This window comes from Neopsephotus bourkii, unplaced genomic scaffold (assembly GCF_033783945.1).
Source record: "Neopsephotus bourkii isolate Nb327-2 ecotype Australia unplaced genomic scaffold, CSIRO-AGI_Nbou_v1 NB_550, whole genome shotgun sequence".
Taxonomy (NCBI): domain Eukaryota; kingdom Metazoa; phylum Chordata; class Aves; order Psittaciformes; family Psittacidae; genus Neopsephotus; species Neopsephotus bourkii.
The window spans coordinates 41,434-274,002 of record NW_026901051.1 but is presented as its reverse complement, the minus strand read 5'-3'; the positions used below and the strand labels follow the sequence as shown (position 1 = coordinate 274,002).

At 39.6% G+C, this 232,569-nt stretch overlaps 3 protein-coding genes across 10 annotated transcripts; 1 reads left to right on the top strand and 2 right to left on the bottom strand.

Annotated features, from left to right (window-relative positions):
- The first annotated feature begins 26,250 nt into the window (after window positions 1-26,250).
- GLDC (glycine decarboxylase) lies at window positions 26,251-68,928 on the top strand. Its single transcript, XM_061351086.1, has 25 exons — window positions 26,251-26,494; window positions 26,579-26,657; window positions 33,369-33,504; window positions 39,317-39,481; window positions 43,790-43,867; window positions 44,115-44,262; window positions 44,534-44,730; window positions 45,292-45,388; window positions 46,441-46,546; window positions 47,593-47,732; window positions 48,479-48,559; window positions 49,115-49,212; window positions 49,722-49,806; window positions 49,896-49,937; window positions 52,399-52,541; window positions 53,436-53,511; window positions 59,354-59,479; window positions 60,319-60,468; window positions 60,880-60,992; window positions 61,588-61,729; window positions 63,395-63,506; window positions 64,718-64,813; window positions 65,906-66,078; window positions 66,721-66,801; window positions 68,295-68,928. The coding sequence occupies exons 1-25, from the start codon at window positions 26,276-26,278 to the stop codon at window positions 68,436-68,438; spliced, it is 3,027 nt and encodes a 1,008-aa protein (XP_061207070.1). The 5' UTR covers window positions 26,251-26,275; the 3' UTR covers window positions 68,439-68,928.
- A 481-nt stretch (window positions 68,929-69,409) lies between these two features.
- On the bottom strand, window positions 69,410-161,612 carry UHRF2 (ubiquitin like with PHD and ring finger domains 2). 7 transcript variants are annotated; one of them, XR_009725092.1, is made up of 17 exons: window positions 160,984-161,612; window positions 139,748-139,990; window positions 135,278-135,540; window positions 122,190-122,408; window positions 102,040-102,149; window positions 97,133-97,319; window positions 91,898-92,021; window positions 91,407-91,514; window positions 88,211-88,315; window positions 78,522-78,628; window positions 76,344-76,506; window positions 75,667-75,804; window positions 74,529-74,649; window positions 73,968-74,134; window positions 72,470-72,572; window positions 71,971-72,069; window positions 70,534-70,549 (listed from the first exon to the last, which is right to left on the bottom strand). XR_009725092.1 is itself a non-coding variant. In XM_061351080.1 (16 exons), the coding sequence occupies exons 1-16, from the start codon at window positions 161,134-161,136 to the stop codon at window positions 70,403-70,405; spliced, it is 2,454 nt and encodes an 817-aa protein (XP_061207064.1). In that variant the 5' UTR covers window positions 161,137-161,609; the 3' UTR covers window positions 69,410-70,402. The 7 variants fall into 7 exon arrangements, 6 of the variants coding, with proteins under 6 accessions (XP_061207064.1, XP_061207065.1, XP_061207067.1 ...); XM_061351080.1 differs by lacking the exon at window positions 72,470-72,572 and having other exon boundaries at window positions 69,410-70,549; window positions 160,984-161,609; XM_061351081.1 differs by lacking the exon at window positions 72,470-72,572 and having other exon boundaries at window positions 69,410-70,549; window positions 73,968-74,131; window positions 160,984-161,609.
- A 28,458-nt stretch (window positions 161,613-190,070) lies between these two features.
- Window positions 190,071-209,799, bottom strand: LOC133211050 (uncharacterized). Of its 2 annotated transcripts, none has more exons than XM_061351077.1 (7): window positions 209,523-209,799; window positions 206,020-206,183; window positions 204,062-204,184; window positions 201,988-202,059; window positions 199,547-199,635; window positions 197,928-198,020; window positions 190,071-190,694 (listed from the first exon to the last, which is right to left on the bottom strand). In XM_061351077.1, exons 2-7 carry the CDS (start codon window positions 206,129-206,131, stop codon window positions 190,506-190,508), a joined length of 678 nt encoding a protein of 225 aa, XP_061207061.1. In that variant the 5' UTR covers window positions 206,132-206,183; window positions 209,523-209,799; the 3' UTR covers window positions 190,071-190,505. The 2 variants fall into 2 exon arrangements, with proteins under 2 accessions (XP_061207061.1, XP_061207063.1); XM_061351079.1 differs by having other exon boundaries at window positions 202,012-202,059; window positions 209,523-209,767.
- Between the last annotated feature and the right edge of the window lie 22,770 nt (window positions 209,800-232,569).

The window sequence follows — 232,569 nt, the reverse complement described above, 5'->3', positions numbered from 1 at the left end:
CCTCCTTATATCCAATCTAAACTTCCCCTGTTTAAGTTTTAACCCATTACCCCTTGTCCTACCACTACAGTCCCTAATGAAGAGTCCATACCCAGCATCCCTATATGCCCCCATCATCTAGTTCCAACCCCCTGCCACGGGCAAGGCACCTTCCACTAGACCAGTTCCTCCAAGCGCCGTCCAGCCTGGCCTTGAACACTGCCAGGGATGGGGCAGCAACAGCTTCTCTGGGCAACCTGTGCCAGGGCCTCACTCATAGGGCCACACACAAAGACTTGTGGTCAGTGGCTCAATGTCCAGCTGGAGACCTGTAACAAGTGGTGTCCCTCAGGGATCGGTGCTGCGACTGGTCTTGTTTAACATCTTCGTTGCTGACATGGACAGTGGGATTGAGTGTGTCCTCAGCAAGTTTGCCGATGACACCAAGCTGTGTGGTTCAGTTGATACATTGGAGGGAAGGAATGCTATCCAGAGGGACCTTGACACACTTGTGAGGTGGGATGATGCCAACCTCATGAAGTTTAACCATGCCAAGTGCAAGGTCCTACACCTGGGTTGGAGCAATCCCAGACACAGCTACAGGCTGGGCAGAGAAGAGATTCAGAGCTGCCCTGCGGAGAAGGACTTGGGGGTGCTGGTCGATGAGAAAATGAACATGAACCAGCTGCAGTGTGCGCTTGCAGCCCAGAAAGCCAACCATATCCTGGGCTGCATCAAAAGGAGTGTGACCAGCAGGTCGAAGGAGGTGATCCTGCCCCTTTATTCTGCTCTCATGAGCCCTCACTTAGAGTATTGTGTGCAGTTCTGGTGTCCTCAACATAAAAAGGACATGGATCTGTTGGAACAAGTCCAGAGGAGGGCCACGAGAATGATCAGGGGACTGGAGCACCTCCCCTGTGAAGATAGGCTGAGAAAGTTGGGGCTGTTCAGCCTGGAGAAGAGAAGGCTGTGTGGAGACCTCATAGCAGCCTTCCTGTATCTGAAGGGGGCCTATAGGGATGCTGGGGATGGACTCTTCATTAGGGACTGTAGTGATAGGACAAGGGGTAAAGGATTAAGACTTAAACAGGGGAAGTTTAGATTGGATATAAGGGGGAAATTCTTTCCTGTTAGGGTGGTGAGGCACTGGAATGGGTTGCCCAAGGAAGCCGTGAATGCTCCATCCCTGGCAGTGTTCAAGGCCAGGTTGGACGGGGCCTTGGGTGGTATGGTTTAGAGTGAGGTGTCCCTGCCCATGGCATGGTGATCTTAAGGTCCTTTCTAAACCTAACTATTCTATGATTCTGTGATTCTATTCTTCCTTGTCCTGTCACTGCTTGCTCTTATGAGAATTCCCTCTCCAGATTTCTCCTAGGTCCCCTTTTAGGCACTGGAAGCTGCTCCAAGGTCTCTCTTGAGCCTCCTCTTCTCCAGGCTGAACAAGCCCAATGCTCTCAGCCTGTCTCCATAGCAGAGTTGCCCCAGCCCTTTGATCACCTTTGTGGCCTCCTCTAGACTCACCCAAGCAGGTCCACGTCCCTCTTGTGCCGAGGGCCCCAGAACTGGATGCAGCACTGCAGGTGGGGTCTCATGAGAGCAGAGCAGAGGGGCAGGATCTCCTCCCTTGACCTGCTGGTCATGCTCCTCTTGATGCAGCCCAGCACAGTTGGTTTCTGGGCTCAAGCACACACTATGGGGTCATGTTCATTTTCTCATTAGCCAATACCCCCAGGTCCTTCTCCTCAGGGCTGCTCTCAATCCCATCTCTGCCCAGCCTATAGTTGTGCCTGGGATTGCCCTGACCCTACTGCAGGACCTTTCATTTGGCCTTGTTGAACTTCATGAGGTCTGCACTGTCCCACCTCTCCAGCCTGTCCAGGTCTCTCTGGATGACATCCCTTCCCTCCAGTGTGTCAACCACACCACATGGCTTGGTGGCATTGGCAAAATCTCTGCGAGTTCATTAAATGCCCGGGTTGTGTTACAGTGTCACCAAAGAAGACATCTCTCATTGCCACCAGTTCAGTGCTCCCAAGTGATGGACTGAGTGCAGGTGAGCAGCCTGAAAGTATGAACACTCATCATGCTGCAGCTACGGAAAACTATGCCTTGATATAATTTTTTCAGAAACAGTAGCTTAACACCTCTATCTTGCTAGGTGGAAGTAAGGATACTCACCTTCCTCAAGACGGGTATGTAGCTGTGTATGTACAGTAGACTAATATACTTTACTAAGTTGTTCTGGCTGTGTGCTTTCAGTAGTCGCTAATCACCTTCATTAATTTACTGCGTTTTATCGTAAAGCATTTGCTGACATGGTCTAGGTGACATAAATAAATATTTTTTTACTGAGGTTTCAGTCAGATTTTTGCACTATCTTCTTGCCTTTCATGTTTTGGGCTATGCCGTAAGGTTTCATATTGTGTAGCAGTAATTCTAAGAAATCTTTTCACAATTTAGCAATGTGTTTGCTTAACATGACGGTAGCATAGCTACCTAAAAAGTAAGATCACTATCGAGGCAGAAGTTCTTGCAGAATTCCACTGCAATGCTGTTCAAAGTCCATGAGATGGCAGCAAACACCAGAAGCAAAGCGCGGCCAGTCCAAGACAAGCTGCTGGCAATGATCAGATTTTGCCGTGTTCCTGATACTATTCTCTAGACTTTGCAGGTTGCTGTAGTTTCTGTTATACTGCATTGAGTTACAAATCAGGACTTAAGTGCTGAATGTATTCCAGACTGAAGCTTTCTGTAAGCTTATGTTTAATTAATAGTGTGCAGTTTAGTAATGTGGCGTACCAGAGGAAACGGAGGTGTTTAAAACTATGTATCTGTTGTCAATTTTACATCTTTTTATCATGTTTTCATCTTTAAAATGTTGATAACAGTATGTCAGCTTGTATCTCTTAGTGTTCTGGAAATTCATGTACTTACAAACTTTGTAGCTGCTAAATATTTCAGTGGCATGAACATGAAGTTAGGCATATTTTAACTGGGAATAACGTACAATAAAAACAGTAACAGTACAAGTAATTTACCCAAGCGTATAGTCGGTAGGCAGCCTCCTTCCATTAAGGTCCTTTTATTCCAGTCAAAATATTTCTCAAGTGGTCTGGATCAGGCAGCAGTTATTGGCTTGATGTAGAAATTCCCAGAATATCTCTGCCCTGTTGCAAAGGCCAGACTACATAATCATAAATACAACTTCTGACTTCAGAATTGACAATGAGTATTTAATTTTGCTGCATTTATTCTAGACATCTGTGCTGGTTTTGTCTGGGTGGAATAAATTCTCTTCATACTAGCATGGGGCTACGTTTTGGGCTTGTACTGGAAACAGTATTGATCACACAGGGATGTTTTTGTTATGGCTGCGCAGTGCTTGCACAACATCAAGGCCTGTTCTGCCTCCCACCCCACCAGCAAGTAGGCTGGGGGTGCATGAGAAGCTGGGAGGAGACACAGCTGGGACAGCTGACACTGACTGACCAAAGGGATATTCCAGACCATATGGTGTCATACTCACAATATAGAGCTGGGGGAAGAAAAAGAAAGGTGGGGGAGGAGGGAGAGGGGGTGCATTAGGAATGATGATGGTTGTCTTCCCAAGGGGGTATGAGCCACTGCTATGCACAATGGAGCCCTGATTTCCTGGAGAGAGCTGAACATGCCTTCCAGTGAGAAGTAGTGGATTAATTCCTTGGTTTGCTTTGCTTACACCTGTGGTTTTTACTTTACCTATTAAACCCTCTTTATTTCAACCCATGAGTGTTCTCACTTTTGCTTTTCTGGTTCTCCCGACTATCTCACTGAGGTGTGGTACTCTAACTGCCTACGAGGATTAAACCATGATGTGTTTTACGTTAAATGTAAATGAAGCCTTCTTGTATTTAATATTGATCACTTCATTAAAAACTGTTCAGACAGTGTTTCAGCCAATAGTCTTTTTCTCTCAAAAATTGTCAGGATGCCATAGAAATGCTAGGCATATTGGCTAAAGGATGCCCTTGGGCCATGCAGGGCAATACTGCTGCAGCACTGCACTGCAAGTCTACCAAGGGATCAGGTCTCAGAGGCCAGATTTTGATCTCCCAGCCAGTTCAGCTCAGTTGAAGAGCAGTCAAGGGTTCATTAGAATCTAAGAGCAAACATTAAATAACATTGTATTATAGAATCATAGAATAGTTAAGGTTGGAAAGGACCTTAAGATCATCTAGTTCCAACCCCCCTGCCATGGGGTATTATTATTTCGTAACACTAGATTTTTCCTTGGGTGTGTTGTTGCTCTCAGTTTTATGAGAAATGTAATGCTAATTTCCACTAGTACTGGGCAGGTGGACAAGAATCTTGATTGTACTGTTATGTGACAGGAGTAAGAAATTAACAGTGCATAATCAGGTCACCTTGTCTCACCTCTGTGTCAGTGAAGTTGTATTCCATTCAGTACAGCTAGTTGTTTTACCTATTTTTAGTAGCATTTTAGGTCACAACTTCTATGATATCTGCCCATTTTCTCAGCAACACCCATGTGATTTCAGTGAGTTTTGAGTTTTATATGCATAATAGACAATCCTGGGATAATTACAAGGTGAATATAAATATTCTAACAAGGACAAAGAATGCAGAGATTTTTTCTTGCCCCCTTCTGTAAATAAATAAAATGATGATGTGACTTAGCTTACCCTAAAAAGAATGCAAATACATCTTATAATTAAATACAGCACTCGGGTACTCTATACCTGCTATGAGTTTGATTTGTTGATGCCAGTATCCACTGAAATATAGGCAAGTTTTTCTAGTTATATATTAGGCATAGAGTCAAGATGTCACATTTAGTTAGAAAGTTGTATGCTGGGGCAAAATAAAACCTTTTTGTTGGGAAAGTGACAGAGGTGGCCGGAGTATTGAATTGAGGCCAGCCAGAATTCTAATGGAGTGCATTAAACAGTACCTAGTAGAGCAAAGTCTGCCCTGTTCGCTTTTGTTCTGTCGCTGGATTGCCAGCGGGTTCTTTTGCTATATCCAGAAACTGTATTTCAGTTCAGGACGCGATAGGTGGCAGTCTTTATCTTCTGTTTGTCTTGTTCACGAGCTTTAACAACGTCTTTTCTTCCGCACAAAGAACGACTAAGACTAACAGGAAGATAGTAAAGCTTGGCTCTGTAAGTAATCTAACTGCTTGCATTGAAAACATAAATTTAACCTCTGTAGACTATCCACTGAACCCACTCAGACTGTGAAAAACATGAGCCTGCAAACAAATGCCATTGAACAGTCACTGTCCTTTTTCACAGCTGTCTGATGGGAGAGCTGAACTGAGAAAAATGAATTAAGTTCCTTTATAAAGCCTCATTCAGGGATGCACTCTATCCTTTTTAACTGAGAGGGTGAATGAGAGAGGTTTTTTCACTGTTGCCTTGAAATGTATTTCTCTGCTCATGAAAGGCAGCAGAGGAGCCAAGAAGAAACACTGAACACTAACTGGGCAAGTACTGACTACAGGATATCATGAAGGAGCTAGTAGTCTATTTTAGCCTGTGAGATTTCTTTAAGTGATTTGAAACCATGATGATAAATCGGTTTGGATTAACTACTGTATTTTTTCAAAAAGCAGTAAAGAAACTAACACTTTAGCAAGCTTTTCAAACTGAAAGATGTCTGTTGACCTAGTGCAGGGAGCAGTCATCAAACTTACCTTTTCCAAGGGGAGACAGTCCAAGTGTGACTTGGACACAAGTCCAAGTGTGATGGACCTGACTCTGCCTCAAGTTCACTGACAAAAGCCAACCTAAAGGGAAAGTCTAGTGCTCCTATGATCATAAGAGTTTGCACTGCGTTTAAAATTCTTCAGAAAATGGAAATCAAATGCAATTTGTACAAACTAGGAGTTGCCACACTTCTGTTTGTTCACAAAAATTCTAAATTGTAGCATCTTACAGGGACACATAAAAGGCTGGCATTTGTAGAAGGAATACAGAGACAGAAATCTTTTTTCTGCCTTTGAGATCTTGATTCAAACATAAAATAATTCAGTTTCAATAGTAAAACTTTAAGCTAACTTCAGCGTCTATATGCAGAATCCTTTAGTATGTAAGTTGCAATGTCTAAGTAGTCAGAATGAACATGAAATTAATAAATCTTGTTACAGTTAAGGTTTTAAATATCAATCATTTTGAGTGTTAATATAACTAAATACTGAAATAAATTTTTACTTTAGCTGGATACTTCATAATTTAATTGCTTTATTTTCAGCCTAGAAATCTACACACTTCTTTTTTTGTCGTTACTGTTTGCTTTACCTTAATGAAATTGAAAGCACTGGTGCTGTCACAGCTCTGAGAAGCAACATGAATTCAGAGCCCTTGAAGATTTGAAATGTATCAACAAAGCAACTCTTAAAGATTAGTATGGTTTTGGCCTCCCATGTGATTTCATGTAGCGTTTGTTGTCCTTAGACTCAGATATCCATCCCATTAACAGTGCTATAATGATACCTACAACATCAGAGTACCTGAGGAAGTGAGGAAATATTCTTACTAATGTCATCTGACCCTTGAATGAGGGGCTTTTGTGTTGTTTTTTTCTATGTGTAAAACAACGAAGAATAGCATTTGCTGTACTGAAATCAATCAAGAGTTAAACCAATAAGGTTTCTAACGTGTGTAGAGTATTAGTCTCATCTTGAGCATTTTGACTTTATCAAGTGACTTTGTTAAATGGAAAAAACTAGTTTGCAGTCATGGAATACACACTAGTTGCAGGCTGATACAATGATTTACAAGTTATAAATGGAAACACATGCACTTGAAGCTTATATTGTGAATTTATTTTTTTTTTTTTAATATATGAACACTCCTGTAAATCTTTTTTTCTGGTATTCTGTTCTCATAGCATTTAAAAAAAATCAGCTTCTTATGTTGTTTATTGTTTATTACTCTTTTTGTGTGTATACACATTGCATACCTTATTTTCAATTACATTACTCTTCCTTCCCGTGTGAACTCCCAATCCTCTTTAGTGATTTTGAACCCTCCTGTGCCAGGTTAGTACTGCAGTAGGACAGGTTTCTGCAAGAACAATAACTTTGGATGGGGGAGTGAAGCTTGAGGTGTTTTGTTGTCTTATCCCCCACTGCAATGGTGAAATACATATATTCACCTCCTGGATTTTGACCTGACATATATCAACATACAACATTTTCAAAGAGCAAGTTCTTAATTTTATTTTGTTTTTCTGCTTAAGACATAAACGGGTTTTCAAACATCTGTCCACAGTTATGATGACATTTTCAGAGACAATAGTCCAAGGTTTTTAACATAAATGACATCAGTGACAGCTCCAATCTAGAGGTCATCCACGGAAAGATAAGAAAGAGTCAAAAGTTCCACAAAAAATGAAAGTTGTTTATTAGCTTAGTTCTCTTGCATTTCTACCTTTTCTACCAAATGCGCAAAATGTAGCAGAGTACCAGTTTAGTTCTAAATTCCCATTTGCTGCTCAGTGAGATTTATTCAAAGCAGAAGTCAGTCCCTCTGTCATGGATAGAAATAAAAATTCTCACAAAAAATTTTATTACTTCTGGAATTACCCTCTGAGAAGAGATTTTGAGAAGAGGAAGTTTTAAGCACAGTATCTGCCCATTTTCTCTACAGACCCATACAACTTCACTGAGCTTTGAGAGTTTTATACATAAAAAGACAGTCCCAGGATAATGACAAGGTGAAGATGAATAGTGAAACAAGACCGTAGAAAGTGGAAATTTTTTGTTTGTTTGTTTTTGTTTTCATTTTGGGACAAACCCATTTTACTGGGACTTGCACAGCTGGCATAGCTTCTAAGTTTTTAACCAGATCAAAATCATAGGACATCATAGAATTAATTATAGGACCAGAATCTCAAATTTGAGCTTCTGTTAAAAGGAGTAAGCCAGCTAGCTATGCAGCTTTTGGAAAGCACACACTGCTATGTTAGTGTTACTGTGCTCACACCTTTTGATTTTTGGAAGAAGCAAATTCATAATTTATGCTCAGAGCCTTTTGCTACAAGCAATATACTTTTCCAGCTGAGCCTCAGCTGACATGACTTTTATTCCTTTTTTTTTGCATCTCTTTTATGGCTTCATTGTGCTGTTCCATGTATTGCAAAGTACAGATGGTGAAATGCTTAGGGTCATGCAATGTTGTCTGTTAATTCTTTTGTGAGCTGTGACGCCAGCTAATCCCCATTTCTCAATTTCTGATGGCTTCTGTGCAATTACTTTCTTTTGGTCTGATCATCGTGACTTAAAGAAAGAATGGTTCTTAACAGCTAGAAGTCGGAGGCACTGAGCCAAATTGTTCTTCCACAGACATCCTTGCAATTAGCTGGCTTCACTGATATTGAAAAGAATAGCAAAAACGAAAAATTTACCCACTTTTTTTATAAAGTCTTTACAAATATTAGAAATAAAGCTATATCAGACAGCTAGAGCAGGTACAGAAGAGTGTGTGCTCCAGATAGATGCTCAAATGTAATTGAAATGTAAGTTTAGCATAACAAAAAAGTGAAGGAAACAGTGACAGAGAAGCCAAAAATGTTAGTAGGGTGACAAATTAGGAAATGGTAAATGGTATCACAGTAAACATCCTAAAGTACTCTTTCAACCCTGGACTATCACTATGAAAAGTATTTACCTGGGGGAAGAAGATGGGGGGGAAATTGTGTGCCTAACTTAAATGGCTGGCTGAATTCACATGTCTTCTGTGATGCATGTAGGCTTTATAGAATCGTAGAATTATAGAATAGTTAGGGTTGGAAAGGACCTTAAGATCATCTACTTCCAACACCCCTGCCATGGGCAGGGACACCTTCCACTAAACCATATCACCCAAGGCTTTGTCCGACCTGGCCTTGAACACTGCCAGGGATGGAGCATTCACAGCTTCCCTGGGCAGCTCATTCCAGTACCTTACCACCCTCACTGTAAAGAACATCTTCCTTATATCCAATCTAAACCTTCCTCTGTTTAAGTTTTAACCCTTTACCCCTTGTCCTATCACTACAGTCCCTAAAGATGAGTCCATCCCCAGCATCCCTATAAGACGCCTTCAGATACTGGAAGGCTGCTATGAGGTCTCCACACAGCCTTCTCTTCTCCAGGATGAACAGCCCCAACTTTCTCAGCCTATCTTCATACGGGAGATGCTTCAGTCATCCTCCTGTCGGGGTGCTCCACGATCATCCTCGTGGCCCTCCTCTGGACTTGTTCCAACAGATCCATGTCCTTTTTATGTTGAGGACACCAGAACTGCACACAATACTCTAAGTGAGGTCTCACAAGAGCAGAGTAGAAGGGCAGGATCACCTCTTTCGACCTGCTGGTCACACTCCTTTTGATGCAGCCCAGGATACAGTTGGCTTTCTGGGCTGCAAGCGCACACTGCAGCTGGTTCATGTTCATTTTCTCATCAACCAGCACCCCCAAGTCCTTCTCCACTGGACTGCTCTGAATCTCTTCTCTGCCCAACCTGTAGCTGTGCCTGGGATTGCTCCGACCCAGGTGTAGGACCTTGCACTTGGCATGGTTAAACTTCATGAGGTTGGCATCATCCCACCTCACAAGTCTGTCAAGGTCCCTCTGGATGGCATTCCTTCCCTCCAGCATATCAACCGAACCACACAGCTTGTTGTCATCAGCAAACTTGCTGAGGATTTCCCCTTAGTGAAGCCATGCTGGCTGTCACCAAGCACCTTGTTGTTTTTCATGTGCCTTAGCATGACTTCCAGGAGAATCTGCTCCAAGATTTTGCCAGGCACAGAGGTGAGACTGACTGGTCTGTAGTTCCCTGGGTCATCCATTTTCCCCTTCTTGAAAATGGGGGTTATATTTCCCTTTTTCCAGTCATCGGGAACTTCACCTGACTGCCATGAGTTTTCAAATATGATGGACAGTGGCTCAGCAACTTCATTTGCCAGCTCCTTCAGGACCCACGGATGGATTTCATCAGGTCCCGTGGACTTGTGCACGTTCAGGTTCTTAAGATGATCTCAAACCAGATCCTCTCCTACAGTGGGCCTAAGGTCTTCATTCTCACAGTCCCTGCATCTGTCTTCCAAGACTTGGGTGGTGTGGTCAGAGAGTTTCCCAGTGAAGACGGAGGCAAAGAAGTCATTAAGAACCTCAGCCTTGTCCACATTCAGAGTAGACAGTTCTCCTGATAGCTTCCGCAGGGGGCCTACATTGTCCCTAATCTGCCTTTTATTTGCTGCGTACCTATAGAATCCCTTCCTGTTATCCTTAACATCCCTAGCCAAGTCTAATTCTAACTGGGCCTTAGCTTTCATAACCTGGTCCCTAGATTCCCAGGCAACATCCCTGTGCTCTTCCCAGGCTGCCTGTCCTTGCTTCCACTTCCTATAGGCCTCTTTTTTCCTTTGAATTTTCCTCAGCAGCTCCTTATCCATCCAAGGAGGTCTCCTGGCCCTCCTGATGCACTTCCTTCTAGTCAGGACTCAACACTCCTGAGCTTGCAGCAGGTGATCCTTGAATATCAGCCAACAGTCTTTGCTCCCCCTGCCCTCTAAGGCTATATCGCATGGAACCTTACTAAACAGGTTACTGAAGAGACCAAAGTCTGATCTTCTGAAGTCCAGGGCACTGAGCTTGCTGCACGCTCTTCTCACTGTCCTGAGGATCTTGAACTTGACCATCTCATGATCACTACAACCAAGACTGCCCTGGAGCGTCACATTTCCAATGAGCCCTTCCCTGTTGGTGAGTACGAGGCCAAGCATGGCACCTCTCTTTGTGGGCTCCTCTATTACTTGCAGAAGGAAGTTGTCTTCCACACAATCAAGGAACCTCCTGGATTGCTTGTGCCAAGCTGTACCCTTGCTCCAACAGATACCAGGGTGCGGTAGTACTACCGGTAGTAGTAACATGATTAGGATAAAACACTAAGATTACTAAAACACAAATGCAAGCCCTGAACCTTGATAACGAAACGTGATGTTCTATGCATTTCAAAGGCACAATCAGTCAGAGGCTGTGCCTTTTGACAGTGTACAGTGCCATCTTTTACTATCTGTTCCTAAACGCTATGGGCAGTGACTGGCGTTTTGTTGAATACAGGCAATTTCTTCTAGCAGAGTTTAGGTCAATCCACAGCTTATGCCTACTGAGATGAGATCACATTTCTTTTACACACTCACAGCCCCACAGACTCGCTTCTATTAGTTACCTTGCATGAGCTTTTTGGATTTTACTAGACCAACCTCCTACCTGAGCAGCCTGAGCAGCCTCAGCTTATTAATCCCATGATTAAAAAAAAAAAAAAAAAGGATAATTTTCTGACAAATTAGTAGATTAAATCAGTACATAGGAGGAGCCTTTCAGTGCACAGAGATGTCACAAAAGCACTAGGCACCTGGTATGAACAGAAGAGTATGTGAAATCTCTCATTTTCAGTGTTGATCAGTTCAAGCCGTCACTGCTTAGATAGTTCTCACTATCCATAGGTTCTTACCTGCATCCCTTTATTAGTACAACTTTTCATTTGCTTTTTTCTTAAACTCTTTTTACAAAGTTCAAAAATAAATTTGAAATAACTTTTCTGAATCATTTTACTTCAAATTAAAGCAGTTAGACTGCCTGAACAATATGGGAGATACTCTTAAGAAATATGATTAATGAAGAGTCTCACACCCTGCAACCACAACTGAATAAACAGAATCTAAGTCCTATCATACTTGTAGACTGCGTCTCTGCTTTCCAGTTTAAAATGTGTTCTGGGAAGTACCACATTCTTTAGAAAAAGCACTGCTAACTGTATCCAGATGTAGACGGAAATACTTTTTTTTCTCTTCCTTTTTTTGGTGTTGTTGCTGATAAAGATGTCACATGAATATGCTTTGAATTTATACAGAAATTAAATGAGCTGCTGTGAGTTTCCTGTCTTCCCTAGCATCCTACAACACCATCATTCTTCTCTGTTAGATTGCTGCAGACAGTCCTATGTAATAACAGCTACTGTACCCTGCAACATTGCTGCTTATTTGCAATTGCAGACACACAAAAAACTTGGTAAAACAGTGGGGAAAAAAATGGAGGAAGAAAGAAAAAGAAGGGAAAACAAGTTTAGAAACAGGTGGAACGCTGGCAATGCACTGGTAGCACAAAGTATACTTCATAAGACCTCATAAAACTGACTCAAATTATTCCAGAGCTTTTCCCCAGCATTTGCAGGAGGGACTACATTTACCTATTCCAAGGAAAAATTAAATATAGGTTAGGTCTGAGAGCTGTGGCAACCAGCTCTTGGGAGTGTCACTGCTCGACACTTATCAGATCCACAGTGATCATCCTACTGCACTAATTGGCAGTGTAAAAGCTAATGAAACTGTGGTTTACAGTTTATGAAGCTGTGAAACAGTCTGCTCCAGTATGTTGGCATGAACCTAGCTTATATATTTACCTTCCTTTTGGGGTAGGAATAGCGCTAAAATAAATAAATAAATAAATAAATAAATAAGTAAACAAACAAATAAATATTGAGAGACTTGTACTTATTTTGTATGTAAATTTTTCCAGGTTGATTTAGAGATGGTTTTGCAAAGAATGAAAATCAAGTGATTGAGGACCTGACTCTGGCAAAATAAAAACTCCTGTACAATGAAGCCGATTTTCCCCACTCCAGACAAAACTATTGAAAGACATTTCAGGCAGTTCAGGTGACTACACTATATAATTTTTTTTAGTAATGGAAATTGTAACACTAAGACTGCAGTTTCAATAGGTAACATCTGTGGATCTCATGGCTTGCTGCTTCCTACTCCCTCACTTTGAGGCACTCCCACCATTTACTAGACTTCTTTGTTAATTGATCAAGCTCATTAACTAAACACAAAACCAGTGCAGAACAAGAAAGAGTGTTTTCTGCATGATTAGCAAGATGAAATGGTTCATCATTCAAGGGAGGCTGGGGAAACCCACAAACAAAAACAGAAGAAAAAGAGACAGAAAAAAGTGGAGGAAGGCTTCCTCTTTCTTGACAACAGTGGCATAGCACAGTGCTAAGGATAAGGTTATTAATGTCTTAACAACAGATGACTTACAGACAACTTAAAAAAAAAAAAAAGGAAATGCTGATGTATCAATACAGTATTATGGTACGGTAGGACAGTAAGTCTGTTTTTCTCAAATAAAAGAGTACTAGTGAAATCTAATACCACCCCTAACAGAATAGGAAGGTAGTAATCATAACTAATCTTGCTAGGTATTGCTTATTATATAAGGAGTTTTTAAATGCAAAGAGAGACCCGTGTGCATTAAAATTCATGCTTATGGCTTTAAAGAAAAGAAGGTGGCTCAATCAGTGCCATTATTCTGATCCACAGAATTTAAAAATTAAAGTGGGAGCTAGAAAGTACCTTATATGTAAAGATAAAAAATGAAATGTAAACAAAGGGTGCATGGTTGTGCTCACTGGAGTGCCGGACTGGCATTTCTACCTATAAGAAGGAGGGCAGAAGATAGGTGTCATTAAGCAAAGGAAATGATAGACCAAGAGGAAAGCTGCTCTAAAAGGAAACTTTGAAGAAAACTAAAGGAAAATAGGGGCAGCAGAACAGAACTGAGAAATGAAAAGAAGAGGAAAAATGAAAGGTAGATAAGGGAAAAAATGACAGAACTAAGAAAAGGATAATTACAGTTTCTAGAAGCTAGGTTCTCTGAAATGTACTGAAACATTCATTTTCCAAACTCAAGGATGGAAGGCAAGTTTTTTAAATCATCTGATTTCTGGGATCCTGCCTGCTGCCATGTGGTGTAGCTGCTGATTGCAAGCCTGAACAGAGCTTGGGGCACCATGCTGGTATTCCTGCACAAAAGCACTAATTAGAGGAAAAGTTTGCCATTTTCCCTTTTTGGCAGAATTTATGCCAGAAAGAAAAAAGATTTGAATTTTTTTTCAGTATCCTTCCTGTTATCTTGCATAGAAATGTACAAATACTAAATCCCTTTCTTTCCTAGCTGACTCTTCACCTCTTCACAGTATCTGTTTGTATCACATGGCAATTTTTAATACTTTTTCTGGCAGTTTTTTTGTCCTCTGAAGCTCAGCAAACTTCAAAGTACATTCAAGTCTGTTTCACAGGTGCATGTGTTTTACCAAAAGTCATGATCACTGATAGAAGAAAATGCACTCCAAAGAAAAAGGCTTTGTCTTGCGTAGTTAGACAGCTATACACTCTGATAACAGCCTCTCTTGAGTTGTGAGAAGCTGAAACACATTTGTTTCACTGGGCTCTAGCACCAGCACTTGGACTGCTTAACTGATCTAGATGGCATAACCATGTCCGTTACAAAATAATATAAAGGTATAAAAACACGGAAAACAAATTGGGGAGGGAGATAATCAGCTAATTTTTTATTGCAGGGAGGAGGTAGCGGGCATATGTTGGTAACTATCTACAAAGGGAATATTCTATTTCATATAAAGTAGAAAGTAGTGGTAATGTGTACTGTACTTGTATGGGAGTGAAATGGCTTAAAATAAAATATGAGTTATTGCAAAAAGCATCTGAGCTATGGAGGATAGGATGGTTATAATTACATTTTCAGAGATCTTTGTGGAGTAGAAAGGTAAAAACCACTTCACTAATAGGAATAATTGTACCCCCTACTAGATGCCAATTCTGTACCTTTTTAACTAAAATCTGAGGTCATTCAGCAGTCCTGGATAAACTAAAAGCACAAAACATTAGCCACAATTCAGAACAAAATGGACCAAGTCTGAAATAAGGTCAGCATTAAAATAGTGTTTGTCATTGTTATTTCTGTTCTATGAAACAAATGTTTCACTCACTGCTTATCATTATTTTTTAAAACTGGCATGGTTACAGCTCTGTGAACTATTTGTATATATCTCTGAATCAATGTAATGACACTCTGATTTTACATGCTGTACTTTCACAAGCCCAAACACATGCTGGTAATATTTACTTACCAAAGAGACTGGCAGATCCCCTCCCACTAAAAGCCCTCCCTCACTCCATGCCAATGGCCTTTCCGTGGCCCGTTAGGTCCCTGAAGCCCTCTAAAACCAGCAAAGAAGATTACTGACATGTATCTCAAGGCAACAACCATGAAGAGAGTTAGGATTTATTCAACCTCTAACAAGTGTACAAGAAGTAGTTTACAATCTATGTTTTCCGCTTCTAAATCTGCTATCAAAACAAGTTCACCAAGTTCTGCAGGGCAGACGAGCATGTAGTGAAATATGACTGGATCATCAGGGAGGAGGGACAGACACGAACATAGGAAGACTTGGATGGGGGGACACAGGGGAGATTAGATTTTACATTAACTTTTTACTTCTTGCTAAGTGTTTTGTGTTCTCTGTTAAGTATAGTTGCATGACTGACACATGACTACCCACAGAGTGGTGAAATGTTTTGTGTTCTTATAAAGGATGTGTCTGCACTGACTTCTGCATGGGACAAAAACATCAGATGAGTAAAATTATCTTACAAGGGAACAGAAACCTTGAAGATGTAATTCTCAGAATCTTTTTAGTTAAACAGGTTGTTGTAAATTCTCCACTTTTCACTGGACAACCATCTATTTTATTGAATATTATTGTGTTCATAAATTTTGCTATTCATACATGTTTTCATCTTCATTTTCAGATCATTATACTGCTTTAAAATCTCCTAACTCTATGCAATTATTTCATCTATTGTTCATTTAATTTATCCTATTATTTTCTGTGTAATAATTCCTGAAATGTTCAGGCTAGTTTATAAACAAAAGTTCTTAAAGAAATATGACATATATTATTTGGTACTGATCAGCAGGATCATGGCTGTTCAAATCATGTGCTATCATGACCGATTCCTGGACCTTACAAAAATGAACATTTTTTAGGTTCTCCTAGCTGCTTCTTAATAATGGGTGACCTGAGTTTAATTCTTCAGCTATTTTGTATATGACAATGTGGTATTATGAGGAAAGCAGAAAGAATCTATTCGTTGTATTTCATTGTCACTATTGCATTTTATTACTCTAAGAACTTCTGAGTATTCAGTCCCATTTAACAGTCCATATTGCTTACCCTGATTAAAAATTGCTTAGGCAAGAAGGTACAGACTATTAGTCAATACTACTTGCCAGTGTTTTCCCTACAGATGACCCATACTGTTTCTTTGGAAAGACCTATTTCTGTCTTTTAATTATATCATAGAGTTGATATAATTAAAGCGTTCTGTTGAAGCAGTAAGGAGGATCATAGAATTTGTTTCTGGAAGCTCCTTATTATCACATGGCAGAGGTTACTGTGGTGGCACCCTGTTTTATAAATGCTGTCATTCAGATGAGGAAGCATGATTGTGCTGTTGCCCTCTGCAAAATTTTCAGAGGCCTTGTTTCTGGTTTATGTTAACCTGAATCAAGCAAAAAGTGAGGGTGAGTTGATCCAATTATTTATTTCACCTTTTTTAAAAGATTGCCAGAGACAGAGTTGCATAATGACATTTTGCAATTGGTAAACGTAAGCACAGCAGAGATACATTTTAAATATTTGCACATAGGCAGGCTAATATATTGGTACTGTGTGCCAGTGGTGATCTCTAATGTCCTCATTGCTACAGTAATAAATCAACGTACTTCTCTTAATTAAGTCAGTTAACACACTGCTCTTAATTATGTCAGCGTCCATTGGAAAGTCAAGATACATTTCACATTAATCCATGGGTAACAAGTACAGTGTTTTATAAAAGCAGGTATAAAAATGAAGCTATATAATCTTCAGATGCTAGTACTATGGAAATTCCAAGTCCCTCTGTTCATCTATTAACATTTGCCATGTGATTCTCTGGGGGAATGGCTGTAATTAAAATATTGTGTGAGATGGTGGGTTCCTTTCTATGTCATCATTACATTAAAATACAGCAAAGGAATTTTTAGTGACATCTTGGATTTCTCAGCTTCCCCATTACTGTATACTGCCGTGTTATTTTAGTTACAGATTATGACCTTTCTGCTGTATTTTACATCCAAACAAAATGAAACACTAAAAATCATTAAATGAAGAATTAGGATTTCCTTTGCAGGTTTAATCTAGTCTCTAGACATATGCATTAGAGCATATTTTTAGAACATTTAAAGTCACTGTTTTTTCCCTAGGATGCATGTCTCATTTAGCAGATAGTTATTTGATTTTTATTGGGTTGTTGTGTTGTGGTGTTTTTTTTCCAGTGCTACATTTACTATTATTCCTAACTTCCCCTCAGTTCTTTTCTCTTACTCTTCACCTCCAGTCAGTCCTCTCTTGATCTCTGTTCTCAGTTTCTTATTCTATCACACTCCTTCCATATAAACCATACTGACAGTGACTCACATGTCCTGTTGACTGTGGTTTGTAAAGTAGGTAGCCCATGATGCATTTTTTAGGTTGTTGCTGCAGTCTGCCTTTCCAGTTGCTCCCAAAGTCTGAGCATTGTTCCTTCTCCACCTGACTCAGGACTTTGCTTCACCATACTACACTAAATAATAAATTCCTGAAATAGCTGAGGCTCATTGTTATGTTAAAGAGTTCTGCTAAAGGAAAAGGTATGTTCATGGAGCACTGTGCTTTACCAGCATTATTGCATGGTACTTTGGCCAGAGCTGCAGGATCATGGCTGTACAAATCATGTGCAATCATGAGGGATTCAGAGAGTATAAGTTAATGGAAAGTCATGGTCAAATAATGCCAACCCGAGGTAAAACATGGTTACTGTAACTGGGATGTTTAGAGAAAGTATGGCTGAGACATACACCTCTGGCAAGTGTAGGTAAACTGATCTTTCTAAAAGCTTGTATCTTAGCCATATTTAGTAGTTTTACCAAACTTCCCGATTTTTTTTTTAACAGAAACAGCAAAAAGATACCTAATGCCACAACTAGTCCATTGCAACATTTTAAGCTTTTTTTTTAAGTTATATGTTAACTAAGTTATTATGTAACATTAAAGTATTTATTCAGTTTGATTTCAGAGCCAGGTTCTTCAGTGCTGATTCAGTATTGGTCTGTGCTTAGGAGCTCACAAAAGCTGTGTTTGTTAGGAATTAGGAGTTTGTAAAATATCAGATACTTTAATTGATTGCAAATGTAATCAAGAAGATAGCTGAACCAACCTTGGCAGCTGCTGGTTGGTTATCAGAAGAATCAGTTCCATTTCTTTCACACCCCTATTCTGGTTGTGCAGTCCTTGTACTGACTGCAATATCAATCTTCTGTGATCCTTTAGTGGGCCAGCTAAGCTTACTCAGCCAATAATAACTGCCCTGTTTACACTGGACTTAGTATAATAAAATCATAGATTGATTCAGTCAGAAAAATAAACTTCATCTGCAGTTATGTGGTCAAATCCGTGTATAGATAAGTATAGTCAGACTATGATCAAGCAAATGCCATAACTGATTATAGGCCACTTACAGCCTGATAGAAAATGTTTTCCTGGAATCACCTGTTTTGTTTGCAGAACTGATCTAAGCAGTCTCTTAGAATCATAAACCATTACAACTCTGAAAGCAGCAACCCTCTTTAAGCAGATGAGGAATTAGATATTCCCCTAGAAGCTTTGCAGTGTAAGGATCTACAAGATTCCTGCTTCCCAGATGTTTTGCTTTGAGCTGCAAAGGGGAAGAGTTAAGCTTTAGCTGGAGCTTCTGGGATAAAATAAAGAGGACATCATAAAACTTTACCTCAAAAAGAGCAGAGGAAAATAACTTTGTTATTGATTTGCTGTTGTTAAGTAAACTTGTTCAAACTCTGGAAAAGACAAAAATTCAAAGATGAGGAGCTGTGAGTTGATCTGCAAAGAGAGGAAGATTTTTATTAAATTTCTTTCAATCATGTGTTGAACTGAAAAAAAAGACAGACAGACACCTGAGATTTTTTTGTATGTTTGTTTGGGCTTGGGGTTGTTTGGGTTTTTTTGTTTGTTTTGTTTTGAAAGAAAAGCAAAATTTTTCCTGAAGCTGCTATCTCAGTGGTTTGTATTGGTGTCTTATCTGGAGTACAAATAGAGGTTATAATTCCATCTCTAGTATGAAAATTACAAAGTACACCACCATACATATGCAAAACAGTGTTCTGAAAAACAAACTTTTAGACTTCCTGAATTTTCAAAATCTGCATGCTCTGTTGCATAATACCTTCAACTCCTAGATAAGAATAAGTGAGGACAGATCTTTATTTCCCAAAGAAAATCTCGGTAGCTTGTCGTCACCATACATCTGTTAGGGTCAGCAGTATACACTCCTTTCTGTGCCAGAGAGAACTTTTTTATTGCCTAATAAGACTAGATCAAGCAAGAGAAATTCTTGCAATGCAATGTCTATGACATAGGTATTTGTAATAGGTAACATCTACTCATACAGAGTATTTGTACAGGCAATGCTCTAATCATATAGACATTTTCAGTATTTAAAAGCCAATTGACACAAGTAACATGAAAAGAGGTTTAATGTATCCAGTATTAAGTAACTGAATTTGTATTCAAGGTCTATCGAGTTTACCTTTGAACCACATTAAAAAAGAGCAAGTGACAGAAAGAAAGACTAAAAAATCACCTACTCAGCAGCAAATAATTTTGACTTTCTCAGAAATCCAGTGTAAATCCTCCTAGACTTCTCCTTTGTAAGGTTTACAGAGGATAGTGGTAGACATTCGTAAGGACTGACAGCAGATTTCGGCAAATACATTTGTTAGAAATAGCAGTGATAACAAGAAAAACCAAACAAAAGTAATGCCATCACTACCACCAACAAAACAATAGCAACGTAAAAAACCCGAACATATTCTATTGTAATCCTGCAGTTTTTAGCTGTTTGCCAAGCTGCCCTGCTTGGCCATGTCACAGAGATGTCTGGCAGTTCAGTTAGTCACAGCATGAGGGAGCAAGGTGACAGATGGAGAACAAATCAGTGGTGTTGGGAATAATTCTTATCTATATGTTTGATATCCCCCAATCCAAACATAAAAGGAGGTGGAGTAGGAGAAAGGTCCCACTTGTGTTGACGGATAAGACTTTTGGCCAGAAAACTGGAATCATTCAGCTTTTTAAATAGTATAAAAGCCTTTAGGCAAAGCCTACAAAGAGCTCCTACTTAATCATATGTTTTTATGGCTGTCACAGGAGAAAGTCAGGGTCCTGGATGCAGCTGTAGGACCTACTGGCCCTAACTAATCTCACTCAGATGTCCATTGTTTCTATCCCTGTCTGCTGGATGAATTTAATATTCAATCTGAAATCTTCTCCTTAGTCTTATCTCTGGTCTTTTCTCCTTTTGTTCCTGCCTGGATGGAGCTGGTTCTTCACTTCCCTGAGTCTGTCAGTGGATTCTGCTACCAGCACCTGATTCACCCGTCTGTGACCAGACTCTGTGACACCATATCCTGCCAGGAACAACTCTGCCTGCTCTGGAGTCACCCTTTAGTCCCAGACCCAGAGCAACTTGTCTGAGGGAACAGCAGGCCCTTCCTGCTCCCTGACAGGAGAAATGGAGAAAACACACCAACACCCAGTACCTTTTAAACTTTCAGGCACTTGCCTTCTTCAGCCATTTGCCCACACAAGAAATGGGGCTGGAAGGATTTTGGCAAAGTATTCAACATTGCCTCCCTGTGACATCCTCATAGGAAAGCTCAGGAAGTGCAGACTGGATGAGTGAATAGTGAGGTAGATTGAGAACTGGCTAAATGGCAAATCCCAGAGGATGGTGATCAGCAGCACAGAGTCTAGCTGGAGACCTGTAATTAGAGATGCCACCCAATACTAGGTCCAGTATTGTTCAGTTTATTCATTAGTTACTTGGATGAAGAGGTAGAGGCTCCTCATCAAGTTTGCTGGTGATACAAATCTGGGAAGAGAGGCTCACACCCCAGAGTGCTGCACTGTCATTCAGAAGGATCTGGACAGGCTGGAGAGGTGAGCAGAGAGAAACCTTTGGGAATTCAACACATGCAAGTGCAGGATCCTGCACCTGGGCAGGAATAACCCCATGCGCCAGTACAGGCTGGGGGCTGACCTGCTGGGAAGTAGCTGGGGGTCCTGGTGGACAACCAGTTGTCCATGAGCATGCAATGTCTCCTTGTGGCCAAGAAGGCCAAGGGTATCCTGGGCTGCATCAGGAAGAGCATTGCCAGCAGCTCAAGGGAGGCAACCCTCCCTCTCTGCTCAGCTCTGACGAGGCCTCACCCAGAGAACTGTGTCCAGTTCTGGGCTCCTCAGTACAAGAGAGACATGGAGCTCCTAGAGCAAGTCCAGCAAAGGGCTACTAGAATGATTAAGGGTCTGGAGCACCTCTCATATGAGGAAAGGCTGATAGGCCTGTTCAGCCCAAAGACGAAAAGTCTCAGGGGGAATCTGGTCAATTTATGTAAGTGTCTGAAGGGAGGGTGTCAAGAGGATGGGTCCAGACTCTTCTCTGTGGTACCAGACAATAGGACAAGAGGTGACAAACATAAACTAAAGCACAGGAAGTTCCACTTTTAACATGAGGAAGAACTTCTTTACTGTGAGGGTGTCTGAGCATTGGAATACATTGCCCAGAGAGATTCTGGAGTCTCCTTCCCTGGAGATATTCAAGAGCCATCTGGACACAACCCTGAGCAACGTGCTCCAGGTGACCCTGCCTCAGCTGGGAGGTTGGACTAGATGATGTACGGTGGTGCCTTCCAACCTCAAAGATTCTGTGATTCTGTGTGATTCTGCGATTCTGTGACTTTGTTCCAAGGTTAATATTCAAGATGTTTGTATCTTCCATGCATCTCTTCTTCTGAAGCCTGATGGATTTTTAACTTCTTTTCCTTCTCCATTCCTTCCTTTCTTCACAGTTCTGTAATTCCTTATCAGACTTTTCTGTGTCATTCTTCGTCGTTTAAAAGATCATATTAGGGTTTGCTGTTGGTTTTGTAGTGTTTGGGGTTTTTTTTTAAGGAAAATATACCTATATTTGAATATTTAAACATCAATAAGAAAAGTAGTAGGATAGTAGATTATATATCCACCTGCATCTGTACATGTATATCTAAAAAATATAGAGACAGTCTAAGTAGTTTTGCTTGCTACATTCACTTTGAAGAGGAAAAATGCATATGATTTCACAAAATTAGTTGTATCGATATTTAATTATTATTACTTTGAGATATGAAATGCACTTTGAGATTTACAATACGGAGTTGTAGAATATTCTAAGTATTCTCTATTGTCTTAGCAAGTATGGATCATTGCAGGATTATATTAAAGATTATGTTTCCAAAATCCCAACTAAAATAGAAGCTGAACCCTGAAGATGCTGAAGGTATGGATGTGCAAGTTCAGTTTCACTGTAGTTCCAGATTATCAAATAACTGAAAATAAACAAGATTTGAAATTATGGGAAGTGTCATCTCTAATCAAGGCACATGTATACTTCTGAGTTCAGAATAAAAAAGTAAACATCTCACTGAGGAAGCTTGACAGTGGCTCCTAAAGAAGCAACATGATAGTGTGTTATCTGATGTGTAATGTTATCCAGTCTTTTGTGGATGATGGCAGCCCTAAACTCAAACCATTATGACCCATTAGAAATCCACTGGATAAACTGTGTTATCTTATGTACTCAAGTGTATTTTATTTTATGACCCAGCTGTGGTCAAGGAAAAAAACAGTAGAGAGTAAAGACTGCAAATATGGCTCCTGACCCTTTGGCAATGGTGGCAGCATTAAGATCTTGAGGGGTATTATGGATTCAGGAATGTGCAGCTGGTTGGCTATTCACCCTTAACACAACATTGCCTCTCCTACTGCATATTCTGATGCTTGGTATCAAAAGAACATGTCCTGAAATTAGTCTACTAAGTTTAGGGGTACGTAAACTGTTTCTGGGGTATATATTGCACACAGTTTGTGGATACCAGTGTAATCTTAAATTATGTGGTATAAAGAGACCAAAACTCTGCTCCCAACCCCACCCACCCACCCCCCCCCCAAAAAAAAAAAAAGAGGGGGGGAGGGCAGTTGAGCCCTCACTCAGGAAACAACTGGCATATGCAGATTCACTGATGAGGATTAATCTTCTCCCCACTAGCAGCAATTGGCAATTGCTTTTGAAAATATGATGTATTGATACCTTGCTTGAATAGTAAGCTTAGGAACGAAATTAGATAATTCCTGGCTTAATAAACCAGGTAAGCATCTGTATTGCTCTTTATCTAATGGCAACCATAGTGCTTTTCAAATATTACTTCAAGCAAAGAATAATGTTACAGATTAAACCTTTCATGAAGAGACAAAACCTGCAATAAAAATAGCTCAAATTAAAAGCTTGCAATGTTTACAGTACAAACCCAAAAGCAGGAACAACTGCATATTGTAACTTTTATTCTATAAGGTCTAACATATTTTATGTGTTAATGAGCATATGTATAAAATATGCATAGAAATATGTTTGCAATCTGTTTTCACTTACGTATTTAAGGTGGTGGGAAATGATACATGTGTATATACAGAAAACCCTCCAGACCACTATCAGCAGAAATTCAGATGATCTTCAGCATTGAATTGGATACAGCTAAACTGAATGAGACACCCTGCACCTCTTGTGCCTCTGCATTTTCAGATTATTTCATTATAAGAAAGGTAAAGTGTTAATGAGGGTGTCTTTATCTGGATTGACACTTAAAATAAGCCTGGCCATTAAGAGACCATTTGGTAGGCATTCCTCAGCTGATCTCCTAGAGGTTTTAGAAATCTGTAATGGTGGTTAATTATTTCCTGGAAAAGGGCACCAGAGGTGGTAAGTTAAGTTGCTAAAACGTTTCTTTCTATTGGGGAATTTATATGGGAAGTCAGCTTGTGTTGGAGTCAGTCTGTACTGACACCTGCATGATTTGTTTCATTTTACTTGTTGCAATGTCCTTAACATTGTGAGTGCTTTTCATGACTTTAAGGAATAGTAGATTGAGAAACAAAGGATTATGAAATTACTGCTTTTGAATAGTAAGCTGTTATTTTTGTCACACTAACGGTTTATGTGGTTTCAGTAGGGAACTGAACAAATTGGGGGAAAAAGCACATTGAGAACGCATAAGGGCAGAAATCCCAGGATATTAACTGACTGTAGAAATACCAAAGAGTGGTATCAATTAATCTTTTTGTCCTAGTCCTGTATTCCTCCTTAGGTAGCTGTAATTGGCCAGTGTCAGGAACAGGCTATTGTTACACATAACACTGTAGTCTGACCCAGTCTTCATGTTCAGTAGTATAGCGATGCAGAAGTGTATCAGCTGGGACTTCCAGATTTGGGTCATAGGAGGGAACTGAGGTGAATCTTAAAATAATACGACACAATTTTCTTATTGTGATAGTTAATAATTTTAAAGGAGCAAAGAATGGTAGTTCTAACAGAACCCATAAAATTTGTAGTGATAGAACTGCAAGTTTTTAACAAAATCAGGACTTTAGGCAGGTTCCAGGGTTTTTGTCCTTATTTTATCATTCAAATAAAGCTAAAAAATATCTGTAAATAACAGTACATAAGCCATGTCACTTTAATTTGAATTATACAGGGAATTCCTCGTAAGGGCTTTGTGCTTCATCTAACAAAAATGACACCCCTAGCAGCTACATAGCAGCTCATACCAGTGCCTTAGCCCAAGACATGCATATCTCTGAGCTTTGCACAAATAGCTTTAATAGCAAGACACAGGTTTGCAATCCTGTCCTCTTCCAGGAAATCTTTCTTTTGCTTGTGTATATTCAGAAAACAGCTGGGTTTGTTGTCTACATACTTTGAAGTGGTAGATTTATTTGAACCTACAAGATGATAAAGGGATGAAATGTATCAGACAAGTAAAAGCATGGCTTACCCAAAGGGATGGGTCCCAACACACCCAAGTTTGGACTTGATGATCTCGGTGTCTTTTTCAGCCTGGTTGAGCCTATGATTGTGATGAGCTAGGTTTTGTTGATTTGATATCAAACATGCTTGACATCAAGCTTCATTTTCTATTCCATCTCTTGTTCAGGACTCCTGTTTTGCTTGTTAAGGCCATTATAGTTTTCAGGAGGCAGCTTAGTGTGTGATCTTTGCCTCTCTCATTCTGAAACCAGGGACTTAAGTCACTACTCCAAATACACACTGGTACAAGTTATGGGAGCCTATTCCAGCATAACAGAGGAGTTCAGATAACTGAGATTGTGTGAGTGGAGTAATTCCGTGTTTACTGCAGAAATATACTGGTTGCAATTGTCAGTGATCTTTGATGCAAATTAGATTTATTTTTAGGTTTGGCAGCAGTGATAAATTACCTCATTAAATTCAGAAGATAGGCAGTAAATCTGTTATACAATGAAGATTAAATCAACGTGTATTTGGGAAATATATTTTTATCTTTCACTGTTACTCTATTTAAATGTTGATGCAAATACATGTCCTCAGTGTTGCTGTCCTTTGTAACTATGCTGGTACTACCTTCAGAACCAAAAGAGTGAGAAAAGTAGGTTCCAGTTAACCTTTCTACTCCCCAAGACTCAGAGAGAATCACAGAATGGGTTTGGCTGGAAGGGACCTTAAAGATCATCTAGCTCCAGCCCCCTGCCATGGTCAGGAACTCCTCCGAGTAGACCTGGTTGCTCCAGGTCCTGCCCAACCTGGCCTTGAACACTGCCAGGGATGGGGCAGCCACAGCTTCTCTGGGCAACCTGGGCCAGTGTCTCACCACTCTCATAGTGAAGAAATTATTCCTGAAGTCTAATCTAAATCTACCTTCATACGGCCAGAAGTTAAAGCAGGGAGAAAAGTACACATACACAGACAGGTCCTGGCTGCAATAGAAAGTGGCATGTATTATGCCTCCTAAAGCAAGTAACTTGAAAGCAAGTCCATGCTCTGCTGCAGAAATACAGAAACCTTTTTGTTTTCTCCATCCCAGTACAGCTTTTGTGACAGAAACCCCCGCTTCCCAGCATAATCCCACCAGGCTCTGCCTGCTGAGCTGAGAGCACCACTGCTCCCCGCCAGCAGCGCCGCGCCGTGCCGGATGGAGGGATGAATGCATACACGGATGTATGGGCGAGTGGATGGAGGGATGGAGGGACGGACGGATGAATGGGGTCAGGGCCGCGCGGGGCAGCCCGGGGGGGGGGCGGGGGGGCGGGCAGGTGGCGTCGAGGCGGGGCGCGCACGGCGCCGCCCCCGGTCCCTATTGGCGCCGGCCGTGGGGGGCCGCTCCGCGCCGCCCCCCGCTCACAAAGCGGGGCTGCCCGGCGGCAGCGGAGTTGGCGTAGCCATGCAGAGCTGCGGGCGCTGGCTGGGGCGGCTGGCGGCCCGAGGGGCGCCGTGGCACCTGCGGCCGGCGGCGGCGGGGGGAGCTCCGCTGCGCTGGGGCGGCGGCGAGGCGGCGCGGTGCATCGAGCAGCTTCTGCCGCGGCACGATGACTTCTCCCTGCGGCACATCGGGCCGCGGGAGCGGGAAAAGCAGGAGATGCTGCGAGCCGTCGGGGTGCAGGTAGGTGCCCGCACCGCACTGTGCGGGGCGAGGGGTCGCTCCCGGCGCGGGAAGTAACTGCAGCATACGGTCTGCTCTTTTCAGAGCGTCGAGGACCTAATGGATAAAACCATCCCGGCCAGCATCCGACTCCGGAGGCCGCTGAGGATGGACGATCACGTCTGTAAGTAACCGCATGGTTCCGCGTACTCCCGGACCCCCTTCCCCCGCTGCCTCCCGCGGCGCCTTCCGGCAGCCCGCGCCCGCTGGAGGGACTTGGGGTGCACCCCCCGGAGTGCCCCCGCTGAGACGTGTAGTGGACAGACCTCCCCGCGAAAGTGAAGTGCGGGATAAATCTTAAGTAAGCGTAGCAGTACCAGCACCGACACTTCAGTCTTCACAGGCGAACTTGGTAGTAGTTTAGCTGCTGCGCTTCTTACGTTCGTGTCGGAAATCGGTAGGAAAACGTGTGTGGCAGAGAGGGGCTGCGCAAAATCTGCTTTTGAGCTCAACTGCTACAGTGCTTTCACTTTGTCTCAGGAGTTTGATATGGAAGGAAAAAGTGTGGCTAAAAATCGCCCCCTTGGTGTGGACTGTAGCCTCAAATGGGCCACTGTCTTTTGTGGGCTTTTTTGCAGGGTTTCTTTGTTTTTTGTTGTTGAGTTTGTGTAGGTGTTCCTCCTCCTGCCCACCCCCAAATGTGCACATTTTAATAACATTCCAAACTTGTGTCTCTGTATAATGGATACACAGTAGAGTAATGGCTAGGGTTTAGAATCTGTCTGAGGGAGATGCATAAACCTGCAGGAGCACAAAACTTCCGAGCCAGCAATTGTGGCAGTACAGTACTTAAGCAAAACGCTGCAGAAAACTTGAAATGATTTAATGAGGTTTTAGATATTAACATCTTTAAAAGTCAGCAATCGCAGCACGAAACTTCTGTCTCCATAACTGTGATGTTGGTAGTATCTGTGAACATGATGCTGGAAATCCTGTGAGTGAAAGAAATGCTTAACATGCACCGTAGCTAAACAGTTCCACTGAAACTAACAAAGCCCTGGGGCCGTTCAGGTGATGCAGTCAATTGCATCGGTATTAACTTCATATTTGCATCAGGAGTCTGTGCCCGGTTTGCAGGAAGGTTGACCCCTCTTGCTGGTTTTCTTTTCATTGCTCATCCATGCGCTGTAATGTGAGCGTGAGCTTCAGGCCCGCAGCTCCGGTGAGGCTCCTGGCCAGTTCAATCTGGTTACTCCCGAGATGACATCACGGGTGAGAGGCAGCGCCACAGTGAACAGCCAGGAAAACTAGAGCCTGGAAAGACAGATTGTAGCCAGGGGGGATGCAGTGTTGACTGGAAGTTTCTACTTCCAACATGTTTTATTGGTACAGTGGTATTTTATTTCTTGGTAAATCCCCATCCTATTAAAATGGGGATGGGGGTGGTGAAGTGGAATTTAATCACTGCTTTCTGCCTGTATAACTGATGAAAGTATTGCTTGGCATGTTTTCCTACAATTAATGTATTTTAATCAAGGTACTCTCAGACTGATGAATGTTTTTCACTCATCCTCAGAGAAAAAAGCTTTTGAGGTTATTGTATTTTTAAGTGTGTAAGAGGGGTTAAATGTAGATTTTCACTAATTACTTTTTTAAAACCTTTCTGGTGTTTGTTGTTGTTTTATTCTTTCTGTTTTTTTGTTGTTCTTCTTTTCCTTGGTTTTTAAAGTAGATGATAGTTTTGTGAAGTTTCACATTAATAAAAAAACACATAAAAGTGATATAGTACAGTTGGGCATTGAAATATTTGCACATTATTGAAAACTAAACTGGTAATGTCAACCTAAGTCAAAATCCTGATGCAGTTTATGTATTCTCATGCTGATTTGCGTAGCAGTTTTGAAGTGGGTGCCTCCTGCATTGCTGTGCATCAGTTGATGTTCTGTTATGTGGAGGTTCTCACGGTGCAACAGGACCTCATTAGCTAACAGTGTATTTAGCTCATTGGCATTTTGCTCCACTTGCTATGCTGTTCTTGTTCCCTTAGAGTAAACTGTGAAAGAATGTGACTGTGATGCAGTCTCACATTGCATGGCATGCAACAGGGAGTTTTCAAAGGAGATGCTTGCATGAGATACAGAAAACCCTTTTCTGCACAATGCTGCATTTTCTTCTGCAGCCAATGTGATTAACTGTCTTTTGTAATTTAATGTGTAGATTTTTGCCACTAGTTCTCCACTTCATTGATAGCAGAAAATTCAACAGATTATAAAAGTTAAAAGCTTCAGCTTAAAGCTGTGCAACTTCACTTTAAACATCGTGTACCTAGGACATTGTTGTCTGAGTAAAACTTGCTTCCTTGTTAACGTATCATTGGAGAGAACACTGTCTTTCTTCTGATCATCAGTGTGGGATTTCTTATGTGAGTATGGTATATTATTTCTCTGTCATGCTGCTTCTATTAAAGGGAAATGGCAAAACTATGGAAGTTTCATGAGAACTATATTCTAAACAAGTTATTTTTATTTGTATGAAGACAGTTTTGCTCCTACTATCCCCCAAACTCATACATGCAATGAGAGAACAGGGCAAGGCAATTCAAAATATGTTGTTCAACCTATGCATTCACAAAATTTCTAATATGGTAATTCCCAGTGGATTATCTATACACTTCCACTTTTCTGTATAACTTCAGCTAAAGAATGTAATCAGAGTAACTCCAGAGAGCAACTGAATGAATCAGCTGTGCTCAAGCTACTCCTTTGTATTATGAAACACAGTTGAGTTTGTACTGTAGTCTCATTGAAGTCAATGACTACAATTAGAATTAGATATGCATACCCAAAAAACTGTGCACACACCATACATCTGGTTGACTGTCATAGGTCTCTGCTACTGTGTTTGTGGGTTACTTTAAACTTTTATAGCTTTAAGCCTCATCTCTGCTATGTACATTTGGTGTATATCTTCAAATTTTGGTGTGGCAGTAGGAAAGCTTGTTTTGCAATACAGATCTTTCTGTTGTAATGTACAAGTTGTCTAAAAGACAGAAAATTGGTGGCTGTGTGTACACAATAGCTGAATAGCTGTTAAAAAAACAAACAAACAAACAAAACAAAACAAAACAAAAAAAAACCCCAAAAACCCTCCTGTGGTTGCAGCTTATATTTAAGAGCTGTTTTAAATTGTATTGCATATTCCATTACTCATAAATAAAGCCTCTCATTACAGTAGAAGCGCAATCTTTTTGTACGTGTTTTGTTTTTCCTAGATGATTTAGCATAGCCCTACTCTTCAGTGGAAGAATTGGGCTTTATTGCTTCCCTGAAAGGGAATAATACAGTAATAATAATATATGGAAAGAGAAAGCCTCTAGCCTTAACTGGACATTTGTTTTGCTTAGGTATGAACGGAAAAGCCATTTGGTAAATGCTAAGCTTTGCTGGTACAAGTGCATCTGCACTAGAAATGCTTTTTCAAGTTATTAGTGTTCCTGTGTTGGTAAGTTTCTTCCTGTACAGACTTAGTCAATGATGGAGGAGGGGAGTGTAGCTTGTGCTAAGAAGTTTCTGAACTGAGTTGATTCTTTCAGTATGTACTATGACAGAAGTATCTGTGTTCCTTTCCTGACCTAAAAAAAGACATTTGAAAAATGCCTGCTGCTATGAGCCCACACTGACAGTGTTGCAAAGCCACCTGAACATGCCACTGAAAGCCAGTAGGGGTGAAACAGCAAAATGTCCAATAAGTTGCAGTCCTGTACCTCACTAATTCTGGAAGGGGGCTTCTTTTACATTCAGCTTTTTCTGCAGATACAGTTAAGGGGAAATGTTGTTTTGGCATGTAATTTCTGCTCAGTTACTATTTACAACAAGGCTAGGCATTTGTTTGGTACTTAGTTGTAATCAGATGCTACTACAGAGCTTTTTTCCTGCTGTCACAGTAAGTAAACCCGAACAATCAGCTTTTCTTTAGGTATTGAAGGTGCTTTAGCATGTTTGTAGTGATTGACCCACTTCAAGTAAGAGAACAGATCATCTTATGTAAAAGTAATCCTCTTTCTTTTATCCCTGCAAAGCTACTGTCTACCTCAGTTGCAGTTGTCTCTTCAATACTGTTACTGTATGTCCAGCTTTAATAGGTAGGCTTTGTACATACTTATGCTTTTTTTTCAGAAAGCAGAAACAATTTTTTAAATTCAGGATTTAAATTTAAAAATTAGTCTACAAGCTCTGCCATTTCTACATGCTCCCCCCCCCCCCCCCAAATATTCCTAGTTACATTCTCAAATTTTAGAATTTATAATCATTAGTTTATAAAATCTGTGTAAGAACTTCTGCTTGGTCTTAAGTAAGCCAGGCTACAGAGCAAATCAGAGGCTATTGATTTCCATTACTCAAGAAGGCAGCTCTTTATGGGTTGTCTTACTAAAGGCAAGCTGTGATGAACTGCTAGGCAGTATAAAACATAAGGAAAAGAGCCTTCATCCCAGGTCTCTTCAAAGAGACATGCCAAATGCAGAGGTGCGTATCTGAGCTATACTGCTGCTGTTGCCTTCATAGTGACCAAAGGATTGTGAGGAGAAGCAGGAGTGTAAGTAAGTAGTGTGCCCTCTAGCATTTCACCATCCTCACTGAAACTAGTAGTATAACTGTCTTCACAGGTAGCTACCTATATTGTATGCAATAATACTGATATATTCAGTGTTGGGATCTATCAGCACAGCTCTTCTAGGTGGGATGTGGTTCAGCTGTTAAGCTTAACTGCTACCTAAGCTGCCTACAGTCTCACTAGCCTTTTTGCTTTGTGCCTTTAATGAGTTTAGAAACTGGTTTATTTCAGAGAAAATAGCAGCACAAGTTCTTCATGTGGTAGTTTATTAGCTATGTTAGCTGAGAAGTGGCTCTGTAGAAGAACCGTCCACTCAAGCAAACAAAGGAAATTTGTGGGATGTGTTTACTTCAGAAATCACATTTCTAATGCATTTTAGAGTGTGACATTGGGCTAGTGTGCCTACAACTGGATTTGGAGTTAAACAAGCAAATTCGTTACCATTTTCAAAAAGCACTGATGTTTGAATTCTGCAAGAATACAACTCTCTCTTTCTCAGACTGCACCCAAACTGGCCTTCATGAAACCTTTGGATTGCAAGTGGTAGAGGAAGATCTCCTCAGTGTTAAAACTCTTACTTAAAATAAAGAAACAAGTGCACCTGGAATAAACTGTGTGGGAGGAATACTGGAAACCAGAGCTGCCCACCAGTTTAAGAAGCCTTGCCCTGGACAGTGCTGAGATGAAATGTAATAAACACATGACTCTTGAGTCTCCAGAAAAAGTTGCCATTTCCTGAAAACAAGAAATTAATCTTTATACATTAGATCTAACAGTAACACTGAGTAAAAGGCAGAGGAGAAATGAACTTTGAAGTGAGAACTGAAGATCAGTAGAAAAATAACTTTGTGGAAGGTATAATATAACTATGGAAGACATCAATTGAAAACCAGATTTTCCTTTTTAGTTAATCTATACATGGAACACAATAATAGCACTTCAAGTAAAAGGAAGAGGAGAGATCGGTTTTGAAATCAGAGCTGAAGTTACAATATCCTCTTTACAGCTGCAGAAGAAATTCAAATTCCAGAGAATCAAAATTCTCTACCTAGAGAATTATTTGCTACCAGATTCCACAGCATTAACTGTTTTGACTTCATCTATCTTGTTGGAGTAACTTGTGGAGAGAATTAAGTGTTGAGACCCAAGCTATTCTGCACTGGTGATCAGTAGCCTTACATTAATTCCAAAGTCTGCTTTTCCAGCTGCAGTGCAGAATCAACAGAACTTGGTGCAGCTGCCCTAGTACAGCAGTTTCCCAGATCAGACTTTGGTGAGGGGGAATGAAGAAAGACATGCTTCCCTCACCTAGGTGCTTTGGTGTCCAATGTCACCCACATCTGTTGGGTTGGGCATGTGTATCTCCCTGTGTAATGTTAGGCAGCTTACTGACCATCTCTCTGCATCTGCAGATACTAAAGTACTTGGTAAATCTTTCCCTTAGGCAAATGTTGGGTAACTTTGTTCATTGACTACTAGGAACAGGTTGATTGAATGTGATTTTTTGCACAGTTTTCAATACACTGAGAAGTATGTGGAAGTATGACGAAAGACTAAATGATAACTGGGGAGGGAGTGCAAATGCTTTCTGTCTGAGCACTTCAAAAGCATTGTGTTGTAATCCTTCCAAACTCAACTGGCAGACTCATTTAAAAAATAATCTTAAGTGGAATTTCTTAAGATAGAAATACTGTATTTTTTTTAACAGGTGAGGCATACTGAAATAGAACTAAAAGAACTGCTCTGTTTTATAAGCTCCTCAGGGAAGATGCGAGAAAATGAAGTTCTTTAATACTAAGAAATTACTCCTGCGTGCTTGGTTTGAGCCCATTTTGTGCAAATATGGCTTTGTTAGAAACACTGAATCATAGTTGTGGATTGTTGTGGCTTCATTCAGTGATGATTCTGCAAGGTTTAGCTAATAAAAGAGTGCTTTCTGAGATGTATTTTAATGCATGTGCAAAAGACAAAATTGTATATGGCATTAGCACAGAAAGGGCTCCATAAGCCATTTGCCTACTGCTGTTTCTCTCACTTTTATTCCACATTGGCTGAAACCCTGTTATTATTCAGTTGTTGCATTTTCCAGAATTTTGGAAGAATTTAACTTTCCTGGAATATTTTACCAGCTCGTTATTTGATCTTTACCTTTCTTGGTTCATGTTTTATTCTGCTACTGTTTATACTTGCCTCACTGATGCTACGTTTTGTTTTTTTTTTTACACAGGGGTGCATGGCATTTAGTTAAATACTGTAGTTTTCTGAAATAATTTCTTTCAATTAGGTGAAAATGAAGTCCTTGAAACTCTATACAATATTGCAAGCAAGAACAAGATATGGAGATCCTATATAGGCATGGGTTATTACAACTGCTCCATGCCTCAGCCCATTGCACGGAATTTGTTGGAGAATGCAGGATGGTAATGTACCACATTTTCTGTGTAAATGTATTTGTATAAATATACATTTAAATGTATTTGTATAAATATACATTTGAAGTTTGTCTTATGAATGACCACAGGAAAAAATACCCCAAACCTTTTTTTTATACTAGGACTTTCATGTATTGATACTGGTGTGTATATTACTTTGTAGGAACTGTGTTGTTCATGTTCAAGCTAAAGAGAAAAAAGGAGACTTCTGACTTCAAAAGATGTATTTTCTGTAAGATATATAATTAATTTTTGTGATTTCTGTTCACAGCTCCTATTTATTATAAACTAGAAAGAGTATTTGTTTGCTTTAAGGAAGTATACAGGTCTAGCTCCTAAACCAGAGAAATTCTAACTTCTGCCAAAATTTAAACTGCCTCACTCCTCGGTTGGTCTCTGCAATTTTGGGTGAAATTAGTTAAATACTATGCAGTACTTTGATTATGGTTTTCTTAGGAAGAAGTAAGAAGCCTTGAAAATTTTAAAGGCTTTTCTCTTGGTATATACTTCTTGATTTTTTGTTATTTATTTATTTTTTTTTTTAAGCCAGAGGCCTCTAGGAGCTCAAATGAGTATCTATAAAGAATATTCTCGTCTGAACAAATGATTCGCTGGTGCTTAAAAATATATATATAGCAGTACTTGATAATTAGTTTATGAAAAGTCTGAGGATGTTGTTTTCGTCACCCACTTGACATTGCAGGTTCTTGGGGCAAGCAAAAGAATGGCATTTCTGATGGAATTGAATTTGAATGTTACCGGTTTGGCAGTGGGGTTCTTTTTTGTTTGGTTGTGGTTGGTTTGGTTTGGTTTTACTACTTAAAAAGGAAAATATTTTAATGCATTGATTCATAACTTATGAGCAGCATTAATCTAAACAATAATCGCGTTTTGTTTCTTTATGGACTTTTCCAGACAAAGTCACTAAGGTTTGATTTTAAATACTCATTTAGCATTGACATTTCCCTAAAGAGCAGTAATTCAGAAATGATACAACAGAAGAACTAAATTTAATGTGGAGTCTTGCTTTCCAACAGACTGAGGTCCTCTTGATACCCTGCATTGTCTCATTTGATTTAGGAGTTCCCTTATCTCTAGCCTGTAACTCCTTTTTTATGTACCATATTAAAATAATAACTGTAATCTGTATTATTGAGTTATTTTTATTTTAATAAAACCAAGATTTTTATATATATGTATGTATAAAAACCACCAACCAACCAATGAGTCATATTAGTCGGTGTAAAAAGCCATCGTTACTTAGATGCTATATTTTTTGTAATTTGGATTGCCATAAGTAGGTCTATGTATCTGTAGACCTTCAAGTCTATATATTTTTAGACTTGTCTGCTGTATTTGCATCTCAAAATTTTGAACCCTTGAAAAAGATGCACTGTTTGGACTGAAGGAACATATGCAGTACATCTATGCAAAGTTTTATTTGGCCTTATCCTCACCCACTTTTTGCAACATATGGAATCAACAGTGCCACAAAAAAACCCCAAATGCTCTTTTGCAAGAGGCAAAAACAAGAACAGTTAAAAAGTAAGCAGACCAAAATTAACTGTGTATTTTTAAATCCTAAAAAATTACATCATGTTAATGAAACAAGTGGGAGAGTCTGTCCATAAATCTGTTCTTGCAGTGTCCAGTAAAGCCAAACTAGATGGCTAAAAGCTAAAATTCTGGATGGCTAAAGTGAAGGCTAATCAGTTTGCTTGAAGAGGGTGTAGGTGTGTGCTCATGTGTGCAAAAGCAATTTTATGGACTTTAGGGAAGCTATTTGTTTAGGAAATCCAACCTGTACTGAGTGTGTGACCTTTTCATGCGAGCACATTTCACATTGCAGCTCCAAGGGAGCTCCAAGAGCTTATTGTTTCTGATATGTCTCTCACATGGCTCTTAGTTTCTCATCGCATGGCATTCCTGAGAGCAAGGCTTCTATTGGTGTACAATGTAACTTTATAAAAAATTGATTGTGCAAGTCTGTGAAAATGGAAGTGAAGGACTTGATATTATTTAGGACACTTGGACTTACTAGTTAGTTACTTACTAGGAGTTAAACAGCAAAGGGGTGGATTTCAGGAGGAAACTGTTTAGAATAACATTTATTTTCAGCTGAAAATGAGACTACTGACCCACACTGCTTTCTTTAGAAGATTACCACAGAAGTCTTCCCAAATCTCAGATTCTGAAAAAATAAATAATTAAAAAAAATGCTCAACACTGATGGTGTTTCAAAACTCCTAAAACATTTGGACAATGATGTGTAATAGCTTTGTTCACAGTAAAAACTGAATAGCTGAATTACTATGTGGTAAAACTGTGAGGAAAATGCCACTAGTAAGTGCCAGGGAAGTCAGCATTCAGGAATTTCTTGTACTGGTAGCTATAGAAAAGAGTAGGCATACTTTTCGTTTAAGTCTGAATCCCAGTGTAATTACTTCTGTATTCATGAAAGAAGCTATTTCAAAACACTTGCTAGAATTTTTCAGATGACTTTTTTCAAATAATACCTTGAATGAAATTTAGAGAACAAGCAGAGAAATTTCTGTTGTGGACCTGAAATGCTGCAGTTAAAATTCCAGGGACTTGACTTAGTTACAGAAGGTAGAGGATAAGTATCCTTTACTTTTGATACTTGATTTCCTTTTGGTCTTGGTCTCGGGCTGCTAACAATTTCTTGTTCCTATCAATGTGTGACTAATAATTCCATGCTGACATGGGGTGGAAGTCTTACAAGTATTTTTCATACACTACTTAGCTGATATTAGAAAAAATACCTGCCTGCTTTTTTCCAAAGAAATAAATAGCAGGCTAATGTGTAACTTGCTTTATCATTAGAACAGACCAACTCTAAGATGCTGCAGATGGATTTATTTTGGGGCACACTGCCAGTTATGTAACTTTCAGCAGAGAGTCCTGAAGTGTATGAATACCTGCCATCTGTCTGCTGGAACGGATGCATAGTCCTTATTCTGCTGTGCCCCATATTAAGATATTCATTAATTTATTTTCACTTCCAATGTGCTGAGCTCTTTCCCTTCTAGCACACCAAATAAATTCTGTGCCCTGACATGAATATAAATCAAGATGTGAAGAGTTGCGGTTTCAGAACTCAGCTTACCTATAGTCTTCTTATTAACATGCATGTCAACGCAGTGCAGTATTTACTTTGGGGGCTTAAATGGATAAAAATACCTATCAGGCCTTAAAAATCAAGGCAGCCTTTAAAGTCACACTAATACCATGAAACGGAGCATGATGTGGAGGTCTTCAAAGTACAGCTCACTTGATTCCTTTGCCCCAGACATTAAATATGTAAGAATAAAGTACTTGTGCCAAGGACTCCTGCAATCTTTACACTGGTATTGTAACTTGTTAAACTTAGTAGCAACCAGCACTTATCCACAGTGTTCTGAAAATTATGCACAGCGTGCAAAAACCTGATATAAACATTAAGCAGCTGATTTCTACACGGTTACAGAATGGATACAGGAAGCTGTACCAGCAGCTGTAAAGCCTGCCAAATTGGCAGTAAATTCAGTGTTTATGCTTTGAGTTGAAACTGGCATGTCTCCATGCGCTGTCATAAGACTATTCAGCTTTCTCAAACCCATGGGTAAGCTCCTGTTTTAGGAACAGCCTTATAACTGCTCTTCAAAGGTGCATAAGGTGCCAAGCGATGCATCTGGAACTCTACATACAGTATGTCATTTGGGAATTTTACAGGCTAGATGGAGCTGCTTGCAGTTGGATGGCCCTCGTTACACAGCTTTACTCTAATATCTTTCTACACTGCATTATTTATATATGTGCATATTTAAATTAAATACACCTTTTTTCTTATGTTTTGTTTCCATTTTGGCCTTAACAGTCTTAGTTTTCCAGTGCTGTCAGATGTATGAATTTTTTTTTCTGGCTCGTATACACTCATTTTAAGCTCTGCTTGCAGTCTATCCTACTTTAAGTTCATTTCATCTTTTAATTGTCAGGTCTCAAAAACAACACTCTGTATAACTGGAAATCCAAATCAATTCTAGCTCTGCCATTGCAGGAGATGAGTCTTGCAGATGTCTAAAACTGCAAAACATAATTTACAACAAGATAAAAATATTGTGTTGATTATGAATACATTAACATTCTAGAGTTTCAGTGAAAGTATAGCAAAAATCGCCGAAGAAGATAGATTTTGTTTGCTAAAACTTCAGTTTTTACCTCTGAAGAAACCCTACCTGCTTTGTAGTAAGAAAGAAATTAGTCTTAGTCATTGGTATTATTGACTGTACACCTACAAATACTAATCAAGGGCTAGTTCATTGAACAGTGCTTGATAATGGAGTTTCCGGAATCTCTGCATGTGTCCTGGTTTTGGCTGGGATAGAGTTAATTTTCTTCCTAGAAAAAAAAAAAAAAAGTTACATTTGAGGGGAGCAACATTGGTTGCAGCCCAAGACATGGTCTCATTTGTGAACTATGCAGTCAAGTATATGAGGATAAGTAGTTTAGTGTTAGACTTGGCTAAGAAGCAGGAGGAACCTCCAATATTTGGGAAAATTGTCAATATTTACCTTATTTGATGTAAAATTATTGCCTTCTGTCTCTGTACTGAATAGTAAACCTGAGAAATTTGAGTAGATGTATCATTTGAATTGACAGTAAATTCATTAGCATCATATTACACAATGAGTTCACTTACGTTCTTCTTTGTAGCTCTTCATTTCTCCAAGACTTTTATCCTACTTTCTCTTTTGCGTTACTATCTTATTGCTCCTCTTATCTCACTTTATACCACAGGGTTTGCAACTTGTTCTTAAAAAGTCTTTGTTGCTCCTCTGTTGACTTAATGTGTTGAGCTTCCAAATACTTCAGTCTCTCTTTAAAGACTGTACATTCACCACTAAGCATTTTTCAAAAGTCTAGAGCTTGCTACTGCCCTTTCAGGAAACAAACTGTTATTTTCTTCTATTGCTAGAAAACAAAGGCCATGAGTGTTCCCACTTACCACTTGTTTCCTGCTGCTACCCTGAAATGAAACTTGTGTAAATTCTGTCCTAAACCACCATTAAATCCAGTACACAAATTTCCAGCAGGGTGAGGATACTCTGATCTTTGTTCTTGCCCTTCATTCCTGCACCCCTGCTGATTTGTATTTCTGGACTGTCACAATTAATTGTTTCCCCTAGAATGTTGCTTTTTTTCAGGAATTGCTTATATTGCCTCTACTGTTTTGCTCTGCAAATGGCAAGAGGTAAGACTCACACCAGCTTCACTTCCCTTCACTAACACATGAAGGAACTCTCATTTCACAAGAAGTTGTATATTTCTGAGCTTGATTCTGTGAAATGCCAAGTACCTTTCTTCCCATAACAGTGAAGAAAACTTGGCAAGTAAAACGCTTCAGAAGTGGTATTGAAAAATAATGGCAATACCTAGATACGATTGTACTAAGTATTCTCATGTGACATGACTCCATTCTCCCACACTCAGCACCCACCTGCCGTCTCCCCTCCCCGGGATGCACTCATGCCTTTGTTTTAAAAGTAATTTCCTTCTCAAAATGGAGAAATAGATTTCTCCTGTAAAAAGCCAAGTCAATAACAAAAGAAGAAACATTCTCAGGCTTCCATGCCAGTAAAAAATTACACCCATCTAAAAATAACCATTTTATAACAAACTTCTGTGTCACTGAATTATGTTTTATAATCTATTTTTCTTATGACACAGTTCACTTAAGTATCACCATAATTCCGTTACACAATATCTTCCTAGACCAAACTCAAGACTTCTTTTCTTACAGGGTTACCCAGTATACTCCTTACCAACCTGAGGTCTCCCAGGGTAGGCTGGAGAGTCTGCTAAATTATCAGACTATGGTGTGTGACATCACAGGAATGAATGTAGCCAACGCATCTTTGCTGGATGAGGGGACAGCTGCTGCAGAAGCAATGCAATTATGTCACAGGTACTGTTTAAATGTATGGTTAAATCACAGGAGGGAGGAATTTCAGACTTCAGTGTAGGGGTAGATAGGTGAGTGGATTGGAGTGTAGCCTTTTCAGCATGAGCAGATCCCTGAAGAGCTATAGCCCATGTTGCGAAGCTTAAAGAAGTTCTCAGTGCTGATGTGAATCATAGAATCATGGAATGGTTAGGGTTGAAAAGGATCTTCAGATCATCAAGTTCCAACCCCCCCTGCCCTGGGCAGAGACACCTCCAACTAAACCAAGGCTCTATCCAACCTGGCCTTGAACACTGCCAGGGATGGAGCATTCGCAACCTCCCTGGGTAACCTACTCCAGTGCCTCACCACCCTAACAGGAAAGAATTTTCTCCTTATAACCAATCTAAACTTCCCCTGTGTAAGTTTTAACCCGTTACCCCTTGTCCTATCACTACAGTCCCTAATGATGAGTCCCTCCCCAGCATCCCTGTAGGCCCCCTTAAGATACTGGAAGGCTGCTGGGATGTCTCCACGCAGCCTTCTCCAGGCTGAACAGCCCCAACATTCTCAGCCTATCTTCACAGGGGAGGTGCTCCAGTCCCCTGATCATCCTCGTAGCCCTCCTCTGGACTTGTTCCAACAGTTCCATGTCCTTTTTATGTTGAGGACACCAGAACTGCACACAGTACTCCAAGTGAGGTCTCACAAGAGCAGAATAAAGGGGCAGGATCACCTCCTTCGACCTGCTGGTCACACTCCTTTTGATGCAGCCCAGGATAGGGTTGGCTTTCTGGGCTGTGAGCGCACACTGCAGCTGGCTCATGTTCCTTTTCTCATCGACCAACACCCCCAAGTCCTTGTCTGCAGGTCTGCTCTGAATCTCTTCTCTGCCCAACCTGTAGTTGTGCCTGGGGTTGCTCCGACCCAGGTGTAGGACCTTGCATATGTCATGATTAAACTTCATGAGGTTGGCATCAGCCCACCTCACAAGCATGTCAAGGTCCCTCTGGATGGCATTCCTTCCCTCCAGCGTATCAACCGAACCACACAGCTTGGTGTCATCGGCAAACTTGCTGAGGGCGCACTCAATCCCACTGTCCATGTCAGCGACGAAGATGTTGAACAAGACTTGTCCCAACACCGATCCCTGAGGGACACCACTCGTTACTGGTCTCTAGCTGGACATTGAGCCATTGACCACAACTCTTTGTCTGTGGCCATCCAGCCAGTTCTTTATCCACCGAGTGGTCCATCCATCAAATTTGTGTCTCTCCAATTTAGAGACACGGATGTCATGTGGGACAGTGTCGAATGCTTTGCACAAGTCCAGGTAGATGACATCAACTGCTCTACCGCTGTCCATCAGTTAAACTGCTCTACCGCTGTCCATCAGTTCTGTAGCCCCATCATAGAAATCCACCCAATTTGGTCAGGCAGGATTTCCCCTTAGTGAAGCCATGCTGGCTGTCACCAAGCACCTTGTTGTTTTTCATGTGCCTTAGCATGACTTCCAGGAGAGTCTGCTCCAAGATTTTGTCAGGCACAGAGGTGAGACTGACTGGTCTGTAATTCCCTGGGTCATCCATTTTCCCCTTCTTGAAAATGGGGGTTATATTTCCCTTTTTCCAGTTGTCAGGAACTTCACCTGACTGCCATGATTTTTTAAATATGATGGCCAGTGGCTTAGCAACTTCATTTGCCAGCTCCTTCAGGACCTGCAAAGTTTAACACAGACATCTACGGCTTTAAGAAACCTAGGGACCTAGAGATCGAGCATAAGTTTAGAGCAAGGAAGACTTACTCCTGGTGGAGGAAGGTCAGTTTAGAGAATATTTAGGCGAACTGAACATACACAAGGCTGTGGGTGCTGACGTGATGCACCTATGTGTGCTGAGGGAGCTGCCTGATGTCATTGGAAGCCACTATTGTCTCTGAATGGTCATGGAGACTGGGAGGTGTGCCTCAGTCCTGGAGGAAAGCAAACATCAATTCTGTCTTCAAGAAAGCAGGACTGAATGTGTAGGGAACTATCAGCCACACAGCCTTTCCTCGATCCCTCTGAGTTAGTAGAAAAGCTGCTGGTCCTGGAAACCATTTCCAGGCACATGTGAAGGACAAGAAGTGGATCAGGAGTCACCAGCATGGATTCACACAGGGGAAGTTATGCTATGTGTGACCATGTTACTAACTTCTTAGAATTAAACAGATGGCTTGGTAGATGGTGGGAGAGCAGTGGATATTATCTACCCTTTTGGTGTTCCTTAAATCCTTACAGAGCAGCTAGAGAAATATGGGCTGGATGAGGCGAGGGTGGAGTGGGTTGAAAACTGAATGGCTGGGTTTAGAGAGTGGTGCTCAGTGACGTGAAGTGTAGCTGGAGGCCAGTTTTTAATGGTGTACCCCCGGGGCAACACTGGGTCCAAGTAATGATCTTGATAATGGGGAAGAATATCCACAGTAGGCTTGCTGATACTGCAAGACTGGGAGTAGCAGCTGATACACCAGAGGGTTGTGCTGACATCCAGAGGGGCCTTGACAGGCTGGCAAAATGGAGGGACAGGAGCTTCGTGAAGCCCAAAGTGCAAAGTTCTGCATCTGGGGAGGAGTAACCTCAGGTATATGGGGTACATGCTGAGGGCTAGCAGGCTGCAAAACAGCTTTGGAGAAAAGGTCTTTGGGGGTCTTCACGAACACCAAGTCAAACACGAGCCAGCAATGTGCTCTTTGTGGAAAAGGTGGTGAATGTTACCCTGGGCTGCATTAGGAGTGTTGCCAACAGGTCAAGGGAGGTGATCCTTGACCTCTCCTCAGCACTGGTGAGGCGACATATGGAGTACTGTGTCCAGTCTGGGCTTCCCTGTACAAGAGAGACATGGACCTACTGGCAAGAGTGTAGTTGTTCTGCCCGTGGTACCAGCCCAGCTGCTGATACCCAGACACACACCTGCGTCAGCTGCCACCACCACAGACACATGGGCCCCTATGGTGGAGGTTCTGCTCCAGTTGCTGGCACCAACAGCTACTCAATCCAGTTACCCTGGTGCTGCACCTAGATCACAAATCCTCTGTGGTCTGACTCCAGCTGCTGGCACTCAGCCAGCCATACACATGCACACTCACTCCCAGAATGCAGAGTTCCCTCACCCATGACAAAAATCAGAAAGGAATTTAACAAGAAGAGAGGACAGACTGCACCAATTGGTTGCAAATGCAGCAACTATTTATATACGACTGTGTCTGTTTACCCCCTTACCCCTCTGTTTTCCTACACTTGTTCCTCACCGTATCGCTATTCCCCTGAACATCTCATAATAAACCTTTGTAATCCCAAACCACATTTCTCCTGCATCCTATAATGTCTTTCCCCGAGGGACATGCCTAGAAAATGTGTCTGTTTGGATTAATTAATTTGAGTTCAAACCTGCCCTGGGGCCTCTGTTCTCCCCTGTGCTTGTGGAGATGGGTCTTTGATGGGTTGATGTCTACTGTGATAGGCTGGGGAGCTGCAGAAACGGGGTTATTTGGTCCCCTGCTGCCATCGCCTCTCTGTGGGGATGCAGAGGAGCATAACCTAATGGTTTGTGGCATGAATCTTTTGTGTCCATAAGCACTGAAGATGTGAACTCTTTTTTCCACTAGTGGTTAAAAGGATCTTTAAAAACCGACGAAGTATGTCAGTCGTAAGTTGCTAAAAGCAACTTAGCCTAGAAGCTGTTCCTGTTATATCCAAATTTACTGTCAGGGATCTATATTGCAACAACATGTGAAGGAGATCTGAGAATCAGATGAATCCTGAGAGAAGATTGAAGGTCACTTTAGGACTGTATATCAGGAAGGAGTTTACTCAGCAGAGACTATGTTGTAACTGTTCAGTTGTCCAAAGCATCAGTCTGCATAAAATCATGTTCACCAGACAAAACTAGGCAATTGTCTTAGTCTCCATCTTGATACTTTGATGGCTCATGTTACGTTATCCAGGGCAACACTGAAAATCTGTATTAAAGACCGCAGTTGTATTCCTTTAAAAGAGTGTGTGTATGTGGAGGCATTCTTACAGGCTTCATAAGCTGGCTCCTTGTTCTGTTTCATAGTCTGTTCTTCATTTTCATCATGTAACAATCTCATTTCAGTGTCTGAAATGAAACTTACTATTTTAAATGGACCAGAAACTTCATTCAGTCTTACACGTAATTTGGTTATGGTAGCTAATATTAACAACTGCTTCTTAACTTAGGAAAACTCACTTTTAGAAAATGAATTAACTTTATTTCCATGCAAACCAATAATTTTTTGGTATGTAACACTTTTTCTTTTTTCCCTTTTTAACAGGCACAACAAAAGAAGGAAGTTCTATGTAGATACCCGATGCCACCCTCAAACCATAGCAGTGGTCCAAACTAGAGCAAAGTAATGTTTTCTCCATTTTCCACTGTATATCTTCACTTACATGAAATCATTTGTCATCTGTGCCTCTTTACTATATACCTAATATATTTAGAAAATTTCTCAGTGCTTAGTGCTGCAAAGCAGGTTCAATTCTTAGTATTGTTAAAGAAAAGGTTGTATGTGAGTCCAGGAAAAAGTCATATTAAGTATCACTCCAAGGCAGGAAGTGTTTTGAACATGTTGTCTTCTGCATGTTTTTGTTTTCCAGTTATACGGGTGTTATTACTGAGCTCAAATTACCCCATGAAATGGATTTCAGTGGAAAGGATGTTAGTGGAGTATTGTTTCAGTATCCAGACACTGAAGGGAAGGTGGAAGACTTCTCTGAACTTGTTGAAAGAGCTCATCGTAATGGGGTAAAGTAGCTTTTACTGGTCTCACAGATTTCAATCTGATGTATCAAACAGCCATATTCTTAGAAACATTTACGTGAGATACCATCTAAAGTATTACTCTTCTGTTCTGTACAGTTCCATACAGTTCCATTACTCTTCTGTTCCGTACAGAACCATAGCACTTCAGCTCTGTGCTTGTGATGTGGAACTGTTTGAAGTCCAAAATTAGCTGCCATGCAAACACCATACCTTCAGAAAAGAGGCTAACTGCTTTGTGTACTTCTGTTCCCAGGCTCTCACCTGCTGCGCTACAGATCTTCTAGCTCTCTGTATTCTGAAGCCTCCTGGGGAGTTTGGGGTAGATGTTGTCCTGGGTAACTCTCAGAGGTTTGGTGTGCCACTCTGCTATGGTGGACCTCATGCAGCATTCTTTGCTGTCAAGGAAAATCTAGTGAGAATGATGCCGGGCAGAATGGTGGGTGTTACAAGGTAAGTGTTCCCTTCACCTTCACCTTTGGGGGAAATCGAAATGAAACACAATATGACATACTGTGCATATTTTAGCATGCTAGAAACCTTACAAAAGGACCTGATTTGATGCTTGGATTGGCCAGGGCCCTTTCAGTTACCTTGTACAGCCTTGCTGGACAGGTTAATTTTGTTTACAAATTCACCATGCTCTTACTTCATACCATTAGAAAAGATGCTGCCTTTTCAGTGCTTGTTCAAATTAAGTTCTGGATAATTATTCAGTTAAAACAGATGCAATAATCTGTGGCATTTTAAGGCAAATACCAAGTTTTGGTGTTGTATGCTTAGAAAACTCACTTTGTGCTCTACTGGACCAGACACATTTGCCAGCCATGATATAAATTCAAGTCTAGAGGCTTTAGTCTCACTCTCTGATATCACAGCTGTCCTGGCTTAGGCTTTGCTCTCTCCAGTCTCTAAAGATAGATAACTAGTTTCAGGTTAGCATGTATAGAGTCCAATGTCTTAAATTACTGTAATTTTAAAGTAACAGAAGCAAAATTTTCACTTGTGATTTAGAGATGCAAATGGAAAGGAAGTGTACCGACTTGCTTTGCAAACACGAGAGCAGCATATCAGGAGGGATAAAGCTACCAGCAACATTTGCACAGCACAGGTAATGTATTGTGCTCTATTTTCAGCAGTAGAAAGTGTCAAGTTAAACCACAAGATTATAGTCCTAACATCACTGTAATTTACATTAGCTTTATTTTTGGAAGTTTTTCCTAGAAAGATCGAGAACATTGAAATATTCTGCTCTTTGTGCATTTGAGTCCCTCAAAAAATGGAACCGTGCTTGAAAAATAGGGTATTAACATCTGTTTCCTTTAATAAAGACTTTAGCCCTGAATTTGAGCAGTGTCCTGAGTCTAAATGTGTCACAGGTTGAACACCACTGAGTAGTGCTGTGTTTGTTATGAATGAGACAGATTTCTTGGTAAAATGGAGGAGACTTACAATGATCTGAAATTGCCCACTCAAGGGAAAAAAAACAAAACAAAAACAACAAAAACCCATTCTTAAATTCTAAGCCTACATCTTCAAATTGTCACAACTGATATTTATATCTATGAGATTTGATGCAAACATATAACGTCACCAGAAAGCTATCTTCCCAGGAAAATACCATGGTTAAGTAATTATCCAAAACAGTTATCTTCAGCACGAACTCCACAGACCTTCAGCCAGACAAGTTAATAATTTTTTCTGTCAATGCTTTGCTCATGAGTTTACTGTTGTGCCAGATTTTGAGGAGGGATTATTAATATTAAAATTAGCTTAGTTATTTAGTATTCATGAGCTATTCCATAAGTATTTAATGCTAATCCTAAACAATGAGTTTCCCATGAGACTGGCTTTACTTGAGAGTCTTTAAACTTCTTTGTTGCAGTGGCTGAATTTAAATTGATGTTAATTGCTGGCACAGTTGCATTTCAAACGGCATTGAATTTAGAATCAGTGCTTAAAGTTTCATGAAAGTATTTTGCCTTTCCTGCCTTTTAGCTTGGCCACACTTAAGCAAGTATAACACCAACTAAGAATATGTGGTTGTCCTTGGGTGCTAAAGAAAATTTCCAGTAAACTAACATGAAGTAATCTTTTATAATCATAATAGTAACAATAATAATAATAATAATAACAATGTTCTAAACTGTATTTGGATGGTAGGCTCTTCTGGCTAACATGGCAGCCATGTTTGGTGTATACCATGGGTCTGATGGCTTAAGGCATATTGCAATACGGGTACACAATGCTACTCTAATCTTGGCTGAAGGTGAGTAATGTTAGCAGAAACTCTTCTTAAATCCTTATACATTCTTAAATAGTACCTCTTCTTACAAGTTTCTTTTTGCCAGCTAATGTGTATTCTCTCAACACTAGAGAGAACTTTTTAAAACAAAATTCACAGCTAATGTTTTTGTGTACTTCGAGTAAAGATGTCCAAGAATTAGGTATCTGCGTGATATAAGTTTGCAAGCATTACTTCTGTTCCCTTGAGAAACTAACAGATGACGACAGTCTTTAGATGATAAGCTTCAATGCAGTTTTCCAGCTGCAAGCTCATTAGTTTGCTTACCGGGCCATCCTAATTTACACACAGAAATCTGCACAGAGTATTGATAACATAGCAAAAAAACCCAGTGAGTTAGATTAAAGAAATATGAACATTTCATTAAGTTGGGTGGAGTATCATAGCTGCTAAGAATACTGAAATTCCAAAGTTTGATAGCTGATCAAAAGCACAGAACCTGTAGCAGAAAATGATGATTGGAACTGGACTATGTGGTCTGGTAGTTTTTGTTGCTGGTATGACTATCATTTCTGTCAGAAGGAATTACACAGAACCAGAATACTGGAGTTGAGGAATGATTGCCACAATTATCCATGCTTTGTTTGCCAGCTTAACTGGAAGACTTTTTGCTGCTGTGAAAAAAACTTGGACTTTAAACTTTATTATGCAAGCTCCATGATAGTTAATATCCATTTATATAATAATATTATTTTACAGACTTGTGATTTTGTCCTTATTGTATTTATATACTAATTCTGCTACTATATATATTACAAAGGTGATGTATAAGAAGGATCTTCACTGGATTCAATCTGCATTATTAATTAGGTCTGAATCTGATTTAGATGCATTGCACACACAGTGATATTTCACTAAAAATCTGGCAATTTTGTTGCCCTGCGCACAAGGAGAATATTTTGGTTTATTATGTAAAAGCATTCACTTATGAGATTGATGGTGTTGATATGCAAGTCCTGTGTAAGCAATACAGTATGCAGCTAATAGAATTAACTTACTGTTTCTTATAGGTCTCAGGCGAGCTGGTCATAAACTGCATCATGATCTGTTCTTTGATACCTTGATGATCACGTGTGGATGCCCAGTCAAAGAGGTTTTGGACAGGGCAGCTCTTAGAAAGATAAATTTTCGGATTTATAGTGATGGCAGAGTAAGCAACTCCCTAAATCTTTCAGGAATTTTGTAGTATTACTTTTTCTGCATAAAGCCTCTGGTGATTACATGTGCTAAACAGAACAAAATTATTTAAAACATCCTGTAATTTGCTCAGATATGTCAGTCATTTAGAGAATGAAGAATTTTGGTGATGTACTGAATTTCCAGCAATAATCATTGTATTTTTATTTTATTTTATGCCTATTTAAAAGGTTCTGTAATTGTTTCGTGTTAAATATGCCACTAAGGGCTATAATGGAGGGACTCTAAAAGTTAGGGAATGAAATGAAGATGACCTCCAGAATTCAAGTCCTGTGGCAGAGTTCAAAGACAGATTGAAATGTAAACCACATTCTGGTAGGCACTCAGGACTTTTGCCAAGATCTAACATGTTCTGAAAAATGCTGGGGGATAGTCTAACAAAAGGGGTGATTTTGCTATTAAATGGAAACACTTAGAAATGTTAGAAGTGAGGTCACAAGTCTTGAAGCTTCTGAGATGTCTGGCTTGAATGGTTTAGCAAGGGAAAGGTAGGAACTGGAAAAATTTATGTAAATAAAATTAGTCTATGTATCTGTCGCATAAAACAAAGTGACATTTACATATTGTTGGGTAGGTAGATTTTTTTCTCTTTTCCATTTCTTTTCCCCTGTGTTTCTGGAATAATTTCTCTCAACTAGAACAAATATACTGTGTCTGGAGTTAAAAGCTCTCAGTAATTATTGTTGCTTTTATCCATAGCTTGGCGTATCACTGGATGAAACTGTAAATGAGAAAGACCTGGATGACATATTATGGAGTTTTGGTTGTGAGTCTTCAGCTGTAAGTAAATAATAGGTTACGCAGACATAACTATTTGAATGCTTCAGAAGTTTAGTGAAAAGCAAAACTGCTCTTGTCATGGTGGGTGTCTATATGATGGCCATTTGTTAAATACAGAGAATTTCAGATGCCTAAAGAAAGAGATAGCATGAAATCATGATTTATGTAATGGAGTAATGTAATTTTCTTATTGTTATGCAGTCCTTTCAGTCAGCTTGGACACCTTGCATTTAAGCTGCTACTTTTCTTGTGGGGGTTAGGACATGGTGGTCAATTATTTCTCTCCTACTGGAATTTTTGTTGCATGTCATTAATAATTAACATCAACACTACCAAAGTGAGGACTACTAAGACATCTGTACCCAGTTTTAATATAATGCCATTATCATGCTAAGTATATACAGGTGTGTATACTAATAAACTGAGGGGTTTTTATCTAAGCAGCTGATTAAATCTGAGGGTAAGGTGGTAGTATAAGCTGGTTCTAATGGCAATTGACTGCAAAACAAGAAATTTCCATTTAAGTACTTGACTCTATGTTTCTTTATGTCAAAGGAGCTGATTGCTGAAGGTATGGGCGAGGAAACCAAAGGCATCCTTAGCACCCCGTTTAAGAGAACTTCTAAGTTCTTGACACATCAGGTTTTCAACAGGTTTGTGAAATTACTGCATATCTGATATTTTAATGGAATCTGAAAGCATCTCTCTACAAAAGTCAGTCAGACTTTTCAACTGGAGTCAATTGGGGACAGTTTTGTGGCTGTATTCATACAGTCACTCATTACTCTAAAATAATCTGTTTAGTAGCAATTTGTTTTAAATGAGCAAAGCAGTACTCATGGTCACATGGGGGATGTATTTTTTTCTTAGTTTGCTACATTGTACAAGCTATTATTTTAGCACACAATATAAGCAGGCTTACTAGAGCCCTTACAGTTCGTATTTACTGATGACAGCTTTTTCAGCAAATGATAATGGGTATTTTTCATCCACATTTCTAGTAGCAAGCATAAAGTACCAATTTGGGAAGAAGTGCCTCGTATACATTAAAAGTTATCCTCAGTCTTCATTTCTTTTTTATGGAATTCGTATGCTAGAGCACAGATCAACTATCTGGTATAGCTAATCTGCTTGCCTTAACACCACATTTTGTGTTCTCCAGCTATCACTCTGAGACAAATATTGTGCGATACATGAAAAGATTAGAAAACAAAGATATTTCCCTTGTTCACAGCATGATTCCTTTGGTAGGTATTTACCAAAAAAAGATTAAAAATTAGTCACTTACATATTTATGTATTTTGATAAATACTGAAAAATTTCTTTGTATTTCTAGGGATCCTGCACAATGAAGCTCAATAGTTCAGCTGAACTTACAGTAAGTTGCAATGATACTCCTACTTGAGAACCCACATGAGCAAACTATCTAGTCAGTGTCACTGTACAGAAGTAAAAGCAGGTTTTGGTCTAGTACTCTAGCTGAGGAGGCAGTTTCAGGAGTAACTAAAGTCATCAGGTCCTTTCTCTGCTACGAAAAAAGCTCTGAAAAGCACAGTAGGAGTGCAAGTACAGGAGGAGAATGAATGGCTTTGACGTCTCCATTCTGAAAAAATATAATTTTTGGAATTAGATAACATAGTCCTGTTCCCACATGCAGTGCTGCAGTACATAACTTCTATCTGCTTTAAAACCTTGCAGTCGAAGTAAGATCTGTAAACTCTTCAGAAGAAGAAGCGGGGGTCAGCTGGAACTGACAATTCATGCTTCTTTGCCAGTGTGCTGTTTCTTAGGATAGCACTCCATTTCCCCAAGTGAGGAGCTGGAGTCCCTGGGTATCTTCATTTTTCCTGCTGATAGCAAATGAAGCAGAGCCTTAGCCAGGCTGTCTGGGTAGTAAATGACTTCTGACTGCGAATGAGCTTCCTCTGCTGTGCCTGGATTAGCTCCTCAGTTTTTATCTTTCACTAGGTTTCCTTTGTCTCCTTTCTCTCACTACCTTCTCTGTGTTTTCTCTCTGCTCCCTGTTCTCAGTCTTGTATATTCCCTTCTAAATAAAATGGATAGCAACAAAACTGTGTGAAACAGAGTGTTATGTACTCTTCCATGAGTCCTGTCTGTTTGCCTTGTGACCCTATAGCTCTGCATAAGGATAGGTGACCTAGAAGGAGAAACAGGATTTTTAAGTATCTTCTGAATGTTAAAAAATGTTACTAGAAATCACAGAATCATAGAATTGCTTAGGTTAGAAAAGACCTTTAAGATCTTTGAGTCCAACCATTAACTTAGTACTGCCAAGTCCAATTCTAAACAAGGTCCCCAAGAGCCACATCCACACATCTTTTAAATACCTCCATGGATGGTCACTCTACCACTTCCCTGGGCAGCCTGTTCCAGTGCTTGACAACCCTTTCAGTGAAGTCATTTTCCTAATACCCAGTCTAAACCTCCCCTGGTGCAATTTGAGGCCATTTTGTCTTGTCCTTTCCTTGTTCTTTAGGAGAAGAGACCAACACCCACCTCAATACAGCTTCCTTTCAGGCAGTTGTAGAGAGCAATAAGGCCCCTCCTTCTCCAGACTAAACAACCCCATTTCTCTCAGCCGCTCCTCATCAGACTTGTGCTCCAGACCCTCCACCAGCTTCATTGCCTTTCTCTGGACATGCTCCAGCACCTCAATGTCTCTCTTGCAATGAGAGGCCCAGAACTGAACACAGTATTCCAGGTGCAGCCTCACCACTGCCCAGTACAGGGGGATGATCACTGCCCTGTCCCTGCTGGCCACACTAGTGCTGATACAGGCCAGGATGCCATTGGCCTTCTTGGCTGCCTGGGCACAAGCTGGCTCATGTTCAGCCATCTCTTGAACAACACCCCTAAATCACTTTTTCACAGAAGGAGATCGGGTTACCCATGCAGGACCTGCCTTTCATAAACCCATGTTGACTGAGCCTGACACCTGGTTGTTCCATATGTGCTGCATGATGGCACACAAGCTGATCTCCTCCATAATGTTCCCTGGCACCATGGGCACGCTGACATGCCTGTAGTTCCCCAGATCTCCTTCTGGCCCTTCTTGCAGATGGATATTACGGTTGTTCACTTCCAGTCAACTGGGACCTCCCTGTTAGCCAGGACTGCTGATAAATGATATAAAGTGGCTTGGTGAGCACTTCTGCCAACTCCCTCTGTACTCTTGGATGGATCCCATCCAGCCGTGTAGACTTGTGTGTGTCTAAGGGGCATAGCAGGTCACTGTCCACTTTGCCTTGAATTAAGGGGGTTTCAATCTGCTTCCCGTCACTGTTTTACAGCTCAGGGGTCTGGGTTCCTGGAGGAGAAGTGGTCTTACTATTAGCTTATTATTAAAGACTGAGGCAAAGAAGGCATTATGTTTTCCTGACATCCAAAAAAAGGATAGAGACTGTCATTAGCCTTCCTTTGTTGCTAATGTACTTACATAAACCTTTTCATTGTCTTTAATGTGGTAGCCAGATTAAGTTCTAGTTTGGCTTTGGCTCTTCTAATTTCATTCTGCGTAACTTCACGACATCCTTGCAATCCTCCTGAGTTTCCTGTCCCTTCTTCCAAAGGTCATAAACTCTCCTTTCCCCCCCTGAGTTCCAGCCAAAGCTCTCTGTTGAACCAGGGCATGTCCCACAGTAAGGTTGAGAACTTGTCTTACTGCACAAGAAATGTTTGATTTTTAATAGAGCACAGGGCAGCTTCCTTCCTGCATAGAGTTTAACAACAAAACAGAGTTGTCTGCAGGATTCTCTGCTACCGTACATGGTTATTTTTCCTTTGTTTTGTTGTGTTTTTTTCCCCCTCCCCTTTCATAGCCTATTTCATGGAAGGAATTTGCCAACATCCACCCTTTTGTGCCTCTGGAACAAGCTCAAGGGTATCAGCAGCTTTTCAAGGATTTAGAGAAGGACCTATGTGAGATTACTGGCTATGACAAGATCTCCTTCCAACCAAACAGGTAGGAATTTTATTCAGAACATTTGCTGCTTAAGATGATTTAAAAAATTTGCCTCTAAAGAAAACGTGCCAGGCAAAAATGGAAGAAGCTTCTAAAATGAAATTTGACAAAGAAAAGCCTTTAATGAAAGGTTATGAAAACAAAACTCGTTTTTTCAAAAACACATAACCTTATTTCATCTCATCGCAAAGTTTAATGATTTGGTCTTTTCTATTCTTTAATCCTTTTCCTCCATGTTTTCCTCTCTTTTAAGGCTGGTTTCTCTACCACTGCTTGCTTAAAATAGTGATGTTACTGATATCTTCCTGTAAGCTGAAATTAAAACTTTGAAATAGGAATAACGTGTATAAGCTGACAACTACATAATTGTTGAAACTAATATTTGATACACTAGGAAACACTAGGTTTGATTGAAGAATGCCTAGGATCTACAAGCTCACTGATAAAGCAGAGCTGCAGCCTGTTTATATCTGTTAGTAGTTTTGATACAAAATGAGCAGCAAGGACTTCCTCTATACTTAGGATATTACTGAAAGAGTTCTTATGTTTCACTGTGTGCAGTTTAATATGCATTTCAGTATTAGTTTGCCTCCCCATAGTTGAGCATGCACTCCCTTGTTAGGTGCAGAAATGGGGATCGACTCAGGTTTTAACATAGCGTAAGCACATATAATTAAATATTTTTTTTACCTACTGTTTGCAAAGGAGACAAGTGCTGTTAATTAATACTTGTCCAGTTGTAATTTAATCCATGGGATGTGCTTCTCTTAATTTGCTGACACTTGCATAAAGCCATTGAGAAGGATTAGGTCTGGAGAGTTTTGAAGTTTCAGTAGAGAGCCGGCACTTTCTGTTTTATATGCTTGTGTAACATGGTTTGTATTCCTCTTGCAGTGGAGCCCAAGGAGAGTACACAGGTTTGGCTGCAATCAAAGCTTATCTAAATGCAAAAGGAGAACATCATAGAACTGTAAGTGTTAATACTCAAGTGGGGAAGAGAACTGGGTGGAAAGTGGAGAAAGAAGAGTTGATTTAGCAGCTGGGACTCACCTAGATTAAAACTAGGTTGTGTACCCTCATCTGTGACAAGCTTTCAGTGTTCCCTGTTTCTCTCATGGATCATGGGTAAAATCTTAAAAGTCTTCCTTTACTTTACAGACAGTGGGAATGAGGGAAGGAGACTCCCTCAAAGGGTGAGTCTGGATGGAATGGAGTTAATTAACTTTCTCTATAGCAACCCATATGGTACTGTGCTTTGGATCTGTGGCTAAGGCAGTGTTGTTAACAAAGGGATGTCTTGGCTACTGCTTTACAGTGTCAAGGCTTTCTCTTTCCCACTCTGCCCTTTTTTCACCCTTTCCTCGCCCCAGGAAAGAGGCTGGGCGAGACACAACCAGGACAGCTGATCCAAACTGACCAGAGGGTTGTTTTATGGTGTATGATGGCATGCTCAGCAACTGAAGCACAGAGAAAGGAAGACAAAGCGGGGAAGGTCATGGTTATGGCACTCTTCTTCCCAAGCAACCATACACATGTGCAGTGACACTGCTTTCCAGTAAGTGGTTGGACACCTGTCTGGCCTTAGGAAGCAATGAATTAATTCCTCTTCTTGCTTTGTTTGCACATGTGCCTTTTGTTTTCCCTATTAGACTGTCATTCTCTCAATCTGTGAGTCTTCTCACCTTACTCCTATTTTGCCCTTGTCCCACGGGAGATGGGAATGAGTGAAACCTGTGTGGGTGTTTGGTCATTGGCTGAGTCAACACATTAGAGTACTTTTAAGCATTGGGCTTGAGGTAATAACAGTTTTGATCTGAGCATGTTAAATTGTTAAACAGTAGGCTCCTGTTCAAGTCACAGAGCTTGCTTGCTTTACTGTGCATTAGAGTGTAGGGCTTTTAATGGCTGCTTTCAGCTCTTGCTGCCTGTAAGTGTATTTTGCTGTGCTTGGAAAGATGTTGACAAAAGCAGTGGCTGCATTGCTGGACTGGCTGCATTGATGGCCTTTGTTGTGAGGCTGTTCCTGTGCTGCATGAGCTACCTTGCAGAGAGAAAAGGGATTACACGTCTCTTTTCCCCAGTGGGGTTGATGTTTCCAGCTCTGTTGATGGGCTCCAGAGCAGGGATATGTTGCAAGGGCATCCTTATGTATGAAGTTTGATCCTATCTAGCATTGTTGGCTTCTTGTTGGGTGTTCAGAACCTGGTTTGGCCCTATCATAAGAGTTTGCTGAGCTGACAGCGCTGTAATCACCTCCTATATCCTGGGATTTTACACCTTAACTGCACGTAATCCCGTTGACTTGGCACACCACTTGATTGAAAGGGGCCTTGCCTACCCCAGTGAGACACAGCAACTCCTAGCACTGTTTTGTGGCCCGGCCTGTCCTTATTGGGCCTCTGTGTAGCACTGTCACAGCTGCAGTGGACCTCTACCTCTAATGGTTGATACAGTGACCTAAACCTCAACCACAGTGATTGCCCCAATAGTAAAGAAGCACTGGCAGTGGAGGTCAAGAGGCCTGTACCATCAGTTAATAAGGAGGGAGGAGGAGGAAGCATCTGACCAGGAAGCCAGTCCTTTGGCAAGGAAACGTAAGGAGGAAGTGATAGAAGTTATACACGAGGCAGAAACTACACCAACCCTAATCCAAGCAAGCTCCAAGATAAGCAGACAGGCAAGCATACTGCTGCCTAGTGCTCAAATGGAATGCTGGAGGGGATAGTCAGAAACTGAGGGCAGGGAAGCTCAGCCATAGTAATTCGTTGCTAGGGATCAGGGAATCAAGAGCACCAGGTGCACACCAACTGGCATTCTCTGGTTCTTCCTGAATGGCTGAGTTGGACACAAGGAGGAGAGACAGTGCACTCACTTTGACGCTGGAGTCAATGTACCTTAACTGCAGGGGAAGACAGATGCCAAGAAGGGACCAAACAAGAAGTCTGCCACACCAGTTGCTGTCAAGACAGTAGAAAGCAACCAGCACTCCCCCAGACACAGAATAAAGGCTGAAGTTCGGCGAAGGCACATCTTGTCTGACACTGTGGGAGTCAGAGTTAGTATTGCAACAAGGAGAAGAGGGTCCTTGCCTCTGGCTGGGCAGAAGATGGAGGTAACAAAGTTTCATGGAATGTATGGATTTGATGACCTGACACATCAGATCCACAGGTGTATAAGGCCTTGGTACACACTGTACCATAATGTCATTAGGGTAGGAGAGGACCTATCCACATTTGTGCAGTGACAGAGGGATGTCAACCGTTGTTTGTGATGGAGCTGAGGTGGGCCTTACAGGAGACAAATGGCAGAAGCATCCTATCGTATTGTCCAGAGTCTCCATGTATCTTTGGCATAGACTGGCTCAGAGAAGGGTGTTTCAAGGATCAGAAAGTACTGGTGGACCTTTGGTGTAGCCACAATAGACACAAAGAAGATTAAACAAGTGTCTGACTTTCTTGCCCTCTCCACTGAAGAGTTGCTGCATGATAAGTAGCAGCATGTGCCAGTTGTTACCATGAAGGTACAGCAGTGGCAATGTCACATCAGCCAGGACTCCCTAGTTACCATCTGTTCATCTATTTAGTCACCATAGTTCATTGTAAGCCTTGGAGCAATAGGCAAGTCTTACAAACCCTTACATAGTCGCATAAGGCCAGTGCGAAAGTCTGACAGAAGGTGGAGGTTAACAATGGACTATCATGGCCTGAATGAAGTCACACCACCATTGATATTGCCAAAGCATTTTTCTTTACCCCTTTGGCAGCAGAGTACCAGCCACAGTTTGCTTTCATGTGGCTTGGTGTCTGGTACATCTGGAACTGACTGACCCAGGGCTGGAAGCACCTTCAGTCAGTGCTATCACTGGTATAGGTATTCTACCTATCAGTCTTTGACTGATAAAGACTGCACTGGAACAGAGTGAAGCCTCTGAATACCTGCAATACATGGATGACATCCCTGTATGGGGTAACACAGCAGAGGAAGTGTTTGAGAAAGGGAAAATAACTCAGTTCATTCCCAAAGCTGGCTTTTCCATAAAACCAAAGCAAGTCCAAAGGACCTGCACAAGGGATCTACTTCTTGGAATTAAAACAGCAAGATGGATTTTGCCACAACCTTGGGGTTGAAATCAGTAAGATAATAACTGTGTCCCCAACAGCTAACAAGAAAGGAACACAGGCTTTTCCAGGCATTGTGGATTACTGGAGAATGCATATGTGCACCAGGTCACAATCAGCTTGCGGGCCCTCTCTGTTGAGTGTCCCTGAAGAAGAACTGTTCTGAGCGGGGCTCTGAGCAACAGGCCTTTGAACAGATTGAAGAGATGATAGTTAATGGGCCCATTTGGATGGGACTAGCTGTGTGACATGTACTCCACACTGCAGCTGGAGAGCATGGCCTCAGGTGGAGCCTCTGACAAATAACACCTGGAGAAATACAAAGCCAGGCTTATGGGGTTATTTGGGATCCAAGTCCCACTACACTCTGACTGAAAAAGTGATACTAGCAGTGTACAAGGGGGCCTAAGCTGCTTCAGAAGCAAACTGGTACAGAAGCACAGCTCCCCATGGCACACTGTCTTTTCTGCAGCAGATACTCAACGCTGCACAGAGTGAGTGGGTACCATTAGTCATTCAGCAGGCTTGGATGGGGAGCTCCAGCAGCCTGGGAAACCTGGAGGAGATTATGGACTCATTGTAAGGCATTCACTCAAGGAGGTGACCCATGCACAAGAAGTGCTGCCACATAATGAGTTATCAGAAGGTGAAAAGGGTGTGATCAGTTTACCAGTGGATCTTGTGCTGTAGGAAACCACTGGAAGTGGAAGGTTGCTGTGTAGAGATCTACACAACAAGCTGTTGAAGCCATCAAAGGAGAAGGCAAGTTGAGCTGGTTTGCAGAAGCTGGCCCAAGAGACAGCTGAAAAAGAAAAGCAGCCAGTAGCCTGTGTCAGTACTGACTCATGGATGGTGACAAATGCCCTGTGAGCATGGCTGCATCGTTGGAAACAGACCGTCTGGCAGCACAGATGTACACTCATCTGGACTGCTCCGTTGTAACGAGTTATTGTGGCTCAGGTGGAAAGCATTACTGTTAAGGTATATGTCCTACAGATGCTCACAAGCCCACTGAAGAACACTGACTGGCAGGTAGACCAGGCTGCCAGAATTGGAGTGACTCAGGTAGGCATGGGCTAGGATCTTAAGGATGAGCTACTCATAGCTCAGTGGGCCTATAAAACATCAGAACATTTAGGGAGAAACCTAAAATGTACAGATGGGCTTGTGATCAAGGGGGGGATCACACAGGCTACTTGTAAATGTGAAACACTGATTCAGATCTTCAGTGAGATGGATATTGGCCCACTTGTCTATGCCTAAAAAAAGAAAATAAACAGCGACAGTTTTTTGCTTTTTCAAGGCAGTTCGACACTCTTTCCAGCTTTTCCAGTTACAAAGAGAACAGGAACTGATTATTGAAAATTTAGGCTGCTTATGATATCACTTGGTTCCCAGTATATCCACTCCGGACACAAGAAACAGACAAGCCTCTAGAATACCAGTATACTTTGGTAGCTAGTCATAGAAGTCTCTAGGTTCATGGGGTTCTTTTCCATCCAAAATTTCAAACAATTTCTTTAGGATATGCAGAGATAACCTTGCTTCACAAGGGCCACAAAAACTGTAAATGGATAATCCAAATCAGTTCTGATTCACTGAGAAACATCTAGGGTTAGTAACACTGGAGTCTAAAGGCTTGATTTCTCATCTATACTAACGATCTGAAACTTTGACCTGAAGGAGCCAGCTGTACCATTTTAACCTGACAAAAGAAGGTTCTTGTAAACCTAACAGGTGATACAACTGTAGTTAACCCCAAAGAGGAGTGAATCATTACTACATTTAATAGAATTCAGAATTTCAATTTTTTTTTAAAAGAAATCTTCATTTTCATTTAATGGCAGGCAGCTATAGCTGAAAAATCTGAACGGGGTATTGTTCATTTTTGTGCTTTCTGCGCGATCTGTAATGCCTGGAAGAGTTTAGATGTCCTGCAGGATTTAGGCATAAGTTTAATTAGAAGTGAAATAAGTTGAAACATATAGATGTGAAATGTTGGTGGTAGCAAGTTTAATTTTGGTGAGATGATTGCAATGTAAGGACAGATTATCCCAGACCAAAAGCAAACAAGTAAAGCAGCAGACCAAGACTCTTGCAGTCCACCTCATTGAGATTTGGTGCCCTCTCGTGGAAAACAAGTCTGTAAGCAGCTGCTCGAAACAGCGATAGCCGAAATGCTTCAGTCTAAATTTTTGTTTTGATAGAATACAGAAGAAAATGTTTTGCAAACCAGCTGAAGGTGTAGTGGAAAGTTGGAATTAGACAGTTTTTCCTTTCAAGTCATTGGACATCTAGAGACTGATTACAGAAAATAAAAAAAAGAATCCTCTTATTTTATTTATTTTTTTTTCTTTTTGTTAGAAAGAGACTATTAAGGAAAAACTAAGGGTGTGAGAGAAAGGTTTCTAAATGTGAGTATCTGAGTCATGTTCTGGAACTGCAGCCCTAAATCTGATTTATGCAGTGTATTAAAAATCTACTTTCCTTATGAGTCTTCAGATTCTGATACCTGAATGGGTTTTCTTCTAAGAAAGCTGAGACATAACCTTCAGGATAAGTGGCAATTTGTCAGGAAACATGCCCTCAGGATCCTTTTTTGAAAACATTGATAATGAGCTGTATCTGTGCATAGACCACAATGCTTTGTGATTTTTAAACTAGTTACGCTGTATCCCCTGCTTCCCTTCTAAGGTTTGTCTTATTCCTAAATCTGCTCATGGCACAAATCCAGCAAGTGCACAAATGGCAGGGATGAAGATTCAGCCAATTGAAGTGGATAAAAATGGGAGCATTAATATCTCCCACTTAAAAGCAATGGTGAGTATTTCATTACCTTTAATTGTCAAGGCAGGAACACTCCTTCTCCTCTACAGGTAATAGCACTGGCAGCTGAATCAGTTTCCTTTGAGAGAAAATAGGGCAGTAATAGTGAATGCATGTTTCTTTCCTTTTTTTTTTGCTCAGACACTAGCCATGTGACATTCATTTGATTTCTGTTAATTCGAGGATCTTTGGTGCTGGAGTGGCTCAGAGAGGCTTTCTACATAATAGGCTCTTTTATAGCAAACCTTTTTGGTCTCCATCTAGTATTTGAAATGAATGAAGCATATTCATGAGTGGAGCATTTGAAACGGTGCTTTATCCTTCGCATGGTGAAGTTCTAGCCCACCTCTGCTGGGGAAGGTGTTGCTAGGCAACTTTTTTCATTTTTTGGAGCAGATTGGATGCAGGTGAATCTTGGGAATCTGAGGGGTTAGCAGGACACATTTCCAAAAATACACATTTGAGCGGGGTTTTATGGTAGTCATAAAACTGTATGACTGAAAGTAGGGGAATGGTCATTCAATCATATTACCTTGAAGGCCAGATGTTTCACTTGGCTTGTCTTAAAGTTCCAGAAGTGACTATTACACATATATGTTTTAATACCATTTAAAGTTCTGATTTATTAGGAAAACATTTTTCTACCGTAGGTATTGCTGAAAGAAATGGCCCAGTATCTTTAGCTGAATATAAATAACTTCGCCTACCTGCCAATAGACTTGCTTCTCACCTGTCAAACACTTTATCACCTTAATTTGATGGTTTTTGTGGAAATCTTAAGAAGCTTTACGAGCCTCAATGACCTTTTTTCCTCACTTCCTCCCTGACACCAGGTGGACAAGCACAAAGAGAACTTGGCAGCCATCATGATCACATACCCTTCCACCAATGGTGTGTTCGAAGAGCAGATCGGAGATGTGTGTGACCTGATTCACAAGCATGGAGGCCAGGTTTACTTAGATGGAGCAAATATGAATGCCCAGGTACAAAATCTCCTAGGGAAATTTATTGCAGCTGGGAATGTACATATCCTTGGAAAAAAATAGCACAGCAGTGTACAGTTCAGACCATGAGTGGAGGAGGAAGTGAGGTTTCCAAGAACAGTAATAAAAATTAGATAGTGAAAACAATTCTCTCTCATCCGAATTGGCCCTGAAGCTTGCTGTAAGATGTACGAGTTGTTAGCTGAATTTGGCTTAGTCTGACTAATATTTGTTGAAGACATTCTTTACAGACATGAATAAGAATTCGTACAGCAAAAAATTGTTTGCATCAATTCTTGTTATGATGTATCTTGTTAAATGGAAATACACATACTACGCTATTTTTTTTTTTTAAGTAATGGGTCTTAAAATGGCAGAAGGATATTTTGAAATAGAGTATTCCATTCACAGGTGGGGCTATGTCGTCCTGGAGATTATGGCTCTGATGTCTCTCACTTAAACCTTCACAAAACTTTTTGCATTCCCCATGGAGGAGGAGGACCTGGAATGGGGCCAATTGGAGTGTGGGTATCTCTTTATTAGCCTTTGAAATCCCTTAATGTATCTTGGTTGGCTGTTCACTTACGTGAAGAGTGATGAATGGGAGAGGTGTACAGTTTGTAAATTGTGGTCCTTCTCCAGGATAGTCGTGAGCTGGTCTCATGAATGGTGACGTTCATGTATATTTGCAAACCCTGACTTCCATGTTGGCTCTTTAGTGTATACGATAGACCTCCCTCAGTAGTCTGTTTTCTGAGTAAATGCAGAGGGCATCTGTGGGCTTTGAGCTCTGATATTGCACATAGTCCAAACCATGGAAGTGGTATGTCAGTGCTGTGAATCTGTCATTCAGAGTAATCATAATCCTTTAAATGAAAATAATCTTACTCTTAAAAAAAAAATTGAATACTTGCATTAATATCTTGTGATAAGTGGAAAACTGAGTGTCATCCTCCATTGTCACCAGTTATGATAAGAAACTGTTGAAGAAGACATAGACCAGACTTCCTGGAAGACTGTGTTTGGAAGGAAGGTGAAGAGAAGCTATTGCTGAAACTGGCCAGAAATTGTACCACAGGAATACACATTTAAGTTCTAAAATCAATGTTTTTCTTTTAGGAAGAAACATTTGGCTCCCTACTTGCCTGACCACCCTGTCATCAACATACAGCTGGATAAGGATGCATGTCCTTTGGGTACTGTCAGTGCAGCACCTTGGGGTTCCAGTGCTATACTGCCAATTTCCTGGGTGTATATCAAGGTGTGTAGACTTTTATAAGTATTATCATCTGAGGGTCTGTTTCTGTTTCAGCAACTCTGAGAAACACTGGAGCCACAGGAACAGGTTTAAGAGGAAGCTGTCATAAGACATTTGCACAGACTGAAATGTATATGGCTATGGCACAGTCATAAGTCATTTACATCCTTTGAACCCCTTTGTTTTCCTGTAAAGACAATGGAACAATCTGTTCCATTAGGAAACAGTAGGAAAGGATGAAGGACAACTACTATATCTATGCAGACTACTTAATTCTTCTGTCTCTTGTCTGTAATAGTTTTTGAGACAAGTGGAAAGCTACAATCAGGCTTCCCTCTCCATCATCTCTGACATGGAAGTCTTTGTGTTTAAAAGCTGCTTCGTAATTACTGTTCTTTCAGGAGTGTTTCTGGTTGTACACTGCAGTATTGCTATACTTCACCTGTATGTAACATTTAATTTTCCAAAATCTGTTTAATAAGAACTTGAATTCCAGGGGATTTTACTGTGTTTGAAAACAGAACTTAGTTTTGGTTTTAGATGTGCAGCAACTTGATCATGAGCTATGTAATTTTTTAATGCCTTGCAATTTAGCGATAAGCCTGCAAATATTTAGTTGCAAATATGGCATTATTTAGCCAACTGAGATTAATGTAGATTCAAATTCTGTTTGAGAAGAGAGTGTGCTGGAACTCTGAACCATATTTAAAGCTTTTATCAAGAGAAAGACTTGGAAGAGTGAACCATGGAATGGAATGCTAGGGGCAGTGTCATTCAGAATACCCTGCAGCTAGTTTGATACTCTTACCGTGGAAAATTCTGCTCCCACGGAAACCAGCTCTTCTGGAATTTTAAATGATAAAAAATATGTGCTGGTTCAGCTTCCATGGTATCGTTTCAGCTGTGGGTAAAAATCACTTCTGAGTGTAATCTGGTTCCTATTATAGAATGTTTAAATGGTAGGACATCTTTTAAGGGAAGCTGTTTCTTTACAGTGCAAAGTGCCACCTGTTTACACTGTCCCATCTAAAGAGGCTACCTTTAAGGACGTTTTGGCTTTCTCCTTTGCCAACTTGACTTCTGTGTGCAACATTAAGAAATTCAACCACAGCTCAATCCCAGCACTGCTCTTTTACAGTGTTTTAACACAGAAGTAAGCACATCTGTGTTAATTTAGCTCTGGTCTTTATTAATGCACATTATCACCATTAACATGACATCAGCAAGCAGAGTTTGTATTGCTGGGGTAACCATAGCAGCACACACAGCTTTTTGGGCAGCTCTACGGATGCTCTTTCCCTGGGATGATGACAGGCAGTGTCTGCGGTTCTTACAAGTGTGCTGATTACATTCTTGCATTCTGCTCACTCAGTTCAGAGCTTCTCAGTTTGAGGAAAGGTTTGTGTTGCTCCCTTGTTGACTTTAGGTAAAACCTCTTACACAGTGAGCAGTCTCATAAGCTATATATACTAAAGTTGCTCTCAAGTAATACCTAGTGCTTTTCTGTGAGTATGGTGTTGAAGATGTAAAACCATACTGTAATAGCAGCACGACTGCCGTAAAACTAGGCAGATGCATTAAGGTGCTGTTTTTGTCACGCTTGCTAGCACAAGAACACAATTAGATTGCTTGGGCATTTTTTGTTTCTTCATGTTATTCCTCTTTCAGACAATGGGAGCAAAGGGTCTAAAACATGCTTCTGAGATTGCTATACTGAATGCAAATTACATGGCAAAGAGACTAGAGAAGCACTACAAAATCCTTTTCAGAGGAGCAAGAGGCAAGTATTTGCTTTCTTCTACAAAGCTGACTTTTTTTCCCTAGAGTAGAAGTTGGCTTGTAGTATGGTTCTTATTTAATGCTACATGACAGCTGCATCTCAGACTTCTCTTTATGTTTACAAGAAGAAAAATAACCTACCACAGTGATCTGTGAAGGTATTGCAACGAAACTGAGACACTTGTAAGTAGAAGAATAAATGCTTGTTTGTAATTAGATGAAATGATGACAATAGATGGAGTAAACGTTGGTATCAAACTGTTCTCCTTGAAGTTCAGTGGCAGATTAAGGTACAGTAGAAAAAGGAGAAGCAACTAAATTGATACCTCCGAATCTCCTACAACCAACGGCACAGCAATTTAAGATCTGGAAGCAGGTTTCAGTAACACCAAAAAACCACCCAAATTTCTCTCATTTCTCCTCCTTATTCTCCCTTGCGAGACAGGCAATGCAAAATACATTAGCTACATTCTAGTTCCCTGCTATGGCTCTGTGGTCTGGCAGAAGGACAGGAGTAATGAATAAGAGGTGCAAGAATCATCTATTATAGTATAACTGTCAGAGGATGCTATTTTGCTTGTTCTTCGCCAAAGGACATTGGAGTACAGTATGTATGCTCCTCAAAATATGTGTCTTACATTTACTGGAGTACACCTTGGCTAAACTTGCAGGCTGAATTTTAAGAGAAAATACTATTTCCTCACAGAAGTGAATGGAATTTGCAAACTTGAAAGATCCACCAATGAAGTAAACAAGTTTTTTCCAGGATCCTGGATATAAATTTAGATAAATTCTGCCTTTAGTCTCTCTGGAACACCAGATTTGAGCTTTTCTCTTTCATATGATAGTGACTATCTTGTACATGGCTAATTCAGGATAGCCTAAGACCCAAATGGTGTTGGGCCACTGACAAATGCATTTATTTTCAGAGTACGTGTAAACTAGAGGAGCTACTTTGACCACCCTTTCCTAGTTCTGGTCTTGGAAATGAGGCCTTTTCTTAATGTCACATGGATTCAGAGGGCCAGTCTTCAATTACCGAGTTGTGTATCTCTCACCTGGCAATTTCTCAGGTTGGAGATCTTGCCCAAGCGGGTATTTTTTGATTTGTCTGTTTGTCATGCTCTCCACCAAACCAATCAGAAAAGACTGCTAGGCAGATACCATTATACTCCTAGTGGGTAAATACAGTGTACACTTTTTCATCTACAGGTTATGTAGCCCATGAATTCATTTTGGATACAAGACCTTTCAAAAAAACAGCGAACATTGAAGCTGTAGATCTTGCAAAGAGACTTCAGGATTATGGTAAGCTTAAAGAAACATTCAAGTTGTGCTTATGGATGGGGAATCTGTCAATGATCAGTTCAGGTCTGCTCATGTTTGTTAACATCTTGGAGAGATATTTGGATCAATTGAGTTGTAGTATCTACTTAGAAGTCTGCTGTTAGCTTCTCAGTTTTATAAACTGCCCCTTCAGATTTGCACTTGCATGACTTAACCACCGGTGCAAGCAGGTTGGAGCCAGAAGCTTAGTAAGATTCCAATAACAAAAAGAAATACTTTTGAAATAAGATGATAGGATTTAAATGCTTCAATCCTGTTATAATTTAGGCAGTTTTGTACACATTCCACAGAATCTGACTGTGGCTACTCTTTGGCTGCCATTCAAGAGGTCCCCCTGAACTGCTTGATCCTATGCAACTGTGCCTGTAATGAATATTCATAAAAGCTGTTAAAACCCTGACCAGTAATACCTCTCCAGTGAAATAATACAAAGTCCACTTGTGACACCCTTCCTGCTCTTGTTAACTGGGCTGCTATGGCCTTAAATAGCACACACCATTTCAAATGGACTTTTCAGTAGGTATGGAGGTGAGTTACATGGACAAGTTTCATGAAGTCCATCCTCTGCAGCCAGAAGAGAAGTGTCATGAGGCTGTAATTAGCAGTAGTGCACAATGGGAATCATGAGAGATCACCTGATCTTTTTACCTTGTTCACCAGTGCAGAAATCTATGCCTGTCTCCCTTTACCTGTCATAAGAAGGTAAAGTGACAAAGCACTTCTACTAAAGTAAGCAGCAGGAACAGAAATAACACAGGAGAGAAAAAAATATACTTTGGGATGAAAAGTTAAAAAAAAGGCAAAAAACAGGTTTTAAGCAAGTTTCATTAGATCAGTGGTAGCTCAATTGTAAATAATACAATGGCAATACCCTTCACTGTTAAAAACTAAGATACTCTAAGAGTCTGTTTTACCTTTACAGTATACACTGCCAACACCACCAATGAGTTCAATCCTCTAAAGGATATAAAAGGTTGAATTTGTGAATCAATTGATAGGTAATGTAGATACTAATTCGTAACCTATTGTCAGTGACTATTTCTTCTTTATAAGGTTTTCATGCTCCAACCATGTCCTGGCCAGTGGCAGGCACGCTTATGATTGAACCAACAGAGTCTGAAGACAAGGCAGAGCTGGACAGATTTTGTGATGCAATGATCAACATTCGTCAGGAAATTGCTGAAATAGAGGAGGGCAGGATGGACCCCCAGATTAACCCACTAAAGGTAAGATGGCAGGTAGAGCAAGTTACCAGCATCAGCTTAATCCTTGAGACTTATCATGAGACGACATAAGCCTGCTTTGAGCTTCTTGAAATTTGACGTTTTCTGAAACCTTAAACATTTTCCCAAAATCTGACTTTTTACTTTTTCAATTCAGAAATCTGACCTTTGCTGACAGAGAAAGTTATTTACAGAAACACATGATCTATGATTTTTGAGGCAATCTCGAAGTAATAAAGGAGAAATGGGTTTATCTGCTTTAGAGGGGAGATCAAATGACCTTAAAATTTAACAGTTAAATACAGATTTAATGACTTATTTTAGTACCTGCAGCACAAAATTGTTATAGGCTCAACTTCTGTTCAACTCTCATGATGCTGTCGTCATAATGCTTTTGAAATACTGAGGGGATTTACTGAAATCCTGGAAACATATTCAAACCTTGGGTAGTATCTTCAGGCAAAACAAAATCTGACTTGCTCCTGTTTGAAATCTGTGTTTTTTCACCAGAAGGATTGTATTCTCAAGAGACTATCTAGACAGTAATTATTTATATGTAGTAATGTGATCCTGAAGGAGGGTTCACCCTGATACATTGAACTGAATTCAGTAATTTCATGTACTAACATGTACTTTTCCTTGCAGATGTCACCACATACTCTGAACTGTGTCACTTCTTCCAAGTGGGATCGTCCTTATTCCAGAGAAGTGGCAGCATTCCCGTTGGTGAGTAATAAAGGGGTCCTAGTTGTGCAGTAGTATGTAAATGTCCTTTTTGCTCTGTGGTTTTCTGGTCAGTTGGAGCTGAAATAACCTGCTAAGAATAAAACTTCAGAGTTGTTTATACTGTTGCCCAATTTTTTATGTGTGCGAGTTCTACAGTAGTTCCATTGGTTCTGCTTTTCAAGACAAGGAAAAAAGATCTTAAATCATAGTTTCTACGTATGAAATGCAAACTTGGATTTCTAAATCCCAGCACTTGAATACTGGATATTCCTATTGGAAACATCCCATTCAAATCTGACATACTGCACCAGGGGCTCCCAAAACCAAGTCCCATCTTCTGAGATGTAAAGTTCTGCCCTGAAGAACTTTGATGAGGGTTTGACGAGATGCACAGTCACCATGGAACAAGCCACACCAGTGTGAATCTGCTGCAAATAAGAAAGCCAACCGTATCCTGGGCTGCATCAAAAGGAGTGTGACCAGCAGGTCGAAGGAGGTGATCTTGTCCCTTTATTCTGCTCTCGTGAGACCTCACTTGGAGTATTGTGTGCAGTTCTGGTGTCCTCAACATAGAAAGGACATGGATCTGTTGGAACAAGTCCAGAGGAGAGCCACGAGGATGATCAGGGGACTGGAGCACCTCCTATATGAAGACAGGCTGAGAAGGCTGGGGCCGTTCAGCCTGGAGGAGGCTGCGTGGAGATGTCCTAGCAGCCTTCCAGTATCTGAAGGGGGCCTATAGGGATGCTGGGGAGGGACTCTTCATTAGGGACTGTAGTGATAGGACAAGGGGTAATGGGTTAAAACTTAAATGGGGGAAGTTTAGATTGGATCTAAGGAGGAAATTCTTTCCTGTTAGGGTGGTGAGGCACTGGAATGGGTTGCCCAGGGAGGTTGTGAAAGCTCCATGCCTGGCAGTGTTCAAGACCAGGTTGGACAAGGCCTTGGGTGATATGGTTGAGAGCAAGGTGTCCCTGCCCATGGCAGGGGGGTTGGAACTTGATGTTCTTAAGGTCCTTTCCAACCCTAAGTATTCTATGATTCTATGAATTGGAACTGGATACACGGGACTGCTTCAAAGCACAAAGAGGAAGACTTTAACTGCACCTGTAAAGTTTGCCACCTGGATTTCTATACTGTAACTATATTGAACAGCACAGCCTCCTCCACTTTTCCTTTATACCTATCTGTAAGCCAGTTATTCAAAGGGTCATTTTTATTTTTGTTTTAATCCCATAACAGTTGTTTCTTTGCAAGCACTTGTTAGAGGACATGGTTACACCTTTCAAAAAATCTGAATATTCTTTTGACTGCCAACTCTGTCATACATGCTTGTTAACTTTCAGGGACTGCAAACAGATCTGAAGTAAGACTTCACTTAAAAAGTGCACTTTTTCAGCAAGTGTAATTTTTAAAACTTCTAATATCTACTACCATTACATAGACTGCCTTGGTAGAAAAATTAAAATGGTTGTTTTTTCTTCTATACTTAGCCATTTGTGAAGCCTGAAAGCAAGTTTTGGCCTACAATTGCTCGCATTGATGACATATACGGAGATCAGCATCTGGTTTGTACCTGCCCACCAATGGAAGCTTACGAATCTCCCTTTTCTGAACAGAAGAGAGCATCTTCCTAAGACTGTTTTCAGCTGCCTGGATTTCTGAGTCCACCAGGATGGCCTTTACCTCCCAGACCTGAAAGGGGATTTATATACTGTGTATATTTTGGATAATCACCATGTTTGTTAATTGAATCACTGCTCAGTTAAAATGTAAATACAGTCAATATGCTAGGTGTAAACAGAATTTGATTGTTCCACAGCAAATGAATATGAAGTTGCCTCAGTTTAGCATTTTGTCTGTTTTGTGCTAAAGTTTTAATAATTAACACCCAGATTGCAAATTGGCAAAGAAGGTATGGTTAAAAAAGTAGAAAATACACAGATGCATAGGCAATAATACTGAATATTAACTGTGGGAGTAATTGTTTATATTCTGTAAAAAGAAGATGAAGTAGATTGTTTAATATACTTTACATATTATCACTAGCATTGCTAGTATCAATATTTCATGCTGTTTTTTTTACCTACCAATGTTAGTACTGTAATAAAATTGGTCAGAATGTTACCTGTTGTCATTTTCTTGATTTTACATTTTCACCTGGGTTTATCCAACAGAGCAGTATGAAATGATGAGGCTTTATTTCTGGTTTGTCAGAACTGCCACAGCAGTAACCTCTTCTACACAAAGTGAAATACTGACAGCGATTAATACGAAAATAGATGCTTTTTTTTTTCCTTAATGAGCTACAATGTTACTTTTACTGAGCAGTAACAAACAATGCTTTTCTATGTTACACCAGTTCTTCCTTTGTCCTGGGTTCAGCAGTCAAGGCTGCTACAGAGTATGTGTGAGCCCACAGATACCAATGTTAGGCTGTGGACTTTTTCTTAATTAACAGTACTTCTTCCATTGAGAAATTAGTTAAGGAATACAAAGCCTCACATCTGAAAAATAAGCAGCCCACTAATCGAAAAAAAAAATACTAAAAAAATCTATAAACTGCTACGTTTTAAGAGTGGATAACATTAAAAACAAAATTAGCAACTTTTCTGAATCATAAAATATTTAATAAGGTATATTTGGGGGGGGATATATTGTATATAAAATTTCAGATCACAATATGAAGCGATTTGAACCCTCTCCAAGCTAGCACTGCCTTCAATGCCATGTAGATGTATTGCCACTGATACAAGACCTACTAAAAGCATACATTGTAACTAATACAGAAGTGGCCTTTTTATATGAACTAGTTTTTACACAACTAGAGTGTCTTGAATACCCTCTTTAAGTGCAAAAAACACAGATCACTTTACACTAATGCAGCAACAATGCATTCATATTGTTCTCATTAGTCATTAGTAGTCAACTTGCGTAATACAAGAAAAGCACAATGAAGCTCACAAAAATAGACTAAAAATCAGCCTGTTCTTGCAAAAAAATACAGCATAATAGAAGAAAAAGACAAAAAAGGATTATGCACACCACAGAATTTGCTGTTCTTTAATCCAGCTGGCTTAAGTGCTATTTATGGGAGTTTTTGCCTTTTTTTTTTTTTGTGGGTTTTTGTTTTGGTTTGGGTTGGTTGGTTGTTTTTTTCTTTTTTGTAAATCAAACCACATGGACCAGGCACAACTAATATTGAGGAGGCAGTGTGTAGCTAAAACTCCACTAAGTTTTGTTATCCCCACAATGTATTTTCCTCTGTCCTGAGGTAGTTACAAAAAAAACAAATCATAAATTGAGCATCAGCTAGGCCAGTAAGAGCTGAGGCTTTTCTTCTTCTTCTTCCTCTTCTTCTTCTTCTTCTTTAAAAACATTTTTTTAACTGGCCGAAACTACCCTTGATGTTAAAAGACAGCTAAGAATTAGAGTTCTCACTACACCAGAAAGATGGCCATGATGGGAAGAGGGTTAGCTGCTTCAAAATGTGACATATTGAGTCCCATCAAGGTGGCTGGTCCACTGTTGAATTTCTCATGTTTATTCCCCTTTACTCTCTATAAAGTCATTGAGCGAAGTACAGAAGAATCTGAGCACATCATCGTCCTTTACTGTAACCAGGGAAGAACTGGTCCAGTAGTGTCTGCAGTATCTTGTTGGGTACCATGGTGTAGCCTTTTCCCAGGTCGTAGCGGCAGGCAGGGCAGGTGAAAACTTCAGCTCTGAAAGAGCGCTGTAAACAACTCTAGGACATACGAGACAGGGAAACAAATTATGAGAATTTTGTTTAAAACTGACAGTTCAACCAGCAAAATACCAAAGGAATCACAGTAATGAAAAAAGTGCAACCTGCTGTATTACCAGAATAAGGAAATCATTACGAAGCCCTCTGGTGCCTACCTCTGCCTCTATGACCAAAATGCCCTATCAAAGGAGCTCTGCTCTTGGCTGAGATGTGAAAAACTGAGCTGGGGAGGAATTAAAACAAATCACTGCTGGGATTTCCCCTTCATTTCCACTAGTGCCTTCCTATGAATCACAGCCACATCTGCAGCTTCTTTCTGGCTTCAATTTGGTAAAGTTCTTCAAGAAGGTGAGCACATCAGCTATATTGTCTTAAGTAACAATCTCCATCTACCTCACCAGATAAGATTCAATTATGCCTTAAAGACATATGTAGAATAAGATAATCTCTTAACACACCAGCATCAGTGCTGTCCTCTTTACTATGTTACCACAAGCTGCTCCAAGCCCAAGCAGAAATATATCAGGGCAGATCTGTGCCCAAACAGCAGTAGCAGCTTGCTATCAAACTATTCCTTACAACTTTAACCAGATGTTATTTTGCATTTGCAAATATTTACTGACATCTTCAAATTCTGTGCCTTCTGAGTTTGCTGACATTCAGCTTTTTCTTCTCCAGTTTTCCAGTATCCGTAATTCTAAATATTTACCCCATCTTAACACTTTTAATGTTTTAAGGAGCCATAATCATTCCATGTGTGCAGCCCATCCATAACAACACAGTGATTTTTACGAAACAATATGTATCTTCTTAAACAGCGAACTTGCATTATCAGATATTGTACTAGGATGATAATAGTCTGAGTCCTTTTAAGGCTCCTAGGCAGAAGAAATACTGGGTACAGCAGGCAGACCTCAAGTATCAGCACATGATCAAGATTTTATGATACATGAGTTATAAATTGACTTATGTGGCCCTCCTACCAAAGATAAACAATGTCAAGAATAACAAGATAACTTACTCCAAATAATTGTCATATATTTACTCTGCATCCTTTGAAATAAGTGTTACACAATAATAAAACCTGTTTTTATTCCTTAGCTATGTCAAATTAAATTATTGTGACTGTATCATCACCTAGCTCCTGGACCAAACCAATTCCTAGTGTAGTTCTACTGATCACAAAGGAACGACAGCAATGCCAAACTCCACTCATTATGTCTACCAGGAGCTATACTACATACTTCCAGACTACTACATAAAATTAAGCTTATATAACAATCACTGAATGCAAACTTGTTGCATGTTTCTGCTCAGAATGTTATGCAATAATTACTGTCCTCCTAGAATACGTATGACTTTGGTGACTGGTGTCTTAGAACTAAGAAAACAGCCCAGAGCAAGACTGAGTTTATTCTTACTTTACAGACGTTGTGGAGGCACTCTGTTGTCACTGGCTGGTAAACCAGCTCCTGGCAGCAGACACACATAAAGGATTGTTCCAGTTTCTTCAGAAAGTTCTAGTGTAGGGCAAAAGAATAAAAAAAGACAAGCTCTATTACAGTTCCTATAATACCACTTACTACATAGAAATGATGAACTTCCAGAAGTTTTAAAGCCCTCCATATCCTTAACTCTAGCTTTCTAAAAGTAATCAGGAAGCAGGTCCGTAACTGCTTAATTTCCCTGCTCTTCCACGAATCAGGAAACTAATATTTTAAAGATTATTTACTTGTTTGTATCAGTATTGTTATAAACAAAATGAAACAGCCCACAGGGCCCTTCATGCCTGATTCTTAGCAAAGCTCATAAAATTCAGTAATTATGTTTAGTAACTGCAGCTAGAAATTTGCATGTGCCTGAAAGATCTCTGCTTCTCTGCCGGGGGAACAACTTCTGTTAAGAAAGTCACTGCTGCACCTCCTCCTGTGCTTATGGATTACAGCTGGTTAATGGTTTCTTCTCTCCTCAGGACAAATTCTCTGCAGAAAACCTCCCTGGTTTTCAAATCTTCTCAGGGTACCTCTGAGAAATATCAAGATACATTTGTAATCAGGTGTTTTACACACACAAACATGCTTATCTTCAGTATGTCAGTGATCTCCAAATATCTCAAGAACAGAAGCTGGGGCATGTAACAAAGAAAGCAGATCTAAAGGCAATCACAATATGGTTCCTTGTAATAATTTCTAATACCAGACTTATCTTAAAGCACATTTTATTTAGTTAAAAGCAGGTGTGTCAAGCAGGAATATTTGCATTTTCAGAGTAGCAACCCAAAGCTACCAGTCACTCCCACTGTCTTTAGTGGCAAACAAATGGAGTTCTTACCAAAATTATGGGTAGAAATCTGTAGAAAATGTGGATCAACCATTTTGAAATTGCTGCTCTCTGTTTTTTATAGACATGGATCTCTATTGCCTGTCATCATGCACAATTTTAAGAGCTGACATTCCTTCTAGTCATTACAGAACACTGGACATGGAAGAACAGGGAGCTATAGATGCTTTTTCTGTTACAGAAGCACCATAAATAGCCACTGGTTAATTCTCAAACTATTTATTTATGTCCACTTACCAACCAATGGTTTGATTTTCAGTGAATTGAGTTTTATCAAGTTATTTTAACTTCTTAGTGCCTTGATCTCCTCTGCAAAATAGCTAAAATAACTAAGAACTTGAGATTGGTAAGACTAATCATCACTGAAAGACATAGTATTTCAGCAAATACTTCTTTTGTTGACTTTCTGAATGCCAGTGTCTACAGTCTCTTAATCATGAGCTACTGTAGTGCGATGCATCCCTTCCCACGGCAGCGGGGCTGGAACTAGACGATCTTTAATGTCCTTTCCAACCCAAACCATTCTATGAGTCATCCTATTTTCTTGACATTAGAGGGAGGAAAATATTTTCTCTCTTACTTAAGTTTTCCTTTCTACAGAGTGGAATAATCTAGATATGGATGAAAATATTTTCATTTCCTATTTAAATTTGAAGATGACAATACCTCCACCTTCTTAGACAAAGCAAGCTGCATTTTCTGTCATAAAATTATTTTCTCTGTAAAGTGGTGACTAGAACCATCTTTCTTCATGTCTGATTTCTCACAACAGCACAGTACAAAAATATAATTTCAGTGAAAACCTGCTCCCTGCAAACTGAAAAAAAAAAGCGCCACTTCAAAATGTTTTTTGAGCAAGAAAAGATCTCTATTATGCAGGTGTAAGATGAGCCATCAATAGCAAATTGCACAAGTGAGGATTATTCCCTTGAAATCAAAGTCTTAAAAATAATGCTAGATACAGTTAGTATTCAGCAGAAGTTCAACAAACAAATTAGGTTTTAAGAAGGGCCCAAGATTCCTTCTAGAAGTCTAAAGAAAAGGTAAATATTAAAAATCATGCATGTAGCAAACATACTGGTCCTTCCTTAAGAGAAGCAAGTACTTCATCCCACAGTTTCTGGTTCATCGTGTCTTCTCTAATCAGCCATTGCTGCTCTTGGGTCAGCTGGAAAGCCTCTCCTTTCCCTCCATCTCCCATCCTCATGGCTTTTTTGGGTGTACTCATAGTTTCCTCTATACCTGCTTAAGATTATGACCATCAGACACAGTAAGAACAGAACATTAGTCTGAACTAATAAAAGGTAATCCATGTTTCTAGAAGACTAAAACATGGATTACACTCCTGAAATTTGGCCATCAAATCCATGCTCCAACTCATACTGTACAGCATTGTTTTGGGCTGCAGCACACAAACGCACAGAACACTGCTTGTTTTTCTGCAGAGCTAAAGAGAAAGAACTGGAAGTTGTAAATAAGATCCCTACACTAATACTTAATAACAGAGCATGTGCTTATCAGTTTACATTAGTATTTCAAATAACTTCACATTTCCACAAAATTTTCATTGCTACCAGCTTAATGAACATAACACGGCAGACTTTGCTGATGAATGCTAAAATATAAAAACAAAAAATACCATCAATTGTCCTTTTCTGGTTTCCATTGCTTTGCCTGGTTGGCTCCTGTTTCACAGTTTGCTTTTTAACCTTATCTTTCTTCTCCTTACTAGCCATGGCTTCCAAATAACCTTCTGGATACTAAAATAAAAAAAACACAGGTATAAAACAAAACCCACTGGCACACAAAAATTCCTGAATACCAACAAGACTAGTATCTAAAAGACTTCAAAACCCTGTGACTACACATAAAAGTAACTATAAAATAATTTTTAAAACCATACATGATGGAGAAAACGCTTAAATTACTATTTATTACTAAGAAAGTGTAGTCAAGTCAAAGAACCTAATCCAGACTTGGCTGTATTAAAAAGAACCCAATACCCATATCTGTGCCCTTAAAACTATGCAAATCAGTTAGGCAAGGCTGAAGATGATGACATGCTGCAAGATCTACCGCTGCCTTACTGCGAAAAAACAGTATATTAGTTCTTTCTATCTTTTGTGTATTCTGCAATTCCAAAGTCCTTATGTGTCAGCTGATTTCTGTACCTGGAATGCAGTCACACAAATCACTCAGTCACATGGAGAGAAAGTACACAAAATTCTCAAGTTTTTCAATTTCTCAGACAGAATCAGCTACAAATTCTAAAATTCTTCTAAAAATCCTTTCCATCATAAGGATCACAAAACTGTATTCAAACTCTTAATTTTCCAATCCATATATTCTTTCCTGTAAGGGTGATGAGGCACTGGAATTGGTTGCCCAAGGAGGTTGTGAATGGTCCATCCCTGGCAGTGTTCAAGACCAGGTTGGATGAGGCCTTGGGTGATACAGTTTAGTGTGAGGTGTCCCTGCCCATGGCGGGGGGGTTGGAACTTGATGATCTTAAGGTCCTTTCCAACTCTAACTATTCTATGATTCTATATGCAAAGCAATTCCCTGCTAAGGCAGAACACTTCATCCACTGTTCCTTCTGCTGTGTCACTAATACAGGATCTTTCAGTCAGATAATCTACAGTGGGTTTTGAAATTAAATTCTGCCACAGTGAAGTACAAGAAAAAAAAAAAAAAAAGAAGGGCTTTAATTTAACTATTTCTGGAATTTATTTCATGGAACTCAAAACAAAAACAACTCTGTAAGTCCTGGTTCAAACCTGTACACTTAGACCCAGTTTCTTTGAGCGCTCCATTCCTTCTGAAGTCCAAGGTGCAGGCTCAACATCATCTCTCCTCAAAAGGTAACGCCAAACTAAAAATCCACATTTTCCAATTTCTGGCCAGTATTTTACCACCTAAAGAACAAAATGAAATTACTGACATTTTTTTATCACAAGCCAAACACATGCATATAGTCATGTTTTCATAGTTTGATTGTTCAAGAAGAAATGAGAAGACTAAGTTATACATTACTATTATACAACAACTCTTCCCTCGGTGCAAAATTTTTGTATTTTTGATAAATACAGTGCTCTTAAAAGGTAAACACCTTTATTTCAGATGCTGAAAGTCATTAAATGCACAAAGAACTAGGATATAGTTGGATGGCATGAAGAAACACATTAATTCCAGCAATGAATATGACTCAGTAGGCACAAATAAAGCAGCTTACATACTCAACTTTATACATACTATTATGGATTATGTTTTATCATCACTGCTCTGCATAATTTCATTTTAGTTCTCTGCAGAATAAGCTAAGGCTAAAAAGCTATCATGGAGAAAAAAGGAATTACTTCTTTTAAGTAATAATGAATAATTTGCAATGTAACATGAGACTTTTTAAAACAAATGATGAAAAATGTTATGCTGCACTCAGTAGAAAGACGAATACCTTGTAAATGCCGTCATATCTGTTGCCTTCCTCTGGGGCGTATTTGCTGATTCGCCGTCCTTTTGAACTGCGCACTACTCTGACTGGCTTACCAGCTCTCCAATTCTTAGACTCTGCTCCATTTTTGTCATCCAGTGGGGCATCACAGTTAAGGGCCAATGCCCTAGAAAGAGATTTAAAATTTTCGTACACTAGACTGCTTCACACAACAGATTCTTGGGAATTAATGTAATCAAGTCATATTTATTTCCCTTGTCTAATATGCTTAATCATGCTGCATAGAACTTTTCAGTACATTCTTTAACAGCTGCAGAAGTAGTGAAAGCAACAAGATCCACTCTACCATGTATGGTAAGAAAAAAAAATGGGAAAACAAAATATTTTGTTGTCAAGATTTCCGATGAAAACTCAGCTGAAAGAGCTAAATAAAACAAGCCAATCCTTTTAGCTCCAATATTCTTCATTTTTCAAACTAATTCCTTCCTAAATAGCATTGAGGGAATTGAAAGAAAACTGTAACAAAAGGCAAACTTTCCCTATCACTATCCCATTTAGCTGCAGATTTTACGGCTCTTTATGTGTGTACAAGAAGTAACAAGTATGACAAAAAACACTATGAAGAAGAAAGTACACAGTAACCATCCAAAAGTAACTGAAATCTCTCACACTTTGCTTCAGAGTAGGAGTTATATAATAGTAGTTAACTCAAGGACAATAAACCCTTTTATCCATTAACTACATAAAGACCCTCTTCTAGAAATCTGGAACAAGACACTATGAATACCTACTAGATCAAACTGCCGTAATGTAAAGTATTTCTACTCCCACAGCCTGATTTGACCAGGGATTGAAAACCCTTCAAAATCAGATTCAAATTAAACCATGGATCTCAGAACAGATGAAATAATATAGTTTAAGAACAGCCATGGTACGAGTATAAAACCCACATTACACAGGACAGTAAGAGACAGGCATACAATACCAACTCTAAAAATGTTTCTTACATAAAAACAAAACTTAAAAAAGGAGAAGTAAAATATCTGGAAAACTAAATTAACCAATACTGACTCAACTACATGGAGTTATCATGATATTTAGTATCAAAATGCTTCAAAACTTGAATCAAAATCAGTAACTGAGAGCAGAATCTTATTGTACGCCATGAACACTAATACCTGCAAAAATACAAGGCAAGTTTTGACAGTGGATTTCTCATTTGCCAACAGCAGAGGAATGCTGAGACTCTAGAGTCCAGCTTTTAATTATGATTCCCAGTGCAAATTTGCTCTATTCACTAAGTAAGCTTGTAAAAGTTTTGTTTAAATCTACTTCCATCTTCCTCTGTCCTTGTTCACATTATGTCCTCCTCCTTCCCTCCCCCCCTCTCAGCAGCCAAGTCAGGCTTTCCTTTCTCCTGGAAGCACCACAAAAGCAAAGAATCCTTCTACACTGCTTAGCAGCAGATTGTATCTGAAAGCAGACCTGGCAAAGTAAAGGTCTCAATGTCAGTACCCTAGTGGTGTTAAGTAGTCAGCTGCATATGAAAGAGTATGCTCTCAGAAATAAAAAAGGGTAGAGAATTCTTTGTTGAGGCAGACTTTTAGAGGATGTGAAAACACTTCAAAGAGATGTCTTTTTTTTTTTTACATGTATTTTCGTTCTCAAGCATCGCTTTTTGATACAGCAACACCTTAATTCCTTGCTCTTCATGGAAAACTACGATGGAAACAAGGGCTAGCAAAATAGTGAAGATTTCTTCTAATATGGGAAAACGAACATGCTTTTTTCCTACTTACATGTCCTAATTGATTTAAACATTGAAGAAGAAATCTAAAAAGAAACACCCAGAACAGAAAACTTTCATGCAGGAGTTTTGTCAAACATCTCATTACATTAAAACCAGAGTCCTCTGAAGAAAGTTGTAGGACAATTTTAACCAGAGACATGACTGCTAGCTGCACCATCAATACAGCAATATTTCACTGAGGTGCATGTTTCTTTATATCAACAAAATACAATGCTTGATAAAATGACCCTGAGCAGCAAGAGGAACCACTGTTTACAAAACCAGCATGTATAGGAGTGAATGAATATAGTGAAATACTAGATTTTAATCAAAGCACTACAACCCGGATCTTTTGTTCTGGAATACTTTCAAATTATATCTTCAAAACTTACCTATTCATGTGTGTTAATGTCTGATCAAATGAATGTTCTCCAATCCTTTTATTGCCAGAAAGATCTCTACCTCCACTCCCAGTGTAAGTGAATTCATCTCCTCGATCCTGTGCAAGAAGATTATCCTTCATTTTAACACTGGGAGCAACTCAATCAAAAAGGAAATGCGACTTAATTTGTTCTATTTACTCAGACAGAGAAAAACTATACTCCAAGACATGGAAATATGTGTTTCCAATTTCAGCATCACTGTCCTTTTAGAGCAGCTGTGCCAGCACAAAGCTACTGGTCTGGATGTAACATATTCACCTGGAAGCTCTTAGTAAAAAATTATCTGCCTCAAAAAAAGTTAAGACTTTTGAATCTTTTAAAAAGCTGGTTTTGGGGTGTGTTTTTTTTTGGGGGGGGGAATATTCTGAGGAAGGGAACACATTCTACTGAGTGGTTACTTGCTCCAGAGCTTTCATTTAGTTTACATGTATATCATGTTTGTAAAATACATAAATACCTTGGAGGGATCACTTCAGCAGCCTGTGCAAGGGACAAAGTGCTAGTAAGTACAAACAGCTATGCCTTACATGCAAGGCAGGTGTTTTAATGCAATAATAATCCCAGCTCTTCTGAACTAGTAAAAGCTTAAACTCATTTAGATTAGCATTTTGTAAACTGATATAATTCTGTAGTATATTTCTTATGTAGGAGTTTCTTTAAATTGAAGGAAGGTTGGTAAGAACTTTTACCATGAACTGTAAAACCTGTCAAAGTTTACATGAACTTAAGTAAAGTCAGTATTATTATTTTCCTCAGGAAATACGTCACAGAAATTCATATTACTCCTGGCAAATTCAAGTATTTCTAGAATTATATATATATACACACACACACGCTCTAAAAATACTGAATATGATATCTCTTTGGAGAAAACAAATTTTGTCTGTTATATGGAAAATAGATTCAATATGATATCTCTTTGGTGAAACAAATTTTGTCTGTTATCATGAAGCAACAGTACAAGATAAATACTTGATAGGAAAATAAAGTTTATAAGAATTTTTAAAGCAAAAATCTGTACATCTACACAGTAGTAAACTTCGGCCAATTTCTTACCACTATTAAAAGTCTGACACTATTTAGGACCCAGTGCAAGACTGCTACAGATACTTCATGAACAACAGCAGCAGAAAAAGAGAAAGTTAGAAAGAGAAATGCTGTTTGAACAAGGCCATATAATAATCATAGGAAAGATGTTTATTTTATTGTGTAGAGAAAACCTACAGAAATTCAGCTGCAGTGTTATTTATCCTGAAAAATTTATGCTATGAAATATTGAATATTAAATGAAATATTCAAACCTAACAAAGACATGCATAAACTCTGGTATACCCTCTCTTAAAATAGTCTCTGCTCAGTCTCGTCTCTGCTCAGTGAATTTCTAAAAAAATAACAGAAATAGAATGATATTGTATGAGGACAATATATGAAACAACTTCAAAAGAAAGAAAGACCGACAGGAACTATTTACTAAGAAAGAATGTAAAATAAATTGTATAAAATAAGGTATCACAGAGTTGAACTATGTTTAATTTTTTAGTGATTGTCAAACAAAAAGCACAAATCCCACAAAAATGTTTGCACTAATAATATGAACAGGGATGGGTTTGCTTGAGAGATCGGGCTCATCCAAACAAACTGCATTTTAACAGCACACAGGAAGCTTGTGCGAAGTTCAGAAAACCAGAAAGATGTCTCCTGGAAAGTCATGAATCCAGAATGATTTGTGTTCCATAACAAAGGAGAAACATGGCATGGCAGAGCAGGGAAAATTGCTATGGCAGTTTTCTGATGTACAAGGAGAAATTAACTGAAACTGGATTTTTCCCTCTTTATAGCAGAGAATGTTCAGGCAAATATTGAAATAACATATATATGTAAGTATGTAAAACAAAAGAGGAAAGACAGAAACACTACATATGTGAGCAAGTTGAAGAAAATTATTTACAAGACAAGAAAGATTCATAATAAACTGTTTTGCTAGGTAGAATGATCTTCATGAGAAGAAAGTACTGAATACTTTTTTTTGTGTAACAGACAAACCAAGGACAAATTGCTATAGACTTAGGCCAGAAAAAACTCCAGCAAGAAGGCATAAACGCAACAGTTTCACAATTACCTACTGGAACACAGTTCTTCAGAAAACAGGTTAAATGTAACAGGCCTCAAAGCATCAATCTCCTAATGTCTTCAGAGTAAGACTGAGTGATTCTCTGGGTGGTAGTCCTTAACCACAGGCAACCACAAGACATTGTGCTTGAAGAGACAGCATAAAGCCTATGCATAAATGTTCACCTCTTGAACAGATTCCACACTTGATTTTTTTAACTGTGCGACTGTTCTATGCATAAATAGGCAAAATTATATGGATTTGGAGGAAACTGGAAATCCAAGGGAAAGAAAACAAAGGACAAACAGAACAATTATGTCATTATAACAATTATATTACAGGTCAAGTAACAAGATGATGGCATCTTTTAAAAAAGTTCCCTGCATAAGAAAGACTTACTTCTTCCATAACTTCCTGGAAGAACTACACTCATTTACTTCACATCAGATATACTTAAAAAAAAAAAAAAAAGGATTACAGGGAGCAAAGACACACAGTTCTTAGAATCTGAGAAAAATCACAAGAGATCTTGTCATACAGGGCGCTGACCTGGACTGGATGAAGAGAAATGGGGAGGACATTTGAACCTCTGATATGAGAGTAACTCCTAAACAATAAGAGGAAGAAAGCTCAGGAGAGTATGTGAGCTCTAGCAGAGAGAGAACATTTAGAATGACAAGTAAATGATGCACAGAGAATCCTTAAAAGTGGAGTAAATGTGGATATGAATATAGTCGATGACAAGCAGAACTGAAATGGGGATACATTAGTTTGGAGACCTAATGGGAGACCTACAGAACCTATTTCCATCAGGGTTATGGTGTTTTACTTTGAAAGCAGAGTATGCCAGGAATGTTCACCAGCTTGTTATTTCGGATCTTCTGATGAATAATGACTTATTAAAACAATTTTGCAACAGCTTTGACTTCTGTGTCTTATCTATAGACAATGCAGGATCTTCCTACCACCCAAATCAATGTCCAACTGATAGCCTGTGTGTGACAAGCAAAGGGGGAAAGCTATTTTTTCCTTTATGGGATCAAAATGCAGAACTTGAGATATGGATACTGCTGTAGATTCCGCACTGTCTGCATTCATTTTGCAAAATGAATTATTGATGTCTGTTTTAAGAAACAAAGTAACTGCCAAAAAAAGCTATTAAATATTTTTTCTTGTTTCTTCTTCTTCCCCCCCATTTTCTTACCTTAAAATACATAATTCTGCCTTTTCTCTTCTGCTTCCACAGCTTAATACAACTTTCCTGAACCAAAACTTTCCTTCAACAGGTAGTAAGACCTTCATTATTCTGTCTTCTCTTAATGCCTTCTGTATGTCTCTCTTTCTCATGTTGTCTCCATTAAGTTATCTCTTAATTGTCCTGTTTGTAAAGTTTGATCACATTACAGAGCAAACGAACTTCACCCACTGAAGAATAACGAAAGTAGGATTCCGAATTCCACATAATTCTGACCACATGATTTCCAGGGGTTGCTTTTGTGCAGCAGCTGACAGGGGCATCAGCTATTTCAAGTTACTGACGTATCAGCTATCTCAAGGTAGCTCTCAATTATTTTTTTTCTGTACATTAACACCTCTGGTATTATACTCAAAATCTGGTCCCAACATATACACAAAAAAATTGCATTTATCATTTATTAAAATAATCTGTTACAAACACAGATTTTCTAGATGAGCTTTAACCTTCAGTTTGAAAAAGATAGTATCTTACTGGCTTTTTTGATACAAGAAACCCAAAAATTTCATCAGTTCATCAACTTCTCAATTCACCAGTTTCACCTTTGTAAAATGTGATGAATAAAGATTAAGATCATGATTAAAATGACAAAGCAGAAATACACACTAAGCCTTTTTAAATGCAATTTTTAAATCCAAGACAAATACTAAGTATGACACATTTGAAATTATCTTCTCTCCCTTGTAGTAGGGATACCTGAAACTGAATCATGCCATCATTCATCTCCATTAAAACCTCATGTGTTTGTATGCATGTAAGTGCTATCAACACTGGTCTGTCTGCCCAATTGTCTGATCTATTTTTGATAATTTCATAGTTTAGCCCCACAGTAAAAGGTCCCAATTAAAAAGGAAGGGATGATTTGCATATTTAATTTATAAATCAATAAAATACCTCTTGCATTAAGTGCAAAGGTTGAATATATCATGATCTGTGTTTCTGAGCCCTCCCTGCAACTGCCCTTGACAGCAAAACCATGACAGTATTGTGGCATATTCCACCACGATGAAAACGTTTAACCATTTTAGTGTAAGACAATCTGAATCTCTGAACAGTAAGAAAGACGGCTTCAAAGCAGGAAATAGCTGAAAGTGGCTAACTGGTGATGGAATTAGGTCCACATTTTGAAATATAAATTCCAAATGAAATTATGGACAACTACTGCACATGCAACCACTTCTTGAGGTTTCTCTCATCCATTTCCAGGTTCAGTGAAAAATGGTGGACTACCAGACTGTCCTGGGTTTAGCAGTAGCAGTCATTTTTCTCTTTCTTGGTAGCTGGTGCAGTGCTGTGTTTTGACTTCCGGGCTGGGAACAAAGCTGATAAAAATGATGTTTTGGTTTGGCCAAGGACTTTGTGAGCCTCATGCTCTGCCAGGGAGGAGGGGAAGCGGGGAGGAAGAAGAGACAGGACACCTGACCCAAACTGACCAAAGAGGTATTCCATACCACAGCACGTCATGCCCAGGAGGTAACTGGGAGTTACTCGGAAGGACAGGGGGTCTGCCGGGTAGGACTCGTTGTTCGGCGGGTGGTATTGTACTCTTTTCCCTTGCTATTATCTCTTATCGTTGTTAGTGGTGGTAGCGGTGGTGATTTGTGTTGTACATTGGTTGCTGGACTGTTCTTATCTCAACCCATGGGAGTTGCATTCTTTCGATTCTCCTCCCCATCCCTCTGGGAGCGGGGAAGGGGGGGCAGCCCCTGGGGAGGGGAGGGGGATGTGGGTCTCAACTGCTTCCAGCCCAGCACCACTCACTGGGAGTGAGTGCACAAGCCGTCTGGCTGGGGTTAAACCATGACACAGACCTTTAAACTAAACATTAATATGTAAACAACTCAGGCTACCCTGGATTCATTATCTTTTGCTCCTTTCAAAATCAGTTCTGATTTCAAACCAGGTTCACTAAAGATGTAACAGACAGAAAGCCTTTTCAGGTCAAAGACACCTGCCTGTACTGGGAGATTACTTAAGAAATAAAACAGTTTTTTGAGACAACATTTTTTAATTACAATTATCTCTGAGAACCTATTGGAGATTGCTACTTGACAGCTTTTCTGACATAAAAAAAAAAAGAAAAAAAGCTGCAATCTGTATGAGTAATTTACCTAGCCAACTATAATCCTAGTTATAGCAAGGCAAGAAAAATCTTGTCTGTCTAAAAGACATGCACTTACATTTGTTTATACATATAATTAGAATTTGTTACTTTCATTCTTTATTTCCTGCATCTAAACAAGTGGTTAATATCATAGGAATCAATTTTTATAGGTGTTCATTTTAAAAGCCTCTGAAGTGCAGCAAGAAACTCATGTATGATACAACAAAGATTAGAATAATTATGCTGACTGTTCAGAGGTTTATGAAGGGAACAGATTGATGATTTATTGCATCAATATGGCCAGTCTCTTGAAAATGAATTAAATTCAGAAAGAAAGTATTTCTGTATGTTAGGCATTCACAACCAGAAGCCAAGGCCTATGTCCTTGACCTAAGGCACTATTCCAGACAGAATGTTTCTTGGAAAGATGAAACAGAAAGTGAGCTGAACAGTGCTTTCCTGAGCATTGGCAGCATTAATTTCTACTTTCTAATCTGCTTTATCATTGTGTCAAGTGGGTTATCAATGCTTTAGAAACAACTAAAGTTGCAAATGAAATATGCAAACGAATACGCAGATGAGACTACTTTGACAGATGTAGTACTAGCAGTGCAAAAATTACAAAAAGCCTCTCTGTAACAAAATAAGATGTTTCAGAGTGTGAAAGTGATTCTGAATATAATGTAGGCACAGAGGAGACAATGTAATCCAGAAAATAATACAAGAAAGGTAATTTTTTGTATGAATTAACATTTTGTACAGACTGATAGCTAATATGGAGTAACAGAAAAGATGGAGAGGAGACTGTTGCATGATAAAAAATGTCTTGCAGACCTGAAACATAAGTATTAAAGCTACTGCCCTACAAATTATGACAACCATGTCCTTAGTATTGGAAGTAACAAGTGTAAACAAGTAACATATCAGAGAGAAATGGAAGATATTTGGTAGATATTGAGTAGTGAGATATTCGAGTTTTTTTCACATTACGCTGGAACTCCAAACAGGTTCCAAAACAGTAGGGTGCTGAGACCTTGGAAACATGATGGCTTTTTCAAACAGCAAGTTTCATGGCTTCAAGATCAGGTTTTCAGCTACATAGTTGATCCAAGTGACTCACAATAGACACTCTCAGTGTAATGGCTGTAATTAACTTGTTATGTTGGATTCTCAGTACTATAAAAGATGTGAAGAAATTTGAAAAACTGTTCCCTTGGTAACATAGTCAGCGTGGCATGATAATTCAGAAAACTTTTATAGCATACTACATCTCTTTTGTACGAGGGTTCACACTGGATTCAGATGATCCAGCTAAGCCTAGCAAACTGGTTAATAAAGCTGCAGGTCATACACGTATCTAGGCAAACTGCTAGTCACAATGGACTTGCATATAAACCACTTTAACTCAGACGTGAAGCTCCCATTCCCACTTGATTTGGATTTAAAGCCATTTAAGTATGCAATTTGCTACAGCACCGGCACCGCACCTTTGGCAGTGGTGAAACTGATAAAGTGCTTCCACTGGGCAATGCACACTGAGCAGAGGTTCTGAAACATTCTGACCTGACCACAACATTTGCTTGGAGAAATCTAGTGAGCTGAACTGTGTTTACTTGCAATTAGACTATTTCAAACAAGTGGAATAACACTGACACCTTGAAACTGATTACCCACACACACCATTAAGGCAAACCCAGAAAATATTTAAAATGGAAGGCAACCTGTTTCATGAAGTGGTTTGTGAATGCTATGTTGCAGGCACGGAATAGTCTGGTATAGAGTATCAATGAATCTAAGCAAAGAGTTTATCTGACTTGGGGTCCCTTTTGAGTCACTACAGATGCTATTCTCTTTTACACTCTCTGAATCTTTTAAAAGAGGATGTGAACGCTCACAGCAGGTACTGTTCTCCATGAGATTCTGAATCTTACTTCAGAGATTTCCTGTATGATCCTATATACAAAAGCACTTAAAGAAGAAACAATCTTTGTTCATATTATACTAAGCACACCACACAAGTTTACCATCTTTACAGCACTACCTAAATCCAGCAGAAACATGGATATTCAAACTTTTGAACTGCAGTTTAAACCCTGATACATAAACCTAATGACACAAAACAGGAGGGAAATTTTTCAACACAGAAGTGAAATTTCTTCAGCTACTTGATTAGATGAACAAACAAATTAAAATACTTTTATCATGAATACTTTTATCACTCATCACTTTGATCGGTGATCTGTTAATCAGTTTAACAGTAATACTGTTAATATCCAATATCTAGTTTTTAAATGTTAGTCTATCCTAAAATAATTCTTTGATTTTCAGCTCCTGAAGGACTTCTCAGTTTCTTCACCTAATGTTTCTATTACGGTTACTATAAAGAACAGACCAGGAGATGAGCAATATTAGCATATTTGAGACTCTAAAGCTAATTATTGTAATTATCTTAAATAGGTAAGACGTGTCACTATAATTCAAGGTTAAAGATTTACAAGATAGATTAATGTGTAAACATTTATATGCGTGTAATTAATAATGAGGTTAAGCTTCACGTGAAAAACAATTTCACCCACTGCTCTTTATTTGTAAACTATGACTGCACCCCTTCAATCCTATACTGACAGAACTCATCATTACTGAGCACTCAAATACATCCCAACTTGGGCAACTTGTGGACAAATCTGGGTCTGCAGGACTTTAACTTTCCTCTTCAAAATTATGTATGTCACCTGGACTATGACAGTACTTTGGTATCCACAAAACCACATGATCACTTAGGTGAACTAGAAAAGACATGCAAAGGATCCAGTTAAGTTTATTAAATACTCTGAAGTGAAAAATTACAGCAGCAGAAATAAGGGGACATCTGTGTCACCACCAAAAAGAAAAAAAAGGAGTCTGCAGCATCCGAGCATAGCAGGTACAATTTTTGAGCGTCAACGTTCAGGGGATCCACTGGCTAAGGGTCCTAGAGCTTGGGTTGATGCTGACTCTAAGGGTGTAGAATGTATCCCAACACCAAGTAACTCCTCATGTAGCATGTTCAAAACAAGACACAGACTCTTTCAGAGGCAATACTCTACAGCAGCTGGTAGGTGCTGTTAGCAAAGAATGCATTACATTCTCATGGTATTTCAGATGCTTATTGCTGTCTCCAGTGCCTTCTTCTTCCTTGTGATTCACAGCTATGCATGTTATTAAAAACCAGATTGGTTATCTGTTTTATATTTTTATATTGCTTTATCCTTCTTCACCTTATGCATGATTCAAAATTCCACCTGATCAAGCAGAATTGCAGGAAGGGATGCACCCTGCGTAAACATTATTTAGTTGCAGAATATAGTAATCTACTCATAAATAAATGTAGGTCAACAACAGGAAATGAAAGTTGGACACAATTACAGTTTTGTTTGGCAGCATAACTGCTTAATTGCTTTTGTTGCTCTACTCTAATTTAACATCAAAGTGTAATTTTTTTCCAGCATCTTTGGGGGTCATAATACAAGGTATTGACACTATCCTAAGAAGTTCTGAAAGTGCTTATCAGTAGGAGCCAAGGATCTTCAGATATTCATAAAATCAAGTAACATGCACCTTTTATTCTTGCTCCATTAAAATACATGTATCACATACTTAGAAACACAACAAACCTAAAGGAAGATGCATCTAAGTTTCTTGAAAGCAATAAAAGTCAAGACCAAAGCAGAACATAAAACAGATAATTTGCATGTAATTACAGTATCAGACTTTAAGTAATACTAAATTAGTTACATATAAAGTATTTATATATCTGAAAATACACAAATTTAACTATCTTGAACAATGTAAAATCTACCTGTAACTAACATATTTGGCTTGAATATAACACTGTCTTGAGCAACATGGTCTAGTGGGAGGTCTCCTTGCCCAGGGCAGGGGGGTTGAAACTAGATGATCTTAAGGTCCTTTCCAACCCAAACCATTCTATGTTCTATGGTTCTTTAAAAATATTTGCTTACATATTTCACCCTGGAATACTAGAAACTACTCAGTTTGTTATCAGTAGTAGTTATTTTTTCCATGGTTGTACTGGCATAAGCATTAGTTTTAGGATCAACAAACATAACCCTCTTCACAAACGCTGATACATGAGAACAGCAAACCCATTGCTTCTATAAATGACTTACCACTTCATCTTCAAATCCTCCAGCTAATACAAGTGAATAAGCTCCATCATTACTGCGTCCATGGATTCCACCCACATGGGGTCTGTGAACACCCGCTTCGCTCACCTGGCAACAAAAAAAGCCAGTTTCTAGCACTTTTTTTTCACACTACCACTTTCAGCAATCAACTTTCTGCTTAAAATACTGCACAGGATTCCTGTGTAAATTTAAGACTGTCTCTGTTACTTAATCTGGAAGCCTGTGTAATTTAAGACTGTCATTAAAGGTGAGCATTCCGCTAGTTTTTAAGGTAGAAAAGCCAAAAGTAAGGACACCCAAAAAACTGTAGGGACAATGTAAGACAGAGTTGATTCTGGAAGATGAAAAGGTACACTTTCTTCTTTGGGAAAAATCTCCATGTTTCTTTCCATAAGCAGTATTTAAGACTATACTCAGTGCTATACACCACTTGGACAGTAATTTAGAACAATCCAAAGCAGACAGAGATCTGCCAGTTTGGTAAGCTTTTACAGTCTTTAAAAAGTAGACCCCAGTTACCTGTGTAAAGATAAGGTAACACACTGAAAATGTGACCAATGCACGAAAATATTACCACACTGCCTAAGGAAACAGAAGAAGCCATTACAACAACGCACAGATCTCATGTTAGCTCTCCAACTAGGGTAACTCTCTGATGACAAATGTGCATCTAAGCTGCAACCAGACCACCAGAGAGCTGCAGCTAGACCATGAACTGGCAACATCATTACAGTCTGCTGGAACACTTCCCCCACAAAATTTGTACTGTAATTGTTTCAAACTACAAATTCCATTAAAAAAACCCAACAAACCTTCTACGAATAAAAAAAGAGGCTAAGTATCGAATCATGTATTTTCTCAGTACATGATGCCAAAAATACTACCGACAGAATGAAGGTTACCAGCAGAAAACCAATTAGGATACATCTTTCTATCTTTGTATTTTCCTTCAGACTTTCAAGTTGCCTCATTTTCTTATTCTGCCTCTTCAAGAGGCAGAATCAACTATGCCAGCTTTTCCAGACCATTATATGAGTATGCTGAATAAGGCCCCACTATTGTACTCGTCTCTCCTGCTGTATCAAACATCCTCTCATTCATTCCTCCCTCCATTCTTTCATGTCCAGGTTTTTATTAGCTAAGTTTAGGCTTCTGGTAGGTGATGCATCCCCAAGATGAATTCCAGTAAGTAATTCATGCCAAATATGCTCATTACATGCTCTCTCCAGAAGCAATACTTGGTCAATTTCCTGCTAGGGAAAGGAAAGTTTAAGTCATAAAAAACTACACAAAACTACACTGTCAAAATTCTTCCAGATTTGCTGTGGCAAACTCATTTCTCACACAAATACCAGTCACATGAGAAATGAAAGTGTAATTTAATATTCTGTATAAAAATATTTCAATCTTAAAAAAAGTATTTCATTTGCAGCCAAAATTATTATGTAGAAATACTAATTGCCTTTAATGTCTAGCCCACCTATAGATGCATCTAAGAATAAGCATTCTCTGCATAATTTCTGGACAAAAGCAGAACTCTAATTCCGTTCCTTTTTCCTTCCAGCATTAGAAAGATCTGAAAACTATTACTTCTTGTTTTTCAATAAAAGTCCTAACAAAATTTGAACTAATAATTTCAATTCTTGTTAAAGCAGTAAAAATAAAACTTGATTTTCAGATGTTGAGCCTGAGTAAGTGGTTTTAGAAACCTCTGTTACTTAATCTGGAAGCCAACAAAAAAGTAACTATTCACTAAAAAGTTCTTCAAATTCAACTGACAGAAGAGGTCAACAAAATAGCCCTTAATTTTCCTCTAAAGCATGACATTTTCTATAAAATGGATGGTCTCAAGAACCTCATCATTTTAATTATAAATCTAGTACGTTTCATCTAAGGCTTGTGTTGATGGTAGTGTTGACAATAGACATCAACATAAAAAAAGATCAGAAGAATGAGTTTAGATTTCAGCTGCTTCACTGATTTCTACGAAGATTTCTGTTGCTAAGATGAAAACATCTCCTGCTAACCATTACCAGCCTTAAAACTTGCATGGCCTTCCAAATCCAGAATTCTTCACACAGTACTGGAAGACACCACCATCAGAGGAAAACTGACTCCTAAGTGTTCTCTTCTACAAACTGAATAATAAAATATGTTTTCTTCTCAGGAGAAGGCAGGTGAAAAGTTCAGAAAACAAATCAGAAGAGGTTTTTAATTCTTGGGTTACAGCTCCTCAAGCAAGTAAAAAAAACAAAGTTTCTGTTCTTCCAAATATGATGTAAAATAGTCGATTACAATCCTTTACACATGCAAAAGATGAACTGATTTTGAAAATAAAGTATGTATTTCTCTGACTAAAAACACTAATTAAAAATATCAAAGATAAACCAAAAATCAGTGCTACCAGATAAAGCTGGGGAAAAGGAAGTTATTTTGCATCTGGTGGACACTTTGAAACCACAAAAAATCAGTACTGGGACAAAATGAAGCTGTCCCATCCTCCCTGCTTTGTTTTCTCCTGCCCCTTGAGTACTGGCTCTGTGCTTATATAATCAAAATAAGAAATGGACTGGGAAAATTAGCTCCCGTCCTACCCTAGATGGTACTGTTTTTCTTCCAGTCTAGTTTACCACAGAGCCTAGGAAATATTTGCAACAGAAGATGAGACAGTGCAAGAAAAAGTAAAGGCTGAAATGGACAGCTAATTTCAGTAGCACTACAGGCTTACAGTGGTTTAAGCCATTCACCAGCCTAAAAGAAGATTCAGACATCCATAATGTGTGACCAAAAAAAAACTCAACAAACTCAGGGAGTCAATTTACAGTCATATTATCTAATGATTTCGAAATCTACAGGCTACATCTCCTAAGTGGGATAATCAGTCCATGTGAAGTACACTTCAGAAAACACTTGACTATTAACTAAGTATCCCACTCAGAACTTTAATATGTGAAATTTGTCTGTCCTAATGACAACAGACTTCTTATTAAGTTGGATTTTAAAATCAGTGTATTTCAACCTTCACCACCATCAGCATCACTTCCATAGAATCATAACATATTTGTTTTATCGAGTCCTGGTGGGAATGGCAATTGTTAATCTAAATTTATCTTAGTGCGCAACCCATTCATTATTATTCTCAATTACTTCAGCTACAGCTAATACTGAAACAACATACCTGAACTCTGAACTTCCAGGTTGTCCCAACAGGAACACCAGGTATAGGTCCATAATGATTTGATGGAACAATAGTGCATTCCTTAGTGCGACCAACACAGGCCATGCCCTAAAAGTGCATCAGACGTTCAAAAATTAATTAGTACTACAATACTGAAGATTGTTTGCAAATTCAATGCAGACATAAAGAAATCTATCATTATAACAAACACATACTTTAAACTGTATTAATAATTTTTAGAAGGCAAGTTAATTAAGTAATACGTGTTTATGGATTTGCAGGAGGGATGGTGGGTTGGTTTTTTGTTTTTCCCTCTATTCACCTTCATAATTATTCCACTGCTTTAACTGCCAGTATATAGTGGGCAGGTTTAAATATTGTCTTATTGTCTGCGCACCCCAGTACTGAATTTTCTGTATTGCATATGTAAGTAGAATTATACCACATACATGATCAATCCAAGTAACAACTATTTCTAAAATACACTCTACCTTGCCCCAGTCTCTCTGGCTTTCAGTACTGGCAGACGGCATCTTTGCTTTCTTTTTACTCTGTTTGAGTTTTTCTCCAGCCTTTACAACTTCATTAGAATCATTTTTGCAGGAAGGACAATACCTAAAAAAAGGTTTTAGTAAATTCTCAATTACTTCATAGTAATGGCAGTAGAGTTCTTGTAGCCAAAGCAGAGTCAATTTCTTCATCTTGACTAAACATTTCAAGCTAGCAAGTACATAGCAGTCTTAAAGAGCTGACATCTGTGGCTTAAAAAATAAACCCAACATGAACAAATACTGCCAACTTGTAAAAAAGGGCAATTCAGTAACTGTGAAGGTTGACTGCTGGAGGCAAAATATTTAACTATTCTTTTTCACATGGCATGTGAGAGGTCCCCATGTCTCCTTTATTCTCTTCATTCTGCCCTCTTTCATTTAGATCATGTAAAGCAGAAGATAGCTGAGATGAGAGTATGCTGTTAACCAGCATTCATGATTTGTTTCTATGTCTTGCCCTCTCTATGCTTAGTTTTTGCTGCTAGTACAGTAAAATTCACTGCAGACAGCTGAATGCCAAATAGAGCCAAGGTATTGTGTAATGTGTGCAAACACACACATATACACACACATGCTTGCACACACTCCACAACACTCAAAACCACTTGGATTATAGCGCTGAGACTCATTCCTGGTAACACAAAGCCATCCTGGTAGGGAAACAGCAGATACTAGTAGAGAGGGAGAAAGAGAGGACACTGGTCCTTTTGCTGCTCATAGTAACATTTTTATCCCACTGCAGGAATGCCAATACAAAGGCAACTCTCCATGTTTCTGGCCTCTAGGGGACAGGTTTGGCCCATACATCATTAATGGAGGAAGCATGATCTACACTAACACTGATAACCTAGTTTAGGTAACTATCACCAGTACTACAACTACTACTGTTTTGGATTTATTAATTAACTTTTGTATGTGGATATGAATAGAAGAATTAATGAAAAATGTCCATATGAACAGACTTCACTATGTCTATAAAGATGTTGGATAATTAAGACAAAGAAGCAATGTAGATAAAAAGAACTTAAAAATTATGTAGGATGCTGAAAGATGCTGTAACACTAAGACTTACTAAGAATGATTACAGGTTTTGTTTTTTTTTAAAGAGTATGCAATTACCAACTAAAAGAAGGAACATGACATAATTCAAATTCACAAGGGGAATTAACTATAGCATTCTCTCCTGCTTCTTCATCGGGCAACCACAATACCTTAGTATTTTTTATACTGAGTTTTGCATGCAATATCAAATATTGGTTTTCATATAGAGTGGCTTAATCTGAGCAACAAACTTATCATCCTTTCCCAAAACTGCAGGCTTAGCCATGCAGAGAGTTTGCCAAACTTTAAACTATAAAAATACTTAGTGGAATTTTTCCACTTATGAAATAAAATCTGTCAAGAAGTTAAGGATCAGAAAGCCATGTCACTTTCCTAGTATGCAGAGAAGAGAAAATACAGACTTCTTTGGCAGGAGACACCAGTCTGGCCACTGAAACTCCTCTCACATACAACCAAGCATTAAGAGTGCACATGGCTGGCATAACTAAGTACGCCAAAATTAACTGTCACAAGACAGTGCCATAACAGCACCTCTCTCACCCAGTGACTACATCCACAGATACAGCTATCTACTTGCAGGAATAAATCTTAAGATTCATTTCATTACACAGAAAAATCCAGAAAGAAAGAAGTTAAAAAGCTTGACAGCCATTTTGAAAGACATTTTAATAATATGAATTCAGTTTCTACTACTTCATAGAATACCAGCTGGAAGGGACCTCAAGGATCAGCTGGTCCAACCTTTTCTGGCAAAAGCACAGCCTAGATAAGATGGCCCAGCACCCTGTCCAGCTGAATCTTTAAAGCATCCAACTCTGGGGAATCCTCCACTTGCCTGGGAAGATTATTCCAACAGCTGAATATTTTCATTATTAAAGATTTTCCTCTTGTGTCCAACTGGAATCTGCATGGAACAACGCATCACCTCTTGTTTTTTCCATGGGAATTCTTCTGAAAGGGAGCCTCCATCTTCTTTGTAGTCACCCTTTACATACTGGAACATGGTGACAAGGTCTCCCTGAGCTTTCCTTTCCCAAGGCTGAACAAACCCAGTTTTCTCAGCCCTTCCTCACATGCCAGGCTTCTCAGTCCATTGTTCATCTTTGTGGACCTTCTCTAGCCCCTTCACATCATTTTTTTTGTATAGTGGTACCAAAATTGAACACAGTATTCCATGTGTGGTCTGACAAGTACTGAGCAGAGTGGGATAATGACATCTTTGTCACACTGGTGATGCCCTCTTTGATGCAACCCAGAATACTGTTGGCTTGATTTGATGCAGCAGCATGCTATAGAGTTATATTGAGCTTGTTGTCCACCGGGATGCCCGGGTCCCTTTTCCACATTGCTGTGTGGATCTCAGCCTGTGCTGCACTCTTGGATTGTGCTCATCCAGGTGCAAGAGCTTATTACTCTTGTCCTTGTTGAACTTCACATTGTTCTTGTTAGCCCACTTTTCCAGCCTATCCAGATCATCCTGCAGGATGGTTCTCCTTTCCAAAATATGCAGTTTCCCACTCAGTCTGGTATTATCAGCAAACTTCATTAGGGCTCACTTGATACATGTTCCACATCCACTTCAGCCCTTCTTGTAGATGGCGGTGGCATTTGCCTTCTTCCAGTCTTCCAGGATGTCCTCTGATCCCCATGACTTCTCAAAGATTATGGAAAGCAGCCTCACAACAATGTCAGCCACCTCTCTTAACATCCTCAAGTGGATATTCTCAGAGCCCATAAATTAGCAGGGGTCAAGCTGCTTTAATAGTTCACAGACCAACTCTTCCTTAACTTATGGTGGGTCTGTGTTTGCATCAACCTGGATTTTTGTTCCCAAAGCCTGGGGCTCAGCAGTGCTGGAGACAGAGGTGAAGAAAGTGTTGAGAACCTCTGCCTTTTCAGTTTTACTGGTGACTTGTGTAAATATGTATTTTTTTGGCCAGAAATGTAAGCAGAAGGGTCCAGAAGTGAATTTAACATACGATTTGAGAGACTCTAAAGATCAGTCAAAACCTGTGTGGTTGCCTACAGAGCACAAAATCTTCTGTATGGAGGAAAACAGTCCTGGGGACCTATGCAGTGCATTTATAGTGAAATTAATGGAAGAGGGTAGGGAGATCTGAGCAGTAATGGCTACACTTGGAAAAATTTCTATTCACCAGAGTTTTTCTGGAGCCCTCTCAAATGGAAGTAGGGTAACTCATAAGATCTTTCATAAGAAGTTTTTGAAGAAGAATGAATGCCAGTGAAGACTAAAACACTATTAACTAATCTAAAAGATCATTTGAAGCATGCAGCAGGCCAAGATAATCTTGGCACACCAGCCAAAACAAAGAGACAATGAATGATGCCTCATAAGATTTCAGTATCGGTATCCTGACATGCCCATCAAACCTTGCACTGGCTTGAAGCACATATGCTTTCTTTATCAGAAACTTTCCTGTGACTGCTACTCGAAAATAGATTTACTGTTGCTGGAATACTAGATTAGAACAAGAGTAAGGGGCAACTTAATAATGGATGGACTAAGCAGATGTATACTTTCGGACATACGGTCTCACTGGATATTCTGAAGGAAGTCAGAAGAACTTCCCAGCTGCTGCATCCAAAGGTCAGGAGTAATCTGGAAAGAATACGCCTTATGGACTGCAGTCAATAATAAACCACTTGTGTGATGAGAATTGTTTCCAGCATGGGCATCAACTCACTTATGTTGACAAGTGGTAGTGAACAAGATGTCATGCATGGAAGACCAGTCTGTCTTGAGAGTAGAAAACTTGGAATAGTTCAGACTAACATGCTGTGTAATAAACACTGCTAAATAAACAGTCATTTTGCACATGCAAGGAGTGGAAGGCACACAGGACAATATTCAAATAAATGCCATTTTCAGTTCCAATGACCCATACATATTTCTAGAAAGTACTGAAAACATTTTTTAGGTAGTGTTTCAAGCCAGCACTTCCGCTGGCTTGAAAAACAGTGAACACACCTTTACCCAGTGTGGAAATTTCACAGGGAAGAGATCAGCTTCCAACAACAGTATCCCTGTGGCCAAATGTACAAACTGAGAAACACCTCTCAATGCTAATTCACCTCTCAATTGCTAAATCACACATTAGCATAAACACAGAAACTCAGAAAAAAAACACAATGCCCCAGAAACCATGCAGACCATTAGACACTGACCAATAAACAAACCTACTATGATATCCACTATGGTATAGAAGATTGAGTTATTATTTCCAGAGAATGTTAATACTTCCAAAGCACAGATTTTTACATAAAATTTAATCACAATGTCCAAAGAGATTCCGTAAAATGTATCCATAGATATCTTATCCACTTACCGATGTCCGTGTAATGGCCTTATTAGAATAAAGTTTTATTTATTATTCGTATATAAAGGATTAGCATCTCATGAGAGTAACAGGGAAGTGGTAAAAATGAACAGTGTAAATTGCAGATAGCTAATAAAAGCAAAAAAATTGTACAGAGATCCCACACAGAGATAACATAATGGGCTGCTGATGGGTTGATGCAGATTCACTTCAAAATACAATTACCCTGATTTAACAATGCAGGTTAACTTGATTTTCCTGCTGGCAGAAGCAGAGACAGTAGAGATGGACAGCAGCAAGGTGGTGGTCCCCTCACAGCAGGAGAAATGAACAGAGCAGAGGCAATGAGAAGACACAGAAGGGCACAGGGGCAGCAGCAGGGACAGAGGATGAAGGGAAAGCGAAGAGTGAGCATAAGAACTGTTCCAGCAGTAAAGCTTTAACAAAATTAAAAGTCTGGGGAACAATCACTATTGCTAAAATCAGATCCTGATACTGCCAGAGAAGATCACACAGATCACAAAGAATAAAATAACCATACCAGGTTTGAAACTCCATAATGGTAATTAAAACTTGCTACTAATTCTTTCTGAATGGTTTAAAATAATTACCTTGACAGAAAACATAAGGCTTATATTAAGTAGATGGATTAAAACCACAGCAGGATTTTTTTTTTAAAAAATCTTCAGTCTTGTCTCTCTAGAGGTGCAAATAACAAAGAGGTACCATGTACAGAATGGCTATATAGATAAGTAAATCATCCTTATATATTTACCAGTCCTCATCTTCTGGTATCTTGCTTAAGGGAGGGTTCAGGCAGTAAATATGATAAGCCATATTACATTCATCACACAGGAGTTGCATGTGAGCATCCTGTTTTCCACCACACAAATAACATGAACAAAACCGGCACTCCTTATCTGGATCAGCCCTACAGTGCTTGCATTCAGGGCCACTTTTTCCTGTCAAAAACAAAGAAAAAGTCAAATGCCATGTATCTTAGAAAAATGCATTACTGTATCTACAGAAAAGTATTTCTGCACATGAACAGTGCCCTCTTGAAAATACTTTCTTCTTACAATGAGGTATTTGACTATCTAGGCTAATAGGATTTCTTCTGCTGTATAAACAAGGAGTGAAGAAAATTACTAACCAGCAGCTTCTCTTATTTTCTCCCTTCCAGTTCTCAACATACCATCTGCATGTTCTCCCTATAGATGGAGCCTTGCAAATCTCTAGTTGGAGCCTTTTTAAATACAGCCACAAAGAAATTCCAGTTACGTAACTGGTAACAGTCAAATGATGACGAAGCTACAATTTGGAACAGCTCTCTTCCCCTTAAATTAAACTTACAGTTGGATAGAAGAATTAGCAGTCTGAGATCACAGACAATCCAAGATCACCAATTGTTTCACAGCAGCAGTTCAGTTTACACACAAAGAGACACCAATTTATGTTTCAGGTCAGTAGGAAACTTGGAGCCACGAACCCCAACTATGAAGCAAAATCATTGGCATTGATTCCTCAATCAGGGAAAAATGTTTTTATACAAGAAAAAAACATTTGGTATCTTAAGCTATATATGAAAGAGAAGAGGGAAGGAACACAGAATACCTGTAGTAAAACTAACATTTACAGAAAAAATGTTTGAAATAAGTCAAATGTCCAGAGAAATGACTGAAGACGTAGAAAATAATTTTATCACGGCCCAAAGAATGCCAAGATTAAAAGAAAAAAATAATTTGTATGTTCTGTGCAAAAGTCATCTAGAAATGCCACAGAAGTGAATGTGAACTGAAACTAGTAAAATAAAATAACTAAGAGTACTTCCAAATTTCCCTCAACCATAGGCTGTGGAAGTTTAGAATGGAAACAGCTGGAATACTAGCAATACCAGCCAATACCAAATTTTCTTCTAAATCCATAGGCAAACTGATGAACATCTGAACTGGTTTGATAATTTCTACTCAAAACGGCAGTTGGCCTAGATGGATAGTGTGATAAGGACAGACAAATTTATTGCTAGCATAATCTTTGCCAAAAATACTCAAAAGTCATTAGTACAAAAAAATAACTCTTAAATTTTCTGGGACAAAACCCTTACTGACTATAGTCACGAGATGTAACAAGAAAGTTCATCAATAAGGAACTTGAAAGGCAGCCCCACTACAAAAACTACAATAAACAACCTCCCCAAACCCAAACCCACTATAGCCCTTCAGAGGGTTCTTCCATGGGTGCTAAGCAGACATAATATTAGACAAAGGGAGAAGGGCACAAATCTTATCTAAGGAACACTTTCCCATGAAACATTTCACTCTTAGGAAAACACAGATTTTATTTTTTTTTTTCATACTAAAGGACTGCTGTCTTTCTGATACATTTTTATGCAAGAACAGAATTTGTCAGACATGGAGATCTATGCCAGGTTTCTCTGACTAGCATAAAAGAACAATATTCAAGGACAAGCTTCCACCTTCTCTTAGCTTTATTTTTATTTTTCTTCACCATGAGTTACTAAGTTGCTTCATCTAGAAGCTGTATAACTTCACAGCTCTTTGCAAGTTAGTTTTAATTTGATTCGATAACATAAGCAATCAAAGTAAATATTTCTTTTAGGAGCTGATTCTTGAAAAGAGAGATGATGTATCCAAAGGAGTTCTAGATACTTTTTTTTCCTAGGTGTACCGAGAAGAAAAGGAACGACCAAGTGTTTGCAGAAATCTCAGCCCCTTCCTGCTGAGGAAAACCTCCTTCCCCAGCTGGAGTGCTGCAATCAATGGCTATAAACTGTTCAGAGAGACACGGCAGGAGCAAGGGGCCAGTGACATGCCCTCTATGGACTGACTGCACAGAGCTGTTCTTGAAAAACAATGATGAACAGGTTGAAAGCTTGTGGGTGAAGATTAGAGGCCAAGCCAATAAATGAAAACTAATGGGTAGTGTTTGTTGTGGCCACCCAATGGAGGTGTGCCTGTTGATGAAGCATTCTTACTTCAACTGCAGGAAGCACCACACTTGCAGGCTTTGATCCAGCTGCAGGACTCCAGTCACCCAGATATCTGCTGGGAAAGCAGAACAGCAAACTATAAGCAGCCAGAAGCCCTGGTGCATTGAGGACAACTATTTAATCCAGGTGAGACATGACCCAATCAGAAGAGGCGCATTACTGGGCCCGTTGCTTACCACACCAGATGAACTAATCGGAGAGGTCAAGACTGGAGGCAGCCTGGGCTGATCATGCCCTGGTGGAATTCACAATCTCGAGGGATATGGGCCAGCTGAAGAGTAAGGCCAAGACCTTGAATTTTAGGAAAGTGAACTTCCAGTTTAGGGAATTACAGGATGGGACCTCCAGAGAAATTGCCCTTAGGGATAAAGGAGCAGAACAGAGCTGGCAGCTCTTTAAGCACATTTTTCTTGGAGCACAAGAGCTCTCAATTCCCATGTGTAAGCAATCAGGCAAGGAGTGCAGGACACCAGCACAACTGGTCAAATTAAAACATAAGGAAGATACGCACAGGCAGTGGAACCAGGGATGTTTCCTAGGAAGAATACAGGGACACTGCCTGAATGTGTAGGGATGGGATTGGGAAAGTTAAGGCACAACTGGATCTGAATTTAGCAATGAAGAGAAAGAATAGTAAGAATGGCTCCTGCATGTATGTTGGTCAGAAAAAGAATACTGAAGAAAATCTACCACTCTCCCCACCCTCCTCTCTGCTCCCATAAACAGAACAGGAGAACTAGTGACAGCTGGTATGAAGAAGGCTGAGGTACTCCATAGTTTTTTTTGCCTCACTTTCACTGGTAATCACTCTTCACATCTCTCAAGTTCCTAAACTTCGAGGCAGGGACTGGGGAAATGAAGTTCCTCTTACTGTAACAGAAGATCAGACTGGAGACCATCTGGAGGAACCTGAACATACACAAGTCCATGGAACCCAATGAGATGCATCCCCAGGGTGCTGAGGGAACTGCATGATGTAGTTGCCAATCCACTTTCCATCATATCTGAAAAGTTGTGGCAATCAGGGAAAGTCCCCAGTAACTGGAGGAAAAGGCATATTGCACCCTTTTACAAAAGGGTAAAAAGAAGGACCTTAGGAATTACTGAATAATCAGTCTCACCTCAGTGAGATCATAGGACAGAGATTCCTGGAAGACCTGAAGTAGTTGGAAGACAGGGAGGTGATTCAAAACAGCCAACATGCCTTCACTAAGGGCAAATTGTGCCTGACTGACCCAATAAATAACAGGCAAAAAAAGAAAATGCATATTTTTCTGTATTTTGTACAACAATATATATAGTGATGGACTGAAAACATTAAGTAAGGCAATGTTAGGTTAACAGTTGGCCTTGATTATCTTAAAGGTCTTCTTCAACCTGAACCATTTTACGATTCCATGATAAATAAATACTCATGTCAGGTCAAATGATGCCACTGTAGTCAATTTTATATGGTCAGCAATACATTAATCATTCATTTCCTTAACACACACGTAATTTAACAAATTAATTCACTGAACAATAGCTGCAGGGAGGAACTAAATGAACTGTAATAATTTTATATGCCCTTTAAAAAGCTTCACAAACTATTAGACTTGCAAAATAAGTAGGTATTTAAATGCAAAGCAAATTTTACGATTTTTCATACTACAATTTTTGTAAATAAAATCATGATTTTAAGATATTTCAAAACTCCTTTAACATAATAAAGCAAAAATAAACAGAACGGATAGCTATTTTCTTCTGAGTAATCTGAGAAAAGTAAATCAAAATTATGAAAAAAAATTGTGAGAAGCTGATTTACAGAAATCCACATTTTTACTTTCAAGACTACCACAGCAAATGGCATTTGCTCCTCTGACAAACACTGATTTCTCAGATGATGGCGAACAAACCAGTAAGCAGAAGAATTCTTGTATGCTGAGTGGTATATAGAAACGTCTTTAAAAACTGCCTTGGAGAAAGTATTCTAATATACAATAATATCTAATACCTATTAGTAGAACCGTGTTACTATTGCAAACACCACTTTTAGCTTTCATATATTTTTCAACCTAGGATAAAATGTCACACTTCTTTTTATATAAGCTGCCACTAACTCATTCCTATGGTTGTGAGGAGGATGAAGAGTTAGGACACAGTTATTTTTTTAGAATGTCATGCTGAGCCAAATAATAATTCAGATGTTAATTATCCCTTTTTTCATAGTACAAGCAGCTCTGGCATTAATTTTTTTTTATTTTTTTTTTAATTCTGACATAGCAACAGGGTTAAAGTGCATCATTACAGATTGGTTCTATCTTTGGGATTTATTAATTTATTGTAAGTGCAACTGATGTTTCAATTGCAACAGCAGTTTTGGTGACATGGGACAGCTGTCTAGGAACTTAACTGAGACTACAGATTCATTCTGCAGCAGACATTTAGAAAGTTATCAACTGTTCTCCTTTTTCCCTGATAGCACTAAGGTGTTAACAGTTTCTGAATATGTCAAATAATAGAGCCACTTCATAGTAAATATACTTTTAGAACAGAAATCTAAAAAAGGATCCTATGTTATTTTCCTGAACACACATACCAATTATTATTACCTCGATATGCTGATCCTTTAGTTTTTTTAAAGAAACATAATTTAATTTGTACTTATATTCAAATAATTTTAAAAAGCATACTTTTGAAATCTCCATCCCCAAATGTCAATGGATAGGCTCCTGGTTTCTCAATCTTGTACATTTCCTCTATAAAAAGGATTTTACAATCATTTATTGTGTCTTCTGGGCCTCTGTAAAACAAAAAAGAATAAAAAGTACATTCAACTTAGATCCTCAGACCTAGATTCCGTACCTTATGAATCCTAAGCAATGAGATAAAGCTAACTAGCATGTTTTTCTCATCGCTGATACTTTATTTCAACTCACACATAAAATTCAGTCTTGTAATGTAACTTCAAAGAAACCAAATGACATACTTAAAACCTGCATAAAGAAAAGACTACTCCATTACCCTTGGCCTACCTGGCAGCTGAGTATGTCCCTACTGATAGTCATCCATAAATCTGTATTTCTACTTCTAAAATCCCAAAATGTTTTTTTTTGGCTTAAAGCAGCAGACCAGACAATAACATACCCTCGCACATACAGCATAACAAACATTATTATAAACATGGAGTGTCAGAAATGAACCAGGAAAATGATTTATAAAACACAGTAACAGATGCTACTTGGAATCCACAGAGTACGAAATGCAATAGGAAGCTTCAAAAGCCCTGCTCTTACTTCTAAATGTTTTGGAAACTTAGAAACCAGTCCTACAGTGACATGTGCAATACTGAATTACCTATTGTGAGTAGTCCTCTTAATGTCATGTTTCAGTGCAAAAGTTGTTCACCACATCTCAGTGATGAGTAACCACTTCCCCATATCTCCACAACACTAATGCCGAAAGACTACTATAGAAGGATTAGGAAATACTAAATAAGTAAATCTTTTACCCTTCTCCTCTTTGTACTTAGTAAAATTCTAATTCAAATGTAAAAATACCTAGGGAGAAAATGCTGTACAAGCACCAGCAATTTCGAAACACTCCCTTTTCTTCCCTTCTCAGGATATTGTGCCTTCAACTGCCTGTTCTTCCACCATTTTTAATTAACTACCTAATCTACAACTAAACAGGAATTTTCAATATAACCTACATTGTAAGTATTAATTACTGACCACAGTCTTGCTGATTTCATTGAATCACATGTGTCACTAATGATTTCAGAATTGAGCAGTCTGACACAAGAGAAAGGAATCTGCTAGCTGGAGAGATTTATTTCTCACAAGGTGAGACTCAGCCATTAAAAAAATGATTTGGGGTTGTTGAACTTCTTTCCTCTTCAAAATTTAATCTAATTCTTTTGCACTGCTGCAGTCTCTTTTGGTTCTAGAAAAACACTTCAAAATATGAAACTATACAAGCAACTAAATCAATGCACACCACAAATATCACAGCTTGTATTATTATGAAGTTTAACATTGTACCAAGACTATAATGCGTGTACTTGACATGTTCAGTGAGCACCCTGCTACACAAGAAATAAAGTACGTACTTTTCTTCTTTCCTATATGGACATCATGTATGATGGACTTAATACAGAAGCTCACAGCCTAATTCCAAATTAGGAAAGACTGAAGATTTTACAGGTTTTTGAAAAGCTTTATTATGAATAAAATCTCAAACTATTGGATTGGTTACTGTTCAGTATCTGAAGGAGGATGTGCAAGATTCTGCTAAGCAAAGCTGAAGTGCACTTCACCATTACAAGTGTCTCTTCAGAAAAAGGGACATAATGAAAATGAGTAACTGTAGAGATAATTATTAAATATTGTCACACTGGAGCCTATTTTCCAGGTGAAAACCAATGGCAAGTTAAAATGATATGTTTCTTTCAAATATTTAAGAGTGTAGAAAGGCCTGAGAATATGTCTGAATCAGGTGAACAAGTTTTCTAAGCCCTGTTTGTATGGTATCTAGAAACAGTCACAGAGGTGACTTGAAAATTCTGTTGAAAAAAGTGAGCCAGGTATTATACCCTGATAAAAAAGGTTTAGGTTGTAAAAATAAATCAAAGTACAGACAGGGAGGAAAACAAGATATAAGGGCCATATCAAATACAGATAACCACAATAACAGAACACCTCCTGGAACACCAGGCTTCAGTCTGGGACCTGTTGTTCCCCATTCTACCTCTTTGCTTGCTGCCACTACTTCCCTTTTGCTGACTCCAGTTCTTGGACTCTGCCACATGCTTAGTATAACTAAAGCAGGAAAAAACTAAGCCAAGGAAAAACCCACAGGCAAAAGACCACTTTTCAGAGGCACTGAGAACTGCAGTGTTTAGGTCTCCATGGAAATGGTGGAGAGAACTCTAACACAGTGTCCTGATTCACTGTAACTGTCTTTTAATATACCAACAGCTGCTTACTCTGGCATCTGTTTTTACTTTGCCCCTTTTTCTTCCTTGCAGTTTTTGGAAGGAAAACTTTCCTCATTGTTGGTCATATGCACACACAATAAAAGTTAGGCAATATCAAAGATTTAGGATATTTCAACAGAACATACAAATGCTACACAATGCAAATACATCCATCATATAGAGAATACTTTGTTTTCTTGACCATGAAAAATAATGTATTCAAGATAAGCTTCATTTTGTACCCTAGGGGGCATTACCTTAAAGCAGTTCTGGCCACTGTGGGTAGCACCCCTCAGATTTACTTAGGTTTACACACAGCGCAGCGAACACAGGAAGTTTGATTTTCTGCACTTCCACATGGCCCAACCACTCATCCTAGCACACTGAATGCCAGCTTCTGTTACCACAAAATATGCCTCTTGACAGCCTAAGGTTATGGAGATAATTTCAGGTTTTGAATGGCTACAGCACTTAAATTCCTCCAGCTGTTAGCAAATCTGAAGCCCTATTTAAGCCACAGTTTCCGGGTTTGATTTATAGTTAACTATTTAATTAGAAAATGGTCTCTGAGACAGGTAGAACAACACTCCTAAGAATGACTAGCCTAAAAGGACTGTGGGTACTACTACACCTTTGCAGGAAAGGTGAGTGGAAACGCCTCTCTTCTGCATTAGTATGCAAAGACTCCCTGAATGGCTACAAAACACAGCCATTCATTCACTGTCATAAAAACATATATTCAAATGCAAAAGAATAAATTGTAAACATAACCTCTGGCAGGAAAACTGAACGAACAGACTGAGCTAGCATCAAGATTTTCCTGCTTATTACTGTACCTTGGAGCATCCTTCCTTAGCTGCCCTATACTTTGTAGTTGTAGATTATTTAAAGTTAAGAACAAAATAAATCTCCTGACACTCTTTAATGTCATAAATCTACTTCTATTAGGACCTTCCTTAGCAATATCACTGCGTACTTGCCTATCCAGCTTGATTCCTCTAGGACTTACTTCTAACATAATTCAACATAGTGGATCCCTTTTAAAAATCAAAATACGTATTATGCCTTCTTCCACCTAAGTAACATGAAATTTTATATTCAGATAAAAATCCATATATTAGTTCACATAACTCTATGCTTAGAAAGCAAAAGATAGAAATAAACAAGTATACCTTAAACTTCAAGCAGATCTGTATGGACAAGTCAAAATAGTCATAGAAGTTGAATACGTTGCATTTTAGGAAGCATACAACTACATTTGCATTTACAGACAATCTGAAGCATAATTTATTAAGTAAGCTAAAATTTTGTCAAGAAACAACAGTGATAGGCTCAATATGGCAGGTACAAACATGATTTTATGTTATGGGATACAGAGATATTTGCAAATTCCAGTACATTTCAAGACAAATTTCAGCGTATTTTTCCCCAATTTTTGCATCTTGCAAGTTTTCAGTGTCTGTGTAGTCTAAGTACACTTCCCTTATTATGAACAGAACTGCATCTAGGAAAAACTTGTATTTCCTCCCCTCTTGCTACACTGTCTTACCATCTAGAGCTTTTACTGTAATTTACCCCTTTTTCACTTCATTTAGAAAGTACATTAGAACAAAAAAAAACAAAACATAAAAATACACACACAAAAAAACCAAACACACACACCCTTTTCATCACAAGCTATTCTCTACATACAGTCTTTAGACAACAAGTAAGGGGGCAAAACATCATAAAGCTGTACTCACAAATCTACAGACACGTGTTGGTGCTACCCGTTATCTCTGGAAAACAAGCCAAAACTGAGCTCAGTGGAATATCTGTGACAAATTCCACCAATGCCAATCTAAACTGCTAAAATTACTGTTAACTTTTCGATGATCCTATTGTTTTCTTAAAAGATACTATGCAAAATTTTGTAAGTTGGTTCAAAGATGTCAGTATTCCAAAAAAGGCACCCCTGCAAAAAGTTTTGGTGCAAAAGCATGGATCTTTATCAACCTTATTATTTAAAAAAAAGTGTGCATTATCTCAACCTCAACGTGCTGAAGTGCACCATACTTTCTTAATGTAACTACTTGCATAAAACAACTCCTCTAATTAATAGTAGAAAACACAGAACTCTCAAATAAAGATAAATTCAGATGCACAGAGATAAGAATTGGCAAAAGCAGGTTTTTCTCTTACAGCACTGCAATCCTACTGACATAAGCAATAGTATTCCCATATCTAGATGGAACTGATAGAATAGATGGAATTCATCAATTCTGTATTACGTATTAGGCCATGGTAGACATTCCTTTTCGGGGGGGGGGGGTGGGGGGTGTCTCCTGTATTTTTCCCTTTGTGATAAAGGCAACTCGGAAGGCGACTTTCAGACCAAGTTTTTCTTAAAAAATATCCAGTATTTGAACAAGACAAAACATTTCATTTTCTGCTATGTGTTACAGAAGTAACAAGCAAATACTAACAAATAACTTTACAAAGTTCTTACTTTTTAAGAAATGCACAGCTGCACATCCAGAACTACAGAGAAAGATCAACTACCATAGTGACAAATGACAGCTAGTAATAAATGGTTAAACCTTACCTATGCTAAAAATTTCTGTTCAGCTAGCTGCTTTTAAAAGATTCTTCTGCCACATTACACATACAATAGCTTTAATAATGATCAAGATAAACATCATCTGTTTTTTTAAAAATATGGCTATCTAATAAAGCTTTGGGTTTATCATTCTGTCAAATATGCACAAGTACCACCACCCTTCTTCACTTCTTCACCTTACCATAGCAAAAATGCGATTAAAAAAAATAAAAATCTGGAGTTATATATTGTGGTTAGTAAATGAGATAAATTTGTATTTCATGTAAGTACACTAAATAAAGAAATTAAATCCCAAACCACAGCCAGCCCCTTCAATATGTAGCAGAATTCCTAATACAAGACTTCCTTTTAGATGGGTTAGCCATAGCCAGATAGAAGCCTGCTAAACTGAACTCTCTTATAGCTGTACTTCCCTCAGCACACACACACACTTTTTATAACCTTCAGGCTGAAAAACACTCTAGACATTCATAATCACAGTTGACTAAAAGTATGACAAGTACGCATTATCTCTGCTATTTCAAAGGTCAACATTCAGGAAAATAAAAATTCCTAGATGGCAATTACCACACTGTGAAAACTCCATCAGTTCTTACAGTCTGAGAGATTAAGTTACAACTGCCAGATCTTTGTTGGAATTTTCTGGTTTTCTCAATTTACCATATTGAAATTAGAAGAAAAACACTTCAACACACACCAGGAGTCAAAATATAATGCTGAATAAAAATAGAGGAAAATCTAGCATCCAAAAAATACACACAAAGGTTATACTAACAAAAGCAATTAAAAGGAAAAGTGTCTAATGACAATATATCTTTTTGCCACCTAAAAACAAAACCTTACTTGCATTAAGTCATGTCTACCACACAGAATAGTCAATTTGTTAGCTTCTATGGCTACTGTTAATGGGTACTGTCCAGGTAAGCAGAAAAATAGCCACAATCAGAATTAAGCCTAACAGAATATAATGTTCACTACACTCTCCAAATGTATGAATTCAGTTAACAAACAATATAAAAATCAAAACAGCACCAAATTCACTACCACTTTCAGTGTCTATCTTTTCACATGCACTACTATGTTTACATCACATTTATGATTAATCAGCTTCTATTCTGCTTTTGCAAAGCTTTCAGCCAGCAACTCTATTTGCTCACACATCACAAAGCAAGAGCTGGACAACTTCTTCAGAAATATTCAATCTTTCAGTATTACCATTCAAAACGCTTGTTAGAACTTTAACAATCATTCCATTAGAAGCAGTTGCAATAGTTGTGCAATAGCATTCAATTGCACCTTTGCACTTTCACATTTAAGAGCTCAATGAAACTGCATCCTGAATCAACAGACACTTTAAAGTAAGGACTATTTAAGACCACTTCTCTTTGTCTCAGAAGCAAGAGAAACTGTATTCCTGAACTGAGTTAACAAACAATTGTTTATTAACTTTACAAAAATATTAAATTACAAATATGTTAAAATCATTAGGCTACAGAATATGTGCTATTGCAACAAATAATATCTACAGAAATCTATTCTCAAAAAAAAAGAACTATGTTGTGATGTTCATGTCAATATATTAACTCTAAGTCACTATCAACCTAAAGAATGTTTTGAAATTAGAGCAAATACATGTAACAGCATGCATATTTCAAAGACGTTAAATGGAAAATGTCTCAATCTGATATAAAATATTGCAATGGGACAATTACTACTGTTTTTTTTACATTTAAATGTTAACTATAACTTAGGATAAATTGTAGTTTTAACAACCTGCAAATGCACATTGTCTACACAGAATGAAACAAAGACTAAAACATACCCATAAAACAATTACAATCCTCACCAAACATGACTGGAGATTTGAATTTAAATAGATTTGTTTCAAAGGTAACTTTCAAGATTTTTTCAGACTATTCTACACGTAATTGGTTTATGCTGAATTTACAAAATGCACAGTTACAAAATGGGACTGCAGTACCTATGCTTTTAATTCAACTTTATTTTTTTACACAAGCCACTATAATGTCAAAGACACTTTTCAACTCTGAAAAGATTTTATTACACTATATATAGTGCCAACATTTAAAAAAATAACAATTTTAAAAGACCGTCTTTTCCAGCATATACTGAAGACCTTACTATGAAAAATACCATAATCTGAATTGTTAAGGCCTTTAAAAGCAAAGGAAACCAAACCAAACACACACACATTCAACTCCCAACCTACAAATTCACATCGTGGATACACACACAAGCCAGCCAGAATATTACTTTTTCTGAATCTCACTAGTAGGCATAATGTTTGGGCATTTACAGAACAATGTATAATAGCTCACAGTGCAGACTCTGGAAGCACAGATTTGGATGTGGGGCCCATCCTTTTTTTCCTTAGCCCAAGATCTGTAAAGAAGATGAACATTACAACAGCAAGCATAAACTTAGTACCTGGGAAGTGGGGAAAGCACTGCCCTGGGCGAACTGTAAGTCACATTGTCAGATCCTAATAATCTCTTCACTCAGAAGCATGACTCCCCTATGCCATGAAATCCACTGAAGCGAGAAGGGATGAGGCCACAAGTGAAGGTTGGCCACCCTGCCAGAGGAGAGGTGCCCATGTGCAGTAGGGTGGCACAGCAGGCCTATCCACAGGGGTGAAGGGAAGACCCTGGTTTTATTGGCAGGACGATGGATCTAGATGATCCTAAGGCCCCTTCCATCCCAAACCGTTCTGCAATCTATGATTTGGGCAGGGGAGGCATCATGACCTACAACTAAAACTACTCCCTTCTTGAACTCAACTGTGGCTGGCACTATCTGAATGCTGAACTGGCATCCACAGTTTCCAAATACAGGTTTAAACATGTAGATGTTAACATCTACTTGACAGAACATCCATAAAGAACTAGGTAAAGAGAGATGGTAAAAACCCAAAACTTGTTTCTCATATATGAAAGGAGCTGTGCTTGGCATCACAGGGCATAGTTTAAGTTCAGACCACTTCTCTATGTGTTTGTGGACGAATTGCAAGACTCAGAATAACACAGAGTCAGCTCAAGACATCATTCCAGTGGTCTGGAGTAATCAATAATCTTTTGTGCTAGGAAGCAGCAGAGCTTCAACTTGGTGATTCTCACAGGAAGAGGTTAAAAGGTTCTATCCACATTTCACATTATGTTACAAATCTGAGAGTAGATGCAGCACGTATACCCATCATGAAACTATATGACACCAGTCTGCACACCCAGCTAGACTGAGAATATCAATCCAAAGACATTAGAAGAAACATGCCCCTTCATAACAAAAGCTCACAGTGTTACTGTCAGGATGGAAAGGCCTTCCAGAAAACAAAGAATAGCAAAGGAAGTCTTGAAAAATCAGAAACATGGTAAGTACTCTGTAGACTAAAATACTACTAAATGAATAATTGAATAAATTTAAGGTGCTTGAAAACCAGCAAAAAAAAAAATCTGAAGGTTTGCACTATAAAATAGTAAATACAAAGACACAAAGACACTTTCCATAGAATGCTTCATATAGAACCAAAGAAAAAATGAGAATTGCTTGCAAACATAGCCAAACCCACGCTTTTAGCCTAGAAAGTTAGTAATGAATGGGTTATCACAGCTTGAACGCACATGGTAACTTTACCATATGAAAAAGCTTGGCATCTACAGATGCTCCTGCTCAGAATAGAATGAATCTCATCTCACCAAGAATTCCATAAAGTCAGAACATACATGGTGACCTACAGAAAAAGACCTAATTAATTTGGCATTTGAAGGGCAGTTGCTTCTCTTGGAATGTCTTCATTTCTTATACCGACCAATTATCTTTAAATAAATCACATCAAATACCTGTGCCATGATGCCAAATTCCATTAGAGCATATTAAATGCTTCATTTAGGTGCCCAGTGGCTACTGCATAATGGTAATACAGCCTTTCTAGGTCTTATGTGTAAGTTCGGAATGAATTCTTACTTATTTTTATGTAGAGGTTTATGCGAGTTGATTCTCATGTAAGAACAGGTCAAGATTAGCAGGCAGAATAACATCAGCAGACACCTGCTGTAGACTTCCTCATCAGGGATAAGTACATGAGGCTTTCTTCAGACAACCAGAAGTTTTACATATGCAGGCCCTGTTTCTCACAGGGAACTTCAAGCACACCGAAATCTGCAGGAACACAGCAGAACACAAACAGTCTAGGAAATTTCTGGGGTGCAGTGATAACTTCCTGACACAGATGATCAGGGAAAGGTACACTGCTAGACCCAGTACTAACAAACTAGGAAGAACAAGTCATGGGACTTTAAAGCCAAGGCAATTTGGTTGCAGTGATGGAGCTCAGGATCCTTAGAGGAGGGAGCAGGTAAAACAAGAAGACAACCCTAGATTTCAGGTCAAGATACTATAATCTCTTCAGGTTATCTGCTTGGAAAAATACTACAGGATACAACCCTGAAGAGAAGGAAGATCCAGTAGAGCTGTTTGATATTCAAGGATCACTTTCTCCAAGCTCAAAAAAGTCTATCATCATGTGCAGGAAATTAAAGAGCCACAGGAAGCCTGCATGGATGAGCAAGGAGCTCACAGACTATCATGAGACTTAAAAAGAGGTGGAAGCAGGGGCAGATGACCAAGGGGGTACACGGAGTTCCAGTCAAACTGCGTACACATAGAGTTGGGAAAACCAACATGTATGTTGATCTGAAGAACAAGGAACGACTGGATAAAAAACAGACAGCAAAACTAGAGAATGGCCCTGCTACTAAATACAGTAGGGCCCCTGATGACAATAAACACAGAAAAGGCCAGGGTACTCAGGTCCTTCTTTGCCTCAAGTGTTTACTGGCAAGACCAGCATTCAGGAATTGCAGGCCCCTAAAACTGGGGAATACCTGGAGCAAAAGACACTTAGCCTCTGTGGAGAAGCAGGTTACGGATCACATAAACTGGGCATAGATAAGTCCATGGGGTCTAACAAACTGTACCCATGAAGACTGTGGAAGCTGGCTGACTTCTGGACAAGGTTACTCTTAGTCATTCTTGAAAGGTCATGACAACTGGGACACCTTCTTGAGAACTGGAAGAGAGCAACTGTCACTTTTCCTTCTGTTTGCTTATAGACTGGCCAGCCTCAATTGATTCTCTAGGAATGTAATGCAGCAATTAATCCTGGAAATAATTTCCACGTAAAAGGACAGGAAGGTGATTGGGAATTGCAAGCATGTATTTATAATGGGAAAATAATGCTTAAGCATCCTGAAAGTCTTCTACGGTGAGGTTACTTCCTTGGAAGGTAACAGGATGCCAGGAGGTGTTCATAATCCACTTTAGAAAGGCTTTTTGATACTGTCTCCCGTAAAATCCTCACATATAAACTGACAAAGTATGGGTTAGTAAGGACTGAAAGCCAGCCGAATACAGAAGTTTGTGACCAGTTTCACAAAGTCCAGTTGGAAATACGTCAGTGGCACTCCAAGTGTTGACCCTGTGGCTAGTACTTTTTAATATCCTAATTAATGGCCTGAATGACAGAAACAAAGTGGACCCTCAGCCGGTTTCACAGGTGATACAAAACCAGGAGCAGCCACTAGTATCAAATGTGTGGGCTACCCTTCAGAGTGACCTGGAGAGTTGGACAGAGAGGAATTTAATAACATTTAACAAAGAGAAATGAGAGGTCCTGCACACATGGAGCACCCCATGCAGCAGTACATGCTGACTGCCAAGTTGCCGGAAAACAGCTTTGTAGAGAAAGACCTTGGGGAACTCATAAACAAACTGACCATAAACCAGCAATACGCCCCTGTAAGAAAACAAGGTGAAAAGCCTCATGGACTGCACTAGGAAAAGCACTGCCAGCAAGCAGAGGGAAGGTGAATGTTACTCATTACTCAGCACTTGTGAGGCCAGGTCTGGGCTCCCCCAGACATGGGGTTACAGAAGTGGTTCTAAATAAAGGCCACAAAAATGATTAAGGGACTGGAACATCTTTGATATGGTACCTTTTAGTCTGGAGAAGAAAAGGCTTGTGTATGGAGGGCTCTGCCAGAACAAGAGCTAACAGGCACACACAGAAACACGTGAAATTCCCTCTTACTACACAAAATATCTTTCCACAGTGATTGTCCAGACAGATTGTTGAGTCTGAAGCCATAAAGATACTAAAAACACCTGGACATAGTCACACACAAGGTGCTCTACCTGCCCCTTCTTGAACAATCTCAAGGGCTCCTTTCCATCCACAATGATTCTCTTAAATGTCTATCTATATTTCAACATCACTTATTTTTTATTTTCATTGATGTGTTTCCTAATATTGTGCTCACCACCCCCAACCTCGAGTCTCTGACTTTTTATAATCTTTTTTCTTCTGTTCTTCCTGTTCTGTTTGGCATTACTTTTCCAAATGCAAATAAACTGAGCTTCCAAACACTTCCAAAGAAACACCCTGTAGAAAGCAAGCCAAAAGATACTGTGGTTCCAAGTCTGCATGTTTACTGGAGAAAGGGTAGTGTTGCAAGTACTGAAGATACGGTTTATGTTCATAGACAAAAACCTCAAGATCCAAGTCAACCCATTCTTCACCTTCAAAAGATACTTTTGTGGCAGTTACGCAATTGTTACGAAACAAAACATATTCCCAATTTTAACACTTGGTACTTATGCATTTTTGGCATTGTTGAAAGAATTAACGCATTAACAATTAATTGAAAAATCAATTGCATTTGGTAGCTTAAAGAGCCAATTTTCTACCCAGCTTGTCACAATTTACAGCGATCATCTCTGGCCTGCCTGCCATATACCACTCTGCTCCCCAAACCACCACAGCAGCCCTGTCCTGAATTCACTCTAGATTATGTATCTCTCTTGCACTAAGGTGGTAGAAGCATGTTTTGGGGAGTGCATTCATCCTTGTTGACTTTCATGAAGCTCCTATCAATTCACTTCTTCTGACTGTTCAGCTCCGTTTGGCAATACTACCATCAAGCTTCTTTGAAAACTTGGTTAAAGTGCACTTGCATTGCCACTGCAACGCTGTTGCTAAAGATACTGAACAGTACAGGTCCCGCCACATACCCCTGCAGCTCCCTGCTTGTTATTATTACTTTCCAAGTAGTGTACAGCTTAGTAACAACTATCCTCTGAGCTTGACCAATCTTACCTTTTTTTTAAAAACCATCTGGCTGCCCATCTGCTTGCATCACAACATCCTGACTAAGATAGGATATTATGGGATACAGACAAAAGAGCTGTTACAAGTTGAAGTAAACTATACCTGTTGCTGTCCCCTTGGCCACACAGGTAATAACTTTACCATAGAAGTCAGACTGGCTTGTAAGGCATGATTTGCTTTTAGAAAAAAATAAAAATAAAACCCACTCTTGCCATTCCAAATCATCTTTACATGGCCAGCACTTCCAAGAGGACTATCTCATCGTTTTCTGAAATGACTGGGCTTCTTTGATGGAGGCAATATCTGCCCTTCTCCAACTGCCAGGGACCTCCGCCACCTCCAAGACTTTTCAAATACAGTACAGAGGATCAAGCACACCTTGACTCAGTCTTCATTCACTCTGCCTGAATGCTTTTCAAGCACTAGGCACAGCTCCCAGAGAGTGTTTGTCAGTGAAAGGTGAGGCAATGAAGACTATTGATACTGTTTTATCAATAGACTGGTATTTTCTTTGTTCACCTTTTTACTGCCCATACAGCAGTTAAAGCTGTGTTGTCCTGGATGTCTCTTACGAGTGTCAACTCCAGATGAGCTTTGGTTCTCCTTACACCATCCTTGTATGCTCAAAATGCCTCATTTTTATGGTGCCCCTATTTCCAACTCCTATATACTAACTTTTTGCATGGAGCAAAGTCATACAAGTTTCATGTTCAGCCTTGTCAGCACCCTGATACATTTTAGTTTCTTATCAGGATGAACCATCTTTGCAGTTGGAAGAGGTCGTCCTTAAGCATCTGTCAGCTCTCCTGAGCTCCCTCGCCCTTCACAGTGGCCTCCTATGGGATCCCATCTACCAGTTCGTAGAATGAAACTGAAGTCTACTCTGTTAAATTCCAAAGGATGTGCTCTTGATACTCTCCTTCCACAGTTCCATACGGATCTTGGTATCACAGTCAGTATACCTAAGGCCTACCATTGACCATCTGATCCCCAAGCAGTTGTTGGTTTTTAAGGTCCTTTCCAACCCTAACTATTCTATGATTCTATGATTTTGGTGCCTATCCAGGACCCATCTTACATTATCCCTTTAAAAACATCCTTCAAAGAAATATTTGACTGCTTGTGTGCCAGTGTTATCCTGCCAGCAGATGAAAGGGAATGAGTCTTCCAGGAAGATCTGTGATTCAGATACTTTCAGAGGCAGCTTTGTCATCTTCGTTACCATGACCGTATCAACTACCATCTTGATGTCATCCTTTTTAGCCTCTCCCATCCTCACCTACAAACTCTCAGACTGTTGTCTTCCTGCTGGAGAGCTCCCTACACCCCAAATTCTTCGTGTTCTGAAAGCCCTGCCCTCTACTTTTGCCTTTCTGAGAAGTTTGTATCCATCCATCTCTCGCTCCAGTCATGTAAGCTGCCCCATCATGTCTCCTCTATACTAATAATGTCATCGCTCTGTCACTATATGCAAACCTAATTCCTCCTGCTTGTTTTCCAGGCTGCATGTATTTGCCTACATGCACTTCAGATGGGTATCCCTCTTTTACCTATCCCAAGAAACTTATTGTTCTTACCACCCTGTATCCTTTTTGCTTTCCAAGCACATACCAATACCCCACTTAACTATGGGTCATAATGTCTTTTAATCACCCATACCTTTACCCACCAGGTTGGCCAGCCTATCAGCACAGATACTCTAGCCCCCTTGAGGATCAAAGACTTTCAGAGACAAATAGGAACCAAATTATGGACCCGACGTTATTAAAAGCCAAATGCCTGCTGACATGAGCTGTGCAATTAGCCAGGCTTTGATCCACAGGATTTTCCTGTTCCTGCCCTTTGGGAGGATCTGTCCTCCAATGTCTTACCTTTTCACCAGCAGGACTCAGCAGCTCTTACGTAACTGGCATACTTAGCTTGAGGCGTAACTCTCTCTAGTAAGGTACACTTGGTTTGCAACTCAAATTCTAAAATCTCGAGACAAGAGAACAGTAAATTCACAGTCCAGAAGACTCAACATGAATTACAAGCATCTAGCATTCCCGTTGTTTTGGGAAAGCAAACTGAAACACCCAACCAAGTTATCAGTTTCTCCATATTGCTAGTTAAGAACAGGTAACGTGCAGGGAAATGGCACAAAGGACAACTAAAATTACTATTTATGCTCTCTTGAAGAATCATTAAGAGGGAAATATCAAGAGACAAAAATATTTCTTCCATGGAAGAGAAATAATTACAGGTAAGCAGTCTTAAAACTGTAATTGTGCCAACTCCTGCCTGCACAAAGGAACCTCCCTCTTTAAAGCAGGAAAACAAAGCATGCAGGAAAATAAAATGTCTGCAAGAATAGCTATGATCTGTGTAGAATCTGGCCATTACAAAGGTGTGTAAAATGGAAATCTTTGAAGAAAGAGCAAAGGAGAAAGAGAAAACATGAAAACAGTATCTGTAATAACAAGTCCGCTACCCTTCAAAATGTAGTCTTTCAATTCTTTCTAAACTCACTGGTGTTGATTTCACAGGTGCTGAACCAAGGTACTACATCTCATGTATGACCTTGGACACAGCCATGGAGAGGACAATTACTACAGCTGCTGGTTAAAGGATTCACTCTGCTCATGCTCTCTTAATGAACTATTCTTAGCCAGATATTGTTCTTTTGTCTCTCACATTTAACAGAAACAACACACAGAATCATAGAATAGTCAAGGTTGGAAATGACCTTAAGATCAGACAGTTCCAACGCCCCATGGTGCCATGGACACCAACCCTTCTCCAGTCCCAGTAGCTTACAGTGTTTCAATACCTCTTGGGCAGTTTGTCCTGCACCCCAGACTCCTTTTGCACCCATAAGAGGCGGCACTGTATGCTACTAAAAAGTCTCTTCAATAATACTCTGTCTTCATGTCCACTGTATCTTTTAATTGTTGACCTTTTTCTGAAGAATGTTACTGAAGTGCCACAAAAACTTGATCTGGAAGTAAAACCAACCAGTTTGATTTCCATTAAACTTCACTACTTATGTTCAAACAGATCATTCTTTTCACACACACACCTCTCCCCCTCCCAGTATAAGTTCTTTTATCTAATAGGATAATTAACTGGGACCCTAAGTACTCTTCCTTTTGTTAGGGTCATTCCTGTTAAGAATTGCAAAATTATCACCTAAGGCTCTGTATCACAAAAGAGTTGTCTCTAGCTGTAAAGACTAGAGGAAAGCAGTTCACAGAAGTGTTTAAGAAGTTCTAGGCATCACCTCTACAGAATCCCCATGAAAAATCCCAGCAGGCTTCCTGGACATTTGATTTGAAACAGTTGCGTTGATTCAAATGGAGGTCTCTTCTTCAAAGGAGATGACCAGTTCCACTGAAGTGGTAAGCAGAAGAGGAAAAAAGGAGACAAAAATTCACCCTTTCAGAAGTTATGTTGCCTAGAAGAAATCTGCCATCTTTACGTCTGTGCAAGAAAGCTGCAGGCAAGTTCTTCAACAATTTTAATTCTTCCCTCATGAAAGCTATTTTTAAAAAATCGGTCCAAGTAAATCTCAGCAATATTCCACATATCAGCAAAACAATGTCTTCTCAGGTCAACCAGAAACAAAGATACATTAAATTAAATAAACTGGAAAGTTATTTTAGGTAGAAATTTATACCACAAAAGTATACAAGCATCAGTAAAGGATAAACCACACAGACAGAAATTCCAGGCCTAAAGAAGAAACACTGTATGGGGACTACACTATTGGGCACCTACGAAGCATGACAACTGTGACATGTTGATTTATCACAATGCATACTGAGAGGGATAGAAGCATGGTACTGTTACTTTTTTAATTGTCAAAACAAGATATAACTGCCAATAATTTTTTTTTTTGTTTGGACTAGCCAGACAGGAATCTACAGAAGCATAAAACCTCTTGAAATTGTCCAGAACATCATGCAAGACTTGCTTCACTACCAGTTTACTATTCTGCAATGTGTGTAAACTCTGTACCTCTGCAAAGCTTTAATAACAAATACTATGCATGACTTAAAAAAAATCAGAAATAAAAATATAAATGGAAAAACTTGTTCAAAAGAAGGAACAGCTAAATGTAAAATATCTCTACAGGTAGCCTAAAGGTGGTTAAAAATATACAGCCTTCTGAGAACAACGACATATCAAACATGAGTAAAAGGAGTCTAAGAGAAGATAAAAACGAGTGTATCATGCAAAATAAAAATACATAAAAAAGGGGGGAGGCGGGGCCCCCCCCCAAGTTCCAGAGATCGTACCTAAATGCAGAAGGTAAGACCAAGATCTGGCAGACCACACAGAAAAAAATATCATAAGTCTATTTAAAATTAGTGAGATTGATCTGAAAAGAAAACAATTTTTTTGCAAGCAGGAAGCCTCACACAAACACCTGCAGAACTAGAAGATGACAAATACAAAACTGAAGATTTCAGGCTCATTCTATTACTTTCCATTGCCACTCCTTGGCTAAAGGCCTCAAATTCATTACATATTCACTTACTCATGGAGAAAACCTGCAGAATTTACAAATTATTCTGATATTCTCGTATAACTCTGAAGACTTAAACAAAATACAAGTCTTGGTATTGACGGAGTCCTTGCTAAACTCGAACTTTCAAAGTCTGACTGACAAAGTAAAAGCTGATTTTGTGTCTATCTTGAAGTTTAGCAAGGAGAAAACTCAAAGCATGATTTGAACTACTTTGGGTTGGTGTGGTGATTCCAATCATGTCAGCCATGTCAAATGTTGAAATAAATTGTAAACAGCTTCCCTCACAACTACCTACCATTAACAGGCATTTTTTTGTGCCCTTTAAATAGTAAAGATTACTCTGGACAACTGCTTTCATCATGAAATGGAAGATACTTCCTCCCCAGGAAACAGAGGTACATCCTAAAAATTTAGGTAAAATCGGTTTACAGATAATACACACAGACCGTTTTCAACTGTAAAAATGCCTACAAGTCACAAGAGACCATAGCCCCAGGCTCATGTATACTCAAGGGCCAAAGCACTGCTCTATGCTTAGTATTCATACTTGAGGCACATTAAGTCCTGTCTGGATAGGTTTTAGACGTCCTGCGATCACAATTTTCAGTTGTAATGCAAATACAATACAAATCAGAATTATTAATAGGGGGACAATTCTTCTGTATAATGTCTTTCTCCCCTGCTCAGTCTCACTCCTGTCTTTGATAATATTCTCTAATCTGTATCTGCTTCCCAAAAGATGAACTAATGACAACAGGCTATACAGGACATTTCCTTTTCGTCATGACTGAGGCATAAGTAAAATACATAATACAGATGCACTAAAAAAGAAATCCTCATGTTCCACAAGCTCCAGTTCATGTTCTTGTTATTTCCTGTTAATGTGCTAAGAGCTTCACAAAATCTTTGTCAAAAGCAATCAAGATTGGTAAAACAAATATTCAACTACTGCATACAAACTTACACAAAGCCTCTCTGGCATAACAGCAGAAAGGGAAAAAAGTCCAAGCTATACCTATCTAAAGCAACCTTAGAAATCTGCCTCCCTTTACTACTGCCTGGTAAGGTTGTTCTGAAGAAGTACACAGACAATTAGTCATTAACATACAATCAATGACCTATATAACTCAAAGTGTTCAAAAGAGATTTCACCTTTATTTAAAACAATTAACTAATACTAACATTATGGTAAGAACGCATGACAATGTATCAATAAAATACTGCAGAATATCCATATATTGTACCATTATAAATTAATAATAAAGTAACAACTTATTATTACATGTCTAAAGTAATTTATATTAATATATTACGTATTATACATTTCGACTATATTAGTATATTAATATATATTAATAAACATTCAAGCAGTAAGACATTGGTTTTTATTTTGCAAACCAACATACCTAAAATGCGAAGTAGTTCTTGTTGCAGCATGTTCCTTACACGAGTTTATGAATACTAGCAGATTTATCTTCTACTTTTACTGGTAATTGAGACGGATAACTTAGGTAACACAGGTGATACAGAATTATTCCTTGGTAAATTTCAGATATGGCAGGGCTCAGATAACCTTGCTTTCTGCACACTAGTTTGTCACTACATATACGATCTATCAACATGTAAATAAAGCCTGAATTCTTAGGCATGAAGAAAATTCAATGAAATAAGATTCCACTTGAAAAATGGACTTAAATTCACCACTTTAGAACAAGATACTTGTCTTGACACTAGGGGGAACCTCATGGTACATGTTACAGTACCCACAATATCTGAAGTTACCATCGTCAGATTTGAAACATAACTATCAGTTTCTTTGGATTAAGAAAAGATAATCTATAGATTTCCAGAGAAGATAATTTTTTATTAGTCACCAGGTGCTTGCTTTTGACAATACAGAACACATTTTAATACTTTAATAAATGGGTAAAACTCTTGAAAGAATCCATGCAGACAACAATTTTAAATAACATTATCAATAGACATTTGAACTTCGTGTTAACTGAGATCTGGACGGTTCTGCTTGTAGAAGGAAATGAAGACCACCTCTGATTCAGTGAATGCCAGACAAATATTGAATGTGTCACAATTAAAATCTTCATCTCTCTAGACTGGTTTCCATTTCTTAATCTCTTCTGCCTACCAAGTTAGTAATTCAAGCTACCTACTCAATTTCTTCTTACTTTACATTTGAAGTTTGTTTGGAGTTTGGTGGGTTTTGGTTTTGGGGGCTTTTCTTGCTTTGCCTAGAAAACAAGTTTATATGACTGCTCTACAAGGCTACAACAATGCACTGAGATTACCTAATAAAATTCAACTCTACATAGACTACTCTGTTACTCTGTATTTAAAAACCACCCACAAAACAGATTTTCATTTACCTGCATGATTTGCCAAGTTAATGTCTTTCTTATTTCCCATGATTGCCTTCTTTCTTTTTTTTAATACAAAATACTGAATTGCACCTGATCACAGAGAAGTCATCTATGTGTCTCTTCCAACTAACCACTTTCTGCACTGTAAGTCTTCCTACAGATAAACCAATTTGCCTTTCTGATAAAGAAACCTACACTAATACACAAATAGTCCAATTCATTTTAAGGAATACACTTGCAGAACAATGATACTAGTCACTGAATAAATGTGGGACATGCCAACATTAAACCAATCATTTCTGAAGTAAAGAAATTTCACTTTAGTTCCAGTTTAGTTTTAGAATCAGTTTCACTCCTAAGCATCCATAAACCCCACTCTTCTGCAAGGATGGAAGTGGCAGACAGGATCCATTTGCTTTTAGTTCTTTCGTGTCAGAAAAGGATAATGTTAAAAGGAATGAAGAAAATTAGTGAGAAGGAGGAGGAAAGTTACAGTCTCACTCAAGAAGACTGCTGATGAAGTCTGGTCACCTGTTCATACCCACGAAGGCAATCACACAGCATACTGACAGTAAGCTATCATATGATTTCTGCAGAAAACAATACAGAACTGTACAGAAATTTTAAAATTAAATAGGAAAACAAAGTAAAGATACTCAAGTGAGTTCAGCCACATGAAAACACAATTTCCACATCCCACATTTTACTTATCAGAAGCTGTAATACCCACAGAAATATTTTATTATTTAAAAATTCAATTAGCGAGTTCAGAGACTGACCCAAATTGTCAGAGATGACTAATACTCAGTGAGACCTGAGGGCTCCAAATTATCTCAAAAATTACTAAAACCACACTTTTCAGCTTTCACCAGAATTGAACATAAAATTATAAATATGTGTTAATATATAGCATATAAAGGAATATAAATAAAAACATACTCTGATCAATTTGAACCACAGATAATACATGAAACCTTACCATTGCCTCTAGGAATCTCACAAAATGGAAAAACTCTGACTCACAACTAAGTCTGCACACTGTAAAAAAACATGCACTGTAATTCTGACTCAAAAAACCTGTCAAATCAAAGTATGACATAAATTTTAATCTAGTGACTAGTAGACAAAAAAAATAACAATAACAAACATATTTTGTATGATATGCAGAGATTTTATGAGTTGGCGCAACAAATCTTACCCCAGCAGAATTTTAGCATGAACCTCTTTGTTAGTCCTTGAGATTTCTCTCAAAGAGGTAATTTCTGCATCAAACCAAAATCCTCTTTCTTCTGGAGTCTCAACATTGTAGTTAACCATCACCACATCACCCACTTTCAGTTCACTCCACTTCAGAATGGTTCTTGCTCGGGGTCGAAGATTACTTGTGTCCATTTCTACTATGCCATTCTCTGGGTACCTTGGAAAGTAAAACGAACAACAGTAATGATTAGGACTTCTGTAACAGAAAGAAGCAATTCACAGGTAGGCTTTTTCAAAAGTATAGATTTTTAAATGTGCTTTGGGCATATAAATAACATGGTTTGAATATCTGACCCTGTATCCTTTTGACAATGTAGTGTCCATCAAACCTCAGACCAGAAATTTAACTAATCTCAGATGGAAAAACAGCCTCCATGAGTTTTCTCACACTCTCAAAGAAAGAATTATATACATTTGTAAATTCACAAGCACGGGATAACTTTTTTATTAGAATGTGATACAGCTCAAATTTTTGCCACACACACTGTCCCAGTTTGCTCCACGTAAAGTCAGTATTACATTTAAAATGACAGGGTAACAAAGATTAAAACTAGGCTTTTCAACCAGGCACATTTTGAAGAGTAATGAGTAACTTCTGAAAACCTCCAATTCCTTTCCAAGTTGAGACTCATTTAGCAGAATTAAGATAGGGGTATTCAACAACACAACTAAAATTCCAGTGTAAGAAAGAAAGCTTTTAAGATTTGAAACGTTAACTTTTCAGTTTAACACCACTGCCTTCTTAAATCCTCTGTATAATGCAATTCTTCAACGATAGCAGAGCCTGTATAGTTTGCATATGCTGGAGAAACAGCATGGTATGACAAAAATACTACTTACGGGGTGGGGGGAAGGCTGGCCTGTTGCAAGAAGTAAAAAGAAAGATGATGGAGTAAAACAGGGAAGTTCCTTTCTGATACTGTGTTTAAGCAAATACAGAATCTTTCAGCTAGTACTAGATGACGTCACAGTAAAAACACAACAGAGAAAATTAAAAGTCTACTGCTTAAAACCAAGTGCTATCAAAAGTATTAATTCTTCCTTCTTAAACATTGCTGAGGATTATACATCTTAAATTATATCTTCATCATGTAATTACTGGTACTTTAGCTAGAGCATGTACATTTTATATTTAGTATACCTTTGCGAATCAGCACTGTTCATTTGTAATGGCAAAATTGTACTCTTACTAGGACAAGTATGGCTCTGTCACTTTCCAGCTTGCCTCCCTGCAACCAAGGAGATCATTTTGAGGTCTTAGGTAGTTAAGTTTAAATATATGGTTTACCCAAAGAAATACTAAACCCACTGCTATTAACAGCATGAGGCTCTGAGTCTATAACCTGAAATCAGGAAGTCTGCTCCTAAGCAGTGACTGAAAGCCCACCGATGCAACTGCAGACGTTTTAAAACAAGTTATTTTTGCTTTGCTTTATGCCTTCTATTAAATCTAACATACCAGTTTGCTATAGGTAAGGCAGGTCAGGGCTAGACCTGGCATTTTATCTCCAGGCATTTCTTTGTCATTAATCATGCAGATATCTAGAGAGTGCCTTAATTTTTTACTAAGTTTTTTTGTTTGTTTAAAGAAACATGAACTACCGTTCATAAGTGGCTGCACCTTTACATAAACCAAGGCCAAGCAAAAACACCATATTCTTAACTACTTACAAAAGTTATGTCCAAAGAGTGTTCTTCCCCAATATTTTCAGACCATAATTATAAAAATCTTCATGACAGGAAATACATTATACAAAGACAACTACTTGGGATTGAGCCATTATCCAAACGGTAGTCTCATATGATGTAACTCCCTACAGTGCCTACATTTTACTTGGTTTTGTTTCTACTTTGAGTGTGCTGCAAAGCTAACATTTATGTTTTTATCTTTACGTGGTGCAGCTTTCCCTTAAAAGAACTATCATTCTACTATAATTATTAATGTTTGTAACTGTAAAATCCACAAAACCCATATGACAGATGTGCCTACGCATTACAAGACAAAGCAAAAAGCAGCTTTAGAGGTACTGTCCATTTTATTGAGTGCCTGAATAACCACACTGTGCTATATAGTACAACATGCTACTGAAATCTTCTGGCAGCTATGTTTGAGCTACTAGTCAGTCAATTCCAATCACCTTACAATATACCCTTCCTAAAGTTTGGAGAAGACAGCAACTAGCACACAGTAAATGAAAACTCTGTTTACCTGAACTCTGAATCAAAAATAGGCTTAAACATCAGGAAATTATGGATTAAAAAAAAGACAATTTATATATACAGTGAAATAATCACGTCAGAAGTCCATATGGGATCAGCAGGATTTTAAAATAACCAATACACACTTAAGAAGTTCCAGTGTGACTCACAGCAGTTCATATTCACAGAAACTTAACTCTGACCTCAAAAATCTATTCTCGCCCATGAGTAAAATGCCTTCGGGTTCTTTTTTTCCTGTGAGAACTTTGGACAAATATATTTTTTATTTACTTATTAAAAAACATTTGTTTTCTCAAATTCAGATTTCTGTCCTCTCTCCAACCATTTACCACTCAGAACAGAATCATTCCTACTGAACTGCTGAGGAACTTCAAAGATTGTCAGTTTACAATGACCCCACCTCTTTCCCTGGAAATACCTGTTGAAAGAACCCAAAGAAAGACAACTGCTTATCAGCATGACTAGAACAAGAACAAGAACAAGATGACCTACAGGAAGACATACACAAAATCCTCATTTACAAATAGGCAGAAAATAACTGCTTTTCAAAGAACGAAAAGGCAGATTGTTCACTGAGTTTTTCCTCCTATTGGCTGGTCAGAAACTTTAGCTAGGAAGCTTTGGAAGAAAAAAGACAGCTTACAAGCACATAAGATTTCCCATATCCAAATTCAACTTTCTTTTGCATCATGTCCCAGACACTGAATGTGTTGTTGCTGTGCCTTCAGACATCAAAATATACTTTTATGGACTTTGGTGAATGCTAGAAGATATTTAACCATTCACGTTTGTCTGTAACTGGCACCCCAGTCAAAACAGCAGAAACAGCATTTGTCACAAACTTTTGAGTTCAGCTCAAAATTGCACAGTCACACTATATGTGTTAAGTACAGTAGCACTACTACTCAGTATACTAAGTAATAAATCAGTATTTCCACTTGTGTCCTCAAATGTATAGAATGCCACAATTTACACAAGTATGGAAAAAACAGTCACATTAGAAAACACTACCTCCAAATTTGTTTCCCAAAGCTTAACACACAGTCTGTAAAAATGCCACATTAACTTAAGACCTAGTTTCTTAAATATGCAAAAGTAAATAGAGTATCACAAAATGGGAATATATGGACTCAGGCACATAAACCAAAACATAAAGAGGACATATATGATCTTTTAACACGCCTCAAGAATGAAGAAAAAAACCCCATTCTAGCAAGCTATAATAAAGGACTACTGTTAGACATGAAAGTTTACTGGAAGTTTTTTCTTATTTATTAAGTTGCTTTTAAAATCCTAAAATGACCCTCAAGAGAAAACAAACATTTTCACAGCAGTGGTCTAATTAGACTAGCGTAAAGTTTGGTATAGTTGAAATGAAGATTATATGACACAATTCAACCTTAAAACAATTGTACACATTTTCTTGGTTTTCCATGTTTCTCATGACAAGTAGCACCTAATATTAAAAAAAGACACCCTAACAGTAAACATAGTCATAAAAGTTTAATGAATACTACCCATAAGTCTCACGTTTATCGTTAAACTGTATTTTCCAGTAATCTAATTTTCCCCTATAGTATTTCAAACTGTAAATACTAACACTAGCATAGCAAAGGTTTCTTAAGATTTCCTATCTGTGCAGACAGTTTCCATAGCAAAGGATTAGCCATGAAGTAAAAATTCCAGTGTTTCTTGGCTATGATCAGTATCTGTTCATTCTAAAATGCTCAAATAATAAAAAACATATTAGTTCTATGTCAGAATATACACAAATCTGCCCAATTTACTGAGAACTTGCAGCAATTTACTGAGAACTTGCAACATACCCTTTAATACTTTTCCCAGCTGTTACCAGAACAACTGGAACTAGAAAGACAAAATTCTTGAAACAGAAGTCAAGAGTTCCCCACCCCCTCTCCATACAACTATGGTAAGGAATGTGAGTGCAGATGTGCGATTTTTCAGACTGTTATTTTTCCAGTATAAATAAAATGACAGTGTAATTTATTTTACTAAACAACCAACTTGGAAAGAGTCATACAATATACACCCAGAACTGAAGAACAGAAGGGTAAATAAAAGGAGAAACAGTAAGAGATGAACACACAAAGGAGGCAAACCTAGGAAAGTAAACCTGAATAAAAACTACCTAAACTCCCTCACGATTTGCTACCTGAGTAAATAATAATTTTGCTGTAGTATTTTGAGAAATCAAATGAAATTATACTTTAAGGGCATCTAAGCCACAATTATGAATGACAAAAAAAAAGTCACTGGGATGATAAAGCTGTTTGTTCACACTTTCAAAAGACCAGTAGGTCTGTTAATATGTTATTACAAGGAAAAAAAGTGTTGTATTTTAAAAAACAGACTGGAAGGAATAATGAGTATCTATAAAGATAAAAATCAGCTGCATGGAACATAAACAAGATCTTGAAAACCTTAACTGACAACTAATGCTTATAGAATTAAGCAGCATAAAAACTGAGAAATAGCATTAATAGCCTGTTAGAAAAATCTGGCTTCCTAGTGATTTTAGCATTAAGGATTAAGAAAAATTAACTTCTAGACCTACAACACTGCACTGTGTGGACAACAAGGATACTCTGAAAGAAGACAAACTAGTAACAGTATCAAAACGGAAGTTCAGAAGCTCTAAGAAATACATGCTAAGTTTGAATTTTTCCTACAAAACTGTTGCATAGTGAGTCCAAATACTACGAATGTAAATAAAACCAGGTTTACCTCACTAGCTAGCATGCAGGATGACAAGTGGCACTGCAATCACTGAATGACTTTTTTTTTTAAGAGCAGGTGTTCATCCTGTAACTGCAAGAACAGTTGGAGCTACTTGAATTCAAGTAAGACGTAGAGTGTTCAATCATATTCTCAGTAAACACTCCATTTTTTTCAGCCAGGTATCAGTTTCAAAGGAAAAACGAGTTGACATTTCATTTGTTCTCTAAAACTACTAGAACAGCAGTGCTTCCCTCTCTTCATTTCATATGCTTTCTGAAGATGTACAAGAAACATCTGGATTTTTTCAAACTGCTTCCTTTACAGTTTTCAGAAAGTGTCTACCTCGTTAGAAATCAAAGCCGTAGAGTTAGTGCCAGCTGTCAAAACCCTGAAGATTAATACATGCAAACACTTTGAGATTATAAAACAAGAGTCACAAAATCCCCTGCAATCAACTTCTTGAAATTAAGAGCAATAGTGTGCAGCCTATTCCCCCAAGATACTTCCAATTTTGAATTAATATGCCTGGACAGTCATATTGTAGTGGCACTCTTTCTAATGGAGACAAAGAATGAAGCCACACACTTGGACTAGCAGGTCTGCTGTTGCTTTAGCATTGTCTATTAATCCCTATGAGAGAAAGTTCTGAACAACTAAACAAACTCAACACTGATAACAGAAACTAGAAAACAACATTTTGCAGCTAGGAGATGTGCTCCAAGTTGTCATTCATACCATTTATAAAAATGGTACGTTATTGACAGAAAGCTAGAGTGAAAAAAAAAAGATCTGTTTTCCTTAGGTAATTCCAAGATTGTCCTAGGAGAAGATTCTATTGGGCAGACAACACCCTACTTACTCCTCTTCGAATGTGGTTAACATTAACAGAACAGGTGCCATAATGAAGGTATGATCTGTGGCTCCTAACATTTCTTCATGTTTCTAGCTACTAACTTACCATCAAAACAAATCACTCCCCAGTCTCCTCACTTCATCTGCTGAGCCTACTCCCAGGAATTTGACAGCATACGCCCTCCCCATATGCACAATTTTATGTGCCTTTTTTTTTTTAATAAAGAAAAAAAAATATTTCAGTTAAACATTTGCAAGCAGTATTTGAGAAATACATTTTGTGCAAGGGACTGTATTGGTATTTCTTCTCAGAAGACAAAACAGAACTGTTCACACCACATGCTTTCACTAATACTGCTCAAAGCAGCTACCTCTCAAAGAAGCAGTGATTTTTTCCCTTGTTCTACCCTCACTGTGCAGCCATTGGCCAAATTAATTTGATTGGATCAGTGACATAAACTCCTGTAATATTCACTGACTGAACATTAGGTATTAAATACACAAGGAAGCAAAAACACTGTACAGTCACACAACCACTGAATTCAATGCCACTTCACTATCAGATGTGCACAGTTGGGAAGTAAGGTAAGAAGCAGCAGCAGTGGCCACCTCACCTGAAAATGGCCCACAATGTCTTTTGGTGTCCATAATCAATTTATCAACAGTGCCACTTGTATGAACTCTCAGATACATTCTATTAAATCCCAACCTGGTAAGGATAACGGCTATTAGCAGGACAGAGCACTGCAGAGTGCTAGGCTGTGTCTAACAAAATGCCTTACAGTTTAGTTTTTTGTCTCCTGGCTTTATTAAAAGGGAGATCAGTAACATCTTCAGCCTTCATTGGGAACTGTTTCTCCTCACAGCACTTAACAGGTGAACATCTCTTACTGTCTGTAACTCTGATTAGTCCCAAATAACAGATGTGTGAGAAAAAGGCTAAATTTAAAAAAAAAAAAAAAAAGTAATCTTGACGGTAAGAACTTCCCTTGTACTTAAAGGTACTTCTCCTCCTGTCCTGAAAGACTTCTCAAAGTTCCTACAATGTGAAATAACACAGCAATAAATATTTTCTGTTTAAACAGGATGAGATCTGAGGAATGAACAAAAAAAAAAAGTTTTCCAGGTACTATCCCTCACAACCTTTTTCCTCGTACACTCTTTTTTGTAATCTTACATTGCTCCTACATGTTGCCCAAGTTCCTATTTTTGTGTCTGTTTCAGCTAGCGGGAGCCACCTATGTCCCTTACATGACTCAAATACTTCAGAAGCAGAAGCAAGTAAGCTTAAAATGGTAAAAAAGACTGCAAATCTTACAAACACTTCTCAGGCAGAAGTGGAAACTGAAATGAAAATGCAGGAGTATCGAGTCGATGGGCCTGTGCACTTTAACAGTGTTCAACAGCCAACCTTCCATCTCAAAATGGTATCTACCACTGACAGAAAGGTACAACTGAATTGGTTCAATTTACACTCAAGAACACAGGAGCCAACAGGTGTCCGAGATGACTGAGATCTGTCCCCTACAATGGCAAGCTACCATATGCACTCATCTTTTTCTGGACTCCACCTACAATGCAAGGGTCTAAAATAACGTGGCTTTTTCCACAATAATTTTTATTTTTACAGCATTGTACACAGCTTATGGAAGACTGGTTAATGAGATGCATACTGACCGAGGCTTACAGTTATGGTAACTGCATATTCTTACATGCTTCTACCTTCAAAGCAGTTTGGGGTAAGGAATGCCTTAAATGGTTCTACAAAGTTTAGCACAACAGTGACGTTATTTCTTGAGGATTACAGCAATATTTGATAAAAGTATATACAGTACATCAACAACACTACAACATACAACAGCATCAGCAACTTAAGGAACACAACCAGTAAGAATGGACATCTTACTATATACTGAGGAAAACTGATGCTGTTCTTAATTCTTCACGCTGAAGAATTAAATGGACTAACCACCAACAATTTCATTTTTTAGAAACGCATCACTCAGGTTTGTTCTGTAAACAAAACTGCCTCTGTAACAGGCACAGATCTGTAAACATTCTCTTCTTGCCATTCCTCCCACCATGTATTTTTGGCACAGGGAGTGCACACAAATGCATGACTAGAACCAACTGCATAACAAAGCTCTCTACAAGAAACAAGGGCCAGCACGCTCACAGGTGAGAATGCCATATTTGAGATCATGTCTGTCCTGCCAGCACACATGCAACTACGTTCACACATTCAAAGTCGAATGCTTTGCTTGCATGAAACAGCCGTTGATTCTACTCAACTTCAAAACCCCAACTTCCTACAGGCTTTAGGATAGATAAAGGATGAATATGCACATGGAAACAGTAACTCAGAGAAACCAGTTGCTCTTAAATACCCCTCCTAACTACCTACACATCAGTTTACAGGCACAGTAGCTTCCCACACCCACAGGTTAGACAGACTGGCTTTGCAATTTCTTCATTACACAGTAATTTTTGTAGAACTGCATCCAAGCACAACATAGTTTCTAAACAAAAGTAATAGGCAGTAATATTTGATAGATATCCATAACTTATGAAAAGCTGCATGAAAACTAACGTTACAACCAAAATCAGAAGTAGGTTGAAACTGAAGTCAAAACATAAATAGTTCCCTAAAAGAAATCTTATGAAATCTTATTTAACTTATCTAATAGTTAATGAGGCTTCTGATGACCCCTCTTTCTAAAGTGTCTGGTCTCCTAGAATAAATAACCTCAAAGAGTGTACTTTGTGGTTATTTACTGTGTACTATCCATCATACAGGTATTATCTCAAGGTTGAATTTGAGCTTTTCTGTTGACTGATTTAAAACCTGAAAGGGGTATCATCAGCCAAGCAAAATGGCCCTGGAAAAAAATGGTACCCTTACTTGAGTATACTAAATCTATGCTTGCATACAGGCAGGCATACTGATACTTCTCAGGCTGCAGAAGCATCCAGCCATCCTATGACTACCACTGAGAGCCTTCTTAAGTGGAAGGCCTTCATTACGTACTACTTAAGCAGGAAAAGGAAGGAAAAGACAGCATTTGTTTGTAAGTCTATGTCCTTCCACTACTTCAGGAAAGAGCTAACCACTGAGACAGAGTGAGAGAAGTTTCCCTGAAAATAACTGTACAAGAAACAAATATGAAATACAGTAAGTCAAAGGGAAACACCAAACTTTCATATAACACAGCTCTGTAAGACATGTCCTTATGGTGCTATATTAAGCTACTGAAGTGTCCTGCTCCTGATTTAGAAGTTATGAAGCATGCTGTGGTAGAGATTCTACATACAATTATCTCTGTTAACTTCAGGATCTAAGCATGTGTTGGATTCCTCGTGAGTTCTTTCAAATAAGGACTCAGATTTCTTCTGTTAAAGGCAGGGTTACTTCTGTACTAAAAGTCAGTTGCTCAGAGCAGAAGAAATAAATGTACGAAAGCACTCTTGTTGTAGAAGAGTGTATAACACATTCTTGACTTCAATAGCTATTTGTGATACCAACAAATGCAAATGTAAATGCAAGTAAGTGAATAAAGTGGCAGAAGTGGGGGAAGATGACAGTGATAGAAATAAGAACACAACTGTAAGCTACACTGCCTTCAAGGAAAACGCTGCATTCACTTTCTGAATGCAGAGGAGGGACTACCAGGCAAAAAGCTATACAGCTGTGACCGGATGCCAAGAGCTGGTAGTGACTGAAGGTCAGCACTGATACAACTGATACAGGGTCTCTTTCCCAGTGATGAAGGTAGAGCTCTTAAACAAGCACTACAAGGTTTTTAAATCCTTTTTTAAAGATTTAAAACTGGATTACTCCAGTTTAATCTTGAATTGATTAGTTCTGTTCCTGTGAATGGCACCAGGTTCTCTGCAGATCCATCTCTGCAGAAATTTGTGTGTGTCAAAACTATTGCAGCAATCATAGAATAGTTAGGGTTGGAAAGGACCTTAAGATCATCTAGTTCCAACCCTCCTGCCATAGGCAGGGATGCCTCACACTACAGCATGTCACCAAAGATTCCGTTCAACCTGGTGCTGGACACTGCCAAGGATGGAGCATTTACCACTTCTTTGGGCAACCTGTTCCAGTGCCTCACTACTCTCACAATAAAGAACTTCTTCCACATATCTAACCTGAAGCTCCCCTGTTTTAAGTTTAAACCCACTACCCCTTGTCTATCGCTACAGTCCCCAGTTTAGTTAAACGCTAGGCACACAGGCTCATTGAGTAGGGAGAAAGAGGGAAACCACAACAGAAACAACTGAAATACCCTGTTTTCTACAAAATCAAGAAGGAATATACAGTACCTTCTATTTGTAGCAGTCACAGCTGATAGTAAAGTTCTGTCTAGCTACAAGGTAGTTATCGCTTTGAAATTACTGTAACAAAGCTCTTGCCCAGTGTTCTGGTTTCAGCAGGGGTAGATTTAATTTTCTTCCTAGTAGCTGGGGCAGTGCTGTGTTTTGGCTTTGGTCTAAGAACAATGCAACACACTGACACTTTTAGCTGTTGCTAAGTGGCACTTGACCAAGGCTAAGTAGCCCTGATCAAGGACTTCTGCTCTGCCAGTGAAGAGGAGCACAATTAAGACAGGAGGGAGCAGAGACACGACACCTGACTCAAACTAGGGTACAAGCTATTTTCATTTATTTCCTGCAATATTTAATGAAATATTTACATTTCTATGTCCACCTTTGTAACACTTAACATGTTAAGTAAAAAGCCTGCAGTTGCAGATATAGAATCAGAACTCACAAGATTAGAGGAAAGCAGGTTTTACCAAACCCAAACCTGCAAAACAATGTGTTTAAGTTGCGCACAGGACTTGTAATATGTAAATCTAGCAGCTCTACACCCAAAACCAGCTTTCTCACTTAAGGGAAGAACAAGTCCTTCTTCAACTTTTAAGAACAGCTGCTCTTAAGAGAACACAGTGACCTTGTTGAGAAAGAATTAATGACTGATGAGGTTCTTCACTTGATGGGACTGTCAAATGCTTCCAGCTAGAAAACTAAAGCCAGATGAACATCAGATCTGTTGATACTGCTCTAACTACTTTCAAAGAATCAGATGTGGAACATACAAGCAAGCCAGTACAGAGTGAGACTCCAAAGCACAGCCACAGGACCACAGAACCACTGGCTAGGGCAGTATTACTCCTTACTCAAACTGATGGACACACTGATAAACACACAACTTCTGGACACATTTTTGATGGAAACTCTTTACTAGTTCTTCGTGCTTAGACAGAATTTCACCACCCCCTAAAAACTTCGAAGTAGAGAGAAGTATGCTCCAGTATAAATTAGTAAGGCAATTAAGGCTAAAGGTAAACTTTCTGACAAGCACAGTCTAAGAGAAAACTACTGAGGTGAAGATTCACTTTGAGATAAAATTCCCAGCTGCACAGTTCCAAGATGGATGGTGTCACATAACTCAGTCCTGGATCTATGAATACAGTGTCAATACCCATGGGAGCTAAGGAAACAACAGTTTTAGGTCTTCATCTGAGTCAGGACGTGGAGCTGGTATGTTCTGGAGCCAGGGGGGTGAGACAGGCCTGCCCTAGAGGACTCTAGTGCAAGAACCAAGCCTATGATGATGTAAGACCTAGTCCTGAGATGGCATTCCACAGAGTTCCAGCATCTCCTATATAAACACTGCTATTAGCATTATTGTTTCCAGCCACTATGGGTATATGCATACATACCTACCGAACGAATATGCGTGTCAGCAACATTACAAGAAAAAAGTGAGACCTTCAAAGATTTGTAACATTCATCAAAAATCCAATCACTGATAAGTGTGCAAATCTCACTTTCCAGAAAGCCTTTCAGTAGTTTTTCTTTCCAAAAGCTCCAACTTCCAATACCTTAAACTGATCAGGTAAGTAACTGTGACTTCAATGACTACCTCACATCACTGCATTTCTGTATCTAATTTTGTTTGTTATAGAATATACAGCCACTATATCTTACATATAATCTTATAGTAAAAAGACTACCTCCACCTGCTGAAGGGGAACTACTAGATCCTGAAATACACATAAAGAGATCAATCTTCTTTTTTTCTTTAGCATGAATACGGCAAAGAAAACTGACCTGTTGTGAAACTCTACTTCTGTACATTTAACTTATCAAAAACTATATTCACCGAAAAAAAAAGAAAAAAAAAGCAACCCCCCCAAAAAAGAAACATAATTTCATTTCAAAGTTACAAACATTTTTTCTCAGAAATGTTTTCCCTTGACTAACTTCCATATATCTGCACTGTTCTGAAATTAAGTAACCCTAAAGACAGCATTTTGAAATCACATCACAACAGACAGGTAATTTCAGGATCTTTTCATTTGACTATACCGGTTGTCCAAGTCATTTTCATCCATTTCCAATTACCAAAACCTGCAGTTGCAGATATAGAATCAGAACTCACAAGTGCATGAAGTTGTACGTGCCATTAGTGAGAGCAACGTAAAAGTGCTCTATGCAAGTCAGATTCACACTTACATAATAAAACAACTGAAGTTGAAACAGCTGCTCTAAAAATGCATTTTTGAAATCTGCATTTAGTTAATACTGAATATACTTTGCATCCTTCTATCTTAATCTTACACTGCACAAACTAAAATATTTTTACTAGTCTCAGTACCAAAATTAAGAATCCTCAACTTAAAGTTTAATTCATTTTGAAGCCTAAGTTAGTGCTGGAACAGATGTTATTTAAAAAAAACCTACCCACATATTGCAGGCCCTGGAATTTGTTTTTACTACAGAAACAAACAAACGGAAAAAAACACAGCCCACCCTTAACGCTTTCTCTCTCTAGAAGTAATTTCATGCCCTTAGCCACAAAGCTACCTATAACAAACCTTTACTATACATGCAAACCTGCAATTTCCTGCACAACTGTTTTGAATAAAATAGATCCAAATGCATTATGAAAATCTGCTCTCATGAGAGTTGTCCTCCAGCTCCAGTGAAATAAATTTAATTTACACAGGGAATGGTTAAAAAAAAATAAACAAAATAAAAATAAATCCACAGTAAGGATTCAGTTCTATAGTTTCTTTTCCTTACATAAGAGAGATGGATTGTAAATTCCATAAAGGCAAAGAAATTAAAACTTGGCATGAAAAATACCATCACTCCCAATGAATTCAACAATGTTCTCAAAATACTACCACAAGCACTTACTCATCATACTTGATATGATAAATAGCTTCTTCACCAGCATCCAGACAGTCTGAATAAGATGTGGATGGTGTACTGTCCAAATTATTTGCATTTTCTCTAGAATGATCTTGACTTAAGTTTCCATTAGTCCTTTTGTAAGTGTTACCACTCTTTCCTTGAGCTTTACCATTTTTATGTCCCTTTGTTGCTCTGGTAACATTTTCTATATGAGCTTCAAACCAGGCTCCAATGCTGACATCACGGGCATCCACCAATTCATTTATCTAAAAAGGAAAATTCAATAATGAGTATATGCTTATTTTATTTTCTTTCTTAATCAGGATTACATAAGACAACTTATACTACTGCTTAACTTTGTTATCAATAAAAGAATCAACTCTAGTAACTAGTTGAGCCTGATCAAGTTCAACTAACATTTAGTCATGAATATGCTGCACTTTCACTATTTTATTATTTCTTCCCTTATTAAAATCTAGTATGGATACAATCTACATGAAATTTTAAAAAGCAAGGCTAGGTTTCTTCTCTTTTTTTTTTCTTTTTTTTTTTTTTTTAAATTTTCCTCCAACCTCAAAGTTTGCCTCATCTTTCTCATTACCCTTTCCTTTTGATTCACCAATTACTATTTATGGCCAAAATAAGTATACAGAGTGTTAAAATATTAGCTGTCAGCCAAGGAGTATAAAGACTTTCCTGAACCTCCAACTTGGAATTACTATTTAACCTTCTATCTTTCTGGCCTGCAAGATTTTAACCATTCAAGACTTGCAGAGAAGGCGAGGAAACAATTCTAACAGGGTTACTATCACAGTCAGCCAAAAGCTTAAGATTCAAGAAATCTTAAGAACTGGAACTACCTCCCAGAATTTCTCCCTTCTCTACTAACAATAATGGTATTAAGCAACCAACCACTTTACTATTCTAAATCATGTTTCCTTTTCTCAAGTCTTCAGCTAATTAAGCAGATGTTCCTGTAATAATAGAGAAAAAAGAGTAAGTTTTAAAGAACACTTCATCAACAGTACACCAAGTATAAAAATGTTATTACAACAGAACTACTCCACAGCCATACCATAGAAAACATCTATCGTAAACAGTACAAAATACATATATTTATCTATGTATGTCGTTTAAGCTACAGCCTTTGTCAAGTACCGGCATAATGGCAGACACTTACTGTTACTAACCTCAAAGGCTAGTTTCTATAACCGAACAATCTTACTATATTTTCACAGGAGCAAGCCAAAAAAGCATGCTCAATACCTTTTAGTATTAAAGTAGTAGTTAGGTATCTGAAGTGAAATTCACAGCAGTTTGAGCTGCAGTATTTTATTCTTCACCTTCTTAAAGTGTCCTCCAAAACGGAATCCTTTATTTTTCCTCCCATTTAAAATACAAACATATGTATTTTGTATTTTTATTCTTACAAACCTGCAGCATTCAAAGTACAGCTTTTTATCAAGATGAAAGCTACAGCCATATAATAAAACAAATCTGAGAAGGACACCCTCATATTAATTCTATCAATCTGTTTCAAATAGAAACAGTGGATTCTAGCACTTCTTGAGGAACCCTCATGAAGGCGTCCCTTCACAGCTTTAACTGAGCTGGTTGCAGCTCGAAGTGCTTCTTTACTTTGTCTTATCAAAAACCAGAGTTGAGCAAGACACACACTACTAGGGATTCCCCCATCTGCTGCTAATTCTTGCTACCAGTCATGAAAGTGCCAGAGAAGCAGTGCTAGCCAAGTCAAAAATCATCACCAGATTCAGGAGGAGAAAAAAAAACAGTTAAAAAAATTAAAATTAAATAACATCAGCACAAACTCCCTTAATCACTGATCTCCAATGTATCCTTCCACACTTATACAAGACGCACCCCTACAAAGATTAAGGGCAAATAATTATTACCACAGACCACTGAGGAACATCATTCAACTATTTTATGTTACTGGTATCTGGTTTAAGACTGGTTTATTAGTAGCTCTATGTGAACAGTATTAAACAAATACTAGCTTTAATTACAGATTCAGTTTGTGTGGTTTTTATTCCAAGCTAGTTAAGAGTTCTCAGTTAAAGTGTCTTTACTACAGCCAGAGGTTTTTGGATGAGAAGGTATAGACTGTGTGAGCATCAGAAGGTGAAGCATGCACATGCTTCTGGACGAACTTTTGTTTTTCTAACATCATTACTGCACACCCAACCGCTGTTACTGCAACTCCTCTCTTGCAACCTGTTTTTTATTTCTCCTTTTGGCATTGACAATCTGCCCTGCTTAAGCAAGGCAGTGTCCTTCACATATGCTGAGTCCATCTTGGAATGGACCAAAAAAGTTCTTAAACCAGACACCACTAACGGAACAGGAGTTGAATATAATTCCACCCACTAGCAGTCCTTCAGAGCCCATGTAAGTATTAGGTGTCAGGTACAGACAGAATATAAAACAAACTAAGCATTCTGATTTACATAATATAAAATGACTACACAAAGGAACTCTGTTTAAATCACTATTTCAACCATCTAACAATAATTGAATTATTATTAACTATTATTCCCAGTATCAACTCTACCACCTTGGGGTTTTTTTCCAACTACAGGCTCTATGCTGACTACCTTTCCTTTTAGTAGCTGAAATCAGAAACAGATAGGGTGCATGGGCCTACATTATTCCTAACGTGGAGCAGCAGATGCCTTGTAGAGTCCAGCTCTAGGTTCAGATCCAGTGAGGCACAGGACTTTACTAGACAGAAAAAAACTGTAACAAACTATACTTTCCTGTAACTACACAATTCTTACCGTTTGACAAACAAGCAAATGCAAAATAATTAAATACATCCATCTATTTAGCTATCTAACATAGGTCAGTTTATCGCCTTTTTAATTGAATTAATTAACAGATTTACTACTTTTCAATACATTATTGGTTACAAATACATTATTAAAAGCTTCCCGATTCTGTAAGTAGACATTCTGTATATATTCCTACTGTCATCTACAAGTAGCAGAAAATGCAATGGCTGCATACTTATTTTCCTCTCTCTCTCTCTCTCTCTTATATATTTAACATATAAATTAAAAACATATGGTTGGCTGAAAAAGCAAATAACTCACAGGTAATGAAGGAGGAAGTCTCAGGTCCCTAGTATTAGAGATCACAAAAAATCCAGCTGACTCAACAGAATAGCCTTCCTTGAGTATGTTTACCAATATCACCATTCCCTGCCTTATTTTTTTATTTTAATCCTGAAACAGGTAAGAAACTACCTGATATAATTTTTGGCATTCTTGAAAATCTACATTTTAATACTCTTTCCCTTAGATCAACTGATCTTTTGCGGCCTTCCATCCCCCCAGTATGCCCCCCCATCCTTCTTGTATTACATTTTACACTCATTAAGCATGAGAAATTAAAAACTGAGATACAGAAAAAGGAAACACACAAGACTGTATCTACATATTCAAGATACTGATATTTTGACTCCCTGATTCCTCAGAAAATAAATAAAATTCATTGCACAGAATGCTACAGCAACCTAAAGTAACTTACCAGTTGTCCTCAATACCTGAAACAGTAACAGTCTACATTAAACCCAGACAGCTTCCCATCAGGATGACAGATCTGAGCAACAGCACTGCTGTAAGTGAAATTAACTTGTTTATGTACTTTAGCCTCAAGCTCCTTTTCTCTCTCTGCGATTTTGATCATTTTGCAGCAAAAGAATTATTGTTATGGATATTTCTTAACTAAAAGGAGCACCCAAACACAAGGTAAAATGTTACCATTCTCTCTCTCTATAAATATTTTTATATATATATATATATATACATCCTACTAAATATCTAGTGAGCTAGCAATCTGGAAACTTCATCTTCTGTTTAAATTGAATTGCTGTTACTCTGATGTAATCGTACACAACAATATCCATGCCCAGGGCAAGTGGGCTGGAATTAAGTGATCTTTAAGGTCCTTTCCAACCCAAACTATTCTATGAATATCAAGAACTTCATCGAGGTACAAACCTAAAAATCGATTACATACATGATTCCTAAAAACTACATCAAACAGAAATATTACATCACATACAATTTAAAGAAATTGTGTATTTCCAGTTTATCTAGCTCTAATATAGACTTTATATTAGCAGCTTCTTCTGTCCAAGTGTTTCTGTTACACAGGCAACTCAAATGTCTTGGAGAACATGTTTTGGAGAACACAATGTGTACCAGAGTTTATGAATGCTCCTGAAACTGCAACACCAGCGAGCCTGGCAGATAAAAGATTTTCATGACACTGCAAGAGTTAGCTTAAATGAAGTCAATCTGACTTATGTTAAATTGGGAATTACATCAAATCATGAAAGCAAGCAATGAGAATGCATACTTTCATATAATAAAACAATAAACACTTTTACTAATAAAACTAAACCCACAAGTGTGAGGCAACTTTGCAGGTCTTAAAGTTTGTACATACCTTGTATAATCCAATGCCAGGATCAATGAGAAATGAGCGAGATGATGTAGATGGCTGACTGGGTGACCCACTATTTGTTTTTTTGACTTTATTCTTGCAGTTGGAAGCAGCACAGGGATTGACATCTCCATCCTGATCTGTCACAGAAGCCGTGGCAGGAGCTTCAGATTCAGAACGTATCAAAAGCTGAACTATGTCATTTAGTCCAACATTGTAGTCAAACAAAGTATGTCCATCTTCTAGCTGCCAAAAGAAAGTTATACTTGTAAAATTCTACGCTGAGGGATAGAAAAAGTTTCCAAATCTCTCTTTTATGAACATTAATTGTACCGACAAGAAGAGGAAAGCCATCTTTCTGGCAAATGAAAACTCATGTCTTGAGTATATCCAAAACCCAACTCTCATCTGTTTCCTGCAGCCATGACTTCATCCACTGAAATTCACTCAAAGGCTTCAAATTAGAAACTTTCTAGAATCTTTACAGACTTTGGGCTTCTTAATCATACATCAATATCCAAAGCAATGCAAGGTAATGCACACAGTGTTTCTCTAATAAAAAAACAGGTAGGATCTATGTTGCCACTTACACGACATACTCAGTAACTATCAATAGATGTGAGAATGTTTAACTTAACAATCACTGCATTGTGCACATTTCGGTTACATAATTTCACAATTTGCTCTCTCAATCTTTTCTAGAAAGCAAGGTGGTTTTTTTTATTTTTATGAAGGCCTTGTACTTCCTTAATTTTTGCAAACTGCTCATTAAATAAAACATCTACATATAAATTAAAAAACACACAAAAATAACCAAAACAAAGAAAACCCAAAACTAAAACACCCCCTCCAAACAAAACAAAATAACCTACACATCATACACCTAAAATTCCATTTACTTTAAAAGCTGTAAGATCTGAAAGTACTGTGCAAAGTACTAGAGGGAGCAACACCAAGAATATGTACTGGGCCTTCAAGTATATGAAAGGAAGTCTAAATTGAAAGCACCCACTGACGTTATCCCAGATTTAGCCAGGTTCCCCATCCCTCAGCCCTTTACCCCACGATCAAAGCAAGATTATTCTCTGAAAGTAAAACTTTTAGCTAGTCAATTTAAAAGCTATCAGAAAACTGAGGCAACGTGCAATCTGTAGCACTCTCTCAAAACACTTGTACATCAGGCTCTGCTACATTCCAGATGCAATCAGACCCTGCAGAACACAAGAACATAAATAGAAGCAAATTTTTTAATCATATATAGCACACAGCTCCTAAACATTATTTTGGGCACAGCTTTAAGATACCTGTTACTATCTTTATTTTACCTAATAACCTCACTTACCTACAATTAAGCTGAGAAACTCACACCAAATATAACAACATGTTGTGTTGCTAGGAAAGAAGAAACACAGGGAGTAGTGACCACTGCTGCTTTGCTCAGTTAAACACTCTTACAGACCTACAGCATCACTGAAGCAGAGATTTCATTTACTTAGAAGTATAATAAATTGCTTGGGGATATCAAAACTATAATTTGTTTAGTTACATTTTATTTCACGCTGCAGTAGGAGAAAAACATGCATGACTAAAAAACTCCCACCCATTTCCAAACTACTTTTGCATCCAAAAACTACCTGATCTTTTTTCCAGAATAGATGTTGTTTTCAACATTACTGTTCCAGGAATCTTTTCAAACAGATCTGTTTTTCTACGTTTATGGGCAGTATCAATACAACAATAAATTAGGGAGACAGAAGGAAAAGAAGAAATAAAGAAGGAATTCTCCAGCTTCCTACTAATATACTTTTCTGGAACATGCAAATGACCTCAAGTTAGACAGAATGTACATTCTTCCTTCATCCCCTCTGCTTACTTAAAACAACTCTAAAGGGCAGAGGATGGATATGGACATAAACTGACAACTCAAGAAATGAATCAGCTCCTCTTTCATGAATTTAAGACCTGTGTTAAAAACAAATAAATAAATTTGCTCTATACAACAATATACCCACAAACTACACCCACAGCAGGGATGTATAAAGCAGGAGTACACACAGTTTGTGTCAGTACAGTTGAAGCTGACCCAGCTGTGTGGTCTACAGCTGCAGAAATTACTTTTGTTCAGCTGTTTTCAAACAAGTTCAACACACAGCAGATAAAAACATACTGAAGATTTTGATGCTATTAGCAATTAAATGAACACAAGTCTTAAAATGGAAGTCTCCACCAACTGCTACTCTACAGGTGACTACCTAGACTGCCTCATAGATTTAGGCTAGCGCTTCATACTGAGTATCAAGCTACTTCAGCAAGTTACCTTTTCAGTCCGCTGTATGGTACATTCCTACCCTTTTGACAACTCTCTAACAAAGGGGACAGAAGTGTTTTTGCAGCCCTGCAACAATCCAGATCTCGGGGATTTTCACACCACAATCTCCTCCTATTTTTTGGTGTTAAGTTTATTAACGAAGTTTTAAAACAAGCTGTGTGGTTCGGTTGATACGCTGGACGGAAGGAATGCCATCCAGAGGGACCTTGACACGCTTGTGAGGTGGGCTGATGCCAACCTCATGAAGTTTAACCATGCCAAGTGCAAGGTCCTACACCTGGGTCGGAGCAATCCCAGGCACAGCTACAGGCTGGGCAGAGAAGAGATTCAGAGCAGCCCTGCGGAGAAGGACTTGGGGGTGCTGGTCGATGAGAAAATGAACATGAGCCAGCAGTGTGTGCTGGCAGCCGAGAAAGCCAACCATATCCTGGGCTGCATCAAAAGGAGCATGACCAGCAGGTCGAAGGAGGTGATCCTGCCCCTTTATTCTGCTCTCGTCAGACCTCACTTGGAGTATTGTGTGCAGTTCTGGTGTCCTCAACAGAAAAAGGACATGGATCTGTTGGAACAAGTGCAGAGGAGGGCCACAGGAATGATCAGGGGACTGGAGCACCTCCCGTATGAAGATCGGCTGAGAAAGTTGGGACTGTTCAGCCTGGAGGAGAGAAGGCTGCATGGAGACCTCCTAGCAGCCTTCCAGTATCTGAAGGGGGAATATAGGGATGCTGGGGGTGGACTCTTCATTAGGGACTGTAGTGGTAGGACAAGGGGTAATGGGTTAAAACTTAAACAGGGGAAGTTTAGATTGGATACAAGGAGGAAATTCTTTCCTGTTACGGTGCTGAGGCACTGGAATGGGTTGTCCAGGGAGGTTGTGAATGCTTCATCCCTGGCAGTGTTCAAGGCTATGTTGGACAAGGCCTTGGGTAATATGGTTTAGGGCGAGGTGTCCCTGCCCATGGCAGGGGGGTTGGAACTTGATGATCTTAAGGTCCTTTCCAACCTTGACTATTCTATGATTCTATGATTCTATTTTTAGATTCAAATTACAAGTGAAGTCCAAAGACAAAAAATCACCTTACAATAATACATGGCCGGGGGGGGGAGGGGGAGGCGAGAGGGGAGATCCACATTTCTGAAGCTGCTACCGCTTCTGAGCTCTGCTCCAGACCCACTTCGAGGGTTCAATTCCCCACCAAGTGATTCCTCTGCCACAAAACGTGTCAGTTTTTTAGATCAATCAATTAATCAATCAATCAGCATTACATCTGCAAAACACACCACTTCTGAAACAATAAATAAATTGGGTATTATTGGAGACAACTTCTCTTCCATTTTTATGTTCCAATTGGACAACTTGTAGCAGAGGTTCCTGTGCACAGTTTCTAGAATCTTCTAGAGGACTGATATGAGGAAATTGGTATGGTATGAGGAAATCTTCTGCAAGATAATGCAGTGAAGAGAAAGGATAGCTCTTCTGGTAGACTGAAGGTGTGTAGGCAACAGACAGTTGAGAGCAAAGAAATGCTGTCATTGCTCCTCTTCTCTAAGGACATGCTATGTACAGACTGATAGAAAAATACTTTGAGGTACTGCTGCTTAAAGTTAAAAGCCAATTCAGTGACAACCTAAATATGAACAGCCTGAATGATCTACCACCACAAGGTAACCAACGTTAGCAACTAAAACATGTCCTATGCCTAGTTCTTGTAATCTGTCAGTTGTAGCTACAGCATAGTAAGTTATATATTTGATCCACAACTGAATCCTCCCTATTCACATAAAAAAGACAATTAAAAAAAAAATTAATTAAAAAAACCCACACTTGAAAGTAATCTGTCCACCAACAGTTACATTTAACACATTCAGAAAGCAAGAAATAGCTAGGTTAAGCCTTGTGTGAGAAGAGGCCATCTCGAATAATGCACTTACTATGCATAGATCCTCCACCATGTGCAGACTACCTATTACTGCATAGGAATCAAAAAGTCAGCTTTGATGAATATGAACTAAATGGTCAGCAGAATAAACTGGTGACCACAAAGTTGTCTATTTCACAGTATTAATTAATAAAGAATTAGTATTCTCTTCTCTGTCCAAGTGGTCACAAAGTTTTTTCTTTTGTTTTAATAATCAGAATTCTTTGCAGGAATATTTTATCACTACAGACTATTCTGTTAACTAGTGATGTCACACTTGAGTCTGAAAGCACAGTTACAGAGGAAAGATAATAATCTTAAGCACACTTCAAACAAGGCAGGATGTAGCATTTGGCAGTGTGACAGGAAAGAACACCTGTTTATAGCATGAGCAAAAAATACATTCCCAGAATATTAGCAACCATATCAATTTAGACCAAGTCAATAACTTTGTAACACTGCCTGATTCTGGGAACAAAGCACAGAAACACAAAAACTCAACTAGTAAAATGAAGTTCATATGATATTTAACTTACAAAATCTAATGCACGTACCTACAAGAATACCTGGGCCCAGCATTACCGCATTGACAAGTGAAATTCTTGGAATAACAAAGTTGTAAAGCAGTGAGTGCTTAAAGAACTCCATTCCACAAGAGAACTGTAAAATGTTGTTTCTTGAATTGCTGACACTATACCGATGTTAATATAACAATAGGATCTTCACCAGTAAGTCTATAACCTCACATACTACAGTAACTAAACAGTAATGCACCGCAACACTTTATAGTGTACCTGTCCCTCCAGACACAGTAATATCTCCTAATCAGTTCCAGGTTAGCCAGGTACTGCAACATAACTTTTGAAAGTATATTATTAAACCAGCATCAAATGCAGAAAATTCAGGGCCTACCACTATGTCTGGATATTAACAAGGAGTGAGATAAAAAGTTTAATACCCTCCTTTCTACAAACAACTAGCATTTTAAATCCATTCTGGAATACAGTATTTCTTACCCAAAAATACAACACACAAAAAAATCCAAACAACAAAGTGAAGCTAAATATTCAACCCAGAGAAGCAGAATATTTCATCACAAAGAGTCTGGCAACCTCTGAAAATATGTTCAGACCAATTCCCAGACAGCTTTATGGTATACTTGCTCCTAACAATAGTTACCAATTTCAGTATGTATACAATTTTATACCATTCTGCTACACAGAGATACTAATAAGATTCCCTGAGAATACATTTGCCTGGACAATGCATTTAAAGGAAAGAATGAAACATTACATGCTTCCTTAACCGTTCACTAGGCATTTAAGGACACTTCTCATTTACAGGTTTATACATGCAAACCAGAAACAAAGTAATGAGGCAAGTACTAGATAACCAAGCTGTATCTCATTCAAGTAAGTTATGATTTCTTAAATGGGTGATCAGAACACGTACTAAAGCAAAAATAACTGAACAGGCAATTTCATTTGTGAAATTTTGTCATCCTACTGTCATTTAAAAAAAAAAAAAAATAAGTATTTGTTTCCTTGGCAGTAGATTTCACTTTCAGTTTTTCTTCTTAATGACTGGCATGCTTCAAAAGCCTTTAAGACTTCATTAACATATTCTGAATGGAGACTGAAAAGCAGCTAGATTTACTGTATCTAGCACTCTTTCACTATGCTAATATCCATAAGTAGAGAAACAGAGTACATCTTTCAACTGTATTTTCACAGATCACATGCTATAGAGATCGTCTAATTTCAAAATACTTCTAGAGAAGACTGTTAAAATACTTAAAGGTTAAGACAACATAACACTTACACTACTGTACAACAGTAGCTGTAGCAATGCAATACTGGAACTGATACCTACCTACTATTACTGGTTAGAAGACCTGTCTTCTTACATTAAGATACAAATGACTTTAAAAGAATGTAGTAACCACACTTACATAAGCATGAATGATCACGTAGAGTGCAGTATGATACTACCTTGGTTTGGAAAAAATATGCTTGACAAGTAATTCACCAATTACTATCACATTAACCTGTCTACAAATCTCAGCAGAAGTACAGCTCATTATGGGTTATAAAATATGTGCAGAGACCTCACAAAAAAAAAAAAAAGCAGCACATAACTGTTCTTGTAAGAACACATTACTTACTGTTTTTATCTGAAAGTGTGATCTAAGAATGTAAGTTCCTGGATCACCTTAATCCAGCCTTTCTGCTTGACAATCAAGATCTTTAATCACTTACAGAACTGTGGCTTTAAGTATCTTCTGAGGTTTCCTTTTCCAAGAACAACAGCAGTACCCACATAAAGCAATAAAGATGAAAAAAACTGTAATAATGCAGAAGACCTCTTTAATTAATGTAGTATGATGAAGAATTACATGACATCAATCTTTCACAGGGAGGTCTGCTGCCTCCCTGGGGCCAAGGTAAGGGACTTGACCGGAAAACTCAGTCATCTAGTACCACTTGGCAACTACTATCCCTCATTAGTCTTCCAGGTGGGCAACAAGGAAATCTCATCAAGAAGCCTGAGCAGACTCAAGAAAGACTTCAGAGCCTTCAGGTGACTGGTTCAGGGTTCAAGAGCCCAAACAGTTTTCTCTTACCACCTGCCAGTTGCAATCAGTGACAATGCTTACATCAGAAAAATCTCACTAATTCCTTGCTCCATGACTGGTGTCAGCATCAAAAGTTTGGGGTTTTGACCCTGGGTCAGTCCATACAGCACCAGGCCTGCTGGTGGCACATGAGGTACATTTGTCCCGAAGGGGGAAAAGGATTCTAGCCCAGGAGCTACCAGCCCCCCATTGAGAAGGCTTTAAGCTAGGTTTGAAACAGACAGGAGGCTCGCTAGACATGAGCCATGGGGTAGCATGCCACTGTTGGGAGTCCAGATCCACAGTGCAACTTAGATGTATTTATGCCAATGCTCACAGCATAGGCAGAAAACAGGAGGATTGGAAGCCATTGTGCAGCAGGGAAATAATGATATAATCACCATCACAGAAACATGGTGGAATGATTCACATGATTGGAGTGCTGCAGTGGATGGTGACAGGCTTTTCAGGAGGGATGAGCAAGGAAAAAGAGGTGGTGAGGTTGTGTTGTATGTCAGGGAGTGCATCAACTGCCTGGAACTCAATGTTGTGAGTAAGAAGCCTGAATGTTTGCGGGTGAAGATCAGGGGGGAGGCCAACCAAGGTGATGTCCTGGTAGGAGCCTGTTACAGACCACCTAGTCAGGATGAAGCTACAGATGAAGTGTTCTTCAAACAACTGGGACAACTTTCAGGTCCCTTGCCCTTGTTCTCACAGGGGACTTCAATCTACCAGATGTCTACTGGAAGCACAACACAGCAGAGAAGAAACAATCCATGAGGTTCTTGCAGGTGTGGAAGCTACCTTCCTAACACAACTGGTTAGTGAGCCAACGAGGGGAGATGCCTGGCTAGATTTGCTGATCACAGAGAAGGACTGGTGGGTGATGCGATAGATGGTTGGAGGCCACCCTGGGCAAACCCATCACTTAATGACTGAATTTTCAATCCTTGGAGAAGTCTAGAAGGTCAGCAAAACCTCCACCTTAGACTTCCAGAGGGCTGACTTTGGCCTGTTTAGGATGCTGGCTGGCAGAATTCCTTGGAAAACATTACTGAAGGACAAAGGGTCCAGCAAGGCTGGAAACTCTTCAAAGATGAAATCCTGAAAGCACAGGAGTAGGTGGTCCCTATGGGCCAACAGTCAAACCAACCTGGCTGAACAGGGAGATACTGCTGGAACTCAGGAGAAACGAGAGAATTTATCACCTGTGGAAGAAGGGACTGCCACACCATGAGAAGTACAAGGATTATGTAGAGAGAAAGTTAGAAAGGTGAAGGCACAGATGAACTAAATATGGCCACTGCCATAAAATAAAAAGTACTTGTACAAATACATTAGCAATAAAATGAGGGCCAAGGAGAACCTCCATCTTCTACTGGATACTCGGTGAAACCCAGTGACAGAGGATGAGGAAACGGTGGAGGTACTTAATGCTGCCTTTGCCTCAGTCTTTAATAGTCACACCAGCCATCCTCAGGGTACTCAGTTCCCCAAGTTGGATGGCACATGCGGAGCTGACTGAAGTCCCTATAATTCAGGAAGAAATGGTTAAGAGACCTCCTGCTCCACTTAGACATATACAAGTCTATGGGTTCAGATGGGTTCCACCCAAGAATGCTAAAGGAGCTGGCAGAGGAGCTTGCTAAGCCACTCTCCATCACCTATCAACAGTCCTGGTATAGCGGGGAGGTCCCCGAGGGTTGGAGGCTGAGCAACATGACACCTCTCTACAAAAAGGGCAGGAAGGATGACCCTGGGAACTACAGGCCTGTCAGCCTGAGCTCAGTGCCAAGGAAGGTCATGGAGCAAATGATCCTGAGTGAGATCATAAAGCACATGTGGGAAAATGGAGAGATAAGGCCCAGTCAGCATGGGGTCATAAAGGGCAGGTCCTGCTTGAACAACCTGATCTCCTTTTGTGATAAGGTGACTCACCTGGTTGATGAAGGAAAAGCTGTGGACATTGTGTATTTGGATTTAAGTAAAGCATTTACATTGCCTCCCACAGCATTCTCCTGGAAAAACTGTCTGCTCACAGCCTTGATATGTGTATTCTTCACTTAGTCAGAAGGTGGCTGGATGGCAGAGCACAAAGAGCGGTGGTAAATGGTACCACTAGTTGGTCACCAGTCAGTAGTGGTCCCCCTTCAGGGCTCCGTGTTGCGACCAGTGTCAGTATCTTCATTTAATGATCTGGATGAGGGGACTGAGTGCACCCTCAGTAAATTTGCAGAGTGCACCAAGTTGGGTGGGAGTGTTGATCACATGAAAGACAGGAAGGCACTGCAGAGGGATGTGGACAGGCTGGATTGACGGGCTGTAGCCAACGGTATGAGGTTCAACAAGGCAAAGTGCTGGGTCCTCCATTTGGGCCACAACCACATGAAACTCTCTAGGCTTAGGGAAGAGTGGCTCGAAAGCTGCTCAGTGGGAAAGTACCTGGGGGAGCTGATTGACAGCCACTGAACATGAGCCAGTTTGTGCCCAGGCAGCCAAGAAGTGAACAGCATCCTGGCCTGTATCAGAAATAGTACGGCCAGTGGGGCCACGGCAGTAATCATCACCCTGTACTGGGCACTTCTGAGGCTGCACCCTGAATACTATGGTGCTTCTATACAAACATCTGTAGTGTGGGGAATAAATAAGAGGAATTAGAGATGTGTGGACGTCTACGGGGATATGACATAATTGGTATCACAGAAACATGGTGGGATGGCTCCTATGACTGGTGTGTTGGAATGGAAAGTTACAGCCTCTTCAGGAAAGACAGGCCCAGCAGAGGGCAGAGGGAGTTGCTATTTATGTCAGTGATATGCTGGGGAGTATGGAACTCTGTCTGGGGACTGGTGTGATCAGTTAACAGAGTTTGTGGGTCAGGGTCAAAGGGAGAACAGCTATGGGGGACGTTAGTGTGGGGATCTGTTACAGACCGATTTATCAAGAGGACTCTGTGGATGAAGTGCTCTATAAACAGATAGGAACAACCTCATGCTCTCAGGCCCTTATCCTGATAAGGGACTTCAACAACCTTGGTATCTGTTAGAGGAATGGTACGGCCCAGCACAAGCAATCCAGGAGGTTCCTCTATTGTGTGGAAAACAGCTTTCGCCTGCAAGTAATAGAGGAGCCAACAAGGAGAGGTGCCATGCCTGACCTCGTATTCACCAACACTCCAGGGCAGCCTTGGCAGTAGCAATCACGAGATGGTTAAATTTGAGATCCTCAGGACAGTGAGAAGAGCGTGCAGCAAGCTCAGTGCCCTGGACTTCAAGAGAGCAGACTTTGGCCTCTTCAGGAACCTGCTCAGTAAGGTTCCATGGGATATAGCCCTAGAGGGCAGGGGGGCCCAAGACTCTTGGTTGATATTCAAGGATCACCTGGCTACAAGCTCAGGAGTGTGGTGTCCCAACTAGAAGTGCGGCACCAGGGCCAGGAGACCTCCTTGGATGGATAAGGAGCTGCTGAAGAAACTCTGAGGTTAAAAAGAAGCTTATAAGAGGCAGAAGCAAAGACAGGCAGCCTTGGAAGAATACAGGGATGTTGTCCGGGAAGCTAGGGACCAGGCTAGAAAAGCTAAGGCCCAGTTAGAATTAAACTTGGCTAGGGATGTTAAGGATAACAGGAAGGGATTATACAGGTATGGAGCGAATAAAAAACTAGGGACAACATGGGCCCTCTCTGGAAGCTATCAGGAGAACTGGCTACCCTGGAAGGTCTTAATGATTTCTTTGCCTTGGTCTTAACTGGCACAGGCTCTTGACCACACCTCCCAAGTCTTGGAAGGCAGACGCGGGGACTGTGACAATGAAGAGATTAGGTCCACTGCAGAACAGGATCTGGTTCAAGACTATCTTAAGAACCTGAATGTGCACAAGTCCAAGGGACCTGATGAAATCCATCCACAGGTCCTGAAGGAGATGGCAAATAAAGTTGCTAATCCACTGTCCATTCATATTTGAAAAGCCACAGCAGTCAGGTGAAGTTCCCGATGACTGGAAAAAGGGAAATATAACCCCCATTTTCAAGAAGGGGAAAATGGATGACCCAGGGAGCTACAGACCAGTCAAGTCTCACCTCTGTATCTGGCAAAATCTTGGAGCAGATTCTCCTGGAAGTCATGCTAAGGCACATGAAAAACAACAAGGTGCTTGGTAACAGCCAGCATGGCTTCACTACGAGGAAATCCTGCCTGACCAATCTGGTGGCTTTCTATGATGGGGCTACAGAACTGACAGACGGGATAGAGCAGCTGACATCATCTACCTGGACTTGTGCAAAGCCGTCGACACTGTCCCACACGACATCCTTGTCTCTAAATTGGAGAGACATCAATTTGATGGATGGACCACTCGGTGGATAAAGAACTGGCTGGATGGCCGCACACAAAGAGTTGGGGTCAATGGCTCAATGTCCAGCTGGAGACCAGTAACAACTGGTGTCCCTCAGGGATCAGTGTTGGGACCAGTCTTGTTCAACATCTTTGTCGCTGACATGGACAGTGGGATTGAGTGCACCTTCAGCAAGTTTGCCGATGACGCCAAACTGTGTGGTTCGGTTGATACGCTGGACGGAAGGAATGCCATCCAGAGGGACCTTGACACGCTTGTGAGGTGGGCTGATGCCAACCTCATGAAGTTTAACCATGCCAAGTGCAAGGTCCTAAACCTGGGTCGGAGCAATCCCAGGCACAGCTACAGGCTGGGCAGAGAAGAGATTCAGAGCAGCCCTGCAGAGAAGGACTTGGGGGTGCTGGTCGATGAGAAAATGAACACGAGCCAGCTTCAGTGTGCGCTCGCAGCCCAGAAAGCCAACTTTATCCTGGGCTGCATCAAAAGGAGAGTGACCAGCAGGTCAAAGGAGGTGATCCTGCCCCTTTATTCTGCTCTCTTCAGATCTCACTTGGAGTATTGTGTGCAGTTCTGGTGTCCTCAACATAAAAAGGACATGGATCTGTTGGAACAAGTTCAGAGGAGGGCCACGAGAATGATCAGGGGACTGGAGTACCTCCCATATGAAGACAGGCTGAGAAAGTTGGGGCTGTTCAGCCTGGAGAAACAAAAGCTGCATGAAGACCTCACAGAAGCCTTACAGTATCTGAAGAGGGCCTGTAAGGATTCTGGGGAGGGCCTCTTCGTTAGGGACTGTAGTGATAGGACAAGGGGTAATGGGTTAAAACTTAAACAGGGGAAGTTTAGATTGGATATATGGAGGAAGATTTTTACTGTAAGGGTTGTGAGGCACTGGAATGGGTTGCCCAAGGAGGTTGTGAATGCTCCATCCCTGGCAGTGTTCAATGCCAGGCTGGACAGAGCCTTGGGTGACACGGTTTAGTGTGAGGTGTCCCTGCCCATGGCAGGGGGTTGGAACTAGATGATTTTAAGGTCTTTTCCAACCCTAACTATTCTATGATTGTGCATCACCAACAGTGTGGCCGCCAGGGCAGTGATCATCCCTTCGTACTCAGCACTGTTGAGGCAGCACACTGAATACTGTGTTCAGTTCTGGGCCCCTCACTACAAGAGGGCCATTGAGGTGCTGGAGTGGGTCCAAAGAAGGGCAACAAAGCTGGTGAAGGGTCTGCAGCACAAGTGTGATGAGACCACTCAGGGAACTGGGGGTGTTCAGCCTGGAGAAGACTTGGTGGGGACCTTACCACTCTACAGCTACCTGAAAGGAGGTTGTAATGAGGTGGTGGTCGGTCTCTTCTTCCAAGTTACAGCTGATAGGGCAAGAGGTAACAGCCTTAAGATGCACCAGGGGAAGCTAAGATTGGATATTCGCAAAACATTATTCACAGAGAGCATAAGGCATTGGAACAAGCTGCCCACCTAAGTTGTGGAATCACCGTCCCTGGAAGTGTTCAAAAACCACGGATTAGGCCCTCCGTGATATGGTTAAGTAGCGGTCTTGGCAGTCTGGAGCAATGGTTGGACTTAAAAGATCTTCTCCAATCTAGATGATTTTGATTCTATTATTTTATTATGCACAGTTATTACATACACCATACAAGTTTCTTTAACAGAAACACATAAGGGTAAAGAGCTTCACCCAAAAGTTCAGCTGAAAAAACTGCCCAGAGGGTAAAAGTTAGTCTGATGAAATAAAGAACCTGTAACTTCCATTTGGGTACTCACTGAACACAAGCAATGTGGACTTTCAGAATTTCTAGTATTCTCCACCTCAACACTGATGTGTAAACTAACTTTTTTCTGCCTGCCAGAAGGATGCTGGAATTGCGAGCTCCATTTAATATTTCTACAGAAGCATTCAAGCATATCTCCAAACAGCATCTAATAATGAAAAGCCTAACTGAAAATTCAAATCATCTTCTAAGTATGTAACAGTGACTTTTTGGCCAACGGGATCAACTCAGGTCAAGAAAACACCAATAATCTTTGCTACAGATATTAGACACTTAGCTCACGGACTCCTGCCGTTCACTTAGTGTGATCAGTTTTCTTACATTTTTAAAGCCAAAAGAGAACCTGAACAGTATTTTTTATTCCACACAGAAAACTGTAGCCTACATCTGGATTATGTGGTTTATAAAAAGATTGCTTCAAAACTGGATGATCTTTAAACTCTTGTATTAACTACACTCAGAGTAGTATGCACATGGTCAACTTTTGCAGTAACTGTGTACTGGAACTGTTTCCCAAGGAAGAACAGTTGTCTCAATTGCAACTTAGACAAAAGCTAAATAAAAGGGAATTTAGAAGGCAACTACATAAAGAAAATTACGGTCTACATGAATTGGAATGTTTAATGTGTGCTGTCTTACAGGAGACTCACTCTCTCCTCAAGCAACTCTAGTTTCAATACTTGTCACAGCTCCCATAGAGGCTGCTCTGTCAAAAAATACTTTGTCTGGATATCATTCTACTAAAACATCCCATCTTCTTAGCAGCAGAACTGTCCAATTTGCATCAGTCACTTTTTTTTGACTGATGTATCAGTAACTGCTTAGGGTCCAAAAAGATACTTCTGACCCTGCACAATGAAACTCCACTCAGAGAAGCCATAACAGTAGAAGAGGGCAAGTAATCATACACAAACATCCTTATGTAAAGACTGCACAACCACAAGTTCAGTGGCTCCTTCTCACGTCTACAGAAGACTTTATGAATCTTGACTATACTACCCCCATGCTCTTAAGTTTTTGTATACACACTGTTTAGACATAAGGACACCCTACCTATACTGTTTTCACCTTGGCAATCCCAAATGTTTTTCCCCAACACTCCATTCCTTATTGCTGCTGACATTTTTAGCAAAGATGCTGAAAGAAACCAAACAGCAACACCTAACAGTCTCATACAAAAAATTAATTACAATAAAGGTTTACTTTCCTAAATGGGAAATAACTTTAATCTTGCTTGGACAGAAATAGCAAAGAAACCCCAGGCCACCCTTACCAATGCTTTTCATTCTTCACTCTGTAAGCAAGTTTCTCAATGAAAGCAAAGCTCAAACAGAAACAGATTGAGACAAACACGTTTCTTGCACAAGTTTCATTAAAAGTCCTGCCACTGACAATCTGTTCACCAAGATTTATGCTAATTTTTTATTCTTAATAGTTTGGACTTGCATAGCTTGCTGTTAAAAATTAACAGATACAAAATTTCAAGAAGGAGAAGCTACTCCCTAAAAAAAAAAAAAAAAAAACAAAAAAACAAACAAAAACACCACTATTAAAATCTTTGTTCTGTCTTCCCATACACTCAATGTTTTTTAGAGTGATCAGTCATAACTGAATACATAAGTAGGTGAAACTTCTGGACAAGAAAGTTCTCACAGATTCTAGATCCATATGCCTCCAGAACAGGATGAAAGTGGATCACGACATTTTAAAAAACGTAAACAAACAAGTTATTAGTGTCTGGAGAACATGGTTCAAATTTTTTTGCCACAAGAGTCACATTTCAAAGCAGCCTACAAGAATATACAAAAACATTATTTATGACACAAAAAATCCCACCTACAAGGTAACATGAATTAGTCCTTGTAACAGAGTGTGATTTGTTTTGGCTGCTTAAGTGTGTTGGTACAACTGCTACCGATCTGCTCTGGACTCAAGGCAAAAGGGTAGTCTTAACACTGGATGCTATTAAATGTCTTATTCTCAATAAATCATAATTAGGTAAGTATCAACAGTCTTGCAGAGACTCCCACAGTACTCAGCAGAAAGCATACAGGAAGAAGAATACCTAGAGAAGGAAGAATATAGAAGCTTACAGTATCTGAGGAAGGCTTTTCTACAATTATAGTGACGATCAATGAGCTCGATCATAGCACAGCGTGAATATGCTGTGCTACAACTCTTCACACAAAGCGGAAGTCTGGAACGCTAGACAAACCACACCACCTTGAAAGAAATTACAGAAACTTGCTGTTGACACAACAATCAATTCCAGAACAACCATGATAAATGTACATTAGTCATCTTTGTACTTAATCAACAAGACTAGCTTTCTCTAATAAGAAATTCATACTTTTCCTTAAGTCCTATAACTAAAATTAAGTACAGAAGCTACATTTTTGAGGCCACATTCTCCAACAATACAGTAGTTTTTACACCATTACTTCAAAACTATTTGTAGAATGCCCAGGTGGTACCAACACATTTTACCTTTGAAACTGGGCTTACTATAATCCAGAAAAAAAACAGCATACAAGATTACAGCCAACAGGAAACAGCTGAAAGTCAAGAACTATAAAGAGAAGATTTCTTGACTTAAACAGAAGATGAAGGTGAAGGCATCCATTCTCAGTCTCAAGCAACAACTCCTACATGATTCAAGTCTGCACCTCTTCCAAGTTATACTTTCTAATAAGAAGTTAAGGTTTTGAAGATTATTTTTCCCCTTTATCACTGGATGAGACTAAAAAAAAAATATGCTAATTTAGATATGACATTTTCTTCTTGGATGCAACTCTAAACCCTATTAAAGGAACATCTGCTCATTAACTTCTAACTGAAGGATGAAGTTAGAGCAGCAAAGTTTCTCTTCTTTCGCAGTTCTCAGCAGTCTTCTAATCAGGTAAACAAAAGTTCACGGCATCTTCTGGCTAATACTTAGGATTATCTGATACTGGGGAAAAAAATATATATAAGGATGTCAACATATAAAGATGCATTGAAATCGTCAGAAGCATGAAAAGATTCATCCATCTATCTGCTGATTAGATGAGAGTGGTCAAATACCATCCCTTATGGGATGGTCTTCTATAGCACCAGCAACTGAAGTTCAGCAACAGTAGTGACAAGGAGAGCAAGTTACTATCTGCAGCTTGTAAGGATACCTGTAATGAAGAACTGACTATTATCTCAACCTTCGATAATCAACAACAGAAAAAAAAAAGTAAGAACAATTCCCAAACATACCAGGGCACTTGTTTTAACATAATTTAATAGTTAAAATATTAGGAGTAGAGATCTAGTTAATGGCTCTTATAGAAGAGAATCACCTAACTTCTATTAATGTAAATTATATCAACATTTAATCACATTTCATCACTGGAAATACTCATCATCTAGTTATCAGTGCAGCATACATATCAGGTGTGTTCTGCATCTAAGGGTTTGTGAGGGTTTTTTTTTAATATAAAAAGAAATATTTAGTTTCCAAGAGCTTCCAGATTGATTGCAAAGCTACTAGCACTAAACTATCCTAACTCAACTACATGAATAAATATACGTGCCACAAAATATAGCCTTAAAGCTGCTTGCAATTTCTTACAGGTTATACTTTTTTCCAGCTTCCCAGTACTGAAGTCATACATGTAAAGTATAGTGTCCCGGTTTCATATATGCTTCAGCTTTTCCTTCAATTTGTTTACATGCTTTGAACAACAAAGATAATGGTACAAAGGAGTGGTAAGTTGCATTAGAAATTTTACAGTAAAAATCTAACAAAAAGCTGGTTCCAGCAAACAACTTCTGCAAGCATATAAAAAAAAACCCTTACTAATAAGGCTACCAAATGGCCAGAGAAATTCAAAGTATACTTCACAAATGCTTGGGTATTTTGGAATGCAGTATTATCATACCTGCCCTGAAGACTTCAGATGAGACTTACTAAGCTACAGAGCTACCTGCTACCAACTTTGAAGAATGGCAACCGCTTCCTTTCTGAGACTTTTTCAAACTACTTCTCCTAAACTTAACTGCTCCAGTTGAAGATCTCTCACACCCAGATGCTGCCTGAAGCAGAAGGGGTTTCGACACTTTCAGCTGAAAATGTTTACAATTTTCCAAACAAAATAAAGCTGGGAAGAGACTGTATTAAGAAACTCAATTGTTTTATTAATAGTTTTAGCACTCCCATTCCTTGGGGAATGACTCCACAAATAATGTTTTTCTATTCTTCTGGAAATTCAACCAAGCTCTAAGTATTTGGGATGCCCTTAAACATACAGTTTTCAAACGTGAAGCTTAGAAGACTGAACTCACACAACTTTCTATCTACTGCTCATATGCCAGCCCAGGTTAGCAGAAGTTAAAGAGGTCTTGTATAAAAAAGGCTGTAGGTAAACCAAGGCATGTCCTATTGTCAGATTTACCACTGTATTTCACAGAGACTGCTTTATCACAAGGATGCTCTCACACAAAACTAAAGCTCCTCCACTTCTCCTATCCCTCTACTGTTTGAGTTACATTTACAGAAAAAAACCAACAAAACACTAAACCCTTGGTCCTGACAAACCCCATGTAACAGTCACCTTGCACAGCTAAGTAACACAATGCACACACACTACCATACTTAATTGTGCATAAAAGCGGAGTTGGATTTCTTCTTGTGAAGTAAGCCTGATTTGCAACGACTTTCACATAAAGTAAATCAATGGCTTCAAAACTTGCACCTCCACCTGCTGACTTCAGTGTCCCATGAAACAGGTTTGGAGTGTCTTCCTCACCAACAAGATTAACAACTGCAAAAGCAGCCTCAGCCACTGCCTCTTAAATGTAGTGGGAAGAAACATCTGAGCTCCAACATCCTTCTTTTCTGACTCTGGTAAGCACTATGAAAAAGCCACTTAAGATGATGGTTTCTTTAACAGTAATAGCCATTTACAAGTTTTCACTGAATTCAAATTTCAACAGGGCAGAGAAGATGATGGAAACTGTGCACACTATGCACAACTGCAAAATGCAATTAATACCAGACAGCCTTAAGTTTTTGGCAAGTTTTCAAACTTAAAATAAGCTTCAACATATATTTACTGTTCAATTTCTCTAGTGTTATAACTAAAAGCTAGAAATTCCACAGTGACTATAGCTTGGTCCACTGAAAATCTGCTCTAGTAGGTCAAGATGCCAGGAATTTGTCTACTCTAATAATCTCCTTCACTTTCATGAATGAAAATAGGAATTTCTATCCTCATCAATAAATGCTATATAGGTTTTCCAGTTAGGATAGACAAAGTATGTTGACAGAAAAAAGATTGTCTTGACTTTCTGAATTTTAGAGGAACTCCATACAGTGCACTGTAATTTACAAGGTTACTCACAATTAACGTACAACACCACAGATAAAGCTTTAGCTGGGAATAGTCTGTGGTGGAGCAAAGTTAAGATATGACTTATTCCAGCATAAGGAAGTATTTGTGTCTCTCCAAGAAACTCCCCCTAGTCAATAATCCAACTTCTTCAACAAAGAAAGCAAGAGAAACCACTGCAGGCTTCCACATTCAATAAACTTCTCTGGCTAAGCACAGACTAGGCTACTGCATGACAGTAAAGAACTATGCATACAATACTATTCCTTTTCCTCAAACAGTTCGACCTCAATCTATAGAATGACTTGACTTCTCTGGCTGATAGACAGTTACTCAGCACTGCCCAGGGTGTCCTTGCAGATCAGACCAAATTACAGGCAATGCTATCCTCTTACTTGTCACATATGAATAGTCCTCCTGGCAGTAAGAGTTAAAAAACAGAAACCAGTCTGTTCAATCAAGTAGTGCTCTTCCTGGTTTTGCAAAGGGAAGAGGAAAAAAGAAAAAGAAAAAAAATAGTCACAGCACCACGTTTTTAATCAGTAGTTCTAGGGCATTTTAATCCTTAAGAGCAGAACAAGAAGCACTGTCCACTTAAAGTCCTGTATTTGTGTTGACAATCAGACAACACCAAATTAGACTGCAACACAAACTAAATTAACTGGACATGGACACTCCTAAAGAACTGCAAAATAATTGCTCTAGCTTAAAGTGTTGGTTCAAGCTGTTCTGTACTGCAAGCTAAGAAAATTAACTTGAAATTCTGCCCATAAACAGTGACTCACTTAGGTTTCTCTATAGTTATAACCTCATAAACCTCCCATTTTTAGAAGAAAGATTATTTAGCCAGTTTCCTGGTACCCATCATTTGAAAGTTCCAAGTATTTCTAGAAGTTCCCAGACTGCAGTAACCAGTAGTCAGTTACACTAACAAACTGCACAAATTACCATACTGAGCACTAACCAGATAAAACAGGAAAGGAATTTGGACTAATACTTTTTTCCAACACAGGCAGGAAACTTCAGGTCTTCCATGGTTTAAAGCAGCATATGATTTCTATTGACCTCACATTTAATTTTTTTGATCACAGCCCTGAGAGAGCTGCAGCTATTCATCAGTTTCCTTTGCTCACATCTGTCAACATCCAATTTTACTTGTGCAACAGCAATCCTTCTGACCTTTTTTCTACTTACTAGCACCATGGAATCAGAAAAACAACCCACTTCAGGATTAGTTATGGTAATTGCAAGAAAACAACCAGAAATGGTGAGTGAAGCTATTTAAAAAAAAAAAAAAAAAGGAACTCCTTAACTCACTGAACGTGATCCCAACCGTGTCCTAAACTGAATAAACTAAATACTAAACTCACAAATGCTGCTAATGTCAGTGTCTTTAGCTGTAATATTTCACTGTTCTGCTTTCTTAAGCAAGAGATCTCTTAACTAAAATGTTCAAGCTAATTGGTGTAGCCACTGACAAGAGTACACAGAAAAGCCCAACTCATGACAGGCTCATTTTCCCTGCTTCTCAGGTGGGTAAGCCCCGTGTGCCACATTAAGCTCTGAAATGGAAGAAGGGGTGTGCTGGCACAGCATGAACCTGCACAGGTTACACAACTTCAAGACCAATATTCCTTGATTTGGTCCCTTCAGAGAAGTACAAGATTGTCCGAAATGGCCTTGAAAGAATCATCCCCACCAATGCTCTGCAATCTGTAGAACACAGGGATCTACTAATTTGCTATAAGGCTCACAATCTAGCCTTAACATCTAGCCACTGATGCTTACCTGCTAGTTCACAGTTTAATACGTCTTACTTTTCTCCCCTTATTTGTAAGATAGACACTTCATCTCTTCTCAGGCAGAAATCTCCCTGCCTGGCGTTTACCAGTTTAGGTGAGCACTGCAACACTCATCTGCTGCAAGACGGTGCACCCTAGAAGCCAAGCTCCCACGCACCGGTAACATTAGTGTTTGGTAGTAGCTGTGCCTCACTCAACAACTCACACACCGAGTACACCCCATAGTTTACATAACGCAGCTGGAAAGGTCACTGCCTTCGGCAGAAATACAGCCCGAGGCAACCCATTCGGATGACAGCTCGCCTGTCCCGAGGGACGGCGGGGAGAGGGTGGGCAGAAGTGTGCGTGTGTGCGTGTCCCAGCCCCGCACCTTAGTACCCAACGGCAAACACCGCCGGGACGCGCGGCTCTGCCCGCGCAAACGGGCCGCTGTGCGCCCGCCCCGCAAGGAGGTGGGAGTGGCTCGCAGCTGGCGGGCCCGAAAACCGTTACACGGCCGCGGCACTGAGGGGACAGAGCTCTCGCACCGCCCCTCCCCGCCCCGCCACGTGTGGCCCCGGGGGTGCAGGGACACGTTCCGCCGTGGAAACCGGCCGCGGTACCGGCCGAAGCAGCGGCAGGGCAGGCAAAGGCAAACCGGCGAAGCGCTCCACTCCCCTGGGATGGCTAGGAGGGCAGAGGGTCCCTCACCCCCTCAGGGGCAGCCCTGTCACTTCGGTAGGATAAAAGCAGGGGCTGGGGGAGGAGCCTCCCGCGGTTCAGGTGGGAAAACAAACACAAAGGGGCCTCCGACACCCGCTCGCCCTCGGGCAAAAAGGCATGCATGAGGGCGCAGGCAAACCCGCGCCGGGAGCCGGACCCTCGTGAGGCTAAACGCCCCGGCTGCCTCCTGCCCCGCACCCTACGGGACAGGGGTAAACAAAAGCCGTAGGACAACACATGGGTGGGGATGGGGACCTCCGCGGCGGCCACACAAAGAGCCGAGCCCGAGAGCAGACGCGCCGGGCGGGAGACGGAGGGAGCCCCCGCCAGTCCCCACCCCTGCCACCCAGGTAGGGGCGTTTCCGCCTCACCTGCTTGCCCCGGTAGAAAAGGCGCTGGCGGTTGGGGCTCACGCGGAAGGTCTCCTGGATCTTCTCCCGCAGGCACTCGATCTTAGTAAGGCGACTCAGGTCGTCGATGGTTTGGGTCTGGGTGCCGTCTATCGTGCGGACCTGGATCCACATGGTGCGTGCCCTCCCACTCGCTCAGCCCGCCGCAGGGAATAGAGAGGAAGAGCTGGGGTAGGATCTGGAAAAGGGGTCCGCTCTCCGGGAGCGCGTCTGCGGCGTGCGGTGGAGAAAGGGAGGGGGCCGGGCACTTCCCCCGCTCTTTGTTCGGCTCAGTGGGGCAGGATTTTCAAATCCCGCGGAACAGACGCAAGCCTCCCCCCTGCCCCCCCGCCCGTCGGGCCGCTGTCCCCGATCGTAGGGACGCGCAAGAGGGAAGAAGACCCGGGCCGAACCCACCCCCCCACCCCCCCCGCCGCTCCCCTATCGCCCGCACCGCGAGCCCCCTGAGGCAGCACAAGGCGAGGCGGAGCCGGGCGGGAACGGCCGCGGGCAGGTCTAACGGGAGCCGCCGGGAGCCATCTCCCGACCCCGGGGAGTGTTTACCAGGCGCTGCCGCTCTCACATGGAGGTCACGGCGCCAACGCTGATCTCGCGAGAGAGCCCGGCCGCGGCCGCAAAGACACCACACCACCGGGCGGGGGCGGGACAGCGGGAGCGAGGCGCGCGGGCGGTGCCACGTCCCCTCCCGCTGCGTTCGGCACCGCGCGCCGCCCCGCCCCTTCTCCCCTCCCCCCTCCCCAGCCCCCCCGTCCCGTTCGGTGCCCGGCTGGCGGCTGGCGCGAGGCCCTGGCGGGGCGGGTTTGGCTCGCGCGGGGGAAGCGGCCGTTGAGGTCTCCATGGCGGCCGGCGGGACGGGGCCGGGCACACACAGAGCCGGGAGCCGTGCCCGCCGGCGGAGCGGCCCCAGCGCTTCCGGAGCCTTAGCCCTGCCTGTTACATTCCACTGCTGGAACCGTGGGGCAAGGGAGGAAAAGGCGAGCCTCGTGTATCCTGCACATCTGACTGCGAGCTCCACTTTCTGCATGTTCCAAAACAGTAATCCTGCAAGTCAGCACAGAAAAATACGGGTTTGTCATGCTGGCGTGTAGCTTCAGTTGGAGCAGAGCACCACAGTGCCACTTGGACACTCTGTCACAGGACGACTGGGAAGAAAATCAAGGCCCAAACTGAGGAAACGTGGCTCAAGATACGGACGGTTTAATAGGTAAAGCAAAGGCGGTGCACACAAGCAAAGCAAAGTCAGAACCTAGTTCGGTGCTTCACATCAGCCAGCAAATGTTTAGCCATTTCCAGGAAACCAGAGCTTCATCAGGTGTAGAGGTTACTTAGGAAGACTAGCACCAACACTTAACACCCCACCCTTTCTCCTTCTTGCCCAGCTTTCATTGCTGAGTACAGTGTATGCTCTGGGGTCAGCTTGTCCCAACTGGGTCCTTTCCCAGCCTCCTGCATGCACACCCCCAGCACACTGCTCTCTGGGAGGGCAGTGTGAAAAAATGAAATGTCCTTGAGCCTTTTTGGCAGCAGCTGAAACATCCCTGTGTTACCAATGCTGTTTCAATCACAAATCCTAAAGAGCACCATACCAGCTACTATGAAGAAAATTAATCCTAGCCTAAACTAGTAAACGTGAATACTAGTAACATCCTGTAAAAATGCATTTGGTACAGGACTGTCTAGAAACCAGGAGATGCAATGGTGGATGCCTTCAGGAGGAATTCTGAGTAGCTTTATCATCTAAAACTGTGGCAGCTGGATTAAAATACGTATTTGCAAGATCCAGATAACATCAATGTACTTTTGTGCCTTTTCTGTACCAGGTGTTGTAAATATCACCAGTAGTGTTGAGTCGGGAAGAAAGAGATCAAAACCAACAGTTATTAGACCACCACATATTAATGAGACAGTTATTCTTAACTGCAGGTAACCGCATCGTACATGCAGTTACTGCCTCACATGGTGCACACACAGTCACCTAATGGAACCAGCGGCAGAGAGGCCAACCCCAGCAGTTCGCCCAGGAGCAGGGGCTCGTACCCACACCAGAGAGCTGTGTGCAAGGTCACACACACGCACAGTGCATTGTGTCAGCGGGTGTGCTTACAAACACTGTCCTGTAGTCTGCCATCCTATGGCAACCGCTGCTTTCTTGGATGTGGTGTGGGTTACATGATCCGTTATGGGTGCCAGTCTGTGCTGGAGGCCTTGGGCCCCTTCAGCACCTCCTTGGTATCCTGAGCTTACCTAGTTTTGACCCAAAATCACACTGAGTTCTCAGGAGGCTTTCAGATGCGGTCTCCAGCACCTATTTTTCCTCTCTTTGTTCTGCTGTTGTCTGGTAACTCTTTCTCCATCCATACCCAGTCACCTACAGAGCCTGCTTGCAAAAACACAAGCTTTTATGACACAGTATGGTAGCAAAGATTCCTGTATTTTACTTTCAGTTCTGAGAATTCCCACTGCTGTTTTGAGAGAATTACTTAAAGCTTGATTTTAGGGTACTAAGCATGTCAAAGGCAGCTGAACAAAAAGGTTCTTCGTTATTCTACAGATCTGTTTATTTCCTCTTCACCCTTGCTAAGCTAGTTCTCTCTACTTTTGTGATAACTGTCTTTACTGCTGCTGCCACAGCATGTCACCAAATTGCTATTTATGCACATTCAGAGTTCTGGTTTTCAGTCTGTTTGTTGGTGGTAACACAGGTCTCAGACTCAAAGGCTGTAGTACACATGACATTTTGCAGTCTTTTGGCTCTGGCCTTCTTGCGTTCACTAAAACATTCAATAATTACTTAGCACAGAGGAGTACAGTAAAAATACAGTAGCTTAATAGTTCCACCTGGAAAAAAAAAACTAAAAAAGAAATTAAACTAAAAATAAGGTAAATCTGTCTGTAGCTTTATGTTAGTTACACTCCAGCCCTTACAGTAAAAGGAACAGTCTCATTATAATCTCATTTGCAGAATCCAGTCTTTCTGTTGAAGCAAGCTGTAAAATGTGCCTGTCTTTTGCAATGGGGAATAAAAGATCAAAGAATTCTGAAATGAGATTTTTTTTTTATCACAATTGGTAGAGTAGCATCAGTTTGTGCTAGGGATACTTGATGGAAAGTGCAGGATGGACTTCCTAGAACAGAAGACACTTCCTGATATGAAAAAAAAAATGAAAGAGGATCAGTTTGTTATAATACTATATCTGGAAATACACTGTCTAGTTGGGACTGTACAAAAAAGCAGATTCACGTTGCTGACACAGGAGCTAATAGTTAGAAAGAAGACTTTGCTATGTAGTGATCGTAGGTGGCCTCTTTCATAATGTGCGGTATGGACCAGAGACTAGAATATAAAGAAAAGAAAAAAGTGTAAAAATGCTCACTGGGAGTCTGAAAAGGGATGTGAAAACGGGCAGTTATTGAGGGTAGAGGAAAAGAAAGCTATTTATTTAGAAAGTAATAATGTCCTCTACTGGTCATGGTTATGCTGATGTGGTAATTAGGTAATACTAAAGGAGAAACTGACTGAGCAGCATTGTATGCATGATGGACTGTGGTGAGGCTAGCAGAAGAATTACTAGAATGGGACAGGGAGGAGAGGAGTCAAGAGTACAGAAGTTAAATGTGGGAGTAGTGAGGAAATTACAAAGATCTAATTGGAGACAAAACCAGAAATTAGTGCCAAAAAAAGCATAAAGGCGCATAGAAAAGGAAAATTTGAAATAAGATTTTAGGAGGTGAGACAATGGTAGTTTTCTTAGAGGAAAGCTACAGGACAAGAACGAGAAATAAAATGAAATAAACTGAGAATGACATAAGAATAACCATAAATTTGCTTTGAAGTTGAGGGTTTGTTTTTTTTATTGTGAAACGGCCTAAAGCATTGTTTTTTGTAAGATCAAATAGTCGAAGGTTTAAAATGGTGGGATGAAGTATGAGAGCTAGTTGAATGGGGCATTTGCATGTGTAGGCATTTTCATAATTTTGCATGGGTAGGTTCCTTTTGCATGTAAATAAAGGTAATTACTTGGTTGAGATTATATTTGTTCTGGTATTTGAAATTCTGTTTTAATTGTTAAGAATTCTGCAGGTTGTCTTACATATTTTATGCATTGTCAGTAGGAGACCTCTTGAATGAATGGCATAGTGTGGATAAGATAGAAGAAGCCAGAGATGAGCTTGATGAAGAGACAAATGTGCAGGACAGGTGAAGTGGGGGTAAAATAATGGAAGAGTAATACAAAGCGAAGGAAACAAGAAAGAAGCTAGCAGAAGCGAGAAATGTGTCACTGAATTTCAAGGAGGAGCTGTGCAAGAGAAGCAGCAAGCCAAGAAGGAAAAGACAGGAAATCTTTTTACAAGCTTTTTTCTAGTGAGCTTTACACCCAAGAGTCTTTTAATGACTTGTAGGCAATGTAATCACCTGTGTGGATGTTCTGTTGTGCTCAGATGTGCTGATGTGCCTTCCAGGGAAGAGGAAAAGAAGAAGGAAATTGAAATTGTCCATGAACGGAACTTGGTAGAAATGTATCACTTGACTCCCATGAAGTCAATGTGACTATTGCAGCGTAAACATGTTAGGAGAGGAAACCAGCTGTCTGACTTAATTAACCTTATTCTAACTTGATGAGAAAAGGCAAATGCAATATAGTGGTTGCAGATTATGCAGCAAGCATGCATAAAAATGGTATCCTATACATAGAGCTGACTGTTCTTCCCATCGTGTAGGAGGAGTGACACAAGGCAGCAAAGTTGTGACAGTAGGAGGTCACAACAAATTTTTATTTGATTGTGATAGGAACAGAACTGCTCACAACTCTGCCTTATTAAATATATATGTAGCAATAGTTCTCTACCAGAGGGTTTGAGATATTAGAAAGTGTGGGTTCTGTGCAGCAGAGTTCAGGGCAAGACAGCAGTGATTGTTTTGACCTAACAAGAGTCTGGGTTTGTTTACAGTGAGAAAAGTCCCTGTCCTGAGGTCTATACAGCTTGGGGCAGATGCTGCCTGTCTCTTTAATACCTATTCCTGAAGTGATACGCTTAACATTCAGTGATGTGAGCCTTAAATGATACTTTATGTAATACATATTTATGTAATTTTATACAATTTCTACTGTGAAAAATGTAAAAGGAAGTAAATATAAGGCTACTCATTAATTCTAATAATCCCCAACCAGAGCTAAGTCGAGTCCATGTTTTTTCCTCATGTAATTTTGCTGATTCTACAAAAGTTACTTTAAGAATTGATTTATCTCAGCATCTGTTTTAGACTTTTAAAAGCTAGCTGATTTATGTCACTAAGATTTCCATCCTTAGTTATTTCAGATGTCAGTAATTTTTACAGTGAAAAGTAATAATTAATAAGATTTCTTTATATATTATTTGAGATTTTCTCTTAAACAATAAGCAAAGTTTTATGTTGTTCATTTCAGTTTAGGTATCAACATGATATAATAAAACACTTAAGAGCCGTTGATTTTTTAATGGAAATGTAGTGATTATTTGTATTGTAGTGATAGTACAATAATCAACAATTATTGTATTGTGTTTCAAATCCTACATTACTGAAATTAGTAATGAGACATTACATTTTCTTCCAAGTTTTTATTTATAAATTCTGTGGTATTATGTCCAATCTAATTGTATCGCATTCTCTACATGCATCCTTCTAAGAAGATGCTTAGCTTAAGAGAAAACTATAGTGTTGCATCTAATAATTCTATATTTTATAATTATAATACAGATGAATATTTTATGTGTATGATAAAACCAGTGGGTGCCTTGCCAAGACATGTGAGATAATTTTATATGGGAAGTAGTTGTATGATTGATGGCTTTGCTACATCAAACTGGATCAGGTAATTGTAGATCAACCCAGAAAATTAAGCTTGACCCAGAATTTATTTGCAGTAAAACACTTCCCACTAGGAAATCAATGTCCTTATTTTGTTCTATTTAGTTTCCAGTTTGAGTTTGAAATGCTACTTTTCCTTCAAAAATCTTCTACCTGAATATTACTACCTGATATACCACCACTTCTCTATGAGGTTATAAATGTAGGACTGAATCTTCCTATGATCTCAACATACCCATACCACATCAGTTTAGAGCACTTCAAATTGCAGTCCTTTTCCAAATTTGACATGATGGCACCATGTTTTTAACCCAAGTCAGGTATGACTGTAGGTCAGCTGGGTCTGGTCAGCCAAAACAACCATATTAACCCTAAGTGTTTTAACAGTTCCCAGTAAGACAGCACTAACACTAGCTCATCAGTTGTATACCTTCATCCTAGATTAATATAGCTGTAATCCTAGTACGTCAAACTCTGCAAGTGCAAACACTAGCAATAGCACATGTCAGGAAAACACTTCCAGATCTAAACCTAAGCCTATCGATAATGTCTCAATAATTTATAAATATTTAAAGAGCCAGTGTTAGTATGGATCACATCAGTCTAGTTCTAGGTCTTTTCATTAGCAAAACAATGGCTGCTAATCCTTCCTGAAACCCTAGTCCAGCACACTCAGCTTCCAGCCTGACCTAGGCTTTCACACACAGCAGGCCTGGCCTTTACTGTAGAATCCTTTATCACCCTTTGCTGCTCTATTTCCAAAATGACATGCTAACCCCACTTTACTGCCTTTAATTACTTCTTAGGTGTTTGTTAACCTAGCACTGCAGATTGGTTTTGCAATTATGTTAGTGCATATCTTGACCTCTGAAAAGTGGTGCTGTTCTGAAAAAGAATGCTGGACCTACTTGGCCCCATCAAAAACCAAGGATAAAGCTGTTACCTCTCAAAAAGTGCTTTCAACAGTTTACCAGTTTACTTGGAGACAAGCATACAGATACTTGAAAACTCAAGCACTTTTAATCCTATTTGTCTAGCAGCTTAAAAAAGTGGTAAGTGCAAAAAGAAAAACATTTCAGGTAATTATATCTTAATTATAAAAATATATACTCATGAAAGCTGAAGCAATTAGTCCTCATTAGGGAGCACATGCTTGCCAAATTATTATTTTTTTAAGTACATCTGGGTTTTAGTTGCATAGTAAAATATATTAAATTTGATCTGAAATGTATTCATTTATAAGAGTGTATTTGTCCTTATATAGTGGTCAGATTATTAATTGACTATCAGAGATAAAAGTACTTCAGAGTTGTAACTGTGTGTTCCAAGGCCAGATTTTATTTTATTTTTCTGCAGTATCATAAGCTTCAGCAAATATGTTAGCAAAAGAACTAGGGTGGCTTTCATAATCAATTTGTCACTACTGTATATTGCTTCAGTATAAGGAAACCACAGCTGAAATGAAGATGTGTACTAAAAAAGACTTAAGTGCTGCAGTTACTTACTTATGTAAGTAACATAAGGTCAGTTGAATTACATTATGCCTATTTTATGGTTTTTGCAGAATCATAGAATCATAGAATGGTTTGGACTGGAAGGGAGCTTTAAAGATCATTTAGTCCAACCGCACTGCAGTGAGCAGGGACTAGATCAGGTCCCTCAAAGCTCTATCCAATCTGGCCTTGAACGCTTCCAGAGATGGGGCAGCCAGAGCTTCTCTGGGCAATCCATTACAGAGTTTCACCACCCTCATTGTGAAAACTTTCTTCCTTATATCTAGTCTAGATCTACTTTCTTTTTAGTTTAAAACTTTTCCCCCCCTTGTACTATCACTGCAGGCCTTACTAAAAAATCTGTCCCTATCTTTCATATAGGCCCCCCTTCAGGTATTGAAAGGCCACAATAAGGTCTCCTGAAACCTTCTCCAGGCTGAACAAGCCCAACTCTTTCAGCCTGTCTTTATAGATTTATAATTTTATCAAGTAGCTTTTAGTGGCAAGAGAGTTTGTCCTTTTAGAAATATTTCTATTCCTGACTATCCATCAGAGAAGTGATTCATAAACTATGTACAAACCAAACCAGTGCAGCATATTTCTGAATGATTCACATTTGGTCCTCATTACACAGAAAATGCAGAGCATTCTTGTCCTTTGTGGCTATCCCAGAAGCCTATGAAAAAGTTGGAAGACTTTTGAATGCTAGTAGTTTACTGCAATCACTGAACAGAACAAAACTTTCTGGTTAAACCTCACAGCAAGGCAATACCTAGCCCTTCTGGAGTTTAATGTAGACCTCTGAGTGAAGCATTTAAGCTAACAACATCATGTGCTAAAATTACATGCCCAAGAAGGACATCTAAAACAGGCAGCAGGGTGAGTAGGGAGCTATTTAAATTCAATATGGACAGTTTGTATCTGTCTAGATTTAGGACAGAAACAGTACGGGAAACCTTAAATTCTGTTTTGCAGATAATACAAACAGCTCCAACAGCTAATTACTGGAACTGACTTATAAACAAGAATTAATTTATTTCAAAGATATAGGCAATGTTCACTTTTTTAACAAAAGTATCAAGTATGTACTAGAAAGGCAGGGGATACTGTTGTTACGATTCCATTCTTTTAAGGTATCTTTTCCAAGATGAAACTATGTCTCTATACATGTATAGGTACTTTTTTCATCGATTTGTTGTACTCAAGCTATAGACCAGTTTGAATCTCCCTCATGTAGTTGCACAAATTATGCTCTTGTGAGCCGAAGAACATACCTTATATGCAAAGCCAAAAATCTATTATTAGTCTAAATAAAATATTAATAGTTCAAGAAATTATTAATAAAAATTGATGTTGTCCATCTAAATGCCTATCACCACTTATAGTTCAGGCTACCTAAGTTAAAACTGATATAAGCAATCTTTCTAGTATCTACCCATTTCTTTGCTTGGATGCTAACCTTTCCACTGACCATCTGAGTATGAAACATCAATGGCTTCAGTTCAAGGGCTGCATCTTGAGTCCATCACTGAGAGGATCATGGTAGTGATGGTGGGGTTTCTTCCTCCTCCTTGCTCAAAGAAGTAAAACATTGCTGCTGCTGACTCACCATATGACCAGGGCTTGGTCTGGGAGCTCTGCTCTGGCTGGCCCGATGGTGGCCAGCGTAGGCACTCAGAGCCGATGAGAGGGGAGGCTGCAGTGCAGGGGGGTGTAGAGAGTGCCTGCACTGGTCTGGTGAGGGAAAGGTGCACAATGGGCAGGGCTGCACTCGGTGCTCCCTGGTGGAGGTCCTCCTGCAGCAGGGACTGAGCTGCGGGATGCTGTTAATAGGCTACAAGATGTCAGGGTAGCTGAGAGGAAGCAGGAATGCTTGCTCCCTGCCCAAACTGTGCAGAGTCCTCAAGCTTCCCCTCTAGCTCATGGAGGAAAGAAGGAGGTTGTTAACCCGCAGAGCTGGGAATTGGTGACACAAAAAAAGAAAAAAAAAAAAAAAAAAAAAAAAGGAGGAAGAGGACAATTAAAAGCAAGGGACTTCCTCCTAAACCTGTTGCCCCCACGCAGAACCGCTTTGCTGTCCTGCAGGGGGCTCATGAGGAAACGCACTTGTGCCAGAAACAGCCGGCTGATGCACTAGTAAAGAAGATCTCTACTGGTGCTGCCAGTAAAAAGTGGCGGGTTGTAGTAGTAGGGGATTCTACTTTGAAAGGGACAGAAGCACTCATATCTGTCAGCCTGACCTGGTCTCAAGGGAGGTGTGTTGCCTACCAGGGGCACGGGTCAGGGATGTGGCAGAGAGGCTGCCTGCTCTAGTAAGCCCCATGGACTATTACCCACTTCTGGTAATAGATGGGGTGCTAGGGATATAGATAGTAGTAGCCTGGGGAACATAAAGGACTACAGAGCCCTGGGAGACGTGGTTAGGGGCTCTGGAGCTCAGATAGTCTTTTTGTCTATTCTCCAGGATACAGGGGAGGACCTAAAAAAGCTAGGAGGATTAGCCAGGTTAATAAATGGTTAAAAGGGTGGTGTCACAGTCAGGGGTTTGGGTGTCTTGAACATGGGACCCAAGTTTGTAGGCCAGGTCTAGCGGGGGCTGGTGGAGCTGGTCTGAGCAGTTTTGGTAGGAGGCTTGCCAGACTGGTCAAGGAGGCTTTAAACTAGATGTGTTGGGGGAGGGGGGCATCATTCCATCCCAACACACCCAGTCAGTTGCCAGCACCTATAATAAATGCTCGGAGCAATGCAGAGATATTCCGGCTGCTCCAGCCAATGAACCAGCTTCATTTGGAGCTCAGCTCAGATGCCTCTATACAAATGCCCGTAGCATGGGGAACAAACAAGAGGAATTAGAGATGTGTGCACGTCTACGGGGGTATGATATAATAGGCATCACAGAAACATGGTGGGATGGCTCCTATGACTGGAGTGTTGGAATGGAAGGTTACAGACTCTTTAGAAAAGACAGGCCTGGCAGGCATGGAGGGGGAGTTGCCCTTTATGTTAGGGATAGGCTGGAGAGTATGGAACTCTGTCTAGGGGAAGGTGAGCAGTTAACAGAGAGCTTGTGGGTCAGGGTTAAAGGGAAAACAGCGATGGGAGACATTACTGTGGGGATCTGTTACAGACCGCCTGATCAAGAGGAATCTGCGGATGAAGCACTCTATAGGCAGATAGGAAAAGCCTCATGCTCACAGGCCCTTTCTCATGGGTGACTTCAACCACCCTGACATCTGTTGGAATGACGGTACCGCCTGGCACAAGCAATCCAGGAGGTTCCTCGATTGTGTGGAAGACAACTTCCTTCTGCAAGTAATAGAGGAACCGACAAGGAGAGGTGCCATGCTTGACCTTGTGCTCACCAACAGGGAAGGGCTCGTTGGAAATGTGGCACTGCAGGGCAGCCTTGGATGCAGCGACCACGAGATGGTTGAATTTGAGATCCTTAGGACAGTGAGAAGAGCGTGCAGCAAGCTCACTGCCCTAGGCTTCAAAGAGCAGACTTTGGCCTGTTCAGGAACCTGCTTAGTAAGGTTCCATGGGATATAGCCCTAGAGGGCAGGGGGGCTCAAGACTCTTGGTTGGTCTTCAAGGATCACCTGCTACAAGCTCAGGAGTGTTGCATCCCAACTAGAAGGAAGTGCAGCAGGAGGGCCAGGAGACCTCCTTGGATGGATAAGGAGCTGATGAGAAAAATTCAAATGAAAAAAAGAGTTTTATAGAAAGAGGAAGCAAGGACAGGTGGCCTGGGAAGAGTACAAGGATGTTGTCCAGGAAGCTAGGGACCAGGTTAGGAAAGCTAAGGCCCAGTTAGAATTAAATGTGGCTAGGGATATTAAGAATAACAGGAAGGGATTCTACAGGTACATAGCAAATAAAAAACAGATTAGGGAGAACATAGGCCCCCTCAGGAAGCTCTCGGGTGAACTAGCTACACAGGATTTGGAGAAGGCTGAAGTTCTGAATGACTTCTTTGCCTCGGTCTTCTCTAGCAAAGATCTGACCACACCACCCAAGTCTTGGAAGGCAGACGCGGGGACTGTGGGAATGAAGACCTTGGGCCCGCAGTAGGAGAGGAATTGGTTCAAGACCATCTTAAAAATCTGAACATGCACAGGTCCATGGGTCCTGATGAAATCCATCCACAGGTCCTGAAGGAGCTGGCAAATGAAGTTGCTAAGCCGCTGGCCATCATATTTGAAAAACCATGGCAGTCAGGTGAAGTTCCCAACGACTGGAAAAAGGGAAATATAACCCCCATTTTCAAGAAGGGGAAAATGGATGATCCGGGGAATTACAGACCAGTCGGTCTCACCTCTGTGCCTAGCAAAATCTTCGAGCAGATTCTCCTGGAAGGCATGCTAAGGCACATGAAAAACAACAAGGTGCTTGGTGACAGCCAGCATGGCTTCACTAAGGGGAAATCCTGCCTGACCAATTTGGTGTTTTTTTGTGACGGGGCTACAGAACTGAAGGACAGCGGTAGAGCAGTTGATGTCATCTACCTGGATTCGTGTAAAGCGTTCGACACTGTCCCACACGACATCCTTGCCTCTAAATTGGAGAGACATCAATTTGATGGATGGACCACTCAGTGGATAAAGAACTGGCTGGATGGCCGCACACAAAGAGTTGTGGTCAATGCCTCAATGCCCAGCTGGAGACCAGTAACGAGTGGTGTCCCTCAGGGATCGGTGTTGGGACCAGTCTTGTTTAACATCTTTGTTGCTGACATGGACAGTGGGATTGAATGCGCCCTCAGCAAGTTTGCTGATGACACCAAGCTGTATGGTTCGGTTGATACGCTGGAGGGAAGGAATGCCATCCAGAGGGACCTTGACACACTTGTGAGGTGGGCTGATGCCAACCTCATGAAGTTTAACCATGCCAAGTGCAAGGTCCTATACCTGGGTTGGAGCAATCCCAGGCACAGCTACAGGCTGGGCAGAGAAGAGATTCAGAGCAGACCTGTGAAGAAGGACTTGGGGGTGCTGGTCGATGAGAAAATGAACATGAGCCAGCTTCAGTGTGTGCTTGCAGCCCAGAAAGCGAACCATATCCTGGGCTGCATCAAAAGGAGCGTGACCAGCAGGTCGAAGGAGGTGATCCTGCCCCTTTATTCTGCTCTCGTCAGACCTCACTTGGAGTATTGTGTGCAGTTCTGGTGTCCTCAACAGAAAAAGGACATGGATCTGTTGGAACAAGTGCAGAGGAGGGCCACAAGAATGATGAGGGGACTGGAGCACCTCCCATATGAATATCGGCTGAGAAAGTTGGGGCTGTTCAGCCTGGAGAAGGCTGCGTGTAGACCTCCTAGCAGCCTTCCAGTATCTGAAGGGGGCCTATAGGGATGCTGGGGATGGCCTCTTCATTAGGGACTGTAGTGATAGGACAAGGGGTAATGGGTTGAAACTTAAACAGGGGAAGTTTAGATTGGGTATAAGGAGGAAATTCTTTCCTGTTAGGGTGGTGAGGCACTGGAATAGGTTGCCCAGGGAGGTTGTGAATGCTCCATCCCTAGTAGTGTTCAAGGTCAGGTTGGACGAGGCCTTGGGTGATATCGTTTAGAGCGAGGTGTCCCTGCCCATGGCAGGGGGGTTGGAACTTGATGATCTTAAGGTCCTTTCCAGCCCTAACTATTCTATGATTCTGTGATTCTGTGATTTCTTTCTTCTCACTTAAGTATCTGTTTGGAATAATTTCTATAGGCTTATTCACTTTTTATACATTGCTCTTCATCAGACTTCAATTGCAGGGTAGATCAAAACTTACTGTAAGATGTGGTTTACACATGTTGTATACCTGTTCTTTATTCTGTTACCACTATGACAGGTTTTACCCAGTTCCCAAAACTGCACTGCTTTAATGACCCAATAATAGATCAGTGAGTTTCTTATAGCCTGAGGACTCCACTATCATTCTGTACCTAGGTGCCTGCTGTCATCTGATTTCTGTAGCACTCAGTGCTGTGTTTTGTTACAGGGTCATAGATATTTCATTCTAAAGAAAATAATTACTTCCTGTTACAATCCGTTAGTTCCAAAAGGGAACAATTTGTTACAGTAGGCTGACTACACTTGAGTATGACAGCAGCCATTGCAACACATGGTCCTGCAATGCTAAGCAAAAGGTAAAGTGTAATGCAATAACTGGTAGTAGTCACCTAGGTAAAATATAATACAGTAATAGGTAATTATCCCCTATTACCTAATACTAGTTAATTACCAAAAGAGTTAGATACTTGCTCATAGAAGAAAATAAACAAAAGCAGAACTCCAGGTAGGCCAGAACAAATCCAGACAAGTCCTAAGGCTTGTTTTGTTGGTGTAACACAAAGACTGTGACCTATTATAAGCATTTGCATACTACATTTAGTGGGCTGTAAGGCCACAAGTTTAATGTAACTGCAGGCTAAGAAAAGCACAGGAAACACTGCATGAATTAATGTTTACAGTTACTGAAACTAGTGTCAGTGTTAGTTGAGCTTGCAGACCTTGTGTTTGAGGTATACAGGTTTTCAACTGAGAGCTGGGAGGAGAGAGGTTCCTCTGCTAGGTCCATGGTATATTAGCATTCCAGTGGCCATGTAAATTAAAGTGCGGATTGTACTTGTCTGAAATAGAAATATAATTGAACTGTATGTCTTAAATATTTAACTGCCTGCATACTTACAGTGACAAAACATAACAGGATTGGCTCAAAGCTGAATTAGGGGAGGTTCAGATGAGATATTAGGAAACACTTTACCAACAGGCTGGTCAAACACTCTTAACAGGCTTCCTAGAAAGAAAATCAATGCCCCAAGCCTATCAGTGTTTAAAAGGCATTTGGACAACTCCCTTAATAATATGCCTCAACTTTTGGTCAGCCTTGAAGTGGTTGGGCAGTTGGACTAGACAATTGTTGCAGGTCCCTTCCAACTGCACTATTCTATTCTAGTCTATTCTAGTCTAGTGCATCCTATCCCAACCTATCCCATCCTCTCCTCTCCCTCTCCCTCTCCCTCTCCCTCTCCCTCTCCCTCTCCCTCTCCCTCTCCCTCTCCCTCTCCCTCTCCTCTGCTCTCCTCTGCTCTCCTCTCCCCTGCAAACCTATGCTACTCCATTCCATTCCATTCTGTTCTGCTGTGCTCTGCTGTGCTCTGTTCTGCTGTGCTCTGCTCTGTTCCATCCCATTCTGTTCTGTTCCGTTCCATTCTGTTCCATTCTGTTCCATTCTGTCTGTTCTGTTCTATTGTGTCCTGTCCTGTCCTATCCTATCCCATTCCATTCCCAGCATATTACTATACTCACCATGACCAACAAATTAAAAAAAAAAAAAAGGAAAAAAAATCTGAGAGAAAATAAATCACCCTGACTAATGGTTATTCTGATGAGTGCTTGCACGGAAGGTCTCTGTACTTTGATCCACTGTCTTATTATAAACAAATATACGAAACTTTCACAGACGTATGTGATGTTATTTACATAATTGGTATTTTTAGCTAGAACCACAACAGACCTGGCACTACAGAAACATAGATAAATAGGTGTAGTATAGTTCGACTGACCTCACACTACGTAAAAATGTCTTAGCTACAAGCTAAGTTACAAGCACAAACATTGTATCATCCTCCTACAGTAAGACAGGTATTGAAGCCTCTTAATAGAACAAGCACATTATTCCAGGCAGAGAGGACACTACATACCTGCATTCTTGTCCCTTATCTTGCATCCTATTTTTGGACCTCTTCTGCTTTTGTTCTGCCTGTGAGCATCTGGAACTTAGTCCTGCTTTATTCTGCAGGCTGACTATTCCACATATTGTAAAGGATTTTATTTCATGTAAAAATCAATTTTTGCAACTGTTGCACCAGCTGTTCTGTACATGTGCAGGCACTGTACAAACATTGCCTGAATTTATTTTCAATATGCATTGGCACAACTCTAGGCAAGTAGACATAATTTTGACTGTTTATGTTAGAATAACATAGTTTTTCTATTTCCATCTTCAATTATCTTGCTTAGCTCTGTAAGCAATCTGCTCTGTTAAAGACAGAACTCTAAGCCAGTCTTAGCTTAACTCTCTAGGTGAGCTGGCTGTTCAGGGAGCTCTAATTTCTTATGGAATCTGGCAGTTTGCAATGAATAATTAGAAGTTTTCCTTGACTAAAATCCCTGTCTAAGTACAATAAGGTATCACTTTCTAAAGACAATGTTAGACAGTTCTTCCAGATGGTTAATCAACCTGGTATAAGTGATGGTGATTTGGGTTTGCAGTGATGGCGTTCTGAGCATTTTTATATCCAGGATGGTAGTAAGCTATCAGCCTTCTGTGGCTGACATCCTTCGTTTAAAACAAACAAACAAAAAAAGTAGATGTTTTATATCACCATGGTGCACATATTTTCATGTTCATTATGTTCAAGATACACAGAGTGAGATATTCAACACATCAGATAGATAGTAACTATAAAGTATTAAAACAAGACTAAAAAAAAAAAAAAGTTGAATTGTACCAGAATCTAAATTATTTTTTTTTTTTTCTGCAGGGTACTTTGTGGGTTTGTGGTGTTTTTTGTTGTTATGGTTGTTATATCCACCATCTTGCACTTGCACATTATCAGCCGTTCTTTTGTACAGGAAACTGAAGGCCATTGTTTTGGGAGGACACCTTGCACTTGCAAATATGCAGACCAGAAATGGAAATGTTTGTTCATCTGTTTGAGCAGTTTCTTGAGGCAGAGGGCCTCACTTCATGCAATTAAAATACGGTAACACGGTGTTTAAGGAAATGCAAAACCAGAGAGCAGTAATGGAGCCATCCAGTGGACTGTTGTGAGACATACAGCCAAGATAAACCAAAATTAAATAATCTGATTTTTTTCCACATTTTCGTTTGCAAGATGTTGGGTGTTCTGCTTTTGTCCAAAACCTGTATGTACTACTAAAAATAAAATTCCTTTATCTTTTGTGTTCATTGTAAGGAGCTAGTTTTCCCAGAAGCATGAGAGTTTTTCGAGATCAGGGTGTAGAGCTGTATTTTCTAGAATTTTCTAGCTTAGTTTCAACTAGACTGTGAACATCAAGTTCCTTTTTTTTTTTTTTTTTTCAGTGTATGTAATGAAAAAGGAAATATACCATATAGAAACTAATGAGTTTGGAAGATATTCATTCATCCCTTTGATTTCTATTCTGAAATACAGTGTAATCCTAACATTTTCAGTTTTAAGGGTGGGATGTTTAACTGAATTTGAAGAGTTTCCAAATTCTCATAAGAGATTTGTTTGGATTATTTTCAGAGATTCTTACAGGTTTGTTTTATTGTGGGGTTTTTTTTTTTTTCCACTTACCAGAGTAAATTGAAAAACAATGGAAAAATATTACTTTTAATGCACAAGATTTGCCAAACAGAAAATATTAGAGACTAGCTCAAGGAGTAAGGAGAAATTGGCAGCCTTTCCTAAGCTTGGAGAAAATTTTAATTGAAAAGAAAATTAAAATTTATCTTTATGCCAAATGACACAGTACATAGTAGATTTTTCTTATGATTCTTACTGATCTAAACCCAATCAGGGTTAGATCTTTGGTAAAATAATTTGACTTTGTTTCTTGGCAAAGAATACTTAAATAGTTATAACCTTAGGTATAGTCACAACATCAGCAAAACATGCAACTGAGCAACTGTTAATTGAAAAGGTAAGAAAATTTCAGCACCAATATCAGAGATGGCCTTCAAACTTTTGTTCCTTCCTGTATGGTATGCTCCTCTGGGGCATCTCCTTTGATTTTCTTATCGATTAAAAACTATCAGTATAAAACAGTGTCCTGAGTGCAGCTTTTCTGAACCTTTTGAATCTTTTGCTGAAGATAACCTGACATAACAGTCATAACAGACAAAACAGTAAGTGTGGGTTTTGAAGTATGCCTCTCCTTAACTTTCTTGTCTTGAGCAACTTCAAGGACTTTGTCTTTTTTTATTCACCTTTTACTAAATGTGAAGCAAATCAAGTGTTGGATAATCTTTGTGAGCAGTCTAGGTAAGTATGTGAAAAAATTCTGAATTTAGCCAGGTTAGGTTAGAATATCAAATAATTGATGCAGTTCCACAATGAACAAAAACATGAATAAAGATCATGCTCATGAAAATTAATTATCTTGCATTATGAATACAGTAAGTAATGTGTCTAATATTATTTGTTACTTCACTGTCTTTTTTATATAAAATTATTAGAGCTTTAAGGACATTTAAGTAACTCTTTTAAACTTGTTTATTTATTTTACTACAGAATTTGGAAGCCCATAAGTCTCATACAGGTCTAAAATGAATTCACATACAAAGTTGAGGACTATGTATGCAGGAGTTCAGGGTATCATTTCTTAATGCTGTAGTATATGGACTGTAGCTCTGGCTGGCATACCATTGCAAAGCCTTACATCCGGCAGGTCAGCAATTTCTGCCTGTGAATTTTGTCCTACATGCCTATGCAAATTTGTCTGTTAAACAAATAAAAGCCTGGCTACTATTTAGCTTCTTCTGTGTTGGCTGAAAGCTCTGCTCAGAACTGTGTTAAATTGTTACAATCATGATTTTCGGCTGTTCCACTGGATTCCCAAACTATTTTGAGAGCACTCCTTCTATTGATGAAAATGTGTTTGCTGCTGTTACGTTCAAAGTACAGTTATTTTATATTTCAGAAATGATTAGATAATTATTTTTATAGTCACACTAATATTAATAACTTGTTTAATTGATAAATTAAAACACTTGAAAATCATGTATTCCAGGAGAAACACTGCTCCTTTTTCAGCTCTTTACTAATTTTTAGTTTGGGCATGGTTGGCCAATGGGAGAGAAGTGAGCAGATCCTGTTTTTAAATGCAGCTCAGTCGCTATACTTTTACATAACTACCAAATGAATTCTATGCCCAGCTCAGGTGGTTTGCTGGTACTTCACAAATGCAAACTGGAAACTGCCTCTATGTAAGAAAACCACAGTATATCAGCTGATGCCTTTAATCAGGAAGAGCAGTACCTTTGTTACAGTTGTTACAATAAGTATGGACTCTGTTTGGAAGGTTGTTACGCGTGTATTGATTCAAAGGAGCACAATGCAACCCTGTGTTGAATGCTCCTATTTAAAAAAACTGAGATAGAAAGCCTCTGCACCAGGCACAGCCTACCATGGTTGTCTAACTATACGGTAAGTCCAGAACATTTTGAAATGGGCTGCAAGGTGACCATAGTTCACATACTTATCTCATTGGAAGTCCGGTTTTGTATTTTGAATAAAACAGTGCCATTTTATTTTGTCCTTCCTTTATATCAGTTCAATGAAATTCAGTTTAGGCTGGTTTAAAATACATTTCCTGCAAAACAGCTTCTTCTCAAAGCAAACATTAAGGAATTGTAAATAGAATACATTTAGTTAAAAGGTACAATCTGATGATTTTATTAATGCTGGCAAAACAATTGTGTTGCTATGAGATGCAAGGCATTCAGGCCTGAGACCTGATACAGTGTACACTGCATACCACGTGTCCTGCTAACTCAAACCAGATAGAAAACAGTGTTTTCTCTTTTCTCATGGTAATTTTACTCCTTGGCATTTTTGCTTCTTGGGTTTCAGGTTTTGGGTTGGTTTGTTGGTTTGTTTTTTTTTTTTTTTTGTTTGTTTGCTGTTTTCCCCTATTCTCTCTAGTCTATATTTTCCTCTTTTCCCTATTCCTTCTATTCTCTCTACTTCTTTTTTTTTTCTTTTTTTTTTTTTTTTTCCGGTACTATTGGCTAGAAGGATGCAGTTTCTTGCCAGCACTGGTCTCTTTTTGTATGATGAGGGAGGAAAGATCAACAAATAGAACTTCTGTCTTGATTTCCAGTGGAACTGAGAGGAAATAATCCAAAACATATCCTTCTTTCATCTGTTTTAAATGTCTGGAGCTGGTGAAGAGGCCTGACTTCAGAATATAAGAACAGGTTTTAAAAAATGGTAATTTAAGAACATATGATCATTTTCTACCTAGGGCAAATCTTTCCACCTAGGTTTTCTTATCACCTTCACATGCAGCTGTTAAAAATGAGGTGGCATAGCTGATCTTTTCCTAGACATTCATTATGGAGCAGCACCAGGCTATGTTTTATTCATCTGTTAGATGAACTTACCAGTTATTGGAGAATAGAAAGCATTTTCACAGTTACCCTGAGAAAAGGGCACTTTATTTCTGAGGTTAAATTTTGAGCCCATGAAATCACGCTGCAGTTAGGGACCTATTTTCAAAATAAATTGGTTTCAAAACATGAGTTTAAATTACTTTCAGGTTTTACGTCTGCCTCTGACTTTCTTCTGCCAGATATGATAGGCTGAGAAAGTTGGGACTGTTCAGCCTGGAGAAGAGAAGGCTGCGTGGAGACCTCCTAACAGCCTTCCAGTATCTGAAGCGGGCTTATAGGGATGCTGGGGTGGGAGTCTTCATTAGGGACTGCAGTGACAGGACAAGGGGTAATGGGATCAAACTTAAACAGGGGAGGTTTAGATTGGATATAAGGAGGAAATTCTTTCCTGTTAGGGTGATGAGGCACTGGAATGGGTTGCCCAGGGAGGTTGTGAATGCTCCATCCCTGGCAGTGTTCAAGGCCAGGTTGGACGAGGCCTTGGGTGAGACGGTTTAGTGTGAGGTGTCCCTGCCCATGTCAGGAGGGTTGGAACTTGATGATCTTAAGATCCTTTCCAACCCAAACTATTCTACAATTCTGTGATTCTATGAGGCTTTAGGATTGTATTTTCATATTTTAAGAAAAGTTACTCTTATGCTAAAGACATATTCAAACAGAAAAGGATTGAAACAGAGTCTTCATTGTGCAGCTGAACCGGCAAGTGTTCAAGAAGCAGAACAGTTACTAGGAGATCTGAGAAACCATAATTCACAGTAGCCCTAAAGCCTTTCTAGAGTCTGCCAACACAAGCAGGTTCCAAACAAAAAACCTCAGAGCCACAGTTTTCCTATACTGACTTCTCAGCTCTATCACCCCACTCTGGTTAATCTGGCCCAGGAATTAATATACTTCTTTCTTAATTCTTGGGCACTTGTGAATTACCAGTGTGCACCACTAGTGTAAACTGGTGATTCAGCCTGTTTTAGAAAAACATTAGTATTCTGACACAAGCTGAAGCATAACTTTTAAAACCAAGGAGACTAATAATGGCAGTTATCACTGCACTGAGCAGTAAAGTTGTTCTTAGCATCTTTAAATGTAGCTGAACTTTACTGTGGAATGTAGAGGACTCAAGGGCAGCTCTTCCATTAAGGACAATAGAGTTCATTTCCACAACAACTGTACCATGAATCACACATGAATCACCTTGGTGATATCTTTATTTCCCTTGTGCTGAACACAGACAATGTCCGAATGACAGCAGCAAGGTAGGCATCATAACCATAGAAAAGCATGGTGCTGTAGCCCAGAGAGGTGGGGACTAGCTAAAAAGCATCACAAGTGCCACTGTTTTATCTCAGATTATAGCTCACATTGCAATCTCTTTTTTTCACCCCTCAAAATGCCCTCATTAGAAAGCCTTCTGCCTTCATTGACAAGTAACACACAGATTTATGTAATAAAATTATTTTAATATTAACCATTTATAAATTAGCATCTCATACAGCCAATAGTCTCTTTGTTTAACAAATGCCTATTCCACTGTGATAAAGTGTATAATTGTCTTTAACAATGGAATTACACTAGTATGTCTCTGGATTCTCTTATCAACAATTTTTTAGAGAAATGATAGCTGCTTATTAGCACTAATACTACACAATTGCCCACAAAGTAGCTCCATGTTTGAGTGGCAGAATTGCTAGTCAACAGCCTACTTCAAACTTAGGGTCAAAAAAATGTTATTACTAGAATTATAAAAAAGAGTAAATATGTTCATTGTATTTATTTGATTCATTTGATTAAAGTTTCATGTTCGGAACTAGGACATCAGTTCTGAGTGAGACATTACTCTGTTTAGATTTCTATTTAAAGTAAGATATCGTAAGAGACTATAACAAATGATGAAGAGAATAGGCTTGCAGGCAAGAACAGAGAAGGGTTGCAGTGTATTTCTATGTCTAACCTGTGGATTTTAATGTGTTTTGTGATTTAAGGGGAAGCATAGGAAGTAAAAGTTCTTCTAGGCTAAATGACTAGGAACTAAATGTCTACTATGCCTCTAATTTCACAGCCAGACTTTATGACTGAGCTGATCCTGTCCATTCACATGGTTGTTCTGTATTTACACAGGTAGTTCTTAACTTTCAGCAACCCATGGTAAATTCCTGTCCCTATGAAATTCAAATTGAAAGTCAACTTCAAGTCATATTACTAGATTTAGGGTGATAGCTGATGGAAGCTGAAAAATAACAAGTATATTGAGATTAATTTTAGGTTATAAATAAAAATATTAGCTCATCATCATAAATTAAAATAGTGCTTTTGGATACTGAACAGGTGGCTAAAAAGCAAAAAGAGAATATTGTCAGATTGCCTCTTTGCCCATAAAAATACTGGACCCTATACTGCCATAAAGGCTGCAGGAATGAAGCCCGAGGTACACTCACTTCAATATGAAGCTAAATATACTGCCAATTTGGCTTGCAGATGTCTTATGAGGCTATGTTGTGTCTGTATTTCTAAATTGTCAGTTTAAAGCTAGCAAAACCTTAAATGTGTTCTAAAGAATCAAGAGGAAAGCTGCTGAATGTTTCAGTTACTTGTAAAAACAGTAGATAATACAACACTGAAAACACTGGATGCATAATTAAGAAGACTTTATAGAACTCTTACAGTAATATAATCTACGAAAAAAAGAGACTACCTGGGTTTCACACTTGAGGATTTAGCTCAATGTCCTTCTGAACAGAAAATTTCATATAAACAAATGTTTTATTCTCACCCAAAGGATTTTTATCCCATTTTCATGTTCATGATGCTCCTCCCAGAAGCAACTTTTCCAGGCATAAATTCTTCTTCACCAGCAGTTATCATAGAGTAATTGAGATTGGAGAAGATCTCCAGAAATAATGTAATCAGCTCTGTTGCTCAAAGTGAGGTGAACTCGAACATGTTACTCATCATCATCACTTTTTGTCTAATTCATGACTGATCTTGAGATCCATCTCATCATCAGAAAAAAATCTTATTTAAAGTTCTTCTTTTTATCTACTGCAAGAACTGGGTTTTGCGCTGCATCCATATCACAGTAAACTCCAGTTTCAAAAAACATTGAGCAATTAACCCTGTTAATTATTAGACTAATTTAAATGATAGGCAATTGAGAAGAATGAGTACTGTCCAGGTATTGAAATGACAGATGGTCTTTAAAAGTGTAGCAAGTTGTTAATATCTCAATTACATGGTTTTGGGGAAAAAAATGGCAAAGGCACCTCAGTATGACAAGGTGAAATATTAATTTCTCTACTCTTGAGTCAAGCCCATAAAATATTTTCAAGGCATATCTTAAGAATAAAGCTTAATTGTTAGCAAAAATTACCTAACTTTAGAAAGACTTTATTCTTTATAATGTTAATCAACATATGATAGTGGTTAATACTAGTTTTAATACTAATGTGTTAGTATGACTCACAATCTAGGTTTTGTATAACCTTATTCAAGATAATTGCATAATTACTAGGAAAATACTGAAAGTGTTTCAGACAGAAAATGTGGAGCTGCCAGCAGAGGTCAGAATGTATGGGTCTTCTAAAAGCGTACTTTGAATTATGTACCACTTACTTCTAAACAACAGTTTTATAAGTAGCTTAGACTGAAAACAAAACAAACTCATAATTTATTACTAATGAACTACTTTCCATCTTTCTAAGCTGTCAAAGTAACGAAACCAGACTGAGAAATATTGCAAATTCTGTAGTAAAGATGCAGTGAATAATGAAGAACATGACTTTCTAAATAGCCAAAATGCAAGTACACCCCATGCATGGACAGCTATATTCTTTTTTTTTCTTTTTTTATTACTATTTTTTCCCTTCTCAGCATTTTTAAACAGGAAAAAGAATAAAATTCACTGTGCTACCTAAGCAGTTAACATGATGTCTATTGAGGAGCTAAAGCTTCAAACAAGCATTAATAGATTTAATTTCTCTTGTGTATGAACACTTACCTGTTATCTTACAGGTAATCATACACCCCAGGGCACCATTTCACTTTGCCTGTCTTATTTTCAGTTCTCTGTACAATTGTAGAATAACCTGGGGCCAGAGTGGAACATAGGCATGAAAGAATTTCTTTAAACATACCATTATGACTTCTTTGAATTGTGATTTGCACTCATTTGGGAAACTATTGGTACTATGATAAAAGAGACTTGGGGCCCATACGGAGATTTCAAGACATCACCCTCTGCTTAGCTATGTGAGAACTACAGATTTTTACCTGGGGTTAGTGTACTTAGCTCTTCTATTTGTTGGTTTTCTATAGGAAGGAAGGAATGCACATAGAATCATACTTTTCTTTTTGTGAATAGTTTTCAAATTTTTTCCTTATCCTTCTCCATTTTCTACCTTTTAGCTATTTTTTTAATATATCTTTCTGCTCTCCATACTGTGTCCTTGTTTTCTTATCTGTTCTCTTTCTTTATATTTTTCTTTTAAATTTCAATCCCTTTTGCTAGACTGTCGCACCCCCTTTTTTCGGATACTTCTCACATTCAGTCGCTGAAACACTGTAGAATCACTTAATTGACAAACTGGCATCAATGATGCATTAAACAACATTAATTTTTCTTATCAATGTCTGCTAATCACTTCAGTTACTTGGATTGACAACAGTTAGGCTTGAAGCCCCCTACACCAACTTGAGTAGAACACTGAAAATCTAGTTGCTTTATCTTTTTAAATAATTTTACAAGAAAGCAGTGCAAATGCCAGTTTTGCTGGTAGTGCCTAACAGGGCAGTCTTAATGTTACAGAAGATACCATGTCTGTCAGACATAACTTCAATGTCTATGAGAAAAAAACCTACTTGTTACGGAATCAATTATTCTGGTAGTAATTTTCATAACTTGTGGAATTTAGGTAACACTTGTAGCTGGGTGTACTAGCTTTTCCAGTTTCTAACATTATTAGACTACCTAATATACATTCTGATTATCTAATAAAACTGTAGTTTATTCATTATTTTTAACAGCCAGGTGGAAGAGGAAGGGACCCTCACAGAACTGACCAGATTTCAATACTACAGTGCTTACTGCATTTCCTGAGATTGTTCTAGTATTGAGAAGATTATTATTGCAAGAAAAACTACACCAGAAATAATCAGGTAAAATGACAGGTGCTTCTAAATTCATCTGATAATCATGTTGTAATTAATTTTTGCTTTCCAAATGGACCTTTGTGTTCGTTATACAGTTTTCTGCTTTGGAATAGCCTGTGTGTTTCAGTTTGAGTTTTCTGAGGCTCAAGAGGGAACCTTTCACTTGTTATGATATTTTTTTCTGATACTGAATGTGTTTTCCCTTGGGCTCAAGCCTGCATGCAGTTATGAAAACGTGCTTTGGGATGAAATCAATAGGATTTCTTTTGCTTGCTTTTATGTGTCCCTTCTATATGTTTGTGTAGGTTGTATTGAATACTTTCGCTCCTTGGATTAAATATTCGGTAAGTTCTAAGACACTGCAGCTGCCTTTGAGTCATAGTATCAAAATATAATTTACACTGGAAGAAACTTGGGAGGTCATTTCCTCAAACTACCTGCTCAAAAGAGGCATGACATCCATGTCTTCAGTGTTAGATGAGCCCTTGTCCAGCTCAGTTTTAAAAAACTCTGAAGATGGACACTACCATATCATAAACTGTTCAAATTCCTACATATCTTCCCTCCCCCCCCCCCCCCATCTTTACAGGCAGTCAAAATTTCCCTTGCTACAACTTGTGCCAACTGCCTATTGTCCTCCGCTGTGGACCTTCAGGAAACCTTGGCTCCCTCTTCTCTGCAGTCTCCCAAGCCCTGCTGTTCTGTGCTCTCCTTCTCACATGCTCCATCATCCTAACCGTCTCCTTCTCAGCCTTGCTCCAATATGTGCAGGAAAGCTGCAGACTTTACACAGTACTGCAGATATGGCCTTACGAATGCCAAATAGAGGGGAGTTTTCTTTCCTTGACCTGCTTGGCTGTCCCCTTCAGTCATTCTCAACACAGGAGATCTAGGCCCCATACTGGTTGGAAATAAACATCAAGGTCTGGAAAAAGAAATTGTTATCGTTATTTTCAGTCTGCTGAGAACTTTTTCACAACTTGCAGAAGTCAACTTTGGATCCAAGGCTATTAGTGCTGTTCACCCGATTTCCACGGGGTGGTGCTAGAGAAGGATAACTTCAACGAGCTATATATTAGTAGGAGCTGTAGGTCGGTTAGCATCTGTCTATCGTCCTTGGTGTTAAGTTAGTTAGTTAGCCCATGTAATTTGCCAGAGACAATAAAGAGAGCAGCTGGTAGAGAATCTGCTCCTCTGCAGCTATTCACATATACAAGGAACATGAGGAATTGCGTTTAAATCACACAAACGTCAGAGAAATTTAGTCTGCCCATGACTTCCTTGGATAGGCAAATTCTGGACAGATAGAAACAAAACTAAGATAACATTTTTAAAATCTCTGTTTATACACACCCTCTACTTCGGAATTCATGCCTCATATATCTAAAAGCAGCAACACTCAAACAGAATACTCTTCTGTCTAAATCAGTGGGAAACTACAAGATAAATATATTATTATATTTATTGTACTGTCAACATCATCACATCATCCTCGCTAAGAGAAAAAAGACCCTTGACTTCAGACTGAGTAAGTGCAGGAGTGAGAACTTAATACCAGGGAGGTGGCATAACTGAGTCTTTGTCTATTGATGTGCTGTGTTACTTAAGTTTCTCAATAGGAACTGCATGATTTGGATTACTTACAAGTATTAGTACTCTTGCAATTACACTAATGCTAGATTGTAATTTTTTGTTTATACTGTAAAAGCATTCATTAGACTAACAATTTCTAATTCTAATTTCTAGTTCTTTCGTCTGAAGGCGGTATGTAACACAATGCATATACTAGGAACATATTTCAGGGCTAGCAGGGCTGACTGCCAATCTCTTGCTTTAACACAGGATAGTTCTTAAACTCACACTTAAATGCAGTCATTCTTTTACCAGTTTTCAGTGTTTTTCACTCTAAGTGTTGGGTTTGGGGTTTTGTTTGTTTGTTTGTTTTTTCTTTTTTTTTTTTTTTTTTTTGTTGTGTTTTTTGTTTGTTGGTTGGTTGGTTGGGTTTTTTTACTATAAATGATCATCCCCTCTCCATGATTGAAAGTATTCCTGTTTCCTAAAAATTAGCACATAGATTCTAAGATAATATAGTCCCCTCTATTAAATATATCATTTTGGTTAGTTTTTTTCAGATTAACTAGCATAAGGATCACATTGTTTATAGTTATTGATGTTATTCTCACAAATTTTATTCTAACAAGTCACAAAGTTCTAAAAGTTATATATGAAGGGTACTTGCATTAAATTGTTCTGCAGCAAACAAAACTTGGTATTTTCTTCAAAGCACAGCTTTTGAAGAGGACAAAAAATATTTCTATTAATATTGTAATAATTGTCACATCTGCTAAGTAAAAGTTGAATATCAGTACTGTTTTGAAAATAAACTGCAAAATAGTAATTATGTTTCAAATTCAACTGTTAAATGCATTGATAAATGGGTTTGCATTCTAAAGTGTTACAGGCTATATTTTTCTAAAAGACTCACTGGTTTTCATTCTCTATTTTTTTTAATAAAATTTCTACATGCTTTCTTCCTCACAAAAGAAAAACTTACCTGCCACTCTTGAGACACTGAGATTGGTGCGAATAAAAAAATGTCAGTTTGAAGAGTTGGTATGAGGAAAACAAGAATCCAGGAAGAATTAGGATCCAGGAACTGATAACTTGTTTTTCTGTGTACTTCTACAGTTACAAGCTGCCTGAATTTATTGTGTTTCCTGAGAAAAATTGTAAAATGACCTTACTATATTAGAACTCACATCTGAAACTTTACCAAATTACCACCACTGCTTTCCATAAGGGCTTCTATCCCTTAAATGGTAAAAAAAAAAATCTTACTTTTAAGGTAGATGGTAAAGGTACAAAATTCTGCATAGAACCATAATTTCAGTTTTATCCATAAAATAGATTCAAAATTCACTGCTGTTAAGGATACTTTTTTGCTGACATCAGGAATGGTGATTTCATTAGTATGCTTTGTATGTGCTTTATGGTGAATTGTCATCATTTCATCAACTTACCATCTAGAGAGCATGTTCTACAATTTAGTAAGCTGATCACATTGCCAATAATAAATGTGGACTATGAAGTGGTAGTGTATCAGATAGTGAATTGAGGGTGGACTAGACGATCTTTAAAGGTCCCTTCCAACCCATACTGTTCTATGATTCTAGAAATTATTATACCTGATACATAACTGAATTTATTGTGCAACATAATAGATAGTGCTACAGTAATTTAATTCTAGTAATTTAATTCTAGTATGCTGAAGTCAATATCTAGAGTTTGGGGTTTTTTCTTCCTATTGACTTCACTGAACTCTTAACATATCCTGAAGTTGTGTTATTTAGGGAATACTCAAAAGCTGTCTTCTGTTCAGGCAGCAGTGGAAGCAATGGATTGATTTTCACTGTTTGAAGAACACAACAAGCTCAGCAGTGAAACTCCACACTGCTAGTAGCAGGGGTGGGGAGGAAATCTTTCAAGATCTCACAGACCTTTGGAGTTTGGTCTACTGTAGATAACTACCTTATTGTAATGGGCATTGGTGTGATTGACGCTAAGATTCCTATTTCAGGTATGCATTGTTGATTATATTTACACAGAACAATTCCTGCAACTGTGTTGTTTTGTGTAGTTTGTAGGTTGTAGGTTGTTCCACTGTTTTGTGTAGTTTGTAGGTTGTTCCACTGCAACTAAGCAACAACTTCTTGGCATGGGTGAGTAATGTGTGTCATTTATACACATGTTTGCATCAAATAACACCTACTTACACCAAATGACTTGCATTTAAGAAAATTGCCACAAAATCACAGTGGTACTACATGCACAGCAGTGGAAAACCAGATCTTTAAGAGCTAGTGATCCTCATCACTTGTTATTTGTCTTCTTTTGTATTACAAATGTTTTGTTCCTTGTAGGGTATGGCCTGTTGACATTTGTGTGTCAGCATCTCTTTCACCCTGTTGCTAAAAGGCAGGTGCTCCTCCAGTGTACCATACCCAAGTGCCTAGTTTTTACTTTATTCAGTCTTTTTGAACAGTTAATTCTTTTTCAGGTGTTGCTCTGCACTCTGCTTTGCAGCTGAACATGACTGTGTTTCCCTCTATGATTCAGAAATGGAAGCCAGTATGTCAGAGCAATTTTCTGCTGGTATTCACAGGCATGTGCTATGCCTCATCAGTTCAATGTGCCTTCTTCTCTCTGCCTGCACATCATGAGTCTGATGCTTAGTGTACATTTTCTTAGAGAGTTGCCATACAGGATAGATGCTGAAATTGCATAATGGAGTATATTGGCTGACTTGGAGCTACAAGGGCAGAGAGATCTGCCTATCCTTCATCCTCTTCCTTTGTTCTCAGACCTGAGATACCTTTTCCACTCCTTTCCCAAAGTCAATCATACAGTCAGACAGGACATACATATATGCATTTAATAACTTCTAAATGTTTTCTTCTGAAGTTCAGGAGAGCTTGTAAGAGACATTTTTAAAAGTAAAATGTTTACCACACAGAGAACTAACTGTGATTTGTGTTTCATATCCATGTATGCTCACTTCTTTTTCCTGTCTTCGAAATATCCCCTGTGTATTTTTTCTCTTTCAGAAGAATTCAGCTCCTTAAAAGCATAACTGTTCAGGTAAGACAAAAAAAGACTGACCAATTAATATGTTTTTCAAATCTAGCCCTTCTCTTTTCCTATTGAAAGTACAGAAACAAAGAATGGTACTTATGCAAAGAAACTACAAAGAAGTGAAAGTCAAGCCAGGATAGAAATAAGCTGATGTCAAATTTCCTTCTTTTCTGTTATTATAGAAGTTGTTCAGGCACCTAGGCCACTGCAAGTTAGACAAGTTACTTTTCCTGTAAATATGACACCCTGAAGTAAAAATTTTTGTCCTCGTTGGGTTCCTTGTTTTCCAGCTTGCGAATATCAAGCGAGTCATCGTTCACATACAAGTAGTAACTTGTGTCTTCGTAGCACTGGAACTGCACTGAATCGCCTTGGTAATGCATGATGAAAAAGTGATTATCTTCACTCAGCTATGAAAATATACAAAGTAAAGAACATAAGTTATATTTTAATATCCTTTTAAGAGGTTTCCATGCAACAAAAATTAATGGTTTTGCTGGCTTGTTTTATTTTGAATGCTTTTCTCCAGTGACATGTATTTACTAATTTCTAGATAAATCTTTGGCAATACCTAATGATTTCGGGAGAGATTCTATCATAACTATGAGTAACATAATACCTGCCTCCCTCAAAGGACTGAGTATTTCCAGACCCATAGCTGCATTCTTTTGCTTCATAAGACCAGCAGTTTTCCTCTGGAGTATACCTGTTATTTGGATCGTTTAGGATTTTCAGCTGACTGTTCTCTTACTACAAACCTACCGTGTCAGTTATCACTAGCAACAAAATGTCAATCTGCAGTTTTTCTTTCCTCTTTTGGAGTGAAATTGGAATGTTTCAGTCTCAATTACTCTTCATCAATTTTTCTTTTACCTATGATTTTTCTCTCCAGTTTCCAACACACTTTTCTTCAGATATATCTTTGGAGGAATGGCTTTCGTCAAAACAGCCCCTCTGTGTGTGGGAATGTGTCTGGGCTCTCTAGGCACCTCCAGGTGAGGATGGAAAAACAGTTACCAGAAAACACCATGCCAGAGAGTGGAAGAGTGTGTGCTGAGGGATAGCCTCTGAAAACATAAGACCTGAGGTCTACAAGGCCTGTTAAATCTACAAGAACAGGTAAGCTCAGGATACCAAGGAGGTGCTGAACCGGCCCAAGGCCTCCAGCACAGACTGGCACCCACAACGGATCATGTAACCCACACCACATCCAAGAATGCAGCCATTGCCACAGGATGGCAGACTACAGGACAGTGTTTGTAAGCACACCCACTGACACAATGCACTGTGCGTGTGCGTGACCGTGCACACAGCTCTCTGGTGTGGGTACGAGCCCCTGCTTCCAAGCGTGTGCACTGAGTGAGGGTGGAGCTGAGAAGACTGTGTGAATAGTTACATGCTGCTAATAGTAAGAGCTCAATTAATGGAAGGTTGAGATTTATGTTTCCCCCAACTCAACCTCTTGCCAGGGGGCAGGGAATTTATACCATCTTTTGCAGAAGGCTGGGGTGGTAAATGAATGCGTCATAATCAAATTATTTCATCTTCCCTTTTGAGTGACCTGTTTGAACACCTTCATCCTACCCACAGGACAGTTCTATAAATCTGACCACTCTGGCATATTACCGTTGTGCACAGTGCTTAAGGGGACCTCTGAAGTGAAACTGAATGCTTGGGAAAAAGGCTTGCAGCTGTGCTGTAGTTTACAGCATTGGCAATAATCACCCTTCCAGAGAAGGAGGAATGTGTCCTTTCAGCCATTATGACAAAAGGGGACATAAAGAAAATGTCCTCCAGCTATTATAAAGTACATGAAAGCAACTTGAGGAAACACCTCCTGTATTAGCAAAGATATAATAAGAAAGAGATGATACATTCTGTCCTGATCAAGCCAGGCACAAAGGAGTGCAGGGCACACTACAGTCTACATTTTGCCTCAGATGAAACAAGGCACATGATCAAAAACTGCATGAGGCATAAAATGATGAAAAGTGAATAAGGAAAACTGAGCTGCAACCTCAGTTGCACCAATGAAGCTACAGACCTTGGAAATACTACAAATTAATTGTAAGGCACTTTGAATTTGTGATTAAAATGGGGTTGAAGACACACCAGTGTTTTAGCTATTACTGAGCAGTCCATGCACAGCATCAAGACCTTCTTTATTTCCCACTCTACCCCAGCGAGTAGGCTGGGGGGGTGGGCAAAAAAGCTGGGAGAGAACACAGCTGGAACAGCCATCCTGGACTGGTGAAAGGGATACTCATGGGGAGCCGTAAAGACTAGTGTAGAGAAAGAAGAGGGTACGGCTACTTTTTGCTTCCAAAGCAGCTTTTGCTCAGAGACTGGCTGGGCAATGATCTGCTTACAGGATGAAGTAAGTACTTCCGCATCACTTTGGGGTTTTTTACCTTCACATGTTATACCATCTTTCTCTTGACTCACAAGTTTCACTTTCACTCTTGCTATTCTCTCCCCTGTACCACTGGAGTGGAGTGGGATTGAGTGAGCCGCTCCGTTGGGGCTTGGCTGCTGGATGCAACCAACACACCTCAGTGCTTTCTTTCCACAAATGGTCCTGTCCTGACAAGTGGCAGGGCTGTGATTTCAGCCCTGGGGCAGTCGGTTCCAGGCATACTGGATATCCCTTCACATGAAAGCAAACTCTGGCCGGCACTCTGCTGTCAAAGGGATCTAGAAAAATGCTTTGGCAATGTTAGCTGTAGCATACACTGACACACTTGACTCCCATTCATATTGGAGCTCTGGACATCTGATACAGCAGCACTCGGTGGTGCTATGAGTTTGCTCAGGCCAGAACATTTAACTTCCACACTCCACTAGATTTTGACACGGACAATATGGGACTACTGAAGGGTGAGTGAACTTTGCTGATCACTCCTTCATTTTCCAATAGATGAATTAAAATTTTTTGAGCCAAAAAAATCCCCAAACTCTCAAGCTGCTTGCTGGATTGATCCCAGCCACCAGCAGAGCACTGTAAAAGCAGCATTGTCATTTCTGACAAGATCAAAATTTCTGAACCAATGTAATTCAGTGGACCTCGCCTGCCAGATTTTGCCTGTTTGGAATTTTATTTTCTTTATTATGAGCTATTTAACTGTAGTAAAGAGTTAAAGAGTAAAGTCCCACAATCAGATAAGGAAGTCCTAGAGCAGTTTATGTTGAAAGGCACCTTTAGGATCATCTAGTTCCAATCCCCTGCCATGGGCAACGACACCTCACACTAAACCATATTGCTCAAAGCTCCATTCAGCCTGGCCTTGAACACTGCCAGGGATGGAGCACCCACAGCTGCTCTGGGCAACCTCTGCAACAGTGAACAACTTCTTCCTAATATATCTAGTTTAAATCTGCCCTCTTTCAGTTTAAAATCATTGCCCATTGTCCTGTCACTACTTGCTTTCATACGGAGTCCCTCTCCACATTTCTCCAAGGTCCCCTTTAGGTATAAGACCACTATAAGGTCTCCCCAGAACCTTCTCCAGGCTGAACAAGCCCTGCTCCCTTGGCCTTTCTCCATAGCAGAGGTGCTCCAGCCCCCTGATTATATTCATGGCCTCCTCTGGACTCATCCAAGCAGGTCCACGTCCCTCTTGTGTTGGGGGCCCCAGAGCTGGATGCAGCACTGCAGGTGGGGTCTCATGAGAGCAGAGCAGAGGGGCAGGATCACCTCCTTCGACCTGCTGGTCACGCTCCTTTTGATGCAGCCCAGCACACGGTCATGTTGAGCCTCTCACCAGCCAACACCTCCAAGTCCTTCTCCTCAGGGCTGCTTTCAACCCAGTCTCTCCCCAGCCTATAGTTGTGCCTGGGATTTCCCTGACCCTGGTGCAGGACCTTGCGCTTGGCTTTGTTGAACTCCTTGAGGTTTGCACTGTCCCTCTGGATGACATCCCTCCAGCGTGTCGACCACATCACACAGCTTGGTGTCATCATCAGACTTGCCGAGGACACATCAGTACCACTGCCTATGTCACTGACAAAATGTTAAACAGGATCAGTCCCAACACTGACCCCTGAGGGACAACACTTGTCACCATTCTCCCCTAGGACACTGAGCCACTGGCTGCAATTCTTTGAGTGTGACCATCCAGTCGATTACTTATCCACCAAGTGATCCATGTGTCACATCTATGTCCCTCTAGTTTAGACACAGGATGTCATGTGGGACAGTGTCAAATGCTTTGCACAAGTCCAGGTAGATGACTTCAATCGCTCTTCCCTTATCCACCAATGCTGCCACCCTGTTCTACAAGGATCTTTCATGACTATATAACTAACCGTTGACTTAATTTGTCTGTCTTGTTTAGCTTCATCTAACTATTCAGGAAACTAGAGAGGACCCTAGAATAAAAGCTGTTAGAGCTCTGAATGGAGGTTTGAGAGCTGTAGCCTTTCAGACCTCAGTATACCCAGGCTGGGGAATTCCAGTCAAAGTTTTGGGAAAATTGCATCTACTCATCATAACCTAATAACACTGCGTTATCCACCAAGGCAAAACATGGAGAAAACCAGCCAGATCTAGCGATAGAATTGTTGACTTCAGTAATCTTTTCAGATAATGTTCCAAGTTGAGAAGGAATTTAGGAGGAATCAACTCAGGAAGGAAAGAAGGTTTGAAACTGAGGGAAAACTGAGTGCTACTACTACTTAATAAGAGCCGAGAGGGTTAAGTATACAGATACAAAGGTCTGAGTGCAATAAGGTATCATGAACAGTAAAATATTATGGTTGAACCAGAACAGAAATAACACTGAAGGGAGATAATACATGTATGTACTGAAGTAGATGTACATTTCTCTGATAACCAATATACAATGGCTAAACCCTCCACTTCTGGAATGTAATTAATTAATGAAAATGGCAAAATAAGAACATTAAAACCTATTCCTACATAAAACAACACAGAATGTTATCAACTTTCCTTAGTAATTCCCTCCTCTACTATTTTGCCCCTTGTACTCCCTCCTCCTACAATCTGTTTAGCTGTCTGTGTCCCAAGGATACAGGCCCACCACTGCTACTACATGGGTGCACAGTTTCGGTCCAGACTTCTAAGGAAACTGCTAATTTGTGAGACAGCCTCAAAGAAGAAAGAAGGGCTGGGAACAGTACCAGTCTAGCTGAGAGCTCCACGTCAAATCAAGTCATTAATGTCAACAGCGAATGCTAAGTAAAATTCACTTCAGCATCATGTGCGGCCTACATCAAGTGACAATGTTTATAAATGTAATCTTACTTGTGCTTAAAGAGTCTGTATTGGCTCGTGGGGGAATTATGTATAAGGGGTGGAAAACATCCCATCATTGGCATCATGTTGTAGGGAGACAGTTGTGAAAACCTTTTCTGTTGTGTAGCTAAAGGGATATACTGTTCTGTATCTCTTAATTCATCCTGTTGTGTGGTTAGCTGCATTTGCTTGTATGATATCATTAATTATGATATCCATGCTCCATTATAGAGTTAAAATAATTACCATTATAAGTAAATGTGAGCCTGCTCCTGAGTGAAACACTGGTGCTGGCCTCTGCAGATAGGTGACCACAAGTATGTGTGCTGCCTGAGGCAGTAACTGCATACACAATGCAAAGAGTTTTCCACTCTAACCAACATAGTGTTGCAATAGATACTGTCTGTGGTCTGTGTTACCTTCCTTAATGTTTGATTCCTCATCAGAATAAGATGTTATTATAAAACATTATTTGCTGTTACAAGCTGTTATTATTTTATTGTGTTAATAACAGCCTAATTGCTAAAGGAACTTTCACTAAATATTGATTGTGAACTCTGCCTCCATAAGCCTTGCTTACAGGAATAGAAATTTACAGCACTCTATGCAACTCTTCCTGCTGGTGTAACAGCAGGCTCCACAGATTCTCGTGTTTGTGGTAATTCTACTGGCAGCCTTCCAGTAAGAAGAAAATGCCTCTCTTTAAGACTTACTGTGAAAAGCTAGCAGACTCAATATCACATTGCAGCACCTCATAGTTGATTTTGCCTCTTGGCTTAACCGGATGTGGTTCAAGTGCAGGCTGCTGGTTTCTCCTCACACAAATGAGTAATATTTGTTTCAATTCCACTTGAAGGTATCAGCAAGAGACCATAACAAGTAGATCACTGCTTGTCTTGTTAGGTAATGAGCAGGTTCTCAGAATCAGATTTTCATTTTAATTATCTATTTAGAAATCCAGAGTGATTAATAGGTCTCTACAGGCAACGGTTACAGATCTTCTTTCCAGCTGGCCCCCAAACTTGTAGCCATCAAACACTAATTCTTTCCCTATGAACAGCTCCACAGAAGAATTACAGATCTTCATAAAAGAGTATGAAGTACATTTTAGAAGAATGCAATATGACTGTGATAGTTTATATCACACAAGGACTAGAACTAGAAGTTGCCTTATAAATTTCCTAAGCTGCGCTGCTTTCTCCTTTCATGTAGAGCCAAGGAACGTTAAGTACCTCAGCAGGAGCTTAAACTGAAGGACTGAGATGGATTTTTCAGGCCCAGTAAGGAGAAGATTTTTTCATTAATTATTGAGAAAATATACAGTACTGTAGCTCATTCCTTGAAAGACTGTTTCAGAATGACTTCAAACAAGAAATTTCTTGTAGTTTGGAATTACCAGAGTTCCTTTCTGATTTAGGAGAAATTTTAGACATGTTAGAAATACTAGGCTGGAAATTTTAGGTTTTCAGTGTTTCACGTTTGCTGTTGTGGAGTTCTGAAATCTACCTGATCCTAAATAGCTTTAATTTTGCTCAGTGAAATTGGAAAGACTGTCTTTTCAATCCCTTGAGCAGCAAGTTCCCTGGACTACCATTATTAGTTACATTTCCTTAGGTTTTCATTTTCTCCAGGTTATAATGTCTGTCTAAGGTATCTTATAGAACAAGTAAAGTACTTACTCATTCTATAAAGTACTTACTGTGTTCATCGTATTTTATCACTGGCTCTAGAAAAGTGCCAACAAAATCAAGCTTTGGTCACAAAAACATACTAAGAAACCACCTGGCTACCTGTATTTCTATACAGAGTGCATTAATCCTGGTTTATAATCATCTACTGATGAAGAATTGACTTTGATAGTATTTCAGGAACTGCTTAATTTTAATTTCCTATTTATATTAAATTATATATATTTTAATGGTTTCATTACTTCTCAGTAGTTTTTGACAAAGGGTTCACTATTTCTTTAAAATATCATTGTTTTTGTAATCTGACCCTTCTAGACTGGCTAATACATTCATTCAGATTTTCTACATCTCATCTAAGAATTTGTACCTGGTGAAAACTATTTTGTATTTTCCTGTATTTTATATGAGCATAATATTATAGGAAACATCTCTGTCTTTCATGTTTTGATTGAAAGTCAGATATTATTCCTGTACATTAAATGATGCACTCACACATTCAAGCCAAGTCAAAAGTACAGAAAATTTCTTATTCTCTTTCTTTTTTTTGAGGAAAATACTAGAGATCAGCTGAAGTTAGAAAGCAAACAATTTGTCACAGTGAATAACAGCAGGATGCATTTAGCTGCACTTCTTACAAACCTGTATTTGCATACACACTCTCTCAGACACATATTTTTACATGTTTGATCATAATCAGATACCTGTTTGACATCAGGATCTTCATGGTTGCATGTTTTCACGTTGCATTTTTCCACTGAAGGATAATCTGGCTCTGAACTGCATGCTTTTAAGACCTGTGTTTACAATCACCCAGATTGGTAATTTTGTCTTCATATTTAGCTCTTTTAATTCACTGAATATCTTATTAATTCTAAAGAACACTCTTTTTTTAAAAAAAAAGAAAGTCTATTAATGATTAAATTCAAATTAGCCAAGATTAATAAACTGTCAAGTTTTCAAAACTCATCCACTAATATATCCCTCTTTTACCATTTGCAATGCAAAATGGAGTGGGATGAAAGAAAATACCAAAGACAGTACTTCAAACTGCGTAATGCCCAAATTCAGTTTGCATTGCAGCCAAGACTGAGCCATGCTGTAATACCAAATACCAATTTTTTTTCAGAGATAAGGAGACATCTTCCATACCAGAATTCCTGCTGAGATTAAGAAAATTAATTGTATTCTGCTGGGAAAAGAAAATCCCATGATCTTTCAAAGGTTTTTACATATTTGGAGACACTAAATATGCCTGTCTTAATTTCCAGAAAAGAACTGTGTTTAATCATGTAAAGAAACATAGTGTGGTATAACCCAGTGCTTTAAAATATGTGGTTGGGAAGTAAAATCCATTTGGGCTCAACTCTTAGTTCTTTCCTTGTCTTGGCAAAACGCCTTTCAAACAATTAATTTATGAAAATGTAATCTTTGAACTACAAAAATTCTTTTAAAAAGATTGCTTTTTCTAGGACAGAAAGGAAAATCCCAATGGGATAATCGGCTATAAATATAATTAATGTATCTCACAATATACTTTTGCCCAGATAATTTCGGGATATACATTTTAGGGAAAATCATCTATGAATTAAAGTCAAATGAAAAGCATCAAAAACTTAATTTGAGGAAACATTTGATGATTTACACCATCATGCATGGCCAACATTAGATGAAGGGTCATTCTTTATCTCAACATAACCTGTGTAAATGGAGCTTCTTGGACCTTCACCCTGGTTTAGAGGGTAAATTCTGACATAATGTCCTTGCTCAAATGGATTTTAATAAAGGTTATAACCCTCCAATATCAAAAGATATCCTTGCCTGCTCTTCCTACTGTAAGCAAACTTTTGCAAAACTGGAGAAAATGAGAATGCTCTGACAACATATGGTAAATGTTTAGAACAGGATACTACATTCAGCTGTATTTTCTTTTAAGCACATTCCTTATCTTGTAATTCAGGTTGATTGAGAGAAATATATTTCCCCTTTTAAACTTCTCTCTTTCAAAGACAGCATTAGTCCTCCTTCCTCCACTTTTATTACTTATATGTTTTCTGGTTGAGAAGCCTCTTGTCCCTCCACAGACACTGGAACCAATATCCCTAACTGTCATCTAGTGATAGTATCAGCTACTTAACCCAATAAAATAGGTTATTGAAAAAATAGGATTTTTTTTTTTCCCAGGAAGTATAGAGGGAATTAGTCAGAAGTTGTGAAATGTGGAAGATGGTAAGTAAAAGGAAATTAATTTGAGAAGGTCTGTGTAGGAAATTGTCCTATAGCAAGAAAGAGCAACCCTAAGTTACAAAGGAAATAAACTTACCTTCAGAGAAAGACGCTTCTTACCCTTGCACAATAGGACAAATTCATTAAGCTTTGATCTCTGAGTGAGGATCACCACATTTTTAGAATCTGTTTTACACAGAGGAGAATATTGTAATAAAATACATATCACTTTATAAAATGAAGCAGAGCTGAAAGTATTTTGTAAAGAAACTATTCAGGTTCAATTTACACTGATGCATATAGGACTGGCAACAAATAAAATCACTCTTGGTACCATTGTCTTCTGTGGTGCATGTAAAGGTCATGGATTTATGATGCTTTAAATTTGCCATATACACACTTTAGTTTTATATATTTATAGTTATAGAATATCAGTTATATATTAGTATATAATATGAACAACAAAGGCATATATATTAGTACTTAATGCATATATGTAATATACATGCTTCTGTAATATGCCTGACTATGCATACTGTGGAAAATGTAGGATTTTTTTCCTTTTATTCTCTTCATACTTTCTAGGACAAAATCTTTGAACTATTGGAAATGTGGGTGCATTGGATTTACTTCCTTCTCAGATAACACTGTATTTTCAGCTACAGGAAATAAGAGCATATGAATATTACAGGATACTCCTCAGCCTGATAAACTGACAATAGTTGTTACCATACAAAGGCTTCAGCAAAAGGTGGACAGGTCAAGGGACCCTTTGTCAATTGACAGGGTATACAAAAGCATTACATAGCAAAGCCCATGACATTAATAATTATGCAATGATGCTATAACTGCCTGACTGTCTTGCAGATTTACTTCCAATAATACATCTTCTGCTTTTAAAAGCAACTTAGGTGCACTGTTTAAGACAAAAAATATAAAAGAAGGTAGCACTTATCTATATGTCCATCACTGCAGCAACTGAATGCAAACTTTACAGATGTTGGGTAATTATAAATGAACAATTGCAGTTAAGGAGATTTTTTTTTCATATTACCTAAGATATTTCTTAGTCTTAGAAAGGCATTCAGAATCAAGAGAACATATTCATCCCACCTGGCAAATCTTAGCTGCTCTAATCCTCGCCATAATTTCAGTTGCCCTAATTTACCCAACTGTAATGTTTTTGTGGAAGTCTTCTGAAAGAGTTTTTTTGAGCCAGCTACAGCATGAAAATAGCATAAAATTCCTATTAAAAATCAATACACACTCCAGCCTAGTGTATTTTACTCAATTTACATATGTATTCAGATAAATGTAGTGGAATGTAGATGGTCTAAGATTCTGTCATTGTTATTATGTTTTGTGACATCACCATATTGCCCCAGCCACAACTGTCCAGCTTCAGCTGTATCATGTAAGAGGCACATCATCAGGCAAGAGAGATTTCATATCCAAGTTGAGAGTGTTCTGACTTGGATGTAAGAGTGGCAACAGAAGAGGTGCAGGAGTCCCGCCAATTCACTGGGGACACACGTCAATGTGAGTTACATCGTAACTGTCCTTGGCGTTCTCTGTCTATAGAATTTATTGTGACTTGCTTATTCTTTGTTTAGCTTGAGAAAACCCAAAGAAGTCTAATTTTCCCTGTCACCTCTACAAAATATGACAAGTGGTCTATCAGGCAGACACTGCATGGCAAAGAAAGTAAGGCATCTTCCTATGATTTCATACATGATGCTTCCACTCTCTGACAGCCTTTGGATGAATTACTTCACCTATGTCATTACTTACCAGAGTCTAAGGGCTGATTTTACAGATTCATGCAATGGAAACGCTGTGAAATGAACTAATAGAAAAAAAAAAAAAAAAAACCAAAAAAAAATTCTTGCTTGGGTTGTCCCTGAAATGTGAAGCATTGGAATTTGGGAGGATGTCAGTATCATACTGTAACCTAGAAATCCCATTTGGCCATTGTTCAAGGTATAGTACTGGACCAGATAGGTATTTGCTCTCATCTATGACAGCAGCCCTTTATGGCTGAAATTGGAATACATTTCTCCTCTGTTGTAGAATACTTGGAACCAATATATTTTAGATTTTCCCAATAATTTCTTACTCTTCCATAATGTTCAAAGAATGTATTTCTTCTTCCTTCACATCTATTTCATTTTGGGTTTCCTCTCCTGTTACAACAGGTGTTTGCTAGCTAAGACCCATATGTCAGCAATACAGCACACACACTTTTCTTGGGAAAAAAATATAAATATTGGATTTTCTAGCTTGTATACATTAAATTTCCTCATACACAAATGTCTTCAGTCCAAGCCATTACTTGTTAAGGCAAATTTTGTGACTTCAAAGATTTTTTTCTTATGGAACACAGAAGGCTCTTTAATTTTTAGAGCTGTCCAGCAACCTGACCTAAATGAAAATCTGGTATAATATGTTACTTCCAGTGTAAAGTCTACATGTAAAAATTTACTTTTCCCAACTCTCAAACGCCTCTTCAATACCACACTCTAACAAAGAGAATGATACCTTTTATTCTAACAGAAGTCTTACCAGTAACTGCTGGTTCATTCCTTGTAAACACACTTAACCACGCAATATCTAAAATAAAAGATATTTAATAAATATGTGGAATTGTTTAAATTTAAAAGCACTGTAAGCAATTTAAAGAATTATTTTAAAACATAATCTGAAAGAGACTGTGTAATAGCAATTGGCATCAGACTACATTTCTTGCAGGTTTCTGAATTCATAACCCCAGAAGACTGTGCAGTTAGACTTGTGAACAGGTACCCTGAAGTCTGAACTTTGAGGCTAATAAATGTATTGATTGAAGAATTATCTTTTGCAAAAGGGAATGCACCTGAGAAAACAGAAGTCATTAATGAGATGTAAGGCCTAAAATGCTATCGAAGAGAAGCCTGAAAGTCTTTGGCAGCAGTTGTGAGGACCCTAATAAGAAATGTAAAAGATTGGAAAATAATACATAGCAATAGCAGATGGTTTCTGGATTTTCCAACAACAGCCTGAATCACTGTCTGTGAAAACATCACTCACTTTAGGTCAAAGTCACAATAATCCAGGTTACAGATGTTTCCTAATACGTTGTCTGAACTGTATTGTCATGAGTATGTGTTTGCTGTGATTGTGTTTACATATATGAGAATATCACATAGCATTCTCTTTTTTTTTTTTCCTTTTCCTCTAGGAACATCAGGATTGTCATACTACGAATCTATTCACAGACTGCTTCTATTGTATACCTATACAGATTGTGGTTTTGTTCATAAATTAGCAATACCAATTGTACAGTTTACTTCAAAACTCTATGAATTTATCAAGTAAAAGATACTTCAAAAGATATAAAGCACACTTCAATATATTATCAATGCAGCTGCCATTATTCACAATTTAATAAAATAAAAATAAGATTAGCTTATAAATATATCAAACAAGCCTTACTCTGTCTTTATCTGAAGCATATAAAATGGACTTCTCATTCCTGTGAAAGCTGGGGTTTTGTAAAAAAAAAAGTTTCAGTAATTTAATAGCTATCTTAAACATTTCATCTTTTTCCTGTATTTTGGGTAGAAATATGGTTTATTGGTTTTTGTTCTCCCTACTTTCACATCTCTGGAAAACGTATAATTCTAGAATAATTGCATTTGTTGTTATTTGCCTCTTATCTACTAAAAGAATACCCTCTAACAACTAATGTTGTGATGTTACTTATGATACCACTTTTAGTGTCAGAGAAGCCCCACTTGAGATAAGAGTTCCATGAAACATAAAATAATCCCCCAAATTCCAAAATCTCCTCTATTTTTTGGTTTTTTTTCTATTTTGACCCTGTCTCTGAGGATTATCTTTGCTTTCACTCTCTTCATAGTAATTATCTAGACCTCCCATAATAATCTTCTTACCATCTAAGTATATTAATGATAATACTGTACATACTGTAAACTGGAATAAAAGTTTTCTTATATCACTATTGATATTCATGAAGATGCACTGTAACATGTTTACAGAAAAGATAGAATCACAGAATCATTTAAGTTGGAAAAGACCTTAGGATCATCTAGGCCAACCATTAACACAGCACTGCCAAGTTCACCACTGGACTATGTCACTAGCACCGCATCTATACGTCTTTTAAACACCTACAGGGCTGGTGACTGAACCCTTCCCTTGGGCAGCCTGTTCCAGTGCTTGACAACACTTTCAGTGATGACATTTTTCCTAACATCCAATTTAAACCTCCCCTGGTGCAACTTGAGGTAATTTCCTCTCATCCTATAACTTGTTACTTGTGAGAAGAGACTGACCCCACCTCACTACCACCTCCTTTCAGGTAGTTGTGAAGAGCGATAAGGTCCCCCCTGAGCATCCTTTTCTCCAGGCTAAGCAATCCCAGTTCCCTCAGCTGCTTCTCATAAGACTTGTGTTCTCTAGACACTTCATCAGCTTTTCTGCCCTTCTCTGGACATACTCCAATACCTCAATGTCTTTCTTGTAGTGAGGGGCCCACATAACAGTACATTAAAAAATATCCTATAGTACTGCGCATACAGTTGGCAAGTTTTGATATAAAAAAACACACTACCTTCATGGGATTGTGAATCCTTGGTTGATATTTCATGGTGACCATCTTCGTCTATGTCAAAATGCACTGTTTTTGAATCTTCAGTCAGTATATAGCATTTCAGTGTTTCTCGCAAACGCAATGCTAATCAAAAATGAGATGTAATTAATTTTACTGGCAACAGGAAAATGGTAAAAGTCCATATAAAAAGATCAAGTGTATTTTCCCAGCAATCTTTGCTTGGCAATCTATGTATACTTGAACTATGAACAATATAGCTAACATATAGTAGAAATTATACACTGGGTTTAAGCAGCTGTTTGAGGGGCTTGATGGTGGTGTAAAGAAAGGAAGCATAGATTTCTTTTCCTGGAAGGTTATGTCAGTGAGAAGAGGAAATGTATGCTGAATCTTTTGGGAAGTTCACAGGTGCAAAAACTTCAGCTTGACAAAATGGCTTCTAATCCAAGAGCTTGAGGGATAGTGTAAGAATGTGGGAGTGTGGGGGTGAGGGGATGTGGACAATGTCCAGATGGCTGTAGTGAAAGAGATTATGGGGATGTAATTTGAACATAAGAGAGGGAGTCAAAATGAGGAGCTGGCTGGTGAATGAATTATCTTACAGTGGGGGAAAGGTCCCTGTGAGAAACCAGAGCCAGAGCAAGGCTGCGCACAGGAGCCCACACACAGAGAAACGTGAAAAACACAGTTAAGTAACAAGATTTCATTCTGAGGAAGAGAAGAGGTGAAACAGGAGGTATCTCTGCAGCGTAGTTTCTAGTCCAGTTTCTTTTATGTCACAGGTAGTCACCTCTCAGTTTTGCACTTTGAAAACTGAATCTGCGTACAGACAAAAGTTTTAGGTTAGAGGGCTTATGGCTACCTAAAATAGTAGCATTTATTTTGGGGACCTGATATCTCTTACTGAAAAAAAAAACAGGTCTTTGTAGCTGAAGGCTGTCTACAAGGAAATGCTTCCCTATCACTACTGAACACAACTGTGCTGTTCTGGATGTCAGAAGGATCTAAGCCCAGATTCTTGGGTGTCTGACATCTACAGAATAACTATGAGGCACAAGCTGATTATGTTAGACCAAATATTGTTTTCCTGGAGTAGGTTTTCTACTTTCATATTCAGTTAAGACATTTATCAGACCACACAGACCACACTGGGTGTGCTGTGAGATAAACAGTCCTTTCTTCACCAGACCAATTAGCCAAATAAAACAACAGGATACTCAAAATGCATCAGCAGAGACCTAACATTCTGGGAATGCTTGACTTCACCGAAAATTTTGTTACTCATTTTATACTGATGTAACTCCTCTGAAACATCTGTATTTAAGCAGACATTTTGAAAGAAACAAAGTTGTTTCCAAGAAGTTTTCTTTCCACCCTGTTTAGGCTGAGCAGAAATTCTGCACATGAAGTCAACAGAAGAGATGGATGATGCACAAGCTGACAGCCCAAGTCTCACCATCCAGAAGTGGCAGGTCTGACACATCCTGTGTTGAACCTTCAGCACGTGCATAGCTCATCTACGCGTGGCAAAAGGTCTTCAAGGCCTTTGAATAACTTGATAACAAAGGCTACCAGGCTTCCAGAAAAAAAAGTGGATTGTTCTAAAAAGCAACAGGGCAACTACAATAATCAATACAGCAAACCTTCTAAAAACTGTTATAACAGTTACAGTGTAAGAATTCTACTTCCAGCTAGAATCACAAAAACTAGTACAGTGCCCAAAATAAAACAGTAGGCAGGCCTGCTATGTCGTTCACTCTTGTCCAGCTAGGTAGGGGTGTACTTTAGGAATTACTTGTCTGAATTTGAGGTGTGAAAAATTTAAATAATTCTAGATATTTTTATTTTTTACCTTATTAGAGATAAGCTGTTCCAGATACTTAATGTGGTTGCATTCTGCTTTGGGTTGGAATTGTCTTTCCAATATTGCAAACATAGCTTTCACTTGGGAAAGTTACCTGGTTTTCTGGAAGCTGTTTTCACAGTTCCCAGAAGAGATTTCCTCTTAACAGACTTCCTTTCATGGAACAACACTTCATACGGCTTTCTGCGGCCTGAGCGGAGCAGCATTGCAAGAGCACTTGAGAAACCCTGGTAACTTGAGTTACTTCACTTTTCAGTCCTAAAGGAGGAGTTAGAACTTGTCAAAATACTTAATGTTTTGATTGCAGAACAAGTTCACAAAGAGTATATTTACATATATAAATGTATTTTGATATGTAACAGTTAAAAGAAGCAGGATAAGCTCAATAGATGTTTGACTGTTTACATGACCAAAGCCTATGTCTTCCAAGGCAAAAACAGTGTATTATTTCCAGTTAAAGTAAATCAGTTACCTACCTATACTTCCACAAAGATGCAGGTCATCATGGATATGGTTGTGTTGAAGGAATATATTTTTAAATACTTCCCCTTAGATAAAATATAGGCACTTCATTTGACTTCAAGTTAATTTATTTATGCTTCTCAAAGGAAGAAAGCTACACTTTGCAAGCTGGATTGAAAGTCATATTCTTTTTGTTCTTCAAAATACAGCTAAAGATAATTATCAAATCATACATTAGTGATTGAAAATTATGATAACTTCAACACAGCATAATCTGACTCAGTAAAGACATGTAGCCATACTGTAGCAATTCATATTTTCAAATGATTAATCTTTACTTTCAATTCAATAATTTGACTTCAGTGTGCTTTGCATATCTCAAAATAATGTTGTATTTGTGACTATATTCACAAAAAAAAAAAAAAAAAAAGGTTTTCAGTTTTAAAAGGCTAGATGAACAAAAGGGAATAAAGTGTTACCTAGTCTAGTACCCTAAAGAGGTGCTGGTGTCTAGTAATGGGAACTACGTTAACTGAGGAACCCCATAGGCAGCTAATGAGATATCCTGAAAACACAGCTTAAATCACTGCATTTCAGAAAAGCTAAGGATCTTAATTTGGTTTGAAGAAAAGGAAACTGGAATTCTCATGTCTGCACACTGTCCTGAGTGTGACACTCTCCTGTTTATGACAACAGTTTATGTCAAGTGCAGACAGAAAAACCCAAGGAGCTTCATTTTCTCGGGTTCCCTGGGGAATGAACCAAGCAAAGATGTGTATAATTTTAGCCCCATGCAGCTTTGCATAGTATAACTAAATATCAGTTATGCCAGAGACATCATGGTTCTGACACTGAATTCATGTGGGGGAGGGGGGCTCTGTCTTCCAGTTGAGTTCATTTCACTGATGGCAGAATTACACTTTAAATATTTATGTGAAAAAGTAGAAATGAAAGAATACTGCCCCTGGCAACTTTCCTGTTACTAGATGACAAAGGCTATCTAAGGCATTTTTTCACTCTTTTCGGCTCTTTAGTTGTAACTAACCGTTCAATTAGGCTACTGAAAAGTGAAACATTTATTCGAAAACATTAACTTTCTAGTAAAGATGTCTCATTTTTCAAATATCTGATAACATGTAGTCAAGGGTAGAAAGTAAAGGCTGGGTCTTCTTCATCTTGTTGAAATTGTTTCGTCACTGAGCATGTTAAGCAAAAGAGGGCATGCCGTGTAGTTTTCCACAAAGTCCTAACTGTGACCTTCCTTCTGCAAACATGTAGCAGAAGCAGTCACCACAGAGAATGGGGCAGTAATACCAGCTTGTGAATCTTGAGAGGTATTAGTGTGTTAGGCGTTCAGCATTCACAAAGCACCAAGACCTTGTTAGAATTAGGATGCTCAAAACAAGACAGCTAATCCCTTACAGAACATTCCTACTGAATACAAGTGGAAAACATTACATAACATTCCTACTGAAAATAAGTGCAACTCCAGTTTGGCTCAGAATTTCAGAAGGTCCCAATTCCCAAGTTTTATACCCAGTGAAGCCATCAGGGAATGGTATTCTGCTAGATTTGCCCTTCATATACTGCAGCTATTAATACCAATGTATGTTGACTTAGTGCTAAATGTTTAATGAAATGGTTTTTGGGGCTTTTGAGAACCAATGTGATACCATGCTAGCCTAGATACAGAGTCTTGCATCCATGCTATTTACACGCACCACTGCAAGAAAAGGAGGATGATTACAAGCCAAGACAGTGAAGAATTCCTGAAGAGGGAAGACCAAGTTCAAAGACATTTTCAGAACCTTATTTAGGAAGTGGATGAATTCTTAGGAAGTTTTCTTTGGAGAAAGTTATACAGGAAATCTTGAAACCTGAAGGAATGTACTTAAGTGTTTCTGCTTGTTTGAACAAATAGAAAATGGGAAAGTCTGTGGTAGAATTTCACCTCAGTTTGCTCTTCAGAACAAAGAAGGCTCTCTACAAGAAATAACAAAACCTTCTATAGCTTGAATTTCCTCACATGTCCCTTAAGACTGAGTCCCATTTCAATAAGCCTTTTCTCTCGTGTCACTACTCCCACTTTTGCATTGTTACTCAGTTTCAAATATCATGTGTCTCTCCCTATGTGTTTTTGTTTTGTTTTGTTTCCTGTTATCTTAATCTCTCTCATACCCATTTTTTCAGTTTGTTTCCCTCTTCTTTAATGTGTGTGCTGCTTGAAGATGGCTAGGAACAGCTGGATACTGTTCTTGGCTGCAGACCTACTCCATCGTTGTTTGTTTTGAAAACTTGGGTCTGTTCTTTTGTCTCACACCTAAGCTAAGCACAAGAGAAGCAGAAAATTGAACCTATAGCTCTTGCAGCTGCTGAAATCAGATATACTTGAGCACATTTGTGGCCAATGGCAACAAGGTCACTGTAAAAGCAGAGGGAGTTTGACATTTTTTCCTGCTACACAGACTGTATCAATTCATTTATATGAAGGCAGCAGAGAAAGTCTGCTGTATAGGCTTCTCTTGCCCTCTTAGTGATCTAATTTGTTCTTAGCTATCATTCTCTCTTTCACTTAGCTACAGGTACACCTGATCAAAAAATCAGATCAAATTCAGTACATTAAAACAGGATTTAAAATTTTGGAGCTCATTCCCATGGTGATGATCCAAATACTATCTCATACTGTCTTGGTACATTGATAACAAGATATCTCTAAGGTACATTGATAACAAGATATCTCTAAGACTGCTTAAGGATCAGAACTCTTTTTTGTTGAATTTCTGTCAAATGTATTGGGTTGCAGGTGGCAGTTCTGCTTCTGAAGAACATGAGTAATTCCTCCAAGTTTGTTAAAATGTAACAGTGGATTAAAATGAACTTCACATCCTTTAGCTAACAAATAATAAGGCTATCATCTCTTTCAAATCAGACAGACTTTATTAAATCTATAAACTAGACAGAGGAATATATAAAAATAGTCACGAACTAGTCTAATTAAAATATTTTAGAAGAAAACTCTAAAGTCAACTGAGAAAAAAAATCACTTTCTGTTAGAATCTTAACAAGCAGTCTGATAAAATAACATTAAATTGAAGCCTATTTAAAACGCTGCTGTAATCTTCTGCTCTTGCTTACCTTATTTTGCCTCTTATTGTCTCTGCTGGGATACTTCTACTCAGCAGAATGCTAGAAGAAGCTCTGTTACAGCCAATTTATTGCCTGAATGCATGGCAGGAAGCCAGACCTCCAAGTAAAATAAACGTGGGTCTGACGTGGACCCAATCTTTTAGTTTTCTACCTTCACTTACTACACCAATATTCTCCTGCTCTAGCTACTGCTAGCATTTCAGGAGTGCTGGAAATGGTAAGAACAAACTTTTAACCATTTGTTTCTCTAAGATGCCACAGAAACTGTCTTTTCCTGGAACTGCATGCAAATTTCAGCCATTAGTTCTGAATCTGCCTGCATATAGTCATAAATACGATTCTGATATTTTATGTTATTGATATTGTTCTTGCTAGCTGCCATTTCTGCCAACACTGATTCCAGAGCAGGTGCTTGGTTTATGGCAGTATAGACATATTTAAGTTAGGAGTGTAATTTCAGTTCCAGGGAGTTTGGAACAAGTTAACTGCTTAAACATTTACCCAGCTATCAAGTGGGATTTGCAGGCATTGCAACAGCAATAGTTGGACCGCTTCTGACATAAGTGAACTTGTTTAAAGCGGATGTGCTGTATTTTTTTGCCCATAAAGCCCAGGTAATGTTTTTTATCATACAAAAACTAGCTCTTTCATTGTCATATTTGGCATGTTGAGTTGGTTTTATCTATCTACCTACGTACATTCCTAACCCTTGACTCACCTACTGGTCCTCTCCATTCATATGCACTAGAGTTGTTTATTATACAAGCCTTATGTTTCCAAAGGAGTGAATCATATTTTTATATACCTCACTGAAACAATGTAACTCCTCTAAAAATATTACTTTTCCTCCCCCCGACTTTTCTTTAAAACAAGCAGCTACTGCTTGTATCTAGAACTTATCTACTAAGTCAATAAAGTTCTATATTTAACCTGTGCTTGGTTTGGGAATTTTAGGAAAATTCTCTCTTATTTCATTAAGCCCTCACTGGACATTTGTTGTATATCAGGTCTGTAGAAATATTTTGTCAAAAGATACATTTAATGAGAAAGCAGTTTGAAACTTTGAAATCTCAAGGTTTTGGCTATTACTCAAGCAGCCTGAAAAGTGTGGGAAGAATTCTAAATGTCACGACATGAGACTGTCATTTCAGTACAGGACCTTCCTGGTTTTGTCTTGGATAGAATTGACTTTCTTCCTAGTACCTGCTACAGTGCTGTGGTTTGGATTTAGCAAGAGAATGATGCTGATAACACACCGATGTTAAAGCTATTGCTAAGCAGCATTTACACTGAGTCAAGGATTTTTTAGCTTCTCATGACACCCCACCAGTGAGGAGGCTGTGGGCACAAGAAGCTGAGAGGAGACACAGCCAGGACAGCCAAGCCCAACTGGTCAAAGAGATATTCCATACCATATGGCATCATGCTTAAGTGTATAAACTAAGGGAAAAGCTGTCCAGCAGCAGATGGTCATGAACTGCCTCAGTTAGTAGGTAGTAAGCAACTGCAATGTGCCTCACTTTTTTTGCATGCTGTAATTATTGCATCGCCATTATTATTATTATTTTCCCTTCCATGTCCTATTAAACTGTCTTTACCTCAACCCACAGGTTTGGGTTTGAGTTTTTCTTCACAATTCTCTCCCCTATTCCACTAGATGGTGGAGGAGTGATCAAGCAGTTCTGTGGTGTTTAGCTCCCTGCTGGGTAGCACGTTGACTCACAATATGGGGCACAAAGGGTTGAAATAATGACAGATCTGATCTAAGGATGTTAAACGTGGGAGAGTATGAGCAAGTGCCTAGGACATCAGTCACTTCCAGCATTTTGGAATTTCACCCTGAGGAAGTGCAGCATCCAGAGAAAATTAGCAAACTATTTGGAAGAAGTATGCTGTTACCCTGGCAATTCCCACTGAGAGACATAAATTACTGCAATGTGCTGAGGCCTGGCCAATGCCTACCAAGCCTTGTTCAAAACTATTCAGCACCCTCAGAAAGAAGAGAAGATCTCTGGATCTGATAATGAAATAACAGGCACGGCAGCTATTCCAACCCCACTGACAGGCAATGCAGCTAAACAACAGAACCAACTTGTGCCACTGTAAGTTGCGACTATGCAGAAAAAGAAATATAAGCAGATGTCAGCTCATTCAGAAAGAGTGGTGAGGCTTTCAAACACTGGAGTACATCAGCAAAAACCTGCACCTGGGTCAGAGCAATCCCAGGCACAGCTACAGGTTGGGCAGAGAAGAGATTCAGAGCAGCCCTGCAGAGAAGGACTTGGGGGTGCTGGTCGATGAGAAAATGAACATGAGCCAGCAGTGTGCGCTTGCAGCCCAGAAAGCCAACCACATCCTGGGCCGCATCAAAAGGAGCATGACCAGAAGGTCGAAGGACGTGATCGTGCCCCTCTACTCTGCTCTTGTGAGACCTCACTTGGAGTATTGTGTGCAGTTCTGGTGTCCTCAACATAAAAAGGACATGGAACTGCTGGAAGAAGTCCAGAGGAGGGCCACGAGGATGATCAGGGGTCTGGAACACCTCCCATATGAAGATCGGCTGAGAAAGTTTGGGCTGTTCAGCCTGGAGAAGAGAAGGCTGCATGGAGACCTCATGGCAGCCTTCCAGTATCTGAAGGGGGCCTATAGGGATGCTGGGGAGGGACTCTTCATTAGGGACTGAAGTGAAAGGACAAGGGGTAACGGGTTAAAACTTAAACAGGGGAAGTTTAGATTGGGTATAAGGAGGAAATTCTTTCCTGTTAGGGTGATGAGGCACTGGAATGGGTTGACCTTGGAGGTTGTGAATGCTCCATCCCTGGCAGTGTTCAAGGCCAGGTTGGACAGAGCCTTGGGTGATATGGTTTAGAGCGAGGTGTCCCTGCCCATGGCAGGGGGGTTGGAACTTCATGATCTTAGGGTCCTTTCCAACCCGAACTATTCTATGATTCCATTACTAGTAAACACTAGGGGATCTGCCAATCAAACTAGCCCTGCCCAATCAAAACTATTACATTCTATAGAAGGAGATAAAGATCCTATAGCGCACATAAAGAATCAGCTGGGGAAACCAGTCTGTGTTATTCCTGCTTCAGACAAAGGCAAATCCATTTGTGGGAGTGCTTTTGCTCAAGGACCTGGATGCACTTGCTGGGTAATACAGAAGGATGGGGAAGTCCAGTGTGTACCTCCAGGGGATTTGATTCTGGGTAAGAATAGCCAGTTATTTGAATTGTATCATGTTAATTGCTATATAGAATCACATAATGGTTTGGGTTTGGTGGAACTTCGAAGATCATCTGGTTTCAACCACACTGCCACAGGCAGGAACACCTTTCACTAGACCAGGTTTCTCCAAGCCCGTCCAGCCTGGCCTTGAACACTGCCAGGGATGGGGCAGCCGCAGATTCTCTGAACAACCTGTGCAACAGTGAACAACTTCTTCCTAATATATCTAGTCTAAATCTACCCTCTTTCAGTTTAGAATCATTGCCCCTTGTCCTGTCACTACTTGCTTTCATACAGAGTCCCTCTCCACATTTCTCCAAGGTCCCCTTTAGGTATAAGACCACTATAAGGTCTCCTCAGAGCCTTCTCCAGGCTGAACAAGCCCTGCTCCCTTGGCCTTTCTCCATAGCAGAGGTGCTCCAGCCCCCTGATTATATTCGTGGCCTCCTCTGGACTCATCCAAGCAGGTCCACATCCCTCTTGTGTTGGGGGCCCCAGAGCTGGATGCAGCACTGCAGGTGGAGTCTCATGAGAGCAGAGCAGAGGGGCAGGATCACCTCCTTCGACCTGCTGGTCACGCTCCTTTTGATGTAGCCCAGCACACAGTTGGTTTCTGGGCTCAAGTGCACACTATGGGGTCATGTTCATTTTCTCATCAGCCGACACCCCCAAGTCCTTCTCCTCAGGGCTGTTCTCAATCCAGTCTCTGCCCAGCCTGTAGTTGTGCCTGAGATTGTCCCAAACCTGGTGCAGGACCTTGCACTCGGCCTTGTTGAACTTCATGAGGTCTGCACTGTCCCACCTCTCCAGCCTGTCAAGGTCCCTCTGGATGATATCCCCTCCCTCCAGTGTGTCGACCCCACCACACAGCTTGGTGTCTTTGGCAAACTTGCTGAAGGTGCATCAATCTCACTCTCCATGTCATCACCAAAGATGTTGAACAAGATCAGTCCCAACACTGACCCTTGAGGAATACCACTCGTCACCATTCTCCACTTGGGTATTGAGCTATTTGAGTGCAACTATGCAGCCAATTCCTCATCCATTGACTCTTTCATCCACCAGTTCCATACATCTCCAATTTACAGACAAGGCTGTCAGGTGGGTCAGTGTCAAATATAATAAACTACCGTATGTCACCCTTACTGTAGTAGCTATAGGCCATATCAATGGTATTACTGTAAAGATTTCCCAGATTAATGAGGAATGCATTTTGATGAAACTGGGCAAAGTGCAGCAATGATCAAACCTGAAAAGCGCTTCTGAACTGGCTTCAGATTGCAACTGAACAGTGCACAGGCACTCCATCTCTCTGTTCTGAAGAATTACTATGACAGATGGAGCCCAAACTCATGGATTAAATGAAATCAACACACATTTTAGACGGATGGCTCACAGGCTGAGGGAATGATATCTGTGTGTATGTATCAAAAGACAGGACAGGATGTACTGGAAAATGTGGGACCTGTACATGATATAAATGCTATGGGGTAAGGGGTGGGTATTGTCCTGGTTTCAGCTGCGATAGAGTTAACTTTCTTCCTAGTACCTGGTACAGTGCTGTGTTTGGATTTAGCAGGAGAATAATGTTAACAACACAGTGAGCTTTATTTGTTGCTAAGCAGTGTTTACACAGCATCAAGGCCTTTTCTGCCTGCCACCCCACCCCACCATTGAGTAGGCTGGGGGTGCACAAGGAGATGGGAGGTGACACAGCCAAGACAGCTGACAGTAACTGACCAAAGGAATATTACAGGACATATGGCATCACGCTTGTTGTATAAGCTAGGGGATAGCTGGCCTGGGACCGCTGCTCATGACCTGGCTGGGCCTCAGTCAGTGAGTGGTGAAAAATTGCATCACTTGTTTTGTGTATGTTAGGTCATGACAAGGATGATGATCTCCCCTCCATTTCTGTCTATTAAAGTGTCTGTATCTCAACCCACAAATTTTACTTTAATATTTTTACCATCTTCTCCTCAGTTCACTGAGGGAGCGGGGAAGTGAGCAAGAAGCTGTTTGGTGTTTAGTTACTCACCAAGTTAAATCACAACGACGACAAATGCAATGAAATATGCATGATGCAGAAAAAGTGCTTTATTTGTTTTTAATACAGTTGTTCAGGAGCTATACTAGGTCAAGATCTGACAACGGTGCAACAGCTGCAAGTTTTGGTAAGGAGCAGATGGATACAGGTTGCAAGATGTAGTCTGCTTGTCATAGAATCATAGAATAGTTAGGGTTGGAAAGGACCTTAAGATCATCAAGTTCCAACCCCCCTGACATGGGCAGGGACACCTCGCTCTAAACCATATTACCCAAGGCCTCGTCCAACCTAGCTTTGAACACTGCCAGGGATGAAGCATTCACAACCTCCCTGGACAACCTATTCCAGTGCCTCACTACCCTAACAGGAAAGAATTTCCTCCTTATATCCAATCTAAACTTCCCCTTTTTAACTTTGAACCCATTACCCCTTGTCCTACCACTACAGTCCCTAATGAAGAGTCCATCCCCAGCACCCCTATAGGCCCCCTTCAGATACTGGAAGGCTGCTATGAGGTCTCCACGCAGCCTTCTCTTCTCCAGGCTGAACAGCCCAAACTTTCCCAGCCGATCTTCATATGGGAGGTTTTCCAGTCCCCCGATCATTCTTGTGGCCCTCCTCTGCACTTGTTCCAACAGATCCATGTCTTTTTTATGTTGAGGACACCAGAACTGTACACAATACTCCAAGTGAGGTCTCACGAGAGCAGAATAAAGGGGCAGGATCACCTCCTTTGACCTTCTGGTCATGCTCCTTTTGATGCAGCCCAGGATACGGTTGGCTTTCTGGGCTGCAAGCACACACTGCTGGCTCATGTTCATTTTCTCATCGACCAGCACCCCCAAGTCCTTCTCCGCAGGGCTGCTCTGAATCTCTTCTCTGCCCAGCCTGTAGCTGTGCCTGGGATTGCTCTGACCCAGGTGTAGGACCTTGCACTTGGCATGGTTAAACTTCATGAGGTTGGCATCAGCCCACCTCACAAGCGTGTCAAGGTCCCTCTGGATGGCATTCCTTCCCTCCAGCGTATCAACTGAACCACACAGCTTGGTGTCATCGGCAAACTTGCTGAGGGCACACTCAATCCCACTGTCCATGTCAGCGACGAAGATGTTAAACAAGACCGGTCCCAACACTGGTCCCTGAGGGATACCGCTTGCAACATGTCTCCAGCCGGACGTTGAGCCATTGACCACAACTCTTTGTGTGCGGCCATCCAGCCAGTTCTTTATCCACCAAGTGGTCCATTCATCAAATTGATGTCTCTCCAATTTAGAGACAAGAATGTCGTGTGGGAGAGTGTCGAACGCTTTACACAAATCCAGGTAGATGACATCAACTGCTCTACCCCTGTCCATCAGTTCTGTAGCCCCATCATAGAAAGCCACCAAATTGGTCAGGCAGGATTTCCCCTTGGTGAAGCCATGCTGGCTGTCACCAAGCACCTTGTTGTTTTTCATGTGCCTTAGCATGCCTTCCAGGAGAATCTGCTCCAAGATTTTGCCAGGCACATAGGTGAGACTGACTGGTCTGTAATTGCCCGGGTCAAATGAATTGTCCTTACAGGCTCTATCAGGCTGGGCCATGAGGTGACATCCCAGGTTTAAATGAAGTGTTTGGGGTCCTTACAAGCACAACAACACAGAACTTTTTTTTTGTTTTGAATGACAAACCACACGAACATTATAATGTACTACGTCAACACTACTGTAAGATACCTGAACAATAGCATCAGCTGATCAGCAGCCACAAAGAGAAACAGTCTTAAAATAATTGATACAATCTGGGTGGATTAAGCCATGTAAATACTGAGGATGCATCCACATTGCAGCTGACCTTCCGTCTTAGCCTTTACTCTTTGATTTAAACTTCATTGTTGTTTAAACTTTATTTGACTATGTCATCTAGCATTTCTGGACCTGAAGAGTCTTTCTAAATCCAGAATGGTAGTGGTCTTCAACAATAAATAGTGGTTTTCATTTATTGTATTCCAAATTTTATTGTTGGCAGAAAGCTCAGCAATGAACCAGCTGTGTTGCACCTTTCCTGACCACTGTGTGCTTCCATTCAAAAACAGCATCAAAAGTAGGAACAACCAATGGTCCAGGCCCTAAACAAAAAGACTGAGTTATCATGGAAAATATACTACTGGGAGGACCATCTGCTTCACTGGAGATGGAACCAAGAGAGGACACCAATCTGGCAAGCACCACATACATCTTTTCCTGTCTGGCCACTAGGAAATGTTTTTCATTCTCTGTCTCTCTCAGCCTCCATACCCCATTTCTTTTTTGGCTCCTACATTTCCCTTTTCCTTTCTCTGTCACTCTGTCTCTCACTCTTCTTCCTTGTGTGTTTGGTTTTGTGTTGCTTTAAATTTTCCTATAGTCATCATTAAACTGGATGTATTCCATCAGTTGTGGACCCCCCTAATAACTGTATCCCTATAAGTTACGTTAGGTCCAGTCCATCATTGGATATATCTCAAATTTTTCTTTTAATTTGAATTAGTGTCTCATATTAAATTATCTTGAAAAGTAATAACCTTTAAAAACCAGCCATATTAAGAAAAATGTCAGCAAAATAGCTATAAAATTAGTTTTAGCATGATTATTGGCATGAAAAGTAATAAGGAAAACAACTGCCTGAACTGGTTTGTTTGGATTTTTTTTTTTTTTTTAGGTAAAAGGGTATTCATCTGAAAAAGTCAATATTTGCAGCACTGAGAGGAAGGAATGGTTTCCTGGTACCACATGCTATTGCATGAATAGCATTGAGCATTCACTAAATACCAGCAACTACATTTTATCAGCCAGCTGATTTGCAAACAGTTTGCAGGACACCTAACTCAGAGTCTCTAAGGCTGGAACAAAACTGAAACATAGCCAATGGACTGGAGCAGAAAAAAGATCAGAAATAAAAGCTTATTTCTAATTTTGACTACATTGTATTGCCAGATTTACACTGGGGAAAAGTTTGATCACAAGTAGTAATGTTCTAAAGAAAGGCTACACAAAATATTTTCAATGAAAGTGATTGAAAACATTAAGACTGTTGTGAAATACAGCATTTTCATATTTTGGAGGATATGTCAGGGCAAAAATACTTGCTATAGATTTCAATAGAGTTTATGGTCTAAAATCCAGTGACTTACGACTCAGGAATACAGATTATATTTTCATTATGTTAAAATTTTATGAGAAGTTCCTCCTTTTCTTTATATTCAGGTCTTTCTCCCCCAAATGCATTAGGATACTAAACTGATTATGTTTAGCAGGTTACTGAGACAAAATGACATGGCAGTCTCCTGATACATTTTTTTCTTCTTGGAAACTGTAGGCATTTTTAATATTCTCAGAATATTTTAACATGAGCATGTAACAGTCTACTGTATCATACTTCACATCCTGTTTGCATGGCATGCCAAAGACAGTTATAGGACTGTGTCTGCTGTAGCCTATCTACCGCTCCCAGTACTTCCAAACTGTCACTAAATAATTCTGTTTTACTGTGCAGTGAAGCTGTCTACTACTCAAAACAGCAGGACTTATTTAAACCTCTATGTGCTTCTATATACAACAGAAGACTAATAACTTCATAATGTCTATGCTGACCACTCCTGAAGTTTACCATTTTTCGAGAAACCTCTGCTCTTAAAAGCACACACACTATAGTAAAAAATGGTGCTGGATAAACGGAAGCTATGTCTGCTCCACTGACATTTTACTACTTTTTAACATTTCTCAAAGTCTAGAGTTCTTACACTAAATATTACTGCAGTTATTCTTTACTCATTATGGCTTGCATAACGTTTGGTGCTTCTAGGAATAATAAATGGATGTCTTTTGAACCTGAGATCACAAAAGATGTGCTCTCTTCACTTGCTAGGGGTTGCACAGGTCCACAGAAGGGGTTCAAGAAAAGTGGTCCACAGCACAGTAATACGCTGCAAAACCCAACAGTGTTCTAAGTCATGTGCTTTCACTGCACATAGAGAAGAAGATGTAGGCTGTCAGGATATGCCCTTGGACTACAGTAGCTTCTCTTTTTGCAGAGTCAAAACAGATGTACAGAAGAGATGTGGTTGGATGAGACTGAAGACTGTTAAATTTTAATCAAATTTCACTGATGGATTCCTACATTTATGAAAACCCTCCAGAACAAGCATCAGTATTTGAAGTTATCCAGAAATACAGATCATCCTTTTAATTTATTCTTTTGACATATCGCCCACTCTTCTTTGTTGATGGACCAGTATAGTAGGATACAAGTGTTGTCTTGTAGGTGTGTTCAACATGAAAGGTGACTAAGCCCTGCCACAGCTTCTTATGTTTGACCTTCCTTTGTTACACCAGGCACCAGCCATAGTGACACACAATGCATACTGTAAAACTGCTGATAATGTGAACATATTCCGAGGAGTTTGCTTTTTGGCTGTCAGAAGCAGACATTCATATCTGGGTGACTTCAGATTTAGCCCTGGTCTATGATATGTCTTCTCAGATACTGTAGAACATGGTCTTTACAGTTAATGATTATAAAAGAACTGAAAGGGCACTGGATGGAGAAAATACTAAACACTGCCTCTCTATATACTCCAGTGTCCATATCCAGTCTCTCCTAAAAGCTCCCTGCTACTGAAATTATTTTTTTTCTTCACTCTTCAGCAATGGGAAAGGGAAATAACTGCCATTTCTATACTATCAGAATAATGAAAAACAAGTTTCAGCTCTGCAATTAGAACTGCCATTTCTATATTATCAGAATAATGAAAAACAAGTTCAGCTCTGCAATTAGACATACTAAAGTATAACTGCAAAATCTTCAACAAAGAATAAATGTTAACTCCGTACGAAGCACTTTTGTGGTTGTCTTTCTTGTGTTGCGCAATTACAGAGAGAGGAGTAAAAATGTACAGTACTCCGTTACTAAGTCCCTGCTACCCTGATTTTCTAATGAACTGAGCCTTATACAGTTGTGCTGTCTGCTGTCTCTCCTCTCCAAAAACCTTTGAACCTGCTGGAAAATGATCAAGTTCGCTGAGGGAATGGAAGGAGGAAGGTCGGCTGAAACATCCTTTCAAGGTTTGTGAGTATCAGCAGCTGAATAGCAGACAGGCTGACATACTCTGCTGAACAGAAAATTGCAACTAAATGACTCTTTGAGGGTGGTGGAATGATAATACCATTTCTTACAACAATACTATAGTCTCCTTGAAAAAGTTGGGAGAGACAACAATTTGAGCCAGAGGGCCTTTGGATTTAAGAGGGTTAGAGTAATTTTTTTGTTAATTATTTTACATGTCTTCTGAGAAATACATATAAATCTCTGAGAATGAATATACAATCTCTTCTAAAATATAGGTAATGGCCACAGGTAATGCAAGGAGTTAAACCTGTTGGATTTTGCCCAGTAGTTCATCTTACTCTGTATAGATTTGTAGCCACTGGCTGTTCCTTTATGGTCTAATAACACTGATTTCAGTTTGAGAGAAAATGTAAAGGCAAAGTGTAAGGTTAGGGCACACTATAAAACCCAAATCAAGTTTCAGAAATAAATATTTACAGTGTCAGTGCGTGTCTGTAGAGATTGTAGATGCTTTCATGGTTGGCGTAAAACTGAAACAAAACTGAAACTTAAAACTCTTAACTTTAGATCCCTGATCTTGACCTCTGTGATGTGCTAAGCTTTCCTCACCCAATATTCTTTCCAGAGGTAAAGCATACTGGTCAGGTCTGACAGGTCTCTCTATTCCTTTACAAGATCATACTGCCCTTTGTGAACTGTATATGGAAGATTATTCTTCCCCAAACATACCTCAAATTTCTACCTCATGGTATACCTTTATCCACAAGGCATTTGCCCTTTTCCCTAACCACCTCAGACACTGTGGATAATAATCTTATTGCAAAATTTCTTGTCATCTTTGTGATAGCATGAAGGCAGAGGGGCTCATTTAGTGTAATGTTCTGTCTTGAAGACAAGATATTATCATGCAGATCTACAATTGCAACTATTTTTCTGTTAAGAAAAGATATAATTTTATATGATGACATTTCATAAAAATTGTACCAAATTCAGATGTATGGAGAGAAAGCAGAATAAACCTCAATGAAGTATTAAATGCATCAGCTCTATTTATTCTAAACAATTTTTTTTCTGATATGTGGGTCACAGCTCCTGTTACTAATACAGCACGTGGTTACAACACAACTCCATTTTATCGCTGTTACATATTTTATAAAGTTTGTTTGCTTTTGCTCCAGCAATTATATCCTGGCTACTTCAAAATGGAGTCCCACCTTGTAACTTAAAGCATGGATGGAGTATGGTTTTTAATCAACAGTGCACTCATGTGGCAAAACTTAGACAGAACATAGTGTATTACTGGATTGGTTATGAGATTACTGAAGATTAAGGGCAGGCCTGATCTCAAAACTTGTGAGGACTTCTGGCCTTACATATTGTTAGGCCAAAGACTGAAGGGAAAGGGGAAGCCACTGCTTGAGTGTCCTGTAGGAAGAGGCCCAAGAATCCTGCCTGGAAGAATTTTTCCATTTTTGACCCAGTGGTACTGGGAAGCAAGTGTTATTGGCCAAATATCCAGAAGCCACAAACCTCTAAACCTGCTGCCAATCTAATCTGCTTATAATTAATTTCTACTAGAAATTCCCACTGTATCTTGGCTGGCTGCTTTCCATCATCTTCAATCATGCTTTTTCCACAGTTGATGTACTTGGAGTATTGTGTACAGTTCTGGTGTCCTCAACATAAAAAGGACATGAAACTGATGGAACAAGTCCAGAGGAGGGCCATGAGGATGATCAGGGGGCTGGAGCACCTCCCATATGAAGATAGGCTGAGGAAGTTGGACTGAATTTAGTCTCCGTCTCAAGTATTGTAACTGTGTCTGTGGGATCCCTAGTGTGTGTTTATGTGAAATTAATAACAGGAAATCAACAGAGTGAAGAAATCCTGAAAAGGAATTCTTTAGGAAGTATTTTGGCACATTGGAAAGAACTGGGAGGGTTTCCTGGGGGCTCAGGAAACAAGAAAACATTGATAAAATACTGTAACTAATGGTGGCCTTTGTATACTTTGGAAGATCAGGAAAAATGGCCTAAAAATGGAACTCTGAACTATAATTCATTGATGTTGTTCTTAAGGTGACAATGAAAATGGGATAAAGTGATGTATGCAGGTATGTTTTTCACCCTAAGAAACAACCCGGAATGACAGACAGAATGTGAAATTCACATAGCTCCGCCAGATCCCCTAATTTTGGCTTTGGAAAAGGACAGGGAAAAACAGAAAGCTAAGCTGGAGAGATGTTGTTCAGCCTGTGATATTGGGGAAAGTTGTTGAAAGTTAAAAAACAAACAAACAAACAAACAAACAGAAAGCCCAAAAGAAACCACCCAGAGTAATCAGGAAGATCACTGCATCTGTCCTATCTGATACTGATAAGGAAGAATGTCACTGGCAACAAGCAGCAGATTCACATTAGAGTTAAGAAAAGTTTAAAACAGAACCCAAGGGGAAAGCAGGGGAGCTCAAAGCTCCTGTGTTTGAGTGTGGAATGAGTGCTGGGGCACATGGACAGGTAGGAACAGACATGTTAACAGATAGAACTGAGGGCTTGTTCGATAAATGTGGATGGGAGTGAAAGAGGAAGCAGGGAGAGCATATAGGAACCGGGAACAGGTAGAGAAGAAAAAGCTGAGTCATGCTATAGCCACGGCTAAGGTGGCTGCTTTGGGACAAGTAGAAACTGGTGGAGGAACTAATGTGAGATGACAAGGCAGAGGTGGACTGTCAGGCAGAGGTGAAAGAGTGAATTCTCCTATGGGAAGAGATCAGTGCACATACTGTAAGGGATTTGGATGTTAGAAGTGAGACTGCCCTAAAAGGAATACTCATAAGGTGGCTCCAGTGACTGAATTAGAACTAGACTGACAGGGACCTGGGGAATCTACCCTAGCCGATCCACTGGTAAAACTAAAGCTAGGGATTAGAGAAAATGTTGGAGCAATCCCAGGCACAGCTACAGGCTGGGCAGAGAAGAGATTCAGAGCAGCGCTACGGAGAAGGACTTGGCGGTGTTGGTCAATGAGAAAATGAACATGAGCCGGCTGCAGTGTGTGCTCGCAGCCCAGAAAGCCAACCGTACCCTGGGCTGCATCAAAAGCAGCATGACCAGCAGGTCAAAGGAGGTGATTCTGCCCCTCTACTCTACTCTTCTGAGACCCCACTTGGAGTATTGTGTGCAGTTCTGGTGTCCTCAGCATAAAAGGGACATGGATCTGTTGGAACAAGTCCAGAGGAGGGCCACGAGGATGATCAGGGGACTGGAGCACCTCCTGTATGAAGATAGGCTGAGAAAGTTGGGCCTGTTCAGCTTGGAGAAGAGAAGGCTGCGTGGAGACCTCATAGCAGCCTTCCAGTATCTGAAGGGGGCCTAATAGGGATGCTGGGGAGGGACTCTTCATTAGGGACTGTGTGGAGGCAGTGTTCTCACAGGAGAATGGGTATTTGGTACATGAATTCTGAATAATCCTGAAAGATACAGCAAGGCCATGAGAGGCCCGAGGAAGCTTAAGCAAGCAAGATAAGAAACTGGAATTCACCGAGTTATGAGAACTGCGGACTGTTGGCAAGCTTTCGAGGTCAAATTCTCACACCTGTGCTTAACCAATTATATGTTAGTCGCTAAGGGTCTTCAAGACATGTATCCAATCGTAATATGCTGAATCACTGTAAGTGCCTGTAAGAAATGGTATATAAGGAGTTAAGGCTTTGTAATAAACGGCTTTTGTCTTATCATATTGATCTCTGACTGGTTCCATATATTCTGGTGCCCAACTTGGGGCTGGCTGGGGGAGGGGGCACTGGGCTCCAGGATCTCACTTTTTGACTTTAACGTCTCTAAAATAGTTCTCCAAATGACTAACAAATTTTTCACAGTGTCATTGCCTTTTGCAACTGCATCCCACAATTTGACTGCTGCACCATTCCACAAAGAGACCTCAAATACGGCAGACTCATCAATCTCTGGATAACACGTCTTCGACCATTTCAACATTAAATTTAAGTCTACCTCTTTAAAGGTTGCTCCCTTCACCTTAAGAAGGACTGAAAACATCCATAAAATGGAGGCTTCTTCCTTAGAGATTTTTTCCCAAGTCCCAAGCTCAAAGGCTTCACCAATCCCCTGGATTAACTCTTTTTTCTTTACTCCAGAGCAATAGTCTTTTTGACAGATTATCATCATACTCTATCCCTCTTGCTGAGAGGATATGTTGGAAGAGCTTAAGGATGGCAGTTTCTTCTTTACTTAATTGATTCCCCATTCTAACCCTCTTTCAGACCTGTCGGCTGCTACCTTATTTGCACTGCGCAGTGTCTTCCATGCTCATAAGGATCCGTTCTGAGGTGTCTACCTCCCGATCCTGGTCCTGCCGGATCGAACCCAGCCAACGTCCCTGCGGCACTGCGTTTTCCACTTTCTTTGGTGCCACGTGCTTTAATTCCTTCAGTTTCAATACGAAAAATAGGGGGGTGCCCCATGTTGAGCGCTATTTGCTGCAGACAATACATGGACTCAGTCAGGGATCAATATGATCAGACAAAAGCCATTTATTGCAAAGCCTTAACTCCTTATATACTATTGCTTACATACACTTACAGTGATTCAGCATATTACGATTGGATACATGTCTTGAAGACCCCTAGTGACTAACATATAATTTGTTAAGCACAGGTGTGAGAACTTGACCTGGAAAGCTTGCCAACAGTCCGCAGTTCTCATAACTCGGTGAATTCCAGCTTCTTATCTTGCTTGCTTAAGCTTCCTCGGGCCTCTCATGGCCTTGCTGTATCTTTCAGGATTAGTCAGAATTCATGTACCAAATATCCATTCTCCTGTGAGAACACTGTCTCCACATCTCCCCCTTTTAGTTTTATATATCTTTTGCATGACCCTACTTGAGCAGGAGATTTGGGCTAGATCATATTTCCAACATATGCCAACTACAGGCTGCTAGGCCTGCCCTTTTTTCTTCTGTATGGCTCTCTGATAACAGGGGATGCCATCCCTCAGATCAAGGTCTGGCATGGCATGTGTCCCCACTGCTCCACACCTGCTGGGTTGCAGCCAACAGTGGAGCTAAAGGTTCTTCTTGATGGCAAACACAGAGGCCAATCCAGTCTTGCCCTTGATTGTGGTAGCAAGCATTTGGTGAGCCTCAGTCCTTGCACCTTGTTGTCAATGCAGAGTTTCACCTGCTTCATCCAGTAACAAGTCACTACTACGGCAAGGCACACACAAATTACATTAGCAGAGTATTGCAGGGTGCAGCAGCATGTTGAAGAGGTTGATGGCAGTGAGGGACTAGCCAAAGAAATTTCTTACCAGTGAAGTTCTCCCACCCTCTTAATTTGTTCTATTACTTGCTTTATAACACTACCATTGTATTAGAATCTTTCTAGCTTTTGCCTTAGCATTTTCTAGCAGCTACTGCAAATTTCCATACTCTAACATCTCTTTCACAAGTGACAAATCTATATAATACAAGGTGTAGTTTCTTATTCACAACTGGCTAGTAAATACAGGTGGTTTTCTACACAAAATCACAGCCTCTAATAATAGCTACTTTACAAGCACACATATTCAAGCTGTTACTTCTCAGTTGCCCCCAAGTGATGTTTTGCAATCATTAGTTTTTCTCTTCCTCTATCTCATTCTGCTTGGAGTATTCACAGTCAGCTCCCTTAGCTGAGGCATCAGGGTCCTCCACTTGTCTGTCCAGCTCATGGCAAGGCTTGACAAACTTTGCAGGCAGTCACCATGGACCTGTAGGCAGGAGCACACAAATACACCCCCTCCTCCAGGTTATCAGTTCTTGAGAAGTAGACAGGTTGAGCTGCACAATGTTAACAGTTGAGGAGTTTGCTGCATCAGGACTGCAGTGACAGAACAAGGGGTAATGGGTTCAAAGTTAAACAGGGGAAGTTTAGACTGGATATAAAGAGGAAATTCTTTCCTGTTAGGGTGATGAGGCACTGGAATGGGTTGCCCAGGGAGGTAGTGAATGCTCCATCCCTGGCAGTGTTCAAGGCCAGGTTGGACGAAGCCTTGGGTGGATGGCTTAGTGTGAGGTGTTCCTGGCCATGTCAGGGGGGTTTGAACTTGATGATCTTAAGGTCCTTTCCAACCCTAACCATTCTATGATTCTATGATTCTAAAATGAAGTGGAATTTTTAGTGACTACAGCAGCAACATATTTGGTGTTAAATCAGAGAGAAAAGAATTTGTTACAGTTGTGGGAGCTACTGGCTGCCAAAAAAAAAAAAACAAACCAACAACAAAAACATCCTTTCTGAAACCGTTGAAGTACAAATTGGGAAAACAAATAGGAATGCATAAATTTTTATGCATGCCAAATTCTCCAAAATCTTTATTAAGGCAAGAAGCAACATTTTGAAAAGGCAAAATGGAATTAAGAGTTAGAAATGATCAATTAATTACAGTTTTGAGTGTATCTTTAATTCAACAGAAAAGCAAACAGGAGGACCTCCCTGAAATAGAAGAAATCCTTAATCAGGTATATCTGGGAGTATGGGCATCTGAAGTTCCAGGTAAGGCGAAAAATGCTTTGCCTGTTAAAGTAGAAATAAAAAGGGGGGCCTGCCCAATTGGAATAAACCAATATCCCCTAAAATGGCAGGATCAAAAGGAATTAAAAAATCAGTGATATATTTTAAAATACAGATTATTAACTGACTGTGAATTGGAATATAATAAAGAAATCCAATGGGAAAAGTTGCAGATTGGTTCAAGATCTCCAAGCAATCAACAAAATTGTGGAAGATAGTCATCCAGTAGTAGCTAATCTGTATACTTTATTGACTAAATTGAATAATAATCAGAAATGATTTGCCATCTTGGATCTAAAGGACACTTTCTTTTGCTTACCATTGGCCAAAGAAAACCAGAATTTATTTGCTTTCAAATGGGAAAATCCTGATACAGTAAGGAAAACCCAATTAACTTGGACAGTATTACCTCAAGGGTTTAAAAACAGTCCAACGATTTTTGGAAATCAGTTAGCACTGGAACTAGAATCATGGAAGACACCCACTCAGACAGGAACTCTGTTACAATGTGTGGATGACCTATTAATTGCCATAGAAACAAAGAAAGAATGTGTCCAGTGGAATTATTGAGTTTTCTGGGACTGAATGATTATCAGGTATACAAACTAATTCAAACCTGAGTTTCCTACCTAGGATATGAAATAACAGGCGGACAGAGAGAACTTGGAATTGTTAGAAAAGAAGGCATTTGCCAAACTTCATGACCACTGACTGTCAAGAAGCTCTGGACGTTCCTGGGAATGACCATATGGCACAGACTTTGAATCCATTATTATGGTGTTCTGGTAAGACTGCTATATGAACTGTGAAAAGGAAATCCTCCCCTGTAGAATGGACTGATTCAGCAGAGGAGGCTTTCAGAAATTTAAAAAGAGAGCTAATGAGAGCTGCAGCTCTGGGACTTCCGGATGTTACTAAACCCTTTTGGCTACATTCTCATGAAAAATGAGGAATAGCTTTAGGGGTCCTTGCTCAGAAATCAGGACCCTATAAAAGGGCAGTGGCATATTTTTTGAAACAGCTGAATGAAGCGAGCAAAGGATGGCCTGGATGCCTAATGGCTGTGGCAGCAGTTGTCATGAGTGTTGAAGAGGCTCGCAAACTCACCTTGGGACAAAAGATTACTGTACTAGTGTCCCATGTGGTATCAGCAGTCCTGGAACAGAAAGGAGCCTATTGGTTATCACCTTCACTTTTTTTTTTTTAAATACCAGGCCACCCCTTGTGGAACACAATGGCACAGAAATTATAGTCACTAATGTTGTGGATCCAGCATCCTTTTTGCAGGAACAACTGACAGATCTGCTAACACACGACTGCTTGGCCACTTACAGATACTGTGTATTCGAGCCAACCAGATTTGAAAGAGAAACCTCTGGAACATGCTGATTCTTGGTTTACTGATGGTAGTAGTTTCATGAAAAATGGTGAACGGAAGGAAGGATATGTCGTTACCACCACTTCACAGGTAATAGAAGCTAAATCTTCACCCGCGAACACCTCTGCCCGAAAGGCAGAAATAAAAGCATTAATGAGAACCCTGGAATTGGCTAAAGGCAAAAGGATAAATATTTGGACTGATTAATTCTGAATGTGCATTTGGTGTAGTCCATGCACATGGTGCCATCTGGAAAGAAGAAGGACTTTTGAACACAAGGGAAACTGACAAAACATGCTACAGAAATTCTGCGGCTAGTGGAAGCTGTTCAGCTACCTGAGGAAGTAGCTATTACGCATTGTAGAGAACATCAACAAGGTGACTTTAATCGGGAAACTGGAAATAATTTGGCCAATTTTTAAGCCAACTGGGCAGCTGAACAATATAAAATCATGTCCTTAATCCCTAATGGCAAACTAACAATTGAAAAATCTAAACCTAGATATTCAAAAGAGGATAGGGAGTTGATTGAAGATCCGAAAGGACAGGAAAACAACGAGTATTGTGTTCAGATACCTGATGGGCGAATTGTAATTCCCTATAATCAACTATGGAAGCTAGCTCAGGAAGAACATAATGAAACTCATTGGGGTAGCAATTCTTTATATAAATACCTACGCAAACAAGTTGCAGCAAGGAATCTACACACCATAGTTCAATTAGTGATAACATAATGTCAGCTCTGTTGTAAGAATAATCCTAAAACTGAAAATAGAAATCAAATAGGGACAACTGGGAGAGAAAGTTATCCAGAACAGCAGTGGCAAATAGATTTTTCTGAATTACTGAGACAAGGAGGCTATTGATATTTGTTGGTGTAAATGGACAGTTTTTCAGGCTGGCCAGAAGCATTCCCTTGTAGAATTAATAATGCAGGACAAGTAATCAAAACGTTATTAAAGGAGATAATACTTCGTTTTGGAGTACCAGTGGCAATTTCTTCCAACCAAGGCCCACACTTTAGTGCAAAATTATTACAAGAAATTTATAAAATATTAGAAATTGATTGGCAACTACATGTTCCATACAGGCCTCAGGCCAGTGGGCAAGTAGAAAAGATGAACCATCTGGTTAAACAACAGATTAGTGAAATATGTCAGGAAACTAATTTATATTGGTACCAAGCTTTACCAGTGGCTCTATTAAGAATTTGAACTAAACCTCAGTTGAAAGAAGAGGTTAGCCCACTTGAAATACTATATGGAAGACCGTATCAATCCCAGTCTAAAGGAGAAAGTCTTCAGGAAGTGGAAGAAGGCTATCTCCAGCAGGTTCTGGTCAATCTGAGAAAACAATTAGAAGAAAGAAGCAAGAGAATATTAGAGACAAGAGCGAGAGGTTTGTATTACGCGATTCACCCTTCCAGATCTGGAGACTAGGTTTGTATTAGGAACTTTTCAGGAGATCCTCTACAGGAGAAGTGGAGTGGACCGTACCAGATATTATTGACCACCTTTACAGCAGTGAAGACAGAGGAACAATCTGCTTAGATAAATTCAAGAATAAAGAAAGCACCAGAGCCAGAGAAGATACGTCAAATTGAACCTTCAGGACCCTTATGTATAAAATTCCGTTGGTCATAAATTGGATTCATGTGCTAATTGGCGTACAAGCCTGGGACCAAAATTTATACTTGCAATTAACTGCAGGAATATTAGTATTAACTGTTTCAATATTGATTACTTGTGGTGTGATACAATGTTCCTTTTGGTGTTGTAAACAATCTATGATAAATTATCAAGTTGGGAAAGGAATGAAATCAAGCATCAGGTAGAAACAGGAAAATATGTCAAAAAGACTCTAAATGGTAATGGAAGTATATAAAGTGTTGCAGAAGAATTTGCAGAAGGACAGAAAAAGGGGGAATTTGGGACAAGAAGGCACAAAATGAAAAGCAAACCTTTGTGAGTAAGTAGAGTCAGTTCTAAGTAACGTTAAGGTTGATGGCTTTGTAACAGTAGCAATGGAAAATAACTGAGGGACATGTTCCAAAGAAGAAAAAAACCCAGTCAGAGTGCAGCTAGAGAACATAATGAGAATCCTTGTATAAGACAAACCACTGTAGTTGGAATAGTTTAAGGTCCTTATGACCTTGGTACAAAAATAAGTGTAAGAAAAACAGGACATGCAGATAAAGAGTATCTGAAACTAGCAGATGTCCAGGATGGACTGCAGCTAAGCTAACTGATAAGTAGGAGGACAGGATAATTATGTCTGCAGTGTTGCTGAACCAATTAAGCTGGGGTAAGCATTATCTACTGTGCGTGCTTCAAAGACTGCCAAAAGTGATGAAGATTGTTGGAAGAAGTAAACAACCCCCAAAGACCATCACCACATTTTTGTACATATGCGAGGAAACTTTCTAGAAGAATGATGTAATGTGTAAGTAGCCTCATGCATATGCATGTATGTACATAATGACTATGTATGCTTAGCACCTATATAAGGACGGCTTGTTTAGCAATTTGGGGAGACACGCTAGGAGGAGCTATTGCTCTGTCTCCTGGCGATGTAATGGAGAATACTTGCTTGTCAACTTAAACTTTGTTGGCAAGTTCCTGGAGATTCCTCCTAATCACTGTTCAGCCTGGAGAAGAGAAGGCTGCATGGAGACCTCATAGCAGCCTTCCAGTGTCTGAAAGGGGTCCTATAAGGATGCTGGGGAGGGACTCTTCATTAGGGACTGTAGTGAAAGGACAAGGGGTAATGGGTTCAAACTTAAACAGGGGAAGTTCAGATGGGATATGAGGAAGAAGTGCTTCACTGTGAGGGTGGTGAGGCACTGGAATGGGCTGCCCAAGGAAGCTGTGAATGCTCCATCCCTGGCAGTGTTCAAGGCCTGGATGGACAGAGCCTTGGGTGAGATGGTTTAGTGTGATGTGCCCCTGCCCACGGCAGTGGGGTTGGAGCTTGATGATCTTAAGGTCCTTTCCAACCCTAACCATTCTCTGATTCTATGATTTCATCTCCACATATGTTGCAGGAAGACCTCCACAACTTCTGTTGCCCTGATGACAACCCTCCACCTTCAGCTTGGAGTGCGAATTAGACAAACTGAACACTCTTTCTGAGGCAAGCTATCAGTGGAAACACAAGACAGCATTCCCTCTCTTTTGCACCAGGACATGCTGATCCACTGTGGTCCCAGTAAGAAAGGCATTCAGACACTGCAAAGTATCATTTAAAATGCAATTTATTAGAGTTAACACCATAAAGAAATAGAGAACTGCTACTTTACAGCATTTCAGATGCTGTGAAGCATAAGCAGTGCAGCATCAAAAGGCCTCTGATCAGAGCACACCATGAAGACCCTGTCTGTGAAAAGGCTCCTCCATTATGGCCATTAAACTATTAGAGGATTTTCTTGCAAAAAAACCACAACTCTAGTCATCATTTTTCCTGTCAAACAGAAACAATATTCACAGATTAACTTCTCACTGCTCTTTTAGGCATGGTCATCACCATGGAGTGGTGTAACTGCCAGTACAACATGGGAGCTGCCCACCACTCCTCTAACAGTGAGCTGGCTGAGTTTATCCTGTGGCCTTGGGATACCTACAGCACAACACAGGCCTGCAGGTCACCCTGTTTGTGGGTACACTCAGTTAACTGTTGCACTGATCACTGAGGCCTCAAATGCACAGTGGCCCTCCAGGCAGGATCACCTCCCTCCAGTGTGGAAGCACGCTGCAGCATCCTATTCCAATACCACACCCGGCATCCTGAGGTGTCTGACCTCATGTGTTTGGAGTCTGCAATTCAAGAGATTCTGAAGGATAAAAACAGGTAGCTGTAACATCAGTAAGTGATCAGGAGAGATGGCAGGACCTCAGGGATCAACCTTTTTGCTCAGGCTGTACATTGTAGACAGGTTGGAAAATGGGGCTAGAGGGGGCTTTTGCTAACCTTGTGGGTCCCAAACTTCTGTCGTGTAGGCACAGCCTGCAACGGAAGCATAGCACCTGAGTGGTACCATCCCTCAAATGGAATGAAGGCGATGGAAATTTCCCAGTGTCCCTAGCATGAGGAAGTGCAGTATGAACAGGGGAGTGGTTCTGCATTTATCTTGAAAAGTCTGAGTTGTTCCTGTCAAGATGTTGTCATATGCAGGGTCTCTGGAGTGATCTCTGCACCAAGTAGCCTTGCAGAATGTATGTGAATGACCCTACAGAGGTAAAGGCTTGAGCAAAGAAAACTGGTCTGTGTTTCTCTGTCCCGTGTTCCCCCCTTCTCCAGCCAGGTGCCCTGAACTTATAACTCATACATGTTGAGGGGGTGAACTCAAAACTTGGCCTACTAATTACTGTCCTCCGGGCACTTACTACTATTGTGGCGGCCACTGTGTTAGCGTAAGAACTGACACGTAACCACCGGAATGGTTATACGAGGTGCTTTATTGCAGCGTTGGGAAACCAGAGGCACGCGCCCAAATCTGGCTTCAACTCCGTCACATCGCGTCCGCAATTTATACACTATTCAATACAGATTACATCATTGACTAATACATATGCATCAGGGATTACTTCATTACATCAGCCTCCTCTGCGCTTGCACAGCCCCCTCTGGTGGTCGTCCTGATGAAGTAAGGTCTTCCTCAGCTTATCCTTTTCACCTTTGTGTTATTTGGACAGGCCCCAACCGTTATGTGGACGCCAGCATTCTAACTTCCT

Bases quoted from the DNA above. Each gene is read 5' to 3' on its own strand.
- GLDC (XM_061351086.1), top strand. From the start codon at position 26,276: ATGCAGAGCTGCGGGCGCTGGCTGGGGCGGCTGGCGGCCCGAGGGGCG. The intron at 26,658-33,368 runs GTAAGTAACCGC...TCTTTCAATTAG, and splicing joins GAGGATGGACGATCACGTCT to GTGAAAATGAAGTCCTTGAA. The intron at 59,480-60,318 runs GTGAGTATTTCA...CCCTGACACCAG, and splicing joins TCTCCCACTTAAAAGCAATG to GTGGACAAGCACAAAGAGAA.
- UHRF2 (XM_061351080.1), bottom strand. From the start codon at position 161,136: ATGTGGATCCAGGTCCGCACGATAGACGGCACCCAGACCCAAACCATC. The intron at 88,316-91,406 runs GTATGTTGTTTC...TTTTGTTGCCAG, and splicing joins CCTGGAAGTTCAGAGTTCAG to GTGAGCGAAGCGGGTGTTCA. The intron at 70,550-71,970 runs GTAAGAATAAAC...CGTATGTCCTAG, and splicing joins GCCTCCACAACGTCTGTAAA to AGTTGTTTACAGCGCTCTTT.
- LOC133211050 (XM_061351077.1), bottom strand. From the start codon at position 206,131: ATGCTGCTCCGCTCAGGCCGCAGAAAGCCGTATGAAGTGTTGTTCCAT. The intron at 204,185-206,019 runs GTAACTTTCCCA...ATTTTTGATTAG, and splicing joins AACAGCTTCCAGAAAACCAG to CATTGCGTTTGCGAGAAACA. The intron at 190,695-197,927 runs GTATCTGATTAT...ATATTTTCATAG, and splicing joins AAGATCCTGATGTCAAACAG to CTGAGTGAAGATAATCACTT.